The 288,358-nt window shown below is 37.7% G+C and overlaps 2 pseudogenes; both read right to left on the bottom strand.

Moving 5' to 3' along the window:
- Positions 1 to 73,316: 73,316 nt before the first annotated feature.
- Positions 73,317 to 118,746, bottom strand: LOC149262795 (uncharacterized; annotated as a pseudogene).
- Positions 118,747 to 122,455: 3,709 nt separating this feature from the next.
- On the bottom strand, positions 122,456 to 229,187 carry LOC149262794 (uncharacterized; annotated as a pseudogene).
- Between the last annotated feature and the right edge of the window lie 59,171 nt (positions 229,188 to 288,358).

The following is a 288,358-nucleotide window of genomic DNA, read 5'->3' as shown; positions in this document are numbered from 1 at the left end:
AACGAGTTCCCTAAACCCCAAGGGCTCAGAAAAGTTAGAAATCAAGCTCAAAATGCAAAATGGAAACCATGAAATGAAAGAGCTCAGGTTTAACTCCTACCTGGTCCAGACGGCGCCGAGAATCGTCCACAGAATCTCCCGAAATCAACTAATGAAAATCAAAGGGGAAAAGCACCTCCAAAGCTCCAACAAACCAAGTTCAAATGAAATGGTAAAATGAGAGGTAAAAAACACTTTTTAATTACTTCTACGCAGTTCAAAGTAAAATATTAGCGTTTTAACTCGTTTTCAAGCAAATATTGTTCATTTCTGACAAGTTTGATGAAGCAGTTGAAAATACAGTACGATCTCTGAAAGGACAAAGCTATTTATGGTAAAATGAAAACAAGACAATTCAATCGAGCAGTTTTAGCACATAGTTCAAGCTCGTGAAAAAATAAACATAAGACATGAGAAAATGTTTCCACCTGCGTTTAAGCTCGTTAAAAAATGAACTATTCCCTGGTAAATAACCACCATGAATGTAGTACTTCAGCCATTAAAGCCTTGGTCGTGTTTGCACCGTCACCTCCACTTTTTCATTGGCCGATCATTCACCTCCATTTGATTGTTTACCCATTTTGAAGAACAGCTGCGAAGAGTGATTTCACTAGCCATCCTTGTGACACTGCCGTGATTGGAAAATTCCAAACCTTACCTAGAATCAGCTACTACCCATTTTATCACTCGTCCCTCAAAAAACGAGTCTCCTTTAAGCTCTTTTCAACTGACTCGTAAAATATGAAAAGATTGTCGAGCCATTGGCCTTTCCAGCTCGTTAAAGGGACAGGAAGTGCTATCCCTCCTCTAGATTTTAAACTTTTTGGACCTGAGGGATTATTACACAAAAAGATCGAGCGCTTGTTTTGTTCGGCTCGTTAAAACTATAAAAATTTCATCCCTTCTGTATTGTTTTATACTTTTTCGGACTTAAGGGATTAGATGACGAAAAAGGAATTTTGGAGTTAACTTTACGTACCTTTTCAGACTCTCTAAAAATGAAAAGGACCAAGTTATCTTTGTCGTTAAACTCGTTAAAAATATTAATAGCGACAAACTTGTCTTTAGACGAGAACGAGTTTCACTATCGCTAGGCTCGTTAAAACATAGCGATGGGTTTGCCCGAAGGGAAAATTATAGAACAAGCATATGTTATCCTCCTCAAGCTTGACAAAAATAAAGAGGTACTAGTCAGCAATGACTGGGGAAAATTGGGAAGAAAACTCAAAGAATCTTTATTAGTAGCAAGTCGCTCTTGAACATGACACTTCCACTCCGTGTCCTGGGTTGGGTTGTTTCATTCACCGGTCACATCGCCATGGTCACGCCATACCATCCACATTTTGGGTTAATGCTACCAATCCATCACATAAGTGTCGCTGACATGTTCAAGAGAAGTCATCCAGAGAAGTCACCTGTGTCCCACCCACTACCATACATTATACTTCATTCTTTCATGACCGCCACCCTGAACCATATATCATCAGATCGTTTTCACCTCCATCAAAATCATTTTCTCCGTTCCGTGTTATTGATGTGGGATTCATTAAGGCCCCCCTTTGATGGATCACTTCTTGTCGACATCAGCTCATTATCCAAGAAGTTGGTCTAGGAACACCCCATTCAGTACTTTGAAGCTTGCATGCCTCAATGGCAAGTTTCTCACTTCCGGCGACAGGTTTACATCAATGGCCTTCGACCGAAAGATTTTGCGTGGTGTTCGACGCCAAGTCCTTTATTCACACCACGTGAATTGTATTGCAGTACCTTGAGGATCATTATCATTATCGGTGATTCCTCTCGCGCTTGTTAATAGTTTACATCATCGACTTGTAATCAAGCGATGTCTTTCCATGTTCGACTTCAGAACATTTCTCACATGGATCGACTTGTACTTCAAGTGAAGACCGGACGAGATTGAAGACCCTGGATCTAGTTTCATCCATCCGGGCTGCGATATATATTCAGGAAAATAAAGACATTAAAATGTACAGCATTGCAGCACAGATAATCATCCTACCAAAAGGATGATGGCTCTATCAGAATCATCAGTCTACAATCAGACGATTGTCTGTCCTATGTACATGAAAATGAATTTATAAAGCTGAGCATGGGAATGCCCGCCTTAGCTAGATCAAGAAAAACAGTATGAAGATAATGTATTGTATTGCATCTTATTACAGGTCTCCTCCCAGCATTGAAAGAACTTCGGATCCTCATAATAAATCATTTCACCCGATTAATGGCCTCATACTTTAGGGGGCAACTGTTATAGACATTTTTGTGCCTTGCAGCTCCAAGCATGAAATTTCCATAAACCAAGGGCTCCTAAGTCCCTAAAAGTGTTTTTCTAACCCCTAAAGGAACAAGGTCAACAAATTACAGCTTCTCCCAGAAGTTCTCCACCAGAAGCTACTCAGAATAAGTCAAAACAGGATCATTTCAGCTGCTCCACTGGCTAGCTATGTTGCATAGCACCTAAATACACTAGCTAGGTGCGTTGCAATGCACCTAAATGCAATATGAGGGTGCGTTGAGAGGGAAATGACAAATGGCAGTGCCATTCCGCGAGGTGGAAAGACAATGGAAGCTTCCAGAATCTTCTCCTATGACACTTGCCTCACTGAATTCGACAAAGGATGAGTAAGAGGCCTTCAGTATCCAAGTGGAAGCAAGAACTGAAAGAGAGAAGACACTAATCAAATCATAAGCTGACTCATCCTCCTTGTATACATCTATATATGGATCCCTCATCCCAGAGATCCAGAGGCTGGAGTTTTGCACATTGTAAGGAATTGCTGTTGGTTTTGAGATAGATATCAGAGTATTGGGTGATTTATGCTTTGTTGGAGGTGAAGAGGGGCTTCTTTGCTGGGAGGTTGATGCTGGGTTAGGAATCATTGGTTGTAACTCCTCCTGGATCTTCTTGTATATCAATAAAAACTATTTGAGTTTTTCCTCCATGTTTTTGTATCATTAATGCTTGTTACATTTGTATGGTTAGCTTAAATTTGATCCTAAGTTGTTTATGAATATAGATCCATGTCTTTGTATAGTTTTGTTCTTCTGTGATCTTATAGGTACTTGGTGAAGCTGGGCAAGTAAGGGAGCAGGTAACTAGAAGCTGTCAAAGAAGAGAGGGATTGGATCAAAGGATTAGCGTAAGACACAGGTCAGTTCTTTCTATCCCCCTCTATCTTCAATTCATAAAGGAAATACAAAAGTAGTTTTCTCTGTTTGTTTCTAAGGCAGCTGTCACACCTTAGTGGGATAGAGCAGTTCTAAATAGACACTTTTCCCAGTAACAGGCATACCAATTGAGGGAAAGAGCCCCTCCAAGCCTAGCAAACATGCAAAATATAGCTGTTAGTGTGGAGGCAAACCTAATTGCTAAACGAAATCGGGCAAGAGCTAAAAGAAGGACAACTTTCAAAGTGGAACCTTCAACATTTGAACAAAAACTTGATGCAATTATTAAAGGCATGGACAGACTTGGGGATAGGGTGGAAACTATTGAAAGGAAATCATCATGGGAATGTCAACCAAGTAACAATACAAGAAACCCAAACTTTAGAAAAAGTCAAAATCCTAATGTTGGAAGGGTTGGCCCTGATCAGAACATCAGACCTCCATTCCAAGAAAACTATGCTGAAGCCTCAACATCTAGTGAACCAACTGAGGACACCCAAATCAACCTAATGGGATTAAACAGTTATCAACAAATATTTTTGACCCAAGATGATCAAGAGGGTCACAACATCAATCAATTTCAAACCAAATTCGGAGAGTCATTTGATTTTAGGGAAGGATATGATGCAGCAGTCTATGAGGTTCATAAAAAGTACAAACTAAGAAGTAGAACCATAGATGTGCCTGAAACTACCAAGCTGAAGGATACCAAATAGCCAAGGAAAACAAAGGATAACACTGTCCAAATGGAACCCTCTAATAAAACATATCCAGGCCCAAAGGAAGTCATTGTGGAAGATGTATCAGATTCACAGTCTTTAAAAAAACAGCCATACATGTCCCATTCTTATAAGGAAAGTCCAAACTGCTCTCTTGAAAATAATTTCAAATCAGAAATACCTCAAAACAGCACTCATAATCAAGAAAAGTTCAATGAAAGTTCAGCTGAAAAGGAAAGGATTGATGTCCACAACACAAAAGTGCAGATAGAAAAACCATTCAACTTAGAAATGGAAATAGGTAAGCTGAAAATAGCCATTCCTCTCTCTGAATTGGCCAAACATGAAGTTTACAGACAGCAAATCAATAGGTCACTCCAAATACCAGAGAATAAGGATGCAGCCAATGTTTTAGATGATCAACCAGAGTTGATTTTCGGTCCGGAAGTCAATGGTAAAACAGTGGATGGAGGAGTTCCTCCATTTTATGTCAGCTTGAACATTCATGACAAGGTGATCCATAATGCTATGTTTGATTCAGGAGCTTCCCATAACTTGATGCCAAAATCTGTGATGGAAAGACTAGACCTAGACATCACAATACCCTACAAAGATTTATTCTCATTTGATTCCAGCCAGGTCAGGTGTCTAGGCCTAATCAAAGACCTTTGTGTATCCTTAGTCCAATATCCAACTAAGACAATCTTGATGGATGTGGTGGTAGCTGATATTCCACCCAAGTATGGTATGCTTTGGTCAAGATCTTGAGGTGCAAAACTCCAAGGATCTTTGCAACTAGACATGTCCTATGCCACTATTTCAGTCTTTGGCTAGCCAAAGAGATTATACTGGGAAACATTAAAGAAATATGTGGTTAGTAGTCAAGTGTGGAGCGATAAAAAGGTGTCTTGTGAACTCCTAATTACCTCACATTAATTATCAACCCAGGGACGACTTTTTATTTCAAGAGTGTACTCTGTCTGAGGCGGCTATTTGCTTAAGAGTAATGTTTCGCAGTATAGTGCTTAAAACCCACAAGTAAATGAATGCTTGAAACAAAATCTAATTGGAACAACAAGAAACTAAATGATTCATTCAAACAACCATCAATCGAGGATATAGTAGCAATAACTCATTCCTCTAGAAATTGATGGAATAGAGTATGGACCATGGATCTGGGAGCATGGTAGCATCTGCTGAGGCTCACTACAGCCTTGGACCTTCTCTCACACCAAAGCAATAAATGCAAGGAAATGGAATGGCAGCAAGTAAAAATGAAATAACAAAAGGAAATAGAACAGCAGTAAATGAAACATCAATCAAAAGAACTACATCTCGCGAGTCAAAACCAACTTACTCACATTTTGCAATAAAATAACAATCTTCAAAAGCAATTCCAATGATCTTTACTTTACGAGAAGATATTTACAAATGAATTATGGAACAACATTTATCATATTTACACGACAAACTTATTATAGCAATCTGATGTTTCCAAAGAACATGACTTCCGTTTCCAAATGAAATAATATTACTTTCGGGTTCCCACGAATAAGAGTTCAAAATGAATCCAATAGCAATATTTAATACGAAAGCTCTGTAACAGAAACAATCGGTTTAAATAGTGAACATGTAATCAACTCCGAAAAGATTCATTACGCAACATAGAGTCACTTACATAAACTTCTTGAATGAAACCATTAATGAATTAGTCGTAACAGAGCGTTGAACAGCATATAACAAATACATCAGATTACTAAACTATATAAACAATCCACACATGAAAAGATATCATACAACGGCAATTGTAAAGATATGATACACAATAGCAGCAGCGTACTCCACCAGAGGCTGGGCCCTTAGCTGCCAGCGGATGCTGCGGGATTACTTCAGAATGAGAAAAATGAACAGCAACTCCCAATTCATTTATTAATCAGCCAATTGTGGAATCATTACAACAGCAAAAGCTACAGCATGCAACAATCCCTATCCTATCATGAATAATCCACCATCATTGTCCATCATTTCTCTATCATTCTTCCATCATTCGAATCCCCCAATCCATCATCACGTCCCCCCTCTCTGATCTTTGTTCTCATTTAAATAGAGAAAGATCAGAGAGCATAGATAATTACAACATGATTTGTTTTACAAATTTGGGTTGATTCTAACCAGATGATCAACAAGAAAATATATTCCCTCTCATCTCTTCAACAAAAGCAAGACGAAATTGGGTTTACAACTGAGATTTGGAGGGCGGCCGTGTTGTGGGGAAAAGTATCCGATGCGGATGACACTAACCCTTTCTAAAGGTGACAGTCTTTAGCAACAACTGAATGATAAAGTTTTCATGTTCCAATTTATGAAAGCATAGAGAGAATGGAAAGAGGATCAACCAACCTGGTGTCTTGCGCTTAGTCGATCCTTGTCCTTCTCGCTTTGTATCCTGTCCCCAGCTCTTTGCTCTCCAAGCCGATCCAGCTACACACAGAATCTGCACAACAAAAGAGAGCAAACTACGAGATACAAGCAATCATAATTGAAGCATGGATTAGGTTGCATCAAATATACATGTAAACACAAAAGCATCTATGTAAAACAAGTATATAGGAGAACATGCAAACTTTATTGATAGAAAGAAACAGGGTTCCAGAGGAAGTTACAACCAATGATGTTGGCTCCAATCCAGCAGCACCTCCTCGGCAGCAAGAACTCTCTTCTTCACCTCTAGTAAAACAATCACCCAATAATCCTGGCAGTATACCAACAGCACCTCCTTGCTTATACAAAATTCTAGCCCCCTTAGACCTCATAGAAGAGCTCTATATATAGGAGGGAAGAGGAAAGGATGAGTCAGCTGGAGGCTGGCATATAGCTGACTAGTGTCCTCTCCATCTTCAGTTAATCTTCAGTTCCTGTGTCCACTTGGAGATCCTTGCTTACACATGGTGATCAAGTACCTCTTACTCATCACAGGGCGAATCTCATGACCCAAGTGTCAGTTTGGAAGCTTCCTGGGCAAATGACACCTTGCAGGATGACTGTGCCACTTGGCCAATCTCGCCCAGCGCAGGTAGCCTTCATTGTTTTTGACTTCCAGCGCAGGTACAGAGTGGGACAGTTGCAATACAGCGCAGAAGCTCAGTTAAGCAGCTGACATGATCCAAAATAAGCCTGTTCTGAAGTGTTTTCAGGTGGAGAACTGATTGGAAGTGCTGTTGATTGATGACCTTGTTCTTTTAGGGGTAAGAACAACATGTTTAGGGACTGAGGATCCCTGTAATTATCGACATTCCCTGCTCCTTGACGCGAGGCACAAAAATGTCTATAACAGTTGCCCCCTAAAGTATGAGGCCGTTAATTGGGTGAAATGCTTTAGCTAGAGGGTCCGAAGTTCGTTCCAGTGCTGAGGAGAGTGCCCTGTAATACAATACAATACAATACATTATCTTTCATTCATCATTATTCTCATGATCTAGCTGAGGCGGGCATTCCCATGCTCAGCTTTCTATAAATACATTTTGGTACATATGACAGACGATCGTCTGAAGACAGACTGATAATCTTCCGCTAAAATTATCATCCTTTGAGGAGGATGATCATCTGCTGCAATGATGTACATGGCAAATGCTTTTATATTTCCTGAATATATATCGCAGCCCGGATGGATGAAACTAGATCCGGGGTCTTCAAACTCGTTCGATCTTCACTCTAAGTACAAGTCGATCCATGTGAGAATTGCGTTGAAGTCGAACATGAAAAGACATCGCTTGATTACCGGTCAATAATGAAAACCGTTAACAAGCGCGAGAGGAATCACCAATAATGACGATGACCCTCAAGGTACGGCAGTACAATTCACGTGGCGTGAATAAAGGACTTGGCGTCGAACGCCACGCAAAATCTTCTGGTCGAAGGTCATTGATGTATACCTGTCGCCGGAAGTGAGAAACTTGCCATTGAGGCATGCAAGCTTCAAAGTACTGATGGGGGTGTTCCTAGATCGACTTCTTGGATAATGAGCTGATGTCGACAAGAAGCGATCCGTCAAAGGAGGGCCTTAATGAATCCCACATCAATGACACGGAACGGAGCTAATGATTTAGTGGAGGTGGAAACAAACTGTGACATATGATTCAGGGTGGCGATCATGAAATGGATGAAGGATAATGTATGGTAGTGGATGGGACATGGTTGACACTTTCTGAATGACCCCTCTTGAACATATAACGACACTGATGTGATGGATTGGTAGCATTACCCCGAATGGATGGTGTGGCGAGGACCATGGTGATGAAACCGGTGAATGAGACAACCCAACCCGATGTGATACGGAGGAAAAGTGTCATGTTCAAGAGTGACTTGCTACCTTTAAACTTTGATGTTCTCCCAATTTTTCCCCAGTCATTTCTGACCAGTACCTCTTTATTTTTGTCAAGCTTGAGGAGGATAACATATGCTTGTTCTATAACCTGCCCTTCGGGCAAGCCCATCGCTAAGATTTAACGAGCCTAGCGATAGGGAAACTCGTTCTCGTCTAAAGACAAGTTTGTCGCTATTTAATCATTTTAACGAGTCTAACGACAAGGAAAACTCGGTCCTTTTCATTTTTAGAGAGTCTAAAAAGGTACAGAAAGTCAACTCCATAATTCCTTTTTCGTCATCTAATCCCTTAAGTCCGAAAAAGTATAAAACAATACAGAAGGGATGGATATTCGGTATTTTTACGAGCCGAACAAGACAAGCGCTCGATCTTTTTGTGTAATAATCCCTCAGGTCCAGAAAGATTAAAATCTAGAGGAGGGATAGCTTTCGGTCGTTTAACGAGCTAGAAGGCCAAAAACTCGGCAAACTTTTCATATTTTACGAGTCAGTGAAAAGAGCTCAAAGAAGACTCGTCTTTTTGAGGAACGAGTGATAAACAAGGATAGCAACTGATTCCAGGTACAAATTGGAATTTCCAATCACGGTAGTGTCACAAGAAGGGCTAGGTGAAATCACTCTTCGCAGCTGTTCCTCAAAATAGGTAAACACACATGGGGGTGAACGATCGGCCAAATGAAATGGAGGTGATGGATGAGAACACGACCAAGGCTTTTAAGGCTTATAAATTTACGATCGCAATGGTTATTTACCGAGATAGGTTCATTTTTTAATGAGCTTGAACTTTGGCGGAAAAACTTTGCCCACACTTTTCTATTTTTTAACGAGCATAAATTCCGTGGTAAAACTGCTCGATTCATGGTCAAATTTAATTTTTTATTTTCATTAGCTTTTCTCTTTTCAAATGTAGTACTTCATTATCAATTGCTGCAACAAATTTTGTTAGAAATGGATAATAATTGCATGAAAACGAGAATATAACCCTAATATTTAACTTTAAACGGTGTAAAAAGTCATAAAAAGGGGTTTTTACCTCTCATTTACCATTTCATTTGCATTTTTCTTGTTGGAGCTCTTGGAGGTGCCTCTTCTTCCTTGATTTTCACCAGCTGATTCCGGGAGATTCTGTGGACGATTTTCGGCGCCGTTTGGACCAGGTAGGAGCTAAACCTTAGCCCTTCAGTTTCATGGTTTCCTTTTTCAATTTCATGCCTGTTTTTCAGAGCTTCTGGGCCCCAGGGGTTTCATTAGGGCGCCCTGGCATCAGCGCAGGTTCCCCTTTCGAAATCTGCGTTGTACTTCAGGCAGCCTTAAGGCAGACTGAGTTCCAGAGCAGGGGGAACACTCTCTGCCTGCGCTGGGCCTAAAAGAGCTGATTTTGCATGAGTTTTTTGATGATTTTTCGCCAGATTTTCAGCAAAATCAGGAACTTACTCTTTCTCTTGTTTGATTGTAGGGAACTTTGGACAAAATGTCCCTTACATGGCGAGAACGAGAACATGAAGCGGAGGACATGGTTGCACTCCATGACCCAGTCACGGTGAACGCGCTTCGGAACTGCGGCCTGCTGAAGTTCTTCCGTATCTCTAGCATGAGAGCACAGATTTCTTTACTGCAGTATATGCTTGATGCTTGGGATCCTGTTAACCAAGTATTCCAGATTAGGGGGAAGTCCTTCCCCTTGACCATAGAGGACATGTACTTCTTGACTGGGCTGTCAAGGCGAGGTGCTCCCATTTCTTTGTCAGGTACGGCTCGAGGGACTACTTCCACCAGAGACTATATCCGTCAGTATTGCCGGGAAGGTTCACAGCCGAGCAAAGACGGCAAGATCAATATCCGTGACATCACTGACAGGTCTCTCAGGTCCATTCTGTTTACTATTGGTAGGATGGCCGGTAGCGCAGCTTTGCATGTTGCCAACAGATCTTATATGCAGCACGCCTTGGAGTGTCTCCAACCGAAAGTGTTTAACTGGTGTGATGCAGTACTTATCCAGATGAAAAGTCAATTGACCAAGGTAAAGGACGGGGGGCTGAAGAACTTTGGATTTGGTTCTATTCTCACTGCCTTTGTCTTGGAGAAAATCCCATTGATGCAACCTCAGTACATCTTGCTTGATGTGCCTTCTCCGACCGAGCCACGCATGTAGAGGTGGGTTGACCATATGTCCCGGCATGCTGGTCAACCTCATATTACATTCACTGAGTCCTTCTTTAGGTGGTTCGAGCGTCAGGAGATGGCATTTTCTGAGTATCCATACGTGGGTATGGACTACCGAGGTGATCCGGACTTGGTGCTTCCGGATGGCGAGCAATGGGGTGCTATTGGTAAAATCTCTGACCATATCACTGTTTATTATTTTCATTCATGATGTTTACTGTTCAAAACTGATCAAACTCTTGGGTGCATGCAGATGTTGGTCCTGTTCGTCCAGTAGCTCGTCCACGATCGCCAGTTGCTGCCCCAGCAGCAGAGCCTGCTAGGAGAGTTGTTATTCGCGACCTTGGTGATACTGAGATACTTGCAGCTGTGCAGGAGCAGGTTGAGAGCCTTACTCGTGGTCTTCCGGATGTACAGATTGACGAGTTACCTTTACAGTTGCAGCGACACACCATTGGTGTGCCTAGACGATGGACTCGTCTCTTGCGCATGATCGCACAGACCGTGACGTACTTTCATGAGCACCATTAGGCTAGGGTGCCCCCTAGCATCTTTTTGAGTTCTAGGTCGTATGACCAATTTTGTTTTGATTACAGCACATTATGTACAAACTATAAACAGCTTTATATATTTTGATTTTCGGAGTTTATTTCAGTTTATTTGTGATCCACTTGCATAGCACCGATGTATCTCTTTTTATATATGTTGTAAATGTCTATCTAATACATAGTTTGCCAATGAATCTGTTAATGTGTTCAAGTTTCTGGAAATATGTTGGTATTGAATTGAATCAAACTCTCTTTCCAAAATCTTAACTCTTAGAAACATACGATAAATAGCTGGATTGCGGACTGAATATATACCAGTGAGTTGTAGTATCACAAGTTGTGAGTCTGGCCTAACAATTAGCCGGCGTATACCATGAGCAATGGTATCAGAGAGGAGTTCGATCAACGCACTATACTCAGCGATATTGTTTGTCGACCGTCCAATACACACACCTCTGAAACTCACTAACTCGCCGCTTGGATCAAAAATGGCCCAGGCAGCGGAGGACAAATTCCGCGTACTACGACTCGCTCCGTCGGCATATCCCACATATGCGACATCTGCAACAAACGAGAAGGGTGGATTACTACCGAAACAAACATTTTAGCGAAAACAAAATACAACAAAAGCACTCAGGTTACTATTTAGGCATAGTAACGCTTGAGGTACAACCCGTTACGGGGTTGCGCCAGTGGTATTCCGTCATAATCCATTAACTCGTAGGCTCCTTTTGCTAACACCCTTTTAACAATATAAGGACCCATCCATAAGGACTGAAATTTCCCTGCTCCTAATTTATCGGATTCTTGGTCGTAAAGCAAAACCAAGTCACCCTCAGAGAAGATGCGCGGTTTGACATTCTTGTCGAACTGTGCTTTGACTCGTTTCTTATGAGCCTCGTTCGCCAAAGCGGCGTCACGACGGTTTTCATCCAACTGGATCAATTCTAAGAAACGAGCCTCTTCTTCTGAGGTTCCGGGGAGGAGGTCAATTGCGAGTTTAAGAGACGAAATTTCGCACTGGATCGGTAAAACTGCCTCCAGGCCATACACTAATTGGAATGGTGTGAACCCAGTGGCGTTTTTTACCGAGGTTCGGTAAGCCCACAATGCTGAGTATAGGATTAGATGCCATCTTCTTTTATGAACCCCGATCATCCTTTGCAACATACGCTTCAGGACCTTGTTGATTGCCTCAACTTGTCCGTTGGCTTGTGGATAATACGGGGTAGAGTTGTCGTGCGATAGCCCTAGTTTGGCAGCTAATTCAACCATCATGTGATTGCGAAAATGTGATCCATGATCTGTCACTATAGCTTGCGGAACGCCGAACCTGACGACTACATGATTGAAAAAGAAAAGGGCAGCTGTTTCACCAGTGTTATCCAATGTAGGCATCGCCTCGGCCCATTTGGTAAAATAGTCAACAGCGACTATAATATACCCATGCCCCCCGGTCGAGGTGGGGTTACATTGCATGAAATCGATGCCCCACTTGGCGAAGGGCCCAACAGCAACTATCGGCTGTAAGGGTGCGGGTGGTCTTCTGGTTTTGCTATCAAAGATCTGACATGCATGGCAACTTCTGACAGCTATTATGCAATCTTTAAACATAGTTGGCCAGAAATATCCTGCTCGTAAGATTCTTTGTGCTGTTGCATATCCAGATTGATGCCCTCCGCACGCGCCTGAATGACAATCATTCAGGGCTTTTTCGGCCTCCTCATGGGTAAGGCACCTCCTCAGAACTGTATCGACGCCACGACGGTAAAGTGTATCACCGACGATCATGTAGTCTTTAGATTGGTATCGTATACGTTTCCGTTCCGAGTGTGAGGTATTAGGCCTAAATTTTTGGGTTTGGAGATAAACAATGATGTCTCCATACCACTCATCGCTTACTGATATCAGAAACAAATTTTCATCCACGATTGACTCTTCTGATGTTTCATCGTTGGACGACGATGGGAGATCGCATAATAATTCCGCGAAAACTAGAGCTTTCTTCGATTTGGATTTTACATAATCAAACTCTTGAAGGATGGCTATCCATTTTGAATATTTGCCCCCAAGCAACTGTCGCGACAGTATATATGTCATGGGATTGCAATCTGACAAAACGGTAGTTTTCCTAAAGAGGACATAATGTCGAAACCTTTGAATCGCTTGAACAACAGCAAGCGCTAGTTTTTCAACATAGGAATATTTACTTTCTGTGTCATTTAAGTTTTTACTTAAATAATAAATAGGATGTTCTATTCCATCGACTTCTTGCACTAAGACCATCGCAATGGTCGTATCTGCTGCAGCAAGATACAGGTTAAAATCTCTTTGATAGTCCGGGGCGTACATTAATGATGCTCTTACTAGACAATCTTTCAGAGCGTCAAAGGAAGCTTGCGCAACCTGGTCCCAGACAAAAGGTACATCCTTTTTCAAAAGACGAGTATAACCCTTGGCAAGTTCTGCGTAACTAGGAATGAACCTCCTCAGAAAGTTTGCTTTCCCTTGGAGTTTCTGAATCTGAAGCAAATTTGAAGGTGGAGGCAAATTAATGATTGCCTGAACCTTACAGGGGTCGAGACGAATCCCGTCCTTAGAGACAACAAAGCCAAGTAAACGACCAGAACCGACGCAAAACACACACTTGTGTGGATTGAGTCTTATCTTATAATGTCGGCAACGTAGAAATATCGCTCTCAAATGCCGCGGATGATCAGTCCGTTTTCGCAAATGAGCTAGAAGATCGTCGAGATAAGGTTGAACAATGTTCTTGATGTCATGAAAGGCATAATTCATTGCCCTCTGAAACGTCGCCCCTGCGTTCTTTAAACCAAAGGGTAATTTTCGATAAGCGAATGTGCCCCACGGACAGATGAATGCAGTCTTAGACTGGTCCTGTGGGCGGATATTTATTTGATTATACCCGGAAAATCCATCCATAAAGGAAAAGATTTCACATCCGGCGCATTCATCAATTATCTGGTCGATGAAGGGTGTAGGGTAGTTGTCCTTTGGACAAGCTTTGTTTACATCCCTATAGTCGACGCACACTCTTATCGTCCCTTGTTTTTTCATAACAGGGACAATATTCGATACCCAATCGGTTAGAGGAACCGGGTAGATGAATCCAGCATGGAGGAGTTTTTCAACTTCCGCCTTAATGGCAGCGGATTTCTTCGGATGTACCTGCCGAAGCCGTTGTCTTACTGGTTTGACATCAGGATACATTTTAATTTCATGTTCAACTATGCTCGAGTCAATGCCTGGCATTTCATCATATGACCATGCAAAGACATCTCTAAATTCGCGAAAGAGAGCACTATATATTTCCAGTTCTGAAGGGGAACAACTTTTGCCGACATGAATGTTCTCAACAACATCAGATTTTGTCGAGATGTTTATGGCTACAGTCTCTTCAATATTGGATAGGTTTCTCTCTGAATCCACCGTATTTACAGTATTTGTTAGGAATTCAAACACTGAAGGGTGGTATAGGTCGTGATGAGTTTCTTCTTCACACTCTGGAAGAAGGGAACGATGGTGGTTATCATTCCATGGTGCCCCCTCAATCATCATTGATTGTAAGATTCCTTCGTCAGTCCCATGAACTTTTGACCATGGATCTAATGGGGTACCATATTCTTCGGACCTATCTACCCAAACGCTTGACGAGCGTTCATTTGGGCTCGCCTCCCATGCCTGAAACATTGATTGCTACAATATTTCAATGGGGCTAGGTGGCAAAACCACTTGATGATCCATGACGACTTTGTCTTCTGCGACCTTAGATGAAGATACCATGTTGCATGTTGCTACAAACGGGATATTCCCTTCATGGAAAGGAGGTGGCAACGCGAAAGTTCCCATCATCGTGGGATCTTTTAGCAAGCCTACTCCTATATCTTTTATCGAATGGTCACTCCCATGGATCAGGGGAATGCTTCCAGTAACTTGTGAACCATTAGGGAGGAAATTCTGTTGGTCGACGATCGTAATCCCTCCTTCAAATGGGAATGCGATCTTCCTAAAATATGTCGACATAGCAGATGGCGATTGGGCCAAATCCTCCACTACATTATAGTGTTGCGCCGCTCTGGCGCGAGGGTTGAATGTCGACTTGTGGACTACTCCCTTAGGCGGCTTTATTGTTAATTCATGCGTGAGGGGGGGTACAACTTCTGCCGAAGTTGTTGTCGAACTACTGGGTTGATCTTTCCCTTTGTCATTCGACACCGGCGGATTCCCATAATCTTTATTCCTAGTCGATGTCAAAGCATCACTTTGCTTAGAAACCGACAGCATAAGCACTTGAGACGGGGAAGCATTTCCACTATCAACCATATTCTGACCTGGGGCAGGAAACGGATCAGTCAACACAGCTGAAGTTTGGGAACTTTTTAGGAACCTTTTTAACTCAGCTTTGAACGGACAGTCCTTTGTTGAATGATTTTCATCACATATTTGACATGGATAAAATTGTTTCTTTTTCCCAGGAGGGTTTGAAGAAGTTTTTTGAGGGGATGATCCACCTTGATTCTTCTTCTTCCCTTTGTTTTGTTTCTTCTTGCTTCCTGGTTGATTGGAGTTTTTGTCTTTATCCGTAGATACAGCGTTTACCTCCGAAGCAAGAATTTCCTGATTTTCTTTTTGATTCGAAGTCTTACGGGCTTTCTTATTCGAATCCCTTGTCGACTTAGCGTTTGCAGTTCCAATCACGCCATCACCGGCATGAGAGTCACTGTTCGATCCGGGAGGAGGAGGGATTGAAAATTCTGGTCTGGGGGCATCAGGTATCTTATCATAGAGCGTGCCCGACTGAGTATATACTAAGTCCAAATACTGAGCACGAGCAATAACTTGCTCCTCTGTTACGACGCCTCCCTTGGCCACATCTTCTGTAATTGCCGGCAGAAGCGACTTTATAAACCACTCAGCTAATAGCTGATCCGGAACATAGGTTTTTACCATTCTTCGCCGACGACGCCACTCATGTATATGATCAGATATATGTGTGGCCGTTGTCTGCTTGAAATTGGTCAAGATTTCTGTTCCAGTTTCGTACCTTATAGGTAACTGAAAGTGTGTTAAGAAAGTCGTGGCTAGGGAACTAAAATTGTCGAAAGAGGCTCTAGGTAATTCAATATACCATTTGGCCGCCGGACCAGTCAATGTCCTCTGGAAAAGGCGAAGCCTTATCGAATCATCATTCAAGGTATTCGACGAACACCACAGATGGAATGTCATCACATGATTCGACGGGTCTTCGCCCGGATTTCCATTGAATTTAGGAATGTCCGAAGGAAGTTTGTGAGGAATCGCTAGCCACCAATGGGCATAGGCGATTGGATCGTTCGTCAAGCGATGTAAATCTGGCAATTCTAAGGTTGCCACGAATGGCAACTGCTGATTCAGGTTTGGCGAGGCGTACCCAGGGTATGATGGAATCGCCTGAGCAGTAGGTCTTTGCATACCAGTATATTGCAACTGATGTTGATATGACTGATATGGCTGGTGGGCTTGGCCACTGTAAAGTGGTTGGTTTAACCCGTTCTGAATATAGGGTTGCCCACTATTTGCAAAGATCTGTTGCTCAGATCCCTGGTATACCTGTTGAAACTGAGGTTGTTGGTATTGCACCATCCATGGTTGTGAAGCCATGTTTTGCTGTGCGACACTAACCGACGGCCCAAGATGCGAGGTTATGGGGTCCCCGTTCGTATCTGTGTCGTCCCGGCAGTTGGCGATCGTGGTTGTGTTGCAGGGTCAATTGGCTGTTGTATTACAACTTGGGGTTGACATACAACAGGCATCGATTGAACTTGCGACACGGTTACAATTGCTGGCGTCGTCGGGATACTAGACATAGGTACACTTTGTTGCATAGAATATACAATTCTTGGTTGTTGGGGTAACATAGGTACCCAACCACTCGTCGTTACTTCAGTCAAACCTGAATGCGGTTGAAAACTGCCGTATGGGTATCCTCCCGAAAGAGGAAGTGAAAGGGCATATTGCCCCCCATACGGTAACAATCCGGAGCTCAAGGGTGTAGATGGCCTTTGAGGACTGGATGGCCCAAAATGATTCCCAAAGGGATCAATTTGTCTAGTTTCAACATAAGAATTACCGGGTATTATACCGGAAGAACAAACTGGAACAAACCAAGTTGTCATAATAGTCCCTGGGTGGACTCCTTCTAGTTGATGAGAACTAGTCGAGACAGATGGTATGCCGGCAAACATCGTTGGAATGGCAGCAGGAGCTTCTGCTGTCGCTGTGTCGTTTGGCACAGTTCTAGATGTCGACGGTTGTTCAGACATTTTAAGTCTATCCAATAAACTTCCTAACGATTCTTCAGGAACTTCCTGTGGTGATGGACAAACTTCTGATGCAGAAGGAAAAAAAGTGGAACCTACTCCAAAATGAGTTGGAGTATTTGCTTGCTGGTCCTCTACGATTTCCTCTATTGCAATCAGACTAGGAGGAAGAGGCAGACCGTCAGGTCCGTAAAAGATTTCTGGTGCCGAAGAAGTGGTTGTTTCGACAGCGACGGTTGTTTGAACAACAAGACTCTGTGGACCGGTTTCAAATGGAACTGGTTCAGTTAAACAAGTACTTGTTTTCAGACTAGGATCAATACAATTGTCCTTCTGTTGCCGTTGAACTTCTTCAATAGAGGCAGGGATTCCAGAAATATCGGGAGTGACCAGAATCTCAGATGTTGTTGGAACTTCTGTTCTAACTTTAAGAGGAGATTTTGACCTGGTCCAGCGAGATCGCTTTGCCCGTACTACTCTCGGTTCCGGGGACAAAGGTGGTTGACTCGCAAGCCTCCCTGAACGACGGGGTTTTAATTGACTTTCCTCCACGATTGCGGATTACTTGATCAACTAAAATACAAAAAGGGGAATTATGTTTCCGTATTGAATGAATTTTATTAGACGCTTTTAGACACAACTTTGCTTTTTCATGTTTTAAGAGTCGAGAAAAAGCTAAAGATGACTCTAGTCGCCTTCGATGTATTAACGAGCCCGAAGTGACAAATGCTCGGTTGGACCTTTTCAGTTATAGAGTTTGAAAAGGGCCAAAAGAAACTGCTCTGGAGATCTAGGCAGAGGGTGTGCCAAACCTTTCGCGAAACCACAGAATACGTTTTACGGTACGGGTGGTCGATCTTCGTGAATGCTGTGTTCACTGCATCGCGATCAGTAGGGCGGTCGACACGGCTTCCTAGGGATAAAGGATGATTGCCTATAGGGGTCTCCCAATATACGCGACGGTACGCGGGAGCTCAAATCCGTATTAGTGTTATCGTCCCTCAGGAGGAATCACCCACCTTCGTAGAGATCGACAGTCACTACGTTTAACGACGCCGGAACACGTCTCTACCTAGACCTCTATTGTGAGCGTTATGTTACAATGCATTTTTAGGTTCATTCAATATATTTTAAGTTGATCTTGTTTATCAGTTTGTCTTTCAGGATCACCACGTGATGTATTGGTACAAATTCCTAAATGCAGCTAAAATGATAAGCAAGCTTTCACAATCCTTTTAGCTTTGAAAATCCTAACTACTGAGGGGAGAGAAAAACAATATCTTTCCACACAGAGCACAAAGCACAAACTAATGCACTTTCTCCTAGATCAGACACCCAAACTTATCAAAAATGCAAATGCAAGATGCATGTATTTCTTTTCTTTTCCTTTAATGTTGATGCTAACAAAAGGAAAACTGTTGTATGACTTTCGAATTCAATTTGAAGCGTAAACAAACAAGTATTGTCTAAATGAAAAGACGCTTTACAGGTACTTGTTTTACACCAAAAATATATGAATTCAAACCATAAAGTGAAAACAAACCAACTTAAACAGCTATGAACAGTAATAACACTAACTCATAAGATCGCAATCTAAGAGGCCACAGCTACTAGGTTCGCTTTTCACAATGGGAAATTGTAACTAAAACAAGAAATACTGAAAGAACGTTTACAATTTCATCACACAACTGAGGCGGAATAATGTCAAGGAGAAGTGGTCTACAGTAAATACAATAACCAGCAAGCAATCAGCCAAAAACAAGTGCAAACAGGGCCAAGACACAAAGGAAGAGTTGAGCTAGACTAAGGCCAACTGGACCAGCGCAGGCACTGGTCTGCCAGTTTCACTCTCAGCGCAGTTCCCGAAGGGAGCACCTGCGCTGTAATGCAGACTGCCTGTGGACAGCCTGCACTGACTTACGAGAGTTACGTCTGCTAAGAATTCCGGGTCATAAAAAGCTCAAAAATGTACTGTTTTGACTGAAATAAAATGTTATGGGTTAAGTACAGGCTAAGGGATGATCAAGAGGATAAAGATCTATCACTAAGAGTAAGGATTCATCTGTAGATTAGCTCTTTAAATCTTGAATTTGCTCAGCAAAGGAGCAAGAGTAACAAAACCCTCTACTTCGCTTTTGATAGAGTCAAAAGCTTTTCGATTCGGTACTCCTTTCTTCAAGAAATGAATAGCAAAATTCTACAACAACAAGATACTAGGATCTCCCCAGCGGAGTCGCCAGTTTGTTGTGGGGAAAAGTATCTGATGCGGATGACACTAACCCTTTCTAAAGGTGACAGTCTTTAGCAACAACTGAATGATAAAGTTTTCATGTTCCACTTTATGAAAGCATAGAGAGAATGGAAAGAGGATCAACCAACCTGGTGTCTTGCGCTTAGTCGATCCTTGTCCTTCTCGCTTTGTATCCTGTCCCCAGCTCTTTGCTCTCCAAGCCGATCCAGCTACACACAGAATCTGCACAACAAAAGAGAGCAAACTACGAGATACAAGCAATCATAATTGAAGCATGGATTAGGTTGCATCAAATATACATGTAAACACAAAAGCATCTATGTAAAACAAGTATATAGGAGAACATGCAAACTTTATTGATAGAAAGAAACAGGGTTCCAGAGGAAGTTACAACCAATGATGTTGGCTCCAATCCAGCAGCACCTCCTCGGCAGCAAGAACTCTCTTCTTCACCTCTAGTAAAACAATCACCCAATAATCCTGGCAGTATACCAACAGCACCTCCTTGCTTATACAAAATTCCAGCCCCCTTAGACCTCATAGAAGAGCTCTATATATAGGAGGGAAGAGGAAAGGATGAGTCAGCTGGAGGCTGGCATATAGCTTACTAGTGTCCTCTCCATCTTCAGTTAATCTTCAGTTCCTGTGTCCACTTGGAGATCCTTGCTTACACATGGTGATCAAGTACCTCTTACTCATCACAGGGCGAATCTCATGACCCAAGTGTCAGTTTGGAAGCTTCCTGGGCAAATGACACCTTGCAGGATGACTGTGCCACTTGGCCAATCTCGCCCAGCGCAGGTAGCCTTCATTGTTTTTGACTTCCAGCGCAGGTACAGAGTGGGACAGTTGCAATACAGCGCAGAAGCTCAGTTAAGCAGCTGACATGATCCAAAATAAGCCTGTTCTGAAGTGTTTTCAGGTGGAGAACTGATTGGAAGTGCTGTTGATTGATGACCTTGTTCTTTTAGGGGTAAGAACAACATGTTTAGGGACTGAGGATCCCTGTAATTATCGACATTCCCTGCTCCTTGACGCGAGGCACAAAAATGTCTATAACAGGCCGCAACTGCAAATCTTAGAAAATCGTGCTCAAAGAACCCTGCGTTTCTCCCTGTACAAGCTGAATTTGGGCAAACTGTTCATTATGAAGATAATTGGGCCCGTTCTGGACAAAACCCATGTTTCGGATTTTCCAAATTTGTCTTCATTTGCTCAGAATCTCAACCGCAAAACTGACACTCCTTAAACCAGCGAATTTCTGAGTTGGCAGATTTAAAAATCAAATCTTCAATCTGGAAGTTACCTTGGAGGCTAAAAATGGTGAATAATGTTATAACCAACTTATTAGCACTATCATTGGTAAAATAATGCATAATCATCAATTTATTAGAAATAAAGGAGAATAAATAATATTTATTCATGAGAGCATAAATAATTAATAAAATGGATTTAAATGATAAATTATAATAAATGGCATGATGAAGAATGGTAGAAATGGGTGGAATAAACATTCACAAGTGACAATAATAATGGCATATTAACGACCCTACATACCCCCACACTCAATATGTTTCATGTCCTCATGCAACGAAAACTGAATATATTGCATGTCCTCATGCAACCCAAAGACAAAAGCCATGTGTTAACCAAGCAATAAAAATTTGAGAATAAATGAATGCTTCCTTAATTAATGAATATTCAATTTTAGCAATCTCGATGAAGGCATAACAATTTTTACATTGACATTCAACTATATGTATGAAGTTGCAGCAAAATATGACATAGATAACAACAAACTTCATTAACCATTTTCCCAAAAACTACAAACCAGATTTTGTTGAAATGTTGCAAGTAGATTTGTAATATATGAAGGCTTCTATGATCCAAAAATCAGATCGTTTTGATGCATGGATCATGAGATATAAACAAAATGGCTGTAGGTGAGAGTGCATGATTTCCGAAATTTTATGAACCAATATTTCTTGAAATTGTGTGGATTTGTATTAATGATACGTATGTGTTTTCCAAAAATTACAAGGATTGAGTTCATAGTTTTAAAAAATATGTGGAAATCAATTTCTGCACTGTGTAAAAATGAAATTGTATGCCTTAAATAAGGAAGAAAGTAGAAAACATCCATCATGCATAGCAATTCCTCCCTCTCTCTGAAAAATTAGCATGTCCTCATGCGATGCTAGAAAACAAATAAAGGTGGTTGCTACCAGCGGTTAAATGCTATGCTTGGTGTAAAACAACATGAAATAAGGGAGGTGTTGAGAGTGAATAAGAAGAGCAATGGATGATAAAGAATATGAATGACATGGTCATAAGAAAGAAATGAAGGAACACTCCCCCATACTCGGAAATGATATGCTACTGAAAAAGGAGAAGTGGTAAAGATGTGGAATGAAAGATGACAAATAATGCTCAAAATAGGTTTTCATTAAATTCTCCTAAATTCATAATAAATTAGAAAACTATGCGATTTTACCTCAAGTTTTACCTCCAAAAAATGTGGAATGACATATATGGACTGGCAGTTGTTGAAGCTGATGTAGACAGAGTTGGTGCTGAAAGTGATGCAAAAGGTGGAATCCAGGTAAGCACATAATGTCTGAAGAGTTGTTCATGTTCGCAAGTTGCTCGAGCCGCGTTTGTTAGTTGCAATAGTGCGGTCATGCTGTGAATAGAATTTTTCCCATACTTGTTGTTCTCCTGTAAACAAAGCACGATTTTGCATACAATGTGCTTGAATCCATAGTGTTAGCTTTGAATATCAACAGATAAGATGCATGCAAAATTGCAATTAGAAAAACTTATGTATACATGCAATACTAATATGTTGTCAAATCAACCAGGTATGGCAAAGTGCAGTAATCATATCACATGCAATCCCATAATGCATACATTCCCCCCTCCAATTGGAAAATGGGTTCCATAACCATAAAGCATAGGAAAGGGGTGGTGCTAACGGCAAGGCAATGGAATGAACAATATATCAGTAAGGGAGGCAGAGTACACTTATCAATGATAGGACGGTGAAAGTTATGGTTATTTTGAGAGCAAAGTGTGTAAAGATAGTTATGAATAAGAGATAGGACGCTTTGGATTGATGATAGTTTATACAAAACGAAAAAGGACAACAATATGCTAAAAAGATGCTTTGCTGACGGTATTCTAGCTGAAAATGATGTGATTGATCATAAAACACTTTTTCATGCATAAAGGTTCAAATAGGGAAAAAGTTAAGGAAATAACTTCTCTGATAAAAAGAAAATAAGAAAAGGGTATTATAATAATAATTGACGAAAAGAGATAACTTCAATACCATAAGCAGAGCCTCTACTGCCAGCAGGCGTCCATAACCTCGGTAGGGTTGTTGTTTAACCCATATGAGCTAGGATCCTCAATTTATAAATGGAGAGTTATAGTGCTGTTCTACAGAAGAGATCAGTGTGCTGGCGTGGTAACCAGATAACCACACTGCCATTCACTAGGAGGTAGCAAAAGTGATCAGGCCGGCTCGTGATGAGACCTCCTGTTCCAAGGATAATTTGGCTATCCAATGGATCATAACCCTGGTGTGGTGGCCATAATGGGAATGTCACTTTGTTACAGCCTTATGAACATGGTAGGCTGGCTCGTAATGAGACCCCCTATCCTCCATCTGCGAACAAAATTTTGTTGTTATTACACATTTTTATGATAAAAAGAGGGAGGCTTAGTACTCCTTAAGAGCAAGGATGGCGGAAGAAGTTGAAGATGTCAATAGAAAAAAATATACCCATAATCTCATTTATTACAGACAAAGAAGGTTATAACCAGGGATGATAGAACCAGCATGGTATTAAGATGATCAATCAATATCATGTTCAACAGAAAACAATGCAGTAAAGTAGTATATAAATAATTGTGTCTCTTTTGAAAAAAAATCTGTCATCAAGGAGCTGTCCTGTTTAAATATCATAACGTAAATGATAATACTTGCTTCAAAAGAATCCATAATTCTTGTCCTCATAAAAATAGTGTACTTCATGCCATGAAAGAGAATCAGGAGAATGTGGTTGAGCTGACTATGAATAATCCCACAAGAGAAAGGAAAGGGTTGCCCTCAAAAATATTCCCAAAGTGTTGCTCTTTTGAATGAACAGCAAAAACACTCACAAAGCGGTGTTTCGTGTAAGGAACATCAAAGAAAATGCACACCAAAAAAACAAAAATACATACAAAAAACGTGAAAATGCAAATGTCGTTCGAAAAATCACAAATGCTGTTTCTTCTGAGAAAGGAACAGCAGAGACACTCAAATGTTGTTCCTTTTCGCAAAGGATGAGCAAAAACACACAAGTGTTGTTCCTTTTCGCAAAGGAACAGCAAAAACATGCACGTGTTGTTCCTTTTCGCAAAGGAACAACAAAAAACACGCAAGTGTTGTTCCTTTTTGAAAAGGAACAGCAAAGTCACACAAGTGCTATTCCATTTCGAAAGGGAACAGCAAAATCACGCAAATGCTGTTCCATTTCGAAAAGGAACAGCAAAAACACACGAATGCTGTTCCATTTCGAAAAGGAACAGCAAAAACACGCAAGTGCTGTTCTTTTTTGAAAAGGAACAGCAAAGTCACACAAGTGCTGTTCCATTTCGAAAAGGAACAACAAAATCACACAAATGTTGTTCCATTTCGAAAAGGAATAGCAAAAACACACGAATGATGTTCCATTTCGAAAAGGAACAGCAAAAACACACAAGTGTTGTTCCTTTTTCGCAAAGGAACAGCAAAAATACGCAAGTGCTGTTCCTTTTGAAAAGGAACAGCAAAATCACACAAATGTTGTTCCATTTCGAAAAGGAACAGCAAAAACACACGAATGCTGTTCCATTTCGAAAAGGAACAGCAAAAACACACAAGTGCTGTTCCTTTTTCGTAAAGGAACAACAAAAATACGCAAGTGCTGTTCCTTTTGAAAAGGAACAACAAAATCACACAAATGTTGTTCCATTTCGAAAAGGAATAGCAAAAACACACAAATGTTGTTCCATTTCGAAAAGGAACAGCAAAAACACACAAATATTGTTCCATTTCGAAAAGGAACAGCAAAAACATGCAAGTCCTGTTCCATTTCGAAAAGGAACAGCAAAATCACACAAATGTTGTTCCATTTCGAAAAGGAACGGCAAAAACACACAAGTGTTGTTCCTTTTTGAAAAGGAACAGTAAAGTCACACAAGTGTTGTTCCATTTCGAAAAGGAACAACAAAATCACACGAATGCTGTTCCATTTCGAAAAGGAACAGCAAAAACACATGAATGTTGTTCCATTTCGAAAAGGAACAGCAAAAACACGCAAGTGTTGTTCCTTTTTGAAAAGGAATAGCAAAGTCACACAAGTGTTGTTCCATTTCGAAAAGGAACAGCAAAATCACACAAATGCTGTTCCATTTCGAAAAGGAACAGCAAAAACACATGAATGTTGTTCCTTTTTGAAAAGGAACAACAAAACCACACCAATGCTGTTCCTTTTTGAAAAGGAACAGCAAAACCACACAAATGTTGTCCCTTTTTGAAAATGAACAGCAAAACCACACAAATGTTGTTCCTTTTTTAAAAAGAACAGCAAAAACACGCAAGTGCTTGTTAGCATTATGATTCAGGTGTTGTCCTTGATGGCAAACCCATTCAGGTGATAAATCAAGAAGGACGCTGGAAATATGTTCAGCCAGTGCGTCCCCGCATGTATACCATACAGAACCCGCGTCCAGGGACGCAGGCCAGCCGTTCAGGAGGTGCGTCCGCCCAGTGCACACATTTCAAGGCAGAGAAAAGCACGTGGGGGTTTCTTGTGTGGTATCTAGCCGACGGTTTTGTGTTTCTATGGTGTCGGCTCGTGGTATTGTTCCATGTTTTGGGGAGAAGCTTGCCTATATAAAGTAAAGGAGTTCATTTGGATTAGGTATCATCTTGGTTGAATATCTTTTGGTGAGATCTAGTCCAGATCTATGAAGGCTAATCTTCTAATGGACTGTGATCTCTATGGCGCATGATCAGATCTGTGGATCTGAGTGTTTGGGTTGGTTCTGAAGTCCTCTTATCTTCTATATCTGAAGAGACGCAGATTCAGTGAAGGGAAAGTGCGCCGGGACGCAGTACAGTAAAGGCTCAGGTGCGTCTCTGAGGCAAAGGACGCGGCGCGACTGTGTTATTGGGTGCGTCTCTGAAGCAAAAGACGCGGCGCGACAGTGTCTTTGGGTGCGCCGGTCGCAGCTAAGCATAGAGGAACAGTGCGTCTGCACGCAGAGCAGCGGAAGGTAGACTGCGTCCAGTCGCAGGCCACAGAAATAAAATATGCGTCCCTGTCTTGAGATGATCTGTTGACTGTATATTTCTATTCGTAAGGTGTTCTGGGTTATTTCTGTAATTACTGATCTGATATCTGTAGTGGACTGTATCTGTTGTATACTTGTTGATCATTTGATTCTTCATGAAAAGAAGTAGGGGGTTGTAGCTCCCTTCCAGGAGAGACTGGAAAACGAGAGAGAGTTGTAGCTCTCTGCAGGTTGCAGCCTGCGTGCTGGTAAAGGACTGCACCAGCACAAAATCATTGTAAAAAGAATTTCTTGAAAGAAGATAGAGACATATTGCAGCAGGTGGTTTTCTCCCGCATTGGGTTTCCACCTTACATCTTGTGTTCTTTGGTGTGACTGTCTATTTTCTTTATTCATGCTCATTGTTTTATGGTACTGATATGCAAGAATAATTCAAAAGATCAAATAAGGAAGATTTGGTAAATTGCTAGATAATACTGATTCCCCCCCCTCTCAGTATTATTTCCAACAATTGGTATCAGAGCAGGTCCTTCAGAAAAGCTTGATCGCTTGAAGGTAGATCGTTCATCATGAGCAACTACGAGAGAGAAGCATCAATCAGGCCACCCGTCTTCGATGGGACAAACTTCAATTATTGGAAGGTAAGAATTACTGCATATCTTCAATCTCTTGGTACAGAAGTTTGGAACATTGTAGAAACAGGCTATGCCTTTCCTTCAGTTACTCCTACAGATCCAGCTGAGAAAAAGCAGTATGAAACAAATGCAAAAGCAGTCAGTACTCTATTAGGAAGTATATCCCAAACAGAGTTCATGAAGGTCATGCACTTCAAATCAGCAAAAGAGATATGGGACAAAATGATCACTAGCTATGAAGGAGATGAACAGGTAAAAGAAGCTAAACTTCAAACTCTCAGGATTCAATATGAGACTCTCAAGATGTACAATGATGAAAGTGTGGCTAATTATTTTCTTCGGGTAGATGAGATTGTTAATTGTATGAAAAATTTGGGTGAAGAAATAAAAGAGACTATAGTAGTTCAAAAGATTCTAAGATCATTATCCCCCAAGTTTGAATCTAAAGTATCTGCAGTAGAAGAAAAGGAAAATCTCCGTGTTCTCACTATGTCTCAGCTGCATGGAATTCTAACTGCTTATGAAATGAGAAAGGGAGGTCCATCAGACAGAAGGGAAGCTGCTTTTAAAGCATCAGGCAAAGAAGATCACTATGAAGCAAGTCATGTTCCAGAAGAAGAGGAAGAAGAATCAAATTTTGTCAGAAATCTTCAAAGGGGTTCTGGAAGGTTCAGAGGTAAGCTACCTTTCAAATGCTTTGCTTGTGGAAGAGTAGGTCATTATGCTGCAAAATGCTCTTATAAGGATAAAGGAAAGGAACCAGTTAGATGGAACAAGAAACAGAGTGCAAATAAGAAAAGCTACTACACCCATGAAGATAGTGATGGCTTATCAAACAGTGATGAAGATGAACAAGGTAATAAATATAGGTTGTTAATGGCATTTGAAGATGATGATTATGAGGATGCTGTAAATGTGGATAACCTTTATGATGAAATTACTAGACTCAAGAGATGCATAGAAGAAAAGAACATGATTATTGATACTCTACAATTCCAAATTGATGAAAAAGAAAAACATCTTGAAAAATTAGAAGGTAAAATTGTTGGTCTTAGAAAAGAAATTGAGAAAACAAAAACTATTAATCTCAAGTTTGTCAAAGGATCTGAAACTTTGGATGAGATTATCAGTGTGCAGCGGTCTCCACTAAATAAGACAGGTTTGGGCTATAATGGAGAAACTTCTCAAGCATCCACTTCAAAAAGTTATCTTGATGCAGCAAGAAGAAATGAGCAAGAGCACAAGGAAGATCATCAGGTAAAGCAGGGACAAATGTCAAACAGAAACTATCAAGGGAAATCCAGCTCAAGGGTGAACAAAAGCCACAACCAGCCACAGGTAAAATCTTCTCAATTTGGTTCAAGAATAGATGAAAATAGAAATTACAATCAGTTGGCTGGTAGATCCAATAATCGCAGAAGCTTCTTCAATGGACAATGCTTTTCTTGCCATAACTTTGGTCACAAAGCAGCTCAATGTGTTGCGTATAAAACAATCATGACTAGGGAAGCTCAAAAACAAAGAAGTATGACAGGGATTACAAAAAGGACCTATAACAACTTTTCAGCTCTTGAAAATGAAGTTGAATGTTCTATTTGCAATAATTTTGGACATAAAGACTTTGAATGCAGAAGCAGGTTTCCGGAAAGAAAGGTACAAGAGCAGAAAAAGGAACAAGCCTCAGGCGCCAAAACATGGAGAATAAAGGAACCTCAAACAGAAAGATGTGGGATAGCATTTTATGCAGAAGGACAAGAAAATCTATGGTACATTGACAGTGGATGTTCGAAGCATATGACAGGTGATAAAGAAAAACTTGAGTCTTATTCTAATTTAGAAAAGGGAAAGAAAGTCTCTTTTGGAAATGATACTCCTGCAACTATAAAAGGAAAAGGTATTGCTCCTTTAAAAGAAGATGTTAAGGCTGGAAATGTTTTATTTGTTGATGGATTGAAGCATAATCTACTAAGTGTCAGCCAGATGTGTGATCAAAGAACCGAGGTTATATTCAGATCAAATGGATGTCTTGTTCGTGATCTTGATACAGGGAAAACAGTTCTCAAAGGGAAAAGAACTCCAAATAATCTGTACATATTTGAAGAAGGACAACAACAATGCTATCTAAGCAAGGATGAAGAGCACTGGTTATGGCATCGAAGGTTGGGACATCTAAGCTTCTCACAAATAAGGAAAGCATGTAAATATCAGGCAGTTCGCGATCTTCCAGATATCAAAATTCCTGACAACATCATATGCAGATCATGTCAGTTTGGAAAACAAACCAGGACTAACTTTCCAGAGAAAGAAGGATCAGCTAGCATGCCTCTTGAGCTAGTACATACAGATGTATGTGGGCCATTCAGGAAAAGAACTCCTAGAGGAGAGGAATACTTGATATTATTTATTGACGATTTCTCCAGGTTTGTTTGGTTAGGACTTATGAAGCACAAAGATGAAGCATTCGAAAAATTCAAAACCTTCAAAGCCTTGGCTGAAAATGAATCAGGTCACAAAATTAAGTGCCTCAGATCTGACAGAGGTGGGGAATTTACTTCAAATGAATTTTTCGATTTCTGTGATGAACATGGGATAAGGAGAGAATTCTCTACAGCTAGAACGCCTCAGCAAAATGGAGTTGTTGAAAGAATGAACAGAACAATCCAACAAATGGCTCGTGCTATGCTTGATGAATCAGGAACCCCCGTAACCTTCTGGGGTGAGGCTGCACATACTGCGGTTATTATTCTCAACAAGACAAATGTCCGGGTGAACAGCACTCAAACCCCTCATGAGCTCTGGAGTGGTAAAACTCCTTCGGTAAAGCACTTCAAAATCTTTGGGAGCAAATGCTATATCAAGAATACTGAGGAGCAGCTTGGCAAACTTGATCCTAGAGCAGATGAAGGCATTCTTCTTGGCTATTCTCCACATAGCAAAGCATACAAATGCTACAATAAAAGACTTGGCAGAATTGTTGACAGCATTGATGTAGTGGTTGATGAGAAGGGATACATTCCTAGGCAAATACATCGTGAAGACATCGAAGAAGATGAAAGCTACCCTCAAAGACAGAATGATGAAGAAGAAGAACCGCAAGAAGAATCTCAAGAAGAACCTCACGAAGAAGCAGAAGAACGAACAAGAATAGAAGAAAAGACTCCATCCAGATATGTTCAAAAGAACCATCCAGAATCTCAGATCATGGGACAAAAAGAAGCAGGTATACAAACTAGAAGAACAGTTGCAGAAGCTTCAAGTTATTTGGCATTACTCTCCTCTACTGAACCACAAAATGTGAAAGAGGCATGCAAAGATGAATGTTGGGTGAAAGCAATGGATGAAGAACTCGAGCAAATCGAAAAGAACAACACTTGGGAGCTGGTTCCTAGACCAAAGGATAAGAATGTTATCGGAACAAAATGGGTCTTCAAAAATAAATTGAATGAAAATGGAGAAGTAATTAGAAACAAAGCCAGACTTGTTTGTAAAGGGTATGCACAGCAAGAAGGAATAGACTTTGAAGAAACTTTTGCTCCTGTTGCAAGACTTGAGGCCATTCGAATGTTCCTTGCTCTCTCAAGTTCTCAGAACTTCAAAGTATTTCAAATGGACGTAAAATCAGCCTTTCTGAATGGAGACTTGGAAGAAGAAGTGTACATTGAACAGCCAGATGGGTTCATTCTTGGAAATGATCCAAATCTTGTATGCCGATTGAAAAAGGCTCTCTATGGTCTCAAACAAGCCCCAAGGGCTTGGTACTACCGGTTGGACAAATATCTTCATCAGCAAGGTTTTTCAAAAGGTTCAGCAGATAGCAATCTATATATAAAAATTGAAAATGACAAATTGCTAATACTTGTTGTGTATGTAGATGACATTATTTTTGGCAGCAATGAAGAAGCTATGAGCCAAAGCTTTGCCTCAGTCATGCAGAAAGAATTTGAAATGTCCTTGCTAGGAGAACTGACATACTTCCTTGGTTTGCAAATCCAACAAAAGAAAGGAGGAATCCTTTTATCTCAAACCAAGTATCTCAAGCAGATTTTGAAGAAATATGGCATGGAAGATGCAAAACCAGTATGTACACCCATGGTCACAGGATGTAGTCTCAGTGCAAATGATGATTCTGCAGCAGTACATCAACCAACCTACAGATCTATGATTGGAAGTTTACTATATTTGACAGGTACCCGACCAGACATCATGCATGCAGTTGGAATAGTTGGAAGATTTCAGGCAAATCCGAAGGAGACTCATCTTCAAGCAGTGAAGAGAATTTTCAAATATCTTCAAGGGACTCAAAATTATGGCTTATGGTATCCTAGAGATACAGATCTTACTCTTCATGCCTATACAGATGCAGATTGGGCCGGAAGCGTGGATGACAGGAAAAGCACAAGTGGTGGTGCGTTCTTTATGGGTCCCAGACTGGTCTCTTGGTTCAGCAAGAAACAGAGTTCAATTGCCTTGTCTACAGCTGAAGCAGAATATGTTGCTGCTGCATCTTGTTGCACCCAACTCCTTTGGATGATGCAGAATTTGCAGGATTATCAAATCACTTGTACTCCTCCAATCCCTATCTTATGTGACAACACAAGTGCAATCAGCATCTCAAAGAATCCGGTTATGCATTCAAAAACCAAGCACATACCAATCAAGTACCATTTTCTCCGGGAACAAGTACTTGAACAGAAGGTCAAGTTGGAGTATGTTCCTTCTAAGGAACAAGTTGCTGATATTTTCACCAAACCGTTGCCCAGGGACACTTTTGAATACCTCAGGCAAAAGCTGGGGGTTGTTGATGCATCATCTTACTGTTGATCATCTTCCTATTGGTGGTATAGGCTCAGGGGGAGCACATAATGCATTGTTGGCATTATGGAGAAGGAGATCTTGGAAATAGCTGCAATATGTCTCTATCTCCTTCATGATGGATTTCTGGTTACAGATCTGGAGATGCATGAGCATAGGGGGAGCATACCCTTTGCCCTTGATGTCAAAGGGGGAGAATGAAGCTGAAGATTATGAGGTTGCCATCAAGTCCAAAGGGGGAGATTGTTAGCATTATGATTCAGGTGTTGTCCTTGATGGCAAACCCATTCAGGTGATAAATCAAGAAGGACGCTGGAAATATGTTCAGCCAGTGCGTCCCCACATGTATACCATACAGAACCCGCGTCCAGGGACGCAGGCCAGCCGTTCAGGAGGTGCGTCCGCCCAGTGCACACATTTCAAGGCAGAGAAAAGCACGTGGGGGTTTCTTGTGTGGTATCTAGCCGACGGTTTTGTGTTTCTATGGTGTCGGCTCGTGGTATTGTTCCATGTTTTGGGGAGAAGCTTGCCTATATAAAGCAAAGGAGTTCATTTGGATTAGGTATCATCTTGGTTGAATATCTTTTGGTGAGATCTAGTCCAGATCTATGAAGGCTAATCTTCTAATGGACTGTGATCTCTATGGCGCATGATCAGATCTGTGGATCTGAGTGTTTGGGTTGGTTCTGAAGTCCTCTTATCTTCTATATCTGAAGGGACGCAGATTCAGTGAAGGGAAAGTGCGCCGGGACGCAGTACAGTAAAGGCTCAGGTGCGTCTCTGAGGCAAAGGACGCGGCGCGACTGTGTTATTGGGTGCGTCTCTGAAGCAAAAGACGCGGCGCGACAGTGTCTTTGGGTGCGCCGGTCGCAGCTAAGCATAGAGGAACAGTGCGTCTGCACGCAGAGCAGCGGAAGGTAGACTGCGTCCAGTCGCAGGCCACAGAAATAAAATATGCGTCCCTGTCTTGAGATGATCTGTTGACTGTATATTTCTATTCGTAAGGTGTTCTGGGTTATTTCTGTAATTACTGATCTGATATCTGTAGTGGACTGTATCTGTTGTATACTTGTTGATCATTTGATTCTTCATGAAAAGAAGTAGGGGGTTGTAGCTCCCTTCCAGGAGAGACTGGAAAACGAGAGAGAGTTGTAGCTCTCTGCAGGTTGCAGCCTGCGTGCTGGTAAAGGACTGCACCAGCACAAAATCATTGTAAAAAGAATTTCTTGAAAGAAGATAGAGACATATTGCAGCAGGTGGTTTTCTCCCGCATTGGGTTTCCACCTTACATCTTGTGTTCTTTGGTGTGACTGTCTATTTTCTTTATTCATGCTCATTGTTTTATGGTACTGATATGCAAGAATAATTCAAAAGATCAAATAAGGAAGATTTGGTAAATTGCTAGATAATACTGATTCACCCCCCCTCTCAGTATTATTTCCAACAGTGCTGTTCTTTTTTGAAAAGGAACAGCAAAATCACACAAATGTTGTTCCATTTCGAAAAGGAACAGCAAAAATAGCAAAAACACGCAAAGAATGAATTAGTTGTTTACTGCATTGATGCTGAGGATGAGTTTCACTTTGAATGAAGCAACACCTGAAACACAAAATATAAAAGAAATTAGAAAAAAAAAACATTTTATTTAGAAACAATATGTAAATTAAGTTACAACAACTACGATATTATGTAAAAAAAATGATCTTTTTGAAAAATGTTTTGGCAGCAAAGAGATGACATGAATCTTCAAATGGAAATCAATTCTTCATTTCTTCTATTATGAATCCGTTGGGTAATAAGTTGGATGAAATTCCTTTGTTTTATTAAAATTTGTTTCAAGAATCACTTGTCCATAAATTGACGTTCTTTTTCTCCTAAGACCTGTAAAAAACGAGTGTCTACCTGCAATAAAACATTAAATCATGGAGAAAGAGAGGTGCACGGCTCCCCTAATCCAAGAATTATGCAAAAAAACTAACAAGTAGTTACTTCTATAGAACAAATCCAAGGAGAAAATAACAAAGTAAAATTTATTTGTCACCTGTGGGAGAACAATGGCCAATCATACTAACCTGCAGTGTTTTAATCACAACTTCTTTGTTTTTCGTCGAAATTGAGTGATTCCAAAGCCACATGAGAGCTAATTCAAAGGTTTATCTCCAGTAGAAATAGGTTTTAAAAATTCAATGATATGATATGTCAATTTTAGTTAGAACAACCTGCATAATAGAGTCATTTTCGATTACCCGGCTTAGACCAACAGTTGATATTTCAAGAATAACTTTTTCGTTTGATGTCGGATTCAAATGATTCAAATTGGAAATGAAAATAGATTCATTTATTGATCTCCAATAGAAACATGTTTTGAAGACAAGAAGAATTGATAGGTCAAATACTTTAAGGAACAGCTGGAAAGACATAGTTTTAAGAGTGCTGATTTACGATAAACAGTCATTATTTTGATCATAACTTCCCCATACGATATCAAAAATGAGTGATTAAAATTGCATTGTAAACTATATTCATAGGGGGATCTACCATAGAAACAGGTTTTAAAAATTCATTCATTTAGGCCTCCAAAAACGGACTGTCCCAACTCTGTTCCTGAGCTGCCCGCTAGACATCCGGTCAATGTTTTGGCTCTAACTTTTTCGTTTCAAATCCAAATTGAGTGATTCAAATTGGATTAGAAAGTAGACATCAAGGGGGACTTAGGATAGAAACAGGTTTTAAAAATATGGTCATTTAGGCCTCCAAAAACTGACTGTCCCAACTTTGTTCCTGAGCTGCCCGCTAGACACCCTGTCAATGTTTTGGTTCTAACTTTTTCATTTCAAATCCAAATTGAGTGATTCAAATTGGGTTAGAAAGTAGAGATCAAGGGCTACCTAGGGTAGAAACAGGTTTTAAAAATATTCACTTTTGGTCCCTCAAAACATGACTGTCCCGACTGTTTTTCCAGAAAGTTCATCAAGCCCGCAAGCCAAAAAAAATGAAATTCAAGCATTTTTTCAAATTGGTGATAAAAATGAAAATGAGTGTTTGTAGAACTTATTATTTCCATTATGATTCATCTACATACACAAATTATAAAAAAATTATCACCGATGTTGATTTGCATAGCATGTTGCAACAAAAACCCTAGTTTTACAAAAGAACAAAATGCATTTATTTATTCCCTTATTTTATTTTATTTTATTTTTTTCACTAACCTACTTTGATTGAAGGATGAATATGACTACGTATATGAGTACTTCCAGTGAAGCCATTTTCGAACTACGGCTTCACGTATGCACATACCCAAATTTGAAAAATGCATGTTAATGGATATTAGGGTATGAGAAGCCAACTTCCCTTCAAAAAATGGTATCAAAAATTGTTGAAGCATGGAGTGATGTTGCAAACAAATGATGGAGTGAAACCAATCTTCAATGTATCCTTTATTTTCTTGATTTCGCATAGCCATCATATCATGAAGTTCTTGAGCTTTTAAAATAGCTTGTTGATGCATAGTAAAAGAAACCTCATTTTCTTCCATAGCTTCTACAATTTTTGCATTTGAAACATTCTGAATCTCATTGTAGGTTTTCTTTAATGGCGCATGTGAGATAGAATGGGTGGGAAAGGTGGGTAAATTTGTCAGCTCAACATTGTAAGCATGTTGTACTGGTTTATTATGGTGAGGGTGTGGAATTAGTTGAGCAGGAAAATGTGTATGGAATGGAGCATTTTGATGATGTGGCTGATTGGGTTGTGTGAATGGTTTTGATGGGCAAGCAAGGTGTTGTGAAAGAGCTGGTGGAGAATATGGAGAATGTGCTTGTGCTACAAGATGAGGGAGAGTAGTCATGCCATCATAAGATGAACCATGCCCAACCTGTAAACAAGATAGGTGGTTAAATTGAAATTGACATGGCTGCCCTAACACATTAGTATTCCATAATGGATTATGCAAGTGAGAAAGTGGAGAGGGAGTGTTTTGAACCATACCTGTAGGCCATGATTTCCGTGGTTTTGACCTTGTTGCAGCTTCCTCATCTCTTTGATATGCTACTTCCATCGTAGATAAGGAAGAGTGAGTATCTATGAGATGCTTCTTTCGGTCATGAGAACAAAACACTTCATCAAATTCTTCATTTTTATGAACCTGCAAAACATCCAATTTTTCATTTAGAGAGCTAATAAAATCAACTTTAAAATGTTCAAATAACACATTGATTTCAGCGCTTATGTCTCCTGTTCTTGTAGCAGATTTGGAAAACAAAGAAAAAACATCTCTAGGATTCTTACCAGCCTTGGAGATTCCTCTTGAATACCTTATGCACAACTCACAAACATCATCATATGATAACTGAAAAACATCACCTTTTCCTATCAGATTTAAAAGTTCTAAAAATTCATCTTTGATTCCTTTAAGAAGGAGTGTTTTTAAGATCTCTTTTTCCAAATGTTTATATTTTGATTTTTGAAGGTTGTATTGAAATCGATCTACATAATCCTCCAAGCTTTCATCTTCCCCTTGTATCATACTGAAAATATCTTCATTAGATTTGCAATAGTCTTGGTACTTCTTCAAGAATATGTTATTCATGTCCTCCCATGTTTGGATGCAATTCCCACCTAGGCTCATGAACCATCGGAGAGCTGCTCCTTTTAGAGTAAGAGGAAACACTTTCAATCTTTGATCATTAGTACAATAATCATATCCTCTACAAAGTATTTTGAACTCAAATAAAAATGTATCTGGATCTTCATTTGCTAAACCATGAAAATTTGGTAAAGATGGGGGAATTATGTGCATTTGTGTCACTCCTCCTTGATCTTTGATAGGAAATTCAAAAGTAGAAACGTGAGCCATTTCTTACCATAATATAAGATGTTCTTCATGTGTTTCTTCAAGGCTCCTTCTTCAAATGTTCCTGTCAATTAGTTAGTGAAATGGGTGGTGCTTACATCACCACTTAAGTGAGATCATGTGATTCATTTTTTAAAAATTTCTATCTTTTTCCTAATCATTCACACAAAAAAATTCAAACATCTATTTCTACTCTAGGTTCTTTAACAGTCCTGCTGGAAAGTGGACGGGGGAGCAGGGCTTTTACATGCTCCGTACGCAGGTTCTTACCTTCCGTTTTTAAGATCCAACTCTTCCCTAGCAGGCACTCATCAGATTCACACTACTCTTTAGAAATGGCTACACTCTCCCCGACAAAAATGTGGAGCGATAAAAAGGTGTCTTGTGAACTCCTAATTACCTCACATTAATTATCAACCCAGGGACGACTATTTATTTCAAGAGTGTACTCTGTCTGAGGCGGCTATTTACTTAAGAGTAATGTTTTGCAGTATAGTGCTTAAAACCCAAAAGTAAATAAATGCTTGAAAAAGAATCTAATTGGAACAGCAAGAAACTGAAATGTTCTAAACTAAATCATTCATTCAAACAACCATCAATCGAGGATATAGTAGCAATAACTCATTCCTCTAGAAATTGATGGAATAGAGTATGGACCATGGATCTGGGAGCATGGTAGCGTCTGCTGAGGCTCACGACAGCCTTGGACCTTCTCTCACACCAAAGCAATAAATGCAAGGAAATGGAATGACAGCAAGTAAAAATGAAATAACAAAAGGAAATAGAACAGCAGTAAATGAAACATCAATCAAAAGAACTACATCTCGCGAGTCAAAACCAACTTACTCACATTCTGCAATAAAATAACAATCTTCAAAAGCAATTCCAATGATCTTTACTTTACGAGAAGATATTTACAAATGAATTATGGAACGACATTTATCATATTTACACGACACACTTATTATAGCAATCTGATGTTTCCAAAGAACATGACTTCCGTTTCCAAATGAAATAATATTACTTTCGGGTTCCCACGAATAAGAGTTCAAAATGAATCCAATAGCAATATTTAATATGAAAGCTCTGTAACAGAAACAATCGGTTTAAATAGTGAACATGTAATCACTCCGAAAAGATTCATTACGCAACATAGAGTCACTTACATAAACTTCTTGAATGAAACCATTAATGAATTAGTCGTAACAGAGCGTTGAACAGCATATAACAAATACATCAGATTACTAAACTATATAAAAAATCCACACATGAAAAGATATCATACAGTAGCAATTGTAAAGATATGATACACAATAGCAGCAGCGTACTCCACCAGAGGCTGGGCCCTTAGCCGCCACCGGATGCTGCGGGATTACTTCAGAATGAGAAAAATGAACAGCAACTCCCAATTCATTTATTAATCAGCCAATTGTGTAATCATTACAACAGCAAAAGCTACAGCATGAAACAATCCCTATCCTATCATGAATAATCCACCATCATTGTCCATCATTTCTCTATCATTCTTCCATCATTCGAATCCCCCAATCCATCATCACGTCCCCCCTCTCTGATCTTTGTTCTCATTTAAATAGAGAAAGATCAGAGAGCATAGATAATTACAACATGATTTGTTTTACAAATTTGGGTTGATTCTAACCAGATGATCAACAAGAAAATATATTCCCTCTCATCTCTTCAACAAAAGCAAGACGAATTTGGGTTTACAGCTGAGATTTGGAGGGCGGCTGCAACTGCAAATCTGAGAAAATCGTGCTCAAAGAACCCTGCGTTTCTCCCTGTACAAGCCGAATTTGGGCAAACTCTACATTATGAAGATAATTGGGCCCGTTCTGGACAAAACCCATGTTCCGGATTTTCCAAATTCGTCTTCATTTGCTCAGAATCTCGACCGCAAAACTGTCACTCCTTAAACCAGCGAATTTCTGAGTTGGCAGATTTAAAAATCAAATCTTCAATCTGGAAGTTACCTTGGAGGCTAAAAATGGTGAATAATGTTATAACCAACTTATTAGCACTATCATTGGTAAAATAATGCATAGTCATCAATTTATTAGAAATAAAGGAGAATAAATAATATTTATTCATGAGAGCATAAATAATTAATAAAATGGATTTAAATGATAAATTATAATAAATGGCATGATGAAGAATGGTAGAAATGGGTGGAATAAACATTCACAAGTGACAATAATAATGGCATATTAACGACCCTACATCAAGAAAAGCCCCAAAACTTCCCCATCTATGCAACGCATTCCGACATGGATTCATTCATCTTATACAATGTTGACATGTGTCCCAAAACTGATGTCAAACTCCTAATAACAGCACAACCAGAGAGTATGAATGAACAATTTGCTACTCAAGATCAAAAAACTGTTGTTATGATTGATGCTACAAAGGGAAATGATATATCATGTGACATACAAGAGCCAAATCTGCCCTCTGAACAAACTTCCAAAACTCTTAAGACAAGTGTCACACGGAATAAGTCGATCTTGCGGACAAGATAGACCTTCCTAGAATCTAAAGAAGACCTAATGACAAGCAAACCAACCAGACACTATCTTTCTCTAAATATGCTTTTATAAACAATGGCAAACAAGTGTTTTTATGGCCTACCTTAGGTCCAACGCAAGTTTGTGGATGCCCTCACTCCTTCGATTCAAATGAGCTCCTTTGTCGCGAATCTGCAAACACAAACAAGGCAAACAAATTAAATAGCACTTGAAAAGCCAATATCATAAAACATATTTAACATGAAAGTCAAGGAGTCCATGAAACAAATAACATGAGATACTTGTTGAGAAAAATGAGTTTGATTGTATTAATTCAAAAGAAGAAGAAATTTACAACCTGTGACTTAACGCTGTACAAGCTCCTCCCAGGGTCCAGCAAGAAGTCTCCTCTACTCTGACAAGTTTCACTCACTCCCCAATGAAGCCAAAAAGGTATGTGATATCTCCTCTTAAGTTCAACTAGGAAGTCTTGATTTCACCAGCATTTACCCTAAAAAATGTTCAGCTTCTAACCTCTCCAGCAACCAGCCCAATGCTTGAATTTATAGTGCAATGGAGGGAGGTTACTAGGTCCTCCTTCAAAGGGATATCTCCTCTCAACAAGGGATTAGCTCCTTCTCTTTTGGGATGCATGAACCACCTCAGAGCGAACAATCCACGTCAAAATTCCTTCTAGAATCCTCTAGAATTAACCCAAAGTGAGTTTTTTAAGATAAAACTTGCGCCTTTTGACTTTCACAGGGGTCCGCACCCACACCTTTAGGGACAGAGCGGGCAGGTCCACAGTTTTTGTACACAGAAGGTGCGGGACCGCAGGTGACAGTGAGAGAAAGTGTGGAACGAGAGTTTCATTGATTTTTAATGTCTTACTCCCATTTTCAAAGCTTGACTTGAAGAGCTGAGGTCTAAGACTTTCTTAGGAGGACAGTACAAGTGATGATAGACCCATACTGACTGCAAATAATCATGGTGACGATATTTTTGTGTAACAGATTGCCCCCTAAAGTGAAAAGTCTATAGTAGATTAGGATTTCATTTATCATTTAGGAAGAGTGAAGTACTTTATCATTTCGAGGATCATCTTGTGGAGAGCCCGGTTGGAACCTGTAAAAACATTCAATGCAAGATATATATATGAGATCGTATCATCGCTGAGGTAGGCATTCCCATACTCAGATCAAAACTGACTAGAAAACTAACTACTGCTCTGATACAGGAATGATCTTGTAAAACATCACAAGTATGGACTCATGTGGACACAGTATGGACGCAGCCATCTGTTTATGAACAGTCCATTATATAATGAATACAAAATTCCTCGCAGCCTGGATTGTGGAAACTAGATCCAGGGTCTTCATTTCTACTTCCCAAAATAGTACGATTCTATCCATGCGAATGAATGTGTTGATGTTGAACATGGTAGAAACCACTTGATTACTAGTCAATGATGTAAACTGTTAACAAGTGTGAGAGAAACCACCAGTGATGTCAATGGCTCTCAAAGTACCCAGTACAATCCATGAGATGTGAATAAATGTGTTGATGTCGAACATGTCACGTAATCCTTTGATCAAAGGTCAATGATGCAACTTGTCGTCAAAGGCGAGAAACCTGCCATTGAGGCATGTAGATCTCAAGGTACTGACGATTTCTAGATCATCTTTCTAGATAATGAGCTGAAGTCGATCGAAAGCGATCCGTCCTAAGCAAGCCCACAACACGAAATCATAGATCAAGTCAAAGAAATTTAGTTGCAAGGACTGACTCAGGGATGGTCAAGATGGATGACAGATATTTTTCAGATGAATGGCTTATTGGCAATGACCTCTTGAACACATAACAACACGACAGATGGTTTGGTGACAATTGACCCAAATTTAATACCTAGAAACCGGCTAAAGACTTTCAATGTGGTTTGATCAACTGTTAGGCAAAGGATTTCCCAACCCAGGTGAATAAAAGTGTCGTGTTCAAGAGTAGTTACAAAGTATGACAAACAGGCTCATTTTTCTCTCTTTTCCCCCACCATTTCTGGCAAGTACCTCTTTATTTTTGACAAGCTTGAGGAGGATAACGTTTTCTTGATTATAAGCTCATCCTTCGGATGAGTCCAACTTAGTTTAAATTCGAACCCTAAGAAGGAGTGGTTTGTTCCTGTTTGTAATTGAACAGGTCCTTTACTGTGAAATTTTAACGAGTCCAGTATAGGAGAAACTCGACGTTTTTCAATTTTAGAGAGTCTGAAAAACTTAAGAAGACTCCAGGGTTGACCTTTTTTGTAAATTTGTGACTCCCATGCCCGAAAAAGTATAAAATAATACTTGAGAGAATCGCTTGATCTTTTACGACCAAGGAGTACTTTTCGTAATTAGTGTCCCTGATCCGAAAAAGTAAAAAAACGATCAACGACATGTCGTTTTATAAACAATATCGAATTTGAAACGACAAAAATCTGGCAATCTTTTCATGTTTTTACGGTCGGAAAAGAGCTGTAAGTGGACCATCTTTTAATTCCGTTTTAACGAGTTTAAAAGAAAAACTCGGCAATATTTTCATGTTTCAGGAGTCAGAAAAGAGCTTAAAGGTGACTCTAAATGTTTTTTCGTTGAAAATGATAGATTTCGCCTGAATAATCCGTTATCCTGAACAAAAATGCAAACATTACTCATACCTGTTTGAAATGGATAAAAATGTCGCAAAATACCTTTTCAAAGTGAAACATAAACAAATTTTCAATTTATTTACTCAAAAAACTTATAAAAAGGGCCTTCATCAATTCATTTTTACCGCTTGAGTTTTGGGTGAGAAAATAGTGCTTTCGTTCAGAAAACTTCCCGTGAATATTGCGGAAAATCCAACCATCGGAATTGAACGTCGTCTTCTCCAAGTAATCCACATCATCTTGCTCTTCGTTTCATTTTTTGTTTTAGGCATTCATTTCATTTTTTGGAGGGTTTTTAGGCTTAAAACCCGCGCGCAGGGGCCCACAGGTTTACCACTGCTGGCATGCGACCCCGACTTTTTCTCCATTGGGAAAAAGCTAGGGGTCCGCACCTTCCATGTAGAAAAATTGCGGTCCCACACACTGTGTCTAACCCGGAGGGTGCGGTCCCCGTCGTAAGGGTTTTTAACCCAAAAATTCCCAAAAATGGACCAAACAAAATAATTTCTAGCAATTTAATTTATCTTTCTACTTGATGCAGAGAGTACATCATGCTAGATTGGCGTGAACGAGAGCATGAGGACGTGGATGCTGCCACATGGAATCATCGGCCTTCACTTGATTCTTTAAGGGCGTGCGGCTTGTACAAATTTTGGGCCATTCCTGGCATGAGGGCTCAGGTGGATTTCTTACAGTGGTTGGTTGACAGATGGAGCTTACAGGACCAGTGCTTCTTCATTGGTGGCTACCAGCTCGAAATCGAGCTGACGGACATATATTTCTTGACTGGTTTGCCTAAGAGAGGTGAAGACTTGACTCTATTTGGGGCTAGGCCAGGTGGCCAGTCTGTCGATAGCCTCTGGCTAGAGTACTGCAACAGCCAGGCTAGAGACAAAGGGATAGACATAAAGGCCATATCCCATCCCGAACTCATGGTGATTGCGTTTACTATCACCAGACTTTGCGGGGTTGCTGCATTACATATTGCCACCGGATCCCAGATGCGTATGGCAGTTGATTGCTTTCGAGGCACCATCTTCAATTGGTGCGATGCTATGTTGGCCAATCTGAAAGGCCAACTGACCAGGGCCAAGAACAGACAACTAAGGACCTTTGGTTATGGGGCTTTGGTTGTGAGTTTTGGCCTGGATAGGGTTCCCATGTTGATCCCGCATCACTTTACTGTTGGAGCTGGGCTTCCTCGAGAGCCCAAACTAATGCGATGGGTCGCAGTTATGGCCCGTCACCCAGACGAAAGGACAGAGGTTGCTCGATTCAAACCTGAGTATTTCTAATGGCTGGAAAACCATGTCTTTTCTATTTAGGACTTCCCTTATGCTGGGATAGATTTTCATGGTGACCCAGACATGGTTCTTCCACCAGGAGAGCAGTGGGATGACTCAGGTAAAATCATTTTCAACATTTTTCCAATTTTAATTTTTTTTATTATTTTTTCCATCGTCTCAAAACTGATAGCAAAAGTTTCAAATGCATATGTGGGTCCACAGCGACCAGCCGCTCTCCGGCCTTACGAGAGGAAACAACCAGTTGCAGCCACGCCAGCCCCACAGGACGAATCAACAGAGGTTTTGGCCGAGTTGGAGGGTCATCTCGAGCGCTTGACAGGAGATATTCCAGAGACCACTATAGATGACATTCCTCGTCGACTTCAGCGCTATGTGATTGGGGTCCCGGGACCTTTTAGGAGGTTCCTTTGCAAGGTGGCCTGTGCAGTGGTTTCTTATCGAGATCATCACCAGTGATAGGATGATCGCCTATTGTGGGCACATATGACATTTTTGTTTTTTGTACTTATCATTTTTGCCGATCATAAGGTGTTTTTCAACCTATGATCGAGGATGATGTGTTTTTTGACACACTCCTATATATATATCACTATTACCGGCTTACCTTGTAGATCATGTTATGGAATGGTTTTAAATTTACATGTATGATTATTGCAAATGTCTATTTAACATTCGAGAAGCAATTGCATCTGCTAATGTATTCAAAGATCTTGGAATATGCAGATATTCAATATAATCAAATTCACGTTCCAAGAGATGCACTCTCAAAAATATTCTTAATAAAACTGGATTTCTAATGGCATACACTCTATTAAGCTGTAATACAACGAGTTCAGAATCTAACCTCACTATCAAACTCCGAATCCCAAATGAAATAGATTCAGATAATAACTCAATCACTGCACTATACTCGGCAATGTTGTTCGTTGTTTGACCGAGGCTTACCCCATGCATAGATACTAACTCATTAGAGGGCGAATAGATAACCCAAGCTGTGGAAGAAATGTTCCGTGTATTACGACAAGCACCATCAACGAAACCAATGTATGTTTGGAGAGGCATCGACATCTGCAATATCAAGAGTAAAACCAAGATAAGCAGGAATAATGAAGAAAAAACAATCTCTAAGCTAAGCACACTGTTTAAACTAAAACACACCAGCTAGAAAGAAAAACTATCCTAACTAAAAATCTCCATACCCATTCTTTAAGCATAATACCTCTTTAAGTAAAGACCATTTCTGGGTTTACCTAAAGAGTCCCCGTCAAAGTCTACCAATTCATAGGCCCCTTTTGCTAGCTTTCGCTTGACAACATAAGGACCATGCCACATAGGAACGAATTTTCCAGTGCCTAATTTATCATCAGCTTGATCGTAAACTAAGACTAGATCTCCTTCCGAAAAATTTTGAGGCGTCACATTTCGATCATACTGAGCTTTCATGCATTTTGCGTGAGTCTCGATCGCTAATGCAGCATCACGTCGATTCTCATCTAACTGAGCCAAGTATAACAAATGCTTTCCTCTTGGGAAGTGGCTGGAAGTAACTCGATGGCCATTTGCAGTGATGAGATTTTGCATTCAATGGGTAACACAGCTTCCAAACCATAGACTAGTTGGAAAGGAGTGAACCCTGTTGATGTTTTTGCTGAAGTGTGTACGCCCAAAGCACTGAAAATAGCATGTTATGCCAATTCGAACGATGAATGCAAATGATTCATCGGGTCATGATGACTAAAACTTTGTTGATGGATTCAACCAGACCATTAGCTTGTGGATAATAAGGAGTTGAACTATCGTGACGTAAACCAAGCTGGCCTGTAAGTTCGGTCATCATAACATTTCAAAAATAACACCCATGATCAATGATTATTGCTTGCGGGACACCAAACCTAGCAATTATATGATTGAACACGAAAATTTCAACTGTCTTGCCGTGTGCCTCAAATGTAGGCATCGCCTCGGCCCACTTGGTAAAATAATCTACCGCAAGGATGATATACGCATGCCCCCCGGCCAAGTGAGGGTTACATGTGATAAAATTGATACCCCATTTGGCAAAAGGACCAACGGAAATTATAGGGTGGAGAGGAGTAGGTGGAGCGCGCATCTTTCAATCAAAAAATTTGGCATTTGTGGCATTTTCGAACCGCCGTAATACAATATTTAAATAAAGACGGCCAGAAGTAGCCAGCGCGCAATTTCTTTTGGGTTGTGGCATACCCAGACATATGACCGCCACACGCTCCAGAGTGACAGTCATTTAGAACCCTTTCAGCTTCCTCGTGAGTTAAGCAACGTCGAAATACAGAGTCTGCCCCACGGCGATAAAGAGTATCTCTAGTAATCCTGAATTGATGGGACTGGAATCGAATTTTTCGACGTTATGACCTTGAAATTTCTGGCCGAAAGGATTGGGTCTGGAGATAAACAATGATATATCCATACCACAATTAGAAACAAGGATTCGTGCGCAATGGGCTCCCCCACCACAATTTCCGTGTCAACACGCGGGAAGTCACACATTAACTCCGCAAAAACTAAAGATTTCTTAGATTTGGATTTCTCAAATTCCAAGTTGAACTCCTGGAGGATAACAATCCATTTAGAGTACTTTCCCCCTAGCAATTGCTTGGTCAAAATGTAGATCATAGGGTTGCAATCCGAAATTACTGTAGGTTTACGTAGTAAAATGTAGTGACGAAAACTTTGGACAGCTTGAACGGCTGCCAATGCCAATTTCTCCACATGTGAGTATTTTAGCTCAGTTGGATTTAAAGTTCGACTAAGGTAATATATCACATGTTCAGTTCCAAATTCATCTTCCTGAACTAAGACCATTCCAATGGTGGAATGAAAGGCGATGAGATACAAGAAGTAATCCTAGTTGTAGTTGGGAGGATGCAATAACGATGCATGGGTCAATGCGTGTTTAAGTGCATCAAAATATTTCTAAGCTATCTCATCCCAATAAATTGGAGTATTTTGTTTCAACAATCGGGTAAAACCCTTTGTAACCTCGGCGTAGTTAGGAATGAATCGTCGTAAAAAGTTTGCTTTCCCTTGCAAACTTTGGAGTTGGCGAAGACTCAAAGGAGGAGGCAATTTGACGATAGCTTCGACCTTCGAGGGATCGACGCGAATGCTGACTTTCGAAACTACAAACCCCAGTAATCGACCTGTTTCTATACAGAAGACACATTTGTGTGGGTTCAATCGAATCCGATAATGCCTACACCTCATAAAGATTGCTCGTAAATGGACGAGGTGATCAGCTCGATGTAATGAATGAGCAGGCAAGTCATCGAGATACGGTTGCACAATGTGCTTGATGTCATGAAACGCATAAGACATGGCCCTTTGAAAAGTTGCTCCGGCATTCTTGAGCCCAAAAGGTAACTTGCAATAAGCAAATGTCCCCCATGGACAAATGAAAGCCGTTTTTGGTTGATCGACAGGTAGAATATTGATTTGATTGTATCCGGAAAAACCATCCATGAAGGAGAATATTTCGCTGCCGGCACAATCATTAATAATTTGATCGATATAGGGAGTTGGGTAATTGTCCTTTGGACAGGCTCGATTAATGTACCTATAATCGATGCATATTCTTATTGTTCCCTGCTTTTTGTTAACCGGAACAATATTCGATACCCAATCCGTTAACAGGATCGGATAAATGAAACCTGCTTTGAGTAATTTTTCAACTTCTGCTTTAATTGCAGCAGCTTTTCTTGGGTGAATCTGACGCAAACGTTGCAGGACGGGTTTAGCGTCCGGGTAAGTCTTGATCTCATGAACAACAATTGCGGGATCAATTCCTGGAATTTCCTCATAGGACCAGGCAAACACGTCACAGAATTCTTGAAATAGGGCCTTATATAGCTGAATTTCGTCATCTATACATGAGGCACCTATATGAATGTTCTCAACAATTCCAGGCTTAACCGAAATTTCAATAGGAATAGTTCGAGAGATGTTTCCCAAATTTAACTCTGAATCAGGATGTTGCATTGGATTCTGAGGTTCCTTGACATATTCAGTCGTAAAAATTGATGAGAAATCATTTTCAAAACAATCATTCTCGGGTAAATGAAGATCTGTGATGAAGATCTTCCCATGGTAAATCATCTACACATAGGATTTCACGAATTTTCTCATCAGAGTGAACAAGTTCAGAAAACATGATTAAATCCGAGCTTGATGTGAAAAGTGATTCCTCATGGACCACATTCATGAAGTCAATTTCAGTTGAAGATGAGTCGGTAAACGATTGCATGGCCTCATACGCAATTTCATATGGACTCAAAGGCATGACATCACCAAATGAGTCTATCTCAGATTCAAAAGGAATGATCCAAGGATCATCATAAATAATGGTGTCTGATGTGATCATATGAATGGTTGCAAATGAAGACGATGCGTTGATCGGAGGAAAAGGAAAAGTTCCCAGTAAACTGTCGTCTTTAACTAGTCCTACTCCAATATCCTTGTATGGGATAGTCGTTTTACCGACATGCTGAATACTCTCAGAAGAGGCTGGGTCGGATGAAAAGTAAGCTGGCTGGTCTATTGTTACGATCTTTCCATTATGTGGAAACTTTATTACTCGAAAGACTGATGAAACGACCGTTGTCATAGCGTAAGACCAACTTCAACCGAAGAGAAGGTTGTAATCTAGAGGGGCATCAACCACCTCCACATCTAGACTAACGGTTTTTCCTTCAACCCCTATAGGCAAATCCTGTAGAATGCCAAAAGGATGAAACCCACGGCCATCAAAGGCCTTTAGAATCATCGGGGATTGGTTTAGCGAAGGAGAACCAAGCAATCTCCAACACTGTATCGACATAATACACGTTGAGGCTCCCTCATCAATTACAGTCTGATGAATAGGCCTATTTTTGACTATCACTGGAATCTGGAAAGTCATTTGATGAGGAAAATGTAGTGTACTATTTTCTAGATCAAAAATTATTAGGTTCGAGTCCTGAACGTCAACAGCTCCTATAGCCGAAAAAAGTAATTTACATTGTGCTGGACATGATTGCAGCACTTCCAAAGCCGGCATTGCTGAGGGTGGAACAACTAAATCCTCAACAATGTTATAATTCTGAGCCGCTCTCACATGTGGATTGAAAGCTGACTTTCAAAGTATACCCTTGGCGGGTGGTTTGATTACCAAGTCTGGATTAGGTTTCTCGATCTGTAGTGGATCGGAACCCGGAGCTGAGGTTGATGGATTAGAATGATAAGATTCTGCTTCTTTACCATCAATAGGACTTTTACTACCATAATCTTGCGATCGAGTCACAATCCGAACATGGGACATCATCAGTATGGGTTCTTCATTGGTGCTCGAGGACGAACCTATCATCTTACTGTCTTGAGCTGGAAAAGGATCCTTCAAAACAACAGGAGTTTGGGAACCTTTGACAATCTTCGCAACCTCTGCATGATGAGGGCAGTCTCTTATAAAATGTTCATCATCACAAATGAGACAAGGATAACGAGGTTTGCGCTTTTCATCATTGGATTCTGATTTTTTAGGTTTCTCCTTTGAATTTTTGTCCGTTTTATTCTTCTTCTTTCCTTTCTTCTTCCCACCGGATTTTGATTTGGCTGTAGATGACTCTACAACGTGAATATCGGCGGAAATCTCTGCAGAAGAATCTCCTGTTGGGGAATCAGGCAAGGTTATGATAGGAGAAGAATTCTTGGAAGATTTCTTCTTACTTTTAGTGTTAACCGTACCGATCATACCATCGGCGGCATGAGATCCCGAAGGAGCTGCAGCGATTTGATTTTGCTTGGGAAGATCGGGGATTTTCTCGTGTAACGTACCTGACTGAGTATAGACCAAGTAAAGGTATTGTGTTTGAGAAATCACTTGCTCCTCAGTAACAACTACGGCTTTAGCTACATCTTCAGTGATCTTTGGCAACAAAGATTTGACAAACCACTCGGCCAAGATCTGATCCGGAATAAACACCTTCACTAAACGTCGTTGACGTCTCCACTCATGAATATGATCTGAAATGTAAGTGGATGTTGATTGTTTTAACGAAGTTAAAAATTCCGTGCCATTGTCATATCAGACTGGAAACTGAAAATGAGTTAAAAACGAGGTAGCTAACTGACTAAAATTATAAAAAGTGCATCGCAGTAACTCAATGTACCACTTGGCCGTGAGACCAATTAGAGTGCGCTGGAAAAGTCTAAGACGGATTGAATCATCTGAAATGGAGTTAGATGCACACCAGAGGTTGTAAGTCATCACGTGGTTCGACGGGTCCTTTCCTGATTTACCTTCGAACTTAGGAATGTCACTGAGCAACTTATTCAGCATTGGTGGCCAAAATGGAAGATAATTAATGGGATCGTTCATTAGGCGCGACAAGTCAGGTAAGTCCAAAGTTGCGATAAGCGGTAACTGACGATTAGGGTCCCTAAAACTCTGGGTCATGAGACCAGTCCCAGGAGGAGGATATCCAGGATAACTACGAATAGGAATTGCGTTTGGGATATTGTATCCTCCCGGAAAACCAGGATTAACCAGACTGTACTGGGGTTGTTGAGGTTGTTGATAAGTGTACCCAAGGTACGGTTGATACTGATAGACTGGCTGTTGCACAACAGGACCGAATTGGTACTGTCCCTGGTACGGTTGATAAGTAAATTGTTGTTGACTTGTGACAACCATACTTGAACCAGGTTATCCTACAGGCATCTGAACTGAAGTTTGAATCTTAGATCCAGACGGTGGTAAAGATGTCTGAGGAGTAGATACAAGAACAGTAGAAACCGGAGCTGTCGATACTCCGGAAGTAGGTGGGGTAGATTGAATAGATGTTGCGGCAGTTGTAGCAGTCGTTTGAGGCGGAGTACGAGGCGTACTAGGCCCAGGCTGAGAAACTACCGAAGGTATAGAAGTTTGAATGTTAGACTGGATAGGTTGCTGGGGTGTACCAGAAACTAAGGGTTGTCCAGTTTGAGATGACAACTGTACATTTGGCTACAACACCTGTTGAGTTTGTGATGGATCCCACAATATATTCATTCCGGGGTACTGACCCATAATAGGTTGATAATATTGAGGACCATAACTGGGTTGAGGGTAGGATTGATAATTTAAAGGTACATTTCCCATTCCTTGAACATACGTTTGACCGGAGGGTGGTTGGAAACCTTGGTTCGAGTATTGACCTTGGGGTAGATACCCTTGAGGCACGTACTGATACTGCGGTTGACCTTGAGGTATAAATTGATACTGGGGTTGACCTTGGGGTACATATTGAGTCTGGGGTTGACCTTGAGGAACGTACTATCCCGTAGGTATGTACTGTCCTTGAGGTTGCCCCCCAGATGCAAATTGTGTACCTTGAGGTTGCCCCCCAGGCGATAATTGAGGCTGCCCCCTAGGCGGTAATTGGCCACCTTGAGGTTGAGGATTGGGAATAGAACCTGACATCATGAGAATGTTTTCTACGCTCAACGGCTTAGTACTATTGTTTCCATTTAATAACCCTTGCTCAATGGATTGAGGAGATGCTCCCAAAAAAGTACCAGAAAGGGACTGATACCCAGAGGGAACAGAAGGATTGTCGTACAAAAAGGATTCAGGTGATTGAGTAAACATGGATGACTATCCTAACATATTTAACGGAGGATAATAACCTCTAGGTGTTGGGTGATAAGGAGCGGGAGGTGGTGAAAAGCTTAACCCTGGGTTTTCTAAGAAATTAGTCAAAGAAAGATACCAAGTACTGCTCCTAGGTGGACTGTAAAAAATTGATTCACGCTCCCTTAGCTCAATAACAGGTTGATTTTCAGGGATAGGGATGCCTACTTCTTCTTCCGGAGTAGCAAGTTCTTCAATAGAAATAAGTCTAGAAGGAAGATCTTGGGTGATTACTCTTTCTACCCTAGGTGAACCAAGACCACTAGAAGCTGGAGAAACAAACCCCGATGTCGGAGTAGCAGCAAATTCACTTTCAGGCTCGGATATTTCAGGTTCCTCACCTATATCACTAGTAGATGAAAAGCTACCAGTAACTTCGGAAACAGACACTGACTATGGATTATAATATGCCGCTAACATTTGAAAATCAGGATGTACTATCAAAGAAGATTCTCCTTCTTCAAGTGACCCAACTCTACTGTCTCTAAGAGTTACAAGGACTTTCAAGCCTTCAAGATGGCTCGGTACTTCCTCAGGAGGTTGGCCCCGAAGTCTACGGGACTTCCTCAGTAATTCAACCACGTTTAGAAACTCAGGAGGTTGGCCCCGAAGTCTACGGGACTGCCTTGGTAATTCAGCCACAGTTAAAAACTTTTAACTACTTCACACGCAAACAAAGTAAAATCTCAATGAAAACCACCTAAAGCCTCTAAAGAACCAAACAAATTTGAATCACACACCTAAAGAATCTAGGAGATCAAACACATACAAACAGTAACTTTCCGTATTGAAAACACTAGTTGGTGATGAAATCCAACGTCGCAGAGTTCAATACAAAAATGGCGGTTGGAACAGTTACACCGGCAACCTGCTTAATGAATAGACTGGCACAAGTTCCTCCACTTAACCGTCTCAAGTGAAGAGAACCCCCCAGAAAATCCAAGTGAGTCTAGCCGACGTCTGCTCCAGGTACAGTGGGATATTACCACCATTGTCACCTCAGGAAGAATCCTAAAGAATATAGCCACTAAGGTTACCAACTGAAACAAATATACATGGGGGAACAATCTACGATCCGATACGCACACAAGGGAAGAGTAGCAAGCTCAATCCCCTTGAAGGTTCCTTGACATAATCCAAGGTTTACCAACAAGTGACCCCAGGCACCTCGACAATGGTTAATCTGAGGTTTGACATTTTTAATACGTGAATATCTAGCGTCGTTCCCAATGAGGAAGGATTGATTCCCACACTGGTTCAGACACGATCTCGTGCTTCTCCTTTAAGAGGAGCTTTCCCAGAGCATAAATGCAACAATTGGATTTCTTCCCTACCACAAGATACAGCTACTTGTTTGTTTTTACTGTCTTGGAGAGTTAATTACTCTCCTACTCCAAGACACTAGCCTAAGCTAAGTTGGTGTATCAGAGCCCTAGAAATAAAAATGTTACTAGATGAATTTTACTTTAAGCGTTATTTTTTATTGGTTTTTGTTTAATTCAAAGGGTGTGGAGATGAAACTCATGGTATGAAGACTCGACTCTAAATCACTAAAAATGCACCTAAGATGATTTAAACAATCTTTTTCTCTTCGATGAACTTCTAAACTAAGAAAGAGTTTGAGAATGCAAATACTTTGTAAACACAAATCCTTCTTAAAAAACAAATTAAAAGAAGAGCTTTTGTCCTTTCCAATGCACTCAAAACGAGACAACTAGTTATTTCACAAAAATTTCTCTTTTTCATTTCAAAGCACTCAACCACTACAAAAAACAAACTTTTTTCCAAAAGAGATTTTTTATTTTTTATAAAACACTCAAAACTATGCAAATGACTAACTTTGAGATCTATAAACTATAAAAATCTATTTGAAGTCAAAGTCTACAAGATGTATTTTTAAGGATGTTTTACTTAGCTAGATGTAAGCTAAGGACCAATTTATGCAGAATCACAAATCAGTTAAGAACAACCAATTTTGTTTTCTTTTTGAAAATTAAAAGCCAAACTTTTAAACACAAGCTTTTCGGAGTTCTATAAAGAGAAAAATCAAAGCGGATTTCTCAACAAGGGGAGATTTCATAAATGGTCAGACTCATAAGAAGGCTTGTAGACACTAAGGTGATCTGAAGTCCCTACAACTTCTAAGCTCAGAGCCACTACACAACCACTACATAAAACAAAATTTTTTCGAAAAGAGATTTTTTATTTTTTATAAAACACTCAAAACTATGCAAATGACTAACTTTGAGATCTATAAACTACAAAAACCTATTTGAAGTCAAAGCCTACAAGATGTATTTTTAAGGATGTTTTACTTAGCTAGATGTAAGCTAAGGACCAATTTATGCAGAATCACAAATCAGTCAAGAACAACCAATTTTGTTTTCTTTTTGAAAATGAAAATCCAAACTTTTAAACACAAGCTTTTCGAAGTTTTATAAAGAGAAAACTCAAAGCGGATTTCTCAACAAGGGGAGATTTCATAAATGGTCAGACTCATAAGAAGGCTTGTAGACACTCAGGTGATTTGAAGTCCCAACAAGCAAAACTCCTAGGAATTTCACCTAAAACCCTAACACTAATGAAATCAACCTAAGGAAAGCCTCTTACAAGTTATATGCAGGTCTGGGTAGTGGATAACAATTTCTAAACAAAAACTAAGCTGACTAACAAAGGAAATCTTAGGTTTTTCAAAATTTTGACAGGGTCCGCAGGCCCACAGTTGACACAGGTGTGGTCCCGCTCTGTGCTAAAAGAAAAGGTGTGGATAGGTACGCACTGTGTCAAAGGGTTAGGGTGCAGTCCTCTCCCAAAGCTATGAAAAACAAAAAATAACCCCGGATCTACAAACTCTACCCAATTTTACACACAAGCAGCCAAAAACAGAAACAAAAACATAGTTTCTCAGGTCAAAGTAAAAACAAGGAAAACAATCAAGTCCCCAGTGGAGTCGCCATTTTGTCACATGGAATAAGTTGATCTTGTGGACAAGATAGACCTTCCTAGAATCTAAAGAAGACCTAATGACAAGCAAACCAACCAGACACTATATTTCTCTAAATATGCTTTTATAAACAATGGCAAACAAGTGTTTTTAAGGCCTACCTTAGATCCAACGCAAGTTTGTGGATTCCCTCGCTCCTTCGATCCAAATGAGCTCCTTTGTCGCGAATCTGCAAACACAAACAAGGCAAACAAATTAAATAGCACCTGAAAAGCCAATATCATAAAACATATTTAACATGAAAGTCAAGGAGTCCATGAAAAAAATAACATGAGATACTTGTTGAGAAAAATGAGTTTGATTATATTAATTCAAAAGAAGAAGAACTTTACAACCTGTGCTTTGACGTTGTACAAGCTCCTCCCAGGGTCCAGCAAGAAGTCTCCTCTACTTTGACAAGGTTCACTCACTCCCCAATGAAGCCAAAAAGGTATGTGATCTCTCCTCTTAAGCTCAACTAGGAAGTCTTGATTTCACCAACATTTACCCTAAAAAATGTTCAGCTTCTAACCTCTCCAGCAACCAGCCCAATGCCTGAATTTATAGTGCAATGGAGGGAGGTTACTAGGTCCTCCTTCAAAGGGATAGCTCCTCTCATCAAGGGATTATCTCCTTCTCCTTTGGGATGCATGAACCACCTCAGAGCGAACAATCCACGTCAAAATTCCTTCTAGAATCCTCTAGAATTAACCCAAAGTGAGTTTTTTAAGATAAAACTTGCGCCTTTTGACTTTCACAGGGGTCCGCACCCACACCTTTAGGGAAAGAGTGGGCAGGTCCGCAGTTTTTGTACACAGAAGGTGCGGGACCGCAGGTGACAGTGAGAGAAAGTGCAGAACCAGAGTTTCATTGATTTTTAATGTCTTTCTCCCATTTTCAAAGCTTGACTTGAAGAGCTGAGGTCTGAGACTTGCTTAGGAGGACAGTACAAGTGATGATAGACCCATACTGACTGCAAATTATCATGGTGACGATATTTTTGTGTAACAACAAGTCATAACCAAGAAATCTTATTTTACTTAGAGTTTGATGACTCAGTAAACAAGTTAGGAGCAGGGGCAAGGGTTTGGATACACAACATGCAAAATGACCATGCTGAAGGTCATGCATATAGGTTAAATTTTAGATGCACAAACAATATGGCTGAGTATGAAGCCCTGCTGTTAGGACTCAAACAGATCAAAGCTCTAGGGGCAACCAAAGTTTCAATTCTGGGGGATTCAGATCTGATCATACAACAGATGAAGGGAAACTTTGTTACAAACGATCTAGGGTTGAGGGCTTACAGAGGGGCAGCCATTGAAATACTTAACGCCTTCTCAGAATCTCAGCTAACCAAAATCCCTATCAAGCACAATTTACATGCACATAGCTCGGCAACTTTTGCCAGCACTTGCAAGCTGCCTTTTGAACCCAACCAATACTTCACTGCTAAAATCAAACATAGGCCTACTGTCCCAGATAATGTAAAAAATTGGCAAGTCTTTGAAAACGATACACAAATAAATAACTTCCTAACTTTGAAAGAGGAATTCTCCAGCATAAACATTGATACAAGCACCATGGAGGATTCACAACAGATGGACAAAATTGAACAAAACATATCAGATGAAACAAAAAATCTAATTTTACACCTAACAACTTTTGATGACAAGAATTTGCAAGATCTGAAGCAAACAGACCTTGATGAAATAGTTGAAGCAGAAGCTGAAGTAATTGAACTAAAAGACAATTTTCTGCCCACAGGCTTAACTCCTTTGGAGGATTTATTTGATTCAAATGATATTTCAAGGAAGCCAAAAATACAACCTCTAAATGCAGAAATTGAGGACTGCAACATTGGAACCACAGAAAATCCCAAAATGGTAAAACTCTCCAAAGCCTTGCCTGCTGATCAGAAATTGAAATACATAGACTTGTTTAAGGAATTCCAAGATGTGTTTGCCTGGAGTTATGAGGACCTCAAATCTTATGATACTTCAGTCATCCAACATACTATACCCTTGAAAGAGAATCAAAAACCTTTTAAACAAAAGCTTAGAAGAGTGAATCCTGTCCTCCTTCCCTTGATTGAAAAAGAAGTTAAGCGTATGTATGAAGCTAGAATAATTGCACCTATCAGGTTCTCAGAGTGGATTTCAAATCTAGTACCCACTAGGAAGAAAACGAGAGAGATAAGACTGTGTATTGACCTAAGAAATTTGAATAAAGTCTCTCTCAAAGACCATTACCCTTTACCAAAAATGGATCATATCCTACAACAGATAGTAGGAGCCTCTAGGATATCATTGTTAGATGGATTCTCAGGATTCAATCAGATTCTAGTCCACCCGGATGATCAAGACAAAACTGCCTTTACAACACCTTGGGGAACCTTCAAATATGTCAAAATGCCTTTTGGACTCAAAAATGCAGGGGCCACTTTTCAAAGAGCAATGGATATAGCCTTTGCCAAGGAGATCCATGATTTTTTAGTCATATACCTTGATGATCTCATTTCTTTTTCAAAATCAAACCAAGAACATTTAGAACATTTAAGGCAAGTGTTCCTAATTTGCAGAAAATATGGCATATCATTGAACCCAAAGAAATCACTGTTTGGCCTAGAAGAAGGAAAACTCCTAGGTCACATAATTTCAAAAGATGGCATTAGGATTGATTTGGACAGAATTCAAGCTATCCTTCAAGTGCCTCATCCAAGGAACATCAAAGAATTGCAAGCTTTTTTAGGAATGATCAATTTCCTAAGAAGGTTCATTCCCAATTTGGCTGAGCTTATAAGACTGTTAAATAATATGCTGAAGAAAGATTCTAAAGTCAAATGGACGATGGAAGCAAAACAAGCCTTTGAGGACATCAAAATAGCCCTAACAAAAACACCAGTCCTCACAAGTCCCAAGTTTGATAGAGATTTCATCATTTTTTCCTTTGCATCTAAGCATACAATTGTTGTTGTCCTATTACAAAAATATGACCAAGGATGTGACAAGCCCATTGCCTTTTTCAGCAAAGCCCTTAGGGATGCACCTTTAAAATATCAAATCATGGAAAAACAAGCTTATGCCCTTGTAAAGGCCATCAAGGATTTCAGAGTTTATATCTTGTACTCACATGTGATAGCCTATGTTCCAAATGCTGTGTTAAAGGACATTTTAACTCAAGAAGGAATTGAAAGTAAGAGGGGCAAATGGATAGCCAACATCTTAGAATATGACATTGAAATCAAGCCTACAAAACTAATAAAAGGATTAGAGCTAGCCAAACTAATGACTGAAACCAATTTTCAAGCCATTGACATCAATGAACTGGACAACGAACAGGAGATGGCGACTCCACATATCAATCAAGCCTTTTTACAATCACCTTGGTATGCTGACATATGTTTTGTATTGTTAAACCTGCAAGCTCCTCCAGGGTTGTCCAGAACTAAAAAGAGATTCTTGAAGATGAAAGCATCAAAGTTTTGCATTATATATAATGTGTTGTTTTGGAAAAATCATGAAGGTATTTTACTTAATTGCCTAACATTAGATGAAACTGACAAAGTACTCAAGGAATTTAATGCAGGGGACTGTGGAGGACACTTGTATTGGAAGTCAACAGCTGATAAGATTCTACGAGCTGGTTTTTATTGGCCTTCTCTGTTTGCTGATGTGACAAAATTTGTAATGTCTTGCCATAAATGCCAGATCTTTGAAGGCAAGAGAAATCTGTTACCTTTACCCCTCAAACCTGTTTCAACTAAAAGACCATTTCAACAATGGGGTTTAGACTTCATTGGTGAAATCCACCCTTCATCCTCTGGTCAACTTAGGTGGATTTTGACTGCCACAGACTATTTCACCAAATGGATAGAAGCTATCCCTTGTAGGCAAGCCAACGACTCAATTATTATGCAATTTTTAGAAACCAACATCTTGTCTAGATTTGGCTGTCCAGAAAAAATTATTAAAGACAATGCTGCTGCATTCAAATCCAAAAGAATGATCAACTTTTGCCACAAATACCACATTACCTTGGGCCATTCCACAGCCTATTATCCCCAAGGTAATGGCTTAGCTGAGTCATCCAACAAAAGCCTTATCAACATCATCAAAAAGGTATTGGAGGAGAACAAAAAGAATTGGCATAAAAAACTTGTGAATGCACTATGGGCAGACAGATTGACCACCAAAAGATCTATTGGCACAAGTCCATATGAGTTGGTTTATGGAATGGAGGCAAGATTCCCTTCATCTTTGGGAATCCCTGTAATCAAGTTGCTGCAAGAGACACAAGCAGAGCCTAATGAAATTCAAAGAAGGATCAATCAAACTATTCACTTGCAACATACAAGAGAGGAAGTATATCATAGAACCCAGGTTCTACAAGATAAACTTAAGAAGATCTTTGATAGAAGAACAAAGGTTGATGACTTCTGCATAGGAAATAAAGTATTCAGATGGGATTCTAGAAGAGAGGATAAAGGGAAACATGGGAAATTTTATTTCCTTTGGAAAGGACCATATGTTATTTATGTTGTACAAGGTAACAACACCTATTTTTTGAAGAGTTTGGATGGCACAGATAATGAGGAAGGCCCGGTCAATGGGAGAATCCTCAAGCACTATTTTGACTCCCTTTGATCAACACAACACAACTGTATATTGTACATAAATATTTGTATTTCCAGCAGTTTTCATTTACAATTAGATAAGGAAAAAATGCAGCAGATTTTGAAGAAAAAGTCAAGGAATTACACCACTTTGGGTGTATATTTTGAAATTACAACAAAGGATCAAGAAGAAAGCTTGGGATTTATAAAGATGATGATAAATACTCAGAAAAACCAGCAAAGCACAAAACTGTAATTTTGCACAGATCAGCTCATAAGGAGTGCACACATGCTACAAAGGTTCAGATCATTGATTCCCAGGAGAAGAAAGTTTTGAAATTACAGCAGCCAACTAAGAATAAGGCCATCTGACCTACTGTTCTTGGCTTTTCACCAGGAAAAGCCATCCCCAAGTGGAGCCACTATTAGGTTCCTATACCAATAGGTTTCATCTTTCATGATTGACCAGGGAAGTGCCAAATATGTTCATCTTTTCATGCTGCAAAGGTTCCATATTTTTTATACAGATAGGGAAAATTAAAAAATGTAAAGAGGGTATGCCCTAAAAGAAAAATCAAAGGGCAAAAAGAGTAAATTGGTCAGGAAAAAGTAATAGAAATGAACCCCAAAGAAAGACCAGGAAAGTGGCCAGTCAAAAATGCCACTGCTATCTTATTTGCAAGTTCACAATGTGCAGATATTGTGCTTACAACACTTGATGGATGGCCCAACAGTTCAATCTGGACCATGCCATGTTTAAATTGCTTGTTGTAGAATAGAGAAAGAATATTTGTCCAAACAGTTCAAGCTATGCAGATGAGTAGATAAGTAGAGAAATTAAGGAGCCCAACTACTTAATCTGGGCCCTTGGAAGAGATAAGGGTAGACTTAGATAGGAGGGCAGTCAAAAGAAAAGAGGAACTTCAGGGTTTGCTAGTCCAAATGCACCCAATCCAAAGGAAGAAAAAATGTTAGGTGTATTAGGCTAGGTAGGTAGTTTGAGGTTGCAAAAACAAGGTTATGATCTTTTTCCTTGTCAAGAAAGATTCATCTCATCAATGACATTGGTACCTTGGCAGTTGTTTGTTTGCAGAACAGTGGAAGCATTACTAATTTCCCCTTCATTCCCCAGAACTTATTTGCTAACATCCCCTCAAGGACATTGGGATCTGCCCAATAGTCCTGTTTCACTTCATTCTATAGAAAATACTAAGTTAAACTATCAGTTTGCTTAGTAGAAATAAGCCACATTTCTTGTGTAAAAAGTCATGATTACACATTCCTCTCATTTTCTTATGTCTAAGTTTTCCACTTTATAAACTTGGCATTTACTTATGCAATCTCACTCCATAAAATCATACTAACACCTAACTCTATTATTTAGCTCCCTAAGTCATTTTCCCCACCCCTATTTTTACAAAGAAAGCAAAAACTATATTAAAAACCTAAAAAATGTAAATTTCCCCACCCCTTGGCACTATAGCCATATAATATAAAGTTTGGGAAATGAAAGTTCATTTGGGACTGATATTAGCCCTTCCGCGTATATACCTTGGGATTAATTTAACATTTGGTTAAAATAATAACCATTGACCCCCTCTCGCATAAACCTTACCGCATTACCCACCGTGCTCATATATTTTGGGTTTCATTTGATATTTGATCAAATGAATAACCATGACCATATGCGCCGAACCCACAAAACCCATTAAACCTAAAGTTTATCCCCCGACATAATTTTATAATGTTTAAATATACGGGCGGGTCCCCGCATCGTATCGTGCCCACAACTTTGCATCCTGTTAACCCTCTGATCCGCCCTCCCAGATCCGATGGCCCTCGCCGATTTCGGAGTGACCCCGCTGTACGAGGGTTAGCTCCCGATAGAAGGTGGTTTTTCCGTCGTACGCAGGGACGCGTGGCCCGTTTTCATTGCATCGGGCCCCATTGACACATATTGTCCCTGTACCAAAGGCGGTCCAATAGCAAACCACTTACCGCCTGTCCTCCCCGCCGCCCATGTCACTCCGCGTCAGTCTTTTCTTCAACACCTCCGCTACTGTACAGTCCACCCTGGCCGCCCCGTCACCCATCCACGTTAGGCGCCACATTACCCACCGTACCCTGCTATAGTGCCATGTGACTTCACGCTGACGTCAGCACGAAAAAACGCCAAAAGCCCATAAAATCACAATTTTTTGTTAAAAAACCAATGAAAGTGATGTTTTGTTGTTTTTTACGCGACCAATAGTGAAAGTCTTTGCATGCAAATCACGTCCAACCTGCCTTCGACGTTTCAGTTTGCTACCCAGATGTAGTCAACCTACAATCCGACCTCCTCGGCTCTGCCTGTAACCACATTTCATAGCACAGCCTCCAAAAACAGTTATTTACCCAGGAAACGCCCGTAACCCTGTTTTTCATAGTTTCTCTGCAAAAATCGCCAATACACCTAAAATTCAATTTGAAGACATTGGCACCCGCGAGCTTCTCCTCTTTGCCCCACTGTATAACCTCATTTGCGACGAAAACCTGGAAACTCTGTCACCCTCTGCAAAATTGTTGTTAAAGCTCGAAATCTGGCCCCTGTTCGCCCGCAGAACCAATAAGAAACTCGTAAAATTCCCACTCTCTCCACTGTTTTCAAGTTTTCTTGTTGAAAAACCCTGTATGCTCTCTGTTCCCATTGAGTTTTACTCAGCAGAGCCATCTTAGCACAAAAATTAAAACTGTAAGTTCCTTGCTAAAAAACCATGATCGGGACTCTATTTTCCTAATAAACTATACACCAAATCCAATTATAATCCTAGTAAAATCATGGAGGCCCCTGTTGCCCTCAATATTGCACCACTAAATGCACCCCATAGAGAGTTAGAATGGATACCTCTGGCAGACAGAGACTATCAAATTACTGATATGGAGGGATTCAAGCCTCACCTTCAGGATTTCTGTGAGATAAGGAATAAATTCAGAAATAAAGATGACCTATTGGGAATATGGGAATCCAACATGCCAATGTACTACCTGCCCTCAGTAAATGTCTTCCCTGACCTAATCCATCAGTGTTGTGCTAACTATGAACCCTCTCAAAGGGCAGTGATGGACCCTGCTGGAAATGTCCTCTTTTACATTACTCCTCAGTCCATAAATGAGATGCTGCAATTCAAGCCAACTCAGCCTCTGGTCTCCCTTTCCATGAAACAATTACTGGATCAAGCCTCAAAGTTGTCCTCTGCAGAAATTGACCGGGTTGCCAAGCTGTTTATGCCACCAGAGTGTTACTACAGATTCACAATTCCCTATCACCATGCTTGGTTTACTGAGGAGGGAAAATTTCTCATAGATATTATCTCCTACATCTTGGGATTTAGAACCAGTGAAATTGTAGATGAAATTGTCTTTGCCTTGATGTCTATCTTCACTCCAGGACAACCCCCTGCTGTCAAGTATGATTATGCCACCTTCATAGCCAAAAAGATTCATGAGCAGTTCATGAACTTAGAGAGGGAAAGGGTATTCAAATACACCTCATATATCTATCATTTGCTACTATACTATCAGTCTGAAAGTTTCTCAGTTTTCCCTAAGAAATTGGATGCTAGGGGGGAGCAAAGGTCGGTGATATTCTGGTCATCAGTGTTCCATCATGTTAATATCTCCCCCTACACATATTGTGAATTCATTGACCTCTTTGTCTTCCCAGCCACTTGCCTTTTGTCAGCAGATCCTCCTCTTAGGCTCACTGTTGAAATGCAGAGAATTCTGCACCTCTCAAAAAGATACAGCATCGGTGACTAGTGTTACTACCAAAACCACACTGTAATAAGGATCTATGGCTGTGAATTAGCCCCATGCAGGCTACCAAAATATGTCCCCATGAGACTCTTTGCCTTGGAGTACTACAGGAAGTTCAACAGTGCAGACTTAAAGCACTTCTATGGTGTTAGGAAAAAGGCACAACTTAAAATTAGACATCAATTGGGCCCCTTCATCTTCAATAAAAGGGAAGAAGCATGGAAGGATGTTGATGAGATTCTGAGAGAAAAACTCAAGCTCAAACTGAGTTTCTAGTGGTCACCATATGACCCTGAACACTTCATAAGCTTTAGAAGGGTCAAAAACAAGCTCACAGGGTATCCCCATCACAGAATCCCTAAAATTGAACAATATTCCAACCAACAAGAATGGGTAGAGGGCACACTTGTGGAGGAGCTTACTGAAGAAGAGATAACAGAAAAAACAATAAAGAATCTTGAAAAATTAGTTGACTTGGAATCTTTTGGACATGTGTTTTTCATAGTTCCTCAGCACCTTGGAGAAGGCACCTCATCTGCCACGGCTTCCCAACAACCTGCCCAAGAAAGCGCTCCACTAGTAGGAACATCTAAAGGAAAAGAGGTGCAACATTCAAAATAGCAAGTGCACAATTGGGAACAACAAGAAACAATGGCAGACCGGCCTACTTCTACAGATGAACAAAGTCAAGGGAAAGACCCTTCAACTCAAGCAAAGGCAACTAAAATTCCTGTATTACAAACTCCTCTTAATGAGGAAAGGGCCAAGAAAAGAGATAGACAAGAAGAGACTCCTACAGGGACATCTTTAGATCAGCACGGAGAAAAGAGACAGAGATTAAATCCTTATTCAGAAGAAGAAATTCCAGAGGGGCCAACTGAATAGCAAGTACCCCCAAGCATGGAAACGTCAGCCAGCTCCTTCCGGCCAGAGCAAGAAAGACAACAGGTGGTGGAGGTAACATCTGCCAGGAAACAAAGAAGACAAGGCTCTAATATTAAGAAGGAATTCACTGATATTAAGGCTAGAAATGAGCCAGTGAGGTACCATCTCTACAACCAGTTGCTAAGGATGGCTGCCACTAATCAGCAAAGGCTAATGCCAGCCTATGACATCCAAGAAGGCAAAATGACTCTCAGTCATCTCAGACCTATAATGCAGAAACCACAATCGGCTGCTAACTATATCAGAACCAATCTGGAAGTGCTCTCCAAAGACATCCATCCGATGGACCAGATTGAATTGCACAAGAAGACTGGGGAAATGGTATATTATACTGTTAACGGGAAAAGTGTCTACTCAGAACGCCCCTATCCCACTAAGGCGTGACAGTACCTTAGAAACAAACAGAGAAAACTACTTTCGTATTCTTCTTTATGAACTATAAATGAAGAGGAATAGGATGAACCAACCTGTGTCTTGCGCTAGTCCTTTGATCCAATCTCTCTCCTCTTTGATAGCTTCTAGCTACCTGCTCCCTTACTTGCCCAGCTTCACCAAGTTCCTGCAAGATCACAGAAGAAGAAAACTACACAAAGACATGGATTTATATTCATAAATAGCTTAGGATCAGATTTAAGCTAAACATGCAAATATAACAAACATCATTGATACACAAGTATGTAGGAGAAACTCAAATAGTTTTATTGATATAACAAGAAGGTCCAGGAGGAGTTACAACCGATGATTCCTGATCCAGCATCAACCCCCCAGCAAAGGAATCCCCTCTTCACCTCCAACAAAGCATAAATCACCCAATACTCTGATCTCTATCTCAAAACCAACAACAATTCTCTGCAATGTACAAAATTCCAGCCTATGGATCTCTGGGATGAGGGATCCATATATAGATGTATGCAAAGAGGATGAGTCAGCTTATTATTTGACTAGTGGCTTCTCTCTATCAGTTCTTGCTTCCACTTGGAGACTGAGAGCCTCTTACTCATCCTTGGTCGAACTCAGTGAGGCAAGTGTCATTGGGGAAGATTCTGGAAGCTTCCATTGTCTGTCCACCTCGCAGAATGACACTGCCATTTGTCATTTCCCATTCAACGCACCCTGGTAGTGCATTTAGGTGCGTTGCAATGCACCTAGCTAGTGTACTTGGGTGCTATGCAACGCAGCTAGCTAGTGGAGCAGCTGAAATGATCATGATTTGACTGATTCTGAGTAGTTTCTGGTGGATAACTTCTGGGAGAAGCTGTAATTTGTTGACCTTGTTCCTTTAGGGGCCGGAACAACACTTTTAGGGACTTAGGATCCCTTGGTTTATGGACATTTCATGCTTAGAGCTGTAAGGCACAAAAATGTTTATAACAGTTGCCCCCTAAAGTATGAGGCCGTTTATCGGGTGAAATGCTTTATTAGGAGGATCCAAAGTTCTTTCAATGCTGGGAGGAGACCTGTAACAAGATACAATACAATACATTATCTTCATACTGTTTTCATGATCTAGCTGAGGCGAGCATTCCCATGCTCAGCTTTATAAATTCATTTTCATGTACATAGGACAGACAATCGTCTGATGGTAGACTGATGATTCTGATAGAGCCATCATCCTTTTGGTAGGATGATTATCTGTGCTGCAACGCTGTACATTTCAATGTCTTTATTCTCCTGAATATATATCGCAGCTCGGATGGATGAAACTAGATCCGGGGTCTTCAATCTCGTCCAATCTTCACTCGAAGTACAAGTCAATCCATGTGAGAAATGTTTTGAAGTCGAACATGGAAAGACATCACTTGATTATCAGTCAATGATGTAAACTATTAACAAGCGCGAGAGGAATCATCGATAATGATGATGACCCTCAAGGTACTGCAGTACAATTCACGTGGTGTGAATAAAGGACTTGGCGTCGAACACCATGCAAAATCTTTCGGTCGAAGGTCATTGATGTATACCTGTCGCCGGAAGGGAGAAACTTGCCATTGAGGCATGCAAGCTTCAAAGTACTGAATGGGGTGTTCCTAGATCAGCTTCTTGGATAATGAGCTGATGTCGACAAGAAGCAATCCGTCAAAGGAGGGCCTTGATGAATCCCACATCAATGACATGGAACGGAGCAAATGATTTTGGTGGAGGTGAAAACGATCTGATGATATATGGTTCAGGATGGCGGTCATGAAAGAATGAAGTGTAATGTATGGTAGTGGATGGGACACGAATGACTTCTCTGGATGACTTCTCTTGAACATGTCGGCGACACTTATGTGATGGATTGGTATCATTTACCCCAAATGTGGATGGTATGGCGTGACCATGGTGATGTGACCGGTGAATGAAACAACCCAACCCGACTCAGGCACGGAGTGGAAGTGTCATGTTCAAGAGCGACTTGCTACCAATAAAGATTCTTTGAGTTTCTTCCCAATTTTTCCCCAGTCATTGCTGACCAGTACCTCTTTATTTTTGTCAAGATTGAGGAGGATAACATATGCTTGTTCTATAATTTTCCCTTCGGGCAAACCCATCGCTATATTTTAACGAGCCTAGCGATAGTGAAACTCGTTCTCGTCTAAAGACAAGTTTGTCGCTATTAATCTTTTTAACGAGTTTAAGAACAAAGATAACTCGGTCCTTTTCATTTTTAGAGAGTCTGAAAAGGTACGTAAAGGTAACTCCAAAATTCCTTTTTCGTCATCTAATCCCTTAAGTCCGAAAAAGTATAAAACAATACAGAAGGGATGAATTTTCGATAGTTTTAACAAGCCGAACAAAACAAGCGCTCGATCGTTTTGTGCAATAATCCCTCAGGTCCAAAAATATTAAAATCTAGAGGAGGGATAGCACTTCCGGTCACTTTAACGAGCTAGAAGGCCAAAACTAGGTAATCTTTTCATATTTTACGAGTCAATTGAAAAGAGCTTAAAGAAGACTCGTCTTTTGTGGAACGAGTGATAAAATGGGTAGTAGTTGATTCCAGGTAAGGGTTGGAATTTTCCAATCACGGCAGTGTCACAAGGATGGCTAGTGAAATCACTCTTCGCAGCTGTTCCTCAAAATGGGTAAACAATCAAATGGAGGTGAATGATCGGCCAATGGAAAAGTGGAGGTGACGGTGCAAACACAACCAAGGCTTTAATGGCTGAAATGCTTCATTCACAATGGTTATTTACTGGGGAATAGTTCATTTTTTAACGAGCTTAAATGCGAGTGGAAACATTTGCTCATGTCTTATGTTTATTTTTTAACGAGCTTAAACTATGTGCTAAAACTGCTCAATTAATCCAGTCATATGATAAGAATGTCTCATATAAAACAGAAACTTTTAGACTTTTGCCCCACATCCTTTCTTTATGCAAGTTAGGTGATGACTAATCCTACGAGTTTAAAGGGTTAGAGGTCCTAAAAATTTAAAAAATAAATAGCTGCCCCTCGCTTGCACTCCAAAAGGTTTGCATGCCCCCAGGTATAAAACAGAGTTTCGAGGTCTCCCTCTATTCGAGCTGACAAAACATTCGTTTTATCAGGAAGGGTCACCCTTTATTCGAGCTGACAAAACATTCGTTTTATCAGGAAGGGTACTACCTCTTACAGGTTACCCAAAGATTGTTCTATTTACGGCGTAAACAAAACACTTCTCTGGCGATGTCTACTAAGATAAACAAAGGTGAGCGACGATGCCCGCTACTCACATAACTTTGACAAGAGAATCTTATTCTAGAATAACCCCTCTTCCAATCACGGACGGGGTACAGACTAGTCATATTCTCCCGCGGAAACCTACCCTATACCCGAAGTTTTTCCTGCCGAAGCAGACCAGGACGCATGCCCCCTGGGTTTCAGTCATATCCCTCCGAATTACTCGCGCTCATTGGGAGGACGGACTGGAGATTGAGACATTTCTTGTGTGAAGAGACCATTTATGGATGGTATATGACTATTTGCTATGCGTGATCCAGGAAATGAAAGCTAGTCCACGAGCTTGACCACTCTTCCTTCGTGTGGAAAACACATTACTCTAAAGAGTGAGGAGACGATGGCTCCCATGCAATAAATATAGTCTCGTCCAAGGAGTAGATTATAATCCAAGGGTCCTTGAACTACCATTACGTTCATTTGAACTGTCTTCCCTCTCAATGTTATGGGCACATTGGGAAGGATCCCTAAAGGTCGACTGGTTCCTTTATCAAAGCCTGTCAGATTTCTCATCTCAGGCAAAAGCGATGGCGAACCAAGCGCTTTCCAAGCAATAGAGGAAATGATACTCACAGAAGCCCCCTCATCTATGATGGTACCAGCCATGACCATTCTATATATTTGAACGATAATTTGGAATGGTATGCTTGCTGGTAAACGGGGTCTGCCTAGTTGATTCCAGTCGAAGGAGACAACTAGGTTGCTTGGAGGTGGGACCGAGTAGACGGCCAGGTATGGCTCTGATGAACTTCCCTCCTGCGGTTAGGGAATGGGTAGATTGCCCCCATGTTCGTCGGAGTCTGCGTTGATGAAGAGAATTTGGACGGTGTCATCCTTGTTCTCTTCAGTGACTGTATCATCCGAAGATAAAATCTCTGAAGGCAAGACCGGGTCAACTGTCGCCTCGACCTTTTGAATTTCGCTTGGTATAGATTCAGATGGTTTATCTTTGATGATAGGTGCTTCAGCTGACCACTTGAGCGAGCCAGCCGGATTCTCAACTAGCGACGGACTCGGCAAGAGTTTTTTATATCCAGGAGGAAGTCGTAACGGTGAAACCGGACGATCATCCAAAACTCTTTTTGCTTCGTCTAAGAAGGGACAACGGTGGACGGCATGATTTCCTTCGCACAGTTTATAGGGAAATCTAGCTTTCCCTTTTTGTCCTGGGGCTTCACTTTCGCTAGTTGACGGTGTGCTTTCAACATGATCATCAGAGGTTGATGACACCGGATTGTGCAAACGAGGAGACCAGTCCCTTAGTATCCGAGGGATGCAAGGACAATCTCTGTGAAATTGGTCTCCTTTGCAAATGACACATGGCGATTTAGGCCTGGTCGGTGCAGCGTGTGGATTTTCGTTAGACGACACACGTTTTCCCCCATTCGCATTTGGCTCCTTCTTCTTCTTCTCCTTCTTCTCCTTAGGAACCTGACTTTTGGCTTTGCCAGCCCCATCAAGCGAAGAGGAAGGAGGAGAGGAAGAATTAGAGGAAGTAGAAGGTTGGTGGGCAACTCTGGACTCGTCTATTTGCTGATTCGATTGTTTAGGAATAGTGGTGTTCTGAATGACATTGGTTGAGAAGAGACATACTAGCAAGCCAATTGTCAGTCCTGGAAGCGACAATGTGGCCATATGGGGTGCACCAACATCTCCCCAAGAGGAGAAGGGACTAGGATTTCCACCAAGGGGAATTCCTTGGTTGGTAGACTCCATTTTCTCAACCTAAGATCAACGTAGGAAAAGGGTATGAATATTCCGTTTAAAATAAATTTTTAGATGCTTTGACACAACTTGTTTTTTCAGTTTTAAAGAGTCGAGAAAAAACAAAAGATGACTCTAGTCTCCTTTGATTTTTAATGAGCCTGAAGTGACAAGTGCTCAGATGGACCTTTTCCGTTAAGGAGTCTGAAAAGGAACGAAAGGGACTGCTCTGGAGATCTAGGTAGAGGGGTACCAAACCAATTGCAAAACTGCAGAATACTTTTTACGGTACGGCAGTCAATCTTCCCGAATGCTGTGTTCGGTGCATTGCGATCAGTAGGGCGGTCGACACGGATTCCTATGGATAAAAGGTTTTAAGCCTATACGGGTCTCCCAATATATACTCGACGGTACTTGGGAGCACAAGTCCGTACTGGCACTTATCGTCTCAAAGTGGAGGAATCACCCAACCATCAGTGAGGACAACAGTTACCAGGCTTTACGACGCCAGAATACGTCTCTAGCCTAGACCTCTAAATGTTGTGCGTTAAGTTCCAAAGCGTTGTTAGATTCATTCAATTTATTTTAAGTTGATCTTTCTTAGAAGTTTGCCTTTTGGGATCACCATGAGATGTAGATGTAATTCCTAAAATGCAATCTAAAGATGATAAGCAAACTTTTATCTCTTTTCAGCAATGAAAATCCTAGCTACAAGGGGAAAAGAAAGACGCAATCTTTTCTCAAAGAGCAAAGAGCACACTGTAAATGCACTTTTCCTAAATCAAGCCAAGCAGACTATCAATATGCAAATGCACATATGCATGTATTTGTTTTCACTTTCTTAATGTTGATGCCTAAAAAGAAAGTTGATGTACAAATCTGAATTTGCTTTCAAGTGACAAACACAAACAAGCTTCTTTTCGAAATCAAAAGGTAGAGAAGATTACGACACTTTATGATTTTGAAATAAATACTCGTTTCGACACTAGAAAGTCACAAATCCAAACCAAAGACAAAAGTAAAAGCGTAATCGACTATCAACAGCAAATAAACTTTCTCCTAAGATCAAAATCGACACTTACGACAGATCTAAATCAAAGGACGATAGTATGACTATTCTACTTTTTCAATGGAAAAATGTAAATGATGTAACAAACAAACAAAGAACATCTACAGTCTTTTTGTACAAAGGAGGCGGAATTAAGGCAAAGAAAAGGGGTTTTTAAATAAACACACACTGATCAAAGGCTGCAAAAAATCAGAGACAAAACTGAAAAAATGAAGCAAAGAACCTCAGCTGCACAGGGCTAGGCTGATCAGCGCACCTGTTACACAGAGAAACTGGATTGCAGCGTAGGTAGCCCTCTCGGAACTGCATTGAAATGCAGAATCTCTTCACAGAGCCTGCGCTGGGGCAGAAACGAGAATTCTATCTGGGTTCTGGGTCACGGTTTGTAGTTTAATCTATGGTTTTTGGCCGAGTAAAAGCAATCAGTAATGCAAAATCAGAGGGTGGATTTAAAGGAGGTCTAAGAGCTATCACAAAGGGTAATCAGATCATTTTTTAATCAGTTGTTCAAATCATAAACAAATCCAGTGAATGGATTGAAGTAGAAGATGTCTACTTTGCATTTGATAATGGCAAATGCAGTTCGATTGCTACTTCTGTGTTTATGAAACAAACAACAAGAGAAACACAAACAAACTAACTAGACACGATCCCCAGTGGAGTCGCCATTTTGTTAACGGGAAAAGTGTCTACTCAGAACTCCCCTATCCCACTAAGGCGTGACAGTAACTTAGAAACAAACAGAGAAAACTACTTTGGTATTCTTCTTTATGAACTATAAACGAAGAGGAATAGGATGAACCAACCTGTGTCTTGCGCTAGTCCTTTGATCCAATCTCTCTCCTCTTTGACAGCTTCCAGCTACCTGCTCCCTTACTTTCCCAGCTTCACCAAGTTCCTGCAAGATCACAGAAGAAGAAAACTACACAAAGACATGGATTTATATTCATAAATAGCTTAGGATCATATTTAAGCTAAACATGCAAATATAACAAACATAATTGATACACAAGGATGTAGGAGAAACTCAAATAGTTTTATTGATATAACAAGAAGGTCCAGGAGGAGTTACAACCGATGATTCCTGATCCAGCATCAACCCCCCAGCAAAGGAATCCCCTCTTCACCTCCAACAAAGCATAAATCACCCAATACTCTGATCTCCATCTCAAAACCAACAACAATTCTTTGCAATGTACAAAATTCCAGCCTCTGGATCTCTGGGATGAGGGATCCATATATAGATGTATGCAAAGAGGATGAGTCAGCTTATGATTTGACTAGTGGCTTCTCTCTGTCAGTTCTTGCTTCCACTTGGAGACTGAGAGCCTCTTACTCATCCTTGGTCGAACTCAGTGAGGCAAGTGTCATTGGGGAAGATTCTGGAAGCTTCCATTGTCTGTCCACCTCGTGGAATGACACTGCCATTTGTCATTTCCCGTTCAACGCACCCTGGTAGTGCATTTAGGTGCGTTGCAACGCACCTAGCTAGTGTACTTGGGTGCTATGCAACACAGCTAGCTAGTGGAGCAGCTGAAATGATCCTGATTTGACTGATTCTGAGCAATTTTTGGTGGAGAACTTCTGGGAGAAGCTGTAATTTGTTGACCTTGTTCCTTTACGGGCCGGAACAACACTTTTAGGGACTTAGGATCCCTTGGTTTATGGACATTTCATGCTTAGAGCTGTAAGGCACAAAAATGTCTATAACATCTACCTTGGCAGACAAAACATTGTTGGCCCATAGATTGCAAAAACTCTCTGCACAATAATTCTGCCCAACTAGAATTGGAGAAAGCTTCATCACAGGCCAAGGAAAATAGAATCAAGTCCTTGGAAGAGATTATTATAGAGTTGGGACATGATCCCCAGGGTCCGAAAGGCATTCGGGCCTTGATCAAAAAGAAAGAGGAAGACATAGCAGCCCTCAAAAGACAACTCAAGCTGCCAGCAACAGTACATCCCCAAGCCACAGAGATAGCACAACAAAAAGAAGAGTAGGATGTGATAACTTTGCTTATGAGTTTGCACAAAAGATTGATATAAACAAAGAGTGCCTTGGAGGCATCATTGCAAGGAAGACAGGGAGAGTTGGCCTCTCAGCCAATTCAAACAGCTCACATTCTTACACCTGCTCCTCCTATGGCCACCACAACAGTCCCTCCCATTGATCCAACATCCACAGTAGGTACCTCAAGTTCAGCACAAGTTTCAACAGCAACTACAGCAACAACAGAGCAAGAGACCAACTGAGGTATGGAGGGAATGATGAAAGAAATAAAAGCCCTGGAAGTGCAGATGGTAGAATTGAAAGAGGCCAAAGAAAAGCTAGCCAAAATTGAGGAAAGATATGACAAGTCAAAGCAGGATGTAGCTGAGAAGACAAGGGAAGTGAAAACCTTGGAAAAAAAGAATAAAGGAGCTAGAGAAAGAGCTTACTCTTAATAGGACCCTAGCTGAGGTCAAGAAAATTTTGTGGGCCAGGATCGACCAATCCATTACTGACTAGTGGCAATCAATCGGAACCATACATGAGCAAATGGACTTGATAGGCTTAGCTCAATTTGAAAACCAAAAGGCTAGAGCATCATTAGGGAATATGCCTGAGCAAGCCAACATGATGATTCAATTTCTAACTACTCATACTAAAGAGCAACTGGCAGTAATAGGTATCAGGAACAGGACTGATACCATCTTACTAGTAAAAAGGGTGCTAACCCTAAGGAATTTTATACAAACTCTAGAAAGAAAATGCCAAGAAATGCAAGCAGAGGTAAATGAGTTCAGAATAAAGTTTGCAGCATTACAGAGCAGAGGGCTACCAAGTTTAGCATCTAGCACTAGAAGACCGTTATCTCATGAGCATTATGCCAACAGGGTAAACAACTATGCATCCAATCAAATCACAGCATCCTCAAGCACATCAGAAGAAACAGGGCCTCCATCTGGACAGAGTCTCTATGACAAACTAGAAAACCTATTTTACATTGAGCATGAGATAAACCATCTCTTTGAAGTCCAGCCAAACTTTTATAAATACACTGAAGCTGATGAAACAATGATAAAGATACAAATACATCAGCTGCCTACAGAGGATTGGTGGAAAGGAATGATGGAAACATTGCTCAGGTGATTTGTTTATTAATTTTTTTTTATCAGTTACAGGTCAGCACATACAGATAGCATGGTCCACCTGTCAAAGGGAAGAAAAAGCAGCGCAAGACGGAAACAGAATGGTCACTACAGCTCAATGAATGCAAAGAAATCGAGCGCTGATGATGAAGACCAAGACAACAACAAACAGCGTACCAGCATCAGGACAACAAACACAGAATGAATGCGCAGCAAGCAGCCGACTCACACAGCCCAGAAAAGTCAAAATATCTCTGACCGATTGGACAGCTAGCACATTCATAATTATTACAACATTTATTCCCTCATCTACTACTTCTTAAGAGTTAGTAAAGAAAGTTATGAATTCAAAGACTTATCTTCATGATATTTTGTATCACCCTTTTGTATAAATACCTCCCCATAATATGTATTTTGGGTTGGTGATTTTCTCTCTAAGCTATGCTATAATTTCTAAGACTTTCTAATACAAATGGCTGTTGAAGTTCATGGTTTCTGCACTGTCTGAATGTGCAAATGATGTTTTGGGACCTGCTACTGAATTCCTGAGTCATTCAATGGAAAAATAAGTTATTCTAAACTGTGTTTTATGTTTTCTGTGTTTGCAAATTTCATATGTATTCCATAATCTTAGTAATAAAGAAGAAGAATAGTTCAGGATTTGTTTAAATTGCACCCTGTGCTCAATCTCTGATATTACTTATGTTTTCCTCAGAATTAGTCATAGATATGAATCCTTAACTGCTCATGTTTGCACTAATTCCTTCATTTTGAATACTGTTTGGGAATTCTTAATTGCTCCTGGACAATACTCATACATTTTCCCTCTGCCAGCATAATGAAAGATTCTTGATTGCCTTTCATTCCCTGACTTCATTCCATCATTTCCAGATTTGAAAATTGTTCCAAAACTACCTATCTTGCTCTGTACCATTACTATCTATCCAAGAAACACTTTCAGCTGTACACCACCATCGACTCCATAGCCCAATGGAACAGACTGTCTTAGACTTTCACCCCAGCTCTGCTTGAAATCACCTTCCAACAAACGTAAAACAAAAACCTGTGCATCATAACTAGCCTAAAATATTACAAAACAAAGCTAAATTACAAAGAGAGAGCCCTCTCTGGTTGCAGGTAGGCTAGGATCTGCAACTAAAAGATTGGTTAGTGGTTACCTCGGCCGTATTCCCTCCAGGAGGCAGGGAACAACCTGAGTGATAACAGAATCCAAATCTCTAATACCAAATGTTATGAAACCAGCTCACAAAAAGATAGAAAATAGAGATCAACGCCTTAGAATTCAGCCTCTAAGGAGTCACAATATAACTTAGCCGACCTAACAATAATAATATAAAGCCAGAAAAATAACAATAGAGGGATTCTATGGGGCATAGTAATAACAATATGGGGACAATAGGGGCACAAAAATATAAATAAGGGATACAACTACAATATTAATGGGGTAATCACTAGTATTATAGGGACCCAATAGTGGAACCCCTTGGATGATAGCAATTTTGTTGGGGTCCACCTGTAATCCTTGCTGAGAGATTTCATGACCTAACATGGTCCCTTTAGTCATCAGGAATTCACATTTTTCAAGACTGAGGGACAGGTTCATTTCAATGCACTTGTCCAAAACTTTTCCCAGGTTAGACAAAGCTTCCTGGAAGTTAGAACCATAAGGGGTAAAGTCATCCATATAGATTTCCACTGCATCATGAAACAATTTAGCAAATATACTCAATAGCGCTCTCTGGAAAGTGGCGGGAGCATTGCACAATTTGAAATGAAGGACCCGATATGCAAAGGTACCCCAAGGACAAGTGAAAGTGGTCTTATCTTGGTCTTCCAGGCTGATTTGGATCTGGTTGTACCCGCTAAACCCATCTAGGAAGGAGAAAAACTTCTTCCCTGCCAGGCCATGTAACACTTGATCTATGAAAGGCAAAGGAAAATGGTCCTTCTTGGTGGCCTTGTTTAGTTCCCGATAATCAACACAGATTCTCCACTTCCCATTTTTCTTGAGCACTAGCACCAAAGGAGAGACCCATTCATTGTCAGAGATAGGGTAGACGAATCCTGCATCCAGTAACTGTTGCAGTTCTTCTTTGACAATGTCCTTAAGGGTTGGATTCATCCTCCTTTGAGGCTGCCTAACTAGTTTACAATCTTCCTTAATGTAAATGTGATGAGTACAGATCGAAGGGTGCACTCCCTTCTCCTTATAGCTCCAAGAAAAATCATCCAAGTGGTTTCTTAATAAGCTACACAGTTCTTTCTCCTGAGAGGTGGATAGGGATGAGTTGATCTTCAAGGTTCTTTTTGGGCTGAATTCCACGTTCTTAACTCAGAGAGAGGTCGGGTTAGCCACACAGAGATCAACTAAAGGATTGGCTTGGGTTTCTTCCACCAGCTCTTCTAATGGCAACACACTGGGGGATGGATTCTGAATCATGTTTTCAATAAGATCATCCTCAGTTTGTGGTCCCCCCCGATTGTAGCTTCCATTGCACACAGTGGTGCGGAATAGACTTCATCCTCATCTTCCTCCTCCAACCAGAGAGGTAAATCATGTTCTAATAAAGGTTGGGCAGGAGGATATAGGACTATCTACTTGGACATATGCCCATTCTTGATTGTCATGTTCCCAGCTCGACAACTGATGTAGGCATCTAGAGTAGCCAACCAAGGTCTTCCCAGGATGAGAGGATACCCAGTGAGCTTTGCCTTTGGTTGGAGAACTAGGAAGTCAGCAGGGTACTCCCAAGAATAAATGGAGACCATTACATCTTCCACAATCCCTTTAGGGGTCACGGTGGAGCGGTCTGCTAACTATAGTACTGTTGTGGTCTTTCTTAGGGAGCCCTGAAGGTTGAGCTTGAGCATAGTGTCCTTGGTCATCACATTAATGGCAGCCCCTAGATCAATCAGGGTATGGGGGATTATGGTGCCATTAATGTGGACATCGCCTACAGGGCTTCCAAGGTCTATATATTTCGGACAGATTACCTGCCCCAACATTAGGTTGAACAGTTGTCCTATGACATTGATAGTTGGAGCATCTCTCCTGCACCTGCTTAGGTGCCTGAAGCACTTCTCCTTGATCATCTTGTTGTATATAGGCACATCCTTTATAGCTTGGAGAAGAGGTATCTTTACAAATAATCATTTCAATTCTCCTAGAAGTTCAGTTTCTTCTGGGGTAGATTGTGTTGTTCCAATTAATCTCTTAGGAAAGGGCGGAGTGGCTTTTAGTTCACTTTCATATTTTTCTTCCTCATCCTCCTTAGGGGGAGGTTGGTTATCTGGTAAAACCTTCCCAGATCATAGGTTAATCTCTTGAATCTCCACAACATAGGTCGGGCGTGATGTTTCCCCACTATATCCCTGTTGGGCCTATCTGTTATTTGTGTTCGGGTTCAGTTGAGCAGGTATTTGGGATTTCCTTGGTGGAGAAAGAGGCAATGCTTGTGGCTGAGCAGGTGGTGGAGGCAAAAGAGTAGGAGGAGAGTTATACTAGGGCCTCCACCCCTGATGAGGTGCATTCCACTGAGGTTGTGGCTGAGCATAAGAGTGAAATGAATGAGAAGTTGGTTGAGCATGGTATTAAGATGGATATGACCAAGGAGGGGGTGTGGACCAGGAAGGGTGAGCAAGGGGACCCCAAGAAGGCATGGAAGTGGCTTGATTGGTGTTGTAATATATCTGGGATGTCCCTTGTATTCCCTGCTGGTAAGGTTTGGGCCCATGTGTCCTCCTTTGGTTCATGAAATAAAGTGGTTTAGTGGCTCCTTCGGCCCCTTGGTATGCAGCTTTAAGTCCGGGCAAGGAAGGGCACTAATTTATACAATGTTATTCTTCATAGACTAAACACACTTCTATAGAGTTTAATGGACATTCGTTCATAGGATGCCTTCTGGTGCACCTAGGACAAAAAATGGCCAAAGCCCTCTTTGCTTCCTATTTTTTTCTTTTGATATGCAAGGTATCCATTTGCATTGCAAGAGTCTGCCTCATCTCGCTCTTGAAATCTTCCAGCAGATATTCAAATTCACCTCTAAGGGATGAACTGGATTAGGATGTACTGGCTAAGGGTTGAATTCCCCTACCTCTCTTTCTGGCTACCCTAGAATGGTTTCTAAACATAGTCCTTATGTATTCATAAGGTAGATGGTAGATGTCCCCCCCATCTAGCAAATGGAGGGTATCTAGAAGGTCTTCTAGGACCCCTCTGAGCAGGATCAACTTTAGAGATTCGGGGTAAGTGTGCACCTGGCCCTTTTATAGCTGAGCTAAAACCTCTCTTCATAATCTTCCAAGGATTCATCGTTTCCCATGGTCATTCAAAAGATTTCTTCCTTGGTATCCTTTGACCTACAGTAGTCTTGATATTTGTCATTAAAGTCTTGCTGCATTTAAGCCCAAGTTGTGATGTTGTTGCCAAGTAACCCCATGAACCAGTGCAATGCTACATCCTTGAGGGTAGAAGGAAACAATTTCAATTTCTGCTCATCTTCTGCATAGTCATAGGTTCGACAGATAACAACAAATTCAAAAGGGTATCAGGATCTTCAGTAGTCAACCCATGGAAGTGAGGTAAGGCTGAAGGACTTATGTTATTCATTTTAGTGTCCCCATTGATCTCTTGGATGGGAAAGGTACCCTCTACTATTTCCCCATTCCCCCTAACGTTTCTGTTTTCATCCATGGTCTCAGGAGGGATGGTTTCTTGCTCTTCTTCTGCTATAGGATCTTTGTATATCTCTGGTGGTTCACCTATAGGTTCTTCTGGATCACTACCACCGAAGAAGAGAGAAGGGTGACTTTGTGATGTGGTGGGGGTGTTAGGTAGGAATTTTCCTGAATTATCTCTGTTCATACAAGGCATGAAAGGAAATCTCTTTTTAGGTGATTTTTGTTTTTTTCTGCTTGTACCTGCAAAACTGAAATTGATTGAACAAAAAATTGCAACTAACTGAAATGAACTTACTGAAATGAAATTGCAGAATTGAAATGAAAGCAAGGAAATGACTAATCTACTTTGCTGGAATGGAAATTGTAGAATTGAAATGAAAGCAAGGAAATGACTAATCTACTTTGCTGGAATGGAAATTGCAGAATTGAAATGAAAGCAGGAAATGAGTAATCTATTTTTGCTGAAATGGAAATTGCAGAATTGAAAGGGCTAATCTACTTTTGTTGAAATGGAAATTGCAAAATTGAAATGAAAGCAGGAAATGCCTAATCTACTTTTGTAGAATTGAAATTTCAGAATTGAAATGAAACAACTACTCTACATTTGCTGAAATAAACTACTTAGCAAAATGTTGTAGTAGAAAATAGAAGAAAGCAGTAATCACAAAATACTCGGATGCTTCCCCGGCAACGACGCCAAAAAGTGGTTAGCACCAGTATTGCAGCGATAATGCTTCAACTCCTGGGGCTTCCTACTTTACTTTTATCAACCTGGTGGTTTGTAACAAACTTGGAAGCGACAATGTTGTATGCACAAGTACTAGCTCTTACTGCAAGCTGTCACTTGGTCAACTGGCGCAAGATCACTAGGAGCTCAAGCCAACTTCTATGGGTTTCTAGAAGAAGCTTTTAACTGTGATGAAAGAAAGCTAACTCTACAAAGGCTATTCTATTTGCAGAAAGAGAAGGAAAACTGAAATGTAACGCAAACCCTAGCAAAGCCTAATTTACCTATTAACCCTACTTTTGCAAGAAAATAGATGAAAACTGATGAAATAAGTGCCATTGACTAATGAAAAGGTAAATTGCATTTATTCAAGCTACTTCTGAAAAGAAATGAGAAGAAAACATCTTTTTGTGCTTTTGAGTGTTTTTATGTGAAATTATTATGCTTGTGATTTATTTGGTTGTGATTGTGCAGAGGTTTGGTGGAAAAGGAAGGTGGAGTTGGCTTTTTCAGAGGTGGATGAAGGTGTGGAGAGGTCTTAAGAAGCCCCTAGTACCCTTTTGAAGACTTTCATAGTCATCGGACTTAGAAAAATCACTCACAGAAAATTCTACAGGAGGATCTATAGGAGGAGGCCGAGAGCTATTTTTGGAGTTTTTAAGGTGGAAAAATGATGGGAAAGGGTAACTGAAGGCTAGATGAAGGTGTTGAGGTGTCTGTAGCTTTTCAAGGAAGGTCAAGAGGGAACATGATGGTTGGATTTGTTCAAATGGAAAGTGGGAATCTTATGGAGAGAAATGGAGAAATTAGGGAATATTGGAGAAATGTTGCGAATGACTTGGGAAATATGTGAGAAGTGAGCTAGTGCTAGTTGTTTTATGGATGGATGGTGAGCTAAGGAGTCCTGAAAGTGATTTTCACATCTTCTTACAAAAACTGATCAAACAAAGGACTAACTATACCATGAAAACATAAATTTCTCTAACTTGACCTAATTTCTGACCTACAAACAAAAAATGCTAGATAGTAACATTTGAACAGAAAAGCATGTAGAGATATCTATGGTAAAAGAACAGGAAATGATCTAGGCAACTGAATCTGAACCAATATATCAATCTTTCCAAATCAAGTTATCACACTAGTAGTTACATGGAAGAGCAAAACTGTGTTTTTTGTGGCAATAGTAGTGTCTTCACCTCAAATCATAGTCCCAGGAAGGGAGAAAGGAGATCACGGCCTACTGTTGGCCTTTTTCAATTCTTATTCTGTCACTATAGTAACCTACTTGAGAAACTGAAAGAAAAATAGCTACGCAAACCATTAAAAGCAACCTAATCTAGCAAAGTAAAATGAATCTATGTAACAGAAATTAACTCATGAACTGAAGCAAAAACATATAAGTACATAGCAAGAGGTGTTGAGAAACTTGGGTTGGTCCCTAACCCAAGAGCTTCAGCCCTCTAAAAGATATCAGTGTTGGCTCAAAAACTATTTCATCTTCATTATCAAAAATAATAGTCACATTACATGAACTGTTCTAAAAAAGAAGCTCGAAAATAAGTTGAACAAGTGCTGCACAAAAGTGTGAAAATTATACTAATTATTGGCTAAACTACTGAGGCTCTAAGGCCCCTTATTTATACAAATGGAAACCTCCAACAGTCCTCCTAAAATCAAGGAGCTCGGCTTTCCAGAACTGGAGATAAACAACAGTCTTTCTTTATTTGCTCGACTGCCCCTTGGAATGTGGACCTTTATGCTCCGAGTTGTTGATGGAGGATTCGAGGAATGGGGTCATAAATGAAGGAGACGCCCCCCTACAAATCCTCTTACATGTTTCCCTCGAGTATTTGCTGCCATTTGCTCATAAATCCCTTGAATTTGTCCAAAATTGACCAAAAAATCAGCATAAAGCACACATTAGACTACATGGCAAAATGACTAACCCAATTCACTCTATTATCATAAATATATTCAAAAACAGGCAATAAGCTAATGAGAATGGTGGATTAAGTCGAATTAAGAGGAAAAATGAACCCATATAATTACCCATTTCTGGGGCTCATCAGTAGGTTTGTTGCTACAAATTCTTGGAGATAAGGGGATTTGTGTATCTATTATGTTTGCCTAGAAATTTGTAATAGTAGGTCGAAGCCTACAAAGTACTATTACATAAAGAAGTTATATGGTTTTATCCTAAAAGGATTTCCACTTATATCTCATATTCCATGTTTTACTTATGATATTGTTTTCTTATGGTTCCTGAATGTTTAAATAAGTAAAAATTATCTTATATTGATTCACCCCCACTAGTCTCCCTCTTCGTATAATTGTGAATTCACAATTGGTGTATATCAAAAAAATTTCCTTAAGTGAGTGTTTCTACTATACACACGCACATTGTATAAAATGTTTAAATTTCATTGATAAACTATAAAGTGTGTTTCAATATAAAATTGACAAAATAGTGTCGCAACTTATCAGGGGATTTGTAGCTTTAAAACACAAGCAAATGGCCATTTACATGTGATTTGTTGATGGGATATTTATATTGAAATATTACTTGATCCTCATCACAACCAAGATCTTATAATGAGGAAAACGATCCCTCATTAACAAACTTACCATTAGACTAGAGAAGAGAACCAACCTAACATCAAGACTAAACCTAGAAGAAAAGACACAATATCAAACATAGTATTCTATTGTTAAATGTAGTATTAAATACAATTCTAGTAGTACTTGCATATTATGTATCAAATAGAAATAAAACTAAAGAAATATAGTCTTAACTGAAAGGTAAACTAAAGTAATTTTGTAATCCATTTGTATATGATAATATAAACTAATGATCCCACATGCCAAAAACCAATTTCATTAGCCCACATGCCAATGATACATTTTATAAGCCCATATGCCCGTGATGCATTTCTTAATTCCATTATTCCATTTGTAATTTGATAACTCGACACATGGTAATTTCATGATCATATTAGGTAAATGTGAAAAGGTTTGCAAGTTTTGTAATGATAAAAATACGGAATTAGAGATTCAAGAAAGTTAATATTGAAATTTCCATTTGTTTATTAGACAATATGATGAGAATATGCCATCATATTTGATTATTGACCATAATATTAGGATTACTAATTAAAAGAGTGATCACTTTTCCACCTTTTAGTAAGGGGGATGCTTGTTGATGTAAATATTCTCTTAGATTTGCAAAGGGAGAATTTGTGTTTCCATGCATTGGCCATTCTAGTGACCTAAAGTTGCCCAAGAAAGCATAATGTGATACATGATCGAGAAAATTTGGACATCTCAAAAAATTTTGCATTTCCCAAATGGGTATCTAAATATGCCCAATAAATAATTTTACTTTTCATGCCTCGGCTCTATTCATGTGAATTGAACTTGCCTAAAAGAGGCCCAAGAATGGCATCACACAATAAATAATTGAAACCATTTGTACATATCTCTAATGGGTATCCAAATATTCTTAGATTTGGAAATGAATAATTTCACTTTTCAAGATTGGGTTGCACACATGTAACTTGAAGTTGCCTAAAATGGGCCCAACAATGATGCGATGTGGTGTGTGATCAAGAGAATTTACACATTTTCCAAATGGGAATCCATATGATCTTATGTTGGAAATAGAGAACTTCACTTTGTGTGCCTTGGTTCCATTTGTGTGATCAAAGATGCCTAAAAGAGGCCCAAGAATGGCAAGGCATGTTGCACATTCGGGACTAGTTGTGCAACACTTAGATGCATATCCCAAGATTCCCCTAGATTTTGAAATGAAGTACTTCATTCATGCCTTGGCTCCATTCACATGACCAAAATTTTACTAAAAGACGCCAAAGAATGATGCAATTGTTGGAAACTTGACTATACAGAGAGGGGGGATGAATCATTATAGTGCATTCATGGTCATCAATTTACAATTTTTACTTTACTTTTCAATGGTTATATGAAATATTAGATGAGCAACAATAGATCAAATGAATATCAGATTTAGCATGTAACCAACATTAAATCACATCATAAGAAACACACATAAAAGCAACGCATGTAGGCACTAGATAGCATTCATCCCAATAATATCATTGTATTTTAGTAGACATAGGGGGATCTTGTACTTCAAGGAAGTTGGTTTCCTAAGTATTGAATTAATGTAATTATTTAGGCTTTTGAGAGATTTTAATGAGAATAGGATTTAATTAAGAATTGTGAGACATATTTGTAAATGTTCTCGAATGTAGGAGAACATGAGAGGTTTAGGATGGTTGAGAGATTGAGAGATTTGAGAATTGATTGTAAATCTTAGATTATGAGTTAGCTCATGGTTTTGTGGATTGGAGAGGATCCTTAGAGATAAGGAAGAGATTAAGGATTTTGTTGAGAGATTTATGGATCTAAACCAGAAGTTGGTTTTAGAATCCTTTTGTATAAATGTAAGCATAAAAGACATAGTTGGAGGTTGGATAGGTTAGATGGTTAGATAATTAAGCTAGTTAGAGTGTGACTGTAAGCCTACGAGAAGATTGTGAAACAGAGGCCATTAATTAGAAGATCAAGCCAAAGAGAGACTCTTGTGTAAATACTTGTTATTAATATAAACAACTCAATTCTGAGTTTGTGTGTGTGTGTGGAGTAATTCAATTATAATATATGTGTGAATCAGAGTATTCTGCGTAACAAAGAGTGTAGGCAAAGTTCTGGCAAAATATAGAGAAGAGTAACAGAGAGGAAGAACGATATAGAGGATCACAATGGATTTTTGAATCCATTCGAAGGATCAAAGTAAAGTCCAAGAGTGATTGTGATTTAAGAGTATGCGAAGTTAATCTCGGGAGGGAGTCGCACAATGGAACAACGGAAAGACAAGAAACCCCGAAGTAACCCAAAACCACAGAGAACATTGGCAAAATGGCATAAAACCCAAGTGAAGAGAAGAACAAAGAAGTGAAGTGTTGGTGCACAGGAGCTGTTGGATCTTTACGATCAACAGACAAGATTAAGTCGCATAGAATGGAGCAATTGGTATCACATCACAATAGATTTCAAGAATGAGTGAACTGGCCTTAAGCGATTTGCGATTACGATATGTGATGTCATTGCCGACCGTTGGATTGTGTACTCTAATCAACGGTAGAGGAACATCGATAATACCCTGCATCGCAATATTCTATGGTAAATGTATCGACCCTAAGTCATTGCGATATGCGAAGGTGCGATGTGAGCAGACCTGATAAGTATTGTGACATGCGATATAGAGCGGATCTGATAAGGTATGAATGCGGTTTATGTTATATTGAAGTCTGGTTTTGTTATCGCATCTTAGATGCGAAAGGAGGAGTCTTAAGAGTCCCATGAAACCCCGTGATTGCGATTGTGATAAAGGAAAGCCTCGAGAAATGTGCAAAGGCTGAAGGAAAGTACGGAAAAGGTAAGATTTCATATGTTATGGAGTATTTCTATTATAAAATAATTATAATAGAAATAGAGCGATAGAAGGTTTTATGTGGTAAGTCTATATAAAACCAAAGTAAAGTGTGGGGATTCGTTATATGTGCGGGCTTAAGGTTTAATAATGGTTAAATGGAAAGGGTGTATAAGTCTCGATAGAAAGGATTGATGAAGGGTAGACTGTGGTTAGGTTAACAAATCATTCCACATAGATTTAATAAAGGGGGCTGTAACCCATTAATTAGTGAAGATTTGACTCGGAAGGTCATTGAAATTCCTGGGAAAAACAGGATATATGCATTTGACATGCATAGTGTGGGTTTACACGGGTTTTCTTGCATCAAAGTGGTATCAGAGCACAATTGTGGATGAAACATTTGGTATTAAAGTAGAACAAAGAAATTATGTGTGAACATTTCTTTGAAAAGAATTTAGAACAAATTTATGCGTTAAGATGTGTATGCAGGCAAGGGAGATCATATTCCAATCTAACAAACAGTAGGCACACATAGATAATGTGTAGTGGGACTTGCAGATGCAAGAGATAGAGGACAATCCATTCAAAGTGCAGGTGAATGGTGGAACAATATCTTGAAGGTGAGGTGATATGTTTTGTTTTAATCTGGTTTGAAGATTAGAGAATGTGGTTTTTATAATGATGCACAAGTAGCAGTATAAGAAGGTGACAGTATTGCAGCAACCTAGAGCAAGGAGTGCTCGAATTGGTTCGAGGAAAGAACCAGAGAAATGCTAATAGACTGAGCTCAGAGGAGAGAAGCTTAGTGAGGCATATGTAGTGAGAAGGAGACCTGTTACTACAGAGGTATTGTTGCAACTCACAAAGGAAATTCCACAAAGGATGTGGGTAGAGTTGCTAAGTAATGAAGGAAGCTAGTAAGAGTTTTCAAGTGAGAGAAGAGGTGGTCAGAACAAAGTATTTCATGGTGATTGAAATACAAGAAGACAGTTGTGTTCTTAAGAGGTGCAAATGAGTTGAATCCTAGAAGGAGCAGAGAGAAGTTCTCAAAAGAGGTTCCACAGATAGAGGACCAAGAGCTTGCCAGAAGACCAAGTACAGAGGAAAGCTTGGTGAGGTAAGTGGCAGCAGGGAGGACTTTCTGTTGCAGAGGATTTAATGCATCTCAAAGTGATTGAGTGAGGAACTCATAGAGATGGAGAAGAAGGTGACTACTAATAGTCATAGTAGAGGTTTTGAGGAAGACCACAACAGAAAAAAGGTGAAGAAGGAGGATGCCAAGGAAAATGGCAAAAGGATGAGTCAAGAGGAAATTGACAAGGAAATTGAAGATATGAAAGAACAACTCAATGTATTGATGATGATACTAGAGGAAAGCCAGAGATAAGGTTGGATCTTAAAGAAGAAGCCAGTGAAGTGGCATAAGTTACAGAGAAGGCTAAAACAAAGGCAAGTAAGGTGGCTGATGGAAAAACTCAGAGAAGCTGAGTTGGAAATGGAAGTGTCTATTTGTGAACCAGAGTAGGGTGAAGTTCTGGGTGAATAAGAAGACTTGGAGACTAAAACTTCGAGTGAAACCAAAGGGTCACATGATTTTAAATCTGACAATTTTAGTATGTTTGCTGGTGAAACATGTGATGGACATAAAGAAGGAAGAAGACAGGCAGAATCTAAATTATGTTTTAAAAGAAGAAGTAGAGAAGGATATCAAGAAATCAAGTAAAGAACTGGATGAGATTGAGGAGAAGACCATCGAAGTATTTCTAAGTCATGTAAAGGACTTGGAATAGCAAGAGGAATTGGTGATTGAATCATCAAATGAGATCATGAGGTCTTGTGGGTTTACAACTGACAAGTTGTGCGTGAATGCGGGTATTGCAGAAGACAAACCATTTTATGGAATTGTCGTGAATGAAGCTTAAAGTTGCCCAGCAAAGTATGATGATGAATACCTTTCAAATGAAGATCAAGTTGAGTTATTACAGCAGAAGGAGTTCATAAATTCCATGCTTAGCGAAGGAAATATCTTCAGTAGGGATGAGACAGTTATGTCTTATGATAAAAAATTTGTTATTAGTAAGAACAACGAGGAATTGATTTTCTTAAATGACCAAAGGAAGAGTGATGGATAGACATCTAAAACTATCACAGAGATGGAGGATCAGAATTTTATTCTAATCAAGAAGGAAGAATTAGTGTCAACAAGAAATTATACTTGTGACAAAGAAGAGGATAGTGAGGATTTTATAGAGCTTTTAGGAGAAATTTCAACTGAGATGGAAAATTTGTGGCATGAGTTAAGTCTTTTGGAGAATAGGCTAGAAAACCAAAAAGTAAGTGTTTAGGTTGTAAAATCATAACTGGATGAGAATGAGGAAGTTCATTACAGTGGATAAGGACAGAAGCACATCATTGAAACAGATGGTGTGGAGGAGAGGATAGCTAACAGTCTTGTGAATTCTATTGAAAATTCAAAACAACATACTGATGTGCTAATAGAGGAGGCAGAATTAGAGCAGCAAGCTAAATTGTTGCTAAAGGAAGAAAAGGCGCAGAAGCCTTATGATTTTTATTTTAACAATTGTTTTATGAGTGCAAGTTTTGTTATAGATAAGGAGCAGAAATTAGATGTTTCAGAGGGAGATATCTTCAAAGATATTCAAGAAGCTTGGGTGGAAGCAATATCTACAGTAGTATCTGAAGTAATATCAAGAGTAATGGCAGAAGCTGAAGTATAAAAGACCGAGGAAAGCAATCAACAATTTAAATATGAATGGACAATATGTAGTGAGATGAAGAATGTGAAGGTGCCAAAGTTAGTGGACAACAACAACAACCTGAAAAAAAGAGGAAGAGGTAGAAGTAAGTGGAAAAATATGGACCAATCCAAGGATGTGCTAGAAATAGAGATTGAAGAATTGTGGCAATTGATGATGATACAATCCATATGGAAGGGACTGATAGCAGCAGGAAGGATGATCAATCAGAATTTAAACCTGATTGACAAGGAGAGTAAGATGACAGATAACAAACATACAGTGTCAGCAAAGGTGCAAGGCATTTGGGTAGTTACAAACTAAAGTTTGGGACCCTGGAGGATTTCTATCAACATATGAACACACATGATCAGGAGATCATGATTATTTTCTACTTTGGGAGTCTGATGCAGGAGCATTTAGCCCAATAATATCATTGTATTTTAGTAGATATAGGGGGGTCTTGTGTTTCAAGGAATTTGGTTTCCTAAGTGTTTAATTAATGTAATTATTTAGGCTTTTGAGAGATTTTAATGAGAATAGGATTTAATTAAGAATTGAGACATATTTGTAAATGTTCTCGAATGTAGAAGAACATGAGAGATTTAGGATAGTTGAGAGATTGAGAGATTTGAGAATTCATTGTAAATCTTAGATTAGGAGTTAGCTCATGATTTTGTGGATTGGATAGGATCCTTAGAGATAAGGAAGACATTTTAGGATTTTGTTGAGAGGTTTATGGATCTAAACCAAGAATTAGTTTTAGAATCCTTTTGTATAAATGTAAGCCTACAAGGCATAGTCGGAGGTTGGATAGGTTAGTTGGTTAGATAATTAAGCTAGTTAGAGTGTGACTGTAAGCCTACTGGCAGATTGTGAAAAAACGCCATTAATTAAAAGATCAGGCCAAAGAGAGACTCTTGTGTAAATACTTGTTATTAATATAAACAACTCAATTCTGTTTTTGTGTGTGTGTGTGGAGTAATTCAATTATAATCTATGAGTGAATCAGAGTATTCTGTGTAACAAAGAGTATAGGTAGAGCTTGGTCAGAATACAGAGAAGAGTAACATAGAGGAAGAACAGTATAGAGGATCACAATGGATTGTTGAATCCATTCAAAGGATCAATGTAAATTCCAAGACTGACTGTGATTTAAGAGTATGAGAAGTTAAGCTCGAGAGGGAGTCGCACAGCGGAACAACGGAAGGACGATAAACCCCGAAGTAACCCAAAACCACATAGAACATTGGCAAAATGGCATAAAACCTAAGTGAAAAGAAAAACAGAGAAGTGAAGTGTTGGTGCACAGGAGCTGTTGGATCTTTACGATCAATGGACATGATTAAGTCGCATATAATGGAGCAATTTGTATCGCTTCACAACAGATTTTAGGAATGAGTGAACCAGCCTTAAGCGATTTTCTTTTTCGATATGCAATATCGTTGCTGAATGTTGGATCATGTGCTTTGATCAACAGTAGAGGATCACCGATAATACCCTGCATCACAATATTCTATGGCAAATGTATCGGCCCTAAGCCATTGCGATATACGAAGGTGCAATGTGAACAGACCCAATAAGTATTGCGACATGTGATATAGAGCGGATCCGATAAGGTATGAATGTGCTTTATGTTATATTGAATTCTGGTTGTGTTATCACATCTCGGATGCGAAAGGAGGAGTCTTAAGAGTCCCGTGAAACCCCGCAATTGCGATTGCAATAAAGGGAAGCCTCAAGAAATGTGCAAAGGCTGAAGGAAAGCGCGGAAAAGGTAAGACTTCATATGTTATGGAGTATTTCTATTATAAAAGAATTGTAATAGAAATAGCGTGATAGAAGGTTTTATGTGGGAAGTCTGTATAAAACCAAAGTAAAGTATGGGGATTGGTTATATGTGCTGGATTAAGGTTTAATAAAGGTTAAGTGGAAAGGGTGTATAAGTCTCGATAGAAAGGATTGATGAAGGGCAGACTATGGTTAGTTTAACAAATCATTCCATAGAGATTTAATAAAGGGGCCGTAGCCCATTAATTATTGAAGATTTGACTCGGCAGGTCATTGAAATTCCTGGGAAAAACATGATATATGCATTTGACATGAATAGTGTGGGTATACGCAGGTTTTCCTATGTCAATTTTGTTGTTGTGATGTATAGCAAGCACCCGCTCCCTTTTTACATCAGCTTTTGTAAGCAGCCACCTACAGGAAGCTCCAACCTCTCTTGTATTTTTTAAGTTATAACTTCTTGGAAGCACCAACTCCCACTTACATCAATTTGTATATGTTCCTACCTACAAGAGGCTTCAACCTCGCTTTTCTTCTACGAACTACAACTTGATAGAAACGCCCACTTCCACTTATAGGCTCCAACCTGTTCTTCTGTAGGCTACTATCTAAAAGGAGATAAAAATATCTTGATACATAAAAGTTTTAACATTTAGCTTACCTAGTCTTTAATTCTACATACCTCCATATATTTGTCTCTGTGTTTTCTTCCTTAATTATGCTTCACATCTGCTCCTCCTCTTCTTTTTCTCTTTGTTAGGTAATGCACAAACAAGGTCTCACAACAACTCTCTAGCAAACTTAATGAAACTACATTCCAAAAAATTATTTTTAGATAACTAGCTTCGTGTTTGTATTATATGTAGTTTCTTTGAATTCCAAGGCTGTCTCTTGGTATCTCATGTATTCGTTTCAATTTTATTTTTTTTAAATAGAAACAAAATTAATGATCCTCCAAATAATATTAGAAGATTAACATTAGCTAAGGCCAAAAAATACCAAGCATTTGCATCACAACATCTGCAACCATTTACATTTTTACATCATATTCACTCACAATTTTACATGATCAACAATACAAACTCAACTATATCTTTTATGTCAAACTAGAAGTAGTACATGGAAATTGTAGATTAAACCAACACAGAAAACCTTCAACACCCTTTCCCATCAATGACAACTTTGCCAACAATATCCCCCTTTGGCATTGATGGAAACACTAATTTTGTTCTCCCCTCTTGTACTGGGAATCATTTCTCCTTATCTCCTTGAGAACCATTCATCCTTACCTCCTCCTTTGACATCAATAGAAGGGGGATTGGAAACTTAAAAAACCTCAACACTCAAAACTTAAAAGCTAGAGATTGGTTTTGCTATCTAAATATTTTGCGCCATTGCTATGTCATCCAACATTATCTCCATCTCCCTCAACTGAATCCACTGGACAAACTGCTAGAACTATATTTGTTGGATCACCGTGAAATTTAGAACATTTTGAATCTATGTCAACCTCAAAATTGGAAGATTAGAAGCCATGAATGATTGATCTACTTCACCTTTATATTCTAGGGAACTTGAAATATGATAGAATTGGAATATTAGCTTGAAAATACACACTCCAACCATTTTGATCAAGGAAATTTGTAATCTTTGTGTTTATTCCAAGCAAGGCCAAGTTCATGAGCTATTTTCCCCCCACTTTTAGATCTACTCATGTTGTTTTATACACATCATATGTACTTATTACAATCTTATCATAAGAATCTCCTTTGTCATTCACTCTGAGCACTAGTTCCTTGTTTGAAAATTCAAGAGCTTCTTCCACATTTCCTTCACATATGATCTCTATAAACCTTTATTATTGTAGATGGAAGAACAGCTTGGGATTTGTTTTCAAAATCTCAAGACTCATGTTATTGACTTTATGAATAGCTTCCAGAATATTTTCATCCTAAATATATTTCCGTGCACAGACTCGATTACTTGCTTCTCCAAAATTTAAATATGTTATTTGCCATTGAATCCATCATAAACTTCTCGGTTGCTTCAACAAATTCATCCATGTTCATAATCTAAGAAATTCATTATACGTTATTTATGTCACTTTTTGAAATGACATCCTCACTGAGATTTTGTTCCCATTCGGACCTTGCTATTACTTTTCTTAATGTTGAAGTAGACCATCCCATCTTGGCAATGTGACGGAAAATGGGCTCAAACTCCAGACAAGGGTGTGCAGCAGTTCAAGAATTGTGTTCAAACTGAATTGTGTTGGTTCCTCCTTAATACTACAAATCTTCTTGAATATGGATTAATTCAATCCTTTCCGAGAATCTATGAAGACTCCCCTAAGGTTGGCCTTTGTTGGTGTACATGCACTTAGACTAGCTGTGTTGGTGTACATGCACCTAGATTAGCTCCAGTTAACTTATTGCTTGCATGTGGCACATGTACACATTAACATAAGATAAAGCACACTTAGCTTTAGTTAGATTTAGTTATTGCATGTACAACTAAGCTTAACTTAGTTGCTTTTATGTATTTATTCTAAAACTAATATTGTAGAATCAATTTTCATTCCTTTCTCAATTCTTGCTCGCTTCCTTCCTTCTCTTGCAAGCTTGTTTATTGTTTTGCAGATCTAGATCTGTGTATCTCAAAAATCTTACATGGTATCAGAGATTTGTAATCAGTGCACAAGAAATTTTATTTGCAGGTTCAGAATATTGAAGAAACAACAAAGAATGGAGTCTAAATTAGAGTTTCCACAATCGGCAATTCTCACTCCATATAATTATTTCGAATGGAAGCCAAAGATTCAAATTCATCTCAGAAGTAGAGGATTATTTTGAATAACCATGGAAACGGAAGTTGAACCAACATCGGCAATGGGGAAAACAAGATATTTCAATCGCATGGACGAGGCCTTCGGCATCCTATGTTTATCTATTTCTCTGGAACTGCTATTTCATGTTGAATCATGTTCAACTCCAAATGAAGTATGGAAAATTTTGGAAGGATTGTTTGGAAAACAGGATGAAATGCAAGGTCACATTCTCGAAAATGGGTTAAACTCATTAGATCCAAGAAACTTTGAGAACATTCAAGATTTTTTCACAAGGTATAAAGCCTTGTTGGTTTAGCTGAAAGGATGCGGGATCGACAAATCCAAGCAAGAAAATCAGTTGATTCTTTCCATTTTATCAAAACTTGGTCCAGAGTATGCAGTATTCATCTCTACATTCCACACAGTCAGATCTGCAACTGGTGCAGCTTGGAAGATTCCCTCACTGGATTCTTTTATTCAGTATTTGATGCATGAGCAAGATAAGCTCATCAAAATGGGCACACTTAAAAATTCCAAAGCGCATGCACTTACTGTGCATGCAAAAGGAAAGGCAAATTCCAAAGACCATCAGAAAAGAAAAGGGAAGAAGGATCTTGATCCAAGAAAGGGAGGACATCCCAAACCCCCTGATGGATCATCTGGCTTAAAGGAAAGGAAAGGAATGAAAGGGCAATCAATGTGAAATTATTGCCACCGTGGTTTTCATCCAGAATCTGCATGCATGAAGAAGACTATAGATCTTATGGCGCAGACACTCCAGCAACACAATCTTGGAGACCAAATTCCTGAGAATGCTAAGAAGAAGTCTGGAGAAAAAGCACCAGATCCAAGAGGTAACGGGCATGCTTTGATTGCTCTTCATTCTGCACCACAAGAATGGATCATCGATTTAGGAGCTTCACATCATATGGCTTCTTCAAAGGAATCATTTTCTTCTCTACATGCATACTTAGGTCCTCCCATTCTCATGGGGGATAATTCTACAGTTGCAGCAACTGGACAAGGAAGAGTGCGATTCGAAGATGGAAGTTTTGAAAATGTCTTGCATATTCCAAGGCTTTCTGTGAATCTTCTCTCAGTGTATCAGATGACACACACAGGGAGCGGAAGGAAAGTGGAATTTACCCCAGATTCTGTGAGCATTTATGACATGCAAACCAATTTGAAGATTGCATTTGGCAAGGTAAATGATCAATCTCGTCTGTATACATTTCCTGTTTTTGTTCCTCAATCAGATTCTATTTTGCTACTTACGCATGCAAATGAAGAAAGTAGGATTTGGCACGAGAGATTTGGGCACTTGAATTTCAGATATATGCAACAACTTAGTAAGAAAGGGATGGTCAAAGGATTGCCAACCATTGAATTTTCAGATGGTGTTTGTAATGGATGTGCTCATGGAAATCATCCACAAGAAAAATTCAAGAAGGGGCATGCATGGAGAGCCTCTTCAACTTTGGAACTTGTACACAGTGATCTCATGGGTCTATTTCCGGTGCTTTCAATGAGCAAAGCAAGATATGTGTTGTCTTGGGTTTACTTCTTGAAACTCAAGTCTGAAGTTTTTCAACATCTAAAGATTTTCAAAGCGCATGCGGAAAATCAGTCTGGAAAACGCATCAAAATACTCCGCACAGATAATGGGATGGAATATGTCAACAAAGATATCAATAATCTTTGTGATGAAGCAGGCATACAGTTGCAGCATACAGTTCCTTGCACTCCACAACAAAATGGCGTGGTTGAAAGGAAAAATCAATCTTTGAAAGAGATGGCTAATTGCATGTTGCATGCAAGATCTCTTCCATCGAAATTGTGGGCCGAAGCTATTAATTGTGCCTCATACATCCAGAACAGATCTCCTCATAAATCTGTTACTGGAAAAACACCTTTTGAGGCTTGGACTAGCATGAAACCTGAAGTTAGTCATTTCCACATTTTTGGATCTCGAGCATGGGCCCGCATTCCTCCAGAGAAGAGAAAGGCTTTGGAGCCTCAAAGCAAAGCATGCATGTTTGTTGGATATTCTAATGAAGTCAAAGGGTACAGATTGCTTGATATCCACACTGAAGAGCTCTTTATTGAAAGGAGTGTAAAGTTTGACGAAGATATTTCGCATGCACCAGTAGATGAACTTGTTACCAAATTTTCATCACCACTCATTGATGAGTATGCAGATGAAACTTCAGACCAGCATTCTGATGAAGATGAGTCTTTTCTTGTGACCCCTGTTAGACCACCAGTTGTTGAACATCGAGATCATACTTCTACATGTAGTTCGAAAGATTCTCGACCACCTTCAACACAAAAATGGCGCAACATGAGTGAAATCCTTGATGATCCTGCCTCTATCCCTCTGTTTGAGGAAGATCCGCAAGAACTCTTAGCTATGGAGCCATCCATGCCCATGCATGCTTATATGATGCATGGATCTGATCCACAAACTTATGCAGAAGCAAATGGGCATCCTGAATGGGAAGCCGCCATGGATGAGGAATATAACTCTCTCATTGAGAACCAGACTTGGGATTTGGTTCCGCTACCTTCAAATCGCAAACTTGTGAGATGCAAGTGGGTTTATCGGACCAAGAAAGCATCAAATGGCCAATTTAGTCGATATAAGGCACGATTGGTAGCAAAAGGTTTTCAGCAAGTACATGGTGTTGACTATGATGAGACTTTTGCTCCAGTGGCAAAAATGGATTCCATTTGGCTAGCTCTCTCCATTGCAGTAGCAAGAGGATGGGAGGTGCATCATATGGATGTGAAGAATGCCTTTCTTCATGGTGATCTCGAGGAGGAAATCTACATGGAGCAGCCACCGGGATACATGCAGAATTCATCTCTGGTATGAAAACTAAAGAAGTCTCTCTATGGCCTCAAGCAGGCACCTAGAGCATGGTATGCAAAGATGGATTCTTATTTGTTATCTCAAAAAATTTTACGCTGCAAATCTGATTCCAATGTTTATTTTCTAAAGAAAATTGACTCCTTGTTGATCATAGTACTCTACGTAGATGATCTTTTGATAACGGGTAGTTCTGCTTCTGTCATTACTAACATCAAAACTGCATTGCATAAGAGGTTTTCTATGACAGACATGGGCTTGCTAAATTTCTTCCTTGGACTAGAGATCCATCAGTGTGATTCTGGCATTACCATTTCTCAACCAAAATATGCCAGAGATCTTTTGGCACGATTTCACATGAGTGACTGCAAGCCAGCAACCACACCTTTCTTATCAGGGATAAGCTTGAGAATTGAAAAGACACACCATTGGTTGATTGCACATTGTATCGCCAGCTTGTGGGAAGTCTTCTTTATCTCACTCACTCCCATCCTGATCTCTCCTATGCTATCGGAGCAGTTTCCAGATACATGCACGAGCCACATGAGTTACACTGGAATGCTGCAAAGCGCATCCTTCGATATGTCTAGGGGACAATCACCTATGGGATTCATTTTGCAGACAATTGTTCTTTGAATCTCATCGGGTTCATAGATTCATACTGGGCTGGCGACACCATTGATCGCAAGTATACTTCCGGTTATGTGCTTAGTTTGGGATCCGGCCCAATTTGCTTGTCAAATAAGAAGCAGGCTGCCATTGCTTTATCATCAACAGAGGCCGAGTATAGAGGAGCAGTCAATGCCACTATTCAGGCAATTTGGCTACAACATTTCCTATCTAAGCTTGGGATTAGTGTCCATCATCCAACTGTCATCTAGTGCGATAATCAAAGTACGCTAAGGTTTTGCAGAGATCCAATGCAGCGGCAGCGTACCAAACACATCGAGATCCACATGCACTTCATTAGAGAACTCATTCATGATGGGATCATCGATCTTCAGTACTGTCCTAGTTCCGAGAAGATTGCTGACATCTTCACCAAGACTTTCACTGAGCAGAAGTTTCGATTCCTGCGAGATCGTCTCGGGGTGAAGGACACGACTGCCTAGCAGTTGTCTTTTCTCTACTTTTGCATTATATTTTGAGGGGGGGTTTTCTTCCCACTGGGTTTTCCCTCTTTCCTCCTTTTTATGCATTGTATATGGGTACCTAAAATGGCCGTGTTGCTGGGACTCATTCATTTTGCATCACACTCACCTAAGTTATGCTTAAGGGGGGGTGTTGGTGTACATGCACTTAGACTAGTTGTGTTGGTGTACATGCACCTAGATTAGCTCCAGTTAACTTATTGCTTGCATGTGGCACATGTACACATTAACATAAGATAAAGCACACTTAGCTTTAGTTAGCTTTAGTTATTGCATGTACAACTAAGCTTAACTTAGTTTCTTTTATGTATTTATTCTAAAGCTAATATTGTAGAATCAATTTTCATTCCTTTCTCAATTCTTGCTCGCTTTCTTCCTTCTCTTGCAAGCTTGTTTATTGTTTTGCAGATCTAGATCTGTGTATCTCAAAAATCTTACAGCCTTTTACCATAAACATCAAACACATTTAACCATCTAAATATTTTGTTGGGGTGGTCGATGAATGTATGCTAGTTGTGACGCTCACAGCTGGCAGAGGAATGAAGATGTCTGGACTTGGGATTTGATGTATAATTTCAAATGACACTATGTGAATTCCTGAACAAACTTGGACCATACATTATTATCTCATCTATTCAACATATATTCCACTCACTCAACTAACAGTGATCCTCACTACTTCATGTCTTTCGTCCACGGGCCGAGAAATTTTATAGGATTGGATATCACAAACTTTAGAGGTCGGGAATTGTGAATTTTTTCGTTCACATTTTCTTAAGCTCTGAATTATTACAGGTTGTGAAGCTCTACTCCTAAAACTATAATGATGGTAGGTGACCCATTCCGGTAATTTCATCATCGAACATGTTGGATATTGGGTTTTGATAATATGGTGGAATGCCATTGATTTGTTCTACAATGTTCATCACATTACGCTTGTGATTGGAAAATTCAAACATTGAGCTTTCATTATTAAACACTACCATATTCATTCTTGAAAAATCTATGAAGATATCACTTTCTTCTTCCATCTGTCAATCCTGTTACTTGTCTGGCATTTCTGGCATACCTTCAACTGGTTAGGTGCATTCAAACTAACGTATAACGTTGTCATCTCTGACATATATTTCTCATTTGCATATTTATCTCTCTGTAATCACTAGCATCTCTACCATTTCTGGTATACTTCAGGTATGTTACCTTAGGTCAATTACTCTATAGGTCCTCGCTAGCAACAACATTTCAACATATATTTTTTTCAATCGTGTGCGTTGGCTCATAATGTTCCTAGCAATCCTATGAATCCTCAACATATAACACTGTATAATGCTTCAGTCATTAATTTGTATAGCATTTCCATGACTAGGTCTGATCACAAGCGTCATAACACTCCTATGACTAGTGCCATGGTAGGTGCTAGACTATGTAACCACTCCACATTGCTGCTAATGCTCCACAATATTGTAACCGCGGGAATGCTTATGTGATTAGAGTATCTAACAGTGGCCACCAGACTATGTAACAATTCAACCCAAAGGTTTTTGCTAACAGTGTATTCCATTTCTCCTGGTGGTGGTATTCCTTGCTTCCTTACTTGCCTCCTCCTCAATGACTTTTTGCAATAGTGTATTCCAATTCTCTTCAAACTTTTGTGAGAGAGTTTTTCCCAACAAGTGTACATCATTATTGTATGTAATTTCATTTTTGAAAACCAACCTCACATCTTCACAAATATTATGTCCATTCTTGTATCCAATTCCATCTTAGGCATCCGTTTTCATTCCAATTATACCAAGGTCCATTAGATTCTTTATAACATCATGATAATCATGAAGATCAAGGCCTTGGACATCCACAAGTGTCATAAAAGGCCATTCCCACCTATGTTGAGTAATTTCTCATAGTATGGTTCCAAAATGGTGCACTAGTTATGTCATTCTCTTTGAACATCAATCCTTTCGACGAGATGCTTCTTGCTACTTCTTGTGGTTGATATTTATTTTCTTAAACGCAAAATCATGTTCTTTAACTAGATACACATGTAGAAGTGTTGATTTCTCGACATTTTCATCCAAACTATTTAAGAAAAAAGGGAATTACATGATCCATCTCTATGATGTCTTAATTATAATGCAAGTTATCCTCAATGTAGTCGACAAATGACCTTTTCCATTCCTTGCACCATTTATAAACTAGTCCTCCTGTTTGGTGAAAAATCTCATCATCACAGAGTTGATTTTATCTCCATTCTTAGAAGTTCCAATAGAATAATTGTAGCCACCCTGAAAAGGACATTCTTTAAACACACAACTAATGTTACTAGTGTAGCACACATTGTAACCCCATTAAAGCCCCATCTCTTTGCTTGGATATAATAGTCGACAATCATCCTCCAAACTCCTTTTAGTGATCCAAATTGGATCCATGAAGAAGAGTTATCAGAGAACCATGATTGTATCAGGCCGTGACAGGCTTCAAAGAGTTAAGAATAGTGATTAGAAAACTCTCTAAACAGTGGCAGTTAGCAGCCAGCGTGGAACGACGAGGACCTCGGTCAAAACACGCTGACCGAGGCTCATGGAGACTGCGTAGGAGGCGAAACTAGCCCCTGGGAAGCTCAATCTGGAAAAGGAGGTAGTTTTTGATGCGCAATCGTGCATCATTGGGAAAAACCCCTCAAGAAGTAGAGGTCCCGAGCGCTTGGTCGCATGGGAGTCGGGAAAACCGTAGGGAAAAGGCTAAAGGCTAAGGCAAGACCCGCTCTCCAAAAACCGGTGGTATTTATCGGGGGCACCCTTGGGCGGTAAACAAATTTGGCGAAAACGGAGCAATTCCACTCAGCGCTTGATGCGTGGCAAGCGGAGGAGAGAGAAAACCGCTGCTCATCATGTGCTAACAATCGAGCAAGTCGACCACGTGAAATGTGTGAATGGCATTGGATCTGGGGGGCCCAAATCTAACGACGGAGATCACGCCCAATGGGAAAACCAGAATCAACAAGGGAATAAGCTGCAATCTATAAGAATTTGAGGTCTAATTTAACCACCAAGATGGCAGAAGACTCATTCCATGATGTAACCGAAGAATTGAACCGACGAGGAAAAAAAGTTGGCGCAGTTCGCAGGAGGACAAGTGGCCACTTCCTGTGAGCCTGATGATGACGCTGAAGCAGGGAACTCCAAACAAAGATGTAGCAGGCAACCCAATGGAAGTGAAAGGGGAATCAAACAGCCATGAGATCGAATGGCTTTAAAGCCATGCACAGACAAAGAAGAAGACATGGAACACCGAAGACAGGGAAGACAGAGAAAACAAAGAAAGATAGTGAAGCAAAAGAAGCAGAAAGAAGACAGAGAGCCAAGCTGGCCAAAGGCAGCGTCAAACACTAGAGAACTTGAGAGATTCAAGCCATCCCTAAGAGGATCTATCAGGACTGAGCACCACACTGGGCTCTTTCCATCAAAGACCAGAGAGGTCAAGAGCTGGTGAGGAAAAGAGTCTATGCGCTTCAGTTGCTTGGGGAATCCAAGAACCACCCTGTCAAGCAAATTCTGTTTCAGGAGGCTCATATTGAGCTCCTTCATTGTAATTCTCTGCTTTAAGACACAATAAAAGAAGGCCACCACAGAGAGCTGGACCGAAGATGTAGCCCTGGAGGATAGGATGAGCTCCTTATCAAATTCTTATGTTCTTATTTTTGCTTACTGTATTTCTCTGTTGTTTTCCATTTCAAGTGTCTATGTATTTGCAATCTGATTGATCCGTTCCCTAAATAACATAGACACACACCAACACATGAGTCTGTAATACCTTCATGTAATAAATATTTAACTGAGATCACTCATAAGGTGATTTTCAGATCAAGTGATATTAGATATTTAGGCTATAAGGTTAGACAAGCTTGTGTTGGTTTAGTTGTTGAATGCTCACTAGATCAAAGCTTAAATCAAGAGAAGGAGAGTTGGTCGAAACTATTCCTGAAATTGAGAGAATCTATCCTCGGAAGACAATGTCAGAGGAAGGTTTTGTGGGACCAGACCCTCAATTCATAGAAAGTTTCCTAGCTATAAAGTCCATGGTAGAAGAAATGTATAGGGACTTTAGAAAACATAAGGATGAAGACTCATCAGGCTCTAAATAAAACAAAGAAGAAGATGAGTTTCACTTCCATGACCACTCCAAAGGCAAAGGGAAAGAGGAAAGCTTTCTCACACCTCCTAATAGCCCCGTGCATAACAAGAAAGCATCCTTAATCAAACTAGATTTTAAATTTGATTTGCCTATATATGATGGAGAGTTAAATGCAGAAAAGTTGGACAATTGGATTAAACAAATTGATGTTTATTGCAGAGTACAGAATATCGACTCAAACAAGAGCAAGATTCAGCTGGCAAGCCTACACCTAGGAGGCACTGCCTCGGTTTGGTGGGAAGGCAGAACCCAAGCTGATATGAAAAGACATGGTAAGACTATCTCTGTCTGGAATGAATTTATTTGTTCAAACAAAAAGCAATTCTATCCATTGGCCTACATGCAACAAGCCATGATGAATTGGCAAACTCTTTGGCAGTTGAAAGGGAAAAGTGTGCAAGGGTACACTCAAGAATTTAGAAAGAGAGCACTCATTCTAGGAATCTCATTAGACTCACTAGACTCTGTTGAAGTACCTTGGTGGTCTACACAGCTACATGAGGCATACCATCCTCATGTTTAATCCCACTAATATAGATGAGGTATTTGTACAAGCTACTCATCTGGAAGCTAGAGGAAAGAATGGGAATTCAGAAGTTGGGGGACCACCCCAACCCACTACAAGCAAGAGCGAGGAGAAAAGAAAGCAGAAGTGGAAGGCAATGAAGGCTAACACTGTACAGAAAAGCAAAGCTTCATGCACTCACTGCAAAAAGGATGGGCACGATGATGAACATTGTTGGATTCTGCATCCAGAGCTGAGACCTAAGAAGTTCGAGGGCAAGAAGAAGAAGACTACTGCAGCTATTCAGAAAGATTTGGGGTCAGACTCGGGAGATGAAACAACCATTGCAACCATAGGTATAAAAGGTAAGAACTCTGAAGCATCTACTAGTAATTCTACTCAATCTATTACTGATGAAGAGGATGAGAGAAAAAGGCATAAGCTTTTCCATATTCTAGTTGTTTCCAAATACCAAAAGATTGATACTTTGTTTGATAGTGGCTCACAAGTAAATTTAATTTGTGAAACAATTGTAAAGAAATTGGGATTAGCAGCTACACCTCACAAAAAACCATACCCATAGGATAGTTGAATGATAAAGCACAACTACAAGTGACTAGACAATGCAAACTCAAGTTTTCTTTTGGGTAGGCATTTGTAGATGAGGTGGAGTTAGACATAATTCCTTTGGATATATGTGAAATTGTTTTAGAAAGTCCTTACTTGTATGATAGAAAGGTTATTTTCTATAGAGCTGAAAACAATTATCTACTTGTTAAATATGGAATAAAATACTTTGTAAGAGCTCATAAGCTCAAGAATAATTATACTCTCATAAACTCAGGGCAGATGAAGAGAATGATAAATTCATGCAAACAATTCTTACTGATAGTTGTAAAGGAAAAGAAACCTGATAAAACCAATATATTTGAGGGCTGTAATGCTAAACAACAAGCTCATATAGAAAAGGTTGTTTCAGAGTATGATATCTTGTTTCAAGAACCTAAAGGTCTGCCACCCAAAAAGGAAATAGTACATGATATTATTTTGCAGCAAGATGTTCCATTGCCTAACATTGGAATGTACAGGTTGTCTGCTTTAGATAATGTTGAAATCAAGAAGCAGGTGTAGGAGTTGCTCGAGAAGGGGTTCATCAGGCCTAGCACATCACCATGTGGGTCACCAATCAGTTTGGTGAGAAAGAAATATGGCTCATGGAGAAGGTGCATTGACTACTGAGCACTGAATAAGATAACAATAAAAAATCGTTATCCCCTTCCTCACATAGATGATCTTTTAGATCAATTGATGGAAGTTGTTTATTTCACCAAGCTAGACTTGCACAATGGATACCATCAAGTCAGAGTTGTGGAACAAGATGCATGGAAGACTTCTTTCAAAACAAAGTAGGGATTGTATGAGTGGCTAGTTATGCCTTTTGGCTTAACTAATGCTCCTGCTACTTTCATGAGATTAATGAATGATGTACTCAAACCTTTTCTTGATGATTTTGTTATTGTGTATCTGGATGACATTCTGATTTTTAGTAAAACGTGGGAAGAACATTTAAAGCATGTTAAGCAGACACTAGATGTTTTGAAAGAAGAAAAACTTTATGTTAAACTCTCAAAATGTGAATTTGGCAAAACATCTCTAAATTACTTGGGTCATATAGTAGGGGGTGGTGAATTGAAGATAGATCCCTCTAAAGTGGCAGTCACTGTAAACTGGCCTAAGCCCAAGTCTGCTACAGAAGTGAGAAGCTTCTTAGGAGAAACAAAATATTGGAGGAAGTTCATTTCTAACTTTTCTTCAATTGTAGCTCCCTTACATGCTTTAACAGGTTTGAACAAGGTGTTTTAGTGGGGAGGCAAACATCAAAAAACCTTCGACACTTTGAAAGAAAAGATTAGTACAACACTTGTACTATCACTGCCTGATCTGCAAAGACCATTTGAGATCCAAACAGATGCCAGTGACTATGACATGGGAGCAATGTTGACACAGCACGGTAAACCCATATGTTATCATTCTGGGACTTTTAATTCTACAGTAGTTAACTATCCTACATATGATAAAGAATTGTATGCATTAGTTCAGAGTGTGAAAAAGTAGAAATATTATTTAATGGGAAAAGAGAGTAATACATACTGATCATCAACCACTTCAATATCTACACTCCCAAACTAAGTTGCAGCAATCAAGACACTACAAGTGGATGGGAAAACGGGTAGAAGAATTGGATACCATGTGAAGGACCGACTCTTATACCATTGTGGGAAACTCTACATTTCATAAAATGAGAGAGTAAAGATAATCAGGGAAGCACACACTTATTTGATATTAGGTCACTTTGGGGTAAGTAAAACAATTGCACAATAGCAAAGATTTTGTTATTGGCCAAAAATGAATGAGACAGTTTCTAGATATGTAAGCGGGTGTACTATGTGTGCTAAAAGCAAGCCTAGCAACAGAAAACTAGGATTGTACGCTCCATTACCAGTACCTTCTCACCTTTGGGAAAGTGTTTCCATGGATTTTGTTGGAGGACTGCCTAAATCTAGGAAAGGTCATGATTATCTGTATGTTGTTGTGGATAGGTTCAGCAAAATGTGTATTTTTATACCTTGTAATAAACAGATTACAGCTGAACAAATTGCAAAACTATTCTTTGAACATGTATGAGTCCATTTTGGACCACCCTCTTCTATTTTATCTGATCGAGACACCTGATTTGTGGGGAAGTTTTGGTCAAGTCTGTGGGAACTGACGGACACCAAACTAAAGAAAAGCACAACTTTTCATCCACAAACTAATGGCTAGACAGAAGTAGTTAACATGATAGTGATCCAGTTACTCAGAGGATATTGCAGCAAACATCCTAAGCTTTGGGATGAACATTTGTGTTATGTGCAGCATGCTTACAATAGAGCAAAACATTCTTCTACATAGAGATCTCCTTTTGAGCCCTGTTTTGGTTTCACACGAAGGTCTCGTTTGGATTTTGTCTTTGGTAAAGATACCACAGTTGAGGGACACAGTTATATGGACAAGGCAACCAGGTTCATTGAGCAAATCCAGTAGATCCACCAGAAAGTACAGAAACAGCTGGAAAAGAGCCAAGCCAAATATAAGGCTAGGCATCACAAGCATCGGATGGAGCATAGTTTTCAAGTTGGTGACTAGGTCTGACTGTATATCAGCAAGGACATGACACAAGTGAAGGTAAGAAGCTAAAGCCTATCAGGTATGGACCTTTCAAAATACTTGAGAGGACTGGTGAGAATGCTTTTTGCCTTGATCTACCAGCTTACATGCACATCTACTCAGTCGTAAATGTGGATTGCTTGAGATTGTTTGAACCCTCACTGATTGAGGATCCTGAAGAGTAGAGTCAATTACCTTCTATTAATGACCTGTTACCTAAATATCTTGATGAATTACAAGAAGACACAGTGCTGGACAGGAAGGAGAGGATGACGTGCAAAGGAGATGTTGAGTACCTCGGAGTAGGACTCAAAGGTTCAAAGTTGAGCAGTGCAAAATGGATTGAGATTGGACAAGTGAGAAAACAGTGCCCTCACTTAGTCAATGCTTGAAAACCAACTTTTGGTGGTCCAAAAGCTTTTCAGTGGGAAGGTAGTGATCCAAATTAGATCCATGAAGAAGAGTTATCAGAGAACCATGATTGTATCAGGTCGGGACAGGCTTCAAAGAGTTAAGAACAGCGATTAGAAAACCCTCTTAACAGTGGCAGTCAGCATCCAGTGTGAAATGATGAGGACCTCGGTCAAAGCATGCTGACTGAGGTCCATGGAGACTGCGCAGGAGGCAAAACTAGCCCCTGAGAAGCTCAGATCGGGAAGAGGAGGCAGTTTTTGATGCATGATTAGCGCTTAGCTGGGAAAAACCCCTCGATAAGAAGAGGTCCCAAGCTCTCGATCGCATAGGAGCTCGGAAAACCGTGGGGAAAATTCTAAAAGCTAAGGCAAGACCCGCGCTCCAAAAACAAGCGATATTTATCGGGGGCACCCTTGGGGGGTAAGCATATTTGGCAAAAACGGATCAATTCCACTCAACGCCCGATGCATGGCAAGTGGAGGAGAGAGCAAACCACCACTCATCATGCGCTAATAATTGATCAAGTAAACCACGCGAAATGTACGAATGGCGTCGAATCTGGGGGCCCCAGATCTAATGGTTGAGATCGTGCCCAATGGGAAAACTAGAATCGACAAGGGTGTTATACTCCTATAGTAATAGGTGTCATATTTCATGATTGATTGGTTGAGATGTGTAATATGTTCATCCTTTCCTTGCTGTAAAGGTTTCCATATTATGAAAAAAATCAAAAAATGTAAAGAGGGTATACCCTAAAAGAAAAATCAAAGGGTGAAAAAATAAATGGTCAAAAAGAAAAAGTGAAAAGAAATGAACTCCAAATAAAAAGGACCAGGAAAGTGTGCATGTCTAAATGCCACTACTATTTCATTTTCTGTAAATAAAGCATCATGTACAACTTGTAGAACTTTTTCCACAATGGATGAATGGCCAAACAACTCAAATCTTGGCCAGTTCATGTTTAAATTTCCTGTTTTAGAGATAGAGAATAAAAATCTGTCCAAACTGTTTAATCTTGGCGATAAGTAGATAGGTAGAGAAGCAAAGGAGCTCAACAGTTTAATCTAAGCCCTTGGAAGAAATAAGTGCAGACTTAGATAGGCTTATCATGCAAAGAAAAGAAAAGTTGATGAGGGTTTGCCAGTCCAAGTGCACCCAAGAAAAAGAGAAGAAAAAATGTTAGGCAAAGTAGGCTGGGTTGGCAGTTTTGATGTTGCAGAGTGAGACTTGTGATTGATTCTGTCTTTCAAAATTTTAATTTTACCTCCATCACAAGTGCTATGGCAGACATTTTTGATGCAGCTCAAGCGAGGCGTGACTAACTCCCCTTCATCCTTTTCCCCAAATCATTTACTAATTTCCCCTAGTGATATTAAGATCTTCTTAAAATCATTAAGGACACTCCATCTCATTTCATAAAATGCTTAAGTGGAAACCCCATTTCTTACTTAGGAAAATGACAAAAATTCTCCATAAAACTCTTTTCCCCTTCTGGCCTAAGTTTCCTAACACTATACTTGGCGCTCTCATTCCAAAAGTCACATTAACACTAATTTCTATTAATATAAATCCCATGTAAATTTTTATCCATCTCGTATTGTATATAAATATAAATTCCGCATTATTAAATATCCCCACCCCGGTTAGCTATAACCGCAGTCACTGTATATAAAGCAGGGTTAATAAGTTCATCCGGAACTTATTAATAACCTAACTCCCCGTGCGCATATAAATGGTTAATCAACCTCCAGTTGATTAATAACCTAATCAATCACCCCGATAACCAATCAAATCCGCTCCGAAACCATTAAAAACATGGCTTATAAGCCTGAGCCCACGCATTAGCTCCTTGTCATGTTTCGTTCGCGCCTGTCGTTCGATCAATCGCTCCACCATCTGATGGTCGACGATCATTTCACGACCCCCTCCATTGCCGAAAGTTAAGTCCCGGGGAACTGATGGTTTCACGCCCGTACCTGGAACACGTGTCACTCCGTCGCTATGCTTGCTTGCCCTCTGCCCAAAACCGCCCTAGCCCAAAAGTGGTGCAGGGGAAACAGCTTACCGCCCTCCCGCTGACCCTCCACTGACGTCATCCCACCATGTCATCATCCGTACCACCACGTCACTACCATGTCACCGTCCCGTACCCCCCGCCGACGTCACGTTGAAATCATCCATCCTTGAAATCAAATTTTCCCGCCAAAATCATTTTTTGTCCGATAAAGGGAAAAACTCATTTTTTATGTTTTCGCTGCAAAAACAGCGCTTCAGGCATGCAATCTTTCGTGGTCGCGTTTCCAATATTTTTATCGCCTTTGACCAAAAAGGCCTCAGCAAGCTCCGCAGCCTCCTATTCAACCTGCACTGTGCATTTTCTTCCTCTTTTAACACAATTTAAAGTAAACTGAGGGATCTCCAAGTTCACAAAAATAGAAAGAAACAAGGAGTTATAGGATATTACGTTACCCCGGCCACTGGATCTTCAAAAAAATGAAAACCAGTAGAGAGGCAGTGGGAAAACATGCGAAAGTCTTGTTATTTCCAAAAAAGCGGTGAGCAGGGTCGATTCAACATTAAAAAAGATGATTAAAGTCAAAGAGTATCAGATCAAGCATTAAAGTGTATCAGGGCAGAATTAAAAGCATATCAAATTAGAATTAAAGAGTATCCGAGCCGACTAAGAGAAACCAATCAGAAGTTTAATGTAGTAATTAACACAAACAGTCGGCACAAAGCTACAAAGGATAGCTGCAAGCCGAACCCTAAAGAGCCAGCCTCCAGCACAACATCAGATATCTTTTTCGAGTTGTTTCTATCTTCTCTTATAAAGTATTTTAGGTTAAACTTAGATATTATCTCAGAGCTTTAAATGAGATACTTTGTTTTACATATTTAGTAGTATAAATACTCCCTTCATGAGAGTTTTGAAGAGGTTGGGTATGTGTAGATTTCTCTAGAATTTCTTGTAATACTGAACTTTGGAATAAAAAAAGCTGTTGGAACCAATTACTGTCTGGCCTACTAGATGAGGAATTGATGCACAAGACCTATTACAGAATTCTTGAATCAACCCATGGATCAATGAGTACTTTCTACCCTGTGTTTTACTATTTCTTGTATGTTATATCATCTATGTTTCATAATCTGAATAATAAATCAAAAGATTAATTCAGAATTTGCTTGACTACACTCTATTTTCAGTCTTTATTATTCTCTGTGTTTTCTTCAGAATTAGTTTAAACAGTGAATTCTTAATTGCTCCTATTTCCCCTGATTCTTTCATGTTGATTATTTGCTAAAGAATCCTTAACTGCTCCTTAACAGTAAGCATCCACTTTCCTTCTATCAATATGTTGAAAGATTCTTAACTTCCCTTCATCCATTTGAGTCCATTCCATCTGATTCCAGCCTTTAAATTGTTCCATGTTTGACTACCTTGCTCTGTGATGCCATCCTCTGTTAGAAACCAAATCCAGAAAGCCTATTTCTTTTGACTCCATCATGCCCAATGGACTGAACACTTCAGTTTCACGTCTCTGTTCTATTGAATCTCACCACCCAAACTCAAAAAAAAATCCTTGAACTTCGTAACTAGCCTAATACCTTTTAAAACAAAGCTAAATCATAAAAAGAGAGCCCTCTTTGGATGCAGATTGGCTAGAATCTGTATCTAAAAGACTGGTCTGTGGTTACCTCGGCTGTATTCCCTTTCTTACAACTTTTTGGAACAACCTGAGTGATAACATCATTGGCGACTCAGCTGGGGAATTGAATAAATGGTTGTTACTATTGTTTATTAAGCTACAGATGGAGCCTGAAGTTAGCCAGGTATCCTTTGAAACTACTTTTGCTTTGCATTTGCAGAAGTAAATAAATGTTGTTTCAGTCTATCTCCAGCCTAGTTTATGTGTTGAACAGTTGTTTTAAATCCTAATCAATTCCTCTTTTCAATAAGTCTTTAGGAAAATTTCAAAATTCCCACATCTAAAAAACTCCTAGAAGATACTGTTAAAGTTGTATTGTCAAAACTATTCCAAGGAAAAACCAAAAACATACCTAGAAAATGGATCCAAAAAAGATTCGTTACACCAGATCAAATCCTGATCCTAATCCCCCACCTCTATGTGAAAATCCTAATCTGATTTCTAGGATTCGTAGAAGCCAAGAGAGCTAAGAAAATTCTGCTAGTTCACACCTTGAAAAACATTTGCAGAACCCTATCCAATCTGACCTTACCTCTGAAAAAACACCAAACCTTTCTGTGATTGCTGCAACTTCTCCAAGTTCACCATTAGCACCTCCAATCACCCTTTCCACTCATCCATCTACAGCTCACATTCCCACCGTTATCTCTTCTCTTCCATCTATTACATTTATCTCTGCAATCATGGCAAACCGATATACTCCCCTAAACTTACCTGCAAATCCAGGGGCTATGCTTCAAGATTATCAAAGAAAAATCACCTATTTTGATAGTACAGGCACCTACACAGCTCAACAACATACCATGAAAATGACCGACTATTTTAAAAACTATAAGATTGATGATGATGATGTCAGGATGAAAGTGTTTGTTCAAAGTTTAAGTGGAGATGTTAGAACCTGTTTTAGAGCCCTCCTTGTAAACAGTATCAATGACCCATAAGCTCTTTATCAAACCTTCTTGAATAGATGGGAAAAGAAGAAAGATCCTATGCACATTTTATCAGAGTATGAGAACCTAAGAAGTGGCACACAAGAAACTGTCCAAGATTACTGTACTAGATTCAACAATGTTTACAATTCTATCCCTCGGACTCTCAGACCTCCTCTAGATTTATCCTTGATCAAATTCCCTGATGCATTTGATTCTGATATGGCGTACCAACTTAGGGAAAGAGCTCCTCAAAACCTAAAGGAAATGCAGAGTATAGCTGTCAGTGTTGAAGCCAATTTAATATCTAAACGGTCTAGAGCCAGAGCTGAAAGAAGAATACCTTTTAAAGAAGAACCTTTGGCCTTTGAACAGAATCTAGATGCAATCATTAAAGGAATGGATAGACTTGGAGATAGAGTGGAAACAATTGAGACAAAATCCCCTTGGGATGGTCAACCAAACAATACTGGGAGAAGTCCATATTTCAGAAAGAATCAAAATCCTATTGCTGGAAAGACAGGGCCTAACCAAAATATTAGGCCCCCATTTCAAGAAAATTATGCTGAAGCCTCAACATCTGATGAACCAACAGAAGACACTCAAATTAATCTGATGGGACTCAATAATGAAAAACAAGTTTTCTTGGCCCAAGAGGATCAAGAAGCTAACATTCTTGAACAATTCCAAACTCAGTCAGGTGAATCATTTGACTTTAGGGAGGGATATGACACAACCATTTATGAAGTCCACAAACAATACAATCTGAGGAGCGGAAAAATAAATGTCCCTGAAATCAGCAAACAGAAAGAAACCAAGCAACCTAACAAAGGTAAGATCAGTGACCCCCCTGCACATATTCTGTCCAAAACTGATCCTAACCTAAATAATCCAATTTCTGAAGACATATCAGACAAATAGCCACCTAACAGAGAGTCTTCCACTGCAATTCCTACTAAAGAAAAACAAGAACAACCTCTAGGACATGATTTGGAAAACATTTCAGCACATAATACCACACCTGAAGAAGAAAAAAACGCAGAAAATTCAGTTGTCCGAAACACAAAGACTCGGATCGAGAAACCCTTCAACTTTGAGATAGAAGTAGGTAAACTAAAGATAGTTGTTCCCTTATCAGAATTAGCTAAACATGATGTCTACAGAAGTCAAATCAACAGATCACTCAAAATTTCTATGAGTGAAGATTTAATAAATGTTTTTGATGACCAACCTGAACTGATATTTGGCCCTAAAGTAAATGGAAAAACAACAGAAGGACTAATTCCTCCATTTTATGTGGCTTTAAACATTCATGAGAAAATTCTCCATAACACCATGTTTGATTTTGGTGCTTCCCATAATTTAATGCCTAAATCTGTAATGGAAAAACTTGACCTTGACATCACCAGGCCATATAAAGATCTTTTCTCTTTTGATTCTAGTCAGGTCAAATGTTTGGGTTTAATCAAAGACTTATGTGTGTCATTAGTCCAATATCCTGCAAAAACCATTTTAATGAACATAGTAGTAGTAGATATTCCTCCAAAGTATGGTATGTTATTGTCTAGATCTTGGGGTGCAAAGCTTCAATGATCTCTACAGTTGGACATGTCTTATGTTACTATTTCAGTGTTTGGTCAACCAAGGAGACTATACATAGAAACCTTAATGAAGTATGTAGTAGGTAGTCAAGAGAAACCTCAAAATTTCCCTATCTACTCAGTACATTCAGACATGGATTCATTTATTCTTTACAATGTTGAAAGTGATTCCCCACATGCAATGAAAGGTTTAACAGATAAAACAGAAGAAACCGCAAATGAAAGCTCTAGCGTCTGAATCCTAGAAATTGCTGAAAATCATGAAAAATCAGATAAACCAAAAGAAAATGAAAAACCAAACTTCCCTGCTAAACAGATCCCTGCAAGTCCATATACAAATCATAAACAACAAATCCTTTGGTACTTAGAATTTGATGTTTTTGTTAACAAACTAGGAGTTGGAGCAGGGGTCTGGGTGCATAATATTGAGAAAAAACATGCTGAAGGTCATGCCTATAGGTTAAACTTTAGGTGTGCTAATAACATGGCTGAATATGAAACTCTGCTGCTATGGATTAAACTGCTAAAGAAGTTAAGAGCAACTAGAGTGTTGGTCCTAAGAGATTCTGATTTAATCATCCAATAGGTAAAAGGGAACTTCTTGACAAATGATCCCAGATTGAGAGAGTACAAGACAACAACAATAGAAATCCTCAACACGTTTTTGGAAACTCCGCTTGCCAAAATTCCAAGAAAACAGAACTTGCAAACCCACAACCTAGCAATGTTTTCCAGCACTTCTAAATTTCCATTTGAACCAAATCATCGATTCACAACAGAAGTTAGACACAGGCCAACCATACCTGACAATATTAAGAATTGACAGGTGTTTGAAAGTGATAAACAGATCAACAGTTTTTTGACCCTTGAAGAGGAATTTTCCAGCACTAACGCAGATGAAGACACACATAGTGAGTTTGATCCAGCCAATCAGACACAAACAAACATTTCAGTAGAAAATACGGGTCAAATGCTTCATCCAACAAAATTCATCAAGAAGGAAATGCAAGAGCTTAAATAAGTAGATGTTGATGAAATTATTGAAGGAGAATCCGAAATTATCAATTTAAAAGACAATCATTTACCCAAGGGATTAACTCCTTTGGAAGATCTCTTTGATTTCAATGATATTCCAAAGAAACCCCAGATGGAACCTCCAAAAGCTCACATTAATGACTACAACATAGGAACCAAAGACAATCCAAAAATGATAAAGTTGTCCAAATCTTTGCCCCCTAATCAAAAGTTGAAGTATGTTGAACTGATCAAAGAATTCCAAGATGTTTTTGCCTGGAGCTATGAAGACCTAAAATCTTATGATACCTCTGTAATTCAGCATACAATACCCCTCAAGGAAAATAAAAAACCATTCAAACAGAAACTCAGAAGAATCAACCTTGTACTGCTTCCTTTAATAGAAAAGGAAATCAAACGAATGCATGATGCATGGACAATTGCCCCAATCAGATTTTCAGAGTGGGTATCTAATCTTGTGCCCACAAGGAAGAAAACACGAGAAATCAGGTTATGTGTTGACTTAAGAAATTTAAACAAGGTCTCTTTGAAGGACAACTACCCTTTACCCAAAATGGATCATATTTTACAAAGGGTAGTAGGTGCTTCTAGGATTTCGCTTTTGGATGGATTTTCAGGTTTTAATCAGATTCTAGTTCATCCTGATGACTAAGAAAAAACTGCATTTACAACACCATGGGGTACATTCAAATATGTTAAAATGCCATTTGGACTTAAGAATTCAAGGGCAAACTTTCAACGAGTAATGGACATAGCTTTTGCCAAAGAAATTCACGATTTTCTGGTTGTATATCTTGATGACCTCACTGTGTTTTCCAAAACAGACCAGCAACATTTAGATCATTTGAGACAAGTGTTTCTAACATGTAGAAAATATGGTGTATCACTGAATTCTAAAAAATCTTTGTTTAGTCTAGAATAAGACAAACTGTTAGGCCATATCATCTCCAAAGATGGCATCAGAATTGACCCTATTAGAATAGAAGCTATTTTGCAAATACCTCACCCTAGAAATGTCAAAGAACTTAAAGCTTTCCTAGGGAAGATTAACTTTTTGAGAAGATTCATACTCAGTTTGGCTGAATTAATCAGATTGCTGAACGACATGTTGAAGAAGGATTCAAAAGTTAAATGGATAGTAGAAGCCAAGCAAACATTTGAAGAAATTAAAATGGCTTTAACCAGAACATCAGTCCTCACAAGTCCAAAGTTTGATAGAGATTTCATAATTTTCTCATTTGCATCAAAACACACCATAGCTGTTGTTTTACTTCAAAAAGATAATCAAGGATGTGAAAAACCCATAGCCTTTTTCAGCTAAGCACTTAGAGATGCACCTCTGAATTACAAAATCATGGAAAAACAGGGTTATGCACTTGTGAAAGATATTCAAGACTTTAGAGTCTACATACTGTACTCACATGTAATAGCTTATGTGCCAAATGCTGTTGTCAAAGACATTCTAACTCAAGATGGAATTGAAGGCAAACGAGGTAAATGGATAGCTAAAATACTGGAATACGACATTGAAATAAAACCTACAAAGCTAATAAAAGGACAGGGATTAGCCAAACTCATGATTGAAATAAACTTTCAAGCCCTTGATATCAATGAACTGGATAACAAACAAGAGATGGCGACTCTACAAATCAGCCAGGTCTACTTAGAATCACCTTGGTATGCTGACATAATTCATGTATTATTAAACCTGCAGGCTCCTACAAGGTTATCCAGAACAAAGAAAATATTTTTAAAGATGAAAGCTTCAAAATTCTGTGTTTTAGATGGTGCTCTTTTTTGGAAAAATAATGAATGTATTTTATTAAATTGTTTGATAAAAGATGAAGCTGACAAATTTTTCAAAGAATTTCATGCAGGGGACTATGGTGGACACCTGTACTAGAAATCAACTGCAGACAAAATCCTAAGGGCTAGATTTTACTGACCGTCATTGTTCGCTGATGTGAAGAAAGTTTGTCACTGCTTGCCACAAATGCCAAATATTTGAAGGAAAAAGGAAACTGTTACCCTTGCCATTGAGACCAATTTCCACTGAAAAACCATTTCAACAATGGGGTTTAGACTTCATAGGAGAAATCCATCCTCCCTCTTCTGGCCAGCACAAATGGATCCTACTGCCACTGACTATTTCACCAAATGGATAGAAGCCTTTCCTTGTAGAAAAGCCAATGATTTAGTGATCATAGGATTCCTAGAAACCAACGTCTTGTCTAGGTTTGGTTGTCCTGAAAAAAACATAACTGACAATGCTGCTACCTTCAAATCCAAGAAACTGATAAATTTTTGCAACAAATACCATATCACTTTAGGCCATTCCACAGCCTATTACCCTCAAGGTAATGGTCTAGCTGAGTCTTCCAATAAAAGCCTGATCAATATCATTAAGAAACTGCTAGAAGAGAACAAGAAAAACTGGCACAAGAAGCTTACAAATGCACTATGGGCAGACAGAATTACTACAAAAAGATCAATTGGAACCAGCCCTTATGAGTTAGTTTATGGCATGGAGGCTATGTTTCCTTCATCCCTAGGAGTTCCTGTGATGAAATTGATGCAAGAAGTTGAAGTGGAACCCAACGCCATTCAAAGAAGAATAAATCAAACCATCCATTTGCAACAGACCAGAGAAGAAGTGCACCAAAGAACTCAAGTGTTACAAGAAAAACTTAAGAAGATATTTGATAGAAGAACCAAAGCAAAATATTTCGATATTGGAGACAAAGTTCTAAAGGGGGATTCCAGGAGATAAGACAAAGGAAAGCATGGGAAGTTTGACTTCCTGTGGAAAGGGCCATTTATCATCCATGCATTGCAAGGGAATAATACTTACTTTCTAAAGAGCCTGGATGGTGCAGAAATAGAAGAAGGATCGGTGAATGGTCAAATGTTGAAACATTACTTTGATCTAGTTTTTTGATATATTCTAGCTCTAACATGTACATAAGGAAATTCAGGATCAACAACTTGAAAGAAGTGATCAGATTGTTCATTTCAGCAAAGGGAGTGAGGAGGAAAGTGCAGTAAATTCAGAAATCAATAAAGGAACTTTAACATTTTGTTTGAGCCTCAGTTCAGTTTATCAGAGATTGCAGAAGAAGAGTTGGGAGAAGAAAACATAAGATCAGATAATCCAAGTGAAAGCTATCCAAAAACATATGCACAGTTGTTTGAATCAGCTCAGCAGTAATGTATATATTTTATAGCATCCTTTTGTACAGTTTTTTACATTCAGCAAAGGAAGATTTCAGATCACAACAAAAGGTATTCATAAGGCCATCTGACCTGCTGTTCTTGACTTTCCACTAGCGAAAGCCATCCCCAAGTGGACCCAGTGTTATACTCCTATAGTAATAAGTGTCATATTTCATGATTGACTAGTTGAGCTCTGTAATATGTTCATCCTTTCCTTTCTGTAAAGGTTTCCATATTATGAAAAAAATCAAAAAATTAAAAAATGTAAATAGGGTATACCCTAAAAGAAAAATCAAAGGGTGAAAAAATAAATGATCAAAAAGAAAAAATGAAAAGAAATGAACCCCAAATAAAAAAGACCAGGAAAGTGTGCAAGTCTAAATGCCACTACTATTTCATTTTCTGTAAATAAAGAATCATGTACAACTTGTAGAAGTTTTGCCACAATGGATGAATGGCCAAACAACTCAAATCTTGGCCAGTTCATCTTTAAATTTCCTGTTTTAGAGATAGAGAATAAAAATATGTCCAAACTTTTTAATCTTGGCAGATAAGTAGATAGGTAGAGAAGCAAAGGAGCTCAACAGTTTAATCTGAGCCCTTGGAAGAAATAAGTGCAAACTTAGATATGCTTTTCATGCAAAGAAAAGAAAAGTTGATGAGGGTTTTCCAGTCCAAGTGCACCCAAGAAAAAGAGAAGAAAAAATGTTAGGAAAAGTAGGCTGGGTAGGCAGTTTTGATGTTGCAGAGTGAGACTTGTGATTGATTTTGTCTCTCAAAATGTTAATTTTACCTCCATCACAAGTGCTATGGTAGACATTTTTGATGCAACTCAAGCAAGGCATGACTAACTCCCCTTCATCCTTTTCCCCAAATCATTTACTAATTTCCCCCAATGATATGAAGATCTGCTTAAAATCATTAAGGACACTCCATGTCATTTCATAAAATGCCTAAGTGGAAACCCCATTTCTTACTTAGGAAAATGACAAAAATTCTCCATAAAACCCTTTTTCCCTTCTGGCCTAAGTTTCCTAACACTATACTTGGTGCTCTCATTCCAAAAGTCACATTAACACTAATTTCTATTAATATAAATCCCATGTAATTTTTTACCCATCCAATATTGTATATAAATATAAATCCCACATTATTAAATATCCCCGCCCCGGTTAGCTATAACCGTAGTCACTGTATATAAAGCAGGGTTAATAAGTTCATCGGGAATTTATTAATAACCTAACTCCCCGTGCGCATATAAAGGGTTAATCAACCTCCAGTTGATTAATAACCTAAGAAATCACCTCGATAACCAATCAAATCCTCTCTGAAACCATTAAAAACGTGGTTTATAAGCCCAGGCCCATGCATTAGCTCCTCGTCATGTTTCATTTGCACTTGCCGTCCGATCAATCGCTCCACCACCCGATGGTCCGCGATCATTTCGCGACCCCTGCCATTGATGAAAGTTAAGTCCCGGGGAACTGGTGGTTTCACGCCCGTACCTGGGACACGCGTCACTCCGTCACTATGCTCGCTTGCCCTCCACCCGAAACCGCCCTAGCCCAAAAGTGATGCGGGGGAAACAACTTACCGCCCTCCCGCTGACCCTCCACTGACATCATCCTGCCATGTCATCATTCGTACTACCACGTCACTGCCATGTCACCATCTTGTACCCCCCACCGACATCATGCTGACGTCATCCATCCTTGAAATCAAATTTTCCTGCCAAAATCATTTTTTGTTTGATAAAGGGAAAAACTCATTTTTTATGTTTTTGCTACAAAAACAGCGCTCTGGGCATGCAATCTTTCGTGGTCACATTTCCAATATTTCGACCGCCTTCGACCAGAAAGGCCTCAGCGAGCTCCGCAGCCTCCTATTCAACCTGCATAGTGCATTTTCTTCCTCTTTTAACACAGTTTAAAGTAAACCGAGGGATCTCCAAGTTCACAGAAATAGAAAGAAACAAGGAGTTACAGGATATTATGTTACCCCAGGTAGTGCATCTTCATAAACATGAAAACTAGCAGAGAAAGGCTGTGGGAAAACATGCGGCAGTCTTGTTATTGCCAGAAAAGAAGTGATCAGGGTTGATTTAGCATTAAAGAAGATGATTAAAGTCAAAGAGTATCAGATCAAGCGTTAAAGTGTATCAGGGAAAAATTAAAAGCATATCAAATCAGAATTAAAGAGTATCCGGGCCGACTAAGAGAAACAGATCAGAAGTTTAATGCAGTAATTAACACAAACAGTCAGAACAAAGCTACAAAGGACAGCTACAAGCCAAACCCTAAAGAGCCAGCCTCCAGCACAACATCAAATATCTTTTCTGAGCCGTTTCTATCTTCTCTTATAAAGTATTTTAGGTTAAACTTAGATATTATCTCAGAGCTTTAAATGAGATACTTTGTTGTACATATTTAGTAGTATAAATACTCCCTTCATGAGAGTTTTGAAGAGGTTGGGTATGTGTATATTTCTCTAGACTTTTCTGTAATACTGAACTTTGGAATAAAAAAAAGTTGTTGGAACCAATTATTGTCTGGCCTACTGGATGAGGAATTGATGCATAAGACTTGTTACAGAAATCTTGAATCAACCCATGGATCAATGAGTACTTTCTACCCTATGTTTTATAGTTTCTTGTCTGTTATATCATCTATGTTTCATAATATGAATAATAAAGCAAAAGATTAATTCAGAATTTTCTTGGCTACACTCTATTTTCAGTGTTTATTATTCTCTGTGTTTTCTTCAGAATTAGTTTAAACAGTGAATTCTTAATTGCTCCTATTTCCCTTGATTCTTTCATGTTGATTATTTGCTAAAGAATCCTTAACTGCTCCTTAACAGTAAGCATCCACTTTCCTTCTATCAATATGTTGAAAGATTCTTAACTTCCCTTCATCCATTTGAGTCCATTCCATCTGATTCTAGCCTTTAAATTGTTCAATGTTTGACTACCTTGCTCTGTGATGCCATCCTCTGTTAGAAACCGAATCCAGGAAGCCTATTTCTTTTGACTCCATCATGCCCAATGGACTGAACCCTTCAGTTTCACATATCTATTCTATTGAATCTCACCACCCAAACTCAAAAAAAAATCCTTGAACTTCGTAACTAGCCTAATACCTTTTAAAACAAAGCTAAATCATAAAGAGAGAGCCCTCTCTGGATGTAGATTGGCTAGAATCTGTATCTAAAAGATTGGTTTGTGGTTACCTCGGTCGTATTCCCTTTCTTACAACTTTTGGGAACAACTTTAGTGATAACAAGGGGAATAAGCCACAATCTATAAGAATTTGAGGTCTAATTTGACCTCCAAGGTGGCAGAAGACTCATTCCATGACATAGTCAAAGAATTGAACCGACGAGGAAAAAACGCTGGCGCAGTTCGTAGGAGGACAAGTGGCCACTCCTTGTGAGCCTGATGATGACGCTGAAGCAGGGAACTCCAAGCGAACCTGTAGCAAGCAACCCAACGGAAGTGGAATGGGAACCAAACAGCCATGAGATCGAATGGATTTAAAGCCATGCACAGACAAAGCAGAAGACACGGAACACTGAAGACAGGGAAGACAAAAGACAGAGAAAATGAAGAAAGACAGTGAAGCAAAAGAATCAAAAAGAAGATAGAGGGCCGAGCTGACCAAAGGCAGCGTCAAACACCAGAGAGCTTGAGAGATTCAAGCTATCCCTGAGAGGATCTATTAGGATTGAGCACCAAACTGGGTTCTTTCCATCAAAGACCAGAGAGATCAAAGAGCTAGTGAGGAAAAGAGTTTGTACACTCCAGTAGCTTGGGGAATCCAAGAACCACCCTGCCAAGCAAATTCTATTTCAGGAGGCTCATATTGAGCTCCTTCATTGTAATTCTCTACTTTTAGACACAATAAAAGAAGGCCACCACTGAGAGCTGGACCGGAGATGTAGCCCTGGAGGATAGGGTGAACTCCTTATCAAATTCTTGTGTTCTTATATTTGCTAATTGTATTTCTCCGTTGTTTTCCATTTCAAGTGTCTGTGTATTTGCAATTTGATCTATCCGTTGCCTAAATAATATAGACACACACCAACACATGAGTCTGTAATACCATCATGTAATAAATCTTTAACTGAGATCACTCATAGGGTGATTTCCATATCATTTAGATACCATGGTAACAGTCACATGCAATCCAAGCTTAAAAGTTTGTTGACTACAAACAATGTTGTGATGACCCACATCAACAAAATTTCCACCAACCGTAGATTCCTTATCAAGGGTCACTCCATGATATGGAACCCACTCATGCTTGTGTGCATGGTGAGAAGCATCCAAAGGAGGCAACAAACCTATGTTCCTTCGGTTATTATGTCAAGGGACAAGAGTGCAATGCAAATATTGAGGTATATCAAGATAGTTTAAGATTTCAAATAAAGATGACCACCATGTTTATTTATGTTCATAAAAGCGATTTTAACTAACGAGATTGATTATCGACACACACGTTTGTGTTGTTATGTTTGTTTTCTTTACTTTTCTTTCTATGCGTATTTCCTTGTAATATAAAATTTACAATAAGCCTACTGCAAGAAATTGAAACATTAAGTTTTGTGTCAATATTATGGCCATGAATATTGAAAAATTCATAGGTGGATAATCATAGAGAAAAAGGGTTAGAGTGTAACAATTCATAGGTGGCATGATTAGATTGTAAGTTACGGTCCCTAGTCCCCCTCTAAAAATGTAATTTTAGAGATTAGGCACTTTATTGTGTAGCTAGGTGGTTATGTATTTGTTCTAAAACTCTTTAGAATAGCCCGGTCTGAATTATTGTGGAAACCTAGTATCCACAAGTTCTCGCCATAAATAATCCACCATTTTCACTTCTTTTTTTTTCCATAAAAAATATAAATTGATACATTCAATGTTGTCGTGTTTGCTTTGTGATCAAACATTATCACCTCGTTAATTATGAACATAGTTGTTTCCCTTACTGTTTGTCTAGCCAACGTTGTAGCAAGTTCAAGAGATTAAGCATTGTCAATAATGGAACTTGCTACGACTATGCTCATTGTTTGTACACCACCACACTCCACTTATATCATAACTACTAAGAACATTTGATATGCTCCCTCTGGATACATGTTATCTTTGCTTTTCTTTAAAAACATCACCTTTGAGGCTTAGGCCTCTCCCGCCCTAAGCGTTTCACTTCTACATGATTGCTACTCTATTATAAACCCTGATTATATTCTTCTTTGTCCATGACTTCATTTCCTTGAGAAACTCCCCTTGAAGCCATGTCGACTTCAATTTTTCATTGAAGTCACTTACTTCTCTTTCTTCTTTTTCCAAAATTTGGTGGGATGCCTTCTGATTTCTGCATTTTCTTCTGGCTTCCTATATAATTTGGTTTGAATATTCTCCTCCATTTTTCTAGTTGCTTTAAGAACTAGGAAACTTGTAATATTTAGCCATGTGGCCAAGATTATTGCATATATAACATCTTATGTGGCCTAGAAAAGGGGGAAATACTTGTTTCTTCTCATGTTGTTATCCACACATGAATTTACCTTTTCATATAATGAACTTGTACTCTTCTTTTCAAAATACTTGCAATTAATTTCCTTATGGCCAAAAATATTGCATGAATAATAATAGTCATAGAAAGAACTTTCATACTTGGTGGTTGATGATCTTCTCGTAGGTCAAAAATGTTCTTTTATTTCTTGCTTGATTGATATTACATTTTTGTTGCATCTTTTGTTCATGAATCTTGATTTGACTGCACTTACTCTCTGTTGCAATATGCCCAAAATTATTACAGAAGTAACATTCAACACTATTCATTAGGGGAGCAAAGGATCTCCTTTAGAACCTTGTAGATTTACTCAACTCATTTCCAAGAGCAGATGGCCTTCTTGCAAAAGACACTTTCTTTGACTCATTCGTTTGTTTTTGGTTTTGTTGCTTGTTCTTGTTTATTTCCTTGTTAATCATGTTGTTTTCATCTTCTCCTACAGGCCTTTTTTTGTTGCTTTATTATCTTATGTCGTTTCCTTTCCAAAACAACTCTTTTCTAACTTATTTCTTACTTAAATTGCCTCACCTTCTAATATTTCACATTGTTCCTTTCTTTCTTTCAGTTGGTTGCTCATCACATCTTCAATTATCCTTGCCTCTTCTAATTGGGTCTTTAGGATAATGGTTTCTTCTTTAAACTCTTGCTCTCTTTCGTCAAGTATATGAAGAAGTTTCTTTTGGTCTCTCTATCCATTGAGAGATTTTCTATTTCAATAAAGGTTGAGTCTAGCTTAACTTGGTCTTCATCTGTCTTCTCCTCATGACAATCAGGTGTTTTCACACTCGCAAAAGAAGGCTCATTCTACTAAACAATTTATTTTTTAGAGGCCTTTTTCTTCAATTTTTCTCCATTGTTGCAACTAGAACCTCTTTCATGCAAGACTTGCAACCTATCCCATATATCTTTTGCATATCTGAGATCTATTTTCATCTCAAGATCCAAATTGTAAAGTTTGCTATAAATTGTGCATTTAGCCTAGGCATTCCATTGTCGAACTTGTTTTGAAGGGGGGTTTTCATCATAATCATTAATAAATATCTTCCAAACTTTAGATCCATGGGCAATTAATTCATATTTTATATTCTCTCTCCATTCCCTTAAAGTTTGTAGTATTGAGCACTGGAACACTTTTATAATCCATGATTCAACCATGTCTACCTTCGAGTTGTTAAGTTGATACAAACGGAAGAGACTCTAAAACCAATTGTTGGAACTTGACTACATTGAGAAGAGGGGTGAGTTAGTATAGTGCATTCATGGCCATGAATTTATAATTTTTTCTTTTCTTTTCAATGGCCATCTAAACTACTAGACGAGCAAATATATATCATATTAATAGCAGATTTTGAATGTAACCAACATTAAATCACAACATAAGAAACACACATAAAACCAATACATATAGACATCAGATATAAGTGGAAACTCATAAGAGGAAAAACCACAAATTTTTTTGTTGTGATGTATTCTAACCACCCACTCCCTTTTTATATTAGCTTTTGTATGGCACCCACCTATAGGAGGCTCCACCGTCTCTTCTATTTCACAAGTTATAACTTGTTGGAAGCACCAACTCCTACTTACAACATTTTTTCTAGGCTTTGTTGTGGCCACAGCACCCATCATAATTTTTTAAACTTATTACGAGATCCTCCATATGAATTTTGTTAATATTGCAATCTTGAATGCTTTTTTTTGGTTTATTTTGCAAGATTTTCACTTTTCTTGATTTTCATTTTGTCAAGTTTTGTCTCATTCTGACTTACAGTTTGGGAGATACCATTGATCAAAGTTCAGTCAATTTCACTCCCTAGGCATAAAATATGTAAATATGTATGTTACTTTTATTTTATAAATTGTATAAATTAATTAGTTTAAAATATGTAAATATAATTTATCCAATTAAAGAATTGTGTTCAAAAATTGTTGTGCAACAATTCAAGAATTGTGTTCAAACTTAATTGTATTCAAATTGAGTTGTGTTCAAAATATGTTTTGTTGGTTCCTCTTGAATACTTATCAAATCTTCTTGAATACATATCAATTCAATTCTCTTCAATAATATTTGAATACTCCCTTAAATTTTGCCTTTAAACATCAAATATAATTGACCATCTAAATATTCCTTTGGGTGGTCGATGAATGTATGCTTGTTGAGAAGCTCACAACCTGTGGAGGAATGAAGGTGTCTGGACTTGGCATTTGATGTAAAATTTTAGATGATGCTATGAAAATTCCTAAACAAACTTGTACCATACATTATTGTCTGTCTATTCAACATATATTCCACTCACTCACTTTCTTCTTCCACCTGTCAATCCTGATAATTTTCTCGCATTTTTGGCATACCTTTCATTGGTTAGGTGCATTTCAAATAAAATATAATGTTGTCATATCTTACATATATTTATTTCTAGCATAATTATCTCTTTATCATCATTGGCATCTTTGCCATTTATGGTATACTTCAGGTCGATTACTCCACATGTCCTCAATGGAAAAAGCTTTTTGATGCATATTTATGTCATTCATGTGCACTGAATCATAATGTTCCTTGAAATCCTATGAATCCTCAACGTATAACACTCCTTTCATTAATTTGTATAACATTTACATGACCAAGTATGATCACAAGTGTCATAACACTCCTAAGACTAGTGCCATGGTGGGTGCTAGACTATGTAACTGCTCCACAATCCTGTAACTGCAAAAATGCTCGCATGATTAGAGTATGTAACAATGGTCACAAGGCTATGTAACAATGCATCCCAATGTTTTTTGGTAACAATGCATTCCATTTCTCCTGGTGGTGGTATTCCTTGCTTCCTTCCTTCCTTGTCTCCTCCTCAATTACTTTTAGCAACAGTGTATTCCAATTCTCTTCAAAATTTTGTGAGATATTGTTTCCTATTAAGTGTACATCATTGTAGGTCATTGCATTTTTTAAAACCAACCTCACATATTCACAAATATTATGGACATTCTTGTATCCAGTTCCATCTTTGGCACTCATTTTCCTTCGAATTATACCAAGGTCCATTGGCTTCTTTATAACATCACGATAATAATCAAAACCAAGGTTGTACATCCACCAGTGCCATGAAAGGCATTCCCACCTATGTTGATTAATTTATCGTAGTATGGTGCAAAATTCGTACATTAATTTTGGCATTCTCTTTGAACATCCAGCCTTTTGACGAGATGCTTCTTGCTGCTTCTTATGGTTGAGCTTTATTTTCTTGAAACCAAACTCATGTTCTTTATATAGATAAACATGTCACCAGTATTGATTTCTCGACATTCTTATCCAAATTGTTAAAAAAAAAAGGAATTCCATGTTCCATTTGTATAATGTGTTAATTACAATGCATGTTGTGCTCAATCAAGTAAAAAAAATACATTTTCCATTCCTTGTGTCATTTATAAACTAGTCATGTTGTTTAGTGAAAATTTTCATCATCACAGAGTTTATTTTATCTCCATGCTCTGAATTTCCAATAGAATAATTGTACCCACCCTCATAAGGACATTCTTTAAACACACAACTAATATTACTAGTGTAGTGCACATTTTAACCCCATTAAAGCCCCATCTTTTTGCTTGGCTATGAACAGTCCATTGTTTGTTGTAGACAATCATCCTCCAAACTCCTTTTAGATCCCATGGTAACTGCCACACTCAATCTAGGCTCAATTTTTTTTGAATAGAAACAACATTGTGAAGACCCACATCAACAGAAGTTCCACCCAGACCCACATCAACAAAATTTCCACCAGCAACTGCAGATTTATTTTCAAGTGTCACACATTCACGATATGGAACCCACTCATGCTTGTGTGCATGGTGAGGAGCATCCAAAGGAGGCAACAAACCTATTTTCCTTATGTCATTATGTCAAGGGAAAAGAGTGCAACATAAATATTGAGGTATATCAAGATAGTTTAAGATTTCTAATGACAATGACCACCATGTTTATTTTTGTTCATAAAAGCAATTTTAATTGACAGGGCCAATTATCAGCACACTCTTCTATGTTGTTGTGTTTGTTCACTTCATTTTTCTTTCTATGTATATTTGCGTGTAATACAAAATTTACAATAAGCATGTTGCAAGCAATTGAAACATTAATTTTTGTGCCAATATTATGGTCATGATGATATTGAACAAATTCATAGGTGGGTAGTCATAGATAAAAAGGGTTAGAGTGTAACAATTCATAGGTGGCATGATTAGATTGTTAGTTACAGTCCCTAGTCCCCTTCTACAAATGTAGTTTTAGATATTATGCACTTTAATGTGCTAGGTGTTTGTGTCTTTGTTGTAAAACTCTTTAGAATAGCGTGGTGTAACTATTGTGGAAACCTAGTCTCCACAAGTTCTCGCCATAAATAACGCACCACTTTAATTTTTTTTTTTCATTAGAATTCTAAATTGATATATTTGATGTGGTTGGTTTTACTTTGCCATCAAACATTATCACCTCATTAATTCTAAATATGGTGGTTTCCATTGTTATTTGTCTATCCAACATTGTAGCTAGTTTAGGAGACGAAGAATTATCAATAATGGAACCTATTATGGCTATGCTCACTATTTGTACACCACCACACTCCACTTATCTCATCACTACTAGAAACATTTCATATGCTCCCCCTGGATACATATTATCTCTACAGTAATTTAAAAACATAATCTCTAAGGCTTAAGCCTCTCTCCCCCTAATAGTTTCACTTCTACATGACTGCTACTCTAATATAAATCCTGACTAGATTCTTAAGTTTGTTCATGGCTTCATTTCCTTGAGAAGCATCCCGTGAGGCCATACCGACTTCAATGTTTCATTGAATTCACTTGTTGCTCTTTATTATTTTTCCAAATGTTGTTGGGATCCCTTATGATCTATGCATCTCCTTGTAGATTCTTGTATATTATGCTTTTCATATTCTCCTTCATTTTCCTGGTTTGCTTTAAGAACTAGGAACCTTGCATTCTTTAGACATGTGGCCAAGATTGTGACATATATAGCATCTTATGTGACCTAGAAAAGGGGAAAAATACTTGTTTCTTCTCGTGCTCTTATCCACACATGAATTTCCCTTTGCATATAATGCACTCCTACTCTTCTTTGCAAAATACTTGCAATTAATTTCCTTATGGCTAAAAATATTACATAACAATAACCATAGAAAGAACTTGTGTACCTGATGGTTGATGATCTTCTCGTAGGTAAAAGTGTTCTTTGATTGCTTGCTTGCTTGATCTTACATTTTTGCTACATCTTTTGTTGATGAATCTTGATTTGACTTCTCTTATAGTTTATTGCAATGTGTACATAATTATTGTAGAAGTAACATTCAACACTATTCATTAAGGGAGAAAAGCATCTCCTTTGGAACCCTACATATTTACTCAACTCATTTCCAGGAGAAGATAATGTTATTGCAAAAGAAACTTCCTTTCATTAATTTATTTGTTGTTGGTTCTACCACTTGTTCTTGTTTGTTTCCTTTTTAATCAAGTTGTATTCATATTCTCCTATAGGCCTATTGTAGCGACTACAACCACCGCACAAAGTTTTGGCTCACATGCAAATTTTGGAGCCTACCTTGGATCTTGCGATTGATCATCCTTGGTCACTTGTTGGTAAGTTGATGATCTCAAGCTTCCCCTCCTTGATCTTAAGAGTTTTTAATGTTCTCATCTTTATGCAACATGTGCCATCTTTGGGCATAAGGATTTTTGTTTGTCATGCAAAGGGAATGTTTATTTTGCTTCAAGGGAAAGCATGCATGCATGAGTTGTTATCATCACGCGGACTCTTGTCACGAAAGTTGTTGCATCAAGCAAAGTATGTCTTATGCATTATGGATGGTCTATTTTGCATCACTAAGTGATCGTGTTTGATTGCAGTCAAGTCTTATCGATGTTTACATATGTTTCACTGATCTCACACTTAGCCAATTTCCCAAGAAACTTAGCCTCATCCAGCCTCCTGTAATTGTGCACTTTGCTTCTACAACCATCAAGCTTCCTCCCTTGCCTGCTCGAACCCCATAGTGTTCAAAGACCCCAGCATCCCTTGGCATCCAAAACTACACATTTATTTCACCTAGTGTCTTTCCTAGCCAGAACCCGTTGTCTCCAAAAATTGTGCAATATTGCCTCTCAGCTGCCCAGCCAGCGCTGCTCTCCATGTAGAGTAGTCAGGTAGCCAACACTGCTCTGCAAAAATGCACAGAACAGTCTAGTTTCCCTGCATTCAAAATTTGCGCAAAAGTGTCCTCCCAAGACCCTCATCCCACAGCAGTGTCTTGTGCCTCAAATGGTGCAGTTTTGTCCAAGTTTCCCTGTCCATCTTACATGCATAAACTACATAGATGGGCCTCCCAGAGCTTCATCCCAGAATCAGTCACTGCCCACTGAAACCGCATTGATCTATCTCTCAGTAACTACAAGGTGGCATGCTAATATCACTCCCAAGGAGTTGAGGAGAAGGACCAAGAGACTAAGTGATGGCAAAAGATCAGGACCGCATGCAAACTCCATCAGATGCATGATCATCTTAAGGGTAAGTATGGTAATTAAAGAACACCTTTTGAAGTACTTCTCTTAGTTGAATTTGCAGGACTTCTTGTCATTGTCATATCATCTTGTCTTCAATAACATGCATGTGTGAAAACAAAAAAAATATCAATTCATGTGTTTCCTCTACATGTCTTGCTTCCTTTTGGCTTGTTCAACCAATTGTCATCTTCAGCATGTTGATTTCCATGTCATGCCTGCGACCTTGTTCTAGTGATATCGAAGGTTTGTCTTCGTGTCCATGATTTGTTTCAATTATGTAAACACTTGTTTCACTCACAAATATGTTGTAAGCAATTTTGCAAAAGTGTCTTCATGTTCGTCTGAAGCTCTATCCGCAGTGTCGCACTTGTTGTTGTCTGAAGGTCTATCCCTAGTGTCGTACTTGTTGCTTTCACCATTTGATAGTCATGCAGTCAGTCACACTGAGCATATGTTGTCTTAGATTTGAGGTGTCCTGTCATCGATTCATTTTGAGTGTATGTTCACAAGGTCATGTATACACGAGTTTAATCACTCATACACTTAGCCATTTTTCTGAAAATCTATCGACGGAACCACCCTCCATCAGTCAGACCTCCACTGAGCTACACCGCATAGTCTCAACCCTCAATGACTAAGCACTATTGCCTAGAACTGCACAAATCTTGAGGGTGCCCTCCAGGCATTCTACACTACACATTTATGGAATCAACCCAATAGACTATCACCCAAAAAAGTACAGAAGTTGCCCAAGAATCCATCTTAGTGTGCGCTTCCCGCAAGCCTATCCATCAAGCCTCCTGTTGGTCAACTAGAGAATTTGACTTGGGAAGTGACCCAAGGCTGCACTCATTCCCAAAATTGTGCAGAAGCTTCCAACCTACCTGCTTGCACTACCTGAAGAAATTATGCAGACAAGAGGAACAGACACTCGCTACCTATCATTGCATTGTCTCTGGAAATTATGAAATTTTGTCAGTTAGTCCCCCTATCGGCCTCCCTGCCACTCGTCCTGAAAATTGCACAGTTTTCTTGGACAATCCACCTACTTCCTGGCACCCGCTCAGCTCAGAAACTATGTAGATATGTCCTGCATGACTGCCTCCTAGATTTGTGCAGTTTTGGCCAGCAAGCTCCTGTAGCCCGCTCCCGGCCTCCTCTGGAAATCTGTGTAATTTTCACTACCAGTGCCTCTTGCTGCCCGCATTGCCTTCCTTGGAAAAATTGTGCAATTCTGCCTCCCAACTGAGCCAAATCTCGCAGATGTCACTATTGTCCCAAACTACTCAATCCAACTTCTCAGTGACCTCTGTGCAGTTTTACTCAACAGTGCCCTGGATCCTCGCATCCTGGCCTGAAATGTGCTCTCCATAGTTTTAGAGTCTTGTCCTCTCTCCCAATCACCTGCACCTGAAAATCAAAGATGATGCATCATGGTAGACTAGGGGATTTATGGATTTGATTCTATCTCTTCATGAGTGATTGGAGAGATAGGTACATGGATTAGACATGGTACAACGATAAATGGGATGAAGAAGGAGTGCATGCTAGAAGAAATTCTCATCATTGGACGAACACATGAAGTATACCACATAGCAAGAGAAGGAGACACATGCAGATGCATGAAGTAAAAAGTGAACACCAATACCATTGAAGACTCCTTGCACCTTGCCACGTGGAGGTGAGGCTATGGTACACCATGAGCACACTCATCACTCAACAGCACAACAACTTGACATGAACAACACAGCCATCATGTATATAACAACAGCACAACAACTCGACATGAACAACACAACCATCATGTGCATACCAGCAGCATCATGTTGAGTTATATCATGATTCGCCTCAGCCACATCACTACTTTGGGTTATAATTATGTAATCAATGTAATGTAACGGGGAAGTCCAAGAGACCCACGGATGAAGTCGAAGAGTCATGTAAGTCGAACAGTCATGAGGGAAGTCAAATGGTCACAAGGGTCAGTTTCACCCTTGGTTATATATACCCCTCATTTTACATGCAAAGGACTTTCCGCCTTGGCTCCTCCCACATAGCCTTGAGAGTTTGTAGTCTTTTCTTTGAGGAGCGAGCAGTGGCTCCAATGCCCCACTATCGGAGTTAGTGATGTATGGTATACCGATGTGTCTTGGAACTTTCTCTTAATTCAGAAGCTTTTTAACAGGCCAACACGTTTTCACACATGTATTGTATTCGTTTGTAAGACTATTGTTTAGACACTTCTAATGCATGTTGCTTTAACCTGTACTAATATAGTTGAACTATTTTGGTTGTTTTAGTGCATATGTTATTGGAAATGTGTTGTATTAGTTGTTAACGTTTTCTCGCCTGTGTTGACTATTCCACTGGACACTAGATAGATTCATTCTTGTAAATTTGTTATAATGACCGTCGCACTCATGTAGAGTACTCCCCTAGGTGTTGTACATGCTATCTGTTCACTTTGTGTTTGTGACTATCACATCTGTGTGGACTAATGAAACAGAAGCTGTGTAGATCCTATTGTGTTGTGTGTCTCTAATAGAGTTGGGACTATTCCCATTTGACTTGAGACTCACTCTCACCCTTTCCCTATACAGAGAAAGAACTTAGATACAAGTCATACTAAGCACTCACTAAGCACACGAACCTCATTGTTTGAATACTAATTATACCACTGTCATGTGCTAACAAGGAAGAGCTAAGGCATATCTTTAAGATAATGGAAATCGGTCCATCATACCGGATGGGACTCATACACCAAATGGTGTGAGGTCTAGTTGGGAATTCATACCATGGAGATCCCCTGAATGTTGGTAGGTCTAGCACCGTCCACATTTCTGACGCTAGAAGGAGGTCCAGATGACAAGTTGAGTCGTCAAAATCTATTTTGAATCTTCGCATACTTATCATGACTAAGCACATAATTTCTCTTCCAGAGTGTATGTTTTATGGAAATGACTTTGAAATCTCAAAAGAGTTCTGGAATGACTTGTTACATAATACATACGATGGTGAAGGTGAAGCATCCGTGCTTAGACACGCAGTTGGCATCATAGGCTCCTGTGAAAGTCGTGAAATCCATGAATATTACATGACCTATGTGTTGTTCGCATACATGCTTTGAGGGAACCCACTGTTATGGTGTGCCACGCTGCCCAAAAAATCTATTCACTATTTCCATTATTTGTTGACAAAGATAACCATTTCTTTCAATCATTTTGACTGTAATGAACTCAATAAAGAAATTCTAAAATTACGGAAGGGACCTGATGAATCCATTGAGAAATTTCACACATGCTTTTGTAATCTTTCATACTGATTTCCGGAAGAAAGTGATTGGGAATTTTTTGATGGAATAATTAAGTATCTTATTTACATATCCGAAAATCCTCAATCCTTAGAATCATTTGAACCCCTCCTAGCATACCTCAGTGTTAGAACTGCCAAATCTCAGACGAACAAGGTTGTTGTCACAAGTGATTGTCCATCTTCTTCTCATCAAATAGATCTAGCTCCGCAGTGCGAGGTGGGAGAAGGTGCGCACACATCTATTGATATGTCACATCCTCCCACCCCACATGCTCTCAATTTCTGTGCAGATTTGACTTGCAAGCCTGTTGTTTGTCACGTGGATTCATTCCCACAATCTTTGTCCCCACTTTCCATTTTCCTCCAGATTGCACTATGTTGTTTTCTCTCGTTCAGGACTCCACATCTTGTGTCCGCGAGGATTGAGTTGTCAACGTAGTTGGTGTTGTGTAGCCAACCTTTGCTATCATTCATGATGAGTGTGTGCAGGAATCTGAATAAGAATCCATGGTGAAGGATGACTCCCTTCCATCTGTGCCTCATCCACTCCATCCTGGCATACCTTTTGATTGTTCCACTTTTGATTTTCCCTATGAAAACTCATCTCTAGATGTTTCTACTTCTGATCATTCACAGGACACACCAAATGTCATCCTATCATTACATTATGGAGAGGAAACATATTCCTCTGAAAATCCATCACATATGTCATCTATCATTTCTGAAAACATAGAGGGTGAACATACTTGTTTCTCATCAACCCCTCTGCATGATTCATCGGGTCATGAGGACGCCAACGAACATCCCAAATTTTCTAATCATGGTTGTCATGATCTATGTACTTCTTCATTTGATCAAGATGTTGATTCACTCATTTTTAATCTTTCTAAGCCACTGATATTTGACAATCTATCTATTGATGAAGTGGAAACCCCACAGGCTGTCGAGGCACATCAACCTAAGCTAATGGTTATGTCATGCCCTCATTGTATTGAGGTTAGTTCCACTTCCAATCAGAAAATTTCTTAAACTCCCAAGGCACCTCATCACTCATCTATATGTGCAGAAGATCAATCCAACACACATATTTTTCTTCCTCCACCTGAATCACATGATCCCATCGCTTATGCGCTAGAGGAATCATACACAACAAGCACACTTGCAAAGTGTAACTTGTCTCTCTTTCTCATGTTTTCTTGTCTATCACATTCAAAAGAGTATGCATGCTTATCATCTACACGCAGTTTGTCACATCACCATGTTAAGTCCGCAGAATGCTTATCTTGCACTTTCACTCTTTTCCTTTTTGTGGACGCATTTAAACTTGAAGTGTGTTGGTCTTCATTATTATATCTTTCTTGTTCACTGGTTTACATGCATATATTTCTTATTTATCGTGCCTTCACCAACATGGACCAGCCAATGCACTGATGGTTGCATTGGAAATATCACTTCACGTTAGTAGGCCCATGCATTGTTTAGCGTAGTAGTAGGAGTAGTGTTTGCTTTCTTGCTTTGCTTTTCTTCCTAGTTTTCATGCCTGATTTGCTTTCTTACTTGGTTTGGTTTTATTTCTTTCTTTCTTTGCTTACTTTTTTTGCTTTCATTTTACTTCTATGTTTTTCTTTTTGCTTTCTTTTCTTGCTCATGTCCGTAGGTTAGCCTTACATGAAACCGTGTTTGGCTCTCGAGACAAGACAGGAAAATCTAAGAGGACTTGTACAACTATCAACATCTAGTTATTTTTTGTCCTCTCTCTTTATGAAGAGCTTGTTGTCTTCAGTCGATGATGCCTTGATGGAAAATACGTTCTGTTCAGAGTGAGTCTTGGTGAAAACACAACACTTGCATTGTTAACTAGTACCGCCTACTCTAATTGGTTCTTTTGGGTTAACCCTTGTTAGCTCAATAAAGTATAGTAAGGTGAGGGGGAAAACCTTAACACGTAAGTTAGAGGTATATATAACATACTTCTCTAAAGGAACAACCTCTTTTTCTCTCAATAAGTCGAGATCCCTCTTCTGCCTCTGAAATAAATAAGTGCCTATGCACAGTTCAATGGAAAAAAAAAGGCAATGTAATGTAATGTGGAAGTCCAAGAGATCCACAGATGAAGCCAAAGAGTCATGTCAATTGAATAATCATGAGGGAAGTCGAATGGTCACAAGGGTTAGTTTCACCCTTGGCTATATATACCCCTCATTTTTACATGCAAAGGACTTTTCACCTTGGCTCCTCCCACATAGCCTTGAGAGTCTGTAGTCTTTTCTTTAAGGAGCGAGAAGTGGCTCCAACGCCCTGCTATCGGGGTTAGTGATGTATGGTGTATGGATGTGTCTTGAAACTTTCACTTAATTCAAAATCCTATTAAAAGGCCAACACATTTTCACACATGTATTGTATTCATTTGTAAGACTATTCCTTGGATGCTTGTAATGCATGTTGCTTTAACCTGTACTAATATAGTTGAACTATTTTAGTTGTTTTAGTGCATATCTTGTTGGAAATGTGTTGTATCAGTTGTTAACATTGTCTTGCCCATGTGGACTATTTTGCCGAACACTAGACAAATTCATTCTTGTAAACCTTTTATAACGATCGTTGCACTTGTGTGGAGTACTCTTATGGGTATTGTACGTGCTATATGTTCACTTTGTGTTTGTGGCTGTTGCATTCGTGTGGAATACTCTGCCGGAGGCGGCGCAGATCCTGCTGTGTTCTATGTCTCTAACAGAGTTGGGACTATTCCCTTTCGACTTGAGACTCACTCTAACCCTCTCCCTCTATAGTGAAATAACTTAGACACAAGTTACACTAAGTACTCACTAGGCACACAAATCTCATTGTTTGAAGACTAAGTTACCACTCTCATGTGCTGACAAGAAAGAGCTAAGGCATATATTTAAGATAATGGAAACTGGGCCATCATACGGGATGGGACTCCTACACCAAATGGTGTGACGTCTAGTTGGGACTTCATACCAGGGAGATTCCCAGAATATTGGCAGGTCAAGCACCATAAACAAGGTCTTTTTGGTGTTGCTTTATTATCTTTTATGGTTTCCTTTGAGCTACTACTCTTTTCTGACTTATTTCTTACTGAAAATACGTCACCTTCTAATCTTTCACATTGTTCCTTTCTTTCTTTCAGCTAGTTGGTCATCGCATCTTCAATTCTTGCCTCTTCTAATTGGGTCTTTAGGCTAATGATTTCTTCTTTAAACTCTTTCTCTCTTTATTCAAGTATCTTAACAAGTTTCTTTTGGACTTTGTTTTCCATTAAGAGCCTTTCTATTTCAATCAAGGTTGAATCTAAATTAACTTGGTCTTCATCTATATTCTCCTCGTGAAAATCAACTATTTTCACACTATCAGAACATGGCTCATTCAACTGAATAAATTCTTTTTGAGATGATTTTTCTTCTCTTTTTCTCCATTACTGCTACTAGAATCTCTTTCATGCAAGACCTGCAACCTATCCCATATATCTTTTTCATATTTGAGATCTATTGTTGTCTTAAGATCCAAATTGTGAAGTTTGTTATAAGTTGTGCATTTAGCCTAGGCATTCCATTGTTGTACTTGTTTTGAAAGGGGATTTTCATCATAATCATTAGTAACTACCTTCCAAACTTCAGATCCATGAGAAATTAGTTCATATTTTATCTTCTCTCTCCATTCCTCAAAGTTTTTAGTACTAAGCACAGGAACACATTGGTAATCCATGATTCAACTAGGTCTACCTTCCAACTATTAAGTTGATACAAAAGGAACAAGCTTTGAAAACAATTGTTACAAACTTCACTACATTGAGAAGGGCAAGGGTTGAATCAATGTAGTGTATTCATGGTCATGAATTTACAATTTTTACTTTTCTTTTCAATGGTTATCTAAACTATTAGATGAGCAGCAATACATCATATGAATAACATATTTAACATGTAACCAACATTAAATCACAACATAAGAAACACGCATAAAAGAAACACATGTAGACACTAGATATAAATGGAAACTCATAAAGAGAAAAACCATGAATTTTATTGTTGTGATGTAAAGCAACCACCCACTCCCTTTTTATATATTCTTTTGTAGACACCCACCTACAAGAGGCTCCATCCTCTCTTCTATTTTGCAGGCTATAACTTGGTAGAAGCACTAACTCCTACTTACATCAAATTTTTTAAGCTTTGTTGTGGCCACAACGCTCCCCATAATTTTTTAAAGTTATTATGGGAACCTCCATAAAAAATTTGTTAATATTGCCATCTTGAATGCTTTGTTTTGAATTATTTTGTGATATTTCTATTTTTCTTGACTTTTATTTTTGACACTTTCCTTGCTTTCATTTTGTTTCCAAATTTCCAACGGTTCAAGTTTCGACACATTCTGACTTGTAATTTGGGAGATACCATCGGTCAATGTTTGTTCAATTTTTATCGCCTAAGCATAAAATATGTAAATATGTATTTTACATTTTATTTTATAAATTGTATAAACTTAATTAGTTTAAAATATGTAAATATAATTTATCTAATATATTCATTTAATTAATTTTGGTTAATTAAATTAAGTGTAGCTTGGTTAATTAAGTTATTTTAATTTTATTAAATTAATAAAAGTTTAGTCATTTATTTTATTTAGTTAATTAGATTAATTTTTAATTTATTTAATTTGTGTATATTGTTCTATTTTTTTAATTAATTATTAAATTAATATTATTACAAAACCACTTCTCTCACACACACATATATAATTTATTTAGTTAATTTATTTATTTAACTTTAGTTAATTGAGATTAATTATTTTTTAATTAATGAGGTTAATTTAATTTAATTTAATGTAAGTTAATTTTTAGTTTAATATAATTTAATTAGTTAATGAATTCATATTAACTAAATCGACACAATTTTAATACATTAAATAATTTTTTAAAAATGACATCATTATGTAGGTTCATTCCTAGGGATTTCATTTGGATCATCGACAAAATCTTCCAAGGATGAACTCTTGCGATGACATGGCAGTGGGAGGCTTCGAAAGGTATGTTCATCGCTTATAAATAGGTAGATTGATAAAAGACTTTGGAGTGAGGGAGGGCTCGGCCTCCACCCACTCCCTCTTCCACTTTAACTCTCTCCCATCCATATCATAGACATGCAACTATTTAAAACATTAAATACTACCCTCTTTAGTTTATAATATTTTATTATATATATGGGGTGGCAAGAGGAGGAGGGGTTCTCATTAATCCCGAAGGAATAATTGAAAATAGATTTGCCTGGGGTTTGGGCAAGAAGACAAATAACCAAGCAGAGGCCTATGGAATGTACACCTTAACTCATCATAAAGGAATCATGGATATGAATATCTAAGGGACTCATTCTTACCATAAAACATATGAACCACAACTCAGTAGCTCAGAACAACAAACTGAATCAAATTCTCAAGAGAGCCCAAGGATTACTTTCTCTCTCTAGGAATTTAAAGTTTTATCACATCCTAAGATGAAAACAAGGAAGATGATATGCAAGCTAACAAGGCCTTCCAAATGAAATAATAAAGCAACAAGGTAAAAGAAATAGAGAGGCAATTATGTATCCCCTAAATTATTTGATGAATAACCTAAACTTGAAAGTCAACCTTAACTCCTATAAAAATAATCAAAAACATCAGTAAAAAAACTTGGCTTTTTTGGGGGTTTACTATCCCTCTTTCCCCTCTCCTCTTTGGTTTTGTCCTCTCCTCATTTTTCCCCTCCCCCCCTCTCCCGGCCACCTCGACCTCCATCGTTTCTCCCCCATCCTTACCTTTCCTCCTGTCCTCCCCATCCCAATCACATTTTTCCTCTCTCTTACCTCCCCTTCTCCTCGCTTTGTGGCTTCTCTCCTCAACGTGATGCCCTCCTTCATTTTCCTCGTGCCCGCAACCCTCGACATAATGAAACACTTGGCATTGGATTAAGCTTAAGTGTGGGAACTCTATATTTTTCTCCTCGGAGATGGATCCATAACAGTAGCATTCAAGGAACAAACATGTGAAATCTCTTTGAACGAGAAGTGCATTTACTCCTACAGGCCTAGATCAGACTGTTCATGCAAGGGACAGTGAAATTGGATAAGGTAGAAGTCGTTTCAGCAAGTAGGATCATCATGGAGATTCATTGGGATCCAGGAGGTAAGCCCATTGTCCCACATTTATTCATTTGGTAAGGCTCGGAAAAATATATAAATGGATGCATAACATTTTAATCTCCTGCAAAAAGAGAAGGTTCGTCCCTGTCTTGGTTAGATTTGGTGTTAGGCCCCCCTGGTAGGGATTGTGTGGCCAAGGAATTCAAGGGAATTTTCTAGCTATGGAGGTTGAGGGATGTCTAAAGGAGTGAACTTACAATTAGAGAGCAGGACAATTTGGATTTAGTTGATCAGGGAAAGTAAATTAAGGGGGAGTGGGAGCAATACGTCTTTTGTGCGGCCATTACTGGGATCCTTGTCGGGATGCATCTAACCTTTGTTTCAATTGACGTAATGGGTCATCCATATGATGAAGTATTGGTTTCTAGCTCCTAGGGACAACGTCTCCCTAACCTAGGGAGGATGGCAAGATGTGCAGACAAGAGGTGGGTGAGGATCCCTCCTCACCCAAAATTCACTCCACCCTACTATGATATTTGTGATGGGATGGCAGGGCGTGATGATAAGAGGTAGGTGATGAGCCCTCCTCAAACATAATTCACAGCACATGACTATGATCTTTGTGACAAGGAACACTTTCATCTCAGAGAGGGATTGGTGGTTATACATAAGTGTCTTTAGCAGCAACAAGAGGAGTCTTATGAGATGCAGGAGAGGCAAATAGAAACTAATTCAAATATTTGCCAATTAGAAGATGAAATTGATGCACTGAGAAATTAAATTGAGGGTCTGCAAATCAAACTAGAACGAAATAATTCCCAGTCTGCAAATGAAACAATAGGAATAGACCTCAATCTTCCTACCGCCATGGAGGACTAGCTAGATTCTTATGTCTTTGTTTTGATGATGAAATATAAATGTATTTTGCTTTTAAATCAGTTATGTCACGTATATACTAGTGGTCAAGAAAAATACTATGGGTTTTTTTGTAATTTTGGAAGGGAATGGGGTCTGGATGGACAATATGCAAACTTTGATGCTTGTGTTAAGAAATATACTCAAACTGTAAATTTCCCATTTTTGGGCCACAAACAGGTGCGGATTAATATAATCCTTTTATTCATTATTGTTAAAAATATATATATATTTTATTATATTTACTTTTTAGTTTTGCTTTATTTGTAATTTAATTTTTTATTATATTTTTTTTGTTTTGTTTGCAATTATTTTATTTAATTTTTAATACTTTTGAAATTTATTAAAACGGAACATTAATAAATATTACCCGGCATTGTGTAATTAACAACATTAGTTAATTTTAGAATCCATACTTTGATAGTTTATATCTTGAGTTTTACTTATCCAAATGAGGCAAATGAGGGTTCGTTGGAAAGATACTTCTGAGGAGAATGCTTTAGAAGTGGTTGTTTGACTAGATTTCATAACTTTATATACCAAAAATTCAAGAAAATCTACAACTATGAATTCACAACCAAAAATGGATAACTGAGTTTGTTTTGGAAAAATTCGCTTGGGAAAGGAAGATTCATTGTAGCTAACGAATTCAAAGATTGTTTGATTGTCAATATTTTCTCCATAGGAAAACAAGGGAAAAAATAAGTTTGTTTTAGATTAATTTATAAAATTGTATTTGAATTCATTAATTTGTTTTTAACAGTTTTAGAAATATGAGTTTTATATTTATTTTTAAATGGTTTTCATTTTTATTTTGGTTTATTTTTTGGAGAGAGTTGGTTGGAAGATCAAGCCCATGACCTTTTGGCATAACAGAATTGCACCAACAAGAAGGAAAGAAGGATTTTTTCCAACTAAAATGAGAGATCTCAACCATCTTTCAATAGCTTTCCTTTTGGGGGATTTCATTTTTTAATTATAAATAAGTTTTTGAAGAAGGGATCATGGTTCCTCTTTTCTATAAATAAGGATAATTTGTGTACTATTGCAAGAGGATTTTTAGTTGTAGTATTAGTGGGAATACTCATATATGAGCTTTGGGGGCTTTCCTTTTGAGATCGAATCTTTGTTATAGAGCTAACCGAAAACATGCATTATTGCATCTTCGTTTTCTATTAGCAAAGTTGAAGTTCTTGGGAGGATTATTGGAGATATTCATTATAAAAGAAGAGCATGAGATCCAAGTTCATCATTATATTTCAATTAGTATTGTTTGCAAATATAATTTTGTTCTTTTATGGAAAATTTGTGCCAATAAGTCCATGTTGTAGCACTATTGTTAGATAAGTGACTTCTTTTCTATTTGATTGGCTACTTAATCCTATATTACACAGATATTCTATTTACTTATTGATTTTCTCTTGCATTTAAATAAATTTTTGGCTAACTATTTACTCAGAAAGTTGTCATCATAAATTGATTTAATTGTCATTGAATTGTGTGAATTATTTCCAATTTGTATTGACTAATATTTTAGTATTTTGATCACTAACTGGAGCATGTCTTGCACTTATAATACCAACTATTGGAATTAATTCAGCGACTTGATATTCATCATTAAAATCATGTTAAATCCCCATCACCTTTCAATTTTTGCACTTGGTATTTAGGAGTTATCTCCTAGGTATTGAGTTAGAGTAGTTTCCTTTGTTTTTCCGCATTAGTACGTAGGCCTACATCTAGATTTAAATTTAGATTTAATTCTCATTTTTGGAAGTCTCATTTCGTAGAATAAGTTGCATTGGTGGCTTGGTCAAGCCCTTGTGTCAACTTAATGCGAAAAATCCACAATTTCAATAAACTGGAAAATATTCTTCTTACTGATGCAGTTTATTTGTCTTCTATTATTTAATTAATGAAAAATAATGAATATCTTACTACTGCAACATTCACAATTAAAAATAATGTTGTGGAAATAAATCAAGAACTGAGAAATAGATGCGTAGACATAAAAAGGCATCAATGTTTTTGGACTAATATCCCCAAAAAAACCTTGAAGGGAAAACTAGTGTAGTAGATGAGGTTTTATATTTTATTATCTTTAGCAAATTAGAGAATACAATGATCTACTTGCCAAACATTGGAAAATCTTCGGAAAATTTTGTCCACCACTCCAAATGGTGGATTGATTGGAAACCCTTTGTTTTGTTTGCAAAATAAAATTTGGCCTCCTCCATTAAATGCACAAAAAAAAATTGTTGTAGGAAATACACACTAGCTCGAAACCAATATTTTGTTGATCCTGCACTCCTTTGGTGATCTTTCACTCACACTAGAAAACTCACTCTGCCCTCTGGAATTTATTCCAGACAATTGGAAAAATGATTTGTTGCCCAAATCTATGAACTGGAGAAATCGCACCCACTAGTACGGCCTTCCTGCAGAAAAAATTTTCCTTCCTTATGACTTTGGAAATTTGTTAAAATCTCCCCTAGAAATCTCTCTCAAATTTCTATTGAACACTCTCACTGATGCTCTGTTGGATCAAACTGTTCCCTCGTTGATTATTGCACACTAGGAAATTCGCACTGCTTTTCTCCCTTCCTCATTCAATGTGTTTTCTAGAATCCCCTTCTACTTGCTCTTATAATTCTCTCACTGGATCACCAACGACGAAGATCCAATCGTTATCGATGGCTCAAATCATCTTAGACTCCTTCAAATCACTTTTAAGAAGTCTCTACAACAAAAGTCAATTTCCTTAATTAATAGACTTTAATTAACCAGTTTTCCTAAGTTAGACTTAGAAAATATTTAATTATTTGGTCAATTAATTTAATTAAGGTATTTCAGAGTCATATCTTGTGAAATCATTTCTGGGTAATGGAGATCTCATGTTCCTTCGTCTCTTAGACACTTCAGAGACCAGAAAATCTATCTGATGCTACTCCAAAATCCATCTCCAAAAAATAAAACCCCCTCTTAGTGAGGAAAGTGTTCTCTCCCCAAAAACCTTCTATATTTGGACTGATCATGATGATGGTGTTTGACAACTATGATAAAACTAGCTCTCACTATCCACCATGATACTACACATACTATGATTCATCTGCCACTACCTATAGCTGAACCAATCTCTGGTCTCACATTATCGAAACCTTTGCACTATTGTTATGTTGGCACTACACTTTAGGGAATCTACATTGTTGTTATCAATACAATTATGTATTTATCTCCTCAAATTCTCAAGACTAGGATTCCTTAGGGCTATTCCCTCTGAAGCTAGACTCCCTCTGAGTCTCAATCTCCCACTAGGAAATATCTTTAGCTAGAACTACAGTTGCACACATTAACTGGGTTATTCTCATTGCCTATATCATTTCAACTAGTGATGCAACTGTCTTTTGAGTAATGAATATAGTTCTCTATGCTATCGTAATCTAACTGCAACCTGCTAACACTAAACCTGCTACTATGATATTGTGGGATATTATAGCAAAGGTGATGATCCTACTGTAACAATTGGAACTCATCTAACTAATCTCCTCGCTTCTATAGCATTAGACCCTACCCATCATAACACGCTAAGGTATCAAGCTCCTCCTCCACCTAGAGGTATAGTTGTTAATAGTGCAAACTCCTCCAATCTGGTAGTCAACTCATCAATCCCTACTGAAGTTGTTGGGTCCCTATAATACTAGTGATTACCCCATTACTATTGTAGTTGTACCCCTTATTAATATTGTTGTGCCCCTATTATCCCCATATTTTTATTACTGTGCCCCATAGAATCCCTCTATTTTTATTTTTGTGGCTTTATATTATTATTGTTAGGTCGGTTGGGTTATGTTGTGACTCCTTAGACTCCTATATATAGAAAGGAGGTTTTGTCCTTTGAGTCATCGGAGAATTGTTCATTTATGTAATGTAAAGGAGGTTTCCCCCTCGAAGAGGCTGAATTCTAAGGCCTTGATCTATCTTTTTTATCTTTTTCTTGAGCTGGTTCATAACATTTGGTATCAGAGCTTTGGATTCTAGGGTTTTGCTGCTCCAAACAGGTCATCGTGGCATTTTCGCTATAACTTTTTTTCTGCAACGTTTCAGAAGTTGCACAAAAAATTCATTTGAGAAGAAATCGAACCTTGGGTCCGAATTTCAGAGCTTTTCGTGCTATATTTGCGGAGATATGATTTGAGGAAGTTGGTATTTTTGCAGACCCCTGAATTACATTCCAAACAGGTGACCTGGGGAAAAGCGTCATAACTTTCTCTCTGGGGATCGCATTGAAATTTCATAAGAAGGTATAGAAAGAGGATGGAATGTAGTTTCTTGTATGCATTTTTCAGATCCAAAGGTCAAAACAGTGACTCGTGGCACGTCGTACAAGTTCGCTCTACTGAACTAGTCTATAATCAAGTCACTGTGGGAGATTTCACATAAACTCTTCCTTGGAGAATCCAATTTGGGTCAGACTTGTGGCATTGGAAAGAGGACACAGAGGGATACTGTAGGTCACAAATTCAGATCTAGATGATTGGAAAGTACAGAGATACATCAGAGGCAATATCAAACTCCTACAAAGTGAAAAAAGGTGTGTAGATTTTCTTAAATTTTTGCTTAAGCTTGGTTTGAAAATTTATTTTGAATGAATTCAAAGGGCATAGTAGAGCATTATTATCAGTAACTAATGCCCCGAGGAAAGAAAATGAAAAAACCTAGTAAGGAAACTGAAAGCTCTAGCATGACTCATGAAGAAGAGGAAGAAATGAAACATGATATATCAAAATTACAAGACCAAGTGCAACAACTGTCCCTTGCACAAAAAGGAACAGAATCTAAGATGGATGGTTTAAAGAAAGGTGTAGAAGCTAAGATGGATTGTTTAAAGAAAGGTGTAGAAGCTAAGATGAATGACGAGCAAGCTAAGAAGGATAATAAATTATCACCAAAGTATTATGGTCCATACAAGGTGTTGCAAAAGATTGGTACTATGACATACAAATTGGAGCTTCCTGCAGCTTCTCGATTGCACCAAGTTTTCCATGTTTCATGTTTAAAGAAGGTTATAGGAGACAAGCTCCCAGTTAAAACAATATTGCCAGAACTTGACGAGGAAGGAAAAATTATATTGGAACCAGAAGCAGTCACAGAAACAAGAACTCGACAACTACGAAATCGATCAATTTTGGAGTATCTTATCAAGTAGAAGAACTTATCCGCTAAAGATTCCACATGGGAGGATGATAATTTTATACAGAAGCATCCAGAACTTCTCAAGCGTTGAGGACAACACTTTTTTGAAGGAGAGGAGCATGTTGGGTCCCTATAATACTAGTGATTACCCCATTACTATTGTAGTTGTACCCCTTATTAATATTGTTGTGCCCCTATTATCCCCATATTTTTATTACTATGCCCCATAGAATCCCTCTATTGTTATTTTTGTGGCCTTATATTATTATTGTTAGGTCGGCTGGGTTATATTGTGACTCCTTAGACTCCTATTATATAGAAAGGAGGTTTTGTCATTTGAATCATCGGAGAATTGTTCATTTATGTAATGTAAAGGAGGTTGCCCCCTCGAAGAGGCTGAATTCTAAGGCGTTGATCTATATTTTCTATCTTTTTCTTGAGCTGGTTTCATAACAAAAGTTGTTGTTTTATCCCCCTTCTTGTCCTTCTTCCTCTTCGCACACTGGGAGACCTAGTGACCGAATTCACCACATCCAAATCTAAGGCACTTGACCTTTGACATGTATTTATTCTCTCTCTCTCTCCTCCAACTGAGCCTTGTCCCTAACTAGGATCCTTATTCTCCTTTCCATATGCCAAAATTAGAGGGTATGTTAAGTATGTCCTAATCCCTAAGCCCTATTGTGGCCATCTCTACAAAACTCAAATATGTTGGAGGTCAATAAAATGAAACTTCCTTTCTCCTTTCGGAAACTTAATTTAGCCAACCTTGCTACTCCTGCTCCTCCAATAATTCATAAATCTAATCATGTACTACCAAATATGTTCCTACACTTGTCGCCAGTGTGCTTCTCGAACACGCATTGTCTGCTATTCCTTTTGGGAAGATCGCATTACTGACCCTGGAACTCACACTAGATGGAATGTCTCGTATATACACCCTTCTGATGTTAGAATTTTGATCTCCTATTGCTAGATGGAAAGACAAGAAAACCTCTGAGAAATTCTAAAAATCTCTTCAGTGTGTTTTTCTCTTCCTTCCCTATGTATATTTGCAACTACAAACCCCTGATGCAAATATTCTGCACCCAAATATATTATGCAAACTAATTGATATGATCATCGGAAATACTTCTCGATAATTCCACTGTTTGCTGCCACAAATCTAGAGAAAAATCAAATTTTTCCTCCTCCTAGATCTGGAAATCAACTTTTTTCTCTTCTATTATTCTCCCCCACCCAAGCTGGCCTACTTATATCTAGATGTAGGTGCTTCATATCTCCCTCTAAGGCTACACGATATGATTCTCGTCATCTCTAAGCCTTAGATGTGATCAAGCTAGCTCTGATACCACAGTTACAATAAACTAGAAACTATTCTTCTAAATGATGCAACTTATTTGTCTTATGTTATTTAATTAACAACAAATAACAAATAGCTCACTACTGTAATCTTCACAATTAAAAATAAACGATGCCAAAATGAATCAAGAACTGAGAAATAGATGCACACATAAAAAGACACCATTTTTTTCTAACTAACATCCTTGAAAAAACCCCAAAGGGAAAACTGGTGCAACAAATGAGGGTTTATATTTTATTACTTCAACAAATTAGAGAGTACAATGATATGCTTTCAAAACACTCATAAAGCTTTGGAAAATTTTCTCCACCAGTCCAAATGGAAAATTGACCTAGAAACCCTTTGTTTCCTTTGAAATATCAAACTTGGTATCATCCAGTAAAAGCACAAAATTTTTTTGTTTCAGGAAATACGCACTAGCTGGAAACTGATATTTTACTAATCTTGCACTCCTTTGGTGATCTTGCACTTGCACTAGACAACTCACTTTTCCCTTCGGAATTTATTCTTGACAATTAGAAAAATGATTTGTTTCCCATATTTGCACACTAGAGAACTCGTACTCACTGGTACGACCTTCCTGCAGAAGAAATTGGCCTTCCTTCTGACTCTAGAAATTTGTGGAAATCTCCCCTAGAAATCCCTCTCCAATTTTTTTGATCCCTATCATTGATGCTCTACTAGCTCGAACTCTTCCCTCATTGATTTTTTTGCAGTGGGAAATTCACACTGCCATGGTCCCTTGCTCTTTCGATGTGTCTTCTCCAAGCCCCTTCGACTTGCTCTTACAATTATCTCGGTGGATCGCCCACGGCCAAGATCTGATCATGATCGATGGCTCAGATCATCTTATACTCCATCAAATCACGTTTGAAAAGTATCTAGAGAAAAATTAAATTTCCTTAATTAATACATTTTAATTAACTAGTTTCCCTAAGTTGGACTTAGGAAATATTTAATTATTCAGTCAATTAATTTAATTAATGTATTTTTGTTATGCAAAACTATTTCTAAGTATTGGATATCTCGTGTTCCTTAGCCTCTTAGACACTTCATAGATTAGAACACCTATCTGATTCTACTCCAAATTCCATATAAAAAAACTAACACTTAAGGATCGCTTTCTTGCAATCTAGTTGCAAGGAGGTAAATCTAATTTTCTCTTCTTGTTGACAAGTAATTAGGAATATCACAAGTCAACAGAGAGAGTGAGAGTAACTGGAACCATTTGAACTATTTGGAATCACCATCTCAAATGTATAAGGGCTTAGTTGGGGCCTCGAATGGGTGATCTCCTAATTGTTGATTTCGGTAATTTTGGCCATCAACAATTTTGGCACTAAAAGGAGGTCCACCAACAAGTTTTATTTTTGGAGTTTTCTATATTAAAGTTTATTTTTATTTGGAATGGATCCTTCTAAACTTCCTATTTGGATTTGTATATCTGGATAGGCATCCGCCACCACTCCAGTGAAAATTGTAAGACACTTGTCAAAGGTAAAGTTTGATGATAAGAGCAATTTTTCTGCATTTGATCATGTTTTTCAATTTATTCAAAAATTTTCAAATTCTACTTTTTCTGATATTGATGAAGGTATTCTATTTAGGATCTTTACTCTCACTTTCACAGACAAACCCAAAATATGTTGTCAAACATTATCAATTGTTGCTATTCACAGTTGGGACAAGTTTATTACAAAGTTCCTTCATGCATCTAAGGATTATGAACATGAATAGGTATGTCATGAACTTGAAAATTTACAAAAGTTTGAAAATGAGACTATAATAGATTTTACAATTAGATTCAAATTAGTTTGTCAAAACTTTAAATCTAAAGATAGAACTTCAAATACTAAGTTAGTGGAATGTTATCAACATCTACTCTTTCTTCCTTGAATTCTGAAAGAAAATAATGAACTTGAAGAGATTATTTATTTTAGCACCTTTTCCACTATTGAAGAGTCACTTGTAATTGATAACATGGACGAGAATATTCAAGAAGAAAATGCAGAAATTGTTAATGAGCTATATCAAGAAAGCACAAGCATATTCAACAAAAATAATGTTGATCTCGAGAGCGTCAATATTGATAAATCAACTGCTCTAAATTGAAATAAAATGGTTGTTCATAATAAAGAATAAAATCAACAAGCAGAAAAATTAGCAAGGAACAAGCAACAAGCAAATCAGCATGCAACAATGAAAATTGAAAATTCCAGCAATGTGTAATTTTCTGCAAATATCTTTGATTTTCTCATGTTGAAATTAATGATCAGCAACAAAGTTTGGGGCATGAAAACATTAATTCACAGGAAAGTGTGGTTAGCCAAATACATAATGATGAATCTGAAATTTTCATTAAGGAAAATCAGAAATAAACTACAGGTAGAGAAATTTTCAGATTCATATCTTCAAATAACCATTTCTCTCTTTATCCAAATATTTTTGTTGATTTTAAATCTTTTGCTAATCATTCAATGTTTCAAATTTGCATAAATGTTATTTTAGACAACAAAGGGGCTACCATAAACTTAACAAATGAAGAATTGTCAAGTAATTTTGATTAGGATAAAGAGTAATTTAATGACCATTTTTTCAACCGTGCAAAAAATTCATTTAATTACTCTTTTTGTTTTAATGAAAAGAAAGAGAGTGCTAATGAAAATTGTCGAGTCATTTATGATGATGAATTTGATTTTGAAAAATATTGAGTTATCTCACCCATCATTGAATTCTTAAGATCTTAATTCCAACAGTGTCTGGTTAAATTTCCATATAAATAAATCATGTATAGACATTATAAAAGAAAAAATCAAACCGAGGTCATGGAACATGTATTCGAAGCTAAATGAGGGGGGGAACATTACATTGGGATCCACTCGTGGTTAATTATTTATTGTCTAAAATTAGCATTGGCAAGAGGAAAAAGAAAATTAATTATTACAAGCTAGCAAGGACATGAAGCAAAAATGCAAAAGGAATAAAGGAAAATGAAAGAAATTCCACTTCAGCAGTTGGGGAAGAGGAAGAGAAGAAAAAGGAGAAAAATAGTAAAAGAATATGCATGGAGGGGAAAATAAAGGAAAAAGGAAAAGAAAAGAGATTGGAGAGATAACATTCTAACATTCTCTTTTGGAAAATCAAGAAAAAAAAAGGAGAGACAAGACTAGAGCACTTGGACACAAGGAAGTAAGACAAGCAAGGAAAGTAAGAAGCGGAAGAAGAGTTGAGTGGAAGCCAAGAGGAGGATTGGAATAGAAGATAGCAAGGGCAGAAATGAACATCGAAAAGAGCAGCCAGTTGGAGGATTTTTTCAAGTAATAGTGTGCATGTTTGATTATCTTGTAGAGATGTGAATGCAAGGTTCGTACACTGGTTTATTGGTCATTTTTGTTTTCATTGGCATGGTATTTTCCTGGATTGGTAGTCATGTACAACCTTTCCTTATGCCATTGCCTGGATAGCCATGATGTAGTGGGTTCCTTATTTGGTTGAGCTTTGAATTCCCATAGATTTTGGATCCTAATTGAGGTGGTCTTAGGAAAATCCCAACGTTTCAGGGTTGAGATGGTTTTCTCTGAGAATCTCTTTACAAGTGAGTGGAGACAGGAAAATTCCTCTAGGTATGGTGAAGAAATTCTCAGGCATCTAAGCTTGTATTGGTTTTTGTGATTATGGACCTGATATTAGGTGAAATCATTGTGGCTTGAGGGTGGAGGTGGTTTCCTCTAGATTCCCTGTTTGGTTATGTTTTGGTTTATCCCATGTAATCCCAAATTCAGGCTTGGAATATGGCATGGGGGTGATTGGGTTAGAATAAAGAATTGGTTCAGCCCCAATCTGGTATTTGGAAGTCCCTGACTTGGTTGGTATTATGCATATGTTATTATGTATTATTTTTAATGAGATCAATGAGTACAAGTTTTAATTTAATGTGTTGATTATGTGATTTCTTTGTCATGGATCCATGAACTAAATTGGATCATTATATTGTTTTTCATCTATCTCGATGCATTTGGAGTGGAAAAAGTGGAGGCATCAGTTCATGGGACCCTTTTTACCGGCGGAACCCATTTGGCGAAACGGGGTCTGAAACCTTTTGGGAGCGTTTTGAGGTATCAAATGATTTTTTTGGGGTATATTTTTTTAATTAAACATGCACATTTTCTTGCTATTTTACACATAGATATCTTTTCAACGACGCAAGAAGCACATCAATGGGAGTCTGTATACAAAAGTTATGCCACTCAGAAGTTGACCTTGTTTTCATGCCTATAGTTTGGGAGGATGCAACATCAGCTCCCATTATTTATGGAAAATGGGCTATCCACATCTTTTTGATGTAAAAGGCTCTAGAAGATTCTATTTCTTAACTCTAGTTATGATTTGATGTAGTCAAACTTAACCACTAGTAGGCTATCGGGTTGTGTTATAACTGGGCCACTAGGAGGAAGAGGCATTCCATTCTTTTGAGGGCGTTTTGTTCCATAGCTGAGCAAAGATAGCCAGGAGAGATAGGAGGTAGAGTATACAGAGAGGATTTGTGCACTGTAGTAGCCCATGGGCCACAGGCATTACTTCTTTGTACTTATAGCCATATTTCCAGACAGAGAAAGAGAGCTAAGTGCTCTCACCTTCCTACTGGGTTTTTCTCCCGAAAGGTTTTCCCATAGAGCATATCTTATGTCTTATGTGTGTGTGTGTGAGATTATTTTGTTGTTCTCTACTTTTCTGTATAATTTATATTCGAATGCATTCACTAATTGTAGTTAAATCCACAGATCTTAAAGTTTAATAAACTGTAATAGTGTAAAATTTCAATATTTTTAATATATTATTATCAAAACTATTATGACAAACTATCCAGTGGAATATCCATAGTAGTTTACAGATCACTCCATTATGGTTAAGTGCTTCATACATGCATGATATATTTATTATTATATGAAGTGCTCTTGTTATTGATCTGCTCGTGGTTGACAGGCTCTAGATTATGAGAGATTTTTCGGCATAAATCACATGATATATCATTTGTCGACACGTTTCGAACCAACTAGTGTGGTTCATCATCAGGACAAGTTGAAGAATCAGATCCATCTTTGCATGTTAAATAGTTTGAGCAGAGCCTCCAATGGCTAACCTGACCAACAGCTAAATTAGACTAAGGACTAGGGTCAAAAAATAATTTAATAAATTAAATAGAAGTTGGTTATATTAAGTGACCTAACCTTTAAGTATATATATATATATATATATACATACATACATACATACATATATATATATATATATATATATATATATATATATATATTAATTTAAATTAGTTGTTAAGTTGATAGTTAGTTAAAAAGGTAATAATTGTTTAATAAATACATATAAATATATATATTAGAATGAGAAAATAATATTAAGTTAATTGAATATCTAAAATCAATAAATAAATAAATAAATTAAAAAATTTTAAATTATCCAAATTTAAATTAATTATATATATGAATATACTTAAAGGATTAAACTGCCTTATAAAAATTAAATATATATATATATATATATATATATATATATATATATATATATATATATATATATATATATATATTAAGATAATAGTTAATTATAAAAGGTATTGATAGTATAAACATATTAAAATAAGCCAAAGGGGGTGTTATCACTAGAAATTATAGTCCATGTATATGATAATTGTCTATAAGTTTTTGAAGAGTCTTGAAGTCTTGTAAATAGGTTTGTTAACTTATGTCAATTTCAAATTTTGAAATTCAAGAGTTATGAATGAAATTCGTGTAAAGGCAAGGGCATTAGTCATCTTCCATCATGGTTAGTTATGTCATGTCATGTCATTGGTACTTGCGCAGTTTCGCAGCGCGGGTATGATCTCTTAGGTACTTGCGCAGTTTCGTAGCGCGAGTGTGATTGGTCAGTTCTGCTGCTAAATAATGTTTGCGTGTTTTCGTAGCGGCCCGTTTGTCAGCGATTTCGTAGCGCATTCCTTTAAATTTGAACTGCCCGCGCTACGAAATCGGGGTTTCGGGCTGTTGTGCAGCATTTTTCCTTGAATGTCTAATCCGAGAAGTAGTGAGTCACGAGTCCGGTTATGATTGTTTCCTCACACCATTTATGTGTCATGATTAGCCATTACTTTGCCATCAGGTCTGATTTCATTGAGTTAGGTGTCAGTTTGGAGGACGTTATAGGAAGTGGTCATTCCATAATGTGTTTTTCATAACATATGAATGTCTTCTGCTCTATGAAAAGCGTGAGCTTTATTCTAAACAGACTACTGCAAGCGAGCCTGATTTCTACAGCCAAAGAGTGTTTTCGTGCTGCAAACCACCGTCATTTCCTTGTGTAGAATTGTGCAAAGAAACATGGAAAGAAAGGAGCACCGTTCGGGTAGATGTGTGAGAACAGAGCCGGAGGGATTAGATGTAACCCTCAGGGATGAGGAAGTAGCAAAGGCGTTCAGAGGTGCTGGTTGTTGGCGGTTTTGTGAAAAACTCAAAGGTGGACATGCAGAAGTGACCAAGGCATTTGCAGTGAACTTCACGGGATTAAATTCAAAAGTGGCCATGCTGGAGTTTCCGGTTTCCCCTGAAGTCATTTCTACAGTCACAGAAATCCCAAGAGGTGGCCAAGAATGGTTCAAGAATTTCAAGTTTGATATGGGTCCGTGTAAGGAGTTCTTAAAGGCACCATATGTAGACGAAGATCTTACTAAAGCTGTCCCAAGGAGCTATCTTAAGGAGAATTATGCTACATTATTGACATGCATCCAGAAGTACTTGACATGTGAAGGTCGGTACAACAAAGTCTACTCATATCATTTCAAGCTGCTACTACACTTCACTGGTAAGAGCTCAATAGACATCCCTTTTTACTTATTCAGGAGTATTACTAAGATGTGTGACAAGATTCAGTTGAAGAAGGAAGCTTATGAAACATCTCTTTTTCATCATGGTCTGGTTAAATTATTGGTGTTGGATAGCCTACATAAAATTGGTAAGGACTGGGATTCGTTTGTATTCATGGCCGGTTTCCCTAGTAAAACGGGCCTCACTCCATTACCTGTAAGAGAAGGAGAAGATAGGAGTGAGGATACTACTTTGGCTGAGATTAGGAAAGAAATAACAGATCATAAGAAGCCCAAAGCTAAAACAAAGAAGCCAGAGAGGTCTGTAACAGTCAAAGAAACACCTGAAGCATCAACAAAGAAGACTCCTAAGTTAGCAGTTAAAGAAACTCCTGAAGCATCAGTAGTCAAAACTTCAAAATCATCTAAAGTATCTGAAAAAGAAGCTTCTAAGTTGCCTCTTAAAGAAACACCAGAATCATCTAAACAGAAGACTCACAAAAGAAAAGATGAAATTAAGTCTAGTGAAGTTGAAAGAGTTTCAAGAGTAAGAACTAGAGGCCAGCTGAACAAAGAAAAAGGAAAATCAGCTCATCTGGAAGAGAGTCCTGTTTCTAAGGGTAGTCTAAACGATTTGTTGGAAGCCATTGAATTAGAACAAGAACATCCAATTCAAGTTGAACCACTTGAAATAGAACAAGATCAATTGGTATCACCTATGCATATTGATCTAACACAATCTTCACCTGAGAGTTCTAAGAAGTCAAAGGCTTCCAGAAGGTTAAAGTTTGAAGAACCAGGTGAAGAGTATGCCTTTAAACCTCGCAGACCAATGACTAGGAGGCAAATGAAGGAAGCAGAAAAGGCTCAAAAAGAGAAAGTCCCTTCAGACATGCCTAGGACAGAGGCACTTGAAATCTTCTCTGAAATAGTCCAAGCAGCTAAAAACAAGAATAAGGACAATAAGGTGGTTATTAGTCAAAGTGGAAATGTGATTGCCATTAAAAAACAAGCTGGAGCAAGTAAGGAGATACCTCAGGTTCATAATATTTTTAAAGAGAAGGCAGTGAGATATACTAGTTATAAGAAAGCTGTGATGAAAGGTAAAACAAGTTTGATCAGTCAAGCTAGTTCGGTATCTGATGCCTATGTATGGACAGTACCAGCTCTAAAACAGGCAAAAACTATGAAACAAATGAATGCAAGTCTAAGAGCAGAGAACAAGAAGTTGAAGGAGGAAGTCATCAGCCTGAAAGAAAAGCTAGACAAGCTAGCTAAATGATTCAAGGAGGAATGTGTTTTCTCAAATTTTGATATATTTTGGGCCATTGTCTTTTTAAAAGTTTTTGAGACTTTTTTGTGTCTTCACACCTGTATGGAATGACTAAAGGAATCATAGATTTGAAATATTGCTGTTTTGAGGTTCATATATTTAATTTTGATGACCTACAGCAGTTTCGTAGCGCGCTACGAAACTGCTGTAGATGACTGGTTAGGTTTAAAGCTTGAGTTGGAATGCTGAGGTCAGCATATATTTAAAGAGATGGTTTAATATCAGCATGGAGATTATAGAAGATCAATCAGATATTTTGAAAAGGAGGCCAGGTGTAAATATTCAAAGAAAAGCCGAAGTTTTGTCTTTTGCCTAAAAGTCACTTTATCTCCGAAATTTTAGGGTTTGGATAGAGCTGCTGAGGTGTTAAATGATACACTTGTCCAGTTGTGGGATGGCTGGGTCATGAGTTCTCTTCAGTCACACGGGACTATCCAAGGTTTAAATGGCTTAAAGATGGATCATTAATATATGAACACCGAGGGGAGGCAGCAACCAAGAATATAGGCTTCATTTTCTTTTCGGTTGTTGAATCATCTATGCATCAAGTATCCGGAGCTGTATATACATTGAATCTGTTTTAAGTTTGGATATGGTTATTATTGCAATACTACAGGTGGCAAGCTCCAAGGACACAGCAGGGTATACAAGGAAGAAGACTTAAAGTGCCAATATGATGGAATCCTCTGTTTTCGTAGCATCATATCTCTTGTAATCAATTAGTTTGTTTATGTTATTGTTAAGGTCATTTATGTCAAAAGCCCGAGCTCCCTTCATGCTTGATGAGGAGTCTCGTACAGCAGTGTTTTGATAGGCTATATATAGGAATAACTTAGATGTAAAAAAGGTTGGATACTTAATAGAAAAAGTGTGTTGTTTTGGGCCACTGTAAGACCTTTTTTGACAGTAATAGTAAAACAGAGTTATTCTCTTCTCAAGATTCTCGAAGGATTGTCATGGTCAAATGAAGTGATGATGTGTTATACCTTATGTTATTTTATGGTTTTGTTGTATGCAATCACTCAGAATTCATAATTATATGCTCTGACTTCCTGTGTATACAGCAAGCTATGTGTGGTGGAATATGTTTGACTTGTAATGCTAAGAGCCTTGATTTCTATGAGATCACTGTGTTTTTCTTGTCTACTTGATATTATAGACTCCATAGCCCAATGAGATATCTTTTGGTGTGTTTCCAACCAGTTATGTTTTCATAAGTAAATAAAGAGTTAGCCATCTAGTGTGTGAAGGATTTTATCAAGAGTTTTGAGAGAGCCCTCTCTGATCAAAGAGGCTAATCTTTGGTCTAAAGATAGGTTGAAATAGTTACATGAGACCATGCTTAGTTGCAGCCCTCAGTACTGGTTTTGTGATAACATTTTGGTGCGTCTGCCGGGAGCTTAAGATTGAATTTCTGAAGGTAGCAGGAGTTCAAATGTTTTTCGAGGCTGCACTCTACCTTGGTGACTCCATTTGTTTTTGAAAAGTTTAAAGGTGGCTTCGAAAGGAAGGTTCACAAGGAGTAACCCTGATCCAAATCCACCTAGGCCTGTGGAAAATCCTAATATCATTTCAAGGAGTAAACGGAAGCTCTCTGATATACCAGGTACTTCAAATATTTCAAAATCATTATTTTTCGAGTTTTCTAGAAGTCCTGAGAACAAACTTGTGGATGATAAGGTTCAAGAGGTCATATTAAGGTCTGAAAATGAAGAAGAAGTAATAGGCATTATCTTGGATTTACAGAAGAGAGGTATTGATACCTCTTCTTTAATTTCACAAAAAGATAAAGAGGAGTTTTGGGAAATTGTTTCTTCTGAGCTTTTGTTAGAAAAAGAAGATTTAAAACAGCTCAAGGAGCTTGACCCTTTTGAAATTCTGCTTAACTCAAACATTGGGTTACCTCTCCCAAATTGGAGCTCTTTTGTTGGTGGGTTACAAAGTCCTAATAGTCCTTTTCGTACTCATATTTTGTCCTCAGCTTCTGCAAGTCCAAACAGTCCTCAACTCACATCTCATACTAGTCCTGGTCATAGCATACCTATTGTTGTTGTTCCTCCTTTCATCATGGCTGTACCTGCAAGGTATGCGCCTTTGGCCCTCCCTGCTGTTTTGCATGACTTACCAAATAAATATGCTTCTAAGATTCCAACCTGGGGAGGGGATGAAGACATTACAGCTGAAGAGCATGTAGATAGATTCAATGACTTTATTGATAGGTATGAAGTAGATGATGAAGATGTCAAATTGAGATTATTTGCTCAGTCCTTTATTAGGGAAGTTAGGAAATGGTTCAAAGCCTTGGGAGCTGGTAGTATTCACAGTTGGATTGAGTTTGAAGATAGTTTTTTGAGAAAATGGGGAAATAGAACTAATCCAGTACAGGCCCTCACTGAATATAATAATTTGAGAAGAGCCCCAGATGAGACTATTCAAAACTTTTCTAAGAGGTTCAATAAGATTTACAATTCCATTCCAGCTCACTTAAAACCTTCTGGAGCCCTGGCCCAACTAAGATATGCTGAGTCCTTTGAATCTGATTTTTCTCTCTTACTCAGAGAAAGAGAGTCTGCTACATTGGCTGATATGCAAAATGATGCTATCAAAGTTGAAGTAAATATACTTGCTGCTAAAAAGTCTAAGATGGCTAAGACCAAAATTAAGGAAGAGGAGAGGCCCTCTACTTCAGCTCAAGATGAAAAATTTGAAACCATGATGAAGACTATGGAAAAGTTAATGGACCAATTAGCACTTGGGAATACTGCTGCTCCTCAAGCACAACAAGAATCTCGGTTTAGAAATCCTCAGTTTAGGAGACCTCAAAATCAACAACGGCCAAGGGAAAATAGAAATCAGCCAGCTGATCCTCCTGTAAGACCTCCATTTCAGCAAAATATGGTAGATGGTGAGGAAGAGACTGAGGAACCAGAAGAAGCTATTCATTGTCTTGGTGAAGAAGATTCAGAAATCTTTTTAACAAAAGAAGAGCATGATGAGTCTAGCCAACAAAAAGTTGAGGAAGAACCTTCAGATTTCCTAAAGGGGTATCAGCATGCCATTTTTGAAATTCAAAAGCAATATAATCTCAGAAATAGAGAGGTGCCTATTTCAGCTAATAAAGCTCAGCCCAAAAAGAGTGTTTCAAAAGCAGTGGAGGACAAACAAGAAAGGCCAAAACAAGCTGATGAAAAAAATGATTCTCCTATTGAGAAGAAGGTTAGTCAAATTCTTGCTCTTCCTAAGGAAATGGAAAGGTCTAATTCTGTGTTCAACATAGAAAATGAGATTGCTAAAATCAAAATTTCAGTCCCATTTAATGAGATTTTGAAAGTAAACAAGTATAGGAGTAAGATTGTGGAAATGCTTAACTCTCCCCCAGGAGGAGCTGATATTTTAAATTTGCAAGAAGACAACCCTATCATTTGTTTAGGCCCAAGGCTAGAAGATGAGCAGAATGATGAATTTCCTCCTTTTTATATAAGTATCAATATACATGAGATGACTCTTCATAATGCCATGCTAGACTCAGGAGCATCTCATAACCTTATGCCCAAAGTCATTATGGAAAGGCTAGGATTGGAAGTGACCAGACCTTATAAAGATCTATTTTCTTTTGATTCTAAGAGGGTTCATTGTATTGGGTTAATTAAAGATGTGGTTGTGGCACTTACACAAATCCCAGCCAAAACCACTGTCATGGATATTGTTGTGGCGGATGTTCCACCTAAATTTGGGATTTTACTCTCAAGATCATGGGCAGCTAAGATTAAAGGCACTATGCAGATGGATTTGACTTTTGCTACTATTCCCGTTTTTGGAGAGCAGAGAAGATTATACCGTGAAACAAGGATGGCATATATGGTGAGCAGTAAGGATAAACCACAAAATTTTCCCATTTATTCTTGTGACACAGGTTTGGGATCAGCAATTTTATTTAATGAATCAGTGGGAGAAGAGTCACAGATAGAAAAAACAGAAAATCAGTGTGAAGAGCTGCAGCAAAATGATGAAGAGGATATCTCTGGTTGCTGGTCTTTGTATTTTGATGGAGCAGCTGGGAAAGAAGGCGCTGGTGCTGGAATTTGGATCATGTCTCCAACTGATGAAAGTAAGTTTTTGTCCTATAAGCTCAATTTTGATTGCACAAATAACATGGCCGAGTATGAGTCCTTGGTTTTGGGCTTAGAAAATTTGATTGAATTTAAGGCAAAGAACATTGTTGTGTATGGAGACTCTGAGCTAGTTATAAAGCAAGTTCAAGGTGTTTATCAAACAAAAGATGCAAGAATGAGAGCTTATAGGAATTTGGTGCTAGAATTATTGGAGAAATTTCAGTCATATACTTTCAATATCAAGACTAGAGATCAGAATTCCATGGCAGATTCCCTTGCTGTAGCAGCTAGTCTTTTTGTCATTCCTAAGAATACTTCTGATAATTATGAAGTGAAAGTCATCCATAGGCCAGTGATCCCTGACAATATCCTAAATTGGCAAGTATTTGAAGATGACCAGCAGGTGAAAAGTTTCTTAGAATTGAAAGGAGAATTTGAGAATTGTCAAATTGATCAGCAAAACATGTTAGTGGAAACAAAAGAAAAGTCTGAGGTGTTGCAGCTGCAAAATAACCTTATTCCTAAGGGTCTGATTCCACTTGAGAAACTTTTTGATCAGAATGATGTTTTTAAGGTGCCAAGGTTGCAGGCAAATGAAGAAGAAATAGAGAATTGCAATCTAGGTGATTTAGTAGCGCCTAAATTGGTCAAAATTTCCAAATTTTTATCAGCTGATCTTAAAGTTAAGTACATTGAATTAATGAAGAAGTTTATTGATGTGTTTGCATGGAATTATACTGATCTCAAACAGTATGATTCCTCAGTTATACAACATACAATTCCCATCAAACCAAATGAGAAACCGTTCAAGCAAAAATTGAGAAGAATAAATCCTCTGCTGATGCCATTAATTGAGAAAGAGGTTAAGAAGTTGTATGATGCAAAGATTATTGTTCCTATCAGATTTTCTAATTGGTTAGCCAACTTGGTACCAGTTAGGAAGAAGAATGGAGAAATAAGGATTTGCATAGATTTTAGAAATTTAAACAAGGCTTCACTCAAAGACAATTATCCTCTTCCTAAAATGGATCTCATGTTGCAAAATATTGTAGGCTCTCAGAGAATGTCAATGTTAGATGGTTTTTCAGGGTACAATCAGATCCTTGTTCACCCAGAGGATCAGGAGAAAACAGCTTTTACCACACCATGGGGCACATTTATGTATGCCAAGATGCCCTTTGGCCTCATGAATGCAGGGGCAACTTTTCAAAGGGCTATGGACATTGCTTTTGCAGAGGAGAAAGATAAATCAGTTGTGGTGTACCTTGATGATATTACAGTCTTTTCAAAGAAAGAGGAAGATCATTTAAGGCATCTGGAGAAGATATTATTGAAGTGTAGAAGGTTCGGCATTTCTTTGAATCCAACTAAAAGTATCTTTGCATTGACTTCTGGTAAGTTGCTTGGACATATCATTTCTCAAGAAGGCATTAAAATAGATCCAAATAGAGTTAGTGCTATTTCAAGATTGGATTTGCCAAGGAGTAAGAAAGAAGTGCAGTCTTTTCTTGGTAAAGTTAATTTTGTTAGGAGGTTCATTCCCAACTTTGCAGAGGTGGTTAAGTATATCACAAAAATGCTAAAGAAAGGAGCAGACTTTAGATGGACAGCTGAGGCAAGAAAGTCATTTGAAGAAATTAAAAAAGCACTCACTCAAGCGCCGGTTCTTATTAGCCCTGATTTCTCCAAGGAATTCTTAATATTCACCTATGCCTCTGAAGATACAATCGCTGGAGTTCTTTTGCAGAAAGGGAATCAAGGTACTGAGCAGCCTATTTCATTCTTTAGTAAAACATTGGCAAATGCTGAATTAAAGTATAACATTTTAGAAAAGCAAGCATATGCTTTGGTTAAGGCAATCAAAGATTTTAGAATCTATGTGCTTCATTCTCATATTATTGCATTTGTGCCAAGTGCTGTTATTAAAGAAATTCTCACACAAGCAGACCCGGATGGTAAAAGAGGGAAATGGATAGCCAAATTGTTGGAATATGATATTGAAATTAGGCCAACTAAATTGGTGAAAGGCCAAGGGTTAGCAGAGTTGCTAACTCACTCAAATCTAGACTGCAGTGATATTAATTTTAATGCAGAAATATCAGAAATTTTTGAAGAAGAGGAAGAGTTGGTTCAAATTAATGAAAAATTTCTGATATCTGGATGGTATAAGGATGTCTCATTTGTACTACAGCACAACAGAGCCCCTGATAATCTTCCTAAGTCTAAAGCTCGTTTTATCAAGCTGAAATCTCTTAAATATTTTGTTTATGAGCAGAATTTATTTTGGAAGGATGCTGGAGGGATTCTACTAAGTTGCTTGGTTGAAGAAGAGGCTGATAGAGTGATTGAAGAATTTCACAAAGGAGACTGTGGAGGTCACCATTATTGGAAGGCTACTGCTAACAAAATATTGAGAGCTGGGTATTTTTGGCCCACCATGTTCAAAGATATTTATAAAAAGGTTGCAGCCTGTCATGAATGTCAGTTGTTTGAAGGTAAAAGAAAGCTCATGCCTATGCCTCTAGTTCCTATTTATGTAGAAGCGCCTTTTCAGCAGTGGGGGCTAGATTTTATAGGTGAGATACATCCCTCTTCATCAGGCCAACATCGGTGGATACTTACAGCCACAGATTATTTCACAAAGTGGATAGAGGCAGTGCCAACTAGACAAGCTAATGATGCAGTCATTATTTCTTTCTTAGAGAACAATATTTTATCAAGGTTTGGATGTCCACTCAAGCTTATCACAGATAATGCTCAAGCATTTAAGTCTAAGAGAATGATAAACTTTTGCCACCAATATCATATTACTCTTGGTCACTCAACAGCTTATTATCCACAAGGCAATGGTCTAGCTGAAAGTTCAAATAAGAGTCTTGTAAGGATTATCAAGAAATTGCTGGAGGAAAACAAGAAAACTTGGCATTTGAAACTGAAGTATGCATTATGGGCTGATCGCATTTGCACTAAAAGATCTATTGGAACCTCTCCTTATGAACTTGTGTACGGAGCAGAAGCTATTTTTCCAACGTCTCTTGGTGTCCCAGTTATGAAATTAATTCAAGGACTTGAGGAAGAGCCAAATGCCATACAGAGGAGAATCAATCAATTGATTGCATTACAAGAAAAAAGAAGTGAGGTGGTTGAAGATTATCAACAAAATCAGAATAGAGTCAAGAGGGCTTTTGACAAGAAGATTAAAGATGTGACTTTTCAAATTGATGACAAGGTTTTGAAATGGGAAGCCAAGATTGAGGAAAAGGGCAAACATGGTAAGTTTGAGAATTTATGGAAGGGGCCATATTTAATCTCTGCCTTCCATGGAAACAATACTTATATTTTGCAAGAAGTTGATGGATCACAGTATGCTGGTGGGCCTGTTAATGGCAGGTTCTTGAAGCATTATTATCAGTGAAAAGTCTGCCAAGTAGTTCATGATCATTGTAAATAATCATTGTTTTTGAAGTGTTTTGTGCTAGCAATAAATGACAAGTTGAACTAGCAGATTTTAGCCCCAGGAGAAGGCCCACAAAGTTTGAGAGGAATGCTTGTCAGCCAGATGTGAGTGTAATAAATGGATAAAGCACTGGTACTACGTGTTCTTAGTGTACCACAGGGGCACACTATCCCTAGTGGAGCCACTGTTATCACTAGAAATTATAGTCCATGTATATGATAATTGTCTATAAGTTTTTGAAGAGTCTTGAAGTCTTGTAAATAGGTTTGTTAACTTATGTCAATTTCAAATTTTGAAATTCAAGAGTTATGAATGAAATTCGTGTAAAGGCAAGGGCATTAGTCATCTTCCATCATGGTTAGTTATGTCATGTCATGTCATTGGTACTTGCGCAGTTTCGCAGCGCGGGTATGATCTCTTAGGTACTTGCGCAGTTTCGTAGCGCGAGTGTGATTGGTCAGTTCTGCTGCTAAATAATGTTTGCGTGTTTTCGTAGCGGCCCGTTTGTCAGCGATTTCGTAGCGCATTCCTTTAAATTTGAACTGCCCGCGCTACGAAATCGGGGTTTCGGGCTGTTGTGCAGCATTTTTCCTTGAATGTCTAATCCGAGAAGTAGTGAGTCACGAGTCCGGTTATGATTGTTTCCTCACACCATTTATGTGTCATGATTAGCCATTACTTTGCCATCAGGTCTGATTTCATTGAGTTAGGTGTCAGTTTGGAGGACGTTATAGGAAGTGGTCATTCCATAATGTGTTTTTCATAACATATGAATGTCTTCTGCTCTATGAAAAGCGTGAGCTTTATTCTAAACAGACTACTGCAAGCGAGCCTGATTTCTACAGCCAAAGAGTGTTTTCGTGCTGCAAACCACCGTCATTTCCTTGTGTAGAATTGTGCAAAGAAACATGGAAAGAAAGGAGCACCGTTCGGGTAGATGTGTGAGAACAGAGCCGGAGGGATTAGATGTAACCCTCAGGGATGAGGAAGTAGCAAAGGCGTTCAGAGGTGCTGGTTGTTGGCGGTTTTGTGAAAAACTCAAAGGTGGACATGCAGAAGTGACCAAGGCATTTGCAGTGAACTTCACGGGATTAAATTCAAAAGTGGCCATGCTGGAGTTTCCGGTTTCCCCTGAAGTCATTTCTACAGTCACAGAAATCCCAAGAGGTGGCCAAGAATGGTTCAAGAATTTCAAGTTTGATATGGGTCCGTGTAAGGAGTTCTTAAAGGCACCATATGTAGACGAAGATCTTACTAAAGCTGTCCCAAGGAGCTATCTTAAGGAGAATTATGCTACATTATTGACATGCATCCAGAAGTACTTGACATGTGAAGGTCGGTACAATAAAGTCTACTCATATCATTTCAAGCTGCTACTACACTTCACTGGTAAGAGCTCAATAGACATCCCTTTTTACTTATTCAGGAGTATTACTAAGATGTGTGACAAGATTCAGTTGAAGAAGGAAGCTTATGAAACATCTCTTTTTCATCATGGTCTGGTTAAATTATTGGTGTTGGATAGCCTACATAAAATTGGTAAGGACTGGGATTCGTTTGTATTCATGGCCGGTTTCCCTAGTAAAACGGGCCTCACTCCATTACCTGTAAGAGAAAGAGAAGATAGGAGTGAGGATACTACTTTGGCTGAGATTAGGAAAGAAATAACAGATCATAAGAAGCCCAAAGCTAAAACAAAGAAGCCAGAGAGGTCTGTAACAGTCAAAGAAACACCTGAAGCATCAACAAAGAAGACTCCTAAGTTAGCAGTTAAAGAAACTCCTGAAGCATCAGTAGTCAAAACTTCAAAATCATCTAAAGTATCTGAAAAAGAAGCTTCTAAGTTGCCTCTTAAAGAAACACCAGAATCATCTAAACAGAAGACTCACAAAAGAAAAGATGAAATTAAGTCTAGTGAAGTTGAAAGAGTTTCAAGAGTAAGAACTAGAGGCCAGCTGAACAAAGAAAAAGGAAAATCAGCTCATGTGGAAGAGAGTCCTGTTTCTAAGGGTAGTCTAAATGATTTGTTGGAAGCCATTGAATTAGAACAAGAACATCCAATTCAAGTTGAACCACTTGAAATAGAACAAGATCAATTGGTATCACCTATGCATATTGATCTAACACAATCTTCACCTGAGAGTTCTAAGAAGTCAAAGGCTTCCAAAAGGTTAAAGTTTGAAGAACCAGGTGAAGAGTATGCCTTTAAACCTCGCAGACCAATGACTAGGAGGCAAATGAAGGAAGCAGAAAAGGCTCAAAAAGAGAAAGTCCCTTCAGACATGCCTAGGACAGAGGCACTTGAAATCTTCTCTGAAATAGTCCAAGCAGCTAAAAACAAGAATAAGGACAATAAGGTGGTTATTAGTCAAAGTGGAAATGTGATTGCCATTAAAAAACAAGCTGGAGCAAGTAAGGAGATACCTCAGGTTCATAATATTTTTAAAGAGAAGGCAGTGAGATATACTAGTTATAAGAAAGCTGTGATGAAAGGTAAAACAAGTTTGATCAGTCAAGCTAGTTCGGTATCTGACGCCTATGTATGGACAGTACCAGCTCTAAAACAGGCAAAAACTATGAAACAAATGAATGCAAGTCTAAGAGCAGAGAACAAGAAGTTGAAGGAGGAAGTCATCAGCCTGAAAGAAAAGCTAGACAAGCTAGCTAAATGATTCAAGGAGGAATGTGTTTTCTCAAATTTTGATATATTTTGGGCCATTGTCTTTTTAAAAGTTTTTGAGACTTTTTTGTGTCTTCACACCTGTATGGAATGACTAAAGGAATCATAGATTTGAAATATTGCTGTTTTGAGGTTCATATATTTAATTTTGATGACCTACAGCAGTTTCGTAGCGCGCTACGAAACTGCTGTAGATGACTGGTTAGGTTTAAAGCTTGAGTTGGAATGCTGAGGTCAGCATATATTTAAAGAGATGGTTTAATATCAGCATGGAGATTATAGAAGATCAGTCAGATATTTTGAAAAGGAGGCCAGGTGTAAATATTCAAAGAAAAGCCGAAGTTTTGTCTTTTGCCTAAAAGTCACTTTATCTCCGAAATTTTAGGGTTTGGATAGAGCTGCTGAGGTGTTAAATGATACACTTGTCCAGTTGTGGGATGGCTGGGTCATGAGTTCTCTTCAGTCACACGGGACTATCCAAGGTTTAAATGGCTTAAAGATGGATCATTAATATATGAACACCGAGGGGAGGCAGCAACCAAGAATATAGGCTTCATTTTCTTTTCGGTTGTTGAATCATCTATGCATCAAGTATCCGGAGCTGTATATACATTGAATCTGTTTTAAGTTTGGATATGGTTATTATTGCAATACTACAGGTGGCAAGCTCCAAGGACACAGCAGGGTATACAAGGAAGAAGACTTAAAGTGCCAATATGATGGAATCCTCTGTTTTCGTAGCATCATATCTCTTGTAATCAATTAGTTTGTTTATGTTATTGTTAAGGTCATTTATGTCAAAAGCCCGAGCTCCCTTCATGCTTGATGAGGAGTCTCGTACAGCAGTGTTTTGATAGGCTATATATAGGAATAACTTAGATGTAAAAAAGGTTGGATACTTAATAGAAAAAGTGTGTTGTTTTGGGCCACTGTAAGACCTTTTTTGACAGTAATAGTAAAACAGAGTTATTCTCTTCTCAAGATTCTCGAAGGATTGTCATGGTCAAATGAAGTGATGATGTGTTATACCTTATGTTATTTTATGGTTTTGTTGTATGCAATCACTCAGAATTCATAATTATATGCTCTGACTTCCTGTGTATACAGCAAGCTATGTGTGGTGGAATATGTTTGACTTGTAATGCTAAGAGCCTTGATTTCTATGAGATCACTGTGTTTTTCTTGTCTACTTGATATTATAGACTCCATAGCCCAATGAGATATCTTTTGGTGTGTTTCCAACCAGTTATGTTTTCATAAGTAAATAAAGAGTTAGCCATCTAGTGTGTGAAGGATTTTATCAAGAGTTTTGAGAGAGCCCTCTCTGATCAAAGAGGCTAATCTTTGGTCTAAAGATAGGTTGAAATAGTTACATGAGACCATGCTTAGTTGCAGCCCTCAGTACTGGTTTTGTGATAACAGGGGGAAGAATAAAAATATTTTAAATAATTAGAAAAACTAATTAAATTAACTTAATATTATAATTATCTAACAGATCACAAAAAAAAACAATGAGGGGAGGGGAGGGGAGGGGAGGGGGGAGGGGGGGCGCACAAAAAGAAAGAAAGCGACTAGGAAGAGAGTACAGGGACCCAACACCTACTGACTTTCCAGCCATCCTCTCTATTGAGATTGATCAGCCTCTTTTCAATCTCAAGAGCTTGCCTAAATTTCCAATGATGGAACTACGAAACTCTAGCAATAACACTAGCCTCTTCAATACAAACATGATGCTTGGTTTTTTCCGCATGCTCAGCTAAAGTGGAAGACTTTTTTCTCCTATGCTTGAGGTCAGTTGCGTGCTCACTAATCCTTTGATTAATGGAGTGACCAGTGTCACCAACATAGGGGGTCCCACAGGAACAAGGGATAATATATACCCCTTTCATATCTTTAGGGTCGATAGGATCCTTCGCTGATATGAGGGACATACGAATTGTGTTAAGGGGTCTAAAGGTCATGGGGACACTATGCATCTTGAGAATCCTTGCAATCTTATCAGTGGTCCCCTGAAAAACGGAAGATGGACACCTGGAATCCGTTCCTTCGGTTCCCTTTTAGCAAGAGAATTCTTGGCAGCTTTTAGGAAAGCCTTTTGACCCATGTATCTATTATAACCATTATTTAATAAATTAAATGGAAGTTGGTTATATTAAGTGACCTAACCTTTAAATATATATAAATATATATATATATATATATATATATATATATATATATATATATATATATATAAGTGACCTAACCTTTAAATATATATAAATATATATATATATATATATATATATATATATAATAAATTAATTTAAATTAGTTGTTAAGTTGATAGTTAGTTAAAAAGGTAATAACTATTTAATAAATACATATAAATATATATATATATATATATATATATATATATATATATATATATATATATATAAGAATGAGAAAATAATATTAAGTTAATTGAATATCTAAAATCAATAAATTAATTAATTAAATAAAAATTTTTAAATTATCCAAATTTAAATTAATTGTATATATGAATATACATAAAGGATTAAACTGCCTTATAAAAATTAAATTTACACATATATATATATATATATATATATAAATTAATTTAATTAAGATAATAGTTAGTTATAAAAGGTATTGATAGTATAAACATATTAAAATAAGCTAAAGGGGGAAGAATAAAAATATTTTAAATAATTAGAAAAACTAATTAAATTAACTTAATATTATAATCATCTAACAGATCACAATAAAAAAACAATGAGGGGAGGGGAGGGGAGAGGGGGGGCGCGCAAAAAGAAAGAAAGCGACTAGGAAGAGAGTACAGGGACCCAACACCTACTGACTTTCCAGCCATCCTCTCTATTGAGATTGATTAGCCTCTTTTCAATCTCAAGAGCTTGCCTAAATTTCCGATGATGGAACTATGAAACTCTAGCAATAACACTAGCCTCTTCAATACAAACATGATGCTTGGTTTTTTCTGCATGCTCAGCTAAAGTGGAAGACTTTGTTCTCCTATGCTTGAGGTCAGTTGCGTGCTCACTAATCCTTTGATTAATGGAGTGACCAGTGTCACCAACATAGGGGGTCCCACAGGAACAAGGGATAATATATACCCCTTTCATATCTTTAGGGTCGATAGGATCCTTCACTGATATGAGGGACATACGAATTGTGTTAAGGGGTCTAAAGGTCATGGGGACACTATGCATCTTGAGAATCCTTGCAATCTTATCAGTGGTCCCCTGAAAAAACGGAAGATGGACACCTGGAATCCGTTCCTTCGGTTCCCTTTTAGCAAGAGAATTCTTGGCAGCTTTTAGGAAAGCCTTTTGACCCATGTATCTATTATAACCATTCTCCACAAAGACATCAAGGAGATGGGATTTTTCTTTCTCAAAACTCTTTTTATCTGAGATCCTTAGGGCCTGAGTAGCAAGGGTATTGAGAACACCTATCTTCTGATCCGGGAAATGGTGGGAACTGGCATGAAGATACTGCTCTATATGCATTTTCTTTCAAAAAACTTGGTGGGATAGGCAACCATCACTATTCTTAGAAATAAGAATATCAAGGAAAGGGAGGCAACCATCAACTTCGTACTCCTTAGTGAACTTAATGGCCAAGGATTGATTGTTGAGATAATTGAAGAAGAGATCTAATTCCTCTTGGCTCTAGATTTATATGGTTTCATGAGTTACTATGTGTTTATTGCAGCTAGTATGAGAAGGTAGCAAGCCTTCTTTGTGAACATCTGATTAAATTTATGGAATAGTGAGAAACTATGTATTCATTTCTAATAGGTACCATACTCACAAAGTGTTTGTATAAATGATTCACATGTGTTAGGAAAGTATGAATAGGAACAAAGCTTAGGAACGAGACATGAAGACTTGTACTTATCATTGACAGAGTTTTGGAGAATTTTGGGCAGTTAGCCTATAGGCTAGCCCTAAAATTCCAGAACAGGTTTTGTGGCCACACCCTTTGAGCTAGGAAATTTCACCTATGGCCGCACTGAGGATGGGTTATCTTTCTGACTAGAGGCCTCTAGCCACTCTGATAGGCTTACATGTGTGTGGTTGGGTTGTAATCTAGGTAAACGGGTAGTCACAACTCAAGGAAAACGGTCACTAGTGAAAATAGATTGGCAAGCAGTGTGATCTTGTGCCCCTATGTGTTGGTGCAAGTTTTGACAAGTGGACCCCATTTCCATAACTGCATCTTGGAAGTTGGGTTATGCATAGTAACTCTCAACTCATGTTTACCCTAGTAAGTTGTAAAAGTGGGTAAATGTGGGGTGGGGTGTTACACTAATATTCAAAGTCAATCTATTTCTCAAGATGAGGGATCTTATTATAATCATATGTATACAACAAATTTTCATCTTGAATCCCCAAAATGTCATAGTGACTGCAATCAAGAAGAGAAATCCATTCCAATTATTAATTCTGACATTATTCAAGTTCCCATTCGTGGTCATAGCCCTTAACCTCTTTCACTTTCACAAGTTGAGGTCATTGTTTATTATGATTGTAATATCTTGGTTGACACTTGTGAGGATGAAATTTTTCCAAATAAATCCCAATTGTTTTGTAGCATTATTTGTAGCAATAGTGTAAACAATGTGTAACTTTATTTTACATTCTTTATTTGTTATGGTTTGTTTCAAATTTCCAATTTTCTTTTATATTTCAATTTTTAGATATCTTGTGCTGGCATTTTAAGTAGTCAAAAATTGAATACTCACTGAGTGCATTAGTGGAAACACATGATAATGAATTTCAGGAATTGGATCATGAGCATCTTGAACTTCAAGTCTTTCGATTTCATTTGATGTTCATATATACCAGATCATTATTTCTTCCCAGATAAATCTTCCACAAACCTCAGCGCTTGAGAATTCAACATTTAAGTTTTACGAGCAATCTCATTTCCCTAAAAATCTTCTGAAAAAAATTTATTTAATTTCAACTCACATTTTTGAAATTCATTTGAAAAATGTTTGGAAAATTCAGTGACACATAATATTTCTAATACCTATTATATTATACATAGTACTAATTTGTCTCTATAAGAAGAAATTCATCACATTGCTTAACAAAGTGTTGTTCCAATCATTTTTTTATTTCAAAGTTTACATAATGGTTTTCATGATAGGATTGAAATGTGTCTCAAAAATTCATTTCTAGCAAGATTCTTATAGATGATAAATATATTTTTCTTGACTTATTACAAATTCATGTACATAATTGGTTGAAGTTTTATTTTAGTAGTTTAATAATAATTTTGTTTCTATTACTAAATTTTTATACAAATATGTGTGCAGGGCTTAAGCTAATGGAATCGCTCCATTGGAAGTATGATTTCAATTAGTTTTATTCTACCTTGTTAAATTAGATTATAGTAGAAGTAGTTTAGCTAGATTGCTTTTCTTCTTGTTTTCTTCTAACCTTGCAGGTGTGAAATAAGTGAGAAATAAGCCTTTAGTTTTCTTGGAAAAAAAGGATTCAAATTTATTCCATTAAAATATTCTCATGAACATGTTTAGGGAAGTATTTATCCACTCATCATAATTTTAATTTGTTGATAAAATGTGATATGTACAAGTGTTTTTATTTATATTTACTTTGCTTCATAAATTTATGAGATTAGTTATAATTATGTTGTGCTTTCTATTTTGATGCAGTTGAATCTTTGAGCATCACTAGAGGAAAATTAATCACAGAGATAAAGCCTTTTCTCACTACATGATCTGTCAAACAATAAGGCTTCTATCGAGATGCAAATTGTGTGGGCACGTAAAATTTGCAAAGAGAATTACATCACTGGAAAAGTTGAGAAGCTTTGGGAGAGATCTATCAATTGGAAAGAAGTATCCCTTTCCATTTCAATGCCCCTGTGCTTTCTAAAATTCCTTATTTTCTTAGGTCAAGTAACATTTTCACAACAATGCTTTTCTTTTGGTTTCGTTTTTTTTATAAAACCTGGGACAACTCAAAAATTACATAATGATCCATTTTGCATGCCATATCACTACAACAAATACCTATTATTAGCTTCTTCTTTTTTCTTCCGCTAACTATTTTAGTGTAATTTTCTCCATCTTTTTGAAAAAACCAGCATTATTTATCGATATGGCAATAATTTTGGCTTTTTTTTGCCGATTACAATTAGTTAGTGGTAAACAGAATCGACTTTAGCGTTGACCTAAATGCCCAATTCAACCTCTTCTCTAGCTCCCTTTGTAGCTTCATGCATGACGTCTTATTTTACTCCATGCTATGGCATTGCTTTTAACGTCCACTTTAGCATCCTTTTTAGCTTTTGTTTTAGCTTCATGTGTAACCTCCTATTTTTCTCCTCGTTGTAGCATTGTTTTTAGCATCCACTTTAGCTTCCTTGTTAACCACGCTTGAAATAGTATACATCATTGATACAATCACTTTCCTTGTACAACCCTATGTCATCATAATGGTAAGCCAAGGCATATACATTTAATTGTCATTTACTTATAGGATTTGGATTTAAGGGATTATATGACTTTTTCTATTACACATTTTGAGGAAGGATTTTATAATTAAGTTGGGGGGAGTAGTGTACCGTATCTATCATATGATACACTATGAATGTACCCCAATTCGGTAATTACCATATGGCTAATGCACAATACACTTATCCTAATTCATTAAATACCCATTGTCATCGTTACTCCTACTGTCATTTCTGAAAATTAATGTGACTACTTGGAAACCATTGTTGGTAGTTGTCCTTAATGGTGAAAAGCTTGAATTCAATGAAAGGGTAACCTTAATTATTCCCTACCCATTGCCAAATTTCATTCGACTAATATTCTCTAGCCTAGCAAGTGTTTTTTACCAACTGTGACCCTGTAACATTATATGAGCAGTAACAATATGTAAAACAACCATGGAAGTAGTGGAAGTCCATCATGAACCAGGCTTCATTGATGTGCTACTACACCATCCTAAAGACCTAGAAATATTTAGGAATGAGGGGTAGTTAATCTACTTTGAGAAGTTGCAGGGTTTCAATGAACAGATTGTTATGCAATTCACATAGGCTCTGCAGGAGAAGCATTCAGAGATTAGAAGATTCAAAATTTTTGTTACAAAGGACATAATTCCAAGGTGACAGGTTTACCTCAGACAAGGGCTCATTGGTTTTTTGGAAAATAGCAATTCCAACAGCTAAGGAAACATTTTTACAGCCAGGATAGGAAGCAAGGAGCAAGACGAGAGGTATTGATAGAAGATACCTTCTTGACCCTTAGGATGATGTGGCTTTCTTTATTCATAAGTTGATTACTTGTGACGGACATTTTGGGATAATATTCAATTACCATTTTCAGTTATTGGCATATCTTCATAATGGACAGCTGATAAATTTTCCCTATCATTTGCTAAAATATTTACAACATATGGGAGATGCAGTGCATATGGAAAATAATCCCAAAATATGCTTAATTAACCATGTGCTCATAAAGTTAATGATAATTCATTCACTACAATAGTAGGGAATCACATGGACTGGTTTATTGGCAAACTCATGTGCACTAGCCACTAAAACAAAGGAAAGTGAAAGTGAAGAACAGGAGGTAAGTGCTAAAACAACACCATAATATAGAGAATTTACAAATCCCAAACAAAGTAGAGCAGCTAATGTACTTCCTAGACAAAGAAGAGTGCTTACACCTCCTAGACCCTGTCACAAGACCCTAAGAAATGATGTTCCATAAGAATGTTTGTTGATACAACAACTAAAGGAAAAAAGAGCATGCACTAATGAACCTATGGATATATCCAATGGATAATTTGAGGATAGTTATTATGGATGCCCTATTAACAAATAAGGGACTAAGGTAGAGTCTGGTAAAATAGGAGAACATGGAACAACGTCAGTTGAAGTAGGGGTTATGTTGATTGTGTTGGAAATTCATCAACCAAGGGATCTCCCATATGTGAAGTCCCAATTTGACCTTACATCATTTTGTGTAGGAGCCCCATCTGGAATATCAGCCCGGTTTTTATCAGGAAAACTAGTGTCCATTCAGACCTGCTAGTCCCACTAAGACGGGTAGCTATCTTAGAAACAAACAAACTAAAGTCACTCCTGTTTTCCTTTATGAGAGATAGATGAGAAAGAAGTAGAGAGTACCAACCTCAGTCTTTTGCTTGGCTCCTTGCTTATTTCCTTTCCCCTTTGACAGAACTTCACCACTCTTTCCTTACTTGTCCCGCTTCAAATAGCACATGTAGATTCAAAGCAGCATAATACCATCAAAGCATAGAGATCTATAACCATAAACAATATAGGATCAGATGTATATTAACCATACAAATGCATATATGAATACAAGATTCAGAGATACACAAGAATATGGAGGAAAACTCAAATAGTTTTATTGATAGAAGTAGTAGAAGAGAGGATTACAACCAATTGGTCTGACCCAGTGCCATCCTCCCAGCATGAAAGCCCTCTTCACCTCATGAAAAGCTTAGATCACCCAACAATAAAATGTTACATAGAGAAACCAACAACACTTCCTTACAAAATAAAAAATTCCAGCCTTTGGATCTCTAGAATGAGGGATCCATATATAGATGTTTGCAGGTGGGTGATTCAGCTTCTGGGATTTTTATTAGTGTCATCTACCTCATAGTTCTTGGTTCCACTTGGAGATTTCATGATCTCTTACTCATCCCTGGGCAAATTCAGAGAGGCAAGTGTCGAATGAGAAACTTCTAGAAGATTCTCTCGGTTTCCACCTAGCAAACTACTTCTGCCATTTGTCTGCTCTCACTCATTGCACCCTACAGAAGGGCTTTCCAGTATGCATCACACTTTTTTCATGTGGAAGGTGAGATGCATCACACCCTTAACACTGAGCAATCCGTATGGTCCAGTTTTGACGAGTTCTGAGTAGTTTTTCAGGGAGAACTTCTGGGAGATGATGTAATCAGCTAAACTTGCTCCTTTAGGGTATGAAAAAACACTTTTAGGGACTTAGAAGCCCTTGGTTTATGGACATATTTTATTGGGGTTGCAGTGCCCAAATATGTCTATAACAGTTGCCCCCTAAAGCATGAGGTCATAAATCTTTTTAGTGTCGGGTGAAATTCTTTATCATAAGGATCTGAGGTTTTTCGAACCGGAAGGTGACCTGTAATAAGATACAATACAATACATTATCTTCATAATATTTTCATGATCTAGCTGAGGTGGTTATTCCCATGCTTAGCTTTATAAATTCATTTTCATGTTCATAGGACAGACAATCGTCTGTGTGGCAGACTGATGATTCTGGTAGAGCCATCATCCTTTGGCTTGGATGATTATCTGTGCAGCAATGATGTACATTTGATGTTTTTATTTTCCTGAATATATCGCAGCCCAGATGGATGAAACTAGATCCAGGGTCTTCAAAAATAATTCAATCTTCACCCGAAGTACAAGCCGATCCATGTGAAAAGATGTTCGGGCATCGAACATGGAAAGGCATCGCCTGATTACCAGCCAATGATGTAAGCTATAAACAGGCGTGAGAGGAATCACCGATAATGGTAATGGCCCTCAAGGTACTGCAGTACAATTCACGTGGTGTGAATACATGAGTCGATGTCGAACACCACGCAAAATATTTCGGTCGAAGGCCATTGATGTAAACCTGTTGTCGGAAGTGAGAAACTTGCCATTGAGGCATGCAAGCTTCAAAGTACTGAAAGGGTTGTTCCTAGGTCGAATTCTTGGATAATGAGCTAGTGTGGACAAGAAGTGACCCCTCGTAGGAGGGCATTAATGAATCCCACATATACGACACGAAACAGAGAAAATGATTTTGTGGAGGTGAAAACGATCTGATGATACAAGGTTTAGGGTGGCGTTCATGAAAGAATGAAGCGTGAAGGTATTGCAATGGATGAGACACAAGTTGGGTTGGTGAATTCTCTGAGCGACTTCTCTTGAACATATCGGCGACACTGAAATGGATTAGTAGTGTTAACCCCAAGAAAAGGATGGTACGGTGGACCAATGGTAATATGACCAGTGAACGGAATAACCCAACCTGACTTAATCATGGTGATGGAGTGAAAGTGTCATGTTCAAGAGTGACCTGCTACCAATAAAGTTTCTTCAAGTTTTCTTCCCAATTTTTCCCCAGTCATTTCTGACTAGTACCTCTTTATTTTTTTCAAGCTTGGGGAGGATAACATATGCTTGTTCTATAATTTTCCCTTCGGGAAAACCCGTCGCTATGTTTTAATGAGCCTAGTGATAGTGAAACTCGCCTTTGCCTGCATGGACAAGTTTGACGCTATTGTTTTAACGAGTTTAATGAAAAAGATAACTTGGTCCTTTTCATTTTTAGAGAGTTTGAAAAAGGATGTAAAGGAAACTCCAGTATTCCTTTTTCATAATGTAATCCCTTAAGTCCGAAAAAGTGTAAAATAATATGAAAGGGATGAATTTTTGATAGTTTTAACGAGCCGAACAAGACAAGCACTCGATCTTTTTGTGTAATGATCCCTCAGGTCCAAAAATATTAAAATATAGAGGAGGGATAGCACTTCCGATTGCTTTAATGAGTTGGAGAGGCTAATTTCTCGGCAATCTTTTCATATTTTATGAGTCAGATGAAAAGAGCTTAAAGGAGACTTGTTTTTTGAGGAACGAGTGATGTTTTCAGATAGCAGCTGGTTCCAGGTAAGGTTTGGAACTTTTTCAATCACGATAGTGTAAAGAAGGTGGCTAATAGGATCACTCGTTACAGCTGTTCCTAAAAAGGGGTAAACAATCAAATGGAGGCGTATGATCGGCTAAAAAAAGTGGAGGTGATGGTAAGAACATGACCAAGGCTCAAAAGCTAATAATAATGTGATCGCAATGGTTATTTACCGGAGGTGCGTTCATTTTTTAATGAGCTTAAACTCTAGTGGAACATATGCTCATTGCTAGGTTTATTTTTTAACGAGCTTGAACTTCGTGTAAAACTGCTCGTGCCAGTCGTATAATAAGGATGTCTCATCGATAGGTTCATTTTTTAGGGAGCTTGCCCATTCGAAACTTTGCTCCAGAGCATTTTGTTATGCAAGATAGGAATGACCAATCGTACGATTTTAATGGGTTAAGAACCTACATACTAAGAAAATAAATGGTCGCTTTTCACTTGCATGCAAAAAGGTTTGCATGCCCCCAGGTATAACGAAGTAAAGTTTCCAGGTTACCATTCAATTTGCAGACAAAACACTTCCATGGCTCTGTCGGGAAAGGAATACCTGCTCACAGAGGAATCTTATTCCAGTGTAATCCCATTTTCCTAAATGGACGGGTGTGTCAGACTAGTCATATTCTTATGCGGAAACCTACCTTATAACTAGGGCTTTTCCACTGAAGCAGACCAGGGTGCATGCCTTCTGGGTTTTAATCACAATCACCGAATCACTTGCACTCATCAGGTGGATGGACTAGAGATTGATGAGACATTCCTTGCACAAAAAGACTAGTTAGGGATGGCATTTGACTATTAGCTATGTGTGAGCCGGGGAATGAAAGCTAGTCTATGAGCTGGACCACTCTGCCTTCATGCGGAAAACACATCACTTGAAAGAGTGAGGAAACAATAGCTCCCATGCTATAAATGTAGTCATGCCCAAGGAGTAGATTGTAATCTAAAGGTCCTTGGACTACCATTACATTCAGGTAGACATTTTTCCTTCTCAAAGTTATAGGAAAACTTGGAAGGATCCCCAACGGTCTACTGGTTCCTTTATCGAAGCCTGTCAGATTTCGCATCTCAGGCAAACGCAATGGCGAACCAAGCGCTTTCCAAGCAGTTGAGGAAAGGATACTCACAGAAGCCCCTTCATCTATGATAGTACAAACCATGATCATTCTGTAAGCTTGTACTATGATTCAGAATGGTACATTAGATGGTAGACGGCGTCTGCCTAGTAGATTCCAATCAAAGGAAATGACTAGATTACTTGGAGGTGGGACCGAATAAACGGCTGGGTAAATCTCTGACGAACTTCCTTCCTGCAGTAAAGGAATGGGTAGATTGCCCCCATTGTTCATTGGAGTCTGTGTTTACAAAAAGAATTTTAATGGTATCATTCTCATTCTCTTGGGTGATGGTATCATCTAAAGGCGGATCCTCTGAAGACAAGATTGGGTCGACTACCGTCTCGATCTGTTGACTTTGGTCCAGGGTGGACTCAGAGGGTTTATCTTCAAAGATAGGTGCTTCGACCGACAACAAAGGTGTGTCAGTCATATTTTCAACTAGTGATGGACTCGACAAGAGTTTCTTGTATCCAGGAGGAAGCCGTAGTGGTGAAGCAGGACAGTTATCCAAGACTCTTTTAGCTTCGTCTAGGAAGGGATAATGGCGGATGGCATGATTGCCTTCACACAGTCTACAAGGAATTTTAGATCTTCCTTTTTGCCAGTGACTTCGTTTTCACTAGTTGACGGTGTACTTTCAACATGATTGTCAGAGGTCGAGGACACCGGATTGTGCAAGCGGGGAGACCAGTCCCTTAAGATCCATGGGATGCAAGGAAAATCTTGATGATAGTGGTCCCCTTTTCAAATGACACGTGGAGATTTAGGTTTGGATGGTGCAGTGTGTGGATTTTCGCTAGACGATGCTTGGTTTCCCTCTTTCGCCATTGGATTCTTCTTCTTCTTCTCCTTCTCTTTCTTCTTCTTCTCCTTCTCTTTCTTCTTCTTCTCAGTTACTTGGTTTTTAATTTTACCAGCTTCACCAAGCGAAGAGGAAGAAGGAGAGGGAGAAACAAATGAAGTAGAAGGTTGGGGGGTAACTCCAGTATCATCCAGTTTCTGATTTGATTGCTTAGGAATCATGGTGCTTTGAACGATAGAGGTCGAGAAGAGCCATACTGGCAGGCCAATTGTCAGTCCTGGAAGGGATAATGTGGCCATATGAGGTGCACCAACATCTCCCCAAGAGGAGAAAGGGCTAGGATTTCCCCCAAGGGGAAATCCTTAGTTGGTGGACTCCATTTTCTCAACCTAAGATCAACAAGGGAACAGGGATGTTATTCCAATTAAAATAAATTTTTTATGACGCTTTGACACAACTTGCTTTTTCAATTTTTAAGAGTCGAGAAAAAGCTAAAGATGACTCTAGTCACCTTCAATTTTTAGTGAGCCTGAAATGACAAGTGCTCAGATGGACCTTTTCTTTTAAGGAGTCTGAAAAGGAACGAAAGTGACTGCTCTAGAAATCTAGACAGAGGGATTAGCAAACCAATCGCAAAACTGCAGAATACTTTTTACGGTACGATAGTCAATCTTCCCAAATGCTGTGTTCAGTGCATTGCAATCTATATGGTGGTAGACATAGCTTCCTAAGGATAAAGGATGTAGCCTATTGTGGTCTCCCAATATATACTCGACGATACGTGGGAGCACAAGTCCGTACTGGCACTTGTCATCTCAAAGAGGAGGAATCACCCAACCTACGATGAAAGCGATAGTTACCAGGCTTTACGACGCTGGAATACGTATCTAGCCTAGACTTCTAAATGTTGTGCGTTAGGTTCCAAAGCGTTTTTATGTTCATTGAATTTATTTTACAGTTGATCATTCTTAAGAAGTTTGCCTTTAAGGTTCACTGCATGATGTAGATATACAATTCCTAAATATGCACTCTAAGATGATAAACAGTCGTTTACTCTTCTTTTTGCAATGAAAATCCTAGCTACTAAGGAAAGAGAATCGAAATTCTTTCAACATAAAGCAGAGAGCACACACTAGATGCACTGTCCTAAATCAAAATCAACAAGCAGTCTAAATGCAAATGCACATGCATGTATTTTTTTTCCACTTTCTTAATGTGTGAGTGACAAAAAGAATGCTAAATACAAAACTGAACTATCTTTTCTCTCAAAGCAATAGTACTAACAATTTTCTCTTCAAAAGATGAAAGGAAGACGAAGATGACTCTTTGCGATTTCAAATTCAAAAAATGAAAGGAAGACCAAGACGATGCTTTTCGATTTCGAATTCAAAAATGAAAGGAAGACTACTTTGCGATTTCGAATTCAAAAAATGAAAGGAAGGCTAAGCCGACACTTTGCGATTTCGAATTTAAAAACCGAAAGGAAGGCTAAGACAACACTTTCATCTTCAATTTGAAAATTGCTTTCGACACTTGAAATACTATTAATTCAAATCAAATACAAGAGTAACAGTGTAATCGACCATCAAAAAGAGTAAGATTCTTTTCTTTGACTGAAAACGACACTTGTGACACTTCAAAATTAAAAGATGACAGTTCGATTAAGCTACTTTTTGTAAAGGAGAACTATAAATGGAAAAAAATACATAAAAACATTCACAATTATTTGTACAATGGAGGCTGAATAATGCAAAGGAAGGGAGTTTCAACAGTGGTATACTGATCACGGACAGCAAAACACCTGAATAAAGCTGAAGAGAATGAAGAAAAAACAAAAATCTGGAGGCAGAAACAGTCTTATTTGATCATCACACCTGTAACACAGGGAAACAGGGATGCATCTCAAATACTGCACACGGGAGGTGTGATGCATCCAGATTTTCAAAAGGAGACAGTGCGACGGTCCAAGGAAGAGACTTTAACTTGGTTTTTGGTCACAGTTTGCAGCTTAGTTCAAGGATTTAGGTTGAGCTAATGATAGTCAGTAAACAAAAAGTATAGGAGCTGATCTAATGAGGTTACTTGAGCTACCACCAGGGCACTTAGGATGTTTGCAAGTCAGTTGTTTAGTTTATAAACAAAACCTAGAGATAGACTAAAGCATCATTGATCTACTTTGCACTTGCATAGCAAATGCAGTTCGAAGGCTAGCTGGCTTAACTTCAGGCTCCGTTTATAGTTTCTAAAGTAAACAAATATAAACAAGCAAACAAGTTATTCGTTCCCTAGCAGAGTCGCCATTTTGTTATCGGGAAAAATAGTGTCCATTCAGAGCTGTTAGTCCCACTGAGACGGGTAGCTATCTTAGAAACAAACAAAGTAAAGTCACTCGTGATTTCCTTTATGAGAGATAGATGAGAAAGAAGCAGAGAGTACCAATCTCAGTCTTTCGCTTGGCTCCTTGCTTGTTTCCTTTCCCCTTTGATAGAACTTCACCACTTTTTCCTTACTTGTCCCACTTTAAAGAGCACCTATAGAGTCAAAGTAGCATAATACCATCAAAGCATAGAGATCTATAACCATAGACAATATAGGATCAGATGTATATTAACCATACAAATGCATATATCAATACAAGATTCAGAGATACACAAGAATATGGAGGAAAACTGAAATAGCTTTATCGATAGAAGTAGTAGAAGAGAGGATCACAACCCATTGGTCTGACCCAGTGCCATCCTCCCAACATGAAAGCCCTCTTCACCTCATGAAAAACTTAGATCACCCAACAATAAAATGTTTCGCAGAGAAACCAACAACACTTCCTTACAAAATACAAAATTCCAGCCTTTGGATCTCTAGGACGAGGGATCCATATATAGATGTTTTCAGGTGGGTGAGTCAGCTTCTAGGATTTTGATTAGTGTCATCTCTCTAATAGTTCTTGGTTTCACTTGGAGATTTCATGCTCTCTTACTCATCCCTGGGCGAATTCAAAGAGGCAAGTGTCAAACGAGCAGTTTCTAGAAGATTCTCTAGGTTTCCACCTAGCAAACTGCTTCTGCCATTTGTCTGCTCTCAGTCATCGCACCCTACAAAAGGGATTTCTAGGATGCATCACACTTTTTTCATGTGGCAGGTGAGATGCATTGCACCCTTAGCATTGAGTAGTATGTATGGTCCAGTTTTGAGTAGCTTTTCAGGGAGAACTTCTAGGAGATGATGTAATCAGCTGACCTTGCTCCTTTAGGGTATGAAACAACACTTTTAGGGACTTAGAAGCCCTTGGTTTATGGACATATGTGATTGGGGTTGTAGTGCCCAAATATGTCTATAACACTAGTTGCCATATATCTTAAATATATGCCTTGGCTCTAACTGTTAGCAAGAGAGAGGGATGCAATAGTGTCTTGAAAAAGAAAGAAGGTGTGCCTAGTGAGTGTTTAGTTGTAAATTTATCAAGGTTCTTCTACTGTTGAGAGGGGAGAAAAGTGAGCCTCTAAGTGAGAGGTAGTAGTACCACCCAAGAAGAGACACACATGAACTAGAAAGATCCCCATAACATCTAGAGGAATAGTCCACGGAGGATGTGACGATCGTTATAACCAATGAATGAAGAAAGATTTATCTAATATCCTGCGAAATATTCCATAAGGATGGAACAACAATGACAATAATCACAACACATTCTCAAAAAGATAAATACTAAATCAACCAAAATAGTTCAACTATCCTAGAACATGTGATAGCAAACATGAAATACAAACATCTACATAATAGTCTTACAAACATTCATAATCCATGCATGAAGAACGTGTTTTCCTTAAAGGATTTTGTATTAAGTAAACAATGTACATCATTAACTCCAATAGTGGAGCATTGGATCCACTCTTTGCTCCTCAAAGGACTAGCTTATCTCTCCAATTCCTTGTAGGAGGATCCAAGGTGAAAATTCTTTTACTCATACAATGAGGGAGTATATATAACCAAGGGTGAATCTTTGACTACCCTCATGACTATTTGACTTCCTATGACTTTTCAACTTACATGAACCTTTACATTCCATGGGTGTCCTTTGGACTTCCACTTTACAATACATTTTGTATACATTATACATGATCCACAATAATGAGGTGGAATATGACCACTCATGACATGACATGACACTGTTAACATGGAATTCTTGATGATGTGGCAATTTCAAGCCACTGATGTTGCAAAGTTCTAGTTGTCCTCTTGAAGATACTTTTCTTGCCACCTCTGCATGGCTTGGTGATGATGAATCTTTAATGATCTCAAGTCTTGAATAGTGGTCACAAACTAGTGTCCCTTTGCTTTATCTTGATCGATCAACTTGTAAGTTCAGATGTGAGAGAGTATTTGAGCATGCTTCCCTCCTTCTTATCCTTCTTCATCATCTTTTCATGACATGATAGGGTACTTGTTCTTGCAATTTACTCATGACAAGATGACATCAATCTGAAAACCCCCTAGTATAAGATGATGCATTCTAATCCACCAACTGAGCCTGAAACAAGTGACATCCTGGAAAGAGGGACTCAATGACTGAATAGTGTGTAGTTCCAACATCCAGGGGAAAATATTGAGCCCTAAGACTGTGCAATGTGTAGTTCAAGAAAGTATGAGGGACAACACTGTGTAGTTTTGGGAGCCAGTGGGAAAAGCTAAAGAGATGGGCAGTGGGAGAGCTCACTACACAATTTTGGGATTCAAGGAAGGTTGGACTACTGTGGAGCTACATAGTTCAAGGGATCAGGGGATGATCTTGAGGCTTTTGATTGTGCAAGGGAGGTCGAGCTAGGAGGAATGATTGCACAATTCCAGAGGTAAAGGCCAGGGCTTGGGAACCAAAAATTGTGGAGTGCAATAGTCCTTGGAGGCAAGAACTATGCATTGCGCAGTGCCAAGCAACAAGGTCATAGCTAGAGGGCTGAGACTACATAGTGTGTAGCTCGAGGGAGGACCAGTAAAGCTAGGTTGCCCATTCGAGATTTTTTTTCGAAAATGGCTAAGTGTGGGATCAGTAAGATTAGTGTGAACAATGATGAACTTTCACTATTATCGCACAATTAGAATATTTGATGACACGAAAACATATATAATGCAAACACATGAGCAAAGCATTTCCCTTCATGCGACAACTTTACGACAAGTGTAACACGAAAGATGTACTTTGTAGTGACCATGACGACACTAGTTCGATAGTGCTCAAAACTTTGGAAATGAGTGCGAAGGGTACTTACTAGGTTAGAACAACTCATTTGCACAAAGATGACCTCTTAGAACCACCAAAATAGGCTTATACATAGGACACGATATCACTTTTCCCATCTTGAAAAGGGGAACACAAGGCTCCAAGAAAACAATGAAATGAGTTTCAAAATCGTCTACGACGACTAACAAGATCAAGAAAGGCTCTAAAATTGGGTATAGGCCAGCATTTTGGAGGGTGTTGGGCGACACACTTGTAGAATTCAACCTCTCTGTCTCAATTTACTTTTATCTGTGGAGGACCTTGGTTCTTTAGGGAGTAATGATTCATCGTGCAAATTACTTTGGTCTTATCACTTACCCCATGAATAGACATGGTCCCTTTTATGCCTTCTCAGTTGAACATAGCATAAGATTCATCGATATCACAATGTTTCAAGTTGGGAAGGGTAGTGTAGCTTGCGAGCTTAAGATTTTCAAAGTATAATTTTTCATCACTGGTGTTGCTCCGCTACCAGCAGGCCTAGATAGTACCCTGATAGAGTCACACAGGAACACACACATTGCTCTTCGTCCAATGAGCCTAGAAAGTACCTCAGCAAATTTGCTTGCTTCACCTCTCTGTGTAGGAATTCTTTCTCTTATTTTTCCTTTATTTATTTATTTGAAGATGATTGTGCATCAACACTTATTTATTTTGGTGTGAAAGAGGGATCCCAACTTATTGAGAGTAGAAGAGATTATTCCTTCAGAGAAGCAAATAAAGACCTTTGGTTTATGTTTTCTCATTTAGATTTTCCCCTTCTCTGCTTATATTGATTGGATAAGCATGAAAACACTGAAACATGAAACTGACTGTAGGCATAATGTTTCCTAAGTAGACAAGGGTTCATGGTTGGACCAAAAATCTCCTTACAAACAGATCATATTTTCTGTCAAAACTTCAACAACCAAAATATATAACTGACACAAGGAAGACAAATTGGAGGTTAGCCAAATGTTGAAGTGTCACAAGACTCTTTATACTTTAGCCACACACATACTAAGCAAAAACAAGTATATAAAAAACACTTATTCACATGATGAAAACAAAAGGAGACAAACAACAAGAAAGAAAAACAAAAGAAACAAAATGAAAGGAAAGACAACACACAACAAGGAAACAAAACCATAAGACAAGAAAAATAATATAAACCAAAGCATAATGCAAGAGAAAAGTAAGAAAAGATAAGAGAGACAAAAGAGAACAACACGAGATGAGTGCAAGGTAAGGAAACTAGGATGTAGCTAATCCTACTCATAACCTAACAACTCGAAGGTCAGGGTCATGTATAATGGAATTTCCATTGTAGCCACTGTAATCGTTCCCGACCTGAAATCACAAAGATGAGATCGATTAAAACAGATATAAAGTAATGTGTAAGAGAAAAGATGAGAGCTTGAATAATTTGAACAAAATTTGAAGCTCTTGCCTATGGGAAAAAAGATGTGTCATTGCCACTACTTTCACCCAATTCACACTCTTACCTCTCTTATTGAAATCATAATCAAACAAACCTCGAAAGCTTCTTGCGAATGCACCTTATACTATGTCATCCTACTTAGCAGGCACGAGAAAAGGTTGAAACATGTGTATTGCAATGGAGCTTGTCGAGTAAGATTGCTCCAACCATTCAGTAATTGGATAATCAAATTCATGATGATCCTCTTGAAAACCCCGAAATATTTGAAAAGATGGATTTTCAATTATAGGCACGTGATTATAACGAAAATCCAATGAGGGAAAATATATTTGATCACATTCAGCAGTCATGTCGAGACAGTGAGGACCTGACATAACCATTAGTGGAGACTGAAGTGCCTCAACTGCACGACAAAAATTTGAATAGTGACATGCTGAACAATGAAGATCAAAGGATGTATATAAATTTCCATTGTATATGCTGATGAGAAATGATAACATGAATGATAGTCATTAAAGACATAATAATGATCAAGTGAGCTGATTAAATCATCTAATTCCTAGTTTGTAATAAATGAAGATAAATCAATTTGAGTAGTTCCATGAATGCTCTAAACAATTGAACCAAGTTCCTCGCAAGCTAAAAGTGACAAACCATTTTCCTGTAACTAGTGACAAACTATGCAAGAAACGTAATCATGAAAAGAATTTAAAAGGGATGTCAACACAACAAATACAAGATACCATTCAGGACATGGTGAATGAAGAAGAACTTAATTTGTGTGATAACTTGTGCATTAATTATTACTCAATAGGATTTTAGGTGTGATGAAGGGGGAGATTTTCAATATAACATTCGCAAGAAAAATAGGGAGTTAACTATTAAGAGATGAATCTAATAGGCATGATTCCTTCGGCCAAAGATAGTCTTTGAAATTATCAACTTTGCAATTCCATGACTCTATGAGAGATACACATTCTAAACCTGAGTTTGATGCGAGAGATTTGCATGAAGATGAATAAACTAAAAGGCATTCTTGAATCCAGTCAAAAATAAAATCTTGAAAATTTGAAATATCATACCCAAAATACCAAACATTTTTCAAAAGTAAATTTACATCGAGTGAAACCATGCAGAGAGAAGTGTTGTGCAGGAGAAACTAGATTTGGCTTAGTTCGGGGGGCTTACCAGAGTCGCAAGATCCTGACATAGCCTTGAACTAAATTTGAAGTGCATCGACTCCCTAGCAGGTCCAGGAACTTTCCAGAATTGTAAAATCACAATTTGAAGATTGTACCAAATTGTGCATGGTGTGAAGATAGTTGCTACCACCAATTACAATAAGACCACCTCTCACCGAATGGAAACCATCTTTGTCACTAGTTTGACAAAAGTCTTCAACTTCAACAACCAGATTACTAGAGTCGAAAGGTTCTTCTGATTGCAAATTCAAATATGAATGAATCGAGGAATTTTCATGAGCAAATTGATTTGAAGAGTTTTCTTCTTGCAAATGAAGAGATGATGAGGGCTAGGAAGAGTACTCAAAGATTTGATTATTTTCATTTGTATCATGGATAATCTCACAACCTTGTGCCAATTGAGAGGTTAACTCATTGGATGATGGACTTTAAGAACATAGAGTACCCCTATCACACTAGATGCATCACTAACGGTAGAGCACAAGGGATAGTGAGATGAAGAAGAAGTTTCGATAAGCACATCTTCTTTGGCTAAATCAAATTTTGGGTCTAATGTAAAATATTCATGAGAAACCAAAAGATTAGCTGATGCACCTGGGCATTTGTGATCACATACATCAATAAATTGATAATCATTATAATGATTATCGCTCGAGGCTACGGATTGATTATTTGATTCACTACCAAGATTAACAGATTGAAAATCATCTAAGAATGGAAGTGCATCATCTTTGCATGGATAATTTTTTAAAATAGAAGAAATATTGAAAGCATATTCACCTTCCTTCTCCTCTTCCTGAGTAAATTGACTACCTTGTATATTATCACAATTTGAACGAGAAACGCGAAAATCAAGAGAGGTGTGAAAGAATAGCTAGTCGAGCATATTGATGAGGTGGATCACAATACAAAGAGTCATGGCATGTAGATGATAGAGGATTACGGGAATCTAAATCAGATTGGATGCTAGAGTTTTGAATGATAACGTCATGTGGAAAAATGGGGAAGTTAGACTTCCCCATGGGCTTCATGGGCCATTCTGGGATTTCCTCCATTGAATATGAATCATGAGAAATGGAAGAAGAATGAGAACATGGATTAATAATTTGATTTGCAGATTTCCAACCTTCACAATCATCACAAGGAGGCACCCACATCAGGACTGGAAAAGGAAGAGGACAAGGAACAATAGGAACAATAGGTTCCTCCTCTGAAATTATAGGTGTCTCATGACTCACAAGAGTTGGGGAAGTCGGAAAATAAGGGGGTTCAGGTTCACCTTGTAAAGAGATAAGAACCAAGTGCTCAAACTCTTGTTTCAAGAACTCCTGATTTGTGTCTTCTTCAGAAATTTCACAACAAAGGTGAAGGAATCGATCAGAAAAATCCTCAATTGATTCATTAGGCTTCATTCTTAAGAGAATGACTCTTTTACATACATCTTAGTGATCTGAAAATGGAATGTACTTGTTTAAGGGTGAAAGGTATCCATTTCCAATAATTTCAACTGCGAGCTAGAAACTCCAAATGACCTATAAAAATGTGTAAACTTCTTATTTCTTATACAGAGATAGACTGTAGGGGCATTCACCGGACATGTCACCTCTAAAAATAGGATGAGTTCCAGAGGCTACCTGGCCCTCTACAGGCTCTGCCTAAAGAAATAACAAAGTAAACACTTAGAAGTCTTTGACATACACATACTTAAAGTTTAAGGTCTTGCGGAAAAAGACAAGTAACTTTCTGCAGCTGAACAGGTGATTATGTGTGTATGCAAGTTATAGTTATTTGCTGTTTAATACTTTATATCAGTTTTGTTTAGCATATCATCTTCAGCAAATAAAGACATCAAAATGATAAGGCAGTTCACCCTCCCTCTGGGCTACATCTGCTGGACCAAACCTCTCCAACTAGGCTTGTCCTCTTGTATTAAAATTGCTACAAAGGCTAATACAAGAATATGGGTGTCTCAAAGGACAGATCTGACTGTAAATACAGAATCAGAAGATAGGAATTAGCCAAACATGCTCTTTCCAAAACACTAAACAGTGAATTTTGTACCTTATACAGTACTTTCCCCAATTGGCCTTGGTGGCCCTTTAAACTTGCATGGAGAATTTCGAGGTGAAGATGACCTCAATTGGTTCTGAAACCTCATCCATTAGATTTAGGAGGTCGAAAATAGCAGACATGGGCTTTTGAATCACCAAAAACGGATGAACAGAGCCCCTAAACAGCTCAATCCCTGAAATGGCCCTGGTGGCCCTGAAAGCTTCCCTGAAGCTAAACAGTGAGAAGAATGCCTCAGAAGGAAAAACGAGCTGTATAAATGGATTCAGAATGCTGAAAACCTTCAGGAATGACCTTCGTTGCACATTCACTCGCTGCACAATTCCCAATGCAACTCCCAAACTGGTTTGGCCCTAGTGGCTCCTGGAACTTCCACGAAGCAAAAACACCTACAAATGACCTCAAATGGCTTTTAAACCTATGCCAATGGCTTTAGAAGGTCCAAAATACCCAAAATAAAAAATAAAAAAAATCGTCCAAAACGGACTTTCCTAGCCAAAGTTATAGCCATTTACTCCCAACTGCCAGTTGCCCCTACAAAAACTCCAGATAACTTTAGTTAACTCCAGTTAAGCCCGCCAAATATGGCGGGTCCGCCAATTTTGGCGCTCCTGCCAGATTTTCTACCAAAAATGCAGTTACATTAAATGTTTGTGGGCTGCCTCGGATTTCGTGTTGGCTGTTTGCGGGCTGGCGGTTGGGTTTGGCCCACGGTTCTTGGGTCACGGTCATATGAGGGGCGGCTGGCCCTTAGGGGCTGGCCCCCTTTTGTTCCCGCTCCACGCAATTTTAAACTTTATAATAATACTATATGCCCTTCTAGTAGCATATGACCATGTGGTCCAGCGGTAAAGTGCTTGGTTAGTAGCCCATACGTCAAGGGTTCGATCCCTCATTCGACCAAAAAACATTTAATACATCCGCCCATGAGCTGCTGACATCATCTGGGGGCCACGTGGTGCCCTCCGAGCCTGCCACATGGCAGGCTGTGATTGGCTGGCCAAAAATAATATTCCCCGGAATATTCCGTGGAATATTTTTTTTTTATTTTTTTTTAAATTCCAAAAACTAAGGGTTATTAGGCAAATTTTTTTGTTGGCATAACTTTCTCATACGGCGACCATTTTTCGAACCATTTGCGGCGCCAGAATTAGAAAGACGAGCTCTATCCGGTCATTTAGGTTCCAATCAGTTCTGAGCACTTTCATTTTTTACCATTTTACGACACTTCGTACTGAGCTCCTGATCACACCTCCCAAATGATAAGGCTTTTGGTCCCGAAAAGCTTACTGAATCTTTGAACTGAACTGTGGAGCACTTGAGGAACAGAAATATCCTCTTCCATTCAGCCAAAAGAGCATACTGATGCCAAAATGTCTTGCCTTATCAACTATCGTCATGGCGAATGTTGCTGCATAAACCAAGTACTCGTCGAATCCCGACCAAGCTTGTTCGCCAGACAAACTAAAAGCTTGTAGAAACCAGCAATGAAACTTTCTGATATATGAGCTGAAATATTCCCCTGAACATGTGGGCTTGCCAGCTGTCACGATGCCCATCCATGGCACCTCTGCTCCAGAAGAGGAGCTGCCTCCCAAATGAGAAGGCTCTTATAAAGATGAAACACTTCATCATTTCTCCTCTTTACAATCTTGGAGATCAAATTAACTTTTTCCAAGTCAATATTACATTACATGCATGGTTAAAAACAAAGTAATCAACCCTTCAAGTTAATCACACATACATGTTTTAAAAAAACAAGGAAGTCATCATGATCCCTGTGCTCATGCATATCATTCTCATGCATTCAGTTTATCCTTCAACTTTATCTTAAGTACAATCATAAGTACAAGATCCTCAATCACATGTACATGTATTTTCAAAGCTGAAATGAATATAGCTTTCACTGCGATAGAGTGAATCTCATACTCAGTTTTTCCATCCTGCAACTTGCATTCCCTTAACAAATAAATGCATTCAATCAAAGACATGCAACTTTAATTGGATAAGAATTCTAACCATTTCTTACCAATCCATTTCAAAGGCACTTCCTTTAACTGCACATCAATGTCAACATGCATATCATTCTGACACATATCAATGATGGAAACTTCCTTCCCATTCTTGCCATACTCTTTCTCCCATTTCTTCAATTTTTGTGGAAGCATTGTTGGATTCAGAGTCCAACACCTTTCAACAGTATGTCCTTGCTTATGGCAATAAGTGCAACACATGTTCATCTTCTTGATAGCATGATTTGCATTGTTCAATGGAACTTTGGCTTCTTGCCTCCTTTCCTTCAAAAGTTTCCTGTATGTTGCCATTCTTTTCCAACATCTAGAAACACTATGGTTAAACAAACCACAAAAAGAACATGCAATTCTTTTCCAATGCTTGTGTGGAAATTTTCCATGCTTTACATGATCAAAGGAAATATGATTGAAATTAGATTTATACCTTTGTCTTTCACCTTCATTACATTCATGAGGAGATGAATCAAACGACGAAGAAGATCCTTTTGGAACACCATGAATCCCTTCAATGGTTTTAGAGCTTTCACAATTCTCTTGTTCAAGTGCATGCTTATGCACACCTTCTTCTTGCAAGGTATGTTTCAAACTATTGCATTCCTCAAGGATACAACCTTTACAACCTTGAGATAGGGAACCTGAAATGAAAATCCTTCTAGGAACTGTTTCAATTGCCTTCATGGTTGCTTTGGAACTTTCTCCATATGATTGTCCATAGCCAAGACCCAAATTCTTAGGCCTTACCTCAACCATTATTGGCTCTACTATACCATGTGCATGTTTGCCCAATCCTTTTCCTTCATATCCCATTTTGGACATCAACCTGGACCCTATGCCTCTGGTATGTTTCTCAAAAGAACCAACATAAACATTCTTATGCGAATTTGAAGTCAAACTAGAATTGTTTACCTCTTCTTCAAGCTGATACTTGGCTAAGGCTTCTTTGGCAACAAGAAGTTGTGTCTCCAACTCATGCATCCTTTCCAGCTTCATGTTTGCAATATGAAGTTGGCCTTCCATTTCCTGCAATTGGTTAGAAAGCAACTGATTCTCTTCCCTCATGGAATTCAAGTGCTCTTGAAGTCTGGAGCTCTTTCTTTCATCCTCATACATTTCTCTCACTATATTCATCATGATGAAAAATTCTTGCTTCAAGCCTTCATCAAAGAATCTTGTGAAGGAGGACGATTTTGAGAACTCACTTATGGAAGTTGTCATTGTAAAAATGAACAAAAGAGCTTCAGCAACTCAAACAACAAGTAGTTTGCAGAATAATGAAGCAGTCAATCTTCAACACTGCTTAAGACACCTTTCAAGCTACACAATCAAGCTAGTGATGTCAGTCAAGAAAACCTAGTGCTCTGATACCATCTGATCTGGAAATGGAATGTACTTGTTTAAGGGTGCAAGGTATCCATTTCCAATAATTTCAACTGTGAGCTAGGCACTCCAAATGACCTCTAAAAATGTGTAAACTTCTTATTTCTTATATAGAGATAGACTGTAGGGGCATTCACCGGACATGTCACCTCTAAAAAGAGGATGAGTTCCAGAGGCTACCTGGCCCTCTATAGGCTCTTCCTAAAGAAATAACAAAGTAAACACTTAGAAGTCTTTGACGTACTGTTGTTGGGAAAAGTATCCAATACGGAATGACCCTATCCCACTCTAAGGGTGATAGTTCCTTAGCAACAATCAAAGCAAAGCTATCTTAGATTAATTCTTTATGAGATGTAAAAGAGGGGATAAAGAGATCCACTAACCGATGTCTTCCGCTAATGATTGATCCAATCTTCTCTCCTTTCTGCTTGCTCCCAGCTCCTTGCTCTTTCACTGGCCCAGCTACACCAAGATCCTGCAAAATGGCAAGAGAGGGAAACTACAAGAAGCATACATTCATAATTGATTCAAGGATTAGAATAAATCAAATACACAAGTATAACAATACACCATTGCAACACATGCATATAGAAGAACCTCAAATGCTTTATTAATGGAAGAAGTAAGGTTCAGGAAGTGATACAACCATAAGAGGCCCAATCCAGCATCACCTTCCCAGTAGAAAGAAATCTCCTCTTCGCCTCCTTCAAAGCAAATCACCCAATAGTTCTAAACTCAAACCAATAGCAATTCTTTACATTCACAAGATTCCAGCCTCCTTAGACCTCATGAGAGAGATCTATATATAGGAGTTTTGGAGAAAGGATGAGTCAGCTTGAGGCTAGCATGAAGCTGACTAGTGTCCTCTCTCACTTCAGTTATTCTTCAGTTCTTGAGTCCACTTGGAGGTTCTTGCTTCCACTTGGAGATCTAGAACCTCTTACTCATCACCAGTTGAATTCCTTGATCCAAGTGTCATTTTGGAAGCTTCCTCGGCATTGACACCTTGAGGAATGACTGTGCCACATGTCCAAACTCGCCCAGTGTAGGTAGCCTTCTTTGCAGTTGACATTCAACGCAGGTAGACAGTGGAGCAGTTGACATTCAGCGCAGATGCTCAGTGGAGCAGTTGACATGATCCAGAATTGCCTTGTTTTTGAGTGTTTTCAGGTGGAGAACTTTTGTTCAGTGTTGTGGTTTGCTGACCTTGTTCCTCTAGGGGTAGGAACAACATGTTTAGGGACTTTGGATCACTTAGATTATGGACATTTCATGCTTCTTGCTGTAAGGCACAAAAATGTCTATAACAGTTGCCCCCTAAAGTATGAGGTCGTTTATCGGGTGAAATGCTTTATCAGGAGGATCCGAAGTTCATTCAATCGCTGAGAGGTGACCTGTAATAAGATACAATACAATACATTATTTTTCATACTGCTTTCATGATCTAGCTGAGGCGGGCATTACCATGCTCAGCTTTATAAATTCATTTTGGTACATAGAACAGAAGATCGTCTGATGGTAGACTGATAATTTTGGTGAAAATTATCATCCTTTGAGTAGGATGATCATCTGCTGCAATGATGTACATGTCAAATGTCTTTATATTTCCTGAATATATATCGCAGCCCGGATGGATGAAACTAGATCCGGGGTCTTCAAACTCGTTCGATCTTCACTCTAAGTACAAGTCGATCCATGTGAGAATTGCGCTGAAGTCGAACATGGAAAGACATCGCTTGATTACTGGTCAATGATGTAAACCGTTAACAAGCGCGAGAGGAATCACCGATAATGATAATGACCCTCAAGGTACTGCAGTACAATTCACGTGGTGTGAATAAAGGACTTGGCGTTGAACACCACGCAAAATCTTCTAGTCGAAGGTCATTGATGTATACCTGTCGCCAGAAGTGAGAAACTTGCCATTGAGGCATGCAAGCTTCAAAGTACTGAAGGGGTTGTTCCTATATCAATTCCTTGGATAATGAGCTGATGTCGACAAGGAGCGATCCGTCAAAGGAGGGCCTTAATGAATCCCACATCAGTGACATGGAACGGAGCTAATGATTTTAATGGAGGTGAAAACAATCTGTGAAATATGATTCAGGGCGGCGGTCATGAAAGGATGAAAGATGATGTATGGTAGTGGATGGGACACAGTTGACTCTTTCTGAACAACATCTCTTGAACATATAACGACACTGATGCGATGGATCGATAGCATTACCCCAAATGTGGATGGTTTGGCGAGACCATGGTGATTAGACCGGTGAATGAAACAACCCAACCCGTTATGGTACGGAGGAAAAGTGTCATGTTCAAGAGCGACTTGCTACCATTAAAGCTTTGAGGTTCTCCCAATTTTTCCCTAGTCATTTCTGACCAGTACCTCTTTATTTTTGTCAAGCTTGAGGAGGATAACATATGCTTGTTCTATAACCTGCCCTTCAGGCAAGCCCATCGCTATGTTTTAACGAGCCTAGCGATAGGGAAACTCGTTCTCGTCTAAAGACAAGTTTTTCGCTATTTAATCATTTTAACGAGTCTAACGACAAAGAAAACTCGGTCCTTTTCATTTTTAGAGAGTCTGAAAAGGTACATAAAGTTAACTCCAAAATTCATTTTTCGTTATCTAATCCCTTAAGTCCGAAAAAGTATAAAACAATACAGAAGGGATGAGTTTTCGATAACTTTAACGAGCCGAATAAAACAAGCGCTCGACCTTTTTGTGCAATAATCCCTCAGGTCCAAAAATATTAAAATCTAGAGGAGGGATAGCTCTTCCGGTCCTTTTAACGAGTTGGTAGGCCAAAACTCGGCAATCTTTTCATATTTTACGAGTCAGATGAAAAGAGCTTAAGGAAGACTCGTCTTTTGAGGAACGAGTGATAAACAGGGATAGCAACTGATTCCAGGTACAGGTTGGAATTTTCCAATCATGGCAGTGTCACAAGGATGGCTAGGTGAAATCACTCTTCGCAGCTGTTCCTCAAAATGGGTAAACAATCATATGGAGGTGAACGATCGGCCAAATGATGGTGGAGGTGGCAGGTGCAAACACGACCAAGGATTTTATGGCTGATAAATTTACGATCACAGTGGTTATTTACCGGAATAGGTTCATTTTTTATTTAAAAATGAGCTTAAACTCTGGAGGAAACATTGCTCACTGCTTATATTTATTTTTTAATGAGCATGAAGACCGCGTTAAAACTGCTCGGATCTTGCGTTTATTTTTTAACGAGCATGAACTTTATGCTAAAACTTCTCGAATTACCAGTCATAAGATAAGAAATGTCCCCTCAAGATTCTATTTTTTATGGAGCTTCATCTCACTAAGCTTTGCTCCGCTCCTTTCTTTATGCAAGTTCGGAAACGGATAATCCAAAAAACAGATAAATAACCGCTCTTTGCTTGCACTCCAAAAGGGTTGCATGCCCCCAGGTATAAAATACAATTTCAAGGCTGCCCCTCCTCCTTCCCACCTCTGCTTTTCTTTGGGTGTTCACAGCTACTTGTCGTCTTGCTAGTCCAATTTTAACGATACTTGTCTTCTCGTTAATTTTAACGGGTCTATACGATACTTGTCTTCTCGTTAATTTTAACGGGTCTATACGATACTTGTCTTCTCGTCAGCCCAACTTTCAACAGATTTTTCGCAAGATCGCAAGAGAACAGCTACTTGCGACAAGAGAGCAGCTACTTGCGACAAGAGAAGAACACTACTCAAAGAAAAAACATTTGTGTTATTGAGGGAGGCTTACCTCTTTCTGGTTACCCAAAGATTGTTTCGTTAATCTTTCAAACAAAACACTTCTTTGGCAATGTCTACCGAAATAAAAAAAGGTGAGTGATGACCCCCCGCCCTCTCATAACCTTGACAAGAGAATCTTATTCCAGAACAACCCCTCTTCCATCCACGGACGGGGTACGGACTAGTCATATTCTCTCGCGGAAATTCTACCTTATACCCAAAGTTTTCTCTGCCCAACGCAGACCAGGATGCATGCCCCCTGGGTTCCAGTCCCATCTTTCCGAATCACTCGCACTCATCGGGAAGAAGGACTGGGGGTGGAGACATTTCTTGATTGAATAGACCATTCAGGGTTGGTATGTGACTATTTGCGATGCGTGATCCCGGAAATGAAAGTTGGTCTACGAACTTGACCATTCTTCCTTCGTGTGGAAAACACATTACTCTAAAGAGTGAGGAGACTATTGCTCCCATGCAATATATATAGTCTCGTCCAAGGAGTAGGTTATAATCCAAGGGTCCTTGAACGACCATCAAACGACCTTCCCTTTTAATGTAATGGGCACATTGGGGAGGATCCCTAATGGTCAACTGGTTCCTTTATCGAAACCCGAGAGATTTCTTATCTCAGGTAAAAGCGCCGGGGAACCCAGTGCTTTCCAAGCAACAAAGGAAAGGATACTCACAGATGCCCCTTCATCAAAGATAGTGCCAGCCATTACCATTCTGTATATTTGGACCATGATTCTGAATGGTATACTGGCTGGCAACCGGGGTCTGCCTAGTTGGTTCCAATCAAAGGACACAACCAGGTTGCTTGGTGGTGGGACCGAATACACAACCGGATACGACCCTGACGATGTTCCTTCCTGCGATAAAGGAATGGGCGCATTGCCCTGACGTTCGTCAGAGTCTATGTTGATGAAAAGAATCTGGATGGTGTCATCCTTATTCTCTTCAGTGAGGGTGTCATTTGAAGATGAATCTTCAGTGACGGTGTCATTTGAAGATGAAACTTCTGAAGGGAGAACCGGGTCAACTGCCGTTTCGACCTTTGGACTTTTGTCTGGTCTGGATTCAGTAGGTTCATTTTCAATGACTGACGCTTCAGCTGACCACTTGAGCGGGCCAGCTGTATTCTCAACCAACGAAGGACTTGGCACGAGTTTTTTGTATCCAGGAGGAAGCCTCAACGGTGAAACCGGACGATCTTCCAAAACTCTCATCGCTTCGTCTAAGAAGGGACAATGGTGGATGGCATGATCGCCTTCACACAGTCTGCAGGGGGATCTTGCTCCCCCTCTTTGTCTTGAACCTTCACTTTCGCTAGTTGACGGTAAGCATTCAACATGGCTATCAGAGGTTGATGCTCCCGAACTGTGCAAACGAGGGGACCAGTCCCTCAGTATCCGGGGAATACAGGGACAATCTCTATGGAAGTGGTCTCCTCTACATATGACACATGGCGATTTAGGCCCGGTCTGTGCTGTGTGTGGATTTTTGTCAGATGTCTTTTGCTTGCCCCCAGTCGCCTTAGGCTCCTTCTTCTTCTTCTCTCTCTTCTTCTTCTCCTTCTTCTCCATGGGAGCTTGGCTTTTTCCGGCTCTACCTTGCGAAGATGAAGGGTTGGAGGAAGAGTTATAGGAAGTAGAAGGCTGGTGGGAAGCTCTAGACTGATCTAACTGTTGACTCGACTGTTCAGGAACCATGGTGTTCTGAACTACATTGGTTGAGAATAGCCATATTGGTAGGCCAATTGTCAGTCCTGGAAGCGACAATGTGGCCATGTGGGGCGCACCAACTTCTCCCCAAGAGGAGAAAGGACTAGGATTTCCATCATGGGGAATTCCTTGGTTGGTGCGTTCCATGTTCTCAACCTACAGATCAACGCAGGAATAGGAGGTGATTATGTTCCATTTTAAAATAAATCTTATAACGACGCTTTAGACACAACTTGCTTTTTCACTTTTTAAGAGTCGAGAAAAAGCTAAAGATGACTCTAGTCTCCTTCGATGTTTTAACGAGCCCGAAGTGACAAATGCTCGGATGGACTTTTTCAATTATAGAGTTTGAAAAAGGCCAAAAGAAACTACTTTGGAGTTCTAGGCAGAGGGTGTGCCAAACTTTTCGCAAAACCACTAAATACGTTTTACGGTACGGGTGGTCGATCTTCGTGAATGTTGCGTTCACTGCATTGCGATCAGTAGGGCGGCCGACACGGCTTCCTATGGATAAAGGCTTTGTTCCTATAGTGGTCTCCCAATATATACGTGACGGTACGTGGGAGCACAAGTCCGTATTGATACTTATCGCTTCACCGTGGAGGAATCACCCAACCACTCAACGCTAAGATATCACGTTTAACGACGCCGGAACACGTCTCTAGCTTAGACCTCTATGTGTTTGTGTTATGTTTCAAAGCGTTGTTATGTAAATTCAATTTATTTTAGGTTGATCTTGTTTAGCAATTTGCCTTTATGGATCACCACGAGATGTATGGTACAACTCCTAAATGCAGTCTAAAGATGAGAAGCAAGCTTTTTCAATCTTTTCAACTTATGAAAATCTTAACTACTGAGGGAAAAGAAAGACATCGTCTTTTCACACAGATAATAGAGCACACACTAATGCACTTTTTCCTAAATCAACATGCAAGCTGTCAAAATGCACATGCACAATGCAGGTATTTATTTTCTCTTTCTTAATGTTGGTGTACTACAAAAAGAAAGCCGTTGTATAACTTTGAATTCAATTTCAAGTGAAAGCAAACAAGATTTTTTCCAAAATCAAAAGACACCTTAAGATTTACTTGTTTCAACACTAGAAATAAATAAATTCAAACCATATGACGAAAGCAAAAGCTCAATCAGCTATGAACAGCAAACAAACTAACTCTTAAGATCAGAACGACACTTATCACAGGTCTAGATCTAAGAGGCCACAGCAAGACTAGTTCACTTTCGTTATGGGAAACTGCAAATGATGTAAGAAATACACAAAGAACAAATGCAGTTTCTTTATACAACCGAGGCAGAATAGTGGCAAAGAAAGGTGGTTTCAGATAGGTACATTGACTGATAACAGGCTGCAAAAACAGGGATGAAAACAGGGCAACAAAAAGCAGAGAACCCCAGTTGCACAAGGCCACACTGGTTCAGCGCAGGTAGAACACTGTCAGTTTGACATTCAGCGCAGGTAGCCCCTTCGGGACCTACGATGAAATGCAGACTGCCTTCACAGTGCCTGCAATGAAGAGAGAAACTCTCGTTTCTCCCGAGTTCTGGGTCACATATTGCTCAAAAATCAACAGTTTTTGGCCAAATCAAAGCTACCAATCAAGTACACACTAAAGGATGATTCAAAGGAGGATGAAAAGCTATCACTAAGAGCTGTTCAGAGTCCTTGTGGATCAACTCTTCAAATCATAAACATACCCAGAAACTGAGCTAGAGTAGCTGCCCTCTACTTTGCATTTGAAAGATCCAAATGCAGTTCGATTCGATACTCCCTGTTTTTAGGAAATGAATGGCAAAAACACAAACAACCAACAAGATACGATCCCCAGTGGAGTCGCCAATTTGTTGTTGGGAAAAGTATCTAATACAGAATGACCCTATCCCACTCTAAGGGTGATAGTTCCTTAGCAACAATCAAAGCAAAGCTATCTGAGATTACTTCTTTATGAGATGTAAAAGAGGGGAGAAAGAGATCCACTAACCGATGTCTTCTGCTAATGATTGATCCAATCTTCTCTCCTTGCTGCTTGCTCCCAGCTCCTTGCTCTTTCACTGGCCCAGCTACACCAAGATCTTGCAAAATGGAAAGAGAGGGAAACTACAAGAAGCATACATTCATAATTGATTCAAGGATTAGAATAAATCAAATACACAAGTATAACAATACACCATTGCAACACATGCATATAGAAGAACCTCAAATGCTTTATTAATGGAAGAAGTAAGGTTCAGGAAGTGATACAACCATAAGAGGCCCAATCCAGCATCACCTTCCCAGCAGAAAGAAATCTCCTCTTTGCCTCCTTCAAAGCAAATCACCCAATAGTTCTAAACTCAAACCAACAGCAATTCTTTACATTCACAAGATTCCAGCCTCCTTAGACCTCATGAGAGAGATCTATATATAGGAGTTTTAGAGAAAGGATGAGTCAGCTTGAGGCTGGCATGAAGCTGACTAGTGTCCTCTCTCACTTCAGTTATTCTTCAGTTCTTGAGTCCACTTGGAGGTTCTTGCTTCCACTTGGAGATCTAGAACCTCTTACTCATCACCAGTCGAATTCCTTGATCCAAGTGTCATTTTGGAAGCTTCCTCGGAATTGACACCTTGAGGAATGACTGTGCCACATGTCCAAACTCACCCAGCGCAGGTAGCCTTCTTTGCAGTTGACATTCAACGTAGGTAGACAGTGGAGCAGTTGATATTCAGCGCAGATGCTCAGTGGAGCAGTTGACATGATCCAGAATTGCCTTGTTTTTGAGTGTTTTCAGGTGGAGAACTTTTGTTCAATGCTGTGGTTTGCTGACCTTGTTCCTCTAGGGGTAGGAACAACATGTTTAGGGACTTTGGATCCCTTAGATTATGGACATTTCATGCTTCATGCTGTAAGGCACAAAAATGTCTATAACACATACACATACTTAAAGTTTAAGGTCTTGCGGAAAAAGACAAGTAACTTTCTGCAGCTGAACAGGTGATTATGTGTGTATGCAAGTTATAGTTATTTGTTGTTTAATACTTTATATCAATTTTGTTTAGCATATCATCTTCAACAAATAAATACATCAAAATGATAAAGCAGTTCACCCTCCCTCTTGGCTACATCTGTTGGACCAAACCTCTCCAACTAGGCTTGTCCTCTTGTATTAAAATTGCTACAAAGGATAATACAAGAATATGGGTGTCTCAAAGGATAGATCTGACTGTAAATACAGAATCAGAAGATAGGAATCAGCCAAACATGCTCTTTCCCAAACACTAAACAGTGAATTTTGTACCTTATACAGTACTTTCCCCAATTGGCCCTGGTGGCCCTTTAAACTTGCATGGAGAATTTCGAGGTGAAGATGACTTCAATTGGTTCTAAAACCTCTGCCATTAGACTCAGGAGGTTGAAAAAAGCAGACATAGGAATTTGAATCACCAAAACGGATGAACAGAGCCCCCAAACAACTCAATCCCTGAAATGGCCCTGGTGGCCCTGAAAGCTTCTCTGAAGCTAAACAGTGAGAATAATGCCTCAGAAGGCAAAACGAGCTGTAGAAATGGATTCAAAATGTTGAAAACCTTCAGGAATGACCTTCGTTCCACATTCACTGGCTGCACAATTCCCAATGCAGCTCACAAACTGGTTTGGCCCTAGTGGCTCCTGGAACTTCCACGAAGCAAAAACACCTGCAAATAACCTCAGATGGCTGTGAAACCTATGCCAATGGCTTCAGAAGGTCCAAAATATCCAAAATCAAATTTTTTTTTGTCCAAAACGGACTTTCGTAGCCAAAGTTATGGCCATTTACTCCCAACTGCCAGCTGCCCCTACAAAAACTCCAGCTAACTTTAGTTAACTCCAGTTAAGCCCGCCAAATATGGCGGGTCCGCCAATTTTGGCGCTCCAGCCAGATTTTTCACCAAAAATGCAGTTACATTAAATGTTTGTGGGCTGCCTCGGATTTCGTGCTGGCTGTTTGGGGGTTGGCGGTTGGGTTTGGCCCACGGTTCCTGGGTCACGGTCATATGAGGGGGGGTTGGCCCTTAGGGGCTGGCCCCCTTTTGTTCCTGCTCCACGCAATTTTAAACTTTATAATAATATTGTTCACCCTTCTAATAGCATATGACCATGTGGTCCAGCGGTAAATCGCTTGGTTAGTATCCCATAGGTCAGGTGTTCGATCCCTCATTTGACCAAAAAAAAATTAATACATCCGCCCATGAGCTGCTGACGTCATCTGGGGGCCACGTGGTGCCCTCCGGGCCTGCCACATGGTAGCTTGTGATTGGCTGGCCAAAAAGAATATTCCCTGGAATATTCCGTGGAATATTTTTTTTATTTATTTTTTTTAAATTCCAAAAACTAAGGGTTATTGGGCAAATTCTGTTTTTGGCATAACTTTCTCATACGGTGACCGTTGTTCGAACCGTTTGTGGCACCGCAATCAGGAAGACAAGCTCTATCTGGTTGTTCAGGTTCCAATCAGTTCTGAGCACTTTCATTTTGACCATTTTACGACACTTGGTACTGAGCTCCTGATCACTTAGTAATTATACCTATCAAAGGCTTGATGTAGCTCCCCGAGGAACTGACGAAGGGAATGCCTGGAAGCAGGTGGCAAGGTATGGTACCATCGATTAACATGACCTTCAAGAGTGAGGGAAAAAAGAACTCAAGAAAACTCTTCGTCGGTGATTTCCTAAGATTCATAAAAATTAAGAAAATCAGAAATGTGCTTGGTTATGGATGTTCCATCCTCACCATAAAACTTTAATTGTGACAAGTGATAGAGAGGCTCATCAGGGATTGAAAATTAATAAGGGGAAAAATTAGAGAAACACCCTGGGAGTAAGATTTGAGTATAAGCCATTTTAGATAAGAGGTTCAAACCAAATTCAATGGGCTCAACTTGTCATTTGGCCCTCCTTCTAGCGCCACTGTTGACGGTGCTGGAAATCTGTCAACCAAGGGATCTCCCCAATGTGAAGTCCCAATTAGACCTCACACCATTTGGTGTAGGATCCCCATCTACAATATCATCATGATTTCCATATATCTTAAAGATGTGCCTTCTCTCTAACTGTCAACAAGAGAGAGGGATGCAATGATGTCTTCGAAAAGAAAGAAGGTGTGCCTGGTGAGTGTTCAGTTGTAAATGTGTCAAGTTTCTTCTACTGCAGAGAGAGGGGAAAAGTGAGCCTCTATGTGAGAGGTAGTAGTACCACTCAAGAAGAGACACACATGAACTAGAAGGATCTGCCTAACATCCAACAAAATAGTCCACAGAGGATGTGACAGTCGTTACAACCAACCAATGAAGAAATATCTATCTAATATCTTGCGGAATAGTCCACAAGGATGGAACAACAATGACAATCATTACAGCACATTCTCAGTAATATGAGTACTAAAACAACCGAAATATTTCAACTATCTTAGCACATGTGAAAGCAAACATGAAATACAAACATCCACAGAATAGTCTTACAAACATTCATAGTCCATGCATGAATAATGTGGTTTCCTTGAAATATTTTGTTATTAAGTAAAAGTTCCATGACACATGTTTACAATGTACATCACTAGCTCTAGTAGTGGAGCATTGGAGCCACTACTTGCTCCTCAAATAACTAGCTTATCTCTCTAATGCCTTGCGGGAGGAGCCAAGGTAAAGAGTACTCTGTGGTGACCGTGACGACACTTATATGACAGTGCTCAAAACTTTGGAAATGAGTGTGACGGGTACTTACAAGGTTATAACAACTCATTTTCACAAATATGGCCTCTTAGAACCACCAGAACAGGCTTATACATAGGATACGATAGCCAACATGCTAAAATATGACAATTTTCCCATCTTGCAAAGGGGAACACAAGACTCTAAGAAAACAAATGAAATGAGTTTCAAAGTTTGTGACAATGACCAACAAGATAAATGAAGGCTCTAAAATTGGGTATAGACCAAAATTTTGGCACGTGTTGTAGCAACTACAATAGGTTCCTGAAACACAAATTCCCATGGAATCTAAGGAAGTATCTAAAAATATATATTGTTGTACAAATTGTGGTGACTAGAAGGAAATTGAAGAATTCATTGGGTAAAAGAATCCAAAGAAGGGAGTGTGGGTAATTTTTACACCATCAGCCACCCCAATTTTTGAGGAATGTAATAATACAAAAAAACTAAAGGATTTTGAGGGATAGTAGAATGAAGAGAAATAAGAAAAATTTGTAAAAGAATATACTCAGGCACCTAAATTTCATGCTTTTCCACCTGAATCAAAGGAACTTGAGGAACAATATAAAGAGGAGGAGCTTAAAAATAAATAAGAAGATGTCTCTTTCCCCGGTAAGTATTAAATTGACCTCCTTATTTAGAACCACTATCGTACTCAATTAACTAACAGATGATTCAGGTAACTTTATGTCAAGCATCTATGGAAAGAAGGAAGCCACTCCATTTAGTGAACTTTGGACATTATGTGTGAAGAAACTAGGTTAAATGCAAAGAGTGACGTTGGATCAATTGAAAAAAATCAAGCATATGTAGGTATGGCTAGAAAGAAAGGGAAGTTTGGAAAGTTTTATCCTCCAAAAAAAACTTTACATGTCAAAGATCCAATTCTATGAATATAATGAATATGGGAACTTTAAGATTAATTACCCTAAACTCAAGAAGGACAACAAGAAAATAAAATACAGAAACAAACCCCATATCACTGAAGAAGTAGAAAAGCTTGAAAAGAAGAATTCAAAGGAGGAAGTGAAAGACCTTCACTATGACTGAAATAACCTCCACTTTGTTTATAAGAATATAGTATTCATGATGAAAGAATAACCAGAATTATAGGATGCATTATAGTTGAGATAGAGATGACATAATCATAAAGGCATGGAAGGATAGCCGAAGTATAATTTCATGTAGTTGAAATTGTCATCATGATGAAGAGAAAGTAGCTCGTGGCATTTACATTGGAATCATATAAGGATAACCGAAGTAGCAATATACAAGGTTAGAAAAAGTCATATAGCAAGATAGAAGATAAAGATATCACCATACATCACCATCATTAGAAAGGAGCATTTTCAGAATAAGGATCATCAAGACCCTTCATTGGAATCCTAGTTAAAAGGATTCATCATTCTTTGAAGAAGTAAGTTTCACATAGATAGTCTACATTCCACATAGTGTGGGATCTATAGTTTGGAAGGATGATGGTATGATGAAAAAGAAGTGCAACATGTCAAGTTGGTTGAATTAATTCCATCTTCAAGCAAGGAAAGGAAGCTACTAGGAGGAAGTCTAGATGACCAAAAGAAGGAAGAGGTATGTTACCATCAAAAAATTCATTTTTGTAATTTTTATAAAATGTTGATAGTTGTGTTTTTAGCATTTAAGGTTGTAATAAATAGTTTAATACTCCTACCAGTGTTTCAGGACTCGATATAGTTGGAGAGTGAATATCGTTGACAATGAGGATCGTTCTATTTTCTCATTTTTCTAATAGGTCAATTGTCAATGATTAAGTTATTTTTTAATATTTAAAGTGATGATTGTGTTGACCAAATTAGCATTGGTATTTTGAGCACAAGTTTCTTTATTATGATCGAAAGGGTAAAGGACGAATTTGATCGCCCTTACCTTATGTAATGATTAAAGGTGTTATGTATCAATTTCATGTAATTATTGATTGTGATTCACACTCGTGATCAAACATGATGTTAAGTTTAACTTGACGCATGTTGGTTCACTGTATCTTACACCTCATATCCTTTAAGCAGTTATATTTGTAAGTTATCCAAGTTTTCCACTTGGAAATTGAAAATATTTCCACTATAGGGACACAACATCAAATCTTGTGGATATTACCAGCCAGAATGGGAAAGTGAGGCATTCTAGACTGAACTAAACCTAAAGAGGCGGGGCTATTGAATGCCTATCATGATCTCCTACATTTGTTCCAACAGGAAGGCTGGAGTTGATTCTTCTATCAGTGCTCTAATTACCACAATTTGGTAGCTCAATCATTTGCAGTAGGTTTCAATGGGAGTCATGTAGAAGTCGATGGTCTAGCATTTGAAGTCAAAGAGCACACAATTACCGAAGCCACCGCTTTTCCCATGGATGGTGATAGGGTTTTTCACAGCCATATTCTAGCAGGCATAGATGTTCCATCTTTCTTCAAGGAAGAGCACATAGCAGAAAATTGGAAGACCGAGGTTTGAAAAGAATGGCTACAAGACAAATGGTATGCTCCCATGCAATTTTTCCAATAGTATTTTACTTGTGAGGGTCGTTATAATGGGATTAATTTGTATCATTTTTACTTCTTAGCACATTTAGATGGGAAGATTAGGATTAATCCATGCTTCTACTTATTGGAAAGCCTCAAGCACATGGCTGCTAAGTACAGGGATAGGGTTAACCCTTCCATTTTATTTATCACAAGGCACTGATAAAACTTTTGATAGAAAGAAAGTTGATTAAGCTTGGGAGGACCTGGAACCATTTCCTTTTCTAGGGAGGGTTCCAACCTCAACCTACCAAAAGGAAAAGAGGTAGACCCCAAACTATCAAGAGGATGAATAAGACTCAAACTCAAGTTCTTATTCAGACTCCCATCATGTATGAAAACTCAAAAGCCCCATCTGCCTCAACTACCCAAAAAACTCCCAAGATCTATCAAAGGAAGAGTACTCAACTTCACAAGCCAGAGCCTACATCGTTGAGAAGCCTAGAAGCTAACATTGGCTCCACTACCATTTCAACATTACCCTTAAATAACATCCCTGCAGACATAGCTATTCCTGAATATTTTAAGGGAAAGAAGCCAATAACAGAGGAAAGGGAACCAGCACCTGAGATTCTCAGATTGGGTAATAGGAACACTAGTCAAACAAACAAGATATAGTATAAAATCAAGCTTAGAAACAATCCAAAGTTAGCTACAAGTCATTGACATAGATGACGTGCCTATGAAATACTTAATCATCAATGAGAAACCTGCAAAGTCTAAGAAAATTTCTATAGAGTTTGAGAATACTCCTGCAAGCCCTAATAAGAAAGGAAATAAAAAGGTTGCCAAAGCAAAGCCCATGGAGACTAGAAAGAACAAATGATCAGAGATTAGACAAGTTGGATGTGTTACTTGAAGCTACCAGTACCCTTAGCTAATATGCCAACGTATTAGAACCATTTTTGTCCACATGTTTAAATCAAAAAATCAGTTTTTTCATTTTGTTGACAGTCGACCTGCCAGTTTTATATACAATATGAAAGTAGGGAGAGATGAAAATGCCCTTGTCAACGGTTTTGAACAACATGAAATTATGTCTATAATCTATTTTGAATAACTATGCATATTGATTAGTAAAAAAAACCTACAGGAAAATGTCAACAACATGCCTGTCAGTGATTTTTTCTAAAACAAAATAGCAACACTGACATCTTTGTTGTCAATGATATTTGAAAGGATTGACCTCCTAGTTGTCAACTATATCTTAGATCAGAAAATCAATAATGTCGATGACCTGCCTATCAGTGACTTTTCCAGAAAATCGCAGAGTAGCAGAAGACATCTAGGGGCAGTGTTGATGAAGTAGACAGAGGGACCTGTTTTGTTGAAACCACAATCATAATCTACAAAGGGGCCTATTCTATTGTCTAACTAGAAAGTTGACCATATTACTCTATTTTTACCTATATTTTAGCAATTTTTCCTACATTTTTTCTAGGATTCATTAGATATTTTCTAAGTTTATATTTTTCATGCATGAACTTAAAGGATATTCTAAAATATCTCAGTATTGTAATAATGAGGATTTTATTATTTTGCAAATTTATTATGTGAAACTTTATAAAGGCAATTTATGAATAATGAAACAGGGTTGCAAATCATTTCAAAATTTACTTGTAGTCTGTATATGTTTGAGCAATCTTAAATTTATTTGCAATGTTTGCTGAGCAGCTAGTATTAAACTCATATGTTTTATTTCCCTGTCAGTATTTCTTTGTTATTAATTGTCTCTTTCATGTCTAAAATTTTAGTTTAATGAGATTGGATTTCATTTTATGCTTCTCCCTTAAATTATTAGTCATTAAATACTTTTTGTTCTCAGCTCTTATAAGCATTATTTTCTCCTTGTTCATCTTTCTTCGAAATCTCCAAAAGATTCAAAGGACATGTTACTCCCATGCTTTGTGCAGTTTTCTCATTAGATCTATGATTTCATTTGGTTGATAGATTTACTCCATTACCAATGGTAGGTTTTGAGGATCATTCAACCATATTATACCTAAACACAAATCTGGGCACTTGAACTCAATTGTGAAAACCTTCTACTATAGTGACCATAGAGTAGTTGAGTTTTACGAAGACATCCCCTTGTTGGTTAAAGGGCCAGATTTCAACCTAAAAGTGGTTTGAGCTTACATTAGGGGTTCTCCCTGTAGCCAGGGTTTCCCTTGAGTGATAACAAGGTATGTATGTATTTGATAGATAAAGTCATGTCATCATATGGTTATAGATAGAATGGATAGAATGCTCTATCTTATGAGCATGGTGAAGAAAATGATTCCTTTAGAAGGTACATGAAGGCATGTAGAAAATATGCCTTGAACTCTTCTACATATTGACATTATGAAATCAACATAATATGAGCTCATGAAGAATATGAGGAGACTATGGTTCCTATGATGAAGGAACTATGTATGGAAGATCCTGCAGAAGCAATATGTGAAAAAAAAGGTGAAAGAAGAGTTCGTAAAAGATGTATGTATAGTCACATAAGGTAAGATAAGTGATAAACATCTGATAAGAAGAAGGATTAGCTATGACATCTCCATGAAGAAAGTATGAACAACTTGATAAGTATGTTGGAAAAGGAGAACCTTGGTAATGAATGTCTTAGATATGGATTCGTACATGTGCAAGATGTCGATGTTGTCAGAAGTTGATGCCATGATGAAAGGCCATTATAAATAGGTAATCTTTATTTGATGTTCATTTTTATTTTTGAGAAAGCATTTGGTTGGGTTGTGACAAGGTTATCGAAAGAGGGTTGTAAAAGTCACCTACAACTAGTACTCATGATATTGGATGGAAGATCCTAAAAGAAAGATGAATTGGAAGAGGTAGTTGTATGAAGGATAGTTAGATGTGGACTAGAAGGTCGCTTCTTGGTGAAAGAAAGGATGACATGAAAGGACATTATAAATAGGTAATCTTTATTTGATGTTCATTTTTATTTTTGAGAAAGAATTTTGTTGGGTTGTGACAAGGTTACCGAAAAAGGGTTGTAAAAGTCACCTACAACTAGTACTCATGATATTGGATGGAAGATCCTAAAAGAAATATGAATTGGAAGAGGTAGTTGTATGAACGATAGTCAGATGTGGACTAGAAGGTTGCTTCCCGATGAAAGAAAGGATGACATGGCTATGGGTTCAACACTATGTTTCATTGAAGGGAAGTAATGGCAAATATGGTTGATTCCCTACAAAGAAGTTCTAGAAGAAGAAGGCTCCATGATGAATAAGTTGAATTTCATGACATCCTATGTACTTGTGTACTATTGATCTTCATGTTTTTTATAGTTGTTTGATGATAAGAACAACATAATAATAAAATAAGAAGCTAATAATCAAGAAAAGTAAAAATACATCATAAGCAGTTATAAATTCTAAGAGAAATCACCCTAATTCTAGCCCTATTGATTTCTCAACGGAGAGCAAGATGAAGAATTTCAAACCATTGTTCAATAAGAGCTTGTTGAAGATGATGTTGTTACACAATAACCATTAGTTGAAGCAGAGCATGATGGAGATGTTGGGATATGAAATCATGCAGATCTGGACATGCAGATACTTAAGTTGGGGATATGTTGGGACGTGAAATTGGAATCGTTTTGCACTCATTTTCTTACCTTTTCTTTACTACTATTTATTCTAAAAACCATACTCTACCACTGTAACAACCATTATCAACCTAGGTATGTCTATTTTTATATTGTTGGAAATAATACTGAGAGGGGGGGTGAATCGGTATTATCAAGTCACTTATTTTCTTTTTCAAACCCAGATCATATACGCTACTTTAGTTAGATAAAACCGCGTATATACGCAACTACAGAGAAGGAAACCCGCGTATGCAATTCAAACTTATAATTTAATTTATCTTACTGATGTTGATCATTAATCTGTGTATTAGGATCAAATAAATAGTAACCAGAAACAGTAAAATAGATCTGAAGACAATAACACACACAAGAACACAAGATATAAGGTGGAAACCCAATGTGGGTGAAAACCACCTGCTGCAATTCGTCTCTATCTTCTTTTAATTAGAAACTTCTTTTTACAATGTACTGGTGCAGTCCTTTACCAGTACGCAGGCTGCAACCTGCAGAGAGCTACAACCCTCTCTCGTTCTCCAGCTTCTCCTAGAAGGGAGCTACAACCCCCTTAGCTCTTGCACTAGCCAAGATACTAGTACGTAGGTTCTGGCCTACAGAAGGCTACAACCTTCTCTTTCTTCCAGGGACCACGTTTCATAAATTTTCAGACTGGATCCATGAACATCAATCAATCATCAAGAATTTTTGCATCAAACAATCTCCTTTTCACCAATTGGAACTGAATCAAGTAGATATTTCTCTGACAGCTGTACCCAAAACACAGTAACAATAACCACACACCAAATTCTGAACCCAGAACACTGCAACAATAAACAGAAGAAGCTATATCACAACTCAAAAGATATACGCTACTTCAGTAACCTGAAACCTACATGCATACGCTTCTGTGTTTGGAGAAACCTGCGTATACATTGTTTTTATTCACTGAACCAGCGTGTATACACACCTTCACCTTACTAAACCTACGTACATATCTATAAAGGATAATTCACTCTTTCAAATATTCAGACCCAGATTATCAAATTTATAGATCAAGCATGCACCACATATAACAGATCATAATCATACAAAGATACTACATTCAAGGCTAAAGATTATGACCCATCAATAGAACTTATCCTTCTCTTTGTGCTAAGGTTCCTCCTTCATTCAAATCTAGATCTGCACCATAACCTTAATCACCAATTTCAAATCTAGCACTTATTAGATATTCAATTAATTCAGATGTTCCTTTGCCAAATGATCTCCTTCCTCTTTTATAGTCTTAGGCCTTTCACAATACCACGGTCCAAAACCATAATAAAACAATACCATGGACCCAATACTTGGGATCAACACTTCTAAAGAGATACCGTGGTCCAAAACCATAGGTTCAAATACCAAGGACTAACTACCACGGACCAAAAGTAAGTTCTCCAACATATACATGCTTTTCCTTGTGTGAAAGTGCGTGTACACGCGCACACGCCTTTGTAACGTCTAACCCGAGTGTATACGCGGTTTAGTCTAGATGAACCTGCGTATATCTCTTTTCCTTCATTCTGAAATCCTGTACTGAGATCTGTCACCAAAGAGAGTTGCCATCAAGGACAACACTTGTGCCATAGCTCCAAACTTGTGCCATAATTCCAACAATCTCCCCCTTTGGACTTGATGGCAACCCCAAGATCCTCAAAGTCATTCTCCCCCTTTGTCATCAAGGGCAAAGGGTTGTGCTCCCGCTGAGTACATGTTGAAATCTCTTCCCTGCTATGTTGACCATGCTCCCCCTGACTATAGGCAAGCTCTGCAAAAAGATGTTCTTCAAGAAGAACCATGACTTATACATCATAAAAGACCTTCCTATCATCGAAAGACTTAATACATACATCCATCACCCAACCAAGTGGGGATCATCCACCCAACCAAGTGGGGATACATCAGAAATTTGCATATGACAACCAAGTACATTACATCTTCATCCCAGGCATAGTGGGGAAACCAAAATAGGCCGTTACATGACCTTGACACCATAAAAGAGATACATGACATAGAGACGAAATATCTAGAGCAAGACTTATGAGAGTCACCAATAACTGATATTAGCAGCATCTGTCAATCACCATTCAGATCAGCAACCATGATTTCCTTCTGTTCTCCCTCTACCTTTGTTCCATCTGAAACCAACAACAACTTTGAACTAGAACCAAAAGCTTCTAAGATAATGCCAACAATGCCTCATTGGAAGTTTATCTGCTCCCCCTGAACCTGTGCCAGATGGTCTCTATCAGACCCATATTAGACTATCTTCAACCAGAGCCTGTCCCTACTGATATCCATCAAGCCTCCATATACGCGACTGTCTCTGCACAAACCGGCGTATGTACGCGGATTCTCCTTAGGAAACTCACGTACACCAATTTTTCTCTGAAGCAGACAAGTTTTAACAACAAGATGATGCATCAACTGCTCCCAACTTCTGTCTGAGGTATTCAAAAGTTTCCCTGGGCAGTGGTTTGGTGAGTATATCAGCAACTTGTTCCTTAGAGGGAACATACTCTAGCTTGACCTTTTGTTCCAGCACTTGTTCCCAGAGAAAATGATATTTGATAGGTATGTGCTTGGTCTTTGAATGCATAACTGGGTTATTTGAAATGCTGATTGCACTTGTATTATCACATAAGATGGAGATAGGTGGAGTACAAGTGATTTGAAAATTCTACAAGGTTTGCATCATCCAAAGGAGTTGAGTGCAGAAAGATGCAGCAGCCACATATTCTGCTTCAGCTGTAGATAAAGCAATCGAACTCTGTTTCTTGCTGAACCAAGATACTAATCTGGAACCCAAAAAGAATGCACCACCACTTGTGCTCTTTCTGTCATCCACGCTTCCAGCCAAATCTGCATCTGTATAAGCATGAAGAGTGAGATCTGTATCTCTAGGATACCATAAGCCATAGTTTTGAGTTCCTTGAAGATACTTGAAAATTCTCTTCACTGCCTGAAGATGAGTTTCCTTTGGATTTGCCTGAAATCTTCCAACTATTCCCACTGCATGCATGATGTCTGGTCGGGTACCTATCAAATAAAGTATACTTCCAATCATGGATCTATAGGTTGGTTGATGCACTGCTGTTGATTCATCATTTGCACTGAGGCTACATATTGTAACCACAGGGGTACATACTGGTTTTGCATCTTCCATGCCATATTTCTTCAAGATCTGCTTGAGATACTTGGTTTGAGACAAAAAGATACCGCCTTCATTTTTTTGGATTAGCAATCCAAGAAAATATGTCAATTCTCCAAGCAAAGACATTTCAAATTATTTCTGCATCACCAAGGAAAAGCTTTGACTCATAGCTTCTTCATTGCTGTGAAAGATAATATCATCTACATACACAACAAGTATTAGCAATTTGTCATTTTCAATTTTTATATAAAGATTGCTATCTACTAATCCTTTTGAAAAACCTTGTTGATGAAGATATTTGTCCAAACGGTAGTACCAAGCCCTTGGAGCCTGTTTAAGACCATAGAGAGCCTTTTTTAGTCTGCATACAAGATTTGGATTATTCCCAAGAATGAAACCATCTGGTTGCTCAATGTACACTTCTTCTTCTAAGTCTCCATTCAAAAAGGCTGACTTCACGTCCATTTGAAATACTTTGAACTTCTGAAAGCTAGAGAGAGCAAGGAACATTCTGATGGCCTCAAGTCTAGCAACTAGAGCAAAAGTTTCTTCAAAGTCTATTCCTTCTTGTTGAGCATACCCTTTACAGACAAGTCTGGCCTTGTTTCTAATCACTTCCCCATTTTCATTCAACTTGTTTTTAAAGATCCATTTTGTCCCTATGACATTCTTATCTTTTGGTCTAGAAACCAACTCCCAAGTGTTATTCATTTCGATCTGCTCAAGTTCTTCATCCATTGCCTTGACCTAGCATTCATATTTGCATGCCTCTTTTACATTTTGTGGTTCAGTGGAGGAGAGCAAAGCCAAATAGCTTGAGGCTTCTACAATTGTTCTTCTTGTTTGTATACCTGCCTCTTTTTGCCCCAAAATTTGAGATTCTGGATGATTCTTCTGAACGTACCTAGATGGAGTCTTATCTTCTATCCTTATATGTTCTTCTGGTGCCTCTTAAGCTTCTTCTTCATCATAGTTCTGATTTGATGTTGAAGGATAGTCCTCATCATCTTCGAGATCTTCGGAATTCACTTGCCTAGGAATGTTTCCTTCTTCATCAACCACTACATCAATGTTGTCAACAATTCTTCCAAGTCTTTTGTTGTAACACTTATATGCTTTTCTATGGGGAGCATAACCAAGGAGAATGCCTTCATCTGCTCTAGGTTCAAACTTGCCAAGATTTTCATCATTATTTTTAATATAGCATTTGCTTCCAAAAATTTTGAAATGTTTTACTGAAGGAGTCTCATCATACCAGTGCTCATGAGGAGTTTGAGTGTTGTTCACTCGGACATTTGTCTTGTTGAGAATAACAACTGCAACAAATGCAGCTTCACCCCAGAAAGTTGTGGGAGTTCCAAACTCATCAAGCATTGCACGAGCCATTTTTTGAACCGTTCTATTCATCCTTTCCACTACTCCATTTTGCTGAGGAGTCCTAGCTATAGAGAATTCCCTTCTTATTCCATGTTCTTCACAAAAATTGAAAAATTCATTCGAGGTAAATTCTCCTCCTCGATCTGACCTGAGGCATTTGATTCTAAGATCTGATTCGTTCTCCACCAAGGCTTTGAATGATTTGAATTTTTCAAAGGCTTCGTCTTTGTGCTTCATAAGTCCTATCCAACACATCCTGGAATAGTCATCAATGAATAGTATAAAGTATTCTTCTCCTCGAGGTGACCTTTTCCTAGTTGGTTCACATACATCAGTATGGACAAGTTCAAGCGGCATGTTGGCTTATCCTTCCTTCTCAGGGAAGTTAGTTTTGGTTTTCTTACCAAACTGACATGATTTGCATATTGTATTGTCTGGGATTCTGATGTCTGGAAGACCACAAACTGCCTGGTATTTGCATGCTTTCCTTATCTGTGAAACTAAGATGCCCCAATCTTCTATGCCATAGCCAGTGTTCATCATTCTTGCTCAAATAGCATTGATGTTGTCCTTCTTTGAATATGTATAAATTATTTGGAGTCCTTACGCCTTTGATCACTTTTTTTCCTGTATCAAAGGTCACGAACACTACATCCATTTGATCGAAATATTACCTCAGTTCCTTGATCACACATCTGGCTGACACTTAATAGATTATGCTTTAAGCCATCAACATACATGACATTTCCAGCTTTGACCCTTTCTTTCAACTGAACAGAACCTTTACCTTTTATGAGGGCAGGGGTGTCATTTCCAAACGAAACCTTCTTCTCCTTCTCTAAGGCACTATATGACTGAAGTTTTTCTTTATTACCTGTCATATGTTTCGAACATCCACTGTCGATGTACCATTGATTTTCTTTCCCTTCCGCATATAAGGATATACCACATCTTTCTGGTTTTGGTTCTTTGATTCTCCATGATTTGGCACTTGAGGCTTGCTCCTTCTAAGTTGTCTGCCGAAACCTACTCCTGCATTTAGAATCTTCATGACCGAAATTGTTACAAATAGAACATTCTATTTCATTTTCAAGAGCAGAGAAGCTGTTGTAGGTCCTTTTCATGATCCCAGTCATACTCCTCTATTTATGAGCTTCTCTAGTTATGGTTGTCTTATAGGCAACAAATTGAGCTGCTTTGTGACCAAATTTATGACATGAAAAACATTGGCCATTGAAGAAACTCCTGTGATTATCAAATCTACCAGCCAAATGATTGTAGTTCCTATTGACATCCATTCTTGAGGCAAATTGAGAAGGTTTTACCTGTGGCTGGTTGTAGCTTCTGTTTATCCTTAAAGTAGATTGCCCTCGATTTACCTGGTAGTCTTTGTTCATTCTTGAGGTAAATTGTCCCTGATTTACCTAGTGATTTCCATTAGATCTTTGTTCACTTCTCCTTGCAGCATCAAGATAACTCTTGGAGGTAGATGGTTTCTGCACTTGAGTTGTTTCTTCATTATATCCTAGACCTGTCTTGATTAGTAGGGAGTGATGCACTTTGATAATCTGATCTAACGTGTCAGATCCTTTAACAAATCTAAGATTAAGAGCTTTTGTTTTCTCAATCTCTTTTCTCAGTCCCACAATTTCACATTCTAACTTTTCATGATGTTTTTCCTTTTCAGCAAGTTGAAATTGTAGAGTATCCATTATCACATTCTTCTCTTATAAACCAATTTTGAGTCTAGAAATCTCTTCATAATGACTTTCTTCATCTATAGCATCCACAAAATCATCATCTTCAAAAGCCAATATTTTTTACCTTGTTCATATTCGTCACTATTGAAAGTCCATCACTATCTTCATGAGTGTAATAGCTTTTCTTATTTACATTTTGTTTCTTGTTCCATCTAACAAGTTCCTTCCCCTTGTCAATCTTATCCTTATCAGGACATTTGGCAGCATAGTGACTGACTCTTCCACAAGCAAAGCATTTGAAAGGTAACTTACCTCTGAATCTTCCAACACCCCGTTGAAGGTTCTTGACAAAATTTGATTCCTCCTCTTCTTCTGACACATGTACTAACTCATAGTAATCTCCTATGCCTGAAGCCTTGAAAGTAGCTTCTCTTCTGTTTGATGGTCCTCCTTTCCTCATTTCATAAGCAGTCAGAATTCCGTGCAACTGTGACATGGTAAGGTTTCATAGATTCTCTTTTTCTTCTATTTCAGAAACTTTAGATTCAAACCTAGGGGACAAAGATCTTAGAACTTTTTCAACCACAACAGCCTCTTCTATTTCTTCACCAAAGTTTTTCATACAATTAACAATATCATCTACACGAAGGAAATAGTTAGCCACACTTTCATCATTGTGCATTCTGACATTTTCATACTGAATTTTGAGGGTTTGAAGTTTTACTCACTTTACCTGGTCATCTCCTTCATAGCTCAGAACAATCTTGTCCCATATTTCTTTTGTGGATTTATACTACATAACCTTGACGAATTCTTATTGAGATAGACATCCTAATAGAGCATTGACAACCTTTGCATTTGTTTCATATTGCTTCTTACCAGCCGGATTTGTAGGAGTTGATGAAGGAAAAGTGTACCCTGTATCTATGATATCCTAGACTTCAGTACCAAGAGATTGAAGATAGGCTGTAACTCTTACCTTCCAATAGATGAAGTTGGTTCCATAAAAAATTGGTGGCCTGATTGATGCTTCTCTCTCATAGTTGCTCATGATGATGGATCTTCCTTTAAGCGATAAAGCTTCTTCCGAAGGACCTGCTTTGATACCAATTGTTGGAAATAATACTGGGAGGCGGGGTGAATCAGTATTATCAAGTCACTTATTTTCTTTTTCAAACCCAGATCATATACCTACTTTAGTTAGATAAAACTGTGTATATACGCAACTACAGAGAAGGAAACTCGCGTATGCAATGCAAACTCATAATTTAATTTATCTTATTTATGTTGATCATTAATCTGTGTATTAGGATTAAATAAACAGTAACCAGAAACAGTAAAATAGATCTGAAGACAATCACACACACAAGAACACAAGATATAAGGTGGAAACCCAATGTGGGTGAAAACCACCTGCTGCAATTCGTCTCTATCTTCTTTTAATTAGAAACTTCTTTTTACAATGTATTGGTGCAGTCCTTTACCAGTACGCAGGCTGCAACCTGCAGAGAGCTACAACCCTCTCTCATTCTCCAGCTTCTCCTGGAAGGGAGCTACAACCCCCTTAGCTCTTACACTAGCCAAGATACTAGTACGTAGGTGCTAGCCTACAGAAGGCTACAACCTTCTCTTTCTTCTAGGGACCACGTTTCATAAATTTTCAGACTGGATCCATGAACATCAATCAATCATCAAGAATTTCTGCATCAAACAATCTCCTTTTCACCAATTAGAACTGAATCAAGTAGATACTTCTCTGACAGCTGTACCCAAAACATATTAAGAGTAACCACACACCAAATTCTGAACCCAGAACACTACAACAATAAACAGAAGCATCTAGATCACAACTCAAAAGATATACGATACTTCAATAACCTGAAACCTGCGTGCATACGCTTTTGTGTTTGGAGCAACCTGCGTATACGTTGTTTTTATTCACTGAACCAGTGTGTATACGCGCCTTCGCTTTACTGAACCTGCGTACAGATCTATAAAGGATAATTCACTCTTTCAAATATTCAGGCGCAGATTATCAGATTTATAGATCAAGCATGCACCACATATAACAGGTCAAAATCATACAAGATACTACCATTCAAGGCTAAAGATTATGACCCATCAATAGAATTAATCCTTCTCTTTGCGCTAAGGTTCCTCCTTCATTCAGATCCAGATCTACACCATAACCTCAATCACCAATTTCAGATCTAGCACTTATTAGATATTCAATTAATTAAGATGTTCCTTTGCCAAATGATCTCCTTCCTCTTTTATAGTCTTAGGCCTTTCACAATACCACGGTCCAAAACCATAATAAAACAATACCATGGACCTAATACTTGGGATCAACACTTCTGATGAGATACCATGGTCCAAAACCATAGGTTCAAATACCAAGGACTAACTACCACGGACCAAAAGTAAGTTCTCTAACATATACACGCTTTTCCTTGCATGAAAGTGCGTGTATATGCACACACGCCTTTGTAACGTCTAACCCGAGTGTATACGTGGTTTAGTCTAGATGAACCTACGCATATGTCTTTTCCTTCATTCTGAAAGCCTGTACTGAGATCTGTCACCAAAGAGAGTTGCCATCAAGGACAACACTTGTGCCATAGCTCCAAACCTGTGCCATAATGCCAACATATATCTCATCCATATGATCCAATTTTACTTGTAATTTGGCATGAAAACTATTCTTTTAGGATATTTTTATCATAAAACTGAGAATTGGGTTGTTACAAGGTTAGTGGTTTTGAGATGTTGTTATAGGATTACACTTTCCAATTCTGCCTTGCCAAGGACAAGACAAGGATTCACTGATCATTGTTGTTACACCTGAAGATCTATTTTTGACATGCTAACCTCCTTAAATTAGTTATGAAGATTAATTTGGAAAGAATTTAGTCAAAATATAGTTTAACTCTCAAAGGAGAAGTTTATGGACAATGCAACTAAAATAATTAGGATTTTCTAATGATAATTATTGTAATTTGGAAAATTTATTACAACTTTATCCTAACCTTGGAAATTGTTATCAGATTGTTAATATGTATTCTCAAGTTAGATCACATGAGAATCCAGAGATTCTCATGATATTCTTATCATTATAATCTGATAGATAGTGATAAAGGGGGAAGCACCAACATTATAATCTTGTATGTTTCATTAATGTAATCTCAATAATTCCTGGCATCATACCTTTCTATTGACTAGCTTATGTGTTTTGTAGTGTACCAACCCCTAGTAGGAAGGAAGGGCTCTCCTTCTTAGCAGGGATCATTGGTTAGTAAGTTACTATAGTTGCCTGATTTATTTCCTCTCAGTTATAATTCATGTGTGACTGTTGTTACTGTTATTATTAGTCTTATTCATGTTATAATGATTGCAAAATTCTAGTCTATGTATTATGCAACAACATAGGTCCTAGACCGATCCCTTTGTTACTGTGAAAGTTATTTAATGACTTTTACAATTTGATGTTGTGTTCATTTCATTTGAATGTGTGTTCCAGCATTTCCTGAGAGAGTGATTCCAGGATTGTTGTTCCTTTCTAGATAAGGGTGGCAGTGTGACAGAGTGGTTTATTCTACATTATGTTTTTATTTCTTAAGAGTGTGAATAAGGATTGAGATTGTAATAACCAGAGTGTTGAATTTATGAGAATGTGATTACAACAATTGATTTTTACATTCATTAGCACTAGTCATCATTTTCCCTTGCATATATCTTGTGTAATAGCCTTGAAATAACAAAACCTACTTGGATTGACAAATAATGTAAAGAGTTGGAACTATTGCTCTAAATTAAAAGGACAAGTGTTCTACCCAATAGCAAGCTAAATAAAAATTTATAAACAACTTTGACATAATACGAGTTGAAGAAAAACTTGGAATGTTGTATGAAATCTGAAACAGAATTATTTAAGGATCAAAGTAAACATATAATAATTCAAATGTGTTTAAAATAATTAAATAAATAGTCTACAATTTGAATCAGTCAAATTTTCCGCTAATTGAAGCCTTGGCATGCATTTTAGTGGAGCATGGTAATTTTGGCCTACTTCACAAAAATGCACACTCAACCTTCATTACAAGGCCAAGTTGAATGATTCAGATCGAAGAATACTTTTTTACTCATAATTAACATTAATTTTGCACATAGAAATTTCTATTATGCAAGAATATGCCAAATTGGATCGATTTTGTAGGGTTAAAGTGAAGGTTTGTGTGTCTCAAATAAATGCGCACCAGGACATGTAATTAATTGATTGTGTGACAATGACAATTCCAACCTAAATACAAAACCATTTTATGCAACGTATCAATGCCATTTTCATAAAGGAAACGTTATACACTGAAATCCAAGTCTACTAGAATAGAAATTGATCATATCTTGCAATAATCACAGTCGGAATAAGTATGCACTCTCTGACCAAACCAATTACACTCCTTGTAATGAAATTGAAATGGGACATGATTGGGAAATTCCTAACCTTAGGATATAACCTTTCATCATGTCTAACAAATATCCTACATATCTATGTTTCCCATTTATACACAACTTTCACTTAAGGCAAGTTGAAGCAAAACTGAGAATGTTGTATGAAATCTAAATTATAAATATTTAAGCTCAAAAGTAAATACATAAAAATGTAAAAGTGTGTAAAATCATTAAATAAACAATATACAATTTCAATCAATCAAATTGGCCAATAAATTAAGCATGGGCATGCATTTTACTAAAGCAAAGCAATTTTGGCTTGCTTGACACAAATGCACGTCCAACCTTTATTTCAAGGCCAAAGTGAATGATTCAACTTGCAGAGTATTTTTCTACTCATAGGTAACATTAATACAATTAAATATTTTAAATTTTTCACATATATATATTTTTTGTTCAATAATACTCCAAATTGCATTGATTTCATAGGGTAAAAGGCAGGGTTTATGTCTCTCAAATAAATGCACACCAAGAACATTTGGGAATAAGGGGATGGACTCATAAAAAACAAATTTGAATTTTAATGGTAGAAACTTTTAATTTCTTGGTTAAAACCATATTATTAAGTAAGGTTGGATGGCCTTATTTTAGTAGTAATTAGGTTTAAATGTTGTCAGGGGAAAGATAAAGAGATAGTACCTAGGGTTTGCAAGGTCTACTTTAGTGTTTTAATATATTGTACATATTTTTTAGGGTTTAGAGTTTAATATTAGGTCAAGTGACCTAGTTAGCATTTGAAGATAAATAGGCAAGGCCATTTCTACTAGCATTTAGTATTTAATATCCACCTAGATGCTAACATGCCATGATAATACCTTGAGAAAATACATAGCATTTCAATGTCAAACAAATAATAAAAGATGAAAACTTAAAACCAATCTCATAAAAACACATAGTACCACATAAAACAAAAATTTTCATCATCGTGACAATCAATACCACAATAATGCTACTCTTCCTTAACAGTAGTATAATTCCAAACAAGAAAAAGAAAAAGGTAAGACAGAGTGTACTCCTTCCTCTTGTCACCAATATGTTACGATTTACAAATTAAAAGTATCTTCCCATTTATACATGACCTAAGAGACCTTTGAAATTTTTTGGTAACATGACTCCCCACATAGAATATAGTACATCCTCATTAAATTTGGGTGGATAATAACTCATCCTCATTAAATTTCTATTGTGCATGAATTCTCCAAATTGGATTCATTTTATAGGGTAAAAGGAAGGGGTTGTGTGCCTCAGATAAATGCACACCAAGACCTATAATTAACTGGTTGTGAAACAATCATCATTCCATCCTAAAGATATAAACATTTGTATAACATATGACATTCATTATCCTAAAATAAATCTTACTCACTAAAATCCAAGTTTTTCAATGTAGTAATTCAGCATATCTACCAAATTTGATCAAGTCAGAATAAATGTGCACTCCCAGGCCAAAAAAATTACACTCTTGGTAATGAAATTTGAAATGGGACATGATTGGACAATACCTAAGCTTAGGATATAATATTTCATCATGTCTAACAAATATCCTACATAACGATGTTTCTCACTTATACACAACTTTGACATAAGGTAAGTTGAAACAAAACTTAGAATGTTGTATGAAATTTTATGTATAAATATTTAAGCTCAAAGTAAAGATATAACAATTTAAAAGTCTGTAAAATAATTAAATAAATAATCTAGGATTTGAATAAATCATAGTGGCCAATAAATGAAGCCTAGAAGTGCATTTTAGTGATGTAAGGCTATTTTGGCCTGCTTCAAAAAAGTGCACACCTAACATTCATTTAAAATCCAAATTGAATAATTCAAATTAGAGAATATTTTTTTACTAATAGGTAACAATAATACAATTAAATATTTTTAAATTTTCACATATATGTTTGTGTTGTTTAAGAATACTCCAAATTGCATATGTTTCAAAAGGTAAAAGGCAGGGTTTGTGTGCCTCAAATAAATACACACCATGAATGTTTGGGAACAAGGTGATGGACTAAGAAAAAAAAAACTTGAATAGTTGAAATTTGTAGTTTCTTATTTAAAAACATATAATTAAGGTTTGATGACCTTATTCTAGTATTAATTAGGTCTAAATGTTGCCAAGGGATAGATAAAGCTATAGCACCTAGGGTTTGTAGTGTCTATTTTAGGGTTTTTCTATATTGTACATATTTTCTAAGGTTTTAAGTTTAAGATTAGGTCAAGTGACCTAGTTAGGGTTTGAATATAAATAGGTAAGGATAATGGAGACAAATAGGACTAGTTCTTATTTCTTGTTTGGCAATGAATTCTAAGTAGATCTAGGGTTCTAGTGCCACTCATCGATTAGAAAAGTCCTAAAAACATTTTCCCAACACACATGAAAATTGTGACTAGAATTCTAGGGTTTAACAAAAATAAGGAACTTATGGGATTCACCATAAACTAGGGACTTTCTACTAGCATTCAATATTTAAGATCCACACGGGTGCCAACATGCCATGATAACACCTCAAGAAAATACATAGAATTTCAATGTTAAACAAATATTAAGAGATGAAAGATTAAAACCAATCTCAAAAAACACATAGTACCTCATAAACTAGAAAATTTCATTGTCATGAGCATCAATTGCACAACAATGCTACTTTTCCTTAATAGTAGTAGAATTTCAAACAAGAAAAAACAAAAGGTAAGAGAGTGAACTCCTTCCTCTAGTCACCAATGTATTACGATTTACAAATTAGAAGTCTCATCCTATTTATACATGACCTGAGAAACCTTTGAAATTTGTGGGGAACATGACTCCCCACATGGAAAACATGGACAATAACTCATCCTCATTAAAAGAAAAAAAAGTATGCATGAGTACTCCAAATTGGATTGATTTTAAGGGTAAAAAGCGAGGATCATATTCCTCATAAATGCACACCAAGACTTGTAATTAATTGGAAATGAAACAATGATCATTTCATCATAAATATACAAACATTTTCTACAACATATGATACTCATTATTCTAAAAGAAATCTTACTTACTAACATCCAAGTTTGCCAATGTAGCAATTCAACATATCTCACAATGTTCAAGTCAGAACAAATGTGCACTCCCAGGCCAAACCAATTATACTCTTGGCAATGAAATTTGAAATGGATAGGATTGGAAAATACCTAACCTTTGATATAACCTTGCATCATGTCTAACAAATATCCTACGTAACTATGTTTCCCACTTATACACAACTTTGACACAAGGCAAGTCGAAGCAAAACTTCTAATGTTGTATCAAATTTGAAGTATAAATATTTATTCTCAAAGTAAATATATAACAATGTAAAAGCATGTAAAATCATTAAATAAACAATCTATAATTTGAATCAATCGGATTGGCCAATAAATGAAGCTTCGGTGTGCATTTTAGTGAAGCAACGCAATTTTGGTTTGCTTCAAAAAAATGCGTGCCACGCCTTCATCAAATCGAATGATTCAAACATGAGGGTATTTTTTTACTCAACACATATATGTTTGTGTTGTTCAATAATATTCCAAATTGCATGGATTTCAAATGGTAAAAGACAAGGTTTGTGTGCCTCAAATAAATCCACAATAGGAATGTTTGGGAACAAGGTGATGGACTAAGAAAAATCAAACTTGAATTTTTATAGTTGAAACTTTTAGTTTCTTGGTTAAAACCCTATAAATGAGATTTGATGACCTTATTTTAGTAATAATTAGGTTTACATGTTTCCAAGGGAAAGATAAAGAGATAACACCTAGGGTTTGCAGGGTTTATTTTAGGGTTTTTCTATATTGTACATATTTTTTAGGTTTTTAAGTTTAAGATTAGGTCAAGTGACCTTGTTAGGATATTCACTATGAAAAGGTTTGGATGTCATTTTAATGAAAAAAGGACATTTACTATCATTTCTAAATAATCAATTGCATGATGGAAATTTGGTAAATTATACCCATGAGAAAAAAGTGACGGTCATCTTACATGCCATCAAAATCTTGCAACATTATTTTTAAAAGTGTTATTTTAATAAATTGTATCTTATATATCAATATTAAATTTGAATTTTTAACTATGTCTGAGAAAAAATATGAGCAAAGGAGCAAAGTTATAGCACAATATAATCAATTTTATTCATTTAATAAATAAAAAATCTTTATAAAAGTGATCTATAGAAAAATAAAGGAATAAGTTAAAAAAAAAAAATAGTAAATAAATAAATAAATATATAGATATAGATATCTATATATATATATATATATATATATATATATATATATATATATATATATATATATATATATATATATATATATATATATATATATATATATATATATATATATATATATCTGTGTGTGTGTGTGTGTGTGTGTGTGTGCGCGCGCGCAAGCATTCCCCACGGCTTATTGATTGTGCATTCCTTCATTCAGCATGCATGCAACTAGCGTGACTTGAACCCAGAGAACGATGTCCCTAATTGAAATAGGGGTGTCCTCTTCCCTGCAAATAATTAACACATGAGGTTCCTAGGAGAAGTTCAGAGTCAAAAAATTCAAAGAGTGTGCTAATACATGGAGAGATACAAACAATTGTCCACCAGGTATGCTAGATATCTTGAGAAGAGCAGAGTTTTATAAATTTATATTTGGACAGTTCAATTTCCAAAATGATGAGATAGATGAGGCCATAGAAAATTATGATGATAAATCCATGGAATTAAAATTATTTGGGCAGAATATTAATGTGGATCCTGATATGTTTGCAAGAGAAACAAAAATTCCATGCAGAGGAGGAGCAATATTTAACTCCAAGAAAACCCCTAAGCTAGAAAAGATTGAAATGGGCAGTAAAATATGTGGGAAAAAAGTAGTTGTTCCAAGAAATGGATTAAAAACGCAAGATTTTCCCCAAGGACTATACAAATCCTTGATTAAGTTGTCCTTAGGAAAATTATGAATCATCGCAAGTGTAATGTGTCCTCCCACATTTACCCGCTTTTACAAGCTCTACAAGATAAACTTGAGCTAATTACTACTATGGCATGACCCGACCTCCAAGTTCCAATTATGGAAGTGGGGAAAACATTAAAAACACATACTACCACCCCTCGGGGACACTAGATCACTCAAAAGCTTGACAACTACCTTTGGTGTTCAACTCCTAAGCTAGAACTCATTTTTACAAGCTTGACACCCTAATTGCACCCATAACACATTATGCATGTGATTATGAGGCTCCAGTTGCACTCATAAGCTTTATGGAATGTGGTTATGACTAAAATTTCCTTGTTCTGTGCATGTGGTGGCAAGATCTATGCCACGTTTTTAGGTCTAGTCTTCAAGCCACTTCCCAGAAGTGACCAAAACTTTTCAAAATAAAATCAATGGTGATAACAAGTCTATGCAATCAAAAATCAAGCTAGATCTTGCTCAAAACATATTAGTCCCATGATAAAAATGTCGTCAAACATATGATAAACATGGAAGCTACAGGTAATGAATGCATATATTATCATAAACTTTTGTACTTCATTAGAGAATCTTCAAGAAGATCCAATGCCCTCTCAAGTAGCTACAACAACATATGTTAACTTGTGCATTGGTCAATCATTCAGTAACTTATCATATCATGATTTGGATCCATCGTAAGATCACATCATATAACCATGCATATAACTAAAATAAAATGCTTGACAAATCAACAATAAGATCAAAATAATAACCACTGCATACGCTCATTGATAACAATAGGAAAATATCTCATATTAACATATGAAAAAGCCAACCAAGTTAGGGATATTCATTAACCACCCAACCATATATTGGGCTGAATCAAATCTATATTTCATCCAATCACCCCCATGCCATATTCTAAGCATGAATGTGAGATCATGTGGGTTAAACCAAAATAGAACCAACCAGGGCTTCTAAATACCAAACCACCTCAACCCTCAACCACAGTGATTTCACCTAAACCAATCCAAAAATCACTAACATCAAAACAAGCTTGGATGCCTCTGACTTCCTTCACCAGCTCCAAAGAAATTCTCCTATCTCCACCCATCCATCAAGAGTTCCAAGAGAAATCCCTTCTCCAACCTAGACCCTTGGGAATTTTCCTGAGACCACCTCAATTAGGATCCAAGTCTACCATCCATCCAGGATTCACCTCCTTCCCAAGAAGTCCAGAATCCACTACCAAAATCAAAGTATACATCCAACATCTAACACTACAATCCTTGTGGTACTTTTTCTCTCAGTGAACATTTACTGGCTGATTGTTTTCGGACACACTCCTAATGTGCTTCTAATTCCATATGGTAATGCTAATGACCAAAAAAAAATATCCCTTGGCCTTATATTCTTTGCTTCCCATTCCCTCGAGCAATATGGTCAACCCCTTCTGTGTAGTCACTCACCTTCCAATTTTTCCAGCATCCCCTTCTCTACTTCCCAGTCCCTCAGGCAACCCATCCCTTGGCAAGGTTTCCTCACATCGGAAAGTCCAAAAACCAAGACATATTCCTACCTCAAAACCAACATATTGGTCATAGCATGCTCATGGAAATCAATGGACACTATTGGGTACTAGTGTCCCACAATGGTCATGCTCATGAATTCTTTACCAACATATTGTTGCATATTCAAATTCCTTTTACTATTGCTACTAACTCTCTTGCATTCAATTCCAACCATCCAAATCAGGCGTTTTCCATGATTTCTTGTACCAAGCATGTAATTTCCATTAGAATCAAAAGGAATTGAAGCAAATTCAAATCATACCTCATTGATAGATCATCAATAAGGTGCACTTGATATTTTGTTTACTTCCTATCACAACAAGTCAAATTATCTCTTTGATCAAATCATCATATATAAACATATCACATCTAGTTAGCTTAAAACTCAACCATCATAAATTAGAATCATAGATTATGTGCATAATTAAAAACTGAAATAAAATATTAATACTTATCTTCAAGTTTATCTTTTCTTTTTCCTTTGTTATTTGTCCTTTCCGTACATGCACTTGATCGGTTCCCAAGCCGGGAAAGCACCCAATGCCTTCTCTTCCATATGCATTATCAGAAACAAGGGTTTGAAGATTATACCACCTCTACCCTCAATATCAATAACTTAACTTTGGTCTCTTCCCAAGCTATCCATGGATATAGGGACTACTATCTCAACCCACAGCCTCAAGGGAACCCAAGATATTACAGGGCTCCAAACCATGGCCTCCATGGAACCCAAGATGTTACAGGGCTCCAGGGACCATTATCTCAACCCACAGCCTCTAGGGAACCTAAGTTGTTACAGGGCTCTAAAGGTCTTGTCCCAATCCACAGCCTCCACGGATCCTAAGAACTAATTTCTTTCACAACACATATACATAAACATAATACAACACAATGAATACACATGTCACAATAAAATGACTACACAATACACAAGGCATAGTACCACAAGTACACATCACAACATGTATGACATATACACAACACCACATGTACAACATGTACACAACACAACATGTAAAACACGTACACAGTAGCAGTACTGCATATCCAGAGACCACACTATCTCCTCTAGTTCCTTACTGTGTGCATGCACAACCCAAGTCTTGGGTCTGTGGCTCTTTCCACTATCCATATATTACCTAGCGTGCCGCAAATCACACTTCTTTTATTATGTTGATGTATCCTTCAACATTTCCTGCTATAACATAAACATATGCATAGTTATAAGAAAATAATATAAAATAATATCCACATGATACTAACCTCATAGATCTTACAGGGCTACGCACCCACATGAAACCTCATCGTACCAGGAACCTTTTCATGGAATTCACATGTTGTAACATATTTGGTTTTGATAAGTTAGTTTTTATTTATAAAAGAGGGTCTAAAAAAATGAAAATGCAATATAAATAAATTATGAAATGAAACCCCATCAAAAGAAAAAATTTGTATAAGTGAGAAAATTTAGATGCCACTAGAAAAGACTAAAATGACATTACAAATAAACTAGGGTTTTGTGTGCAGCTTGTTTAAAATTCCACAACCTGATGTTTTGATTTGAATCATATAGTTAACCATGATCAAATCATTTAAATTTATGTCTCTAAATTTGTGAATAAGCTCACCAAATTGTTTAATCTTGGTAGAACATGATTAGATAGGATAGAATAGAATAAAATTTGGCCTAATATGCTCAAAACATGGCCAAATGATGTATTGGAATAGGATTAGGGAAAATAGATGGCCGCTACATCAGATGCACCAATTCATAGATAATTTTTTCTTTAATTAGGGTTAATTACCTTTTATAGGTGATTAATATTGTATAAACAAAGATTTATAAAGTTTATATTAAATTCATAAAATGACAAAAGCATGTTGTCATGGAGCACTATCAAGTGGATACTTTTCAGTGGTGATCATTTCCCCGCCTAGATCAATGACGGTGAAGCCATTTCACACCTCCTTCTACCATTTCACCTTTGGTAAGGGGGGTGGGGGGGGGTCCAAAAAGTAGTTTCCTTTTCGATGAGCCCATTGCAATGTGTCACCTCCTCATCACTTCACACCCCCCCACCCCCTGCAATACCATTTACCACTACTCCCCCCTCTGAAATCGCGCATCCCATCCCATCTATATGTCACTCCACCAACGGTTATCGTAATTTCCCACACCTTCCTCCCACTAATAATTTTCATCCACGTATCCCTATCCATTACATCTATTACACTCATCCTCACTCCTCATACTTGTTCCTCCTACGTGTTACCTGCCTCGTGTTGTCCATTAATGCACACTAATCTCATAGGATAACGGTGTGATCTTAACAATAATCGCCACGCTATTATAAATAAACCCTCCATCCCTTTCATGTGACTCCCTTGTTTTCATTGCCACTATTTGAATTGCAGGTTTTTAAATCTTAGCTTTGGTTAAATTTTGTCATAGATTGTGCCTATATTTCAAGCTAACAGTGCACTCACCAGTATTTTTTTATAGGGACTACTCTCTGCTCAGGTTCCCATTTCATCAAAATATTGTTACTTTCCTTCCTTATCTATTATAATATGTCACCCAAAATAAAGGCCCATCCCTCTGGTAGCAAGATCCCTGCTCAGGAAAATCCAAAAGCCACTAATACCCTATATCTTGACCACATCCCCTTAGCTGACCAATTTTTTAAGATTGTGGACACAGAGTGCGAATTTGATATTTTCAAATTGCACCATTGGTTAAGACAGACCTATCAGGACTGAAATGATGAAATTAACCTATGGGAATCCCTATTGTCGATGTTCATGTTCCCTCAAACTCATCCATTTCCTGATTTAGTTATGTGGTGTCAGGCTAAGTATAGTCCCTTTCAGAAAACTGTCTCGGAATGGAGACATTCTGATATCTATCACTCCAGAAACCATAAAAAAAATGCTTCTAATTCCTGAGAATGATTCCCTTAGACATTTTTCTATTGTTTTCCTCATGGATCTATACCATAAGCTTACATTCCCCTAAAGAGCTAAAATTTTTTAGATCGTTCTTCTAGAAGATGTTGAGCTTCCCAAAAATAACCCTCCATATCTAGCCTCAATGTTCCCAAAAAGGGCTAAACACATTATATCTCTAGTTTCTTGCATTTTGGTTACCAGACAGATTAATGGGTAGATGAACCTATCCTTAGTTATCTATCCATCTTCTCCAAAGAACACAAGCCAACATTCATGTATAATTATAGTCAATTTTTGGCTGAAAATGTGCATGATTAGTTAATGAAAATCACTACTAAGGGTGTATTCAAGTATTCTTCTGTGCTAGTTCATATGTTCCTTTTTCAACAAGGAGACATGCTACCAATATCCCTACACAATTAGGATGATTAGAAAATAAATCAATCAGTTACACAGTGGACCTCATTTGTCAGGACAAACTCAACTGAGTTTAAATTTTTAGATTTATTGATTGTTTCATTTATCCAGTTGCACAGATTCTTAGCAACCAGAGTGAACCAAGAATCAGCCCAAAGATAAAAAGGATCCTGCACCTAAGTGACCAATCTAATACTAGAGACTCGTATCTTTGCTAGAATTACAAAGAGATTAGGGTATATGGCTGTGAGTTAGCTCCATACAAATTGTGTAAATATGTTCCAATGAGAATTTTCACTGTGGAATATATAAGGAAAATGATCAACATGGACAAGCTACATTTTGTTTCAGGCAAAAGAAAATCTCATTTCAAGATCAAGTCCCAAGTGGGACCCTTTATTTATAATACCAGAGCAGCAGGAATTGAAGCAGATTCAATTCTCAAGCAGATGGGATTTCAACCAAGTTTTACCTATTATTATGACCCATTCAATATAATTGCTAATTTAAGGGCAGAACTTAAAACCACACCTTATAATAACACTACAATACTAGAGATTGAGAAATACAGGAATCAAGAACAGCGGGAGGAGAACACACTTCAGGAAGTAGAAGAACAAATTTTACCTCCTTCTACCCTCCAGACTCCCACTTCTCAAAGTAAGCAGGATAAGAGACCGAGAGAAGAATCATCATCTTCAGCAAAGGGTGCAAAGGAGTTTCTCATTTATCAAAAGAAACACAAGACTGAATCTAAATTTACCACTCTTCAGGGTCAAAAATACCCCATAGTTATTAATCTGGATGATTCACAGGTTTCTATAGGATCAGAGGAAACTGTCCTTAATACTCCATATTCCTCTTCAATTTCACAGAATTTATTGGAAATTACACAGTCAAAAGGAGTAGGTGAACAATAAGTACCAAACATTTTCACTAATTTTCTTGAAATTAAGCAAAAGAATGAATCTCTGAAGGCCAATGTATATGCTCAATTCTGGAAGCAGACATCCACAATGCAAATTGTTGGCAGCATTTGACAGTGAAAATGAAAGGATGAAAATGACATTCTTACAGGCTCAAGTTCCTTTTCCAAAGGCTTCTTCAGACTATAAGAAAACTATATTTTCTTTTGATGCGAATCAAATAAATCCTATTGACCAAATGGACATGCACAGACATTCTGGGGAGATTTTTTTCTCTACCATGACTAACACTGCCATGGCACTGTCAAAGTTGAGAAAAAACTTTCAAATGTACAATCACAGTTGAAGATAGAGAAGGTATCCTCCTTAGCAAATGATAATCGAGTCAAATCATTAGAAGATTTAGAGATCAAGATTCGATATGATCTTATTGATGTTAAAGATGCAGAGGGAATCATCAAGAAGAAGAATCCAGACATCACGGCACTAAGGAAGCATCTCAAATTACCTTCTACAGAGGATCCCCAAACCAAGGAGATTGAAGAAAGTGATCAACTCAAGGAAGAAATTCTCAAACTAATCATTGAGAAGAATATACAAATAAAGAAGATGGAGGAATAGATAGAAAATTTTCTCAAAGAAAAGGAATAGTATGCACAAGTTTCCATAGCTCCAATTACAGCTATACCAGTCACAGTGATAGGGACAACAGTGCAATCGACATCAGCAACAGAAGAGTCTACATCAACTACAAGTGATCTAAATAAATTTATACAGGAATTGTCTCTCCAGAGACAATAAAATGAAAAGCTTCAAAAGAAATTCAAAAATATGGAGACACAAAAGATAAATAATGATACTATTTATGTTGAAGAGATGCAGAAGACCCACATACTAACCAAGAAGATTCAAGAGTTGGAATATGAGTCATTAATGGCTTAGACCTTGGCCCAAGCCAAGGAAAACATTTGGATGGGTATAAGTCAAGCTATAAGTAAAATTTAGCCCTTTGTACAAATTATTTTTGAACAGGAAGAGCTTATTACTAGATGCTAGACAACTATTGAAGAGGTCAGAGAAGTCCTTAAAGATAAACCAAGTGAGGCCACATATATGACTAAGGTGTGCAATTCAAAAACCAGAGTTCAATTAGAAAAAAATCAGATTGCAAACAGGATGGAAACTATTCTTGAGATTAAGAAAGTTTTACAGAAGAAAAATCTCATGACTCAATTGGAGACAAAGTGCTAGATTTTGAAAATTTTTGTCCAGAGGTTTCATTTTAAGTTCAACTTTCTCAACAAATGAGGATTGCTAGGACTAGAGGCACCAAATGAAAAATTTAGTAGTTTGGAGGAGTATTTCCAAAATCTTTACACAATTGCAATTGATAAAGCTAAATTTGTAGGTATCAAAGGTCATATTACAAGGAAGGCTTTCTTAGAAGCTTTGAAGTTTGATTTAATGATCAAACATGAAATTAAACATATCTTTGTCAATAAGCCTACTTTTGAAAACTATACCGAGGTGGATGAAGTCTACAGGAAATTAATTAATCTTTCTATACCAAGCGAAGACAAATGGGATCACTTGTGTGAAATCATTGATTAACTTTCATCACCAACTGATAGAGAATGAGGCATCACATTTTGGGGGCCAAGTCGTCAACAACTTCCTTGAAGATAGTGCTAGCAGCTTAGCAGTTCTTGGATTCCTATATTTTTGTACTATTTTTATATTTTGTTACATGATCTTTCTAGAAAATCAATAATTTGTATAAATAACTCTTCCTTTGAGTTATTAAAGGTTGAACCCTTGGATGATCATTTCAAATCAGAATTGTAATGAAATTGGAGATTTGCTTCGAATTAGTGAAAGGGTTCTAGATTTGCCTCAAATAGTTTGTCTCCTTGTGAGTTTTTCTCATGTTTTCATTTCATTATGTTATTCTTCATGTATTTAAGTTTTAATGGAGAACCTTGGGTAAGATTAAATTGAATCTCAGTTTATCTTAAATCCCCATTGAATTTATAACCAATAATTAGAGATTAGTTTATAGAACTGTCTGTAATTATAAACTCTTCTATATCTATCAATTGTCACACCCATCTTCATAAAACTAAAATACATTTTGTGAGCAGGTAAACATTGTTTACCTACACTTTGTCTTATAATTAACTAAATACCCAGTTTGAATATTTAGTAAGTTATAACCCTTTCAACTCTTCTATTCATTCAACTAAAAATCAATTAACTATTTAGAGAAATACAAACAACCCTTTCATTCAATTCAACATTGTTAAGGTTTAAACACCTATCTTTAACTGTTCATAAAATTGGTCATCCAAAAAAACCTTACAACAACAAAATATTTTAGATGCTCTAGCACGATTAATTAACCTAGAATTATCTCAGAGGACAACATCAGATTGGCATCGTTGTCGGGGAACGAAAATTGAAGTATTTTTCCGTGGGACAACGATAAGGCTTTTCCTTTAAGGTGAATAATGGAATATTAGGTTAAAGTCCTTCACCTGGCGACTTCAAAAACCCAAACTGGCTCCTTAAAGACATACCAGGTCCCATTCTGACTTTGAAATTTTCTCTCCATTATCTGATCTAGAAGACTGGTAAGAGAAGCCTCTTTAAGAAGGAGACTTGAGTCTTCTACTTCTTCTTTTGTACCCTTACAACCTGAATATATTTTAGTTTCTTATTACTTTAGGTTTGTTCCATATCCATTAGATTTGGCTGATTTAACACCTAGGGTTTTAGAATTACTATCCAAAGGAGCTGATGCGCAGTCAGCTATTTTAGTCAATTCTTTGGAATCATATAAAATACTTGAAATATTTTCAAATTCATCCAATTTATAAGAAGAATTGGATGTACATTTACCGGAGTTAAAACCTATTGATTTTATCTCCCCCACTCATTATACATTTCCATCTACTACTTCCCAACCCGAGGAAACATTTTCTGTATATTCAAATCCTTTGTTTGAAAAAAAAGAAGAAGTTGAAACAAAGGTTCAAAAGTTAGTTATCAAATCACCTTTTAAAAATTTTAGAGATCCTCCACCTTTTTTTCCTCCTCCTCCTCCTACATTTATACCTCCATCTTCACCTACAACTTCATTATCCTCTACCTCATCATCTACCACATCTTCTATTGATTCATCTTCATCTTCAAGTATGGCCATTTTTCAACCTATTATTCAAGCTAGGTATGCTTCTTTACAGCTTCCTAATGTACTCAATCATTTTCATGATGGGTATTTAAAACACCTACCAAGGTTTAATGGAGAAATTGGTTTTTTCTATTGAAGATCATTTAGTTGCCTTCTTGGATTTTGCTGATAATGTGAACATAGAACATGAAGATGTATATATGAGATTGTTTGTTTATTCACTAGAAGGGAATGTTAGGATTTGGTTTAGACAATTGAGAGCTAATTCAGTTCTTTCTTGGAATGAATTAAATACCATATTTAAGAATCGGTGGGGGGTTAAGAAGGATATTGTTTACTATCTCACAAAATTTGAAGAACTGAAAAGAAACCATGGTGAACCAGTGGTAGATTTCATAAAAATATTTAATAAACTTTATCATAAGATGTCACCTACCTGTAAACCACCAGTAGTAGCAACCAAAGTTAGATTTTCTAAAGCATTTGAAGATGATTTTCCAGTTATTCTTAGGGAAAGGACATCTCATACCCTAGAAGACATGCAAACAAATGCGTCAGCATCAACTAAAATTAAAGCCAAGGCAGAAAAAATTGAAAGGAAAATGAAAGCTAAGGAATAAGGTTCTTCCTCAAAAACTAAAAATGAAGATTAAGAGATAGATGAAATCACTTCATTACTTAGAAACCTTTAAAATAGAATTTCAAAAATAGAAACATAGCCTAGAACAATTCAACAAACTACTGCTAGACCTCAAACTCAATTCAGGAGAGCTCCCCAAACCCAAATCTTACAAAAACCAAGTACTGATCAACAAATTCAACCTCCATTGATGATTCATGATCATCAACTTAAAGACACCAACCCTTTGATTACTGAGGATATAAAAAATCTTGACCATTCATATGTACAAAATGTTATTGTCTTTATTCCTTTAAATTAGTCTTCTCAACAAGATCAAGAGGACACACAAGTTTCAAAGTATTAGGCCTTTTCTGAGTTTATAATTGTTGAACTGAATAGGAGATATGATTGAAAACCTAGTTCAAGGGCTGGTAGACCTCCCAAAAATCACATTGTAAATGAACCACAAATCAAAACTACTGAATCTCAAACAATAATAATTCAGCCATTGAATCAATCAAGTAAAGCAACTTCAATTGATAAAACTACTTTAATCACTTTCAATGTTGAAAAGGAATTAGAAAGAGTCAAAACACCCATTCCTTTATCTAAACTTTCAAAGAGTCCAGGATACAAAAACCAAGTTTTTAAATGGATCCATTCATCTAGTGTTGATGCTGAAGGAGATGTAATAAGTTTACAAGATGAAAAGCCTTCAGTAGTCTTTGGTCCCAGCTCAAATATGATTGATGAAAATGTACCAACTTTATATGTGACTCTAAAGGTTCACGATTTCTTGTTATATAACTGCATGTTATATTATGGAGCCTTCCATAATCTTATGCTAAATTTTATCATGGACCAGCTTGAATTAGAAGTTACCAGAACTTATCATGATCTTTACACTTTTGACTCCAAGAAAGTACCTCGTCTTGGACTTATAAAATATCTAGTGGTCATTTTAGCTCAAATCCTTGTTAAGAGTGTGGTTTTAGACATTATAGTCACTGATATCCCTACTAAATTTGGCATGTTATTATCAAGATCCTGTTGTGCCAAATTAGAAGTCTCCAATGGACGTGTCTTATGCGATTACTCATGTATATGGGGGTGAACATCTCAGATTATAGAGAAGTAAGATTCATGAATATTGTTTGTAAATCTTATCAAGAAAGGAATCATCCCATTTATGTAGTGGATCAAGACTTTGGATGCTTTGAATTATCATCAAATAATTCACAAAACACTCAGCTTAGTATTGAAAACATTGTAGACAAGCCAAAAACCATCAAGACTGATATTTGGAGATTATACTTTGATGGTTCTTGCTCAAAGGAAGGAGTTGGAGCTGGAATTGTATTAATTTCACCAGACAAAGAGAATATTACTCAATCCTATAAACTTGAATTTGATGTGACAAATAATGTTGCAGAGTATGAAGCCTTCTTGCTAGGATTGGAATTAGCCAAAAGTCTTAAAGTGTAGAATCTAAGTGTATTCAATGACTCATAACTCATTGTCAAACAAGGAATATGTATCAAACCAAGCATCCTAGACTTAGATCTTATAGGAATGAAGTGTGGGATTCAGTGGATAATTTCTTTCAAGCATTTAACATCACTATTATTCCTAGGGATGAAAATATTCATGCAGATTCTTTAGTTGTTTCAGCCAGTTCTTTTAAAATTCCTGATCAAATGCTTGTCCAATATCAAATTCAAGTTAAGTATAGACCATCAATACCTGACAATATTAAATATTGGAAAATATTTGATGATGATGAGCAATTGAAATCCTTTTTGCAAGTAATTGATGAATTTTTAGCTTTGCAAATTGAAGAAGAACAGCTAGATAACAATGAGTCAAATAAGGAAAGTCAAACTTCTCAATTTGACTCAAAAATTGGTGATCACAGTATTATTCAGTTATCCAACAATTTCATTCCTAAGGGCTTGGTCCCTCTTGAAAATTTGTTTGATCAAAATGATGTCCCTAAAAATCCATTATCAAATTCACCAGAAGAAGATATAGAAGAATGTAATATTGGAACTTTAGAAGAAATCAAAAATATTAAAATCTCTGCATCCTTGCCAGTGGAAGTCAAAGATAAATATTTAACTCTTCTTAAATCTTATAAAGATGTTTTTGCTTGGTATTATAGTGAGTTTAAGACATATGATACATCTCTCATTGAGCATAAAATCCCTTTAAAACCAGAAGCTAAACCTTTTAAGCAAAAGTTAAGGAGAATTAATCATGTCCTTCTTCCTACCATTGAAAAAGAACTTAAAAAGTTACTTGATGCCAAGATTATAGTTCCATTGAGATATTCTAATTGGGTAGCTAATTTAGTTCCAATAAGAAAGAAAAATGGTGAAATTAGACTATGTGTGGATTTCAGGAACTTGAATAAATCTTCTTTGAAAGATAATTATCCATTACCCAAGATGGACCAATTGCTTCAAAAGGTTTCAGGTGTTAATAGAAGTTCTATGTTAGAGGGTTTTTCTAGATACAATTAGATCATGGTGAGCCGATAAGATAGACAAAACACAGCTTTCACAACTCCTTGGGGTCATTTATGTATGCAAGGATGCCTTTCGGATTAACCAATGTTGGAGCTACCTTTCAAAGAACTATGGATTTAGCATTTGTAGGTAATCCAAACAAAGTTTTTGTCATCTATCTTGATGATCTCGCTGTTTTTTCTAATTCTGATAAAAACAAATTAAAGAACTTGAGGAAATTTTTTGACATGTGTAGGAAGTTTTGGATTTCTCTTAATCCCAAAAAGTCCATGTTTTCACTCAAGGAAGAAAAATTGCTTGGTCATATTATTTTCAAGGAAGGAGTAACCATTGATCCTAAAATATTTTCAGCTATACAATCACTTTCATTACCAAGAAATAAGAAGGAAATTCAGGCTTTTCTTGGGAAAATAATTTTTTTAAGAAGATTTATACCTAATTATGCTGAAATAGTTAAGGATATCACTGATATGGTACTAAAGAATCATGAAGTTAAATGGACCATTCCAACAAGATATGATTTTGATCAGATTAAAAAGGCAATTTCAGAAGCCCCCATACTGGTCAATCCAAACTATTCTGAACCATTTAGCATCTTTTTCTTTACCTCTGAAACTACCAAAGTTGTTGTTCTTTTGCAAAAGAATGGGGATGGAGATGACCAACCTATTGCATTTTTCACTAAATTCATGAGAGATATTGAACTTAAATATGGTATCATTGAAAAATAGGCCTATTCCTTGATCTAAGCTCTGAAAGATTTTAGAGTTTATGTCCTTTACTCTTCCATTATTGTCTATGCTAGTAATAGTGTTGTTAGAACTATGTTAACTCAACCTGATACTGATGGAAGGAGAGGAACATGGATTACCAAGATATTAGAGTTTGATATTATTATCAAAACTACAAAATTATTAAAGGGTCAAGGCTTGGATAAACTCTTAGTTGAGCCAAATTGTAAAGTCTTGGGAGTCAATTCTGTTTTTTAAATTCCAGCACAGAAGAATCCACAAGAACCTTCATCTTCAATAGAGAAGAATCCACAAGAACATTCATCTTCAATAGAGAAGAATCCACAAGAACCTTCTTCTTCAATCCAACCAACTTGGATTCACATTGAGGAGAAACTTTTGTTATGTGAATTGTACATTAATATTGTGCATTTTCTTAGAAATTTTGATTGTCCATCTGAATTTACAAAAAATGATTGTAAAACATTGAAGTGAAGGCCATAAAATATTGTATTATCAATGAAAATTTGTGTTGGAAGGATCCACTCAACATCCTTTTACTTTGCTTGACAGAAAGTGAGACATAAGGAATCATTGATCAATTTCATGTAGGTATTTGTGGAGGACACTATGCTTGGAGAGCTACAGCATATAACATTTTAATAGAAGGATTTTATTGGCCCACATTGTTTGCACAAGTAGGAGCAAAGGTTAGAAGTTGTACCCAATCTCAATTGTTTGCTGGAAAACAAAGATTAGCAGCACTTCCTCTAGTTCCATTATTAGTTCAAGCACCTTTCCTAAAATGGGGATTAGATTTCATTGGGGAAATTCATCCACCATCAAGTAGCCAACACAGATGGATATTGACTGCCATAGATTACTTTACCAAATGGGTAGAGGAAATTCCAGTTAGAAATGCAACTGACGCTGTAGTTATTAAATTTATTGAAGAGAATATATTGTCTAGGTTTGTATTATCCAATAGATAGTTACAGATAATGTAGCAAGATTCAGTAGTGTCAAGATGATTCAATTTTTTTAGAAATATCAAATTTTGTTGCATCATTCTACCCCTTACTATCCACAAAGAAATGGACTGGTAGGGTCCTCAAACAAGAGTTTGGTTAAAGTCATTAAGAAAACACTAAAGGACCACAAAAGGAGCTGGGACAACCATCCCATATATGTAGTTTGAGAAAATAGGATCTCTCCAAAGAGATCAACAAGTAAATTTCCTTTTCAGCTTGTTTATGGCAAGGAAGCAGTATTTCCTAGACATCTAGCTTTTCCTGTCATGAGGTTCTTATAAGAAGCAAATGAAGAACCTGATGATTTTTCCAGAAGAAAAAATCAGATTATAGAACTTAATGAAAAAAGAGATGAAGTTCATTATAAGCTTTGGAAATATCAGAATAAAATGAAAATTTCGTTTGATAGAAAGGCTAGAGAGAGAGATTTTAAAGAAGGTGCTTTAGTGTAAAGATGGGATGCTAGGAGAGAGGATAAAGGGAAACGTGCAAACTTTGATAATATTTGGTTCATACCTTTTAGCATTGCAGAGGTTAAAGGAAATCATACTTTTATCTTGCAAAAATTAGAAGGACAATATTCCTCATTACCTATCAATGGGAAATACTTGAAGCGTTATATTAAATATTGAAGAGTTCCTCATCCATTCATCATTTGTACATTACCGGGGTGTTTTATTTTACATGCAATGTGTAATTGTTTTCAACAGAGAATCCATTAGCCCGAGGAGAAGGCACATGAATCTGCAAGTTCTCTGCATCCTGCAAGAGGAAGCAGTCCCCAGTTGGAGTCGATGTTGTAACATATTTGGTTTTGATAAGTTAGTTTTTATTTATAAAAGAGGGTAAAAAAAATTAGAATAAAAAATGAAAATGCAATATAAAAAAATGATGAAATGAAACCCCATCAAAAGAAAAAAAAAAAATTATAAGTGAGAAAATTTAAATGCCACTAAAAAAGAGTAAAATTACATTGCAAATAAACAAGGGATTTGTGTGCAGTTTGTTTAAAATGCCACAACCTGATGTTTTGATTTGAATCATATAGTTTAACCATGATCAAATCATTTAAATTTGTGTCTCTAAATTAGTGAATAAGTTCACCAGATTGTTTAATCTTGGTAGAACGTGATTAGATAGGATAGAATAGAATAAAATTTGGCCTGATATGCTCAAAACATGGCCAAATGATGTATTAGAATAGGATTAGGGAAAATAAATGGCCGCTAGATCAAATGCGCCAATTCATAGATAGTTTTTTCTTTAATTAGGGTTAATTACCTTTTATAGGTGATTAATATTGTATAAACAAAGCTTTATAAAGTTTAGATTAAAGTCATAAAATGACAAAAGCATTTTTTCGTGAAGCGTTATCAAGTGGATACTTTTCAACGGTGATCCTCTTCCCCGCCCAGATCAATGGCGGGGAAGCCATTTCACACCCCCTTCTACTGTTTCACGTTAACAGCAAGGGGGGCTACGAAAAGTGGTTTCCTTTTCAATGGGCCCATTGCAACGTGTCACCTCCTCATCACTTCGCACCCCCCCCCCCCCCCCCCGGTGCAATACCATTACCACTACCCCCGCCTTCAAAATTCACTCATCCCATCCCATCTATACATCACTCCACTAACGGTTATCATCAGTTCCCGTGCCTTCCTCCTGCTAATCGTTTTCCTCCACATATCCTTATCCATTACACTCATCCCCTCTCCTCATACTCATTCCACCTACCCGTTACCTGCCCCCGTTGTCCATTAATGCACACTAATCTTGTAGGATAACAATGTGATCTTAATGGTAATCACCACATTGTTATAAATAAACCCTCCATCCCTTTCGCGCAACTCCCTTGTTTTCATTGCCACTATTTGAATTGCAGGCTTTTAAAGCTTGACTTTGGTTAAATTTTGTCACAGATTGTGCCTATATTTCAAGATGACAGTGCACTCACGAGTTTTTTTTACAAAGACTACTCTCTGTTCAGGTTCCCATTTCATTAGCATCTTGTTACTTTCCTTCCTTATCTATTAGAATATGGAACCCAAAATAAAGGACTAGCCCTCCGGTAGTAAGACCCCTACTCAAGAAAATCTAAAAGCCACTGATACTTTAGATCTTGAACACATCCCCTTAGCTGACCAATTTCTTAAGATTCTGGACATAGAGTGTGAATTCAATATTTTTGAATTGCACCATTGGTTAAGGTAGACCTATCAGGACTCAGAGGATGAAATTAACCTATGGGAATCCCTATTTCCCATGTTCATGTTCCCTCAAACTCATCCATTTCCTGATTTAGTTATGTGGTGTCAGGCTAGGTATAATCCCCTGTAGAGAACTGTGGTAGCTCAAAATGGAGACATTCTGATATCTATCACACCAGAAACCATAAACAAAAAGATTCTGATTCCTGAGAATAACTCCCTTAGTAATTTTTTTGCTATTGTCCTCATGGATCTATACCATAATCTTACATTCCCCTAAAGAGCTAAATTTTTGAGATCTTTCTTCCAAAAGATGTTGAGCTTCCCTATAATAACCCTCCATATCCAGCCTCAATGTTCTCAAAAAGAGCTAAACACATTATCTCTCTAGTTTCTTGCCTATTAGGTTACCAAACAAACCAATGGGTAGATGAACCTATCCTGGGTTATATATCCATCTTCTCCAAAGAACACAACCCAACATTCATGTATAATTACAGTCAATTTTTGGCTAAAAATATGCATGAAAAGTTAATGAAAATCACTAGTAAGGGTGTATTCAAGTATTCTTTTGTGCTAGTTCATATGTTCCTTTTTCAACAAGGAGACATGATACCAATATCCCTACACAAGTAGGATCATTAGCAAATAAATCAATTAGTTACATAGTGGACCTCATTGGTGAGGAGAAACTCAACTGAGTTTAAATTTTCAGATTTTATTTAATGTTTCGTTTATCCAGCTGCATAGATTCTTAGCAGCCAGAGTGAACCAAGAATCAACCTAGAGATCAAAACGATCCTGCACCTAAGCGACAAAGCTAAGAATGGAGATTGGTATCTCTACGAGAATTACACAAAGATTAGGGTATATGGATATGAGTTAGCTCATACAAATTGCCTAAATATGTTCCAAAGATAATTTTCTCTCCGGAATATATAAGGCAAATGGTCAACATGGACGTGATACATTTTGTTTCAGGGAAAAGAAAATCTTAGTTCAAGATCAAATCCCAAGTGGGACCCTTTATTTGTAATACCAGAGCAGCAGGAATTGAAATAGATTCAATTCTCAAGCAGATGGATTTTCAACCAAGTTTTACTTGTTCTTATGACCCATTCAATATAATCACTAATTTAAGGGTGAAACTTAAAACCACACCTTATAATCACACTCCAAGACTAGAGATTGAGAAATACATGAATCAAGAACAGTGGGAGGAGAATGCACTTCAGGAAGTAGAAGAGCAAGTTTTACCTCATTCTACCCTCCAGAATACGACTTCTCAAAGTAAGCAGGATAAGAGGTCGAGAGAAGAATCATCATCTTCAGCAAAGGGTGAAAAGGAGTTTCTCATTTATCGAAAGAAACACAAGATTGACTCTAAAGTTACCACTGTTCAGGGTCAAAAAGAGCCCATAGTTATTAATCTTGATGATTCACAAGTTTCTACATGATCAGAGGAAATTTTCCTTAACACTCCATATTCCTCTTTAGTTTCACGGAATTTATTGGAAATTACACAGTCAACAGAATCAGGTGAACAAGAAGAACCAAACATTTTCATTAATTTTCTTGATATTAACCAAAAGAACGAATCTTTGAAGGCCAATGTCTATGCTCAATTCTGGAAGTAGACATCTACTTCACAGCACAAATTGTTGATAGCATTTAACAGTGAAAAGGGAAGGATGCAAATGGCATTCCCACAGGCTCAAGTGCCTTTTCCAAAGGCTTCTTCAAACTATATTTTCTTTTGATGTGAATCAAATACATCCTATTGACCAAATGTACATGCACAGACAGTCTAGGGAGATGATTTTCTCTACCATGACTAACACTACCATGGCATTGTCAAAGTTGAGAACAACTCTTTCAAATGTATAGTCACAGTTGAAGATAGAAAATATATCCTCCTTACAAAGGATAACAAGGTCAAAGCATTATAAGATTTAGTGATCAAGATTGGATATGATCCTACTAATGTTAAAGTTGCAGAGGACATCATCAAGAAGAAAAATGCATACATCGCAGTACTAAGGAAGAAGCTCAAATTACCTTCTACATAGGATCCCCAAACCAAGGAGATTGAAGAAAGTGATCAACGCAAAGAAGAAATGCTCAAACTAAGAATTGAGCAGAATATAAAAATAAAGAAGATGGAGGAACAGATAGAAACTTTTCTCAAAGAAAAGGAATAGTCTACACAACTGTCTATAGCTCTAGTTACAGTTATACCAATCATATTGGCAAGGACAATAGTGGAATTGATATCAACAACAATAGAGTCTACATCAACTACAGGTGATCTAAATAAAGTTATACAGGAGTTGTCTCTCCAGAGACAGGAAAATGAAAAGCTTCAAAAGAAATTCAAAAATCTGGAGACACAAAAGATAAAGAATGATACTCTTTATGTTGAAGAGATGTAGAAGACCCATAGACTAACCAAGAACATTCAAGAGGTTGAAGATGGGTCATTAATGGCTCAGACCTTGACCCAAGCCAAGGAAAATATTTGTGCAGATATAAGTCAATCTATAACTGAAATTTGGCCCTCTGTACAAATTATTTTTGAACAGGAAGAGCTTATTACTAGATGCCAGACAACTATTGAAGAGGTCAGAGAAGCCCTTAAAGATAAAGCAAGTGAGACCATAGATATTATTAAGGTGCTCAATTCAAAAACCAGAGTTGAATTAGAAGAAAGTCAGATTGCAGACAAGACAAAAACTATTTTTGAGATTAAGAAAGTTTTGCAGAAGAAAAATATCATGACTCCGTAGGAGACAAAGTGCCAGACTTTGGAAATTGTTGTCAAGAGGTTTCATTTTAAGTTCAACTTGCTCAACCAAAGAGGATTTCTAGGGCTATTAGCACCAAATGACAGATTGATTAGTTTGGAGGAGTATTTCCAAAAGATTTACACAATTGCAATTGATAAAGCTAAATTTGCAGGTATCAAAGGTCATTTTACAGGGAAGGATTTCTTAGAAGCTTTGAATTTTGATTTAATGATCAAACATGAAATTAAACATATCTTTGTCAATAAGCCTACTTTTGAAAAGTATACCTAGGTGGATGAAGTCTATAGGAAAGTAATTAATCTTTCTATACCAAGTGAAGAAAGATGGGATCACTTGTGTGAAATCATTGAGTAACTTTCATCACCAACTGAGAGACAGTAAGGCAGCAGATTTTGGGGCCCAGGTCATCGACAACTTCCTTGAATATAGTGTCAGCAGCTTGGCAGTTTTTGGATTCCTATATTTTTGTACTATTTTTATATTTTGTTAAAGGATCTTTCTAGAAAATCAATATTTTGTATAAATAACTCTTCCTTTGAGTTATTAAGGGTTGAACCCTTGGATGAGCTTTTCAAAGCAGAATTGTAATCAAACTGGAGATTTTATTCGAATTAGTGAAAGGATTTTGGATTTGCCTCAAATAGTTTGTCCCCTTGTGAGTTTTTCTCATGTTTTAATTTCATTATGTTATTCTTCATGTATTTAAGTTTTAATGGAGAACCTTGGGTAAGATTAAACTGAATGTCAGTTTATCTAAAATCACTGGTGAAGTTATAATCAATAATTAGAGATCAGTTTATAGAATTGTATGTTATTATAAACTCCTCTACATCTATAAATTTTCACACCCATCTTCATAAAATTAAATACATTTTGTGAGCACGTAAACATTGTTTACCTACACTTTGTCTTATAATTAACTAAATACTCAATTTGAATATTTAGTAAGTTATAACCCTTTCAACTCTGTTATTCATTCAACTAAAAATCTATTAACTATTTAGAGACAAAAAAACATCCCTTTCATTAAATTCAGCAATGTTAAGGTTTAAGCACCTATCTTTAACTATTCATAACATTGATCATCCAAAAAACCTTAAAACAACAAAATATTTTAGATGCTATGGCATGATTAATTAACCTAGAATTATCTCAAAGGACAACATCACCTGCATAAAAAAATCATTCTAACCACAAGAATGATCCCTCACGACCTTGTTAGACAATGACATACATACATATACATATACATATACATATACATATACATACATACATACATACATACATACATACATACATACATACATACATATATATATATATATATACATACATATATATATATATATATATATATATATAAACAAAAATCAACATAATAATGATCACAACACAATTACGATTGTTCATAAGGTCAAGGTTAAGATATCTTCCTTTATCCGTGCATAACATTGAGAACAATAGTTCCCAACATAGTCAATGTATCTGATGCCTAAAATCCATTAATTTACATTTATTGATACCTTTCTCATGACTTTCATGCCATTGTCCATTTTCCCCAATGGACCTAACCAGCCCAACCAATTGTCATATTATTTCCTTCGGCTACCCCTTTATTCATGCATCGGGCTTCATTCAGGTCTTATATTACATGTTGGGTTTCATTCATCTCTCCCTCAACTTCAATAACTTTCTTCTTTCCCAACCGATTCCCAAGACCCTCAAAACATAAAAGGAAAGAACAAGAAGGAAAGATAAAGAAAACATAGAAATCCAAGAAACAATGCAACACCAAAAACAAAGTGGCATTGCCATGCACCAGACACAATCAAAAATACAAATCAAGCACAAAACACCAAAAGCATAAAACTTTCAACAAACACCATGACTCAAATGCATGGTTCCTAGTGCTTCAAAGGATTCTTGAGTGAAAGCTCAGCCCGAGCCTTCCTCAATATTTATGGAAGTCTCTTTTTCCATGCAATTCCCTACATCATGATGTCATAAAGACACAGATTTCAGTGCATAAATAAATATAACAATATACCAGTTACCTTGCCCTATTATGCCCAGCAAGTTTCCCTGTAACTAAACACCTACACATATCATCCCTCAATGAACTCTAATTCCCTTAACGAATCCATCTATAATGGTAAACCAGCGATTTTTCCTACATCTGATCAACCATCTACCATGTAGCTTCCTCAATCCCAAAGTACTTCACCCCACTTTAACTTGCTATATTACTCGATTCTGGAGCATGATCTTGTTTTGCTACAAAATGCATCGAGGCTCTACCTAGAACTCTCCCTCTAGTTACACCTTCCATCTCGATGATGGATGCCTGATGATCCGCCTACCTACTATCCACTAATGTATAAATATGGAAAATGATTTGACCTACATCCCCAACTGTCTGTGCCTCCTTACCAAGGAATTCACATAGGAAAAAAAATGCTTCATTCAATACATACCCTCCAGCCATGCAACCCTCTGGATGTGCCTTTTTCAAACATATTTTTTTTTGAGTTTTCATATACCTCTTAAAGAAAAACATCCACCTCATTGATACGACACCCGCCAATTCAATTTCATCAATTAGGTGTATAAGTAAATGGACTTGTAGATCCATGAAACCTATAGGGAGCTCCTTATCAAATATGCATACAATTTCTATAATTTCCTTCTTCCATTTTGGCACTTCACATTGGTGGATCTCCTTGGAGTTCACCCACCTAATATAAGAGTAGAAAATTAGTATGAACCTTTAGTCAAAAATTAAAAATAAATATAATATCTCTATGTCTCTTACACATGAACATTCCATATCACATACCTTACAAATGTTGACAATCAACTTATGGCATTCCTTAAGTCAATGGTAAGACATGAATACCCCTTAATTGTCAATGGCGTGATATGATTGTCAAACAAATTTCTCAATGATCATTAATAATTTTTCTCAGACAATAGAATATCAAAACATATTTTGTACTTAATCAATGTTACCAGTAAAAGTTAAATGATGATAATACCTTCATGAAATTATGAAAATCATGTGGTTTAAATCTTGTGACATGTCCATCAACTATAAAATATTTTTCTAATGATGACCCATATCCATTAGGTGTCTTCATTGAATAGATGACTTTTGTTAGTTGGTTTAGCTCTATTTTCTTAAAAATCCATGGAGCTTTTTCATATGTCCCATTTTCCTGTTTGGCCACAACTATCTTCTATCAAATTTTGTAAGTGAAAGAGCAATATCTCTCTTTGAAGACAAAGTATCCTTCTCTTTGCTTGATATATGTAGAAATATATAATCTTGGACATTTTTAAAGATGTGCATAGGATCTAATAGGTGAGTTATTAATATATCCTTCTAGTAAGGGAGCTCATAAAATATGGATTTTCTTTTCATTACTTCTGGTATATTAACTACAACTTGTTCTGGTTCTTCAATTGAATCACCCCGATCAAAAAAATCCTCCCAAACTTTTGATTCACCATCTTCATACTTATTAATCCAATCACCTAGAACCATAATCATGGGAGGACCACTATTTTAAACTTTTCCATCAAATTTATTCTTCTAGAGATTTTTAAACTTATGATTGGGTGGTAGATTATAAGTTTGCATAAACAAATTTATGTAGATATTTAGAATATTTCTCTTGAAATTGTTCTACACATCTTGGACATGCAAATATCCTCTTTTTTTTAAGCCCTATAGTTTAATAAGTAATGTTAATAACATCAAAATAATAGTATAAACGTAAGTAGGAAATTTGGGATGAAAACAAATTATGAGTGTAAATACGTAAATATTTGATCTTACCAAAACAAACACCAAGTCTTGATAAATCATGAATAGACCAGCATAGCACACCATACAACATGAAGGACCTATTTGATGGAGGAAATGATATGCCATACACTCTTATGCCTTTCCATAGTAGTTGCATCTAATCAATAAAAGGTGTAGGATAAATGTCCATTTTGTTTACTTGATGTTTTCCTAGAACGATGAGATGCATCATAAGGTGATCCTTTCTAAAAATCATCCATAGGGGGATATTGTATACTATCAATATTATTGTCCAAACACTATAATTTGAGCTCAAGAAAGAGAATGGGAACACTCCATCAATTGTAAGACCAAATCTAATACTACGAGGTTCATCTTTGAATTTTCTTGTCCATTTTTCCTTTATGTGTTTCATTTCTTTGGAGTCAGCTAGAATTTGCATGAATCCATATTTACTCCTATTCTTTGCATTTCATTCCATCAATTTTTCAAGTGACTTGCAACTAAACATTCATTGAAGTCTAGATATAATTGACATGTGATGTAAAACCTTCTTTGGAACTGTAGGACCTTCTACATCTGTACAATATCGCTTCTCTTTGCATACAGGGCATTCTACCTTGTCTTGATATTCATATCTATATAAAATGGAAAAAAAAATACATGAATGAAATTGCTTATATTCAATCCCCAAGTCAACCAATAACTGACGTGCTTCTCTGCAACACATTCTCTTTAGGGAATGTTTTAGTTTTTAGTGCCCTGTAAGATTGGTTGAGATTAAATCAATTGAATGTTTGACTTATGATGAACATGTTTGATATGTAAATCTATACTAGGACTATTTATATATAATATATGGTTTTAAAATCCCCTTAAAGAAATATAAACAAAGTTGATGAATGTTTATGAATTACATACACCAATTGAAATGCAAAGTAAGAAATAGATTTCAACTCAATTCAATAGGGTAGTGAATCCTTTGTCTAAACAACCAAATAGTGACTTGATTTCTAACAATATTAATGTGAATGCAAGCTTTGAGGTTCTACTTGCACTTGATTTGAACACAGGTGTCTTAGTTGCTTGCTTGATTGAGTCTTTCAGGTTGTTATCATCAAGATTACGTTGGTGGTAATTACCCCTACTATCATCGTTATTGTCAACCATATGATCATTATCGTCATCATTGTTTCCGTCCCCAAGTAAACATGTAAGAATTTCATTCAATCCTTCTTCATGGAGTGCAATTTCATTATTATCATCATCATCAAGGCTAGGTAGCATGTCATTAATGTATGCTAATCTCATCAGCTCTTCAAATTTCTCATTTGGTTGTGTTCTCTTCAATCTTTCTATTTTCACCTTGGTATGGTTTAAATCTTAATAACCTAAATCATGTTGTCTGAATCTTAATAACTTAGTTTGACCTTAGGTATTAGGATGTCATCAATATCTTCTAGATATAAACAAACACAAGCATTATTTAATGTTAGGAAACAATTGGATAAATCATGTATCAATTTCAAAGAAATATAATGAAATATGTCTTAACACGAATATATGATTAGCTAATAGGTAATACAACTAAAAATGACTAACGTGAATGACCAATTTAGTATAGGAGAAAAAATATGACTACCTAACAAGTACTACAATAGTATGAATCAGACATTTATGTTGGTCATTTCAATTGTGTCACTTCAGCAAACCTTCTATATCCACAAGGTGTTTATGTTAGTTCTTACAACTAATCCCCTAATCCTTAACCCCTTAAACCCTCACCACTAATGCACATATCCCCTAAGCCCTAAACCCCTAGCTTTAAATGACCTAACCCTAAACATCCTAACTCCTAAAGAATTAACCCCATAACCCATCAATTGTTAACCCTAACTTCTACACCCCTAAATCCTTAACTACAACCGTTAACACCTTAAACCATTAGCCCCTATCCCCTAAGCCCTTAACCCCTAAAACACCTAAAAATTCATTTTTAAATACTATATTGATAACCCATCATGAAAAATATTATAATGAATTACCATAATGTTAAAATCTTATATGTCCACAAAAATGACACATATCAGTCACATGAATCTTTCAAATAAAAAAACTCGAAGAAAGTCACTAATAGTGCACCTATTTCATTTGCTAGTCACTAATAGCTCACCTATTTCCCCAAAACCACATAGAAAATATTTTTTTAGTGACCTAGTCACTAATCTTGGCGCTAACCAAAAACCCTCTTATCACTCTTTGTCTATCCTTCCCCATTTCAATCTTGGTGCTAACTAAAACCCCTCTTGTCACTCTTTGTTTATACTTCCCCACTTCAAGTTTTTTTTCATGGTCCATTAGTCAAGAAGCAAAGGAAGAAACAAGCTTGAGGATTTTGTCTAGCCAAAATCTCTATGAATAAGTCTCATATTTTTGTTCACCATGAATAGCAATTATTGTGGGGTTCACTAGCATGGCTATTATTCAGTAGATGAGGTTTTCTCTTAATGAATGAACAGAAATGCTATTATTTTGTAGTTGGGGTTTGATTTTCGAATATTTAGGAATCACAATCTAAAAAGGTTTTATATTAATGCATGAACACAAATTCGATCCAAGGCAATCCGATGACATAAGTGAATCAAGTTTTCGGTTGGGTAGGGAGACTACGTTGGTGTTCATTTTCATTTTTTCCATTTCTTCCCATTGGTCATCAGTGCTCTACTCTACATTGAGGGAATGTTGGCCTACACTCTTGGCTCCTCTCCATTCCTTTCTATTGGTTAATGGCTCCCAAATTCGCTCAGGTAAATTTTGATTCCATTAATTTTGAATCTCTCAAATTTCATTTTTCTTTTGTAGTGCAGAGTTTCCTTATGGTTTTTAATTCCTTCGGTTTCTTTTTTCAAGAAAGAAAAATCGAACATGTTCCATTAGTGAAAAAGAAAGCATGTTTACATTTGATCTAATATACCAATATATATATATATATATATATATATATATATATATATATATATATATATATATATATATATATATATAGATATATCCGCAATGTGCCTTTGAAACCAAAAAGAAAACTGATGTATCCAAGCCAACATGAAGCTCCAAACATAAAACCAAGTCCACCCATACCCTATCAACCCAGAAAAATGGATGACCAAAATAAATTTAAAAAAAATACCAACTGATATAACGAGATACACTACAACTGTGCAAAAAAACACAAACCATAAAACACGTCAAATCATTGTGTGGAAGATCAATGATGTCTCTGCAAGGAAAAACAACATATGGGAGAATAAAGCATCAACACTAGTTTATGAAACCTGATCTGATATTTAGCCCTTGCCTAGAAACTGAGTATTTAAAATGTCCTTGATTCATGGCTAATCCATCCTTAGACAAGGCATCAACAACCGAATTAAACTCCCTATGAAAATAATTGAAGGAAATCGATTAGAAAAGCTCCTTAATATTTAGAATCCTCTACATCCAGTTGAACATGAGTGGAGGGGTGAAAGAAATGCCCATGTTTATTGTATCAATGGTTAACTTGGAATCCAAAAAAATATTTATTGTATCCAGTTTTAATAGTTTAGCACAGTAGAGAACACCCCATAAAGTGATTATTTCTACTCTGCTATTCATCACATGTCATACATTCCAACTAAAATGAAAATTATTATCCTCATTTATGTATATATTTGCCCCACAACCACAAGTGTTATTGCCTTATGCTAGGATATTCAACTTCACCTTCATTTTCATAGTCAATTTGTTATTTGACCGGCTGCCATATTTTTTATGACAAGTTGTTTGCCTTGTGCTAGGATATTCAACCAAGTGTTCATTTTCTAAGTCAATTCACTATTCAACTGCCTTCATTTTCGCTCTCTTTTGAAATTGTTTCAGGAGTTTTGAAAGTTGAGGTTAACCACCTGACCCTATTTTTGCAAATATGTTGTCATAGATCCTAATTCTTTGTTTTTTTCTTGTAACTAACTCTTCTAATTTCTAGTAGGCTGAGAAGTTTGGTGGAGAGAGTACATCTAGGTGAGGGTTTTCCCTCCATACTAATAAATTCAACAAAACTCCCTTGCCTTTTCTAGTATTCAACTACATATTTGAATCTACTTCTTCTTTATTGTTATCCAAAGGCCTCTCTAGTCGATTCTACCTAGAATTTTTTATGTTTTATCTTCAATATTGGTCTTACCAAACATATTGCATAAAAACTCATGGTCCAGCACTAGGGATATTTTTGAGCCTTTGAACAATGTTTAGTTGAAGTTGGGCAAGAATTTATGACGTGGCCATTGTTAAATAATTTCTAGCATCCCAAATCCATGTGCTTGGATTCCATTCATTTCCTCTACATTTTAAGATGAAGAAACATCTACATGTTATCTTCAACACAAATCCTTACATGATATATATTGGAAGGTTTTATGATTTTAGGAGTGATGGATATAAATATTCTACTAGAGTTCCCAATCATCAATTTCTTCCAAAGCTTTGGCATCCCTATACCTCATCTAATGCTTGACAGAATTACCCATAGGGATTCTAAATGTGGATCAATCCCTGACTACCAAGGTCTTATAAAAAAAACCCACACTATTCCAAAGCGAAAGGCCTTCCTTTATAACACAGTTTTTATCGATGAATTATGGGTTGAACACTCTTGCTTAGTGGTATATAAATACAACATATGTTAGCGGAGCTTTCCAAGAATTCAAAATATTTGTTGAGGATATTTGTCCAAGCCACTAAATCTCCAAATTAATATCTTATTTTTAGAACAATTAATTTTCTTCTTGAACACTATTTAGATCTAAAGATATTGTTTGCATTATCATTAGTTTTGCAACAACAAAAGAGAGCTTACATGTTTGATCTACGCCCATTACAAATAGTATAATAACCTCCCCTAGATGTAGAGGAGGCCTTGAATCCTTGCATAAGAAGGTTTGAGGGTCTTTTCTTAAAATTACTTAAACCCCACACCAAGCCATTTGAGATGGGTGAATCCATAATGATATTTAATGACAATAGCACTGAATCTCCAAATGAAATATGCGATCTGTAAATATAAACAGAGACAAACAAATTTCCACACACCTAAGGGGGGCCATAAACTAGCCAAAGTGTTATATGTGTATGTTTGAGATAAGTAATCTTAAAAAATATACATGAGAAATTTCAGTGAACTCAATTTGGAAGATTCTTTGTCTTGGAAGGAAGTCTTTGGCAAAAACAAATGTGATTTTATGTGGTGTGGAAACCACCATATAAAGGATCCTATGATATAATTAGAGAAGACAATGTGGAGAGAGACCTTAGTGGCTAGGGTAAAACCCTAGTTATGCCATGTAAATAGGAATCCCTTATTTTCGTCAATCACACACAAGCACACATAAGGGATTGATGATCCATCTTAGAAGAGAATGTGGTGAGGGAATGTGAAGAAAACATGAGTCCCTTCTTTTCACCATACATATGCAGACACGCATACAAATATAAATATGTTTTTTTGTAGTATTTTGAAAATATAATTACAATGTGTCAAACACATGATAATACACTATAGATACCATGAACTTTAGTTTTCTCATTTGATATCATCAAAAAACATGGCATAGATAAGATTATAGATGAGAATGGTATGAAATGGGGTAGAAAAATCTCGTTGCTTGTACTCTTATATCTCACAATCAATCTCATTAGTAACACACACACATATAAAGGATCTGATCATCCATCTTAGAAGAGAATGTGGATATATACCTTAAAAGCATATCCATGCTACGTGAAGAATGCACGAGTCCCTTCTTTTCATATCACACACATGTAGAGACAAAGAAATTATTGTTTTGGATCATTTCAAAAATAGAAATCCAATGCATGAAACACACAATAATACATAATAAATCATACATTTAGAATCATGAACCGTATTATTCTCATTCTATGTCATCCAAATTTATTATGTAGATAAGATGATTAAGCAATGGAAATAACAAATCTGAAATAAGGTAGAAAAATATCATTTCTTGTACTCCTACATTTCATAATCACACTCGTTAGTGGCACACATATAAATGATCTGATCTTCCATCTTAGAAGATAATTCGAAGAGATACCTTAGTGGCTAGGGTAAAACCCTATCCATTCCACGTGAAGAAACATAAGCCCTTTCTTTTCATCATGTGCGCACACATGTATATAGACAAATAATTTCATCACGCCCACACACATGTAAGCCCTTTCTTTTCATAAGCCCTTTCTGATGAATTTAAATAGTTGTCATAATATTCCTATAAGAGTAGGTCGATCTAAGGTTGCAAATCTCATTACAGAAGAGTTTGGGAGGCTCGATTTTTAGGCCTACTTCTTGAAGGCAAAACCCTCATAGATTTCCTATCATCTGAAATAAAAGGTCATAAATTTTCCCAAGTTCATGACGGCTCATGGGAGTTTTATGCTTCCCCAATTGATCTTGTAGGGTTATGCTTCATAGTAGTCATAAAACTAGGTCATGTTCCATATCCTTCTCTACCTTTCTCATGTTTCCATCAACATAAGACACTTTCAATAAAGGTGAAATTGTTGGATGACTAAATGAATGGTTTTGAAGAATTTCAATTTTCCTTGTGTTTTCAAACTACATGAAAAATTCAATGAGGTTGTAGTGGTGTACATGTTAACCCATGAATCAATTGATATAGTGGAAGATGGTACAACACACCAGTCAATTGATAGTCTTGCAAGTCTGCGAGCTGTGTCAAATTTGTTGGTCTTGAGACCTTGTGATGATAATGAAACAACAGGAGCATACACAATAGAAATTAGATACATAGAAGGTTCATCTATAATTGCACTGTCTGGGCAAAAATTGACTGCAACCTAGCAAAGACAACAATTAAGGGTGTGGGTATGTGATAAGTGATAATTTTGACAAATATGAACCAAAACTCATCTTGATTGGAACTAGATCAAAGCTCTTGCTCAATGAGGTTGTTGTCAAGAAACTCAATAAAAGGAGGAGGAAAGGTAAGAGTGGTCTCCTTAGTTTTTTGGGAACTGTTCAATAAACAACCACAAGTATATAGGGATAACATTCTTCCTCCCATTGTTGAGAAGATATTTAATGTTGAAGTTGGTTCTCCTCTAGGATGGGGAGAATATGTGCGTTCTATGGGGCTAATACAGGTTGTAAGAGATTTTGGAGCTAGTGGAGATTTTGAGAAAATGGGATTTACAAAAGAAAATGTAGCAGAACTAGTTAAGTCTCTCTCATGTCGCTAGTTGTATTCTAAAATTCCATAATCTTCCCACCAAAAACAAGTTTATAATCCACAGTACCATAGTTTTCTATATGAGAATAAAATTTGGTTTTCTTTATATATGTATACAGAATTATCATTCCCACAACCATTCTGCAGATGTCTAGCTATGGCATTTAATGTTGTTGAATGCCTGTTTTTTTTTTTTGCTTTTAAATTGTCTATATCATACACCTACTCGATAAATTTTCTCCTTTAGGGTCATCATGAGCACCATTCTCAAGGGCATACTTCCTTTAGGATCAAATATTGTCTCTAGTGGAACTTTGAACTGCTCCAAGACCTAGTACCCCAAGATAGGAAGATAAGGTGATGAAGAGTATCAAGAAAAGGGGAATGTCCAATGTGCTACCCATATCTAAGATAATATGGTCAAAATAATGTATAATAGGGCTCTCTCCTTCCTTTATTTATATAAGAGGACAAGAAATCCAACAACGTAAGGTGAGGCTAAGCCTCCGCAGGCAGCTCATTTTTGTACAAGAACATATGCCCTCAATTATAATCAAGGTTGCAGGTTTCCAAGATAAATAAGGAGAATATTACAATTTTGAGCAATAGTACCTCCATCTCTAAGTAGCCATGACCCATGATAGCCACTTTTACTCACTTTAGATTCTTTCTGTAATAGTCTGTTATAGACAATCTCTTAATTTTGCACAACATTTTTACAGTGAATCATAAGCACGTTGTAGCCAAAGGGTAAATATAAAATTTCTTTAAATGTGTACTAGAAATATTGTTTCATTACTACACCAAAACAAACACTATTAAAGTAGTAGGATTAGAGAATGATATTACTTTGAGATTCCTCATTCAAAAGGTGTTCCTTTATTCATGAGAATCCCAAATGGCTATAAATTATACACATCGAGTTAACAAGACATAGACACCAACATGAGCCAATCCTTGACAAGGATGTGACTTCACAATTTACAAGAGAAATTATTCATTCTTTTCAGTCGGATGAGGATCCCTAGAATTTGAAAAATAGCATAGTTGTTTCCCAAGTCTACATAAAATCCACCTCTATGTCTTCTAAATTTCAATAATGATGTTGGAAAACATCAAAAGCAAGCTTCTTGGTTGAGATAAATCAATGTCAACCAAATTGCTAAAGTTTTGGCATGGTTGTGAAGAAACATACAAGACTGAATGTTATTCTATAATAGTTTGGAAGTTTGAATTATGAATAGAAATTGTTGTAGGAAAAGAAATGTAAAAGAACCCAAGCACACCCCAACATTGCAGTATAATCATCTAACCTTTTCAGGTTCGGGAGAAATATTGGTTAGAATTTTGCTTTCCATAAGGAAAAACGGAATCATGTATGCCTTTGAGAGAACATATTTAGAACATGGTTGTTGTTGTCTCCTTCAATCCCTTGAAAGCATGGCTTCAAGATACATACACCAGAGCTTCCTAGAAGGCTATAATAAGAGAACCATTTCAATAATATTTAGTATGGGTGAATAAATACCAATAATTTGCCCAGATCCATTGACAGGAGTATATATTGTAAGACTGAAAAATGAATACCCATTTCCTATTTATACAAGGCATTAATAACTAGAACTGTTATCATGGATTTCCTTTGAAAAAAATAACCACAGTAATATCAAGCATGCTCAGGAAAGAGAAACCATGTCCTTTGGTTTTATGGAATATGCTACATGGGAGATGATAGTTAGATGTCCTTATGTATCTGGTATTGAATTTGAAGGCATAAATACCTTTCAAAACCAACTAGCTCATTCTGAAGAACTCTCCTTGTTTATGAAGCAATAATAACAAATTTCTTTTCAGAGTCAAGGAGTTATATTTTATCAAAATTTGATTTTACACCTATTTATTAATGATAACCATATCTTGAACGTAAACATGCCTTCTAATATTTTTTTTTTCGACTCAAACTTACAGTCAACCTGAGTATTTAATATTGGAAGTGAAACATCTTGCCACACAACAAAAGTCTTGTTTGGCTATTTCCCATTTAACACTGGGATAGAAATGTCCTGCTATGCTACAAAAGTCTTGTTCATCTATTTCAGAATAAGCCTCCCTTTAAATGAATGCAACAATCCCCCATAATGTCCCAAGCCATGGAACTGACTTAATTTGGCATTCATACTAACTGCTAAAAGAATTTTCTTATTGTATAATAGAATAATCTTCTTTCTAGAGAAGCCCAAAACAATATAATCCAAGTGAACTGATACTAAATTTGGCTACTTCCAAGCATTGGAATTGTGCCTCCACCACCTCTGGCACTCGGAAGTGTACTTCCAGTTAAATTTGGATTATATAAATGATAGTTGTTATAAAAAAATGTTACAAAATACCACTTAAGAAAATGTGGTAGACAAAAGATACTTGTATTAAAAGTTTATGATCAACACTTAAGAAAGGAGTTGAAGCTATAAATTTGTAGGGCTAATCAAGCCACAAATTCAACAATGAATTTGTTTCTCCTCTTATAGATACAAGTTAAATATAGGTCCTTAGGAATCTAGAGTTTTTGACCCACCAGTAGCTATCATTCCTCTTATACTTTCCAAACTGACGTTTGATGGCATAAAGAGGAAAATCCAAACACTGTCGAAGTTCGTTGTCACCATTATGACAATACCAGCTAATCTTCTTTTACTTTCGTGGAAGGCTTAGGTCACACTTCTAAATGAGGCGAGTTTTGATATTTTATTAGAGACCTCAAATTGTTCATAAATAAGAGCATTTGTAGACTGGTACTAAGAAGTATCCAAGGGAAAGTAATAATTTATCATGAAGGAATCAAAAACCTAGGAATTTTAATATTAGGCACCTTTAGCATGACAAGAATACTAAATATGATGTCAATGATGAAGTAGGAATTTCGTTGGATCTAAAGGATTAGGTTATCAAGGAGGGATAGTGGCTTTGGAAATTAATATAAAATCTTTGCTTACAGTCTGCATTCTGATTTATTGGGTTTGGTTCTATTGATCCATTAACGTGCCCTTTTGTTTTGTATCATATCTAGTTCTAAAGAGTATATTTTTATAGAATTCTAGATATTTTGTTCAATTATCCAACAATAGCTCAAGAATCCCCTACAATTCTACAGTTGTATATGAACATGGTATTAACCAGGATCAAGGCAACGATATATGGAGGACATAACTGGAATTGTGATTGTTAACTATGTTTGAGCAACTCTTCCCTAAGTGTATGATAGTTGGTAAAGAGACTTGTTGCAGTGGGAAAAGATCCATTATGGGCACTTTTCTTGGCAACAGATAGCCTGGATAATAAACTATTTTTCAAGATATTCCCTTGGTGTATTCATTAGTATGGGATCATGCTTTGAGTATGGGGCACCCATTTCTATTTAAGGTCATTCATTTTTTTTCACGTTAAAGGAATGATGATTGGGATCTCTTTGGCAAGGGATACTAGGGTCATTACTGCTCCACAAATCCGATCGGGTTGTTATGGCACACAAGCACTTGAATTGCAACCTAGTACAGTTAGTATCCTTGGCTAGGGATCAACTGTATATGTTTTGGAAGCCATATAGGTAACATGAATAAAACAAGTTTTGTATGTAGAGCACCAGAGTAAATCAAACGTTTTTTGCAACCCTTCACTTAGCACCAGGCAGCCATTGTCCCCGTTAGAAATTGAGCATTCAGGATTCCCATCTACAGTTGGCCTCCCAAAGCTTCTATAACTACTACTACATGGGCTAGGTTTGGCATCATTATCATGAAAATCACTCTTGTTACAGCTCCAATCAATATAGTATATTTCACTTAATCACTACAGTAGGAAACCTGTTTATTAACCAAAGATATATATTATTCTTGTTCAATTCTGCTTTACAATCTAGGTACCAGAGGGAACAATGATTTGTTTTCCTTATCTTCACATTAGAATTAAGTTACCAGTGCCTTTCACATAGCACCCAATTGTTTATATCACATATAAAATGGAATTTAAACATGACTTGGACACTAGAGATATATTTGAACATTCTATGCTAATGTCAAACCCAATTAGAGGCTCTTCTAAGAAAATGTTATGAAACTAGCTCACAAAAAGATAGAAAAGATAGATCAACACCTTAGAATTCAACCTCTTCGAGGGGGCAACATCCTTTACATACACAAATGAACAATTCTTGGATGATTCAAATGAAAAAACCTCATTTATATATATACGAGTCTAAGGGGTCACAATATAACCAAGCCGACCTAACAATAATAATATAAAGGCACAAAAATAAAAATAGAGGGATTCTATGGGGCACAATAATAACATTATGGGGAAATAAGAGCACAACAATAATAAGAAGGGATACAACGACAATAGTAATGGGGGAATCACTAGTATTATAGGGACCTAACATGCCCCTTTCCTTCAAAAAAGTGTTGTCCTCAACGCTTGAGTAGTTTTATATGCTTCTGTATAAAATTATCATCCTCCTACGTGGAATCCTCAACGGATAAGTTCTTCCACTTGATGAGATACTCTGAAATTGATCGATTTCATAGTTATTGAGTTCTTGTTTCTTTGACTGCTTCAGGTTCCAATATGATTTTTCCTTCCTCATCAAGTTCTGGAAATATTGTTTAAACTGGAAGCTTGTCACCTATAACCTTCTTTAAGCATGAAACATGGAAAACTGGGTGCACTCGAGAAGTTGCAGGAAGCTCCAATTTGTATGCCATAGTACCTATCTTTTGCAACACCTTGTACGGACCATAATACTTTGGTGATAATCTATTATCCTTCTTAGCTTGCTTGAGGGAAATTTTTTTATATCGTTGTAACTGTAGGAATACCCAATCACCTACACCAAAACTTCTTTCCTTGCGATGTTGATCTACCTGTTGTTTCATTCTATTCTGCGCCAAGTTGAGGTTATCCTTTAAGAGTTGGAGAACTTGTTGTTGATGCGCAATGTGATCTTCCACTACTTGAACCTTAGAATTTTCTCTTAAATATGATGTGATGGTTGGTGGATGATATCCATAAAGTGCCATAAATGGATTCAATTTTGTTGCAGTATGGAAGGAAGCGTTATACCACCATTTAGCCAGAGGCAACCATTTGACCCATTGTGTCTATTTATCAGATACAAAACAACGCATAAATCCTTCCAAACATTTGTTTACTGTCTCAATTTTCCCATCATATTTAGGATCATAAGATGAGCTATGAGCTAACTGAGTACCAAGACAAGAAAATAATTATGTCCAAAAATTTCCAGTGAAAATGGGATCTCTGTCACTTACAATAATCTTTAGGTTTCCATGTAGCTTTTGAATTGTTTCCATAAATGCAGTAGAAAATGTACTCACTTTAAATGGATGAGATAATGCACAAAAGTGTGCATACTTGGTAATTCTATCAACTACCACCATGATAACACTCTTTCCTTTAGACTTGGGTAAACATGTGATAAAATCCATTGAAACATCCTCCCAATGTTGGCTTGGAATGGATAAATGTTGTAATAGTCCTGGGTCTTAATTGTTTCAACTTTATTTTGTTGGCAAACCAAACATTCCACCACAAAATTTTGAATATTAGATTTCAAGCCATCCCAAAAAAAATCCTTCTTAACACTGTGGTAGGTTTTTTAGAAATCTTGAGTGCCCTCCTAAGGGAGAGGTGTGCAATTCCCTAAGAATCTTTTGTTTGAGTTGGGAATTCTTACATAGGTATAATCGATCCTTGTACCATATCGAATCATTTGTCCAACTAAATGTATCATATGTACTGGGATCTTCTTGTATCTTTTGAATGAGTGCCCACAATTCCTCGTCATTCTTCCATTCATCCCTTTCTTCATTTATCCAATCTAGTTGGATAATAGAAATGGTGCAAAGAAATGCTTCCACATCCTCATCCTTTCTTGAGAGTGCATCTGCCACAACATTTTTCTTCCATTTTTTGTAGATGATTTCAAAGTCATAACCCAACATCTTTGTGACCCATTTTTGTTGCTCTCCTGAAGATAATCTTTGTTCTAAAAAGTATTTAATACTATCATGATTTGTTTTTACCTTGAAGTGTCTTCCCAAGGTAGGGTCATTGTTTCTTAAGTGCATGTAGTATTGCCAACATTTCCTTCTCATAAATAGCTTCACGTAAATACTTTCCTTTAATTGGAGGACTTCCAAAAGTAATGGATCTTTCTTCTTGCATTAAAACAACACCAATTCCATTTCCTGAGGCATCACATTCCACAATAAAGGTTTTTGCGAAGTCCAGTGTAGCTAAGACTGGTGCTTGGCACATTGCCTCTTTAAGATGTTCAAAGGCCTTTGTTGCTTCTGGAGTCCATGAAAATGCATCTTTCTTCAATAATGTTGTTAGAGGTGTTGATATTCTACCATAATTCTTAACAAACTTGCGATAATACCCCGTTAACCCATGAAATCCTCGTAGATGCTTTATGGATGTGGGGATGTTCCATTCCTTAATGGTTTTAATTTTGTTGGCGTCTACCTAACACCTTCATGAGATACAATATGACCCAGATATTCCACCTCTTGTACTCCAAAGAAACATTTGGAGATTTTTGCATATAATTGTTTCTCCTCCAACAGTTTGAGCACCTTGTCAACATGTTGGACATGATCCTTCCAAGACTTGTTGTAGATTAGTATATCATCAAAAAATACTATCACAAATTTTCTAAGGGTTTTAAAATGGAATTCATCAAACCTTGAAATGTAGAAGGTGCTTCAATAAGGCCAAAGGCATGACCAAAAGTTCATAATGACCTTCATGAGTTCTAAATGTTGTTTTTGGAATGTCTTCAGTCTTCATTCTAATTTGATGATATCCTGAACGAAGATCCAACTTGGTGAAGTAAATTGATCCATGCAATTCATCCAATAATTCATCAATGACAGGAATGGGAAATTTATCTTTAATAGTGAGCTTGTTGAGCTCCTTATAATCTGGACACATGTGCCATGATCCATCCTTCTTGTGAACCAATACTACTGGATCAGAGAAGGAACTTTGACTAGGTTGAATTATACCAGCCTCTAGAATTTCTGCAACCATACGTTCAATTTCACTCTTTTGGACAGAAGGATATCTGTAAGGCGTGATGTTTGGAGGAACACTTCCTGGAACCAAATTAATAGCATGATCATGATCACGAATAGGTGGGTGGCCTTTGGGAGTCTCAAATACCTTGGAATGATTTTCCAAGACTTTTTGGAGATCTGGAGAAATGGATGAGTTTGATGTGGGAACCTCTAGTGAACATAATTGTGCAATTATGCCTCATTGTTCTTTCTTTAGAAGCTTTGTCATTCCGTTAGAGCTGACTATCTTTCCGGGTTTCCCTACGATACCCCTTAATTCAAATTCCTTTCCTTTTGAAGATAATTTCATGAAAATTTCTTGAAAATTAAAAGCTATTGTACCCAAGGATTGTAGCCATTAGACTCCTAGTACAACATCAACACCACCCATTGGAATGGAAAGCATTGGGTTATTTAATACATATTCTCCCATGGATAGCTTGATATTATGGCACTTTCCTGAGCAATTTATGGTTCCTCCACTTTCAACCATCATTTGACACTCTGGTGCTGGATATAGGAAGAAATTCAATTCCTTGGCTATCTTACAATGAATAAAATTATGGGTACTTCCCGAATCAATCAACACTATTACCTTTTTCTTCTTGATATGCACTGCTATCTTGATAGTTTGAGGAGTGGTAATTCTAGCCAATGCATTACAAGATATGGTCGGATTCATTTCTTTTTCTAGGGTTTGTTCCTAGTGTATATCATCTTTTTTTGACATTTCTAGTTCCTTTTCTTCCTCCTCTTCACAATCTATGTAAAATAATTTCTTCTTGACACAGTTATGACCTCTAGTGTATTTGCTATCACAACTGTAACAAAGCCCTTTTTCTCTTTTTTCTTCCAATTGTTGTGGTGTCAACCTTGTAGGTTTTGGATGGCTATGGGCAGCAACACTTCCATCTTTATGATTGTGAGTGTTAGGCTTCCTTGTTTCCATAATTTTGCTTTCCATTTTTCTTGCCAACCTGAATGCCTTCTCCAATGAATATGGTTCCCAAATGTGAACCTCATGTTGGATATTATCTTTTAAAGTCCCTATGAACACATCAATCTTATGCTCCTCTAGAATATCTTTATATTCAATTTTTGGAAGTCCTTAATGTGCTCCATCATTAAACCCTTTTGTTTGATATTTTTCAATTGGCTAAAAAAAGTGTTGCTTTTTGTATCCTCATAATGTGCTATCATTTCATCCGTAAAAATAGGCCAAGTGACAATTTGTTTACGAGAGTAAAGCTATTGATACCATACAAACTAATTTGGTTCCAAATATAAAGTTGCAATGTGTACCTTTTGTGTGTTTTGCACATTATGGAGATCAAAAAATTTCTCCATCTATAGTATCCATGTTCCAGGATCCTTTTCATCAAACTTCCTCATATTGATCTTTGGAACATGGTGGTTCTTCGATCTAGCATTAGAGTTTATGAAATCATGATTAACAATTATTTTGTTCTCATCATGAGTTTCCTTTACTACCCTTTTGCCATTAGTAAGCATTTCTTGTAGAAACATTGTCAAATCTGTCTTCAAATCTTCCATGCCTTTCTTTAAATCGTCCATCTTAGCTTCTATGCCTTTATTTAAATCATCCGTCTTAGCTTCCACGCCTTTCTTTAAACCATCCATCTTAGTTTCTACGTCTTTCTTTAAACCATCCATCTTATTTTCCGTTACCTTTTGTGTGAGTGAAATTTGTTGCACTTGGTCTCATAATTTTGATATATCATGTTTCATTTCTTCCTCTTCTTCATGAGTCATGCTAGAGCTTTCAGGTTTCTTACTAGGTGTTTCCATTTTCTTTCTTCGGGGCATCAATTACCAATAATAATTGATCCAGGTGGATGTTGGTGGCCACCCACCTATCCCATTTGGACCCCCACAATTGTCTCTTTCAGTCTTTTTAGTTTCCTAAATTGCAGCACAGTTTACTATTTTTAGAAGTTTTTTGGGTCCTGAACTTCCGGAGTTGCTTTGAGGCCCTAAACGACGTTTTTTTGGGAATCTGAGGCAACATGGGTCCATGGACCGATGTTGCCTCCCAAAGTAGTAGTACTCGGATAGATCTTTCTAACGAGCTATTGTACGCGTCAAACGGAGATCGTATGCCAAAGTTACAACCCCGGGAAATTGATGTACCAATTTACCCAAATGGGGCCCACAATTTGGCGTTTCATCTTCTAGGGTTAGGTTTCGGGATTTGAAAGGTTTTCCATTGTTTCTAAACAATAAATAGGCCTTCGAGCCTCATTGTAACGGAGTTCAGAACAGTTCAGAGGCATGTAGCCACCACATCTCTTCTCAGAGATAAGCTACCATCGCCCTAGCTGGTTTATTTCCATTTCTGGTTGTAAGCATATTTTAGTATTTTCCATTAATGAAATGAAGTATTATTTCCGCTGCATCTTTGTGTATATGGTTATCTCTGTAATTTTTTGAGTTCCTATTTAAATCCGGATCAGTGGTATCAGAGCGGTCTGCTTTTTCTCTGTTTTTCTTTGCATGTCCCCAACAAGGTCGGGATATAAGGAGTTAAGGCTTGAACTGGTCGAACCTTTGCAAGACCAGGCTCGCAAATCCCGACGGCCTCCCATGGCAGATGAGAAGAAAGACGAGGGGGTAGGAGATCCTATCAAAATCTTGCTCGAAGAAGCGCTCGAGCGGCAAAGGAACGCGAGGATGGATAGCTTTGCGCAGATCCTTCAGCGGCTACCCAGAGGCGACGCATCGGCTTCCAACAGCGACTCTGGAAATGCCACGCCGTTTAAGGTACAAGTTAATTTTGAAATCCCCATCTTCGAGGGTCAAATAGACATAGATGCCATAGATAAATGGTTAAATCTGCTAGATGGGTATTTTTCTGTTCATGAATTTTCAAGTCGGGAAAAGATTGTTTTCACTCTTCTCAAAGTAGCCCCCCACATCAAGGACTGGTGGGAAACCTACTGCGAGCAGAAGGATGAAAGTACAGGCTCACTATTTTCAGCCGCACCCACTTGGAATGACTTTCGGGATGCCATCAAGGAGCAGTACTACCCTGTCGGAAGCTATGAGGACAAATACATCAAATGGACCACACTACGGCAGGGACGAGACCAAGATGTGCCGGAGTTCACAAACATTTTTCATACCCTTCGCACACAGTTGGGTATCAAAGATTCTGAGCTACATCTAGTACTCAAATACCGCAGCTGCCTACACAGATACATCTAGGAAGAGATGGGGTTCTTGAACATCTCCTCACTCAGCACAGCATACCGATACGCTGTCAAAATCAAGAAAAAGTTCAAACAAAAGAAGCGAGACTTTGGATCTGCAAATCCGAAGCCCAAAGGACAAAGCCAAGGCGGGGTGACCCAAGACAACCCATCGAAGCTGCAAGAAAATAACAACACCACGAAGCCGAAGAAGGACACAGGAAAGTGGTGTGAGTTCCACAAGAGTCCCACTCATAACACAAGTGAGTGTCGAACCAAGCAGTCGCTAGTGGCTAAGTTGAAGGCTTCTGAATCAGATGCATGTTCTAACCTGGAGCCAGAACCTGACAAAGGGAATGGCAAAGGGAATCATATCATTGATGTGGATCCCAATGCCACTGTTGCCACTGCCAAGATCCAGAAGAATGAACCTGCAGATCCAGAAGAGGGGGAGCGTCTTTTCCACTCACAGATGTGGGTGAAGGGTTGGCCGCTGCAATTCATTGTCGACAGTGACAGCCAAAAGAACCTCATTTCAGCAGAGGTCGTGAAGCGGTTGGGCCTACCAACTACACCGCATCCGCAGCCGTACAGTATCGGGTGCCTTCATGAAGGATGAGATCTGAAAGTTCGCCAGCAGTGCCGCCTTTCCTACAGCATCAAACCCTTCACAAACGAGGTATTGTGTGATGTTACACCTCTGGATGTTTGTGATGTACTATTAGGCCAGCCATACTTGTGGAGGCGACATGCTGTGTATGAGTCAAGGCCTCGTGCTGTCATTATTTCTTTGAATAATTCATTATATAGGATACCAGAGGTAGCCCCACCTACTGCCACATCCTTTATCACTACCAAGAAAGGCAACAAGCTCATATCATAGACTAGGAAATTCATCTGTCTAGTTCACTCCCAAAGTAAGGGGAAGATCGTTGCTACATCCATGACCCCTGCAAAGGGTTCCTCCACGTAGCAGCAACAACAAAGGGATACGGTCATGACAAAACATAGGAACGACTTCTCCTCACCCACAAGGGTACCACACAAGTTTCAGGTGGGCAACAAAGTATGGTTGCATCGACAGAAAGAACGCCTTACCAGAACCCATCAGAAGCTCAGACCACTCCGACATGGTCCTTACAGCAATACCAAGGTTATGGGGAACAATGCTTTGGAGCACGTCATTCCTCCATTCCTTCGCCTACACCAAATGTTCAATGTGGACCATCGTCGACCATGCTTCCCACCATTACTGGACACATCAGAGATTACAAGACAAGTTCAGCAAATGGAGGAACTCAACGCAATGGGGACCATTGCTTCCTAAGGGGGGAGGAATGATCCAGGTGGATGTTGGTGGCCACCCACCTATCCCATTTGGACCCCCACAATTGTCTCTTTCAGTCTCTTTAGTTTCCTAAATTGCAGCACAGTTTACTATTTTTAGCAGTTTTTCGGGTCCTGAACTTCCGGAGCTGTTTTGAGGCCCTAAACGACGTTTTTTTGGGAATCTGGGGCAACATGGGTCTTGCCTCCCAAAGTGGTAGTACTCGGATAGATCTTTCTAACGAGCTATTGTATGTGTCAAATGGAGATCGTATGCCAAAGTTACGACCCCGGGAAATTGATGTACCAATTTACCCAAATGGGGCCCACAATTTGGCGTTTCATCTTCTAGGGTTAGGTTTCGGGATGTGAAAGGTTATCCATTGTTTCTCAACAATAAATAGGCCTTCGAGCCTCATTGTAACGGAGTTCAGAACAATTCAGAGGCATGTAGCCACCACATCTCTTCTCAGAGATAAGCTACCATCGCCCTAGCTGGTTTATTTCCATTTCTGGTTGTAAGCATATTTTAGTATTTTCCATTAATGAAATGAAGTATTATTTCCGCTACATCTTTGTGTATATGGTTATCTTTGTAATTTGTTGCATTCCTGTTTAAATCTGGATCAATAATGCTTCACTATGCCCTTTGAATTCCTTCAAACTAATTTTTCAAACCAAGCTTATGCAAAAATTAAAAAAAACTACACACGTTTTTTCACTTTTTAGGAGCTCAATATTGAATATGATGTATCTCTATAATTTTGGATCTCCCAGGTCTAAAATTTCTTCCTGCAGTAACCCTCTGAGTAGTCTTTCTAGCCCTGCAATTCTAATCAAGATTGGATTCTTCAATGAAGAGTTATGCCAAATCTCTCACAATGACCTGAGTACAAACTGGTTCAGTAGAGTGAACTTGTAATACGTTCTGTGGGTCACTATTTCAATCTTACATTCTGAAAATGAATACCCAAAAACACTATAGTTTGTCCTCTTTATGTAACTTCTTACGAGAATTCAATATGATGCTTAGAGAAAAAGTTATGACAATTTTCCCAAGGTGACCTGTTTGGAATGTAATTCGAGGGTTTGCACAAACCCTAACTTCCTCAGATTATATCTCCAAAAATATAGTGATACAGGTTCTCAAATTTGGAGTTAAGGTTCAAGTTGATTTCTTCTCAAATGGGTTTTTTGTTTTAGCTTCTGAAACTTCGTAGCAAAAGAGTTATAGTGGAAATTCCATGATGACCTGTTTTAGATGAAATTCTAGAGCTTGCAAAAACCCTACCTTCCTAAGATCATATCTCCGAAAATATAGCGATACAAAATCTGAATTCAGGCCCGAGGTTCAACGAGATTTAGTCTCAAATGAGTTTTTGTTTTAGCTTCTGAAATGTCACAGAAAAAGCGTTATAGTGAAAATTCCACGATGACCTATTTGGAGCAGCGAAACCCTAGAATCCAAATCTCTGATACCAAATGTTATGAAACCAGCTCACAAAAAGATAGAAAAGATAGATCAATGCCTTAGAATTTAGCCTCTCTAAGGGGGAGACCTCCTTTACATTACACAAATGAATAATTCTTGGATGATTCAAATGAAAAAACCTCCTTTCTATATATAGGAGTCTAGGGGGTCACAATATAACCAAGCTGACCTAACAATAATAATATAAAGACACAAAAATAACAATAGAGAGATTCTATGGGGCGTTGTAATAACATTATGGGGACAATAGGGGCACAACAATAATAATAAGGGATACAACAACAATAGTAATGGGGGAATCACTAGTATTATAGGGACCTAACAGAAAATTACATCCATCTTTGGGATAATATTTAGTTGAAGTGTTAATTCTTGTTGGAGGTAAGAAATTTGAAGATGTATTCTTGTTCTCAGGCCTAGGTGTTACCCTTAAATAGTGTATTGGTTATGGAAACCCTTCAACCTAGACACATGTTGGAACCTTGTATTGTATGTTTGGCACGAGCTTTTATTTGTATCAGGTTCTAGTCCTTACTAAGAATCTATTCGATTTGATCTAGAAGCATGTGCTCCTGATTCCATTCTGAAATCCTTCGTAGAAACAAAACAAATTGATGTAATACATGAATTGGAAGGCCATCCATAGAGTGTTATATTAAAATTTGGATTCACAACTAGATTCCCTACTATACTAGATCATATACATGTTTTGGGGAGGTGGCTGGGGTCACTACAAGAATCAATATCACAAACTTAAATGTTATTCCCCTTGAATATTTTGACTTGCTACTTATGTTGCTTTTTCTATCTAATGGAGTGGCATTTCCAAAATTTGGAAGCCATTCTTCTTGTAGAATGGAATAATAAGAAAAATATTTGTTTGTCATTGGGAATGACTTCGGATGCTCACATACTATTATACCACACCTCAATTTATTCATGTCGACTTTTCATATTTCACAAATTTACTGTTTTCTTTCCTTTTTTTTGGTAATCTTAAATTATCACCTCTACCTAGTCCTTCCTTTAGCAAGCTCTCATGTCTTGGTTTCCAATCTGATGGTGGGTTTTAGGATATCCATGATAGTTCTGTACATTTACTGAAACCTGGTAAATGTGCCATTCAAAGTTTTGTCAATGTATTCCTTTTGTTCTTGTACACTTTTGGTTGAACTTGTGGGGCCCTGGCCCTTTATATCCTTTATATATATTTGGACTTGTCTTACTGATTATTGGTTCACATAATGAAATCCTTCATCCTTCTCAATATCTCTCTTCATATTGGCTTTTAGGCTTCTATTAATTCCATTCTCATTTCCAATTCCTTACAATGTTGAAATGAGAAACAAAGACAATGAGAGTTGTTTCTACACTAAAATCTCATATTTTACCTTAAAAAAATGTGCATCAAGGGTTGTTCATCTCTCAGGACATGAAATGATGTCCAACATGAAATTGAATTTCATATTTATGTAATTTGATCTCAGAGTTTCCATGGGGGGATAGCAACAACATTCTTCTTATTTGATTTATACTTTATTTTTGTTGGTCTTTGCCATCACTCTTAGCTTTTTTCTATGTTGCAAGTGGACATGTAGTTTTTGTCATCAAAACATATTACTTAGATAAGATGATAGATGGGAATGGGGATGGTAAATACAAAAGAGGGTAGAAAAATCTCATTCCCTGTACCCCTAAATCTCACAAGCAAACTCATCAGTGATACTGCCATCGATGCTGACCCTATGCTTTTTTCCTTCCTACAATTATATAGTATGAATGTTGCATTGGCTAGTGTGGCATTAGCTCTAGTACATATGCATTACTTTGTAAATATTGAAACTTTTAAAATATTTGACTAATGCCAATGCAGGGGACAGGTACTTATCAAATGTACTTGTTAGTGACATCCAATGTACTTATCATATGCAACACACTTTATTATTCTACATTATAGAGTAAAGTGTAGGAGGTCTTATAGTCTATAGCGGTTAGTAAAGATTCACCTAGATATGTGGAATCAAAGACAAATCGAAGGAAACTTATGAAGTAATTGATCTTGAATTATGTCTAGTGGGTACAACTCAAATAAAATGTTGAGTTCACAAATCTTACAATGGAAATGATTGAGAAATTTTCAAAATTATGTTGTTGTCGATGGTATGCTAAGGAAAATTAGTTGCCATTATTCATTGGAGATACCCTATACTACATTTCTTTGAACAACTGAGTTCATTATATAGAATAGGAGTGATGAGTTGAATACCCCTCTCCACATGGCCTCATTGAATTTACCCTAAAATGGGGTTTATAGGGGTTGGGGAGGTTGCTACTTCCGTAAATTGATTTTGGAGTGGTTGTGGAGATTACCACTTATAGATAATTCTAAGGTGAATGAGGGGATCATAAAAGGCATCTCAAGGTTTATAATCCATAGGAGGTGAGGATAATACAACAACAATACTTTATCTTGTCAAGCATGGTCACTTCTTCAACATAAAAGAGGCAAGAAACAATAGATTGATGGGGGGTGCAGTAGAAACTAATGCTTTTGAATTTTCTTCCACGGTGATTAAATTCCTTTCTTAATGCACTTCCTCTATTATTATGTGCCAGATGTTGATTTTGTATCTTACAATCAATACCATATTAAAGTTGCACATGCACATATGCATAACACTTGTAATGAGAGGGGGGGCATTTGATATAGTATTCAATGTGTAATTATTAATACACAATGATATCTCCATGAGAGAGAGATGTAAGGTAGACCAGTGCCATTGGACAATGTAGCCATAAAGAAAATAAATGTGAACTAAATGCTTAAATCACTTCATGAATTCTTGTAACTCAAAATCACCCAGTATCTACAAGTGTAGTTTGGGAAGTCATGTTGGTGGTTGGTACTAGAATTACATTTTGTGCTTCTTCAAGGACAACTTCATTAGTGTGAAATTCTTCTTTGTGACTCGGGGTCCTTGTTTTTATCTCAATTCTTAGTTAGGGTTTTAACTTCCATGATGTTAACTTTGTAGCTTAACATCATTTCCATATTAAAATTGCACTTGCACGTATGAAAAACACTTGTAGAGAGAGGAGAGACATATGATGTCTTATTCAAAGTGTACAATTTATCCATACATAATGATATATCTATGAGAGAGAGAGAGATGTATGGTAGAGAAGAAACACTGCATAATGCAACCATGAAAAAAGGACATGTGACTTTATTAAATGTTGAAATCACTTTACTTCTTTAAATGCTCATAATACAAACATATTAAGTATCTGTCGGTGCAGTTTTGCTAGATCATGTTGGTAGATGGTGTAGGAATGATATTATGTGTTTCTTCAAGGACAACTTCATTGGCATACAAATCTTCTTGGTGACTTGGGGTCCATGGTTTTCTCTCACTACTTGGGCATTTGGGGTTGTCTTTGGATTTCAACTTTATTTGCAATCTGGTGTTGGATGTATTTTCCCCCTAATGAAAGAAGAAAGTACCAAGTATAATACACAACATGACCTTTAAAAAATTAACTCTCATTTAAGGGTTGAACAGGAAATATCACAAACAATTGTATCTGGCTTGTGTTAGAACATTCTCTCATCTTCCAAGCTCTAGTTTTGGTTGAATAAGGAACATGTCCTTCATTGAGGCAAATTAGAAGTTGAAAGAACTATGGAGTAAAAGAGTTGGAATCTATTCATAGTTGAGAAAACTAAGCTCCTTTGGTCCTCAATACTAAGTATAAGACATTATATGACCACTAAAGCATAAAATATATAATTTAGTGGTTGAACCAGAAATATCACTAAAAATTGTATCTAGTATTTGTTGGAATATTTTATCGCCTTCTAATCTCCATTTTTGTTAAATGAGGAAGATATCATCCATCAAGGGAAACTAGAATCTAAAATAATTATGAAGTAAAAGATTAGAATCCATTCATAGTTGAGAAAAATAAGCACTTTTGATTTTTTGATATCTCATTGTGTAACTTTTTGTTTTCTACCACTTAGCTTGAAATGAAATTTGAGTTTCTAATGCTTTGTTTATAATTGATATTTTGGTGTCTACTGGTACTTAGGAACAATTTAAGGTTAAATTTTTCACATTGCTACTAACTTTTTAATTTTATCTTCCACTCTGATTACCAATTTGGCTTATATTGGATGACCTTTAACAAAATCATGTCAATTTGGCAACCATATTTTTATTTTCAAATTATTTAATAGCCCATTAGGTGCATGTAAAAGTTGCATGTGCATATAGTTATGCATGCTAATGAAATAAGAAATCATTTAGCTTGTATGAAAATGAGCCAATTACCTTATGTGGGGATGCATGGAAACATTTCAAGGTAGAATTTTACTAAAGAACTGATAAACATAGGAATGTTAGTATGAATTTTGAATTAGAGTATCCTGAATTCTAACTAAAGAGCATATATTAGGATCAAACTATAAATGTAATTTTATTTCATACATTTGTGCCAAGGTTGAAGTATTTTGGTTTCATTGATATATTTGGTTTATAAGTACATTACTTGGTTTCAAAAAATTATTTTTACTTCTTTTTTATGTGTGGATTTTTGCTTGATATTTCCACTAATAAAATATTTTCCTTGTAGCCATGCTTTGGAATGTATGGTTTTGGAGGCCTTGTTGCTTCCATGCATCAAGGAGGGTATGTCACAACATTTATAATTGTTGTAATTGGAAAGTTTCCTGCATGAAATTATGAAGATTAACTATAGACTCAAGATTGAGTTACAATATCATTTCATTCTTCTTAAGAAATTGTTTGTCAAGTTGGTTATGGTATCATCAAAGAAAAAAATGTCAAATAAATTTATTTTGTTAAAACTGGAAAGGGAAATGCTTGTACAAAATTGGATCTAAAGGGTGTGTATTTTTCATCTCTCATTCTACCAGCAATGGATGAAAAGTTAAAACCATATATTCATGTGTTTCTCAGATAAATACAAAAAATGGGTTAATTTGTCCCTTTCAAAATGGCTTGAAGTTGGCTAGACCAATGTGACTGAAGTATAAATTACTATCTGTCCAACAATGCTTTATTTACAAAAAACAAGAGACATAAGGGAGGTCTCACAGGAAGAACTTGGAATGTCTCCTCATTGGAGTTTTACAAAGGTATGCGGTTTGAAGTGTTTGTATGTTAGGTTCCAAGGTGTTGCAAAATATTGATACTATGGCATAAAAATTGGAGTTTCCTGCATCTTCCCGAGTGCACCGATTTTTCCATGTTTCATGCTTAAACAAGGTTATAGGTGATAAGCTCCCAGTTCAAACAATATTATCGGACATGACAAGGAAAGAAAAATCATATTGGAACCTGAAGCAGTCATGGATCAAGAACTTGAAAACTAAAAAATTGATCAATTTCAGGGTATCTCATCGAGTGGAAGAACTTACACACTGAAGACTCCACATGGGAGGATGATAATTTTATACAGAAGCATCCATAACTACTCAAGCATTGAGGACAACACTTTTTGAAGGAGAGGGGCATGTTAGGTCCCTATACTACTAGTGTAGCCCCTTATTGTTATTAGTGCAACCCCCTTATTGTATTGTTGTGCCCATGTAGTCCCCATATCATTATTATTGTGCCCCATAGAAGCCCAATATTGTTATTGTTGTTCCCTTACATTAATATTGTTATGTCGGCTCTGATTATATTGTGACCCCTTACACTCATATATATAGAAAGTAGGTCTTGTCATTTGTATCATCCAAGAATTATTCATTTGTGTAATTTCAAGGAGGTTTCCCCCTCAAAGAGGCTTATTTTGAAGTCGTCGATCTATCTCTTCTTCTATTTTGTGAGTTGGTTTTATAACAGTTAATGGTTTTGTGGCCTCTATGTTTCATTATGTACAAGGAATATGTATTTGTATTCATGCTTTATTCTATAAGATTATATGGAAGTAATTGTTTTCTTGATTATGCAACTATTTAGTTTTTTTGAAGTGATTTAATTGTAGCTTGGTTGTTAGTTCTAGATCTACTTGTCCAGATTTTTCAAAAATATTTTGTTTACAAATCATATACTAAGAATTTCAAAAAAGAGTAAGATATTTGTTGCTATATATAAATGCACTTGAAATGCATTTTACTTACTTACAATTTTTCAAGGTGCACCATGAAACACTCTCACATAGTCCAAGTGGTTATGTATCATAATATCATTTCTAAGGTTTTGAAGTACTGGAATAAAAAAATGATGACTCAAGAAATAGTTTGGAGAAATGTCATTGATGCCAAAATTATATATTGATCTATAAAAATTATGAGAATCAAATGCGAACACAACTAAGAGATAGTGAAACACCAAGGGAATCCTTAGTTCAATCACTATAAAGTGTATCGTGGTTAGTGTGGTAAGTAGTCTAAAATTTGAAGGAAATTTCCCTTCAACCTTTATTTTATTTAAACGTTTTGATGAGGATTTGATGTAATTGAAATTCATTTCCAAAATGTTCAGTGATAATGCATTTACATTGAGTTTTTTATTATGTTCAAAAGAAATTGGATGAGATTTGTAAATGTAATTAGTGATTTCAATGACTCACTTAAATGATTTTAGTGGTATAGTGGGCACCCGAATTATATATTTTCTTGGAAATTCTTTTGATGGTGTGGGAACATGATCTGAATTGGGTCCTACAGAACTCTCTAAGTTTTCATAACTCTGTAAAATTCATGCCAAAGTTTCAAAGAATTACAAAGGTCAATCTTATCAGAAATATCCTCGAAAAGTTGTAATTTGTGAGCAGCGCCAAGCAATGAGGACCCTCAGTCAAGCACGCCGACCTTTGGCCCATGGTAACGCGCGCTGCCATGAAACAGCAAAACAGGAAGCCTTTTTGAGAAACAGAGGAGGTTTCCGATATTCGAATAGCGACAAGTCGCTAATCGCATATTGTCGAGAAAACCCCTCAGAGAATAAAAAGCCCCAAGTGACCCAGACCCGAAAATTCAAAAACTGTATGGAATTCGTCGATTCCGTCGGAGGCGGATCCCACACAAAAACCAACAAGATATCAGAAGGGCTTCGAGCAATAAGCGGTTTCAACCGAGTCCCGCTCGATGCCACACACTAGGTGCCACACGTCTGGTGAAAGAGAGAGAAAACTGCTCACGCCAGATGGGTAAACATCATGCAACTTACCCGCCCGATATGGACAAAGACCATAGGATCTATAGGATCCAGATCGATGGTGGACATGCGATCCGACAGATGACCAAATTCAACGAGGTAAACAGGCTGAGTGTATAAAGTTTGAAGTCTGGCATGAACGATGAGTTGGAAAAAGAATCATGTTCGCAGGCAATTTGGGAGCTAAACGAAAATAACAACTGTTCAAACATTTCCAAAAGAACTGACACTCAGTTCATTATGAAATAGGTGGCCACCTCCCTATGAAGCGTTACATAGTGATGATGACACTAAACACGGGAATTCAAACAGACAAAGGTAGAAGAACCAGAACACTAGGAAGCAGAAACGAACAGTCAGAAAATAGATTGGCTTTAAAGCCACGAACTGACAGAGACAAAGTAAGCAGCTAGAAACGAGAAAAACCAGTAAGAAAGCTAAGAGCAGAGAACAGAGAAAGTAAGTCGAGCTGACCTGTAGACAAAGCCAGAGAGAGTCAGAGAATCTGTGCACTCCAGAGAAGGCTTGAGAGGTTCAAGCGAACTCCTCGGCATAGGCCTGTCATGTATGAGTCTCAGTTTGGGCTCATACTATTGTGACCAGCAGTGGTCGAGTTTCAATAAGGAGAGTCTGTGTACTCCAGTCCTACTGATTTATATATGTTAAGTGAGACTCAAATTGAGCTCACTATTGTAAAAACTCTGCTTAGAAAACATAATAGAGAGGCCACCACTGAAGGCTAGACCAGGAGACGTAGCCCAGGAGCATTGGGTGAACTCCTTATTAAACTTGTTGTATTTACATGTTTTCCTATTGTGTTTTCTCTAATTGCTTCAATGTCTATGTATTTCGCAATCTTATCGATCCGTTGCATAAATTAACATAGGCACATCCATGCACATGAGTCTGTAATACCTTTAATTCTTTGTCCTAGATAAATTCCAAATCAAGTGGTATCAAAGCTCTAGGTTACTAAGGTTAGACAAGCTTGTGCTTGATTTTGTTGTTAAATGCTAGCTAGATCAAAGCTGAAATTAGGAGAAGGAGAGTTGGTTGAAACTAACCCTGAAATTGGAAGAGTCTATCCTGAGAGGAAAATGTCAGAAGAAAGTCCCTTGGAATCAGACCCTCAGTTCATGGATAGTTTCATGACCATGAGAGCCATGGTAGAGGAAATGTATAGAGAATTTAAGAAAGGTAGAGAAGAAGATTCAACAAACTCCAAATGAGATAAAGGAGCAAAAGAATCTCTCCTCCATGACCACTCTAAAGGCAAAGGGAAAGAAGAAAAACTTCCCACTCCTCCTAGTAGCCCTGAAAACAAAAATAAGACATCTTTGATTAAATTAGATGTTAAATTGATTTACCAATATATGATGGAGAGTTGAATGTAGAGAAGATGGATAATTGGATTAGACAGATTGATGTTTATTGCATAGTGTAGAGGATTGATTCAAACAGTAGTAAGATTCAGTTGGCCAACCTACACCTTGGAGGCACTACCTTGGTATGGTGGGAAGGCAGGACACAAGCTGACATGAAGAAGCATGGTAAAATTCTTTCTGTTTGGAGTGAATTTGTTTCTGCAATTAAAAAGCAATTCTATCCACTAGCCTATATGCAGCGAGCCATGATGAGCTGGCAAACTCTTCGCCAGTTAAAAGGGCAAAGTGTACAAAGTTACACTCATGAATTTAGGAAAAGAGCTTTGATTCTAGGAATTTCTTTATACTCACCTAAAACTCTGCTGAAGTATATAGGTGGTCTACACAGCTACATAAGGCACACTATTCTCATGTTTAATCCCACTAGCATAGATGAAGTATCTATTCAAGCTACACATCTAGAGGCAAGAGGCAAGAATGTGAACCCAGAAGTTGGGGGATCATCAAAACCCACTGCAAGAAAGAATAAGGAGAAAAGAAAATAGAAATGGAAAGAGAGGAAGACAAATATTGTACAAAAGACCAAATATTCATGCACTTACTGTAAGAAGAATGGGCATGATGATGAACACTGTTGGATTCTGCATCTGGAGCTGAAACCCAAGAAGTATGATGGAAAGAAGAAGAAGACTGCTACAGCTATTCAAAATGGTTTGGGGTCAGACTCAGGAGATGAAACAACAATTGTAGCCACAGGTATAAAAGGTAAAATTTTTGAATCATCTACTAGTAATTCTGCATAATCAACTAATAATGAAGAAAATGAGAGAAAAAGACATGAGATTTTTCATATCAAAGTTGTTTCCAAGCATCAAAATATTGATGCTTTGTTTGATAGTGGCTCACAAGTAAATTTAATTTCGGAAGCGATTGTAAAGAAGTTGGGATTACCAACCACACCTCACAAAAAGCCATATCCATTAGGTTGGTTATGTGATAAATCACAGCTACAAGTGACTAGACAATGTAAACTTAGGTTTTCTTTTGGGTCAGCATTTGTAGATGAGGTTGAGTTAGATATTGTTCCCTTGGATATATGTGGAATTGTTTTAGGAAGTCCTTACTTGTATGATAGAAAAGCTATTTTCTATAGATCTGAAAATAAGTATCAACTCGTTATAGATGGAATCGAATATATTGTAAGAGCTCATAAACTCAAGAATAATTATACTCTCATAAACTGAGGGCTGATGAAAAGAATTGTAAATTCATGCAAATAATTTTTACTGATGGTTGTAAAGGAAAAGAAACCTGATAAAACTAATGTATTTGAGGGTTGTAATGCTAAAAAGAAAGCTTATTTAGAAAAAATTGTTTCAGAATATGATATATTATTTCAAGAACCTAAAGGTTTGCCACCCAAAAAGGAGATAGTACATGATATTAATTTGCAGCAAGATGCTCCATTGCCTAACATCGAAATGTATAGGTTGTCCACTTTAGAGAATGAAAAAATCAAGAAGCGGGTATAGGAGCTACTCGAGAAAGGGTTCATAAGACCTAGCACATCGCCTTGTGGGTCTCTAATTGTCTTGGTGAGAAAGAAAGATGGCTCATGGAGAATTTGCATTGATTACCGAGCATTGAATAAGATAACGATCAAAAATCGTTATCCCCTTCCTTGCATAGATGATCTATTAGATCAGTTGAAAGAAGTTTTTTATTTTTCCAAGTTGGACTTGCATAGTGGTTATCATTAGGTCAGATTTGCAGAGCAAGATGCATGGAAGACTGCTTTCAAAACAAAGCAGGGATCGTATGAGTGGTTGGTTATGTATTTTGGCTTAACTAACGCTCCTGCTACTTTCATGAGAATAATGAATGATGTACTCAGACCTTTTATTGATGATTTTGTCATTGTATATTTGGATGACATTATTATATTTAGTAAAACATGGGGAAAACATTTAAAGCATGTCAAGCAGACTCTAGATGTTTTGAAAAAAGAGAATCTTTATGTTAATCTCTCAAAATGTGAATTTTGAAAAACATCTTTGAATTATTTGGGTCATATTATAGGGGGTGGTGAATTGAAGATAGATCCCTCTAAGGTTGCAGTCATTGTGAACTGGCCTAAACCCAAATCTGTTATAGAAGTTAGAAGCTTCTTAGGAGCAGCACAGTATTGGAGAAAGTTTATTTCTAACTTTTCCCTAATTGCAACTCCCTTACATGCTTTAACAGAATTGAACAAGGTGTTTCAATGGGGAGGAAAGCAGCAGAAAGCCTTCGACACCCTAAAAGAAAAGATTAGTACAGCACCAGTACTAGCACTGCCCAATCTTCAAAGACCATTTGAGATTGAAAAGGATGCCAGTGACTATGCCATGGGAGCAGTGTTGATGCAGCAGGGTAAACCCATATGTTATCATTCTGAGACATTTAATTATACAATAGTTAATTATCCCACATATGATAAAGAATTGTATGCATTAGTACATAGTGTGAAAAAATGGAAACATTACCTAATAGGCAAAGAGACAGTTATACATATTGATCACCAACCACTTCAATATTTACACTCACAAACTAAGTAGCAGCAATCAAGACACTATAGGTGGATGGGTTTTCTACAACAATTTCATCTTGTCATCAAATCTAAAAAGTGCATACACAATAAAGTTGTAGATATGTTGTCCAGACCAATCATAAATGCATCCACTATACTTAAGCATAATTCAGTATTGCATGAAAGCTACATTGAACAGTATGCTCAAGATATAGATTTTAAAGATGTATATGAAACTTTAAGTCATGTCAAACAAGTAGAAGAATGGGATTATCATGTTAAGGACCAACTCTTGTATCATTTGGGAAAGTTATGCATTCCTCAAACAGAAAGAGTAAAGATAATTCGAGAAGCACACACTTCTCTAATATCAGGTCACTATGGTGTAAGTAAAATAGCTGCATAGCTACAAAGATTTTGTTATTGGCCAAAAATGAATGATAAAGTTTCTAGATATGTAAGAGGGTGTACCATGTGTGCTAAAAGCAAGCCCAACAATAGAAACCTAGGCTTGTACACTCCGCTACCAGTTCCTTCTAATCCTTGGGAAAGTGTTTCTATGGACTTCGTTGGGGGACTGCCTAAATCTAGAAAAGTTCATGACTATTTATATGTTGTTGTGGATAGGTTCAGCAAAATGTGTATTTTAATACCTTGTAACAAATAGATTACAGCTGAACAAACTGCAAAGTTGTTCTTTCAGCATGTATGGGTTCATTTTGGATTACCCACTTCCATTATATCTAATCGAGATACCCACTTTGTTGGGAAATTTTGGTCAAGTTTGTGGGAATTGATGGACATCAAATTGAAGAAGAGCACAACTTTTCATTCACAAACATATGGCAACAGAAGTGGTCAACAGGACAGTGATCTAGTTGCTCAGAGGCTATTGTAACAAGCATCCCAAGCTTTGGGATGAACATTTATGTTATGTGCAGCATGCTTACAACTGAGCTAAACATTCTTCTACACAAAGATCTCCTTTTGAGACATGTTTTGGTTTCACACCAATGTCTCCCTTGGATTTTGTCTTTGGTAAAGACATAGCCGTTGATGGACACAGTGATGTGGACATGGCAACCAAGTTCATCGAACAAATCCAAGAGATTCACCAGGCAGTACAGGAACAGCTGGAAAAGAGCTAAGCCAAGTACAAGGCAAGGCATGATAAGCATCGAACTGAGCAAAGTTTCCAAGTTGATGATCAAGTTTGGTTGTATATCAGCTAAGACAAAATGGAAGGTGAAGGTAAGAAGCTGAAGCCAATAAGGTATGGACCTTTCAAGATACTTGAGAAAATTGGTGAGAATGCTTTTTGCCTTGATTTACTAGCTTACATGCACATTTACTCAGTTGTTAATGCAGACAGCTTGAGACTATTTGAACCTTCATTGATTGAAGATCACGAAGAGAAGAGTCAATTGCCTTCTATTGATGATCTGTTACCTGAATATCTTAACGAGTTGTAGGAAGATACAGTTCTGGACAGGAAGGTGAGAACTACGCGCAGGGGGGATGTTGAGTACCTGAGGATTGGACTCAAAGGTTCCAAACCAAGCAGTGAAAAATGGATAGAAATTGGGCAAGCAAGGAATCTATACCCTCACTTGATTGATGATTAAAAACCAACTTTTGGTGGTCCAAAAGATTTTCAGTGGGAAGGCTGTGATCCGAATTGGATCCTAAAGAACTCTCTAAGTTTTCATAACTCTGTAAAATCCATGCCAACGTTTCAAAGACTTACAAACATCGAGCTTATCAAAAATATCCTCAAACAGTTGTAATTTGTGAGCAGCGTCAAGCAACGAGGACCCTCGGTCAAGCGTATCATCCGTTGGCCCATGGTAATGCGCACTGCCACGAAATAGAAAAACAGGAAGCCTTTTTGAGAAACAGGGGAGGTTTCTGACATGCGATTAGTGACAACAAGCCCCTCAGAGAAGAAAAATCCCCAAGTAACCCAGACCCGAAAAGTCAAAAACTGTACGGAATTTTCCAATTCTGTCAAAAGCAGGTCCCACACGAAAATCGGCAGGATATTAGAAGGGCTTCGAGCAGTAAGTGGTTTCGACCGAGTCCCGTCTGATGCCACACACTAGGTGCCATGCGTTCGGTGAAAGAGAGAGAAAACCGCTCACATCAGACAGGTAAACATCAAGCAACTTACCTTCCCGATATGGACTGAGACCGTAGGATCTCGATGCTCTAGATCAACGGTGTACATGTGATCCGATGGATGACCGGATTCAATGGGGTAAACAGGTTGAGTTGTATAAAGTTTGAAGTCCGGCATGAATGATGAGTTGGTAGAAGAATCATGTTCGCAGGCAATCTAGGAGTTAAACGGAAATAACAACCATTCAAACATTTCCAAGAGAACTGACACTCAATTCGTTATGAAACAGGTGGCCACCTCCCTGTGAAGCGTTACACAGTGATGATGACATAGAACAAGGGAATTCAAATGGACAAAGGCAGAAGAACCAAAACGCTAGGAAGTGAAAACGAACAGTCTGAAAATAGATTGGCTTTAAAGCCACGAACTGACAGGGACAAAGCAAGCAGCTAGAAAGGAGAAAAGCCAGTAAGAAAGCTAAGAGCAGAGAACAGAGAAAGTAAGTCGAGCTGACCTACAGAGCAAAGGCAGCATCGAGACAAAGCCAGAGAGATTCAGAGAGTTTGTGCACTCCAGAGAAGGCTTGAGAGGTTCAAGTGAACTCCTCGGCATAGGCCTGTCATGTATGAGTCTTAGTTTGGGCTCATACTTCTGTGACCTGCAGTGGTCAAGTTTCAGTAAGGAGAGTCTGTGTACTCCAGTCCTACTGATTTATATCTATTAAGTGAGACTCAAATTGAGCTCATTGTTGTAAAAACTATGCCTAGAAAACATAATAGAGAGGCCACCACTGAAGGTTGGACCATGAGACGTAGCCCAGGAGCATTGGGTGAAATCCTTATCAAACTTGTTGTATTTACATGCTTTCCTACATTGTTTACTGTTGGAGAAGGTGGACAAGAGAGGAATTAATCAATAATTAGCCTTATAATTTGAGTTGTATCTTATTTCATTTTCAGAAGAGAAACTCAATATTGATGGTAAAAAGCATGAATTGAAGAAAGAGGAGAACATTAGCATTGGAGCGACAGATGTAGAAAGAGAGAGAGAGAAGAGAACTGATCTACTGATACCCTTAAAGTCAATATCCCACATGAGACTCAGACTAATGGTCAAGTCTTTAAAGTTGGGGAATTCACCTGTAGTACCTTGGCAACACAATGTTAATGTTTTAAAGTGATGAAACAATATTTCATGTATAAATTGTAGTCCAACCAATATTAAGTTAGAAACTCATATTGTAATACTTGAAATTTGATATAATATAAATTGTGTGGTTAAAATTATTTATAGTTGTACTTGATATCATTTAGTATTGTCATTAACATATGTAACTTTACATTTTCATATTAGATGAGCATGCACATTGTTGGAATATAATCCTAACATCTACATTTATTTTTTAGCCTAAGTATCCTTGACTTAGCCACATGCACTAAAAATCATGTTCACACTTGGTTTTTGGTAAACTAGCTCGGTGGACCAACTTTCCCTTGTTTTTTGCCTTTAAAGGCTTAATATTATGGAATTATTGGTCCAACCACTTTATTAAACCATTTATACATCTAAGTGCATGTTCGCACCTAACCACACCTCATCCACTTGAGTTATTTGAGGATTGGTGCCCCACATGAAGATTCCCCTTTAAATCAAGGGATTTGGTCTCCTAGACCATTTTAGCATGTTTTAATGTTGCCTTCCTTGGGAAATGCACCCTTCCTCATGCTTTCCTCATTGTTGATAGTTGGCATAGGTTTTCTTGAGTCATTGTTTCTATTTTAGGCCTCCCTTTATCTCTTCTTAGCCTTTTCTAGTTTTTTACTAGTTTTTTCCTAGTTTTTTAGATTCAGCAATTTCTATATAACCACCTCCCTTTGGGATTAGAGGTTTGGTTGCTTATGCATTACAATTGTTCATTAATTTAATACATTGATTTTATGGAGAAAACTCTTTCTCTCCTCTCTTGAATATCAACAAATTACTTGTGTTTAATTTAACTAGAATTCTAGATCTATCAGAGTTTCTGCAGGAATTCTACATGGTATCAGAGCTAGTTCAAATCTAGTGGATTGTATACGGTTTTATTTGTAGGTATAGATCATCAGGAGGCACAGAAAGCAGCAATGGATCATCTCTCTCAGCCCAAAAAACTTGTTCTAAATCCTTTCAATTACTTCGAATGGAAGACAAAGATCACTCTGCTCCTCCGAAGAAAAGGGCTTTACAGGGTAACAATGGGAATGGAGACTGAACTGACTTCTGCAGTGTAGAAGATCAAGTATTTCAATAAATTATATGAAGCAATTGGGCTGATATTCCTATAGATTTATAGAGAACTCCTCTTTCATGTCGGCGGAGCCACTACTCCCGATGCGGTCTGGACCACATTGGAAGGACTATTCGACAAGCAGGATGAAATGAGAGTGCATCAACTGGAGAATGAACTCATATCCCTCAGTCGAAATCATTTCAGAAACTTGCAAGAATACTTCACCATGTTTAAATCCATCCTCATTGAACTTGATGCATGTGGATTCAAGAAAGAGGAAGATCAACTCATCCTTTCGATTCTCTCAAAATTAGGTCCTGAATATTCCGTATTTGTATCATCTTTTCAAGCATCTAAATTGACTGAGGAAAAATGGAAAATGCCTCCATTGAATGACTTCATTGAAGCATTGAATCAAAATCAAGCTAACTTATTCCAAATGGGTGCCATTAAGCATTCAAAGAACCAAGAACTTGCGGCTACTGATGCTCCAAAGAGCAGTGGAAGAGAGAAGAAAAAAGGGAAGGGTAAATTTAATGAATCGAAGAAGGAGAGACCCATACAATCTTCAGAGAGTTCTTCTTTGCCTAAGGGTAAGAAGAAGAAGGAAAGAACACTTTGCAACTAATCTTCCAAATGTTTTCATCCCAAAGAAAATTGCATGAGGAAAACAATCGATGAGATGGCTAAGCAAGTGCAGCAGCACAATCTCACCATGCCCGAGAATGCAAAGAAGAAGGATGATAACAGAAAGGGAGATGGGAGAGGGAGAGCACGATATGGTCATGCTTTAATGGATGTCACATCCAATCCATCAGCTTGGATCTTTGATTCAAGTGCATCAAACCATATGGCTACATCAAAAGATGAATTTCCCTCCATCGAAGAAAGCACCAGATCCCTGATTTACTTGGGAGATGCCACACCCGCAAAGGTGTGTGGAGAAGGAATTGTAGACCTTGAAGAGGGTTGCTTCACAAATGTGCTTCATGTTCCCTCACTATCCATGAATCTTCTCTCAATATATCATATCACTCATTCTAGCTCTGGAAGGAAGGTGGAGTTCACTCCGGACTCCATAGTGATTATCGACATTTCCGTAGGCTCACAGCTTGCACATGGAATTGCAGATCACGGTTCTCATTTGTATTTATTCTCCCACTTTGTTCCCAAATCTATTAGCACTATATTTATATCACATTATAATTATATCAGTATGTTATGGCATGAAATATTTGGCCATCTAAACTATAAGTACTTGCATCAACTCAGAAAGGAAAAGATGGTAGAAGGATTTCCTGCTATTAAATTCACAAGCGGTGTATGTCAAGGATGCATTCTTGGAAAGCATCTGGAGCAAAATTTTAACAAAGGAAAGGCACAGAGAGCTTCTTCACCTCTTGGTCTGATTCACAGTGACATCACAGGCCCATTTCTGTAGCTTTCAATCAGTAAGGCTTGATATGTACTCACCTTCACAGATGATTTCTCTTGCTTTACTTGGGTATTTTTCTGAAATTAGAATCAGAAGTATTTGAATGCCTTATATAATTTAAAGCACTTACTGAGAATGAGTCTGGGTGTAAGATTAAGATACTCCATACTGATAATGGGGAGGAGTATGTCAACAAATATGTGCAGCAACTTTGTATTGATTCAGGTATACAGCTACAACACACAATGCCATATACACCACATCAGAATGGTGTCGTGGAGAGGAAAAAATGATCATTAAAAGAGATGGCCAATTGTATGATACAGTCCAAATCATTAGATCCTAAGCTATGGGCTGAAGCTATTAATTTTTCAGCATACATTCAGAACCGTATTCCTCACAAAGAACTCAAAGGCACCACTCCATTTGAATGTTGGACCGGTAAGAAACCAAAAGTGTCGCACTTTCGCATCTTTGGTTCATGAGCATGTGCTCACATTCCGACAAATAAGAGGAAGGATTTGGAGCCTCAAAGTGTTGAATGCATCTTTTTTGGATATCCTGATAGTGTCAAAGGATATAAATTTCTGGACTCTCACACTGAAAAGTTCCTTGTAGCTCGAAGTGTGAAGTTTGAAGAAGAATCACTGCATGATTTTTCAGCAGACCCTGCCGAGGAACCATTTGTTGCCACTAATGAGGAGGAGTCTAAAACTACTTCGAACACTTCAGAGCAGACATAAAAAAAGCCTATTAGGTATAATTTAGAGGATGATGAGAAGGTCATGGCTGCTCCAACTCAACTGCCAACTTGGGCAGAGAAAACCCTGCAAGATGCGGGTGAACTAGTCAGTGATCCTGCGGATGCGAGAAGGACTAGATCACAGTTTTTTGGGGCTCCTCAAGCCCTGGCTGCCACCAAACAATTTATTCCCATACATTTCTATATGACACTTGTTTCAAATCCACACTCACACTTTGAGGCTGCTGGAAACCCACTTTGGGAGGTTGCCATGGATGAAGAGTTCTCTGCTCTCATGGAAAACAACACATGGGACTTGGTTCCACTTCTGAAAGGAAGAAAGCTTGTTCGATGGATCTATCAAAAAAATATTGTTGCAGATTGTGAGATTAGAAAGTATAAAGCTTGACTTGTTGCAAAAGGATACTCACAGGTACATGGCAGAGACTACACAGAGACATTTGCACCTGTTGCAAAAATGGACTCCATTCGACTAGTTTTAGCCATTGCTGCTTCTCGCAGATGGGAAGTTCATCACATCGATGTGAAGAGTGCATTTCCTCATGGAGATCTCAAGGAGGAGATAAATATGGAGCAGCCATAGGGATACATTTATAACTCTTCCCTCATTTGTAGATTAAAGAAATCTTTGTATGGCCTAAAACAGGCTCCCAAAGCCTGGTATGCAAAGATGGATTCTCTCCTACTTTCCATTGGATTCATTCGATGCAGATCTGATCCGAATGTTTATTTGCTGCAACATGATGATTCCCTTTTGCTAATAGTACTTTATGTATATGATTTATTGATGATAGGGAACCTTACCTCAGCTATTGATTCGACAAAATTAGCATTGCACAATTGATTTTCCATGACAGATTTGGGACTGTTGCACTACTTTCTTGGTCTTGAAGTTTCTCAGTCTACTTCACGGGTCAAGATGGCATAGTCTCAGTATGCATCAAATCTACTTGTCCACTTTCAAATGACAGAATGTAAGCCAGCAACATCTCCCTTTCTTTTGGGGATCAGATTTGAGGATGTGGGTACTACACCTTAGGTGGACATTACACTGCATTGATAGTTGGTTGGGAGTTTGTTGTATCTTACTCACACCCAACCTGATATATCTTTTGCAGTAGGAGTTTGTTCCAGATATATGCAGGAGCCCCATGAGCTTCACTGGAAAGTTGCAAAGAGAATCCTTAGATATGTGAAAGGTACTTCCAGTTTTGGTATCTTTTATGCTGTAGATTGCCTACTTTCATTGATTGGGTACACAGATTCTGATTGTGTTGGCGATGCTACAAAATGCAAGTCCACCTCTGGTTATGTTTTCAGCTTTGGTTCAGTGCCTTTTTGTTGGTCTAGCAAGAAGCAATCCATGATTTCTTTATCTACAACCAAGGCAGAGTATAGAGGTGCAGTGAATGCAGCTACAATTGGTTGTAGGGGATTCTCTCCGAGTTTGGTATTCAGTATCCACTTCCAACTGTCATATTTTGTGACAATCATCGATCCATTTAGATATCAATTGATCCAGTTCAGAGGTAGAGGACCAAGAACGTCGAGATTCACATGCATTACATCCGCGAGCTGGTCTGTGACCAAGTCATATCACTGCAGTACTGCCCCACTGAGTAGCACATTATAGACATCTTCACCAAGTCTTTCACTGAAAAGAAATTTTCAGAACTAATAACTATGCTTGGAGTGGTGGAGATAGTTGAGTAGGCCCTTCTGGCTACTTAGCCTTTTTTTCCTCTTTTGCGGGGGGGGGGTTCCCACAAGGTTTTCCCTCTTTCTTCATTTTATGAGGATATTTTATTTATTGTACTTGAGTACCTAACACGGCATCTTGGTCGGGACTTAGTTTAGATAAGTGAGTTAGGATGAAAGGGGGTTGTTGGAATATAATCCTAACATCTACATTTACCTTTTAGCCTAAGTATCCCTGACTTAGCCAAATGCACTAAAAATCATGTTCACACTTGGTTTTTGGTAAACTAGCTCGGTGGACCAACTTTCCCTTGTTTTTTTCCTTTAAAGGCTTAATATTATGGAAATATTGGTCCAACCACTTTCTTAAACCATTTATACATCTGAGTTCATTTTCACACCTAACCACACCTCATCCACTTGAGTTATTTGAGGATTGGCGCCCCACATGAAGATTCTCCCTTAAATCAAGGGATTTGGTCTCCTAGACCATTTTAGCATGTTTTAAAGTTGCCTTCCTTGGGAAATGCACCCGTGCTCATGCTTTCCTCATGGCTAATAGATGGCATAGGTTGTCTTGAGTCATTGTTGCTATTTTAGGCCTCCCTTTAGCTTTTCTTAGCCTTTTCTAGTTTTTTACTAGTTTTTTCCTAGTTTTCTAGATTCGGCAATTTCTATATAACCACCTCCCTTTGGGATTAGAGGTTCAGTTGCTCATGTATTGCTATTTTTCATTAATTTAATACATTGATTTTATGGAGCAAATTCTTTCTCTCCTCTATTGAATATTAGCAAATTACTTGTGTTAAATTTAACTAAAATTCTAGATCTATCAGAGTTTCTGCAAGAATTCTACATATATGACATTTTTTTTAATTTACTTGCAAAATCATACTAATTAATTTAATTTAATTAGTAATGAACACATGAAATAAATCTAAAACTACTAAATTAGTAGTCTATATTAATTAAATATGAACGCAAATAAAATGAATATACAATGACTAAATTAGTCATTTATAATAATTATTAATGAAAGTAAATAAAATGAATATAAACTACTAAATCGGTCCTTTATATAATGAATATGAAACTACCAAAAAAAGATAAATGACTATTGTAAATGATAATTTTATGATTAAAAATTATGACTAATTTTTGTATATATACGACTATTAGTAGCTAATTTATAGTATCTTATAACACGACCAAAATTTAGTCATATTTCTTTGGTCATTAATTGATTTCAAATGATGACTAAAATTTGCATATATGTGACTATTAGTATCTAATTTATAGTATCTTATAATGCGACCAACATTTTGGTCATATTTCTTTGGTCACTAATTAGTTTTATCCGGTAATCATATAATAGTATAGTTTATTTGGCCATTAATTATAGCAATTAATGACAAGATTTATGACTAAATATACTATTAGATGATAAATTTAATACAATCATTTAATGACCAAGCTAAATACGACTAATATTTGGTCATGTTATAAGATACTGTAAATTAGCCACTATTGGTCACCGACTAAAAAATGGTTGTTTATATGCAAATTTTAGTCACTTTTTTAGTAAGTAATTAGCCATTTTATACTAGTGATCGTTTGAATTATTTCTTTCCACGACATACGAAACGTCCACAAACAAAATTTTTCTCAAATTATTCATCCCATGTAATATAGTATTGTCCAACCTCTCCTTAAGTGCAATCATTTGTTATATCTTAGGGATCCATTGTCATATCCTCTTCCACCCATTGTCCTTTACGTGATTTGACAGTTTTAGGTCCACGTCCATGTACATATTTTTTTATTTTGCTAGTTGAAGGCTCGAGCTCTGCATTTGCTCCAATCTCCATTTGAAATAATCAACATGCATTAATTTATGTTAAGATTGGATAATACACTATAAATATTAATAATATCGTGAAAAAGGATGGATGTATCACAAAATGCCATTATATCTTTTTTTCCTAAGTTAAGTCGAAATTTAAGTACCTTATGTCCCACGTTATCCATTGTGTCATCATTTGATATGACATGGCTTTTTGTCATGGCCTCATTTGGCTCTTGTAAGATGCAACATAGTCAATAATTTTTAGTACACCAATTATATAATTTCAATGAATATGTTATGCAACAAAAGACTTCACTTTAGTCATATATTTGACACATTGATATCATGTTAATTTGGAGTTGAAAAAAAAATAAGGTTATTACCCTAGGTATATACATCAAGCCAAAATTTCGACAAGAAAAGTATCCAACATACTTATCCCACATGGCCATCCTAATTTTCAAACATTTCCCTTGATCATATAATCACATTTAATCACCATTCTTGTGAATTTTCAACCAATAAGTTTGACCTGAAAGGCCTCATAGAAAAAGAATAACTTTCTCTCCTTTATCCAAGTCTACCAATGTTGCAATTCATCATATATGCCAATGTTCAAGTCGAAACAAATATGCACTCTTGGTCCAAACCAATTACACTCTTGGTAACGAAATTTGAAATGGGACATTATTAGACAATACCTAACCTTACGATATAACCTTGCATCATGTTGATGAGCCATGGTATTGCACCAAGGATGTTGCAACTCCCAAGAGCTTCTCAACTTAAATTATCAACTTGGGGTTCATACAAATTTAGAGGTGACAGTTTTATATGCACAATAGGTTAGGTTCTACTCATGTTAGCCTTAGTCATGAGATCAAATCAAGGTGTTCAAAGCCCACTCCTTTAGATAACTACAAAGAGGAAAACATGTCACAATTGAAAGGAGATGAACATGATTCTAACTACAGAAGTGGAAGTGTCATTCATTCAATGTAAAAGTTGAATTGAAATTGCATTAAAGGAAAAAAGGCTAGTCTGGTTGTCGAATTAAACCATGTTATTCTATTTGCAAACCTAATCAATGTAACAGCCTACTTGCATGAATCATCTATCTATTTTCATTTGTTTGAAAATAAGAAATTCAACCTGCAACACAATTATGAAAAAAATGCTAATTCTATTTGTTATTTATGTTTGCAATGAGGATAAAATGGGGTTGGAGTAGTCATAGAATCTTCTTGGATCATGAGATCAAGGCTTGTGGGTCATTATTCAACTTCAATACCTAGGGGGCGAAATCTGGATGAAGAAAACAATATTACAGGTCATTAAGGACATGAATGGTTTCTTGAAGGTATAATAAGGTGAATGAAGGTGGAATAAGGTGATTTGAGGGTGTGGGAGCCCCTCATCCAATCCTAGTACCCCTCGGAGGTCTATCTTGCATCAAATTTTGTACCTACAGTGTCCTCCATTTACCTTAGTAGAGAGATCTCAGTTGCAGAGTTTGGAGGCAATGTGAGGTGTCTAAGAGGGAGATGGAGTGGCCTAGGTGGATGTAGAAATATGTGCCCACCCCTACAAGTCAACACAATCCCTAAAAACTAGTCAAACACATGCATCAAATAATCATTATTACAACAAAGTAAATTATCATGGAAAAGATGAGTTGAACTTTATAACACAACTCAAATTTTGAAACCAATGTTGCTAACCTCTAAGTTGTATAAACTAAACATGCAGAAGGATTGTAGTCCAATACTTAGCAATTTCCAAGAAATTAGAAACACATATTTTTGGGTTGTTATTGGATATCTTCCAATCACTCTTCCCACAAGAGAGGTGATAGGAAAACCTGAAATCACATTTTTTTATGATATAATACCTATTGAAAAAAAACAAAAAAAAACATCCCTATGACTTGAACAAAAACAAGGAAGAAATACAATAGAGGGACTAAATCCTCTGGGTTGGGCCCAAACCCAAGGGTTTCAGCCCTCCAAAACTAAACTCATATGTAGACTAATAGTGAACTTCTCATTAACAAAAATAAGAGTCACATACATCATATGAAAGATAATAATAACAATGTCAAGCACTAGTCTCTCAATAGCTACTCCTAGTTGCAAAAAAAAATTGAATCCTAATGAGCCTTTTGGCTATTTTATTTATACAAAAAGTAGCTGAGGGAAGTTCCCTTGAAAAGAGGAGTGATTCCCTCCAAAATATCGATATTTGTGGATTTGGTTCCCTTTGATCTTCACATGTACTTGGAGTTCCTTAGCTGCTAGTGAATTCAAGTTGTTGGTGAGGATTCTTTGATCTCAAACTGAATTAGAGAGTTCGCAGTTAATGAGGTGGAGAAGCCTCCTATATTCTCTTCGGTTGTCTCCATCAAGCCCTAGCATAGTAAATATCTCCAAAAATGTTTCTTTTTCCTGCATATTAATCACATTAGGCCATGCAATATGAAAAACACCCTTTAGTCTTCTCATTAAGCATATTATGGCTAAAAGTGGGAATTAATGTGAGAAATAGATAATTTTAAGGGCTGGAGGATAGAACAATGAACCTCAAAATATATATCTTGATGGGATCCATCATCACCCCCTTGCTTAAGGTGTTTCTCACCCTCTGAGTAGCTTATTCATTGATATGAATCTCGTTCATGGCCCTTGTGGCCTCTCTCACATCCCAAGGCATCTCAGATGGTGTGCCTTCCTATGGATATTAACATGTGTTTTCTTCTATAACTATCCATTCATTTTTTCTTCTGCCTAGTTTCTTCTCTCCTGTAGGCCCAATAGTAAAGGAGGATTGAGTTTGAGTCATATCCTCTGGACCCTCAACCTTTGCATGATTCTCTTGTATAGTGTGATTCTCTCCAAGGCATTCCATATGCAAACTGTGAGGTAGGGCATGTTATCTTCTTTGGACAGCCTGCAAACTTTATATCCCCAACACCCTAAAGGTGTCCTCAAACTGTAGGATGGATTTTTCTTGGGCTACCATGTACCTACTTTCCAATTCAAGATCAGAGGAGATGAGATTATAGTTGTTGATGACAGCCTTGGGGCTCACTAATTCTGCTATGATGTATAAGGGCTATTTTCTTCTTTTTCCATCATCCTTTTTACTTCTTTAGCCCTTGTTTCCTCATGGGTCAACCAAGAGGCTAATGCCATCAATTTCATGTCTCCCAATATTGAGTTTGTGTCCCAAAAATTCATGTCTGTGAGCATCAAATTGTGCATGTAAAACTCAACCAGTTTGGATTTATCCTCAATACTTGCATTTTTGAAAAATTCAATGAACTGTTTGTAGTCTTGGAAAGGTAAGGAGCCATATTGTGCTAGTGTCTTTATCTGGAATTGCAGCCACTTCTCCTTGAGGAAAATGGCATAGGATTTGGATGGTTTCCTGCATTGTATGGCTTCCATAGATAAACTTGCCATAGTGGCAAGTTGTGTCTCTTTTTCTTGCAACTGCTCTCTTAGCCTTGTGTTTTCTTCCTATAGCTTCTCCCTCATGACTGACTCCCTTAGTCTCAAGTCATTCAATTCCTTTCCCATTTCATTGATTTTCTCCTCCATGAGGCCCACATCTTCTACCTTTTTAGATTTTTCAATTTGCATCCATCTATGTGTTCTGCCTTTTTCCTTCTCCAACTCAAAGAAGAGTGGGATAGAAAATTTCTCA

This window comes from Pinus tabuliformis, chromosome 6 (assembly GCF_031772625.1).
Source record: "Pinus tabuliformis cultivar Carrire ecotype Pingquan chromosome 6, CPIR1, whole genome shotgun sequence".
Taxonomy (NCBI): domain Eukaryota; kingdom Viridiplantae; phylum Streptophyta; class Pinopsida; order Pinales; family Pinaceae; genus Pinus; species Pinus tabuliformis.
The sequence above is the reverse complement of the archived record's forward strand: the minus strand, read 5'-3'. Positions and strand labels throughout refer to the sequence as shown.